This window comes from Mustela nivalis (genome assembly GCF_964662115.1).
Source record: "Mustela nivalis genome assembly, chromosome: 9".
Taxonomy (NCBI): Eukaryota; Metazoa; Chordata; class Mammalia; order Carnivora; family Mustelidae; genus Mustela; species Mustela nivalis.
In genome coordinates, this window is record NC_139028.1 from 100,667,661 (window position 1) to 100,950,698 (window position 283,038).

The 283,038-nt window shown below is 53.4% G+C and overlaps 2 protein-coding genes across 8 annotated transcripts; one reads left to right on the forward strand and one right to left on the reverse strand.

Annotated features, from left to right (window-relative positions):
• Window positions 1-39,529: 39,529 nt before the first annotated feature.
• Window positions 39,530-217,086, forward strand: TSPAN18 (tetraspanin 18). 6 transcript variants are annotated; one of them, XM_082684050.1, is made up of 11 exons: window positions 39,530-39,840; window positions 70,519-70,597; window positions 160,946-161,083; window positions 190,189-190,271; window positions 197,714-197,786; window positions 200,328-200,522; window positions 206,726-206,800; window positions 207,965-208,063; window positions 208,483-208,665; window positions 211,758-211,841; window positions 213,896-217,086. In XM_082684050.1, exons 5-11 carry the CDS (start codon window positions 197,724-197,726, stop codon window positions 213,941-213,943), a joined length of 747 nt encoding a protein of 248 aa, XP_082540176.1. In that variant the 5' UTR covers window positions 39,530-39,840; window positions 70,519-70,597; window positions 160,946-161,083; window positions 190,189-190,271; window positions 197,714-197,723; the 3' UTR covers window positions 213,944-217,086. The 6 variants fall into 6 exon arrangements, with proteins under 6 accessions (XP_082540176.1, XP_082540177.1, XP_082540179.1 ...); XM_082684051.1 differs by having other exon boundaries at window positions 39,541-39,936; XM_082684052.1 differs by lacking the exon at window positions 39,530-39,840 and adding an exon at window positions 40,685-40,798.
• A 1-nt stretch (window position 217,087) lies between these two features.
• Window positions 217,088-233,920, reverse strand: TP53I11 (tumor protein p53 inducible protein 11). Of its 2 annotated transcripts, none has more exons than XM_082684057.1 (8): window positions 233,474-233,920; window positions 223,427-223,500; window positions 222,516-222,675; window positions 221,845-221,903; window positions 221,559-221,607; window positions 221,071-221,167; window positions 219,969-220,070; window positions 217,088-219,449 (listed from the first exon to the last, which is right to left on the reverse strand). In XM_082684057.1, the coding sequence occupies exons 3-8, from the start codon at window positions 222,642-222,644 to the stop codon at window positions 219,316-219,318; spliced, it is 570 nt and encodes a 189-aa protein (XP_082540183.1). In that variant the 5' UTR covers window positions 222,645-222,675; window positions 223,427-223,500; window positions 233,474-233,920; the 3' UTR covers window positions 217,088-219,315. The 2 variants fall into 2 exon arrangements, with proteins under 2 accessions (XP_082540183.1, XP_082540184.1); XM_082684058.1 differs by lacking the exon at window positions 233,474-233,920 and adding an exon at window positions 232,788-232,998.
• Window positions 233,921-283,038: the final 49,118 nt, after the last annotated feature.

Genomic DNA, 283,038 nt, shown 5'->3' on the forward strand with positions numbered 1-283,038 from the left:
GTAAAGAAGACTGACCAGCGAAATCACACAGGGTGTCCATAAGGTCTAGAAGCATAGACAATACTTATTTATTTATTTATTTATTTGTCAGACTGAAGATGTCCTTGACAACATTGTCTATATTCGCAGACACTCTGTACAGTAGAAAGACAAAATAGTAGATGCTCCAACAGCATTAAAAAGAAAATTCCTTACAGAAGCAGAGCAAGAGGGGAAGGGGGAGGAGACCAGAGAAGGTCAGGGAAGGCTTCACCATAGGGGGAATATTTGGGTTGAATGTGATTTTGCTGGGCAGAGAATGGCTTCCCAAGTCGAGGCATACCAAGTACAAGGGCATGGAGGCACTGAGACAATGTGATCAGAGAAAGGTAAATGGCTTTCAGTGTTTGGTGTGGAGGAGCCATGGAAAAACCTGGGCAAGATGAGACTTTCAAGAAAGGCCACCCTGAACCTCTGGGGTCCTTCATGATGCAGTCTGAGAAGTAAGTGCCCCAGGGCTGCCTAGTGGACTTGATATATTTAGGCAGAGAAAGACACCAGATTACAAAATAATCTATTCATATTACCCCCATTTTATGCTATAAAGGGCATATATCTTCATAAAAAAACGACTGGCAGGATACCTAGAATTTTAACAATGGAGATTTCTGGAATTGGAATTTTTTTTTCTTTCTTCCTTTTTACTTTCCTCTGTATTTTCTCCACAATGAGCATGACGGAAGACACTAGGGCTAGGAATTAGGCCACCCCAGTTTCTGTCTCCTTTTGGGCCCTGACTTGCTGGAAGAGCTTGGGCAAGTCCCTTCCCCTCTCTGACTGTCTGTTTCCTCATCCAGAAGACAAGAATTGACCTAGTGTGCTTCAGGGTACCGTCTAGACTGGCTGCTCCAGACCAGGGTTTCTCCAACGGGGGACGGACAATGTGTTCTTGGGAATCCTTGCATTGCATGAAAAATGTCCAAAAAATGTCTGTATGCTTTCGTTTTGATGATAAAACCTAAGGAATGAGTTCATACACGTAAAATACTAAGGATTATGTCTGGTCCATAGTAAACCCCCCTTACCTGTGAGCTATTTTTAGTAAGAATTTTAAAAATGCCGTTGCCATTTATCAAGACGGTCTCTCTTTTGCATGATAATTTACAACGGAAAGACCTTCTCCTAGAGTAATATTTAGATCTTGGGCCCAAATTTCTCAAATAGGGGCCTGAGAGCCTGTGGACCTCAGGGGTCCCCCAGACACGTTTTCTTCTCTAAAGGGGACCTACACACTAGTCAAGTTCAAATAAGAAACACAGATCCAGAGCCCCTGAAGAGCAGGGAATGGGGGCCTTGACTATCTCTTCTCTCTGTTTTCACAGCTTCCCTTCAGCCTCAGTGACTGGTTTTTTTCCCTGAGTTTGGCGGAGGCCTTGGAAACACACGTACCTTTCCCAGGAAAATGAGTCCCTGGGGAAGCCTCCCGGCCCGCAGGCTCACTCTAGCACCTGTGTTCTGTAACGGAGCCCTAATTGAAATCACATTAACATTATGATTCCATTACGGGGAACAAGAGGCTGGCTGCAGGAATGCGCCCCGTGGGGCCTAATCAGCTGGACTGGATCATTTATAAAGGATGGTGCATCTGCTTGGAGCTCAGTGTTAAGTAAGGCAGACAGGGCCCTATTCATTATTAACAAGGCTTTATGCATTTGGCCAGGCAAGAGTACAAAGCTGGCTGCAGGGGGAGTCTGATGGAGGAGAGGCATGGGCATCGATTGCAAATACCCCGTCTGCCTGGCCCCTTGGTGGAGCCCAAGAGACCTTCACCCAGGTGGCTGGGACTCCCATCCTTGAGTCTTGCTTGCCTGTGGCAACCCTTCTGCTCATGGGAGAGGCTCGGAACTTACATGAGTCCCATAACTAGTACAGGAGAGTCAGAATGTGAACCAGTGCCAGGTGGGGTCCAGAGCCCAAATGCTCAGCCAACTGCCACACACAGTCCACCCCTTGGCAACTGACATGGATCTGGGACATACTGTGGTGCCACTCAGAGTTCCTGCAACTTCAGATCTTGGAGTTTGCTATGGGAAGGAAAGAGCACTAGAAATCAGCAAAGGAACTAAGAAAATGTGGCTGGACATTCAGCTCCTCCTCTCTTCATTGATTTTATTCATTGCTCTAAGTACCCACGCTGTGCCAGGCGCTGGGCTGGGTGCCACAGCTAAGAAGGCAGTTGAAACCCAGCCCTTGCTCAAAAGGAGCTCAGAGCTCCTTGGAGAGTCCCTGCTCCCTATAGAAACCCTGTAGACACAGGATCTCTTGAATCCTTAACTGCTGCAAACGAATCCTTAATGTAATGTGTAAGAACCATAAATGAGAAATTAATGATGTATAAGTACTCCGCTATGAAATATAAGTATGTAACATTAAATATGAAATTAACTAAATATGACTGAAGCCAATACTGGAGGACAGAAGCGCAGGCTCTGGAATATACCAGAACTCATTGTAATCCTGGATTTGTTGCCTAACTGTCGCGTAGACCCTGGTCATGTCATTTCACCTCTCAGCGACCCCTCTCCTGCCTTGCTTTGTCCTGGGTGTGGGCATGAGGCGAGAGGACAAGGGACATGGACGTCTTGGAGGAAGGGAAGTTGTGTCATCCCCAAATCCGCTCTGCGGTCGGGAGAGAAAATGGTGGTCAGAGTGTGGTGGGTGAGAAGGTGAGTTCTGAAGGCTCTGGAAGGCTCTCCAGAGTGGACCTGGTTCCAAGTCAGGGCTCTGCTCGGGTGCCTGTGTGGCCTGAGCAACTAATTCTAGGTCAGGATTCTCAGCATCTCCATGCGTAAACTGAGGACAAACATAACACGTTCCTTGTAAGGCTATGACACAGGTTATATCAGACAGTAGATGTAACACACACCATGTGGTCAGAGACATTGTAAGTGGTAAAAAAAAAAACCAAAAAAACAAAAACAAAAACAAAAAAAACACCAACAAACAAAAAACCACAACAAACTACGAGCTCAGCTAGCATTCCAAAATCCTAGCCAAGATTTAATGAGAGCATCCTTAGAGCCCCACCAGCTGTGTGGCCTGAGACAAGTCTCCTGGACTATTTGAGTTGGTAGACAGAAGATTGAGGTAGACAGAGGAATGAGGCTTTGGGTTGAGAGGCGGTAACAGGAATAAATACGCTTTATAAGCCGTAACACAATGCACACATGTGTGATTGTCCTTATTGCACACAATGCGACTGTGTACTGGTCCAGAACTCAGATATGGGAGAGATGGGGAGAAAGAGACATGGTCTTCTGCTCTCCGGGTACCCGGCTGGCTGGGGGAGGCACTGTGACAGCTCAGACTGCCCCACATGTGTGGTATCGACTGGGAAATGCAGGCCGTGGTGCGGGGGAAAGAGAGCTTCTTCTGCCTTCCTATCTATGGTATTGTGGGGCTGCTGGTTCACTGGGCATGAGAACACGTCATGTGTCTTGCCTTTGCCTCACATTTTTCTCTCCCCCACCCCGCCTTTTTTGGTGAGAACACTTGAGTTCTGCTGTCTTAGCAAGTTTCAATGATACAATACAGTGTTATCAACTGTAGTCACCGTGGTGAACATTAGATCCTCAGACCGTACTCATCAAAGGGTACAGCTGAAAACTGTACCCTTTCCCAACCTCTCCCCATCTCCCCATGACCCCGGCCCCTGGCTCCACTTTTCTACTCCCTATTTCTATGAATTCAACTTTAAAAAAGAAAAATAAAGATTCTACATATAAATGATATAAATGATAGCAGGTGTCTTTGTCTTTCTCCATCTGGCTTAGTTCAGCATCATGTCTCCCAGGTTCAACCACGTGGTAGTCAATGACAGGGTTTCTTCCATTTCAAAGGCTGAATAATATTCCATCGTATGTGCGCAGCAGTGTCCTCCTCCACCACCCCCAGACGCCACCCTCTGGTGACTCTGGTTGTTTGTTCTTTGATCCCAGTATTCTTATGAAATAACGACATCAACCATGACAGCTGCCATCTGTCTAACGCTAGCTATCAGTCTGGAGCCACGTGGGCGTCATGTTCTCTAGCCCTCGAATCAACACCCAAGCTATCATCTTACAGGTGAGGACACAGAAACCTAGAGAGCTCCGTAGATCTAGGATGTGGCCCTGAAATCCCCCCACCCCTGAATTTCAGCTAAGCTTCCTCTTCCACTCATCTGACTCTTCTTCTGCAGGTACTGTGTGCTGAGTCCCACAGGCATGGGTGCATTCAATCCTCAGAACATCTCTGGGAAGTTGGTACTACCATTATCCAGTTTTACAGATGAGGCAGTCGAGGTTCCACAAGGAACAGCTTGCCCCCAGATACATCATTTAAGTAGCAGAGTGTAAGCTCGAACACACTTCTTTCTGAGATCAAAACCCACGGTCTCCACCTCTCCTGTGTGCATGGGAGGGGGTCCTTGTGACCTTTCACATGCTGGGGCTAGAGAGGAAGGGCCCCGGGGGCACAGGGCAAAAGCAGCCTCCTAGGGAAAACAGAGGCAGCCTTCTTTCAAAGCAACCCAAAGGAACCAGTTGTCTCCACCAAACTGATTAAAAATAGAGGCTGCCAGCTGGGCTGCCCAGCAGCCACACCGAGATCAGAAACCACTTCCAGCAAGCCTGGGTCTTTTAAGTTATTTATCTGTCTGCATTTTTCATCATTTGCCATTGATTTGCAAGGGCCCTTCCTGAGAACCACCCCCCGCGTCTACCCGGCAAGGTAGCTGGCTCTTTGCCTTCTTCACCCCTGGGGTTCTCCCCACTTGACCGTGAGGCAGCCCGGCACCAGCTTCCTGCTCAGTGGCCTCCGAATCTGGGTCTTGCCTTACAGGCACTGGGGGGCCTTGGTCTCCCTTGGCTCTCCACTGCACCTCTGACAATGTGGCGGCCATGGAAGGTCTGGAGAAAGTGGCTGGAATGCCCGTGGAACTCATGCCCCTCAACCCGCACTCTGCCCTCCCTGCCCCAGGGGGGTCAGCCTCTAGGGATCGCATCTCAGGATCCCCTACTCTCCGTGGTGGTTGGGAGACACTGGTAGGAGACCAGAGTGGGAGGAGAGAGGGTTTGGGGTGTTTACAAATAGGTTCAGCTGTGTCTTGCTGGGGGAACCCCTCTCCCACCCCAATCCTAGGGATGTTCTCTCCCCTGGTGACTTCAGGCCCCGGGAGCTAATGGCCTCCTGCTGTGGCTGGTTCTAGGAGGTCTCCGTGGACATTCCTTGTTCGTACCTCTGTGAAGTCTCTTCGTTCCGCCTTCCTCATCAGATAGGATTTCTGGCTTCTTCTAAGATCCTGAGTGATCCATGGGAACTCCAGGCTGCAGGAAGTGCAAGCCATGGACAGAAATAAAAGCTCTCAGGGCAAAGCTGCCAGGGATCCTGGAGAGACTCATATTTGTTCCTGGTTAGAGGACACATGTCATGGTCTATCCACCACTCACCTTAGGTGGACTGTCTTATCTTGATGGATAAACACGGAAGCTCTGTTAGAGCAACACTCGCTTGACAGCTGCTTTGTCTAGAAAGGTCAGAGCCTGGATTTGCACCTCCTGGATGGGAGACAAAACCTTCTGATGGGGAGGGAGCTTGGGTCCACACTGCTCCCCACCGGAGCAATAGCCTTCCACCATCCCTGGCCAGCGTGTGACTTTAGGCAACTCCACCACAGACCTCATGGAGCATCTCAACTGGCCTGCATGTTCTTGAAAGACCAATGAAAAGAGCTTCACAAACAGGAAAAGTCTCATCTCATCTAGAATGAACTGTTGGAGAATTGGCAAGTTCAGTGGCTTAGTGGAAGTAGGGCCCTCAGCTGTCTTCTCAACTATCCTCTTGGCTTTGCCCTCATGATCACAATGTGGCTGCCATAGCTCCAGCAATGTTTAGGATTACCTGTGCACTGGTTTTCAGCTGGGCTCTGAGGAACCCCTGGAGGCTAGAAGAGTGGTGCCAGGGCAGCAAGCCGTGTTCACCTGGCTGATCTATGTGTTGGTTTCTGCATCTATAATTTGGCAATAATAATGGTAACTAGCCAGGAGGTTATTTTTAAGGTTAAATTAGAAAAATCTATGTGAAGTGCTTAATACAGAGCCTGGCACAGAGGAAGGGCTCACACCTTGTTGGCTAGTGTTGTTGTTATCTAGTATTTTATATAAGAGATTTGAAATAAGAGTTCAGGGGCTAAAGCAGTTTGAAATGACTGATCTTAGGGTCCAGGGGCCCAAAAACCTGTGACCTGGCTACCAGGCACCCCATGGCAAATCTCAGTCTCCTCTTGCAGAATGGACCTGCCCATATGGGGCTCTTATGCCAACTTGGAAAACACTCCTAACCTGGGGTTATATCCCCACACCAGGGCACGGAACTGGGGGACCATCAGCCTGGTTCCAGCTCCCACCTGCTCCTGAGTTGGGTGCCCTCATGAGTACATACCCGGCCCATCTTTTGGGGTTTGCTTAGGTGGAGGTCACACAGCACCCCACTTGTGTGGGGTGGTTGTACTTGATATGGCGGTGAGGGAGCAGAGTTTAGGGCCTGTTGTGTGCTCATAAGGAGGTGTGTAACCACAGGTCCTGTGAGGCGACCAGCTGGAAGTCACAAGTAATGGGGGAGAAGGGGCTGGGGATGGGATGGGGGGCAGCAGTCAGGAAGAGCTCTTACCTGACCCCAGGGAGAGAGCGGGGGTGACCCTCTGACCCCCTTCACGGGGCCTCACCTCAGGACTGACAGACCCACCTGCCGGGGCCTTTTAGATGAGGTCTTTGACCCTATGCTCCATCCAGGTGGCGGGACGAAGGGGGTTCGGGGAAGGGAAGCAGGGAGAAGAAGGCCCAGCCTCCCATCCAGCCTCTCCAAAATGTCAAGAGAGACCCCCCCCCCCACTTCATGACCTGTATTTTTAGAAACCAGATGCTGCCTTCTGGGTACTTTCTAGCCCTCTCTGGATAGGTTCCTTCGACAGCCCTAGTGCAAGATTTTCCAGACATGCCTGATCGTAAGAATCACTTGGGGCGCTTGTCAAAAACATGGTGTCCAAAGCCTGGTTCCCTTTGCATTCTGATTTAGGATCTGAGGAGCCTACATTTTTGCCAGCACCTCAAATGTTTTGATGGACACTGAAGCTGGAGAGTCACATAGCCATGGAGATCAAGGGAGGGGAGTGGGCTATAGATCCCTTCTGACCCTCGCTAGATGCTGTGTGACCTCTGGCTAATGACTTAACCTCTCTGATTCCTTCTGAGACAAAATGGCGACCAAGAGAGTACCTACCCCAGAGGGTCATTGTCAAGCTCAAGACCAAGCAGAGGAAACTTCTCACCCGCCTGGCAAGCATCAGGAGATGGCAGGGACTATCATTCTTTTTTGTTGTTGTTGTTATTCTTAATATCAGGGTGAACCCCTGCTTGCAAGAGGACATGACTGAACTGGTTGGGAGCCCCCAGGGTGCCTCCACCAGCCTCAAAGCCTACATTTTGCTTCCTCCCATGGCCCCAGAAAGAGTTTGGCCCTATTTACCCTTAGCGTCTGTTGATGCCATTAGCTCTGGGGTCACACTCCTCCTGCCACACTCGACACCTCCCTTCCCCAGAGCCCCATTGGGCAGCGTCTGCTTCTCCCATTAGCGCTGCCCCGCATGCTGCCTCCTTTGGGGGCAGGGGGATGTGTCAGTCCCGCTTCAAGTGATGATTGGAGAGCTGCGGCAGGCCCCGGCATGGGGACTGGGGGCTGGGGGCTGGGCAGGGATCGTGGGGGAGGCTCTCAGCTTGGAGGGTTACCAGTCAGGGTTCCGCCCTTGGTGTTGGGCTGGCTTTTGAGTCCTGAACCCTCCCCCTGGACTTTGCGGAGGTTGGAACGAGGTTGCTGGGTAAGGAGAGGGAATTGGGAGATATAAAAAGTCCCCCACAAGCCTCCTCCCCGCCTTCCCTTGGCCTGAGGGTGGGGGGTCCCCAAGATCCAGAAACCAGATGTCTTCGCAACTCCCCAGCCAATGGTGGGTCTGCAGCGGAGTTTCCCCACTGCCTCAGCCCTGCTCGGATTTCTACAGGGAGAAGGATGGTCAAGAGCTGGCAGGTCTGGGTTCGTCCTGGGCCTCAACTTTCTCATCTGTGCAATGGGGTCCCAAAGCCCCCCAGGCAGATTCCTGGGAGGATGCATTCGCGGCTGAGAGATGGCAGCCAGCAGGTTGTGGGGGGGGCCTCCTCTTCACACCTGCACCGCACAGACCACAGTCCAGGAGAACACGGTGTGGTCCCAAGCCTCTCCCCGCCTCACTGTCCTGGCTTCTTCCCCGGACCCTTCAGTCCTCATCCCCACTCATACATCAAGTTTCCGAGTCACCATCTGATTTATATAGCCAACATTGCAACTGAATTTTCTCCACCACTACTTAACCTTCACCTAAGTATTTAGCTCATTTCATTCAGTCCGATACAAACTTACTGACCACCCCTCCTGCGTGAGGCCCTGAGGGCTGTCATCTTTACAAACCTTTACTTGTTCCTACAGGGGGGAGTACCTCTATTATTCCCGTTTTAAGACATGCGTTTAAAGGGCCCGCCCACGGCTCCCACGGTGAATGATGGGAAACTTGAACCGAGAACCCAGGATTGGCTGATGCCATAGCCTTGTTCTCAGCTGCCTACTCTGCCTTCGTGAGATCCGGTACAGTCCCCTCCCATAAAGAACGGCAAACTTGGAGTTTTTTAGGCACATGCCGTGACTCTGAGGTCAGACCTGACCTCACCATTGCTCTAAGCTAGGGTCTTTGCGTCCTGGCCAGTTGATTTTTGTTTTTTCTCCCTTTGGCTACCATTATGATTTTCACAATTCTGAACCTCTTCCTTATGTTGGAGACAGGTCCTCGGGTGGAGAATTTCCATGGTAATGTGAGAGATCAGAGGGATGTGTCCTTTTTTGCTCCCACCCCTGCTCCAGGGCTGTAGAATTTACAAGCCCTTTGTAGCGGCAGCAGAAAAGAGGGGGTCAGACCCCTCATGAGTCCACAAACCACTGTTCCTTCCATGTTTTAGGATGCAAAGGGAAGGGTGCTTACCTGCCTGTGCCCTCAGACTTCCAAGCCTCCCGTTGGACACAGGACTGGCAGCACGGGCAGCATCAGAGTGTCTGGGTTCGAATCCCAGCTTTGCCACTTATTATCTGTGTGACCTTGGGCGAGTCCCATCATCTTGCTGTGCCTTAATGTCCCCATCTGTAAATGGAGATAATAGTGGCGCTCCCTTCATGAAATGATTGTGAGGGATAATTGAATTCATGCCCAGCAACGGGTTACTCATGATCCACTGCCTGGTTCGGGGGCAACAGACCATCAGGCCATCTGAACAGAGGTTCTGCATGTCCACCGGAGACAAGCTGATGTGATGTGTGTCCGTGAGCTTCGTGGAGCCCCCCGCCATCTGGAGACTGCTCTGGCTTCAGCGAGGTCTCTGCAGCAAATACTACATCATCGAGATCTCTACATCAAATACTGTTTCTCACTCAGAACCAAGCCCAGGGAATTGTGCTCTGCTTTTCCTCTCAGGGCTCAGATTGTGTTTCCTGTTTCCTGCCATCACCGTCACGGTGGTGAAAAGAGTCCTGGGTTTGGACTCAAGTCGTAGCCTCTGAGCAGACTTCCCGACACCTGGGCTGTTTCCCTTCCCTCTCCATCAGGCTGACTCCAAATCTATGTGGTGCGGACACCCCGTTCTTACCCTAGGGGGGTGGGCTTCTCAGCCAGAGGCACTCCCACTGTACTCTCTAGAAACACCAAACTTCTACACCTTGCTCTCTCCCACCTCTATGCCTCTTCTCATTCTTGGAGCCCCCTTTCACCTTTTGTCTATTTATCATCTTTCCAGACTTGCTCAGTCAGATTATCACCTCCTCCTTCAAACCTTTCCTCAAGTGTATGGAGAAGACATAAACTCAACATACGCTCAGGATTCTATTGGTTGCAAATGACAGGAATGCAAATCAAAGCAGAGGAAGCAGTAACAGGGATCTCTTTCCTCAGGTATTGAAAATGTCAACATGCAGGGCTTCAGGCACTGTTGGATCCAGGGGTTGTAATTCTCTCCTTGCATTCACTTCCGTCTGTTTCTCAGTTCTGCTTCCTTCTGGGCTGGGGCTTCTCACTCAGAGGCCAGAGAGCCCCTGGCACGTCCACGCTGACACATTATATACTCTTAGCAATCTTGGTGGAAGTGCAACTTCCCTTTTCTGAGTTAAATTCCAGAAGGGTTTTGTTTTGTTTTGTTTTGTTTTTTCCTATATTAGACTTAGAGTCACAGGTCCAATAGGATTAGTCATAATCCTTCTTGTGTGACACCCTCTTGTCATGGGTTCATGAACGATTCTCTCTTGTTTGTTTATCTATATAAATAAGCACTCAGGATCTGATCATCCAAGAGAAGAATCCAAACACTGATTTTAAAACTTGCATGTCGGGGCACCTGGGTGGCTCAGTGGGTTAAAGCCTCTGCCTTTGGCTCAAGTCATGATCCCAAGGTCCTGGGATCAAGCCTCACATCAGGATCTCTGCTCAGCGGGGAGCCTGCTTCCCCCTCTCTCTCTGCCTACTTGTGACCGCTCCCTCTCTCTCTGTCAAATAAATAAAAAAATCTTTAAAAAAAAATAAAACTTGCATGTCTATGGGCTTCTGTCCTATTCCAATAGTCAGCCTCCCTCTCTCCAAGGAAGCCACCAGAGAGAAACTCCCTTTTTATTAGTTTTAAAGCACATACATGTATTTCTTCCACAAAAAGGAAGTTTAAGGAAAGAAAAAAAAAAGTCAAGCTGAATAAATGAAGGTCCATCCACAAAATGACTAGCAGCTGGTCGATATGAGCTGCCTTGGAAAGTTGTCCCCAGCATGTTATCTAGTGTAGAAACAAGTTATAGAATAGTATAGATTTAATATGATCTTGGTTTTACAAAAGAAGAAAAAATAAGTGAGTGGGTCGGATGTTCAGCAAAAATGTGGAGAAGGACACATCGAGAGTTCTTAGCAGTGGCAGCGGGGGCTGGTTTACTGGGAGAGAACAAAGAATTCCACACTTCATACTGTTCGGAGTCCTCTTGGCAGTGTGCATTATGTAGAAACAGAAAATGTGGAAATAAAGAAATAAACGTGAAGCAAATATGGTGGGGTTTTTAATTTAATTTATTTTTTTTTGAGAGAGTAGGGTAGGGGCAGAGAGAGAGAGGGAGAAGCAGACTCCTTGCAGGGCTTGATCCCAGGACCCTAGGATCACGACCTGAGCCGAAGGCAGACGACTAACCATTTGAGCCCTTCAATAAGGCATCGATAGCATTCAGTTTTAACTCACATAGTTAATATTCTTACTATATAAAGAGCACTTTCAAATCAGTAAGTACGACTTTTATTTCTGTTTAAGAATAGGTTAGAAATAGAAAAAAGTGGATAAGGAATAAAGGGATAACTTTTTGTAAAGATTTTATTTATTTCTTTGTCAGAGAGAGAGAGAGCACAAGCAGGGGGAGTGGCAGGCAGAGGGAGAAGCAGGCTCCCCACTCACAAGGAGCCTGATGCGGGACTCAATCCCTGGATCCCGGGATCATGACCTGAGCCGGAGACAGATGCTTCACTGACTGAGCCACTCAGGCATCCCAAGAACAAGGGATAATTTAAGAAAAAATATGCATGTCCAGTGAACATGGGGGAAGATTATTATACTAGTGATCATAGGAATGTCACTTAAAAGGCCAGTCCAATTCCCACCAACTTGGAACTTGGAACCATGCTCCCCACACTTCCCTTCCCATCTGTCTGGACCTGGGCAGGAATTCCCAGCTGTCTCCCAGGAGATGGGACAGCGGGGCCTGATGCAGATCTGGCTGGACCTTCACATCCAAGTGGCCTCTGTTCATGGTCTTGAAGGCAAGACTAAAGTCATCCTGAGCAATTTCCTGGCCCAGAAAGAAGCTGGTTCCTGGAGCCAAAAAAGCCTGGTGCTTAAGTGGCTCCATGGAAAGTTCTGGAACTGAGAGCAGAACAGGTCCAGGTGGGCCCAAGCAAGACATCCTCTGTGAATGGTAATGTGAGGGGTATCAGAGAACTCCCCCCCAAAATATGTCTCAGTCATTCATACATTCACCCATCTAATGTGTGCTAAGCCCCTAACAATATTGTCTCAATTCTTACCACTTCATAAGTGTTCTGCAAACTGGTTCTCCATCCCCTCGTGCCCAGCACCGTCTTTTTATATTAAAATTATGTAATATCCTCTTTAATACTCTGAAATGACTCCCATGGATACTGTAACCTATCCACACACGATTTTTTTAAATAGCCATATATAATGCCCCGATATAAAGGAGATGTATAAAGAAACTTACATGAAATCAAATCTGTCAGAATACGTACGTGCTCAGGCCCCAGTGCTCGGGAAGACATAAGGAAGGTGTCAGGAGCTCGAGCCCAGCACGGATCCCTCACAAGGGTGACGGCTACCATGCACAGGAACGTCGGGCACAACGTAGAGACGCCACCACTCCCACAGGGTCACCGTCCAAAATTGAGCAGTTTTCGGCATGTCCCATATAAAACAAAGTACAGACTTCTCTTGTTTTTGTCCTTACTTCATTGCACCTCTGGAAAATTCAGTGTCTGTTCAAACTGTGCAAAAATGCTTTCTATTATATGTAAAGCAGGGCTAGAGTCTCAGACTATATAATTACAATTATCTTTTCTCCCCTGCATGCATGTCCAGCAGGATACGTGGCCATCATGTGGACTTTGGAGCGATTCCTTATTGGGCAGGGCTGTCCCCCTCCTGGGTCACCCCCTGCCTTTCCCAATCCACTGCCCACTGACCCCCTCCACGTTGAGGCCATGGACAGAGGCATGTGCAAGGCGCCGGGGACCTCGGGGACCTGCGGTGCAGGGTGATCGCAGAGTAAGAGCTCCACAGGAAACGGAGGCAGATGCACAGTGTGGGGGGGGTGGCATTCGGGGCAGGGGTTAGGCCCAAGGGAAGACGCAGGGGACAAGGAGGAGTGATGTGCTTCTTGTGAAGGGCACGGGGTGGGTGGCAGGGACACAGGCTTGCACAAGAGATTGCGAGGTCACTATGACATGCCCTAGAGGTCCAGAGAAGCACTGGGGTCTGGTGGGGTCAGCAGTGGGAAGCCATGGGAGTTTTATGAGCAGGGTAACTCCACGAAGGTGTGAGTTCTGGAACAATCCCTGGGATCAAGGAGGAGGATGGGGACATGCACTATGGGACCCGGGAAGGGTGTCTCCGCATCCAGGCTGGGGATGCGGGTGGGAGCGTGATGGCAGAGCCGTTTCAGAGACAGAGGTCTCAGCCTCGTGATAGAGGGACTGGGAGGTCTGGTGGGGAGCAGCCTCATTGACAGGGGACAGCAGGTAATGGCTGGAGGAGAAGTTGAGGCGATAGGAGTCTGGATTGGGACACAGTGATGGGGAACTGTCTCTGCCTGGCGCCTCTCCACCTGGAACAGTCTCCCCCCATTTCAGGGTGGCCAGAGGTGAAATGTCTCCACCTGGAAAAGGTTATCCCAACCCCCAACTGCACTCCCCCCAAGTCTGAAGCCGACAGACCCTCAGACCCTCTGCTACTTCCTGTCCCTCCCCGCCTCGGTGACTCCTCCTCCCCGAAAGCCACCACTCTGTCCTTTGATGTCAGCTCTGCCACCTCCTCACCACGTGGTCTTCCTTCAAGTCACAGGGGGTTGGGGGCCCTTTTCTCTGAGCCGCCTGGTGACTAAGGAATTTGTCGGGCTCTTAGTGAGAGCCCAGGGTAGGGGTGGGATTGGGGAGCTCTGTGGCCTTTCCCCCACCTGCTGCAAGAGGACAATGCAGGGCCCTCCTCCACCCCTGCTTCGTGTGCGTGCGCGTGCGTGTGTGTGTGTGTGTGTGTGTGTGTGTGTGTGTATGTGTCTGTGCGTGGAGAGGTGTGAGGGGTGGCAGTGGGGAGGCAGCCTGAGTCTTTCCTGGAAGCCAGAGGCAGGAGGCCAGAGGCAGACAATTCCCAGGCCCAGGGGAGGAAGTGCCAGACCTGAGCTCAGCAGGCTGGAGATGTGCCCGCTACTCCCTCCCTTGCCCGTGCCCTGCCCAAGGTCCTGCAGGCCCGGCCAGCACCCTTCTCTTCTCCCTTCCCCACACAGCTCCTCCAAGGAGGCTCTGCTTTAACCTAGAAGCTAACCGTCCTCAGCCATGGTCTGACTTCCACTGCCTCCCTTGACCCTGCACCAGCTCTGGGACCTATCTCCCAGATGGGGAAACTGAGGCTGAGGGAAGCTGTGACTCACCCAGGGACGCAGACTAGGCAGAGGCAACATACACCGTCATTGCCATCTCAGCCCCATGTGCGGGCGCCCCCCAACCTGGGCACCCCACGCGGGCAGAGGGACCTGGCAGATTGGGGGCCCTTCAGCTGTGGGTGGTCAGTCCCGGCCCAGAGCCCCTGAGAGACTTGCTTCCACTATCACAAACCCTCTCGGGAGGGCCTGCCTTTTTCTCCTTATCTCCTCGGGCAGGAAATGCACCAGGGGCAGATAAGGAGAAAAGGAGGGGGCTCTATGGACTGGGGTTTTGGCCGCCCTCACCCGGGGCAGAAGAATAGAAGGAAATAGCCAGAGAGAGGCAAGTGTCTGGGGAACTGGGGGCAGAGAGGTTATCGTCTATAAATAACCCTATCTCCAGGATCCCTCCAGGAGAGGCTCAGAAGGTGGTCAGGCCAGAGGGTCTGGTCTCAGTGGCCGGTGGTGGGGCCAAGGGTCATTAGTGTAGCCTGACATTCAGATCCAAGGGTCCAAGATCTGTCCCCTTGCCTCCTACTAGAGGCAGCTGCTCTGACCCTATAGTTGGCCAGGCAAGTGGTACATTCTTGAATCTTCTACACTCTTCTTGGATCTGTTCATGTACCCACCCCATTCACTCAGTCATGTCCCTATTCATCCATTTTTTCACCCCACCCCTTCCTCTATCCGTCTACCCACTCTGCCCTCCTGGCCTCTGAGCTTCCCCATTGACTGTTCCTTCTGTCCCCAACACTTTTCCTTTGCTCTTCACCTTGCTAACTGGGCCGTTAGGTCCCAGCCTAGACACAACATTCTCCAGGAAGCCTTGTCAGACCCTCAGGTCCAGGAGGAGGAGTGTGCCCCCACGGCCTCCCAAGGCCCTGGTCTTCTCTTTCTGTGGCACTTAATCACGATTCTACCTCCGGCTTGCTTCCATTCCCCCAACTCTCTGAGGGAGCCGATGATTCCATCCTGAGTAGCAGGCAGGACAAAGCCTGGCACTTAGGAAGTACTTCATAAATTCCTTTGGCATCTTTATGTTCATATCTGTCTCCTCTCCCTCCTTCCTTCTCCCCCACCTCCCTTTCCGGGCTTCCTGAACACCGGCCTGAGCCAGGTCTGACGTTTGCCAGTGCCCTTGAGGACGGCTGAGCCTGGTATGCAAGTAGATGAGGAGGAGAGCGGGGCGTGGGCCTGTGCCCATGCCCACGCCGCAGGACAGCAGGTAGAAAGAGAGAGGTCGGCACCTGGGACTTGGAGGGAGTGAGCGCTCAGTGGCAGGATGAGGAGGCAATGAGGGGGGCTTCACAGAGGAGGTGGCCCTCGAGCCAGGACTTGATTGCAGGGAGATGGTGGTAGGCTGAGGGGCGGACTCAGCTGTCTCAGGAGACACATAGGAGGGAAATCTCGGGCCATGAAGTGGCGAGACAGGTAAGAAGGGAGCCTCCCTGACACCAAGGAGAGCACCAGGAGAATAAGGAAGCAGTCATGAAGGGCAGGGGGAGACAGACAGGGAGACAGACAGACAGACAGACAGAGAAGTGAGGAGATGGAGGAGAGAGACATCAGACAACATGACAGAGACACAGAGACAGAGAGTGAGCCGTCCCCAGACCCCATTCCACGCGCAGATGTGTGCTGGGGAGGTCAGAGGATGGTACAGGTGACCAAACGTGACACGTCCCACTTGGAGAGCAGGGACAGATGCCTGGCTCCTAACGTCCTCAAGACAAATGGTCACGGTCATAGGCCTTGGGGGCTGATGACTCATGGCTGGAGGCTGCTGGGGGGTAGGGCCCATGCAGACAGCAATGACCCCACAGACAAAACGCCGGAGCCCTGGGGGCCCGTGACTGCCTGGAGGCCTCTGACGCAAAGGCACCAGTCCTGAAAGGAGAGGCCTGGCTGGCTGGGCCCTCCCCCTACTGTCTGACTCCTTCCTCTCTGGGCTCAAGGAGGGAGGTCCCCTCTCTGAGAAGTGTGGGCTTCCGGAGGTGAGCAGAGGGGAGTGGGAGTGCAAACCTTGGGCTCACTCTGAAGTTGAAGCCGGGAAACAAAGCAAGTTATGGCTCAGCTGGGACCCACCATGTCGTGGACATCAGGATGCCTGGGGCCGTTGTCAGGGGCAAAGTGAATTGGCCAGGGGTAGCCCTGACCTTGGAGCAGATGGTCCAAGGCTGGCCTTTCTAGATCCAGATCTTAGCAAAAGCGAATCCCAAGCCCTGTTCAGACCCAAAGTTCAGGGAGCAGAGGCTTCTCATTTACCTCTGGGAAGACTTAGGTATTAAAGAGAAAACAGCTACTTTAAAAACTCACTTTGTATTAGGCAGGAGGATACGTGTCTCATACAAAATACTGTGTTTGGTGCCCCAACTAGGTGTCAGTGGTAGACATAGATACTGGCTTTGTATCAGTTATCTCTTGCCATTAGCAAATTACTCCAAATCTTGGCAGTGTAAGGAAACACACACTTATTGTCTGTGGGTCGGGGGTCTGGGCATGGCCCAGCTGCTCCCTGTGCTCCAGAGTCTGGCCTGGACTGCAACCACCATGTCTGATGGGGCTGCAGTCTCATCTGAAGGCTCGACCTTACGTGGTTCCATTTCCCAGCTTGCTCAGGGGTTATTGGCAGCAGTGGACCATGGCTGGAGGCTGTCCTCAGTTCTTTGCCATGTGGGCCTGTCCCGCGTGGTCACTTCTTTCCCCAAAGTGGGCAAGCCCAGGAGACAAGAGAGTCTCCTCACAGGATGGAAACCGAAAGCTTTTGTAACCTGATCAGAGCAAAGACATCTCTCAGTGTTATTGTTTCCTCTTGGTTAGGAGCCAGTTACATGGTGGAGAGGAAGGCACAAGGCCATGAGCACCAGGGGCAGGACTGCGGGTGCTGTCTTTGAGGCCATCTGCCACACCCCTGTCTTATAGGTGCAGAAAAGGAACCATGAGCAGTTAGTCACCCAAAGTCACAACTAATACGTGCCAAGACTTGGGTTTGAGTTTGCTGAATCTCCAATCCATAGTGCTACTGAGCCCAGGGTCTTATAAAAGACGGGCTCCCACCTCACTCTAGTGGTTGGCCTTGGGCAAGTTAGTTACCACTCAAGGCCTCAGTTTCTTCTTCTGTAAAATGGGTAAGAACAATAATAATGATATATAGCCTCATATGGCAATTTCTATAAGTCTTTTCAGAAATTAACTTACTTCATTCTCGCAAGCTCTTCCAGTGTGAGCCTTTCTATTCTGCCCACAGCAAATCACATCCTTACTCAAACTTGACAAGGGTTTCCCCTCCCATTGGAGGTGAAAGCCAGCGCCTTCTCCCTGGCCTTGGGGGACCTGCAGGATCCATCTCCCCACTCACCTCCTTCCAGCCACACTGGCTTCTGGCTTTTTCTAAAACACACTCTAAAAGCACATTCTTCTCTTGGGTCCTGGTGTGCCTGGCACCCCGCCCCTCGTGCCCCCGCCTGGAATCCCATTCCCATGTCATGGCTCTCTCTTTAGCTTCATGCAGGTCTCTGCTCAAGGGTCATCTCCCAGAGAGGCTCTCTTGGACCCCATTTTAGATACCACACTCTCTCATTTCCAACCCCCTACCCTGCTTCTCTTGCTGTCATAACTCCTGATATGACATTCTATAAACACTGACTTATGTATTTATTGTCTATCTCCCTCCCTCACTAGATCGTAAACTCCATGAGATCAGGACTTGTTTTGTTCACCCCCAGATCACTGGGACCCAGAATAATGCCTGACCTAGGTAAAGGCACTCAACTAATGAAAGAAAGAATGAATGAGTGAAAGAGTAAGTGAATGAATGAATGAATGAAAGCATACGGTTAACCAGGGGCATGGCCATGAAAGGCATGTCTGACCCTCCTGTTCAACCTGGCTGCACTTTCCTTCCATGCTTTGCCTTCTTCCTCTGGGAGCCTGATTAAGGTAAGAAGGAATCCTCCAGGAACAGCTAAAAAGAGATTCCCCTGTTGATGCTCAGAGCAGAGAAGCAGTCAGCCCCCGAAGGGCAGAAACTGCTCTGGTACCTTCCACCTGCCAGCCCTGGCTGCCATCAGCTGCCATGCCTGGTGTCTGCCCAGAGATTGGCCCATCCCACCAGCTTCCCTCACCCCCAGGAGCTGCTAATTCCCTTGCTGCCAATGGCCCATTTAGCTCTCATCGCTCCTGGCTGAGGTACCACCTGGTAGGCAAGACCATAAAGCCAGGGACAGCAGGGCACCACCACCAGCAAATCCTCCAGGCTTTACTCAGTAGAGCAGGCAGGAGCAAGGGGCCCAAGGCACATTCCCTTTCCTCTAGAGGAGAGCCTCTCCGAGTCCTACTAGCCGTGACTCTTCTCTGGGTTAGGATCTTCATTTGTAAAGCCAGATCTCTCTCTCTTTTTTTTTAAAGATTTTATTTATTTATTTGACAGAGAGAGATCACAAGTAGGCAGAGAAGCAGGCAGAGAGAGGAGGAAGCAGGCTCCCTGCTGAGCAGAGAGCCCGAGGCAGGGCTCCATCCCAGGACCCTGAGATCATGACCTGAGCCGAAGGCAGAGGCTTTAACCCACTGAGCCACCCAGGCGCCCCAAGTCGAATCTCTTATATGGTCTTTTGATGTTGTGTAAACAAATTCCACTAGTCAGAGAACTCAATCATAAAATAGCACAGATATACATACAGATAACCAAGAGCTCACCTTTATGGAGCTCTCACAGGGTGTTATAAGCCCTAGTGCGTCCTCTTGAAATTCAAAGTCTTAGCCTCCAGGACCTCAGAATGGGACTGCATTTAAACATAGAGTCTTTAAAGAGGTAATTTTAAAGGTAAAAGTAGTTTATCAGGGTCAGCTCTAATCCAGTATGATTGAGGTCCTTGTAGAAACAGGAAATTAGGACACAGACAAGCATGGACCGCGTGAGGACTCGGGAGAGGCGGCCATCAACCAACCAAGGGCAGAGGCTTCAGAAGAAACCTGGCCCACACTTTGATCTTGGACGTCTGGCCTCCAGAATTGTAAGAAAATACACTTCTGTTGTTCAAGTCAATCAGTCAGTGGCCCTTTATTATGGCAGCCCAAGCAGATTAAGAGGCCAGGAACAGAGCTAGGGTCTATGGGCATTTCCATCCAATGGAATTGAATGGAACCTTCTAGAAGGTTCTTCTGCCCCTTAAAAAGGAACAGCAGGAGGAAGGGGCCCACTTTCTTTCTGGACTTCTATTTATATGAGGAAATAAAATTCCCCAAGACTTTAGGCCACTTTTTGTTGGGCTCCTTGTTCTTCGTATCAGTGTGGACTGATTCAGCACCCAGGATTGGAGGGAGGCCCTGGTCACAGCTGGGGCTCAGACAGGTGGAGATATATCCCAGATCACACAAGTGAGTGGGGTTGATGAGACTTGGTCCCCCTCTATCCACTCCAAAGTTCAAACCCTCTGAGCTGAGTCCGGCTGCCTTGGTCCTGACATTCTGGGTGGCACACGAAACCTATAATCTGAAACCATTTGACCTCCCAGCTGCCAGAAGAAGGCAAGGAGGACTCACCAGGGCCCAGAAGCGGACGCCTGATGGACGCGGTCATGGGCTCAGGGAGATCCATGACTTGACCAGCGTCAGGGCAGCTAAGCATGGATGGGCAAGGCTGCCTCCAGAGGCCATTAGCCTCAGTTGTCCCCCAATGCACATTTGTGTGTATGATGTAGCATTCTGAAACCCAAGACCCCCACAGGCAGGGTCAGAATTCAGGAAATGGGAACCTCTGTGTTCCCCACACAGCCCCCCAGGCCCACTTGCTATCTCCTCACCATGTTAGCCTCGCTGACCTATGTGGGACGCTTGGCCAGGGTTCCAAGAAGTGAGCTGGAGATGGTGACCATCCTCACAGTTACGATTTATCCAGCACCCACCATGGACCTTGCCTCCTTCACCTGTGCAGCCCTCCTCATCGGAGATACCCTGCCCTAGAAGAGGGGACTGAGGGTCAGAGTGGCAAGGTCACTTTTCCACAGCAAAGAGCTGCCCCCCGACCTCTCTAGATTCAGAGCCTGTGCTTTTCCCACTCTTCCATGCACACTGGAAGGCGACCACTTTAGTTCTCTGCTAAGAAACCCATTTATACCCCTTACACAGAAAATGCTTTGGGGGAAGGTCAGTCTAGAGAAGGAGAATGTGGAAGAGAGTCTGTCTGGAGGCTTGAGAACAAAGCCAGGCCACTTCCTCAGCCAGGAGGCCTGGGAGAGAGCAGAGAACCCAAAACGGATGGACTCTGGACTTTGAAAGTCTCATAAAGGAGGGAGGTGCTTGAGTCCTGGGATGGCAGGTTAAACCTGTAGGGGTTTATGCTTTCCACAAATCCAGACCTCTGGAGGGAGGGAAGGCTGGTGTTGGGTTCATGTCATGACAAGGGTATGGGGGTCCGAACAGCCAGCCTCTGAGCCTTTGATGTCTGCCTTCTTGTGGCAAGGTGGGGGTTGGGCACGATTTGGGGGGAGCCAACCAACAGTCGTCTGCCATCAGAGCTGAAAAGCCAGAAAAAGATTAGAAAAATCTAGAATGTCTTCTCTCTTTACCTGCTCCCCCCGACCCTCACTTTTAAATCCTTTAAAGCCACCAAGTCCTGTCCACAGAGTATCTTCTCATTTAGGCCCTGCTTGTCAGCCCTCCTGCGTGGCCTCGGTCTAGGTGCAAAGGCCTGGGTACCACGACAGCTTCCCGAATGTTCCCTGCGTCTGTCCCCTTTCACCCGGCGAAGTTCAACAGATACTGAGATGTGTCAGGCAAGACCTAGGCGCTGGGATTATCCTGTCCTCTGGCTTGCATTCATGTGGGGGAGGGGAAGCAACAAATCACAGCCATCACATGGCCACGGGGATGTGGGCGGTCAGCCCACTACATGAACGTACAGAGAGAGACTGGGATCAGAAAGGGCCGAGAAGGGGGTTCAGTTTTAAGTTTGGGGGCTGTTATGGGTGGAATTGTGTCTCCCGCACATATGTCCGTTGTACTACAGCATGGGACCTCGTTGTAATTCATTTGGTCCCAATGAGCTCATCCTGGGCTAGGGTGGGCCCCTCCTGCGTCCTTATGAAAAGGGGCAATCTGGACCCCAACACACACATGGGGAGAGCGCCCTGTGGAAAAAGAAGGCAGATTTAGGACTCGTAGCCTCCAGAGCTAGGAGACAACAGATTTCTGTCATTTAAGCCCTGTTGTCTGTGCCAGTTCATTACCGGTAGCCCTGGGAGACGAATATAGTGCCAGGTGGGGCTCGTTGAGAAGGTGACTTTTGAGCAACGGCGTGCAGGAAGTGGAGGTGAAGGCCATGAGGTCATCTGAGGGCAGAGCAGAGCAGAGCAGGAGAACCGTTGGTGCAAAAGCCCTGAGGCAGGTAGCCGCCTGTGGCGTTTGAAGAAGAGTGAGGAGGCCAAGGTGTCCTAAGTGAGAGGGTGCAGACTTGTAGGAGAGGTGATCAGGGACATGAGGGGTGAGAGGGTGGATTCCGCAGGGTCCTTCGGCCATTACACAGACATCAGCTTTTACCCAGTAACAGAGGGAACCATCTCGGAGTTCAGAGATGAAGAGTGACAAGATGTGATTCCCATTTTAACAGAATCTCTGTGGCTGCCAGTTAAGAGGAGACTGAGGGGAGGGCCAGGCACGGGGATGGGAAAGCAGAAGGTTAGGGGCTGTGGCAGTAGATGGGGGAGCAAGAGGAGAGGGTGTCTTGGACGAGGCTGGGGGAGGTGGGGGTGGGGAGAAGCGGTTGGATTCCAGGCACGTTTTGAAAGTGCAGCTAACAGGACTTCCTGACACATCAGATGCAGGGGTGAGAGAAAGAGATGAGTCAAGGATGACGTCAGGGTGTTTGGCCCGAGCAACTGGCAGGATGGAGTTGCCATCAGCTGGAGAGAGAAGGCCACGGCTCTTCCTGTTTCTTGTGGCTTCAGTGGGGGTAGGTGAGGAAGACCAGCTCTGGACAAGCGAACCTTCCAGCTTCCAGCTTCCATGTGTCCTCCCAACGGCTGCCAGAGTTTCTTTTCTTCAGAAAGCAAGCCAACAAACAAAACCCTTAGTTGGCTGAGGCACGAACTCCCAGCTCTCTGGCAGGGGTGGAATGGTAATAAAACCTGCCTGGAGACTTCTTTGCAGTCCTTCTGTCCCAAACCCTCCATGTGCCTTGTGCCTCCAACCTCCACCGCGAGCCTCCTGGAGCTCCTTCATTTACCCCTTCATTTACTCCCTCAGCATTCGCTTACCATGTCATCTGCCCCACCCCGAAAGAGGTATGGAGGCTACTGACTTTGACAGAGCTCCTCTTACCCACCCTGTGACATTCTCTCTGACCCCAGTGCCTTTGCATAAGCCAGAGCCATTTGCATGCAAATCCCAGTCACTCTTTCTCCTATCCCTATTCACCTTCTAGGGCCAGCCATTAGCCTATCCTCTGGGAGAACTTTCGAATGCCCTGGACTCAGGCAGGTTGGTGTTTTCCAGAATCCTCCATCCCTCTCATCTGTGGGGGTTTCTCCAAGGTAGAGACCTATCTTTATTCAGCCCTCTATCTCCAAATGTTTGAAAGAGGGAATGACTGAATGATTGTGTGTGTGAGTGTTAGCCTGGACTCGGAGGCTTTGGTCTACACTTAGCCCATGGTGTCCTGGTCATGAACCCAGCGGAGGTAAGGTAGCCGTGGATCTAACTGCTTTTGAAGGAGGTCCTTCAAATGTTCTTTTGAAGGTTGCGTGGCCTCCTAGAGAAATATGGTGGGTTCTCCAGGCTGGAATCCCTTGGAGATGGGGAGAGAGGCTTGTTGAGGGGCAAATAGGAGCCAAGGAGTTGCTTCTGGTCCCAGTTAGTCGAAGCCACCAGTGCCAGCAGCCAGCATTGGTCCCCTGTGGCCTCAGGGATGAGCTGGAGTAACCATGGCAACGAGGCACTCCAGCCAGGAGGGGAAGAGAGCCAGCACCACCGAGAGGCTGGTGGACCAGGCTGGGCTCCAGGGCTACCGTGTGTGTGTGTGTGTGTGTGTGTGTGTGTGTGTGTGTGTGTGTGTGTGTATGTTGGGGTTGGGGACAGAGGGCGCTGTGGGAGTGTCCCAGAGACCAGAATGAACTGGCTGTGGGGAAGGGAGACCCTGTAAGACACAGATACACAGATTCGGGGTTCTGAGCTGATTCACTGTCCTTGTGCTTCACACCAGCGTTCTCTGGGCCCCAGTTCCCTTCTCTGAGACTCAGGAAGGGAAGATGGGGTAAGAGGCATGGAACATAGAGAGTGACGCTGGTAACGGAGAGGGAGCCAAAATGCTGGGAGGAGAGGGAGGAAGGTGGGAGGGAGAGGGAGGACAGGAAGGAAGAAGGCATTGGGAGGGAGAGAGGGGAAGAGGGAAGAGAGAGAGGGAGGGAAGGAAGGGGGGAGGGTAGGTGAGAAGAGAAAGTTGGAAGGGAGGGCGGGGAGAGGGGAAGAGGAGTGGAGGGGAAGGAGATTGGGAGGGAGGTTGAGGTGAGAGGAGGGAAAGGGAGGGGAGAGGGAAAGAGAAAGGAACAGGGAGGGAGGAAGGGAGGGAGGGGAGGGGGGGGAGGGGGAGGGGGGAGGGAGGGGAAGAAGGGTACAGGTGGAGGGCTGAGGGAAGGAAGAGTGGGAGGGAGGGGGAGGGGAGGGAAGGAAGGAGTGGGGGCAGTTGGATGGAGAAAGGCCAGAGAGCAGGACCGGAAGAGAGGAGGAGGGTCAGGGACAGTCCTCACAGGAGACACAAAAACCAACCCAGAGACAAAGAGGCACACAGGGAGTTGGACAGACTAAGGGAAAGGGCTAAAGAGAGGTGGGGGGTGACAGGGTGACAGGAAGAAGAGAGTGAGAGTGATACAGGGAGATCAGACCACCGTAGGCCAAATGGGTAGGAGCAAATGGTAGGAGCCAAATGCGCCGGGGGCTACCCCACTAAGAGAGAGTCCTCCGTGAAAGCGAGACCAGCAGAGCAGAGGAGAAAAGTATGAGAAAAGCCCCCAAAACACTAGGTAAAGAAAACGGAGAGAGTTGGGCAGAGAGAGGGGGAGGGAGGAGGTGGGGGGGCAGAGCTGGGGTGGAGGTGGGGACTCCAGCCCCACCCCCTTCCCCATGCAGACCAGGAGCCAGCCCTCCTCTGCTCCAGGATGGGTCATCAGGACTCTGCCCCTGGTCTGTCCCCAGGACAGCAGCCAGGCAGGGTGTCTCCAGGGCCCAGAGGCTGTTGGGTGGGGACTGCAAGGACAGTGATGGCAGCAGCAGGGTGGCTGCCAGGGACCTTTCCTGGTGGCAGCTGTGTGCGCACCCCGGGTCTCCCATGTGTCCCTGTGCATCTGTTTAGCAACCTGCTGCTGCAGAACCCGGAGCTGCATTTACAGGGGGTGGAGAGGAGGGGGGACAGCCTCTCTGGGGAAAGGAAGCTGGTAGTGTTTTGCTTTTCAAGGTGGTGTTGCCCTCTTGCCAGGTTGGGATTCCCAGGCAACCTGCACTCCAGCTGAGTGAAAATTAAGCTACTACTGTTTTGCCGCCCAAAAGATAAATTCCTCTCCAGAGGATGGCGCCAGGAAAGCGACTTTTCTCTTTCAAATAACTCAATAGGTTTCCCCTGCCCCCCAAGACAAAGGAGAGCTAGAGAACCCAGGATGCCCTTTTTGCTTTGTCTCATGGGAAGCTCAGATCTGAATTGCAATGTAATGCATTTATAAATAGCTTCTAATCCACGAATTCTTCACTTGAAGGGCATGGATGCTGAACTTGCATGCAAAATTATTGTCTTAGCAGGCTCTAGCTGCTATAACAAAATGCCATGGGTAGGGGTGGCTACAACAGCATACGTTTATTCTGCACAGTTCTGGAAGGTGGAAAGTCTGAGGTCAAGGTCCCAGCAGATATGCAAATGGCTGCTTTTTCACTGGATCCTCACATGGTGGAGAGAAGAAGCTCTGGTGTCACTTTCTCTCCTCCTAAGAGCACTGACCCCATCCCAGGGGTCCCACCCTCAAGATGTCACCTTCTAATCACCTCCCAAAGGCCCCACCTCCAGAGACCAGCACAGCTGGGGGTTAAGACTTCCATATATAGGCATTTGGCAGTGGGGGGCGGGGCGGCACAAACATTTGGTCCATCACAACTGATTATATGTATGTATATTTTTCTGGGACGGGGGTCCTCACCTTTCTTGAGGTCCTCAAAGACGTTCCCTACCTTGAAAAGTTTAAGAAAAAGGGGCAGTCTGGATTAAGCTTGCAGTAGCCCAACTGTTGGTCAAGCCCCATCCCATATCCATCCCCCTGTTGCGGATGCTGCTGGTGGTTCCCCAAGGTGGGGGTGGACCTCCCAGGTGGACCTCCCAGGACCCTGTCCTCTTCCTCCACAGTCACATAACTGCAGGTGTGTACTCCGCTCCCGAGGCAGCTGAATGTCCTGCCCTTCTCTGCAGCTGGACGTGGCCATGGTTGTGAGCGGAAGTCACAATAGGACTCTCAGGTCATGCCTTGAGACCCTGGGTGGACCTTTCCTGCATTCACTTGCTCCTTCCCCATGGCTAGAACCTGGCGGTGCCAGGGACTCATTTTCAAACAACAATGACTTTGGTGGAAGAGCCTTAGAAGAAACTTGTTAATCTTGGAACTATTATATGAGGAAGAAAGGCATCCCTATGGTATTTCACGGTCGTTTGGGGCCAGATGAGCCTGACCCCATCAAATGCGCCATCCTTGAGTTCCCACAGCAGAAGCATAAATTTCAAACTGGAACCACCTACTTTCCAGGGCTATCCAGCATGGTGAGAAGATGCTCCTGTCCCTATGACGGCCACCCACATGACCTTTGCCCCTAGCTAGACTTGCCAACCTCCTAGTCCTCCAGTACTCTTGAATCTTCTCTTCTGCAGCAATTGTCACCAGCCCGCACTCAAGTTCCCCCACCCTGAGGTCCCTCTGAATACCAGGCTTCCCCCATCAAAGGTCGGCATAATGGTCGAGGGCACAAGCTTTAGGCTGGTCAAATCCTGACTGTGCTCTGCATGAACTTTGTGACCTCAGGAAGCTCGTCGGACCCCTCTGAGCCTCTGTTTCCTCATCTTTAAGTAGAGGATGATGAAGATAAAGAGGGTCATAAAGCTCCACTCCACAGGGCTCTTATGAAGATGACATTAGTAATGCATAAGAAGATCGGGGGGTGTAGGGCGACCCCCTCTGGGAATCATCATCATCCTTGTCCCCCTACATCCCATCCATCCACTCAGCTGACAGCTGCCCACCACGGAGCCCCCTTCTCTGCCCCCCTCCCCCTAAGATCCCAGGAGTCTCTCTCCACTCTCTCCCAAGGCCAGTCCTCTTCCCATTAATTATCTGATGCTACAAAACAAATCATCCCCACAGTTAAAGGCAGAGAAGAACTCTCCCACAGTCTTGTAGGTCAGGAACTGATGACGCGTGACCAGGTTACTTTGGTGTGGGGCCTCTCATGAAGTTGTATCAAGATGGCAGATGGGGCATCGAGCATCTGAAAGTGGGACTGGGGCCGGAAGGCCCGTTTCCAAGATGGCGGACTCACATGGCTGTTGGCTGGGGGACCAGCTCCTCACCACATGGACCTCTTCTCGTGGCAGCTGGCTTCCCCAGAGCGAGACATGAAAGAGAGAGACAGAGAGACAAACAGAGACAGACAGAGCCAGAGAAAGGAAGGTGGAAGCCGAAATGCCTTTCACGATCTAGTCTCAGAAGTCATCCGTGGTCACTTCTGCCACATTCTATTTGTCTCAAGGGCATGTCTAGGGGCACCTGGGTGGCTCAGCCAATTAAGCATCAGCCTTCAGCTCAGGTTATGATCCCAGAATTCTGGGATCAAGCCCTACTTTGGGATCCCTGCCCAGTAGGGAGCCTGCTTCTTTCTCTCTCCCTGATGCTGCCACTGCTTGTGCTCTGTCTCTCTCTCTCTGTCAGATGAATAAATAAAATCTTAAAAAAGGAGGGGTCATCACTAAGTCAGGCCCACACTTGAAGGGAAAGGAATTAGACTCCACCTTTCAAAGGGATTTGTGGACATAAAACAACCCCATGCACATTGTCCCTGAAGAGATTCTGCTTGTACGGTGAGCAGGTGCACAAGTGCATACCCTGTTCTGCCCGCCCCCAACCACCTACCCCCACCCCCGCCCCAGGCATGGGCCTCCTGTCCTATCATGGAGCCATGGTCAAGAGCACTGTCCCTCGGACAGCTAAGCCTCCCTTCAGCGCTACAGCTTCCTCTTCTGTGAAGTGGGCTCTAACAGTAGGAGTAGTTGACAAGAGCTGTCTGTGATTTGAATGAACTGAAACACACAGCTGGGAGCAGAGCTTCTGGTTGAGAGCAGATTCTGATAATTGGCAGTGGTCACTGGTGCTCTCCAGGGCGGCCCTCTGGCGTGACTGTATACAGTAGGCGTGCAATAAACATGTGCCTGCCTGACCAACTTACTCTCAGGAGACTGCCAGTGTCCCCAGGTGGCTCTAACAGACCTCTGTAAACACAAGATGAACTCGAGGAAATTTGAAGCAAAAGGGCAGATGGAAGAAGATTTAAAGGAAATAAATCCCGTTGCCAAGCCCCACTCCCAAATGAGCCCTCCCACGAATGACAAGCCCACCTGTCCCCTCTTTCCTGTCTTGTGATTTACTGTATTGGGGATTTGGGTCCAGGTGGGGAGAAGGGGCACCCAGAAGCCAGGGCCAGGCTGCCTCCCTCTGCCAGTGCCAGTGATCAACCTGATTGTGGGGAGGAGGGGGGGGTGGGGAGGTTGCGTGCGGGGGGGCGGGGGGCGTTTGCACTTGGTGATGGCCTCTAGAAGACTACCCAGATCCTAATGGATCTCTCTCTGTCATTCCTTTGCAGGGGTGGGGAAGAGGACGGAGTGCTTAGAGGAACAGGATGCAGAGCTTCCATGCAATATTTCAAAGTTTCATTCCTAGGGAGCTGGGTAGAGGAATAAAGTCCGTTCATTCATTCATTCATTCATTCATTCCATTAGCAGTTGACCATAGAACCTCTGCTGTGAGTCAGGATTTAAGCCAGGCCCTTTCTCCATCTCCTAGGAGTGATCTTTAAAGCTCATACATTCCAGAATGTGGACCTGTGTCTGTTCCATAGCAAACATTTTCAAACTGTTGAATGAATGAATGAATTTGTTATCCTACTTAATCCCCCAGCCTCCAGAACGCATAAAGCCAAAATTCTTTAGCTTAGTATCTCAGGGGGGACTACCTAGTTCTCTGGCTTGGCTTCTTACCCCCTTCCCTCTGGACATCCCATGATTTCATCATATAAAGCCCTCACAATTCCCAAAGGGGTCTCACATTCTTTCCTACCCTTCTCCCTTTGACTTGAAACATTCTGCCCCTTTCTTCAGCTGGTGAACTCCTATATATACTTTAAAACCTCAATGAACATCACTTGTCATGAAAAGCCTTTCTTGGCCTCTCTGGTTGCCTTTGCTGTCTCCCGCCAGAGTCTGCCACATGGAAACAAAGACGCTGAGTATACCACCTCTGCTTTCAGAGAGTCCCAGTCCAAGGCTTCCATCCCCATTTTGTGTCTTCTTTGTGCTAAGTTTTGTTCTGGGTACAGGGACACAGCAGTGAACAACACAGGACCTCCATCCACAACGAACTTACCTTCCGCCACTATGAATAAGTACATGGTACAGAATCTTAGAAGACTCGAAGTTCGATGAAAATGAGCACAGGATTCGTGGTATTAAGATTGCAATTTTAAACCACGTGTCCAGGGTAATCCTTGCTGCTTGGGAACAATGAGATGAGACCGTGTGAATCTTGTCGATATCTGGGGCAAGACTCCAGGGTGTTGGAATGGCAAGTGCAAAGGCCCTGGGGGTAGGAATATCTGCATGCCTGTGTTGGAGGAATGACCAAGAGCCAATATGGTTGGAGAACAGTAAGCAAGGTGGGAGATGGGAAGAGGAGATACAAGGCAAAGCGTGGGGGACCGGTGAGGCTGCGTCTGATAAGTCCTTGTCAGAACTTTAGCTTTTCCTCTGAAAACAACAAGGACAAATGCAGGCCTGACCTTTGATCAGCAGTCCACCCTGGTTCTCATGGGTCTGTGTGGGGGTGAGGTGCTCTGGGGGGAAACAACTGGTAGAAATGGGTTCCCCTGTGGATGACAGAGAGCAAGAGCTGGGATTATCCTCTCTGGCAAGCTGCAGGAAGGCCAAGTGCAGAGAGGCTGGGTCTACCTGAGCCCTTTGCCCATGTGCTCCCGAACCCCTGGACCACCAGCACCAGCATCTTCACCTTGTCGCGTCTGAGCCCAGTAGCGTAAGCTGGGGTCTCCTCCCAGGCCTGGGCTTGGCCGAGTCTTCTGTGTGTCCCGTGGCCAGGGGCACCCTGGGAAACTCACTTTGGAGGGTGAGGGCACACTCCTGAGTATGACACAGTACATGCCCCCCCCCCCCACGCCTGCCCCACCAAGAGCACCATCCCACGTGGAGGGACAGCAGGCAGAGAGGCAGGGAGGACAGGGAGGAGAGAGAGAGGTATTTATCAGAGCCGCAGAAAGCATGACCTGGAAGGGACTCGTGGCTCATGTCTGCTAACCCAGACCACTCAGAGAGGGCAGGCCCTTGTCCAGGCCACCAGCGCATCACCAGCAAAGCTGGAACTAGAATCTCCACCTGCTGATGTTGGGATGTTGGGTAGGCAGACCCTGCCCCCAGCCCCACCCCCACCCCCACCCCAGTCCCCACCCCTATCCCCCTCCCCCAGGCTGCTGCCAGCAGGTACCCAGAGCTCTCGCTTGCTCTCTCTCTCTATCTCTCTCTCTCTCTCTCTCTCTCTCTCTCTCGGCTTAAACTGTCCCCTTGAGTTTTTGTTAGTTCCTTTATTTTAGGGGCAGTGGATCCAGGCTTAAGCAAGTAAGAGTATAGATTGTTCAGTGGGTTTTTATCTCCAATAAAGCACTGTTGCTTCCCCCCTCCCCCGGTGTGGGCCCCTTAAGTGGGGGGGTGAGTCACCCCCTATTTCCATAAGCTGCCAGCAGCAGTCTTTCTGTGCCTTGGGATGCCAGGAAGGGACTGGGGCCACTTCCCCATTCGTAGGGCAGCTTCAAGCCCAGTAAATCCCAAGGTAGACAGCCTTGCTGGGGAGCTGGCAGCTCCATCAAAGCAGAGGCCATATCTGTCGGGTTCCCCCATCTTCTGCCCAGTGTTTACCTAGGATGGTTGTCCGCACCTAGCAGAACTCCGAACCATCGACTGGCGACTGGCCGGCTGGGACCTCTGCTTGGAGGGGTCATGCCCATGAACAAGGCCTGGTCTCTCCCATAAGGGCTTGCTTGGTGGCCGCCCAGTTGATTAGAAGAACAAGCTCTTTCAGCCGAGGAGGATAGGCAATCTGACTTTTTTCCCTTCAGAGGATTTCATCTAATTCTGTTTTGTGTAAGCTAATATTTATTGATTATTTAATTCATGCTTTCATTCACTAGATATTTCTCGAACCCCTCCCTGGTGTCAGGTTCTGTGAATTCAACACAGGACAAGGCTGTCCCAAAGGGGCTGGTTTGTGTGTAGTGGGTGGCCAGCTCCCGTGACCTGCTGTGTTGCAATCATCTGAGCAGACCCAGGGTCTTGTAGCAAAGGTCAGCCTTTTAAAAAACGGAACCACTGAGCAAACATTCTGGGGGAGCTTTACGGAGTTAAGCTGTTTATGCTGGGGAAGCAGTTCTTAAAACCACACACGGGGCCTTTTATCCACCTTGTAATTGGCTCCGGCTTCTCTGTAACTGGGGATAAATCAGGCATCAGCCTGTCTCTAGGTTTATTAGAAGCTTACATATTTGGAATAAAAAGCAAGGAATCAGGCAGGCAGTGGCAGAAAAGGCAGACACCTGGGAAGGAGAAAAACCAGAAGGAGAGACGTGGACAGCTGGACCAACGGGCCTTGGCCCCAGGTCTGCCACAAACGAGGTCTGCCGCAAATCAGCAGACGAACTTGGCTGCCACATCCCCACAGAGACAGTCACTGGAGCAAAGTCACTTTTGATAAACTTCGAGACTCTCCTCTGGGGGGGATCCTTCTTCCCTGCCTTCCTTCCCAAACTCTCACACCCGTTTTTGTCTCCCTGTTTTTGTCAGAATGGTAGCCCGAGGCAAGCAGGCATTGCAGGAAAAAGCAAGTGATCCTTGGCCAGCATGTGTTAGCTCAAGAACTAGGTACAGTCCGTATTCTTCTGGCGAAAGGGTCTGGAGGGTCAGTTTCCACACAGGCACATGAACTAACTGCTTCCATTAAATGAGTCAATCACGATGCGAACATTCATTTGAGTAAGTGAATCAGCATCACTCTGAGAAAAAAAAAAAAAGAGAGATGTGATTAAGTAGCGTGGATGTGTACCAGTGCTCATGTGCGTGTGCACACACATGCACACACATACACACACAAGTAGGGACGTATCCCCCCGCTCTCTCTCGCTCACACACACAGATATATTCCATGACATTTACACTTCTATACACACATGCACGCACAAGTATAGACACACACATACACACATGCCAGCACTGACATGTTCCTTACATGTATACCCATAAGCACACACACTCACACACTCAAGCAGAAGACTAGCCAATCAGCACCGTTCCTTCCGTGGTCAAGGACCTGGGAGCTTCACAACAGGAACTGAGATCCTCCGGCAGGGAAGAGAGCGTGATTTTCCTCCTGCAAGCGTATGTTCCCATTTGACAGAGCGGCTAGCAGATAAAACAGGATCGTTAGAGGCAAAGAGAGAAAGCGGTGAAGAGCTTGGTTCCTGGAGCCATATTGCCCAGGTTCGAGCCCCAGCTCTGCCACTTAGCCGTGCAGAATGTGTCCAAGCCCTGAGCCATTCTGTCCTCAACATTCCCCTCTGTGAAATGGGGATAAGGACAGTAGTTAACATTTGGAAAGCACTTCAAAATACACCTACCACCCAACAAGTGCTCTGTAATTTTAAGTAAATGAGGAGCCCGTTTCCAAGCAGGAGGAGAAGGCTCTGGAGTCCTAGACTTGTGTACACCCTTTCTGGGAACAGCAGGCACAGAGCACAGCTGTCAGGGAGAACTTGACATAGGCAGGATCCTGAGTTTTGAGCCTGGTCACGTTGACGTGTGTGTTTGGAACATGGAAGCAAGGACCGAGTGAAGCAGGAGGCTGTGTGTTTCCTTGGGACGTCTGTCTCACTCTCTGGTGGCTTCAAGTCTGAACAGCACCACTTTCCTTGGAGATGCTGGGTAGCATCTTCCCACACTCTTGCCAGTTTCTGCTGGTGGCCTGCGAGCCCTGGTTTATAGCCACAGCCAATCAGCATTGGCCATTGTCAGGCCATCTTTGTGTGTCTTCCCTCTGTCTTCCCTCCCATCCGTCTCGGAGTGCAGACTCTCCTCAAGCTCCACTTTTTTCCTCTTTTTTATGAGGACACCAGTCATATTGGATTTGGCCCACCTAATGAACTCGCATTACTTTCATCATCTACAGAGACGCTCTCTCCAAGCAAGCCCCTGTCTACAGGTAGGGGTGGGGGTTGGGGCACCCCTATCTTTTGGGGGAACAAAATTTAACCCTTAATAGAGGGACAAGGAGGGAAGGAAGGGGTTGGGAGGAGGGAGAGGAGGCTGGAGGCAGCGAGGGAGCCGCCTGTCACTGTGGCAGCCAGGCGCAGATCTGTCCTCGAACCAAGCCAGGACACAGCCGGGACACAGCCGGGACACAGCCGGGACACGGCCAGAACCAGTCGGGCCCGGAGCCAGCTTCTTCAGCTCTGCTCTCTGCTGCTGACTGGTGCCCCAGAATGGCCATCGAAATCAATGACCAGGAGGAAGACTGGCCTTCCTGACGCCATGCCCAGCACACATGCCAGTGGCCTGAGATGACTCCCTGTGGGGTCACTTAGCTCCAGAACAGACAGCCCTTCCTGCCTGGAGGGAACCCGTCTGCCAGTCTCAACAGTCAGGGCCACTGAAGTGCATCTGGTACCTTCCTAGCTCTGCCCTTGCACTGTGCACTCCACCTGTCTGAACCTAACTTCTCCTCTTTGCTCATCTGTAAAATGGGGATGATACTAACAATCTCTGGGTTATTTGGACAAACAGAGGGATAATGGGCATGAAGTAGTGTGAGTCAGGATACAGAATTGGGAGCTCTGGAATATGACTGCCTGGGTGCAAATTCCAGCTCTGCACTCACTCGCTTAGAGACCAGGTAACAATCTCTCTGAGCCTCAGTTTTCCCCTCTGTAAAAGGGGACAATAATGGGTGCTTTCTCATTGGACTGTTGGGAGGAATTAATACAGGTATAGTGGTGAACAAAGTTCTGGGGACTTAGTAAGAACTCAGAAAAGTTCTTGGCCAGTGGTCTTTATAGCTTTGCTTCCCCCAAAGCACACTGTAGGCTCTCAAAGTCTCGTGTATCCATGACACTTGGTCTTCAAGGAAAATAGACACAACCGTCTTCCAGATTTGCCTTGTAACTTCTGAGAGCACTTTCCATGTATTAGCTCAATCAACCTTCTCACTCCCGTAGAGCCTGATACTATCTCCATTTTGCAGAGGCCAGACCTGAGCCTCAAGGAGGTTAAGTGACTTGCCCAGGGTCTCAGCAGGCTGAGATTTCAGCTCAGGGCTCCCCTGTCCCAGAGTCCAAGAGCTGTGACGTTCCAGCACTGCACAGAAGCTGATCTTAGTCCCACCTTCACTTCCCTGGCTGGATATACAGCAACCTAGACAAGGTGTCCACTGCTCGTGGGCACCTGAGCCCTTGGCCATGGACCCACCTCTAGGGTCTTCTGGGGCAACTCCTGGTGTTGTTGGCATGGGAGTGCAGAAGGGGAGACACAACAGATTCTGGCTTGGGGAGCAGAGATGCAGGCACTCATTTCTCACCGAGGGGAGAAGGTATCCTTGAGGAACCAAAGCTTGGAGCACAGAAAATGAGGCAAGACATTTGGTCAGAAGAAAGCTGATTTGGGAAGCAGGACCCAAACTCCCCTAAACTCCCAAGTCAACTTGCTGGCATATCTTGGATAAGTGGACCCAGCTCAATCTCCAGCTTAACCACAGTGTTTTCATCTGTAAAATGGGAGAGCTGTTGCCCAAGATGAATCTTAAATTTAAAAGTTCGCTGGTTGTATTGACTGTTTCCCCATCCACCATCCAAACCAGGACAGGGACCACATACATCCCTTCTTCTGACTCCAGTTTAGGTGTCCAGGTGTGGGGCGAGTTCACAGATATGGTACTTTCATGAATATTTATTGCACAACTGAAATGTACCGGGGGGACCCTGAGTTCCAAACCTGTCATCTCAGCAGTTCTACGGGATGATAAAGGTGATTTAAAAAAGAGAAAGAAGTTACATTTGTTAGATGCTTTCTGTTTATCAAAGTCCCTTTGCAGATGTCCTTTCCTTTGATGTTTACAACTGTCTTGTCGGGTATCCGCCTTGAGAAGAGGAAGAAAAGGGAGGCTCAGAGGAGCACCAGGCCACTTGGCCAATGCCAACAGCTAGCAAGTTCAGTGCCAAGCTGGCCCCAAATCTTCTGACCTCCTCCTGTCCACTGCTCTCTCCTGCTCTCATGGAAGTGAGAAGAGAAATGCTTGAACTTACAATCTAGCTTTTCCAAGGCAGCCTGCATATTATTTAATTATTTATTTAAATAATTTAAATATTTATTAGATATAATAAATATTTATTAAATATAAACCTGCATTTGCTGGTTGAACTCTGATTTCTGTCTATAGAACAGAATCTCTAGCTACCTGTACCTAATGGAGTTGTTGGAAGTCTTAACCAAGCCTGTGTTCTAAAGTCCTCATCACAGTGCCTGGCATGGTACAAGCTCCTTATGTTAAAGATTAATAAGAGTCTAAAGCACAGAGAGGCAAAGTGTCTTGCCCGAAGCCACACAGCTAACTAAATAAAGGAACCAGGCTTTGGACCTGGGTTTATCTGTCCTCACAACCCAAGCTTCTACCTTAGAAAGCCCTCCCTGAAGGCAGTGATTAGTATTATATTGTTACTAGCAATTTATTAAAATAATGAATTTACCTCTTTTCCTACAGAGCCTGGGGGAAGAGGGGAGCATCCCCCCTCTCTTCTAGCTCCCAGTCAGCAGCATTCCTGAAGGTGAAGGAGGACCCTGGCAGGCAAGCCCTTGGCCCAGGGCTGAGGACACTCGGAGAGGCTGGCCATGAACTGAGGGCAGCTGGGTGGAGGGACACCAAGAGGGAAAGCAGGAGAGTCCCTGCAGCTGGTCGAGGCCCTAGAGGATCCGGACCATACTCTTCAAACCCCCAAAGGATGTTCCTAGGATTTTCAAATTTATTCTATGAAAATCAACACAAAGATAAACAGATTCAATCACACTCAGTTGTACATTTAATGAACTGTCATTTTGGGGGAAATGATTGCAAATTACACACAAAAAGAAACAATTTGGGAAAAAAAACAGGGAGGCAATGATTAAATATTTAATATGCAGGCTGCCTTGGAAAAGCTAGATTGTAAGGTCAAGACGCCTGCTGGGGAAAGGACTTGGCCCTTCTAGCATCCTCCATTCGTCCATTCACACAGAAGTCTGCCCTTTGTTGAGCACTTATTATGTGCCAGGGGTGGGGCTGAGAGCTTCTTCTGAGAAACTCAGCCCCCCAATGCTAGAGGTCTGGTTCCAACTCCCATTTAAAGCTGCTTCAACTGAGGCTCAGAGAGTTTAAGCAGGTGGCCCAAGGTGGCACAGTTAGGAAGTGGCCTCCAACGACCCTCTGAGCGCCGACTGTAGAAAGTCCTAGAGACCCAGACATGAACAAAGACAGGGCCCCTGTCCTTGAGAAGCTCACAGTCTAATGAGTCCTAAATTAATAAAGGTTAGCAGCAAGAAGAGGTCATGACTTCTAGTGACTCCAACATTCTTTGTAAGTGAAAGCAACTTTCTCACGGAAGACACCATCATACAAAAAAGATGAAAGGGGAACCGCTTGGGGTGAAAGCTGGGAGGGGTCTCCCCATCTGGCCCCCAGTCCTTGGGCACCTGGGGATGGGACCATCTTGAGATACACTGAGAGCACCCAAAAGTGTCACTTTACAGAGGGGAACATGGCAGCCTAGGACAGGAAGGGAATTGTCGAGATGGCCAGGACTGGAACCTGGGCCTGTGGACTCCTTTTTTTGGGCCGTTTGGTCTGCATTAGGGTTCCCAAGATGCTGGCATGCAGATGCTCACTTCCAGTGTCCTTTGTCCAGTGACACAGGCTGCCCAACACTGGCCGTGCTCCGGAGAGTTTGGGGCTTTCGGGCCATTTCATCGATTTTTCCCAATTGTGGGAGAAAAATGAAGTCTGTGAGCCCCTGTGGGTAGAGGTGAATATTTTCGAAAGAACAATTTCTACTAGCACCCCAAACATGGGGGCGAGTCAAAAGGGCCTGAGTTCGATGCCCAGCTCTCCAGCCATGACTAAGATCTAGTCTGTGGTGGTTTTCAGTTTCCCCATCTGTCAAATGAAGTGGTTGGATTACAATGGATTCTCTACAAGGCTCTTTCCAGGATGGACACATGGGGAATCTGGAACGTTCTGGGCTGGGCCAACTCTGGATTTGGGATGACCTAGACTCCAGTCCCTCAACAGTGGCCCTAACATGTCATTCCCTCCCTCCCGAGGAGTGCTGACCCTCGTCCATGCCCCCCTCAACCTTCTCTCCCTTTCCAAGCCTCCCCCTTCCCCCCCTCCTCAATTTCCTGATAAGCCATGACCCAGAGCCTTTCTTGCTTTTCTCGAAGAATAGCAAACGGGATCCCAGAGACCATGTGTCAAGCCTCTGGATGTAGGGTGGAGACACTGAGGCCAGAGAAGGGAAGGACTATCCCAGGGGTCACCCTGTGGGTCACCAGGATCACCTCCTCCTACCCAGGACTATGCTCTTAGGGTCCTTCTGCCAACAAGTACCTTTTTTTCATATGCACTTAGATTGCATTTCCTGGGGCATCAGAAGTCTTCAAGGAGATTGAAGGAGTTCACCCATGCTGGCCTGTGAGGACCTGGAGGTGGGGACTTCCCTTTCTGCTCCCTTTCAACCCTTTTGATCACAGCTTGGAATCTCAGTTTGTTGCTAAAGTGTCTTTAACACCTTTCTAGCCCTTGTTAATCTCCCTTTACAAGAGCGTGGGGCCTTGGGCTCAGTACCGTCCTTGGGCGGCTGTATTTTGCTGGAGATTTTTTATTGTGGTTAAATATACATTGTTAGAATTTAATAACACTGTTTTATTTTCATTGTATTTATTTTTATGGGACCTTCTATTTATAGTAATGTGATGCTGGTTTTCCATTTATGGGAATGATATAACATTTCTTTGTAAAAACAAGCACATTTAAGTAAAAAACAAAAAAACAAAAAAACAAAACAAGAGTTGATTTAAAGAAAGCTATTAAGCAAACAGCCTTATCTGGTGCACAGATTCTCATGGAAGCAGGAGAATGGCTGAGGTCTGGGAAACTCTGACTTGGACCTGGACCTATGCTCCCAGCTGGGCGGCTGAGTGGTCCAACTGGCCTGTGCTGCCTTGCCCTGCCGGTGCTCCCCTCCCCTCTGCCGGCTTCTGCCAATCCCCCAGACCCTCCGAAACTCCATCCACTGCTCCTGCTGTCTCTGGCCTCCACCTCCCAGGCCCCAGTACCCTTACTAGGGGCTGAGCCTTTTCCCTCTTTAAATTTATGTGGCGCCTCGTGTCCAAGGAGGCCCACACAGACAGCCTCTTCCAACAGCATTCCATAAACACAGAGCCTGTGGGGTTTCTCAGAGTAAAGGGTCAGCCTCCCCCAACCCTGTTTTGGCAGCGGAAGGGGTGAACATGGAGGCTGAATCCCTTTAGGGTTTTTCTTGTCCCTGTTTTACAGAAATTGCACTATCAGAGATTTTCTTCCTTGGGGTTAAGCACTGCTCAATTGGGGTCCATCTGAAAATTCAGGCAGACCAGGTTTATCTCCCTCCCAGTTCCACCTCTCTTCTCCGTCAGCCCTTTCTCAACATACTCCAGGTGAACGGTTTGAAAGGATCAGATACCCTCAAAGTCCTCAGATGGGTATATCCTTTTCTGGGAATGTGGGCAAGGACAGGCAGAGATTTCCAGCCCCTGGGGCCTGACATTACCAATCCTCATACCCAAGACTGGAATAGGGTCAAAGCCTATCAGTCACTCACCCTTTAGTGTGAATCAGTTGACCAAGGGGTGCCCTGCAGAGCTCCTGTGTGTGTGACTATCCAGGGCCATCAGACACTCCACCACGGGAAAGCTTGGGGGGGGGGGGACTCTCAAAAGACAGCCCCCCAGGGAAGAGGGGTGGGCATCCCGAGCCCCACTCATCTGGGGGTAGCCAAGCACTTTCACTTGGGCTGCCCCTTCCATCTGCCTGCTGGCTCAGTTGGTCTGCGGCAGGAGGGGTAGGGAGCTTCTCCACGGAGGAGGTTCAGAGGTTAAGTGTCTCAGTGAAGTCATGTGTCAGGGGCTGGGGAGGGGATGTGTGACTGAGGCCGAGGAACAAAGATGAAAAGATAAGTCCCGAGATTGGAGACACAGCGCGGCCTCCTGCAATCAAGTCATTTGCATCTGGTCTGGGGTCAGCCCCGCCCCCTCAGCACCCCCGCCAGCGGCCTCTGTTATCCGCAGCCTGCGGAAGCAGCCCTTGGCAGGGTGAATCCCTCCGGCTTTCAACAGGTACTCCCGGGGCAGCAGGAAGCCCAGGAGAAGCAGCGAGGTCCAGATGGACGGTCATCCCCTCCAACCCTGCAGTCGGTTATGGGGGGGGGGGGGGCGCTGCGTGAAAGTTTCCCCGGAATGAATACTCCGGGTCTAGCACGCCACTCTCCCACATCCCCAGCGTTATCTCCCGAATTCGGACGAAGCGAGGGCCCGGGAGCAGAGCGGGAAGGCGGGCAGGGGCTGAAGGACGGAGCAGGACAGAGGGTGGGCCCCGGGGCCCCGAAACATAGCCCGGAGGCCGCACCTCAGGAGGATACCGAGGCAGGGAGGAGGCGAGGGGCAGCCCGCCGGAGGAAACGTGTCTTCTCGGCGGCCGCCACGGCAGCGGTGGCGGCGGCGACTGGAGACGGGAGACTGGCGGGGAGGAGGTTTGGGGAGGGGAGGGAGCGCGGGGGAGAGGGAGGGACGGAGCGGTGGCTGGGAGGTGGGGCCGGCGGGCGGGCGGGCGGCTGCAGCTGCCGCCGGCGTCTCGGGGGCTCCAGGCTGCGGGGCGGACGCAGCGCCGAGCGATCCACAGCGGAGCCGCGCGAGGCCGCCAGAGCCCCGGCCCCGAGTCCCGAGCCCCGAGCCCCGAGCCAGCGCTGCCGCCGCCTCGCGCCACCGGGTCCCCGGACACGCCGCCGCCGCCACCGCCAGGAAGGCAGCCGGCGCCGAACAAGTTGCGAGCGCGCCTCTCCGCCTGGGGAAAGTTTCCCCAGCGGCCGTCGGCGGGAGTTGGCGCGGGGTCCGGCTGCTGCTGCTGGAAGGTAGGGGGCTCCGCACCTCCGCGCCCTGCGTGCGCCCCGCTGCTGCACCCCCGGGGATTTGGAGACCCCAGGGGCGCTCCCCCCGGCGACTGTTGGGTACGGTCGGGGATGGGGATAGAATGGGGGAGGGATCCCAGAACGGTCCCGGGGAAGCCCAGAAACCAAGTTCTACTTAAACTGGCCTGGGGAGGGGGCAGGGGAGACGTGCTTGCTCCATCCCCGCCCCAGATCCCTGCCCCGAATCCGCGGGCTAGAGGCTTCCCCCCGGGACAGGTGCGGTCCCAGTCGGCGCTGGGCGCTCTGGGTGGGTGATTGGGGGGCATCGAGAGGATGGCAGGGGGTAGCAGGTGTGGTTAACAAGGTTGGGGGCTCAGCGGGGTCTGTGCCCCGAGGGCGGGGGTGCGGGCCACGCCACTCCGTAGGAGGTCCGATAGAGACTAGGGATTAGGATCGAGGATCCTGCCCGGAAGATTGTTGGGCCCAGCCAGGGCACCGAAGGCGATCCGCCTTTGGGGTGCCAGCAGCGGGGCGGGGCGGGAGGGGCAGGGGCGCCACGCTTTCCTCCCGGGTCCCCCTTATCCCGTACGGGGTGTGCGCGGTTTGGGGAAGCGAAGCGGAGACTCTGTGGGTGCTCGGTGAGGTCCGAGCCTCTCTGGCACGTCCGGATTTACCGGGTATATATAATAGGAGTCCTCTGGGAGGGTTGCTTTGGCTCGCGTGGGCTCGCGCCAGCTTTGGATCCCCGCTAGATTGAGGTGAGCTGGCCCCCGCCAGGGGGAGCCCTTCCCCGGCCCTTTCACCCACAGGAAGGCGAGTCCTGGTTCCTGCGAGACAAATGCACGGAAACCCAGGACTTAGAATCACAGACCCTCCAACAGGCGCGGGGGCCCGCGCGGGGGAACCGGCCGCCCCCGTGGGACGGCGCGGGAGAAGTCCGAGCGTGGATTTGGGGTACACGGTGTGTGGGAAAGCTTGGTCGTCAGGGGGTGGTTTTTCTAGGGGAGCAGGCGAGGTGTATGGTTGATTAAAATACTCACCCCAGGAAAAAGAACAAGAGAAACTTGACACTAACAGCGAACTGGTGTAGAGAAACGGGATGAGAGGATCAATTTGTTGAGGTTTCTTTGGGGTCTACAGCCCAAACTGCTGAATGCGCCCTTCTTGTAAAAGTTGTACCTTTGTTTCCTGCATGTGGCCAGATGGATGGGCTGGATGACCGTCTTGTGGGCACTTCAGATCTGTCCTGGGTGGGCACAAGTAAGCTGGCAGGCACGGGACCGGGTCATGAAGGGCCCTGGGAGATTTCAGCGGTCCAGGCTGAAGTGGGTTACTCAGTCTGCGACAGGGTCGCTCTGCTTCTGGATCTGGGTCTACAGTCCACTTTAATCCGGTCATTTCACAGCTGTTGGTAAGACACCAGCGATGCGTCCCTTTTTCTGACCTCAGCCCCCCACCCTCGTGCTTGGAGTCTGTGTATCTGTGGGGAGCCCTTGGGGGAAGCAGGATTGCCATTGGCATCTATAAAGAGTATCAGCTTTGCCTGTGTGGGCCTGCTCGACATTGAATGTGGACTGAAGGGACTCTTGCCTCCTCTCTTTAATTCCCCCCCTCCTCCCTGCACCCCAAGAGAGGACACATGAGCAAAGAACGGGCGGTGGCCTCATAGTGGCTGTGGGAAGTTTTCTTGAGTCTCTTGGCCAGCAGTGTGGGCTCACTGGACAGCCCTTCCCCCGCCCGCATCCCCAGAGTCCCCTGCAAAGGTCATGGAAATGGGGGGGGGTCCCCGAAAGAGAGTTAGTTGAGGTTCTGGCTTTCTGTAGAGCCCACCGCATGTTTTTGCTGGATGTTACCAAAATGCTGTAGGGCAGAGGTGCCAGAAAGATCAGCATGATTTTTATTTTGAACAGAAGGGGTGGGAGGAGGAGACAGGGGAAAGGGTGGGGAGGCCCAATGGATTTCTCCGGGTATGTCTTCAAGACATCATGGGGCCTGAAAACAAAAGGAGTTTGGGGTTGTGTTTTATTTCTCGTGGTTCTTGTTCCTCTGTTGGAAGAAAGCCTCCTGACACAGCCTGGACCCTGGGACAGTGTGATCATGGGGCCCCTGAGGGCCGTGAGCTCCTTCTTTCTGTGGCCCACTCATGACCCACCGCATCTGCCCTGAGGAGAAGAGGGACTTGAGACTTCGCAGGTGTTTGCATTTGGGTAGCTTATCACGTGTGGACCCGGTATAAACTCCAAGATCTCTGATTCAGCACAATTTCAAGCCTTGGAAATTCAGTCTCCTTATCTTCCCGTCCCTAAATCCATTACAACGCTGGCCCTTGGGACAGCTTTATCCCAACCCGAGGCTGAAATGGCAGTCTACTGGGGCACTTTCTAGAAGCAGAAGTTTGTCTGGAATTGGAGTTAGGATACTTTGGGTCATCTAGGGAGTAGCCCCTCCTTCTTTAAAAAATTCCACGTCAGCCTGGAAAGAGCTACTGAGTTCCTGGATGAGGTTTTAGTGGTGTGAGGGACGGCTGGAACACGGGGTTGGGGGGGGGTGTGTTGAGACCGGTGGGAAAGGGGTGTGGAGGCAAGGAGTTATGGCAGGGATTTGTGGGAGGGGCCAAGGAGGGGAGGAAACAGCAAGGTTTGGGGGGGCTTGGTGGGGGCTGCTTTGAAATGGACCTTTACTGGATCCCAGGGGGGCTCTGGAACAGTCACTTTCAGCCTTGAACCTGCTTCCCCAGTCTTTAACCTGTAGGCGTTGGCCTGGGAGATCTTGGTGGACTTGCTGCTGAAAGGCAGGAAGGTATAACTTCTTGAGGCAGTAAGCAGCTTTTGCTCTGTCTTGAGTCCAGCGGAGAGCACCTCTCCTGCTGTTTTGCCCCATCCCGCCCCAGCCCTGCACAACATCAGACTGCTGTTTTGGACCGAGAAGTTAATGTTAATAACCGGTGCCTGCTGGGAACGCTAAGTCTGTCTGCAGGCTCACAAGGGTGCCTGTCTCTGGATGCTTGTCTAACCCTCACTCCCTTTTCCTAAGGAGAGCCCGTGTTGGTGGCTGGGCGCCCCTTTGAGGGACCCCTCTTTCCAGAGGGCTGGAAAAATCAGGAACATTTGTTCGTGCTCAGCTGGTACGTGGCAAAGGGAGGGGGCCTTGGAACCAAGCACTTTGGTCCCCCCGGAGCAGATGATCGGTCGATCGAATATTTCTGCAACCTGATGCAATGGAGCAAAGCTGCCAGCTTGGGCTCCTCCTGCTATGCGGGCTGGCACTTTGGACCGGAATCAGCACTTGGATCCCGGGGCAGGGGCGTGGGTTGGGGGTGGGGGGGAGCGGGGGATGGGTGTGTCTGCCCGTAAGGAAACTCTTTTTGAAAAGAGACAGTGAGAGATGATGAGCCCCAGTGTCTGCAGCTGGCGAAGTAGGTCTTTCATGTCCGCGCTGATTATCTTACGGTTCCACCCTTGTCCGTTGTCTTCTCCCAAGACTGCTGCTTTAATTAATAAATCAGACAACTCGGAGATGAGCAGAACCATGTTCACTGGTTCTGCGCATGTGCGTCTGGACCGAGAGGCAACAGGGTTTGGTGGGGGGAAGGTCCCCAAACTCTGAGAGAAGACACTTGTGTTTGAGCCCTGATTCTCTTGCAGGTGGAGCTGTGTGACCTCAAGGGAGTCACTGGCCCTCTCTGAGCCTGTTTTGCTCTTTCTTCAGCGACAGCGTTTGGATGGTGGTTAGGCTGCCTGGGTTTGAATGTGTGTGAGGGCCGGGAAAAGTCTGCTTTGAGAATGGACCTGAGTTAAAACCTTGTGAATATTCGCCTGATAGCCCCATCCTTGTGGCAGGGAGCCCAGTGTGACGTCACCGGAAATATCCTGGTTTCTGGCACTTGAGGGATGATATTCCCTCCGCTAGGGTTTGCCCATTCTCTCCCTTCCATCCTTTGTTTCCTACCCTGAACCACAGTATGAAGACCGTATGTGCAGATAATGAGTTTAAGCTGATAAACAACTCCCAGATTCACCCAAATAAAAGGCCGTCTTGCTAGAAGACGCTTGCGACTTTAAAATAAATAATCTGGCTTCTCTGCTCTGTTGCGTTATGTCTGGCCGGCCCTGCTCTCACCCCCTTTGTCCCCTGCCCCTTGGTCTGCTGCAGACACAGAGGCTAGACCAGGGGTGTGTTCTGGGCTTTACGGGCTGCCTTGGCTGGGGCAGCCTCCTCCCGCTGCCCCCTTGCCTCACCCCCCTGGCAAGGTTGGTGCTCGGAGCTATGGTGGGGGTGATCTTCGTGGTGGCTCACGTTGTGGGCATGCTGACCATCAACCAGCAGCTAGACCAGACTCCATCCCATCTGCACCCGCAAGGCTGGTTTAGATCTTGTCCCCATTTGGCAGATGTTAAAATAAGGCTCTGAAAAAAATCAAGTGAGAAGTGGTAGTACCAGGATTGGAACCTAGGCCGATCTGTTGGCCCATCCAGGGCTCTAAACCCCTCTGTGATATTTCCTCCTCGCGTACAGCCGCAGACAGAACCTCCTGTGAGCCCCAAAGCCCCAGGAACGCGAGCTGTGAGATCCCATCAGACCCTCCTCGCTGCTTTCGCTTGGCTTCTGGGCTCAGAGCCTTCTGTGGTTCCCTCTTTTCTCTGTCCATTTCTCAGCTTTCCGGGAAGTCAGTGACCTAACTGAGCAACAACGGGGTGTTCCTGGAATAGGATGCGTGTTGGAGTCACAGTGGTGAATTTGAACCCTGTTTCTGCCCCTGACTGGCTTTATGGCCTTGGTTTCCTTACCTGAGAAAAGCAGCAGAGCAACAGTCATAGCAATAAAACCATTCAGCTAAATCAGCCGCCGCCGCAGAGGACTCCAGCTCTCCGCGACTTAACATTGCAGGTGTAATTCCTGCCCGCGTGGCTTGTCTGGGGCGGGTCTCTGCTCCACACAGTTACTCAGGGACTCAGGAGGATGGTGATTCCACCATCTTGGGAGCGACACCTTCTGGAATATGTGGCATCGAAGTTACTGCCGAAGGGCAGAGAGAGGTGGGGGAGGCCCTTGGATGCCCAGCTGACCCAGCCAGAAGGTGACCCTCATCATACCAGCTCCAGTGCGTGGGTCAGATCCGTCACGTGGTTCCCCAGCCAGCTGCAAGGGATGCTGGGAATGCCAGAACGTGCGTGGAGATTTGCTGAGCGCTAACTCTCCAGTTATACTTTCCAATAGAACACTTTAAGGATGAATTGAGATGATGCATTTAAAGCTTCCCGAGTAAACCTGGTATGTTGTCCACGCGTAAAACATGGACACTTCTGTTCCCTAAGAATCCGTGTATGTGTTGTTCTTTGTAGATTTCAGGCTGTGTACAGGGAGGGGATCACAGGGGAGATGGTAAAGTGCCCATAACACTCTGGAGGGAGGTGGCACGCCGAGGCGCTAAGGGACTTGCAAGTGAGTGTGCAGCAAGGACACTAAGCTGGGCCTTGACCTTCATTCAGCCTAGCGCTCCCGTGGCCTCCTTTGGCTTACTGAAATTTACTGTCCTGCGAACTTCTGGGGTCTTCCAAACCCTACCTCCGATAGCTGCTCCTCCCATATGCTAACAGCTTCGGGGGAGACTGCAGGCACTATCTGGATGCTGAGGGAGAAGGGTGGGGGGTGAGGTGAGGGAATCCTAGTTGTAGGTATTCACAGTCAAAGCCAAGGGCATTCGGTGCCCCCACACACTGCTTTGGGAGTTACTTTGCAGTTCTTAAGCTTTGGAGCCCCGCCCCCACACCCCCCCACTGGCCATCACCTACAGAGTTACCTGTGGTTCCTGTCCCACCTGTGCAGCCCCGCCTCGGTGGCCCTTTTGCTCCTTTGTGGGATTGTGCAGAGAATGAGAGGGACCCTCCAGCCCAGATTTTCTGCCGGCAGGAAGACAGTCAGACCCCAGATTGGGATCCTGACCCATCAGTTAGTGCTCATTCATTCTCCTGGGACTCAGTTTTCTTGTCTGCAAAATGGGGAGTATATGGAAAGCCATAAGGCTAATCTGGCCCGGGTGCGTAGTTGGTATCAACATGTTTGTGTATCTCTTATCTGCCACCTGAGTAGGAAGGAAGGGATGCCTTGTAAAGGATCAGCACCCAGGAGAGGCTAGAAGTGGGCCCAGCACCTTGGCCTGTAACTTGCAAATGGGAGGTGATCCCCCCCCCCCCCACTGCCCGTGGTCTCAGCCTCTGCTCTCCTGTTGAACTAACATGCCTTTCATTGGCAATGGGAGAAGAACTTGAAGCTCTGGCCTTTGGATGTGAGCCCCATCTTTTGGAGTCTAAATACCCTGTGGGGGCGGGGCCTGGGGTACTGCTGGGCACCCCCTCCCACTTTGCTGCCTTCCTGGCTGGACCAGATGACAGCACTCTCCCTGGCAGTGTTGCTCTCTCTGGACCTGCGCTTTGGTCTCCTGGGGGAGGGGCACCCCCCACCACCACCTGGTGCCTCACATTTCCAGGCCTCTGCCAGCAGAGCAGGCCCGGGCACTCCTCTACTGTGGGTTTGAGCCCATAGGGGAAGGATGTACTTTCCCAGCCCAACCATAAACACCTTCCAGAATAATGGGGATTAAGTGTCCTCCTCAAAGGAATAGCCAATGGGTTGGACACTGGCGTGGAAGCGTCTTTGGTTAGGAAGACAGTGGTTCCTCAAGACCGGATTTTGAGGGCACCACCACTCCCCGGGCATGGTGGACACTTGCACTTGGGGGCTGAGGAGAGTGGCCTTCTGCCGGAGCTGCCGCCAAGAAGCTAAAGAGGCGAGCTGCCTCCTGCTTCTCAGAGAAGCACTGGTGTGCATGCGGGCCACGGAAGCCTGGCAGTGGGCGTCGCGGGATCCCTCAAACACACCTCATTCACTCCTGCCACCAGACCTCACTTCGGCCGCCTCTGCCACATGAAACACTTGGAGTGGGGCCTTGGAGTAGCTCGAGGGCCCTAAGAGGTGGCTGGTTTCCTAGGGCTGCCGTGACAAGCGACCATGGTGGGACATGGAAGCCACAGACAATTCTCTGCTCCCAGTTCAGGAGGCTAAAAGCCCTGAGTTAGGGTATTCGCAGGGCTCTAGGAGATGGTCCCTCTTTGTTCCTCCTCAGTTCTGGTGACTGTTGGCAATCCTTGGTGTCCCTTGGCTAATGGACAGGACCTGGTGCCTGTTCCCATCATCCACGCTGTCTTCCCCTGAGTCTGTCTTTGCTCTCCCTATGGGGACACCAGTTCTACTGGATTAGGGCCTTAGGACCTCATCCTAACTGATTACATCTGGAAAGACCCCATTTCTGAATAGGGATACATCCGCAGGTCCCGGGGGTTAGGACTTCCACATATCTTTTGGGGGTCCACCATCCAACCCGTAACAAGTGGGTACTAGGATTGCCCCATTTTACTCCCAGAAAGTCAAAGAATGGGCCCAAGTTCTTGCAGCTAAACCACTGGCAAGTGATCGGTCTCGGTACATTTCAGTTTTCTGAGCAGTAAGGAGGGGATTTACAGCCACCTCCTGGTGCAGCGAGGTGCAGAGAGGAGGTAAATGTTTGCATTCAAGCACACTGGGTCCGCAGCGAAGCACCTGCCAGATGCTGCTGTCGGGACAGGCAGGGTGTCCTGTCTGGACTCAAGGAGCAGGGACGTATGTGAATTGTGACCAGTTACAAGTAGCATGTTTTCTAGAAATAACAATTTGAAATGACTGAATGGAAGGCGCCAGTGATGTTCTTCCAGCCCATCTTCTTGGAGTCGTCTTCTTTTCCATGTTCTCCTACGTTAAGAATAGCCCGTTGAGGGCGCCTGGGTAGCTCAGTGGGTTAAAGCCTCTGTCTTTGGCTCAGGTCATGATCCCAGGGTCCTGGGATCGAGGCCTGCATCGGGTTCGCTGCTCAGCGGGGAGCCTGCTTCCCTTCCTCTCTCTCTGCCTGCCTCTCTGCCTCCTTGTGATCTCTGTCTGTCAAATAAATAAATCTTTAAAAAAAAAAAAAGAATAGCCCATTGAGACAAATTGTCCCTGCTTTACTCTTTATCCCGGACTCTGTTTCGTACCAGAAGTCGCTGTGACTTTTGCAGGTTGGGTTTTTCTCCCCAGGGCCAACGTCTGGGTCTCTCTGCTTGAGGAGGGGGCTTAGGGGGCCTGAGCAGACAGCTCTGGGCTCCAGAGCCCACCCCAGGGGAGCCCCAGAGGGTTTAGGGGTTCAGCTGATGCCGTTGAGGGTTGAGATGAAGGCATGAGGAGGCAACACGTGATCAAAGGTTGGGAGTTCAGCTTCCGAACATAAGGGCCTCAGTTCAAATTCTGATTCAGTCCCATACCACAGCCTTTGTTTGGCCTTTGACAATTACTGAACTTTTCTGTGCTACCATTTCACTTCCCAGAGTTTTACGAAGATAGGGTTACAATGCACAAATACGTCTCTGAGGATTGAGTGGGACCTTTCAAGGATTCAGTGAATGCCAGAATTAGTCTAGGTATTTTATTGTCTGCTTCCATCAACGGAACAAAGGTGGGGAAACCCCACGGGGTGTAGCTTGGCACCTGGGGTTGAATCGATGCTCAATAGGTAGGTGCTGAATGAATGAGTGAATGGGTGAACTCCTCGTTCTAGCATCTTCGCAATCACATCCCTCTTGCTGTGCACTGAGGCCTCTAGCCATAAGCCCCTTGTATGTGGGGCACCGAGATACCATGGAACAAACAAGTAGGGATCCCTGGGTGCTATGGAAAAGTCGGGAAAGGCACTTACATCCGGGAGTAAGAGCAGCATAGGTCTGCTCGTGGATTCAAGCGAAGGTTGAAGCTTGGAGAAGGGGAGATGGGAAGATGCTGGGGAAGGGGAGCCTGGATGGTTGTTGTCACCCTGGAAGGCAGGCCATTTGGAGGCCTGGTGGGAAGAGCCACATTTACGGTATCCAGTGTTCCCATGGCAAGCAGAGACACACTCCCACCCCGGACCAGTTTTTTTTTTTTTTTTTTTTTAAGTAAACTCTTCCTCCAACACCGGGCCTGAACTTACAACCTTGACCCCAAGATCAGGAGTCAAACCTTCTACCGACTGAGCAGGCCAGGTGCCCCTCCTCCAGGATTTTTACCTAACAGGTGCACCTCACTCGAGGCAGCCCAGATCTGTGAAAATGCCAGCTGGGCCAGGGGACCCCCATTCAATTTCCAGACGGATTAGCTCTCGGATTCCCATTGCTCCCTCCTGCCTTAAAAATAAAACTCAATTTACGGAAGCTCGACTTCCACACTTTGTTAGGAAAAACATCTGTCGTGCAATGTGATCGCGCTGGCTGTCTTGCCTGCGACCCTTCTGTGGATTCTCGATTGTGTTCAAAGGCTTTCCCACAGCCCCTGCCCCCTCCCATCCCAAGCGGGCCTCTCTCCTCCAGCCCACCTGCCACCTTGCTTCCTCTGTCCCCCCAACTAGCAGCATGGCCCCTCCGCATGGCACTGCCCCCTCCCTGCAATACTTTTTCCTCCCTCTTTAGCTATGAGAGTCCTCCTCATCCTTTGGTACTCAGCCCCTGCATCACCTCCTCCAGAAAGCCTTCCTGGACTCCTGCGTAGGCCAAATTATCTTCCTGGTGGCTCAGATTGCACCCTAGTTGACTTTGTCACTGTCATTCTTTAATGTCTGCCTCCCTCACTGTAATGCAGGTCCCCAGGATAGGGATTCCCTCCCCCCGACCCCTGAGCCATTGCTCAATGCTGCATCCCAGGCTGGGCACATGGGCCCGGGGAGCTGGTGCCTCTCTTCAATTTCTCCCCTGCAGGCCGGTCTCTTCCGGGTTGTTTGGGGGAATGAGCACAGCTAACAGGCATTGATCTCTTGGAGTGTGCCAGGCGCTCACGGGTCTGAGCTCATCCAATAGAATCCAGGTTTTCACTCCCAGCTCTGCTCCTTCCTAACTCCACAGCCTCGGGCAAATTGCTCGGCCCCTCTATGCCTTATCTTCACACCCATAAAATGGGACTAAAAATAACACCTCATTTATTGAGCTGTTGTGAGGATTAATTCAATTGATTCATGTTAAATTTATTTTCTCAGTCTGGGAGGCTAGAAGCTCATGACCAAGGTGTCAGTTGGTTTGGTTGGTTCTGAGGTCTCTCTCCTTGGCCCGCCGAGGGCCGCCTTCCTGTGTCCTCACGTGGCCTTTCTTCTGTGCGTGGGCCTCCCCGTTGCTTCCTGGGTGTCCAGATCTCATCTAATAAGGGCTCTAGTCAAATTGGATTAAGACACACCCCACTAGTCTCACCATTCACTTCATTACCATTTGAAAGACCCTGTCTCCAAATACAATCACGTTCTGGGGTGCTGGGGGTTAGGGCTTCAACATGAATTTTGGGGGAATGCAGTTTAGCCCATGACACCTTCTAATTCAGTATTATGATTGCGCCCCTTTTATGGCTGAGGAAACTGGGGCACAGAGAGGTTAGGTCACTAGCCCAAGGTCACACAGCCGGTGAGCAGAGGTGTAGAAATGCACAGCCAAGAGGTCCCAGCCTCCAGCACAAGCATTAGATGGTCTGTTCGTGGCTGTGCTCCTCTGCGGGGGATACCAGAGGTCTTGCCTCCTGGAACCAGCCTGTGTCTCAGCCAGAACAGGGAGGATATCAGGATCCACGGGTCTCAGAGATCTCTTGCTTGGCCCTTTGTGCCTTGCGGCCCTTAATCCCTTGTTCTACAGCTGCTACCAAACCTATGTGGGAGTGGGGACCTGACCTCCTGTTCCCAGGCTAAGAGAGAGGCAAGGCCATGAAGGGTGGGAAGGAAGGGAGAGGGTCTCAGGAAGGGAGGGGTTACCGATTCCGGGGTTTGCTCCTTCTCCCTAGTTCATTGATCCGATTTTCCAGGAGCTCTCGAAAGCTCTTTGAAGATAGTCATGTTTTACTGGTGAAAGATGGGGGAATCATCATAGTCAACGTAATAAGAGATTAACAGCAGGAACAAGGGTATATTCCATGGAAATGAACTCTCAGTCCTAACCTAGGCTCCTCACCTGGAGACCACTAGGTCACTAGCCTCTTGCTTCTCTGGAATTGTTTGCAGGGTAAATGGGTGCATGTGTGTGTGTGTGTGTGTGTGTGTGTGCGCGCGCACAGCACCCTCCATGGCCTGTCCCCAGGGGCGCACTGTCCCTGTTGCTCTGTCCCCTGGCTGCCTTAGCACTTGTCCTTCTGCCTTGTCTTAGCTGGGGGGCTCTCCATGCAGACCCCGAGCAAAGATTTGGTTGCAAATTGTTTATGTATGAGTTGGCCCTGGAGAGGTGAGCGGCCAGGTTGGGGAGGAGAGTCAGTAAGAGATGTGCTGGGTAGCCCACTGCTGGGGGCAACTGGGGACCCTCCCGGTGACAGTCCTCTCGCCCCGCCTTCCTGATGCCCCACCTGTGGACACTCTGTGGGGACCACCTGTGGTGTTGTGGCCAGCTGGGTCGATGGCCATCTTCCCTCTTGAAGAGTTGCTTGGCCCTCTCTGGCCTCTTCCTGTCCCTCCCCCACTGGGTCCGCACAGATGTCACCATGATGCTTTCATCTCAAGGGGTCCGGGAGCTCAGGCTGGGGTCTGTGGGAGAGCCCTGGGCCCTGCGGATGGGCCCTGTGGGTGGGGGGCCAGCAGGTCATGACATAGGGTGATTTCCACCTTCCCCGAGGGTTGGATGGCAGATCAAAGGGCTTTTTGTTGTTGTTTTATTTTCTTTTCCAGCGGCTTCTTGCTGGGCAAAAGGGGCTGAGGAGCCAAGGCAAACAGAGGGATCTCTGAAGCCATTGCCTGCTTGCTTGCTCTTGGAGAGGCTGGATGAGCTGGAGGTCCCCCAGCAGAGGGGCTGGAGCTGGGGCGACAGGTGGGAGCTGCCCAGGCCGCTTCCCCCCTCGTGCGTGACCCAGAGACCAGATGGGGACCCTGGAGGCTGATGCTGAGCCTCATGCATCTCAGGAGACCTTGGAATGTGGTATTGCCATGGAAGTGGATGCAGGGTGGGGGGCACCAGGAGCGCTGGACTGAAGCCCAAACTGCCCCCCCCCCACCCCGGTGAAACATCATTATCTCCTCTGTCCCCCCGCTGAAGAGACCGCGAGAGCACTGGACTGAAAGTCCAGAATCAGAGCCTGGGGTCTAGTCCTAACTTTTGCTCAAACCAGCTCTCTGTCCCACCGTGATGGACTTCTGACATCTCAGCCACATACTGGGGATGGGGGGGGGGCGGTGAGTGTGTGCTTTTTCCTGGGTCTTCTTCCTCCGACTCGACAGTCTCCTCTGAGTCTCCAGCGGGGAATATGACCAAAAAGCCTCGAATCCCCTGGAGAAAAGCACTCAGGAAGCCGAGGCGTGGTTGTTGATGGAAGTGGGGTGTTGTTTAAATAAATTAAGAGCGCAAGAGGAAAATCCATCAGCATTATTTTCAGTAGCTGGGATGATATGCATAACATTTCCTTCCTTTCATTTGATAATTTTTCCTTCTCAGAGTAGTTTGAAGAAAGAAAGTGTCTGATGCTTGGTTACACAATGAGCTCAAATAAAAATATTCTTTTTAAAACGCGGTTGCTATGTAATTGAATTTAAATAATGGGCAATTTTTGTTTCTAAGTAGCCGCACGGCTCACAAAGTTCTGCTCAAACCTGTCTGAGAGGTGCATGGGTGTGCAGAGAGAGAAAGACAGCACCGATAGAATATTTTTGGCCAAACAATAACAATGCTAATAACATATTTAAAGTGTGTGTCTGAGTTCACGCACGTCTGCTGGATCGAAATGTACGGGATTAAAATTAACCACTCTTCTCGGAAGGAAGAGTTCCAAGGGCAGCCGTGGCATCCACGTGGCCTTTGAATGGGGCTGTCTGTGAGTGAGTGAGTGGGAATTCTGGCTCCTGGGTCCCCTGGAGCTGAGTTCAAATTCTGGCTCTCAGCCACTGCGTGATGGTTGGCTAGTTTTTTATCCCAACTGAGCGTCTTGTGTTCTCATCTGAAAAAAGGCCAGGACACAGGCCCAATCAAGTGTCTCATCTGGAGCTGGGTGTGGGGCGACCTGCCACCTGGGCCCTCTTCCCTGCCCTTTTCCCTCTGGGAGCACAGCAGAATTTTTCCGGGTACACACCAGACCCATAGACGTGATCCCATACGATGCCCAGCCCATCCCACTGGGGGGAGATTTTTAATCCCCATTTCGTGGGAAGGGAAGCCCAAGATGATGAGGTTATGGAATTCCAGAGATGGCCCAGTCGGTGGAGGGGGCTACGAGGAATGGGAGGATTTGTCTGAACCATCCCACAAGGCTGGCCCTTCCCATCCCAAGGGGAGTGTTGCTCTGAGGTCTGTGGAATGTGAAAGGGCTCCCAGTGCAGCTTGGGGTAGGCGTGCATTCCTTCCTTCTTTCCTTTCTTGTGTGTCCACTAGACTTTTCCTGAAGATTGGAGGCTGAGGGTAGCCAGCCACCCAGGCAGGACTGCACAACTCAGTCTCATCTAGGTCTTTTTAACGTCCCGATCTGTAGCCACCACGAGGACTTCTCTGGCCTGGGCTGGGCCCTCCCAAGCTCCTCCCCAGGCTCAGGCCCCCTCTGTCCCTCCTTCTGGGGATACTCGGTTTCTCCTAACTCTTGGTCACACATGGAGGACCCCCTGCCCCTCGTGTGGGTGACTCAGGTGTGGTCGCCCCACCACCAGAGAGCGGAGGAGGAGACAGCCTCTCCCAGAGCCAGCTCGCCTCCTTTCCTGCCAACCCTCTCCAAGGCCCTGACCCTCCTGAGGCTGCCTAATTCCCAGGCACTGACCTAGACCTTGGTCCATGGACCATCCTTAGAAGACATTGCTCTTAGAGCCCTCCTGTGTGGAGGGGCAGGCCATTTCTTAGCTTACATTTGTCTTCTTGTCCCTCTTGTCGGTTAACAGGAAGCTGTGAACAGAAGGGCTCTTCCCCTCCCCTCGCCTGACCCAGAGAATTCAGGACCCCTTATGTGTGTGCATATGCATGCACACACATGTAACACGTATGTGCATACGTGTGTGTATTTTTGTGTGTTCTGTAGGACCTGTGCCTTATGGCCTCACCAAGGGCTGAATGACTGACTATACCTTTGGGATGAGAAGAAACAGGATTGGGCCAAGGCCTGTCCCAGCCAGTTCGGTGGGTAGCGGGAAGAGAGCCGTGTGTACGGTGGTCAGAGCGGGGGCCTGGGGGGCAGCCCTCCTGGGTGGCTTCTGGCCCTGCCACTTTCTGGTTTCTTCCTTTCCCTTCCATGGAACCTGGCCCCCAGCGGTGAGGCGGGTGGGTGGCTGAAAGAAGGGAGTGGACAAGCAGTGCTGAGCAGAGTGCAGGAGAGGCTGCCCAGGGCCAGGCCCACCGCCAGCAGCCAGACCTCAGGAGTTTGGGGAGCCGCGAACTAGACCTCTAAGAGAGGTGTGTGCCGGAGCTGGCAAGTGTCCCCGCCCTTCAGCCATTTCTGGAGGCCTGCCTGGGGTGGTGGACGTGGATGGTGGCCGGGGGTTCAGGGGGCCTGCCTCTGCCCCCTCCCGCCCCCTGAAGGCCCAAAGTTCCATAAAAGAGAAAGACTGGAGGTGAAGACAAAGCAGTTCCCAAGGGAGGAAGTACTGCTGGACGCAGTTTCAGACACACGTTCCTGAAAATGGCCTCAGAAGGCGGATTTGCGGATGTTAAGGAACTTTTGGTATTTTTGAGCCTCCCCCCACCCCCCACCCCCTGTTTTTTTTTGCGTTGTAGCCTGAGGGAAGGGCGAGGAGCAAGAAGGAGCCCTGTGGCCTGGTAGAGGGGGGAACATGAGGTTGCTCGATTTTCATGTGCAGCGAGAGGCCCTGTGAGTTTCTGTGCAAATGTTAATAAAGACGGATCGCAGTCAGACAGCTGGGGGCCTCCTGGGTGGCTGGAAACACGGCCACGTGGCCGCCCCGCCCTGGGCTTGTGTACATTATCGCTTCAGAAAAGGGCAGTTCTCTGCTCTCAGATCACCACTCTCTGCTGCATTGGGGAAAGTCTCTTTCTTACAGCCCAGGGATCAGCAAGGGAACTTGCCCGGCCTGCTCTTGGCTGGGGCCCTTGTCTGAGTGCTGAGGTCCCTGCCCACAGCCCGCCTGGGCGCTGTCCCCACTGTTTACTGCTTAGCGGGGAAGAAGGGAAACAGATGTGATTGGTTGGAGCTGAAAGAAGTTACCATCCTGTGTCTGCTTTTTCTGGTGGTTCCTCATTGGTTATGAAAGGCCCACTGCAGTAGAACCTCCGATTAGAAATGGGGAGGTGGTGCAAATTCTAGCGTTGGTGCAGCCTCGCTGTGTGACCTTGGGCAAGGCGCCGGCCCTCTCTGGGCTTGTTTGCCACCTATAAAACCCAGGGGGCAGAACCCAAAACCAACCAAGCAAAAACACCTCAGTGCAGAGAAAAATTATTTTCACAGCTACCTGAGCAGTGTGGGTGTAGGGGGGATCAGATTCAAATAAACCAAAGAATGAGGCCAGGCTTGGGTTTGGTCCTCTTTTTCTATAATCATCCTAAGTGTAAGAAGGCTGAGCCACTTAGAGTAGCAAGGGTTTCCTGGGCCGATACTGAATAGCAGGAGTGGCGTGTTATGGTCCCTGATGACGAATGATTTTTATCCCGAATGTCAGTTCTGGTTGATTGGTAGGACCTGCTCGAGTCTAGCAGAAGGGTTGGGCTGGATGCTTGTTGTGATGGGAGGAGAGTGGAGAGCTAGCACGCAGGGGAGATCTGGGGAGCCCTGGGGTGCTGGATAGAGCCTTTAGGAATTGGGGAACCTAGGTGCTTTGCTGTCACGGGGTTGATTGCTGTATGACCTAAGGCAATGGTTCACCATTGAGCTAGATTTCATGTACATGAAGAGGCTGCTCGTGACTTTAATGTAATTTCATCCCGATGGAGGAGCACTCAGTGAAGGACAGGCTCATTTCACTCATCAGTATAGGGGAGAAGTAGAATTTTCCCCCTACTATTAACATTAATTTGTGACAGGACAGCATGCTCTCAAGGAAGATGGTCTGGCCAGTGGCTAAGAGGAACAAAGCACACAGACCAAAGGTGCAAAACAATGGCCTGTAAGCCACATCTAAGCTGCATGAAATTTACCCAACATTGACATATTGGGTCCTTATGACCCAACCATTCTACCCTTACGTATATATGCAACAGGAAGGCCCATGTATTCATGCCTTTCCCCAAAGGGCATGTATAAGAATGTTCCTAACTTCACTGTCCAAGACAGGCGATACCCGGAAATGATGCAAATGTCTACGGAAAGTGGAATGGCTGTAGTCCCGGGCTGGGATGCTACGCAGCAGAGAATAAGCTCTTGCGGCTGACCATGACTTGGAAGAGTCTCAGAATCCCAGTATAGAAAAAAAGACACCAGATGTGGAAGAGTCTACACAGTGCAGTTCTATTTATATGAAGTTCAAGGTCAGCCAAATGATGCAGTGGTGTTAGAAGTCACAATAATGATAACCTCTGGGCAGAGGTTGGGGAGTGCTTGGAAGCAGCTTGAGGGGTTCCGGGGGCTGGTCTGTTTGTGCTCTTATTCTGGTTGGTGCTTTCATAGGTACGTTCAGTTTGTGAATAGTCATTCACTTCAGATCTCTATACTTTGTCGTGTAAATGTTCTATTTCAATTTTAAAAATCCTATTAACTCAACGGAAGACATAAAGCAGATTCTAACCCATTGAAATACTGAGACACGTAGTTTACAACTCCAGATCCCCGCTTTCCTTGATAAATGGGACACTGTGAGAGCCCGGGCCCCCATGTAGCAAGAGTGGCCTCAGGCCAACAGGGTCTTTGTTGGGATTTCTAGTCGGAACCCATGAGAAAATGCTGCCCTCTGAGGCTCCCAGCCTCCATCAGAGGGAAGAGCTTTGTGAGGGAGGGTGAGTTAGAAAGAGCTGAAAGTGTCCTGGTCATGTCGTGGTGTGATTCTGTATCTAAATTTATCATCATGGTGACATTTGTTGTTATTTTGTCTCTCTGAGCCTCAGTTTACCTACATTGGTAAAGTGGGAAGATTAATACCGACATCCAAGGACTGTTTTGGGGTTACGACAAGAACATGGTTCGCCAGTGCACCACGGGCCTGGTGGCTCTGAAGGCCTGCAGAGCTGCATCTTCTCCCCAGCCCCCACCCCCGCCCCAAGCCTGGTGCTGCCCCCTTCCCGCTGCGGGGAGGGGAGATGTGGTAGATTCGATGTGGGGCCACAGCGTTCCCTTTGTAATGGTGCGTTGGGAGATGGGAAACCCGTTCTCTGGGGCTCTGGCAGTGCCCTCCTCCCCGGCCCACCCTGGGCCCCTCACTTGGAAGGGCAGGTGCTTTTCTCTGGCCGGGCAGGGCCAGGTGCGCAGGCGCGCTGAGGACCACAGTAAATGCTGCAGGTCTGGCGCCGGGCACTCCGGGACAGGCTAGCACGTATTTCGCTTCGTGGGGCGGCTGGCGTCCGGGACGTGCTGTCGTCAGTCCCTGCTCCTTCCTTCTTTGTCCCCTGGCAGCAGCCAGGGCAGCCCGGCCATCTAGCGGTGGCGGGGCGTGGCCCTCTGGGATGCAGAGTTTCCCAGAGCATCTCCCAGTGGGGTCTCTGCCGCCTCCCAGAGATCCCCGGGGCAGGGAGGTGTGCGGACCTGGCTTCAGGAGCCCTACCTGGAAAGTGGGGGGTTGACCATACCTGGCTCATCCCCGGAGCTCTGCAGTCCTGGCTGTGGTTGTCCGACTTATTGGGGCTGTCATTCCAGGCCACGAGAAAGCACCCAGTGGGCCATTGGGGGGTTGACTCTGGGGTAAAGGATGTGGTTTGAAACGGCCTCTTTGTCTCCGAGCAATCTGTTTTGATTTATTCAACTGTGGGAATTTGAAAATGGCCCAAATGTTTTCCCTCTTGTTCTCCCTCTCCGGCAGGCTGATTTCCTCGTGCTCGCCCCGCCCCCCATCCTTCTTGCTCACTCATCCACCCTCACACTCGTTCACACTCATCTTTTCAGACCCAGGTAAAGGCCAGGTGGGACTTCAGATGATCTGGCTGTTTTTCTTTCTACCTCAGACGCTTCCTCAACTGTGTCCACTCCTTCTCACCCAGACTCCCCCACCTCCTCCGTGCCCCTCCCTCGCACCAGCAGAACCCTGAGGGCAGAAGACCTGGTTCTAGCTCTGTCTCTTTTACCAACCGGTTCCATGGCTGTGTGACATGGGCCAAGTCACTCAACATCTCTGGGCCTTCTTTAATTTCCTGCTTCCCAGCAGAGGCAAGAAAGCTACCAGTTCACGCTTAGATCACTTTCTTCTGCGTTATCTCAGATGCTCTGAGTTAAGGCCCCTTCTGCATCTTAAATTCCCCCACTGAGCCATTGAGTGGATTCAGTCTTATTTGACAGCCTGTGTGCTGACCTGAAATTACTCCATAGCCTTTTCCTGGTATTGAAGAGACAATCATTTTATTTTGAGCTGGGAATTAACACAAGGTCAGGAGAAAATAGAAAGTTCAAGAGGATGATTCCCTCTTGACTTAAGGGAGACAGAGTGTTGTGGCATCTCACTTGGAGTCCATTCCTTTTACTTCTTCCAGATGTCCCTGGCAGAGGTGACTGGGGAAATGGGGGGGGGGGAGAGGGAGGGGCAATGGTCAGTTTGGCCCTGCTGATGGGGGAGGGGTGGTGGAATCAGGGTAGAGACCCTATGTTTCCTGAGCTCAACTCACCAGAAGGATCCATTTCATTCTGTGGCCCCTGTCACTTTGCCCCAGCCTCCATGGATAAAGAGAGCTAGAATTCATTGAGGACACCTCACATGGCATACACTGTCCCCTGGAGTCCTTGCAGCAGGCCTACAGGTCAAGCGCGAATGTCATTCCCATTGTAGGGGTAGTGAAACTGGGGTACGATGATGAGGCAAGTGTCACAGGGTGTGTCAGTGGTAGAGCTGGGTCTTCAACCGGCCAGCGGTCTGCACTTGAACTAAGCTTTGATCACCACACCATGCTGTCCTGAGTGGCCTCCTGGTGGCAAGGTGAGATGGGAAGATGAGATTTCAGGACAGAGTCTGAGTTTTAGTCCTGCTCTGCTACAGACTCACTCTTCGTACCTTGGGCAAGTCCCTTACCCTCTCTGGGCCTCAGTGGCCCATTCGAAAATGGAAGCAAGGGACCAGTGGGACCCCAAGTCTGCGGTCAGTATGGTATTCCGTGGCCTTCTGGAGCAGGATACTTGCAACAGTGATTAAGAGTCAGTGAGCTGTGGTTAAATCCTGCCTCAGGAGCTTGTGGCCTCAGGAAGGTTATCCAACTTCTCTGATGCGCAGGCTCTCTGTCTGAACAAGGGAGAGAAGATCAACACTTATTGCTTGAGGTTGCTGTGAGGATGGAGGGGTGGAGCACCTGGGATCGTGCCACGCCCCCATTTGTGCCAGCTCCCTTATTGTGGATTTAGGATCTCTCTTGGCAGACCCTTTGGCTTGGAATGGGGGCTTGTTACCTGACATGGGGAGTCCCCTGTTCCGGAATTGGAGGCATGCCATCCCCAAGCGATGTTGTCCATGGTTTGCCATGAGCCTTCTGGAATGCACTGGGGTTTCCCGACCAAGATACCATCTTGAACCTTACAGATACTCAAGTGAGAAGGACCTGGGATGAGTTAGTTTGGCGGCATTCAACTTCCTTGTAGCCACAGAACTCAAAGAAAGTTCGAGAGGGAGCCTCTGAGAAATCATTTCAAGATGGAGCTCCCCTATCGGAGTGGCCGTGGGGGGCTGCTCAGCCCTCCCCATCTCCTCCCGCCACTTTGACAGCTTCTGAGGCACTGGGGATCCCCATTTGACAATCACAGGCCATTAGGTGGTAGATAATGACACTGGGACCCCGAAAGGGCCAGTAACGCATGCGGGAATCAGAAGCCGGAGCATCTGCTACGTTATTTTCATTAGCGGGATCATTTTCTGTCTTTATAAGAGAGCTCACCTGTGTTTCTTTTGTCCATCCGTCTTAATTAATCACCTAGAGATGCATCTTTCAATATTGACACTGACTAAGCAGCTGACATTTCTGAATTATTCTGTCCCCTCCCTTCTTCACAAGCCATACATAAAGGCTGGAAGGGTATTTATTGCTAAATCAAGGAAAATGGGGCTTTTTATTTGGAAGCCTTTGAAACAAAGTGTTTACTCAAATAATCCTGCCTGAGTTGGCAGGTGTTTGGAAACCTAGGGAAATGTGTTTGGCTCAAATAAAGAAAGAGTGACCTGCATGAATCCACAGATGCTGTGGTCTGTAGGGGCTCTCCAGGGTCCTATTTAAATGAAGCATCTTTCCCCACTCACTCCCTACATCCCCCCTTTTGCAGCATGCCCCCCTCAACACCCAGTTCGGTCTTCAGAGATCACATGGTCTTCCTCCCTCCAAACCTAATTTCCGCACAGACTTAGCCCATAGTGACCTGCCACGTGGAGAGCTTTAGTGAGAATCAATAGGCAGGGGTTCCTGGTGTGGGCTTCACGCCTCCCGAATGTAAAACACCATGGCAGCGAGAGTAAGATGGATGCTGCCCAAACATCCCTGGTATCGGGGCACGATGGGTCCCCCCCCCCCCCCACCGCTGCCTGTTTGGAAGGCAAGAAGACATGGCCCAGGGAGGAGGCTTGGTGATTTGCCCAGGGTCATGCGATGACTTTGACGCAGAGTCTGTGGTCTCTCGGGCTCCTGGAGGTCCTGTTCAACACCCCTCTTTGCTGAAGCCTGGCTGCCCTTCGCTCTCTGATCTAGGTAATGAAGCTGTTCTGTAGGACCTGTGTGGGCAAAGATTGGAGTGGAGGGACCTGTTCATTAGCAGCTGGCTCTTCAAGGGCAGAAACTGGTTTCGCTAGGAGCGATGCTGTCAGAGCAAGTAGAGAGAGGTTGGCTTTCATTTGCCCAGGGCCCGTGGCGCCCCCTCCCAGGATGATGGGACGCCCAAGCCTGGAGAAGACCGGTTCCCAGCCGGGGAGACACATGTGAATTCAATTCAAGGCTGGCGAGGCCTGCGCCTGGCTTCCCAGCGCACTGTGAGCTCCGGGAGTGGGTGGGAACACGGTCTTCTCCAGGCCCAACCCTGGCCGCCCAGCAGATGTGTTTATTTCTTCCTTTTCCACTTGGGAGGCAGAAGTCTGGCAGGGTGGTTAAACAGGAGCAGCCCTGGGGCCAGGCTGCCCGGGGTGTAGATCCAGCTCTGACGGCCCACACCTGGGAGTTGAGGCTAATAACTTCCTGGGTTGCCATCTCCTTATCTGTAGAATGGGGTACTAATAATCCCTTTCTCCTAGGGTAGTGGGAGGCCTTAGTGAGATAATCTCGCATAAAGTGCTTAGAGCCATGCCCCACAGATGGGCTAGGCAAGCAATTTACATGAGCTATTGATTGGATAATCTCTGATGAGTGTGTGTGTCTCCATTTTAAAAAAATGGAGTTCATCACTTTTTTTTCTGATTACGAAACTCACTCACATACCTATGCCAGCTACCAAAAGAGATCCATGGGTAATGTTTTGCTCTCTTTCTTTCTAGTTTTTACTCCGTGCAGTGTGTGTGTGTGTGTGTGTGTGTGTGTGTGTAATCGGGCATGTGCTGACAAAGTATAATTTTCTAAAAGCTAGAAATCCTCTAAGATCTCACCCAAATCTGTAATAAACATGGCTCAAAGATTGATTTAATTCACGAGCAGGGGAGCCGGTGAGACGGCGAAGCCGGGTCTCAGGAGAATTAGACACATGGCGGTTAGCAGTTATGTAAGCATCGGAGCAGTAGGGGCTGGGGCCGATAGAAAACAGTCGAATGCCCTTTGGGACAATAAAATCGTAAACTTCGGGGCTAGTTTTTCTACCAGACCCCCCCCCATCCCCAAATATCTACTCCAAGTTCACAAGTAACTTGACATGAGTCAAAGTTAGATTCTTCTAGAATCCTCTACTGTGGATAATTAAGCAATCCGTAGGTGGGCTCGCTAAACAAAACTCCATGATGATGTTGGAAAGACGGGCCTCTCCTCGCCTGGCTTCCCACTTTTGCATCATCCGCATTAACAATATCGGTATCTTTGCGCATCTTGCCTTTGGTATCTACTGCAACATCACATCTGCTTTCAAAGGAAAGTTCTGAGGAAGGACAGGAATGCCCCCAAAGGGTGTGACCTGCTCAGACACAGCTGGTGGAGGCCCCCTCCACCTCGGGGTCCCAGGATAGCTGCTCTTGCCCCCCCCCCCATCACATTTTCTTGGATTCATCTCCATCTCTCTCTCTCTCTCTCTCCATTTAGACTGAATTTCTTGAGGTCAGGGATTTGCTGAGTTTACTGTCTTCTGGCTCCTTCCCCTCTAAGCACCTGCTGTGTGGGGCATGGTGATTCTTTGGGGAAGCTTTGCTGAATGAGTGAACGTGGATGGTAAGAGGCCTGGCCTGTGTCACTGATGGGGGGGACAAGTGTGCCTTTCGGAACAAGCAGGGCCCCTCTCCTGGGCTCGGCTGGGTCCTCCTGGAAGAATCCAGTGCCCAAGCAGTGTCACAGCATTTCCTCCGCCCTAATCCCCGATTCTGTCTTAGAAGGTCTTCCATCTTGGCTCTTCTCCATAGGACTCCCATGACTGAGTTCCTAGCTTGCTTTCCTAATCAAGGTCTTCAAAGGGTAAGAAGTTCTTGGCTACCTCAAGCTGGGGAGGGAGAGGCGTGCCTGGGATTAATCTCCACACTATGAATTTTAAACTGCTCTTCCACGTGTTGGGAAAAGCCATCAAAATGCTAATGGCTCTGCGGTCTTACCTCCCGCAGACCCTTCTCGGCATTAGAATATATTTACATGGACTTGAGCTGGGAAGAATTGCAGAGACGTGGGGTGCCCTTTTCCCTCCAATCCCACCGCAAGCAAGCCTGGAGGGCCATAAAGTCTGAATGACAAGCCCCCCCCCCCCACCCCCAGCCCCAGGTTTCAGAGGAAAGCTGCTGTGGTTATGGGGCGGGCCCCTTCCCTGGGCTCGGATTACAAGTTCTCAGCTGCTGGCTTCCTTGCTAGCAGCACGGTGGCCAGTTTGGAAACATCTCTATGTCCTGTGGCTTTTGAAAACTGCTCCTCTCCGAGGCAGAACATCCCCGGACAGGTGTTCCTGGATGCATAAGACCGTACAGTGGGTCCACATTGAGTTCAAGGTCTGGAACACGTGGAGACACAAAGGCCACTTCAGCTCTAAGACAGTCTTGCCTGTTCTTGAGCCCTGGGCTAGAAGCACTGGGCTGTTGTTGAAATCTTTGAAAGCCCAGCTATCTTTGCTCAGGTAGACAATGGCTTGAGGACCTCCCACATGTACCCTCTAGAGGACAGATGTGATGGGGACAGCCCAGGGCAGGCTGGATTCAGCAAAGGGGCTCGGGGGCCTTTGCGCACAGACCAGATCATGGACTCTCAAACTCTCTTGGCTCAGTTCTGCTCTGTGACTGTGGAAAAGCAGCTGGACCTCTCTGAGCATCAGCTCCTTCCTTTGCTAAGAAAGAGGAGGACACTGGCCACTTGGTGGACGAATTAGAGAGTTCACATCTTTCCTTTTTTCTTCATGTGGATGGTGCAGTGGAGCCGGGTGGGGTGGGGGGGATGGAGGGCCAGGCTCCCCCCTCAGAGAGAGAGAGAGAGAGAGGTCCCTTAAATCATCAGGTTCCTCCAGGTCCCTATGGTGCCAAACAACCAGGTCTGGAATGCTGGGCACTCTCCTGGCAGGGGTGCTGGGGACCCGTCCGGAGAATGAGTGGGCCTTTCTGGGCAGACATGGTTGCTAGAATGACTTAGGCTTCTCTGTTTTCCTTTTTCCATGAGCAGTGCGCCCATGTTTACTTACGTAAAGCTGTGGGGCCTCAGGCTCCCTTTCCTCCTCTGAGAAATGGGAAGAGTGTAAGAGGAAGGACAAAGATCAAAAGGAAAGAGAGCTCCAGGGGATGGACAGCCTTTGTCCTTGCCTCCTTCCGGTGATGAAAAAACGCTTGCAGACAGGGCAAAGAGGGGCACGTGCAGGGCTAGGCCCACTGGGGCAAGGGGTCTCAGGCTCCCAGAGTCCACATGTTCTTCATGCTCAGGTGGGCATCGTGGAGGAGTCCAGATCTCACAGGTGCTACCGGGGAGGGCGCGAGAGACCCAGGCTCGCCCGCCTTCGGGAACCCCCAGACGTCATGGGAACGTGGGGACAGGAGAGATGATGATTCCTAGTGATGGCTGCATGGAGAATAAGCTTCACGTGTTAACTTACAGGGTTGTATATGCCCTCTTGCCTGGCCCTATCACCATCCCCATGCTACCCAGAGCTAATGGGCTCAGACTGACTCAGAGTCCTTTCCAGCTGGGTGGACCCTCCAGAGCCCTTGCTAGCAATACCGGCACCTTCTGCGCTGTGCCCAGTTCCGAGCAGGGAGTGGCCCTCTACTCCCCAAGTGGAAAACAACAACAACAAAATCCCAGTCTTTCTGAGGATGTCAGGGCTCCCACGTCAGCCCTACTTGTGACCCTGGGGCACACTTAGCAGGCCCATTTTGGGACTCATTATGGAAACTAAGCTGGATGGGACTGAAAGACAAGGGCAGGTTGGGCAGTGCAGAGAAGCTCAGCTCTCCCTCCTGTAGCAGAGTCAAGGGCAGGTGGAGAGGAGGTGGAGACCTAGAGACCAAGGCGATGGGAAAGGGCTTTGTGCAGCGGTGCTGGATGGGGGTGGGGTGATGACTGTTGTTGAGTCACAGAACCCAGCAGGAACTCATCCCCCAGCCTGTCTTGGCTCCTCTTCCTCTGGCCCACCCCCACATCACCCCCCTGCATTGTCAGTTTCCAGTACAGCAAAACAAAGCCCTGGCTTAGCTTTGGAGCCAGAAAGTACATCACTTTTATCTGTCAACAAGTGATGCATCTGGCTGGCAGTGGCCCAGGCTGGCATCGCTGTGGGGAGAAGGACCAAGGCTGCACTGGCCTCCAGGCTCCCGCTGACGATGCTGTCCCTTCTTGGGGCATGTGATCAAGAGTCTTTGTGGTCACAGGGCTCGGAAGGACGCCTGTTCCCCCAGGAGCGAGGTAAAGCAAGGGGAGTATACAGCACAGGAGAGAAGCACTGAGGGCAGGAGCTAATGAGAAAAAGACTCCTCATCTTGCTCCTGATCTGATCACCTTCCTCCCTCCCTCCCTTCTGTCACTGCTGTCTCTTCCAGGAAGACCTCCCTTTCACTTCCCCTAGAATCCTACTGACTTGGATTTCTAGGACATCAGCTCTGAATCAGTGGTCTTCAACATCACGTGGGAACGTGATGTATAAAACAGGAGCAAGTCAGGCTGCTGTGAGCCAAGTGTCAGGGTGTATGTATGAAGTGTGGTCTCCACCTCTTGGTGCAGGCCCCCAAGGGAGAGAGGGACAGGTCTGGAGCGTGGAACTTGGAACCGCTGATCATGGCCATTGTCCCCTCTATGGAAAGTAGCAGCACTAGCTTCTGTTTATGTAATTCCCACATCCTCTATTGGTTGAGCACCTGGTAGGGTCGGTCCCCGTGGGAATCCCTTGTGGCCCATTAGTGCCTCTGACCCCCAGCTCAGGCCAGTGGGGTGGGGCTCTGATTGCCCACACACTGCAGGTGAATCACCTGAGGTTTACAGGGGTAAGGAACTTCGCCAAGGTCACACAGGGGGCGAGTGGCAGAGCTGAGATGGAAACCCAGGCCTGTGGACCATGAGTCCTGGTCTGTGGCCCACTGTTGGGTGCTGAGGGCTCCCTACCCACTGCCTGGCAGACAGCAGGCTCTGGAGGCATATCTGTTCTCCTAGAAGCTCTCTCTCAGGGAACCATCCAAAGGATGCCCTGCTGTCCATGTGGCCTGGCCCTTCTGCCATTTTGGGGTCTCCCAAATGGCATCTTTGCAAGGGAGCTTGAAACCCCCATCATCAGCCATCAATCTGCTCTGGACCAAGCAGTTGGCCTGTTGCAGACCTGTCGCATGGCTGGCCAACCCCCTGCCCCACAGCCTGGGGCTGGACTCAGACACAGGGAAACTTCCATCTTCACTACCTGGTCTTCACCACCTGGATCAAGACCAAGGCAAGATGTAACTCTGACCCTTCCTTCCTGAGGCCTCATCTTGTGGGTCCACAGCTAGTGAGGAGAGATGAGGTAGAGCTGGGGGCTGCCGATGTTCATTGTGTGGTCTCTGCATAGACCCATAAACTCTAGAGGGAGAAAGCAAGGGATCACCCGTAGCTGCAAGAGGCTCAGCCCCCCGGGGTCCAGAGAAAATTATACAAGTGGTTGAGTCATTTATTCCCTCTCTCCTCCCATTAACTTAGTTCTGTCTTGCTGTTGTTAATTTCGCCCATCCTTTTGTAGATCGGTTCCCCTTCAACCCGGCTGTTTATCCATCCCTGCCTTCATCTGCCCTGCTGTCATCCATCCCTCCATGCGTGTGTCCATCCATCCATCCATCTCTCCTAGCACCCTTCCCTCCATCCATCTTTATTTGCTGAGTCAGGAGCTGAGACCACAGAGGAAGTAAGAGACCGTCTCTGTCCTCGAGGAGCTCAGAGTCTGGCAGAGGAGAAAAACCATACAAAGCAAAACACAGGCGACACTGTGATGACTTGACCACTTAGACAGACAAATTGTTAGTGGAGCCCAGAGCCCAATCATGCCTGTGCAGGTCTTGTGCAGACAAGAGGAAATGTTGAAGAAAGATTTTGAAGGATGAGTAGGAGTTTGCCAGGCATTTTGGAGAGCGGGAGAAGAGGTAGAGTTCAAGGTTAAGAAAGGAAGAAGGGACTGTCGGGCAGAGTGAGCAGGAGTGAGGTTGGGCCAAGCATGTCATGGTGGGTGCGGGGGCATGTTGGTCCCAGTGAGTTCAGTGTGACTGTGGGGTCTGCGCATATTGTGAGGACCTGAAGGCCCATATGATGATCAAAGGCCCATATGTAGGCAAAGGGAAGCCAGGGGACCCACTGACGCAAGAGAGAGACATATCTCTGGGCTCCGTCTGACAGCAAACCAGGGAGCAGTTTGGAGGGAACAAGGCCACAGCCTAGCAGACCAGCTAGGAGCCCTTTTGCAGCAAGCTGATGGACAACACTAGGGTTCAGTCCTGGCAGGGAGAGGCAGGGGCCATGGAGAAGGAAGGTCACGGGTGACTTTGGACATGTGAGATGGTGGAGAGACAGGGGCTGGGAAACCAGAGAGGAGTCTGTGATCTGAGTACTGTGTTTGGGAAGACTCGGGAGACTGTGTCCTCACGGCACGCACACCCCTGGGTACATTGGTTTAAAACTAGAGCGGGAAACATCCGCGTCTTGGCTGGGTCTCATCCAGGACGCTGAGGTTCCTTCTCAGGACTTTTCTCACAAACTGAGGGCTGGTTTCCCACACACAGAGCAGCGTGGCTTCGTTCCGAAGGAAGAAGAAGATCAACGCTTGAGCTAGACCTCAGACAACAGGAGAACTTGGCTCCTAGTCGTCACGTTCCTTGCCCTTGATTGAGCGCTTCCTCTGCTTCATGGATTTTAAGGCACCCTTTCTTTGATTTTTTCCCTATTTTAAGGTCTCCAGAACCAGGATGTGTCCCTACACGTAGTGTTGCGTCATAATTCACTAAGCGAGGCCCTCGAGTAATGGTGCTGTTATGAGCCTGGGAGTCTTAATTCAAGAAACTGGGGCAGTGTGTGCTGGGCTCTCTGGCGTCCTGTCCGTCTGTCCATCTTTCATGTGATTCTCACAACATCATATGAGCTATCTGCTGTTGTTTGAGGTTTCCCAGATGAGGACTGGAGGCCTGAAGCAGGGAGGTCACATGCTCACAGTGACAGAGCCTGTCAGAAGCTCTCAAGGCGTCTTTGTTCAAGGCAAGAACGAGCCTCGGGCCGAGAAGGTGGTGGCTTTTCCTCCCGGCAGCCAGAGACAACTGGGTCAGTGGTGAGCACCGGCTCCCAGTGCACCATCTTCCAAAGCCCCCTCTTGTTACCCAGCCCTTTCCCCCTCTTGGTCCTAAACCCTGGGATTCTCTTCCTGCTCCCAGGAGAGCTCCCGCTCTGACATCTGTGGTGACACCCCCCTCCACCCCACTCCCCGGAGAAGAAAGGGCCAGAATGAGATCTTGGGAGAAGTGGGGGCTTGGGCGGGGGAGGGGGGGAAGAAATTCTGAGCCCAGCTGGTTTCCCTCACATAATGCAGATTTGCTTAAATGGGAATTAGGATTAGTGCTGGATTTTGCCTTTCCTGGCACCAGTAATAAACTAATCTCCTCTCAGGCTGCAGCAAGGCAGAATTCCATCGAAGACGGAAGACGGCTTCAGGCTCAGGAGTGCAAAGCCTGGAAAGTAATTTTATTATTAACAGGCTCTGCCCACACCGCCTGACACGCCGCCCGCAGCTCCCGCCCGACGTGGCTGCAGCCTCTAATTTCGTTAATGTGTGACATTCACCCAGGCTGCGTGGCTGATGGGCACGCTTGACATTAATACGTGTTCCTCATGGTCCCCAGAGCTCATAAAAGCTCATTATCAGTTCTGAGCCCATAAATGTAGTTCCCGGCTCAGGTGGGCCCGAGTTCTTCAGACATGTCCCCAGGCAGTGGAGCGGTGGCCGTCTTGCGGGAGCCAAGAGATAAATGTCTCCCTTTGTCCAGGGGACTTGGCTTTCCAGGCTACCAGGAGGTGACCAGAAAGACAACTCGGCAGGCAGAAGAGCCCAGGGTGTAAATTTACATCCAAGAAAAGGGGACTCCTTCTGTCCTGCTCTCTGGGGGGAATCGATCCGCTGTTTGGGGAAAGTGGTTTGTCAGAAGCTATTCAAATGTGGACACACTTCCAGGCATCCAGGCTGTGGACTTGCTCGAACGTTCCCATGTGGTGATGTAAGTGGGAAGGGGATGGGAGCAACAAGGTTGTAGCAGCTGGGAATGGAAGTATCCCGTGTATGTAAGGTGGGAGAGCTGAGAGCTGAATAAATGATGGTCCACACCTAGAAGGAGGGCAGAAGACTCCAGAAGGTCTCCTTATTCTCGGATCCATGGGTAGACCTCATGGCAACTGCTAGCTGGGGATGCAGAATGTGTGTGGTAAGATCCCAACTGTGGAAAGTGTGTGTGAATCCCACCATCTCCATGGGGGCCCATGCAGGCACACTCTCTTTCTTTCTCTATCACACACACACACACACACACACACACACAAACACACACACACACATAAATGGTTGCACAGAAGAAAGCCTAGAGGGTCGTGTTACAGAGATTTTGCAGTGGTCCTATGAACTACAATGGATGGATAAGGAAGAATGCTCACTTTTGTAGTTACAGTCAAAGCTATGTACATGTACGTCTGTATCCCCAGCCATAGATCCGTGCCTTTGTCTAGGGATGGATATGGGTATGTGTATGTATATAGATCATGAATTCCTTTGATTGTAGCCTAGGTCTGCTCCGTGATATGTGACGTTTCCTGGGTTGACTCTGCCTGGGTGGACTTTGGAGGCAAAGAAAGCCAACTGGGGTCACGTCTTCGGGCCAAGCCCTGTTCCCCATCAGTTTGCAGGGAGTCCCGAGAAGTTGCTGTCTGCGCCGTGTGCACTGAGCTAGGATCCGTGGAGCAGACCTGGTGCTCGTTGCTCTTGTGCCTGTGTCTCTCCCCACAGCCCCATGGACATGGTACTGATGCCAGGTTTGACCTCCAACAGACCTGCCTTCTAGTCCCGGCTCTGCCGCATTTGGGCATGACGACCTTGGGCAAGTTATTTAACTCCTCAGGGCTCGTGGCCCTCATCCCCAAAGCGGGGACACTGGCTCATGGGATTGTCAACATCAGCGTCTGAGACAACGTGAAACTTGACCGCAGCTTCTTTGGCGCAGTCGGTCCTGAAGGGCGGGAGTCTGGGAGATTTGGGGTCAGGGGACTCGGCTATCCCATCTGTGCTGTCAGCTCTGCTCTTTTGTTCCTCGGCTGTGCATGGGAACAAGCCGGTCCCCCAGGGCTGGCCTCGGCCTGGGCTGGCAGGTATGCGGCCTGGACGCAGCGAATTTGATCCTTCTCCTGTGACCCGGGGGCTCTCCGTCAAACTGACAGAGAGGAAGTGGGGGAGAGGCTGGGCTTCTGGCCCCCGCACTCGGGGGCTGAGTTGTTTTTTCACTACCGAAGACCTCTCTTCTTTTCTATCTCTTCATGGTTACCAGATCTGGGAAATGTTGGTCTGCCCCCAAAGCCTGCATTCATTAAGCCATGATTAATTCTCCTTCGCATTTTCACCATTACCCAGAAAGCATTTTTTTCTTTTTCTTTTTCTTTTTTTTTCCCTGCCTGAGGAGAGTGGAGTTTCTACAACGGGTTGGTAATGTTCTAGCCAGAAGCAAAGACATGTGATTAGCATGCGTGATGTCATCACGCCACACTGTACAGGCTCCTGGGCTGATTTTGGAAAACTGAAAATATGTGCCAGTCTGTAGGCTCTGGGGACACCTCCTGGAAGCCTCCATGAGGCTGGGTGCTTGATTCTGTCTTTCTGGCCACAGCTGCCCCATCTGGCTTCTACACCTGCAGAGAGAGAAGGAGAGAGCAGGAACCTAAGCTACAGGGACACACCTGAACTGAGGTGGCCCCCAGCAGCCACAAGCCCCCTAGCTGCTGCCTTTTTAAAATTTATGTCTCTCTCTTCTTCTTCTAGAATTTATCCCGAAGCCATCGAAAGGACACCTCAAGAGAATCCTGAGTCTCCCGGAAGGAACAGACACCAGTTGAAACAGGTATGGTTTGGCCACATGGCAACATGGCGTCGGCTTCTTCAAATAAGAGTCTGATCTTCTCTCCTCTCCTCTTTCTACTCAACGAACCCTCCATGGCCAAGTGAGAGAGCTTTCGGTTGGTGCCTGAGGGCAGGGCAGGCAAAGGGCGCCTTCCCTCTTATCCCCAACCCAGACATTTCTTCAGTTTTGGGGAGCACGGCTGAGGTGTGAGGAGAGAGAGGCTGGCGCCAAGGTGGGGTCTCACTGGGGCTGGCGTCTGCCCCATGAGTGGGCCGCCCATCATGGTCATTCCTCAGGGTCGGTCCAGGAAGTGAGGGTTGAAGCACGGAAGGCAGTGAGCCCTCCCAGGGAAGGCAGAGCGCTTCCCTTCTCCCCACTTCCACACCCACCATAGTCTTGGGATTGTGAGAAGAAAAAACCTTCCTAGAATGACTCCCCCACCCTCCATCTCAGGACTGTCTTTTGGATACAGTTCGCATTCCAGGATGGAAATGACAATAGAAAAGTCTTGGTTTTCTTCTTGGGTTCCAGAAGCTTCTTGGGCTGCCCACAATCCCAGGACTAGTGATGGGCTGCGTGGCTTCATGGAAGGTTCCTGAATAAAGAGCCAGGACAGCCAGGACATCTGTCCTCTGGCCCAGTCTGGACCACCATTGTGCCTCAAGGGTCTTCAGAAGTCATTTCTCTCATAGGGCCTTGTTTTTCTCACCAGTAGAATGGGCAGCAATGACTGGAATCTCTGTCCCAGGCCTTAGGGCCTCAGTTTCTGAGGTTCCCAGCCCCAGGCTGACCCAGAGGAAGTGACGGGTGTGGTGAGGCAGCAGGGAGGCAGAGAGGGGGTGGGGGCTTGGGGAAGGTTGTGAAGAGGAAGGACATTGGAGGCTCTGAGGAGATTTGATTGCCAGTGTTGGCCAAAGGCTGCCTCAGACCCTCAGTGGAAAGACCACAGAGTCTGAGAGGCAGATGGACTGTTTGAGGCCTGGCTGATGGGAGACCTCGGATCAACCAGCACCAACAGATCTTTGGCATGCCATGCTCTGTGCTAGGCACAGGCCCCGCAGTGTCCATTCAGTCCTCATAACGGCCCCGTGGTCTTGACACCACAATCACCTCCATCTTAGAGAGGAGAGAACTGGGCCTCAGAGATGTGAAGTGACTTGCTCAAGGTCACACAACAGCGAGTGAGATATGGTGGAGTTTTGAAGCCGTCTGAAGGACCCTACAAGGCTCGTCTATTTTCCTTTGCGTGCCTCCATGACTTGAATCTTAAGGTTAACCAAATCCTTTAAGCCAGATCACCTCTTGAAATCACATCGCTTGAAAGGACATAAAAATGATTTGTTTCCTTATTCTGGATTTTTGGCTTTGACACTTGGGGCTCGTTGTGACGTCTCTGCAGGTCTTGGTTTTCTGATCTCTAAAATGGGAGCATAAGTGCTACCCAGGGGGGTGTTCTGGGGAGAAGATGAGATGAGGGAGGTACAGACCCTTCCTTAGCCACCCCCCACTACCACCTTCCCACCCCAAGACTGCTGGTGCGAGGCTCGATGGATGTACACAATGTGGGGTGCCGTACCCCACCATGTGATGGCATTTGTGGTTCCAGCTGCTTCTGGCACCCTGGTTGAGAAGCACTGGGCCACTTTCCCGGTCACTGATCTGATACCTGCCTCATCCTTTCACTTCTGGAGTGTACCGCCAGCCGGCTGCGGTGTCTCAGGCCGGAACCCAAGGCATGGTGGCTGGCTCCCAGAGGCAGATAATGCAAGGCCAAACGGCCCCGGGTAGACAGTGGCTGGGGAGCTTGAGGCCCCCATGTCGTGCGGCTCACCCCACCCTGCCGGCTGCCTGGGCCAAAATCTCACCCGCAGCCTCCTGGCAGCCAGCCCTGCTCCCCACAGGAAGCCACTGGCTTATCACAGAGCCAGTATCCCGCACGCTTTTCTTAATCAGGAGAAGGCGTTGAAGCGAGTCAGGAAAAGCTTAACTTCCCCAGGACTTTTCTGCTGGGGATGTTTCTCCATCAGGGGAAAACCATGGGCCTCCGTGTACAAGAGGCAGGAACCTCTTTAGCACAGAGAAAAGCAGCCGGGGTGCTTTTGTTCTCGGTTTGCCTTCAGGAGGGTTGCAGGGGAGCAAAGCGATTCGGATTCACCACCCAACCCCCTCGTTAGCTAGGAAACAGATTGGTGTAGAGTCCTGGGGAAGGACAAAGAGGACCGTCACCGGGAGGCAGACAAGCATGTACCACTGTGGGAAATGTCTGCTGGCCTTTGGGGCCCGGACTGGTGGAGGCTGGGTCCCAGCTCCGCTTTTCGGGAGCTCTTTGACTCCCGTGAGTGATCTCGTGTCCAGAGTCTCCGTTTTTTCACCTGTCAAATGGGCAGATAGCATGCGCCTCACTGGGGGGCTGTGATGGGGAGGATCCTCCTGCTTACTCTGAACAACAGAAGCGCCCTGGGATCATGTGGCCTCCCAAGGTGACCTCCTTGAAGAGGCTTGGGCTCTTGGGATGGACGAGTCGGGTGTTTGTGACCAAACAGGGAGGTTACCGTGGAGACACATACCTCTTTTTGCACGCGTGGTCTAAAAAAGGGCCAAGAGGGGGGCCTGGGTTGTGTCAGCTCTCTGTTCTGACACCCCGGCGTGTGGGGCACACCCCAGGTGTGGGTGTGAACAGTTCTTCCTGAGCCTTTATCCCGTGGTTTACACTTCCCTCCCGATGACATTTACAGGACCCTTTCTGTAGATAATCGCTGGTCCTCCCCACACCCCAAGATGTAGGTGTTAATAAGTTTTTTATAGGTGAGGATAGCTGGGATGCAGAGAAATTGTAAATTATTCTGGTTTCATGTCCCAAAAGCGGTCAGACTGGGACCTAAACACAGGCCTCCTATCCCAAGAATGCTGTGTTGGCCACAGCACCCACAGTGCCCTCAAATCTATCCCACGTGGCAGCCACCCTTCTACACCTACAAGGTCTACAGCCACTCCCCACAGCACCGCGATGGCTTCCCACGTTGCCAGTGACAGCACTCATAGACCCTCCGTGACTCCCCAGAGCACCCCCAGAGGCACCCATAGTATCCACAAGGCCCCCCACAGGACTCAGGGCATCACCCTGTCTCGCTCATTGTGGCTCTCCTCCTGCATTCTCCACCCAGCCTTGCATGGAATTCGGAGCTCTGGGAGAAAGAGGTCCCCTTGATGGTTTTAATCCCCCCAGCCAGCCCTCTCCAGCAGGCTGAGTGAGCTAGTGAAGGCAGTTTCCAGGAAGCTGGGGCTCTTTCCCATCCTGAGATCTGACAACAAGAAGCAGGTGGCAAGGATGGGATGACAGAAGCCTGGCTGCCCCAGGAGAACCTGTATCCAGGTTCCAGTTTATCTCCTTTTTCTTTTGTAGCTCACGCTTTTGAGTGTTACACCTAAAGATCTATGGCCATATCCAAGGTCAAAAAGATTTACCCCTTTGTTTTCTTCTAAGAGTTTTATGGTTTTTAGCTCTTATATGTAGGTCACAGGTCCATTTTGAGGTAAGTTGGGTATATGGTGTGAGGTAGGGGTCCAACTTCGTCCTTGGGCACGTGGTTATCCAGTTCTTCTAGCCCTGCTTGTTGAAAGGGGCTTTTCCCATTGATTAGTCTTGGCGCTCTTATGGAAAATCAACTTGCCGTGGGGTCTAGGTTTGTTTCTGGGCTCTCAGTTCCATTCCATTTGTCTATGTGTCCTTAAGCCTTTACCATGCTGTTTTTGATTCTTATAGCTTTATATGTAATTCCTAGAGGACCCCTAGTCTATTCTAAAGATCCCTGGTGATTCTAATGTACCTCCGAATGTCCCTGGAACTTAAGAGGAAAATGAGGGTGGTTGGGAGACTTCCAGAATGATCTAAAGCAGTGCAACATAGAGAGGATGCCGCCCTGAGGGAAGCCGTGGTTATTGGGGTAAAGAGGTCATGATGGAATTGAGAGAAGTCAGGAAGGGAGATGTTCTGATCCTCCCCAATCCTGGAAAGACCTTGGAGATGCCAAAGGTGAGAGTAAAAGCCAGTGGTCCCGCTGAGCTTGATGAACCTCCTACCCACCCCCAGGATGATTTGGAGCAAGATCTGGATGCTAGTCACAGCTCTGTTCCCCTGCGTGACCCCAAGCAGCTTGTTTGACATCACTAAGCCCCTCACTGCCTCTATAAGGTGGATTGGTACCCTCTGCCCCTGGTGCAGAGGGTTGAGTAGGGGTCAACAGGTCAGCTCTGCAAAGGTTGGGAGGGACTTGAAGACAACTGAATGCTTGGCGGAATCTCTACCCCATGGGACCGGGCAAATTGTTGTCAGTTTCCTGCCCACCTGTCTCTATGGACTTGTGGCGTGTAGCCTCCATTGTCACCTATGTTGTCTTGGGCTGCCCTGGGCAGGCTGTGACAGGTTCAAGTGTCTTATTCTGCTGCGCTCAAATGTATTTTCTGGTACCCACCATTTGCTTGGCCACAGAGAAGAGGCATCACCCCCTTCCCTCCAGGCTGCTGTCCGGCATCCCCACTTCACACACTTTACCCTTTGATGGTGAAAGGTCATCACTACTGCTGCCTCCCTCCAATTATGCAGGTCTCGGTGCACTCCTGACTTCCTGTTCTCTTGACCCTTCTCTGGAAGGACTATAGCCTGAACTGGGCATTTTCACAGTTCAACCCTCAGAGCTGAGGCCAGAGCTCTGGCCATGTTCTGACCCCCACCAAGTTGGGTGGAACCAGCCCCTCCCTCGGTCCAGACCTCATACTTCTGTTCATTCAGCCGACGCGGCATGGGGTCTGGTGAGTCCCGCATCCCAGTTGGATTCAAGCTCTCATCTTTTCATTGGCTTTTGCTACATACATCATTTTCTACCTAGTATTTATAAATCAGGGGGCAGTTTCATGCAGGAGGGAAAGCGTAGCTTTGGCACTAGATGAACTTCGGGGCTGTTGTTTAGCTACTTATGAGCTCAGGCAGATGAACTCCGTTTGCTCTACTGTTACGTGAAGATAGTCCCTGCTGTTGTGGGCATTGTGGTCAAGATTCAATGAGATAATGAATCTCAGGTGTGTGGCCCATCACCTGGGAAGGAAGCAACATTCCAGAAAGGGTGGGTATCATTATGGAGTGCAAGGTGGGGTGTGAGCCTTGAGTTTCAGCCCAGGATGGAGCCCCAGCTGCCGGGCCTCCTCTCCCTCCTGGCTTCCCCGTCATGCTCTGGCAGGGACACGTGTGTGAGGGGACAGGATGACAGGTTCTCACCACCCCAGTTTCCTGCTCTCTCAGCCCAACGTCTGCCAGAACTTTCTGGCCTCAGGCCAGCCCTGTGTCCATATGTAACTCCTGACAGCAACCTGGTCTTTTTCTGCCCTCTTGGATCCTTTCCATCCCAAACCTTTTCCTTCCTTTCTTTTTCAAGTGTTTGAAATTTACACAAGAAGGTTCATCTGAGGGCCGGATGCAACCTTGTCCCTGGGAGGAGACAAAGCCTGTGGAGATTTTCCTGGGGAGATGCTCCCTCTCTCTGACATGGTTGGCTGTGAGAGTGAGGCCAGACAGACCCCTGCGTTCTGTGGGCTCTTCAACGTCATGGAGAGATACTAATAAGTCTTCATGTTCCTCATCTAAAAACAGAGCAAATCATTGCTCTTCTGCTCCTGCCACAAAACTGAGCAGAATGTGCCCTTAAGAAGCTTTATTATTAAAAAAGAAAAAAGAAAAGAAGCTTTATTATTATTGTTGTTGTTGTTTTAGTGGTGACCTATATTCACACTATGAATCACAGCTGAAGCACTATCAAATGGCCAGACATGACGAAGAGGGAGGAATAGGAACACCATCATCAGATGCCTGTCAGCAACAGAGAGGGAAAGTGACTTGCTCAAGGTCACACAGCTATTAGGTATTAGGTATGTCAAGGTCACATAGCTATTAGGTATGTCTTTCTCCTTCCCACTGGGTCTGGTGATCACTCTGCTGTGCCCGGCTGCCTCTTTTATTAATTCAGAATGTGAAATAATATATTATCATTAACAGCCTAAAAAAATAAAAGGGAAAAGCCCAGATCAGCTGGCAGTGCTGTTGTCTTAGCTGGGGTTTGGTTTAATGACCGGCCCAGAGCTGCTGATGTGAGAAGAAATGAGTGACATCCTCCCCTTGGGCCTTGGGGGTCGCCAAGGTGTCTCCCTCCCTGGGGTCTGGGCAGGGTTCTGTTAGGATAGAAGGGCACTGTGGGATGGAGGAAGAAGAGTGAACTCTGGACCCTGAAGGATTTTTTAATTTAATATATATTTTTTTTAATTTAAAAGATTTTATTTATTTATTTGACAGACAAAGATCTCAAGTAGGCAGAGAGGCAGGTAGAGAGAGAGGAGGAAGCAGGCTCTCTGCTGAGCAGAGAGCTGGAAGCAGGGCTTGATCCCAGGACCCCAGGACCATGACCTGAGCAGAGGTTTAATCCACTGAGCCACCCAGGCGCCCCAGGACTTTTTTTTAAATAGACTTTATCTTCTAGAGCAGTCTGAGGTTCACAGTAAAACTGAGGGAAAGTGTAGAGAGTTCTCACATTCTCACTCACCTGCTGCTTCCCCACTGTGGACAACCCACACCACAGAAGCCGCACTGACACGTTCTTACCACCCGAAGCCCGGAGCTGGCGTTCCAGTTCACTGCTGGGGGCGTGCCTTCATTCTGTGGGTTTGGACAAATGTGTAATGACATGTAGCCACCACGATCGTGTCCTACAGAATCGTTTCACTGCCCTACAAGTCCTCTGTACTCTGCCAGTTCATCCCTTCCTCCCCGCTAAGCTGCTGATCTTTCTATTGTCTCCACAGTTTTGCCTTTTCCAGAACGTCCTATCATTAGAATCATACAGGATGCAGCTTTTTCAGAATGGCTTTCTTTCACTTAGAAATATGCATTTAAGGGGCACCTGGGTGGCTCAGTCAGTTAAGTGTCCGACTTTTGGTTTTGGCTCGGGTTGTGATCTCAGGGTCCTGAGATCGATCCCCACATCTGGCTCTCGGCTCAGCAGGAAGGCTGCTGGAGGATTCTCTCCCTCTGCCCCTCCCCACTTCCGGTGGTTACTTGCTTGCGTGAGTGCGTGCTCTCTCTCAAATAAATAAATACATCGTAAAAAAACAAAACAAAACAAAACAAAAAGAAAAACGCCTTTAAGAAATATGCCTCCATGTCTTCTCATGACTCGACTACTCATTTTTGCCCCAAGTTTTTTATTTTAGTAAAACATACATAACGTATCATTTACTGCTTTCACCATTTTCAAGTGTACAGTTTAGAGGTACTAAATACGTTCACATTATTGTGCAGCCATTCCCCGCCATCCATTCCCTGGACTCCTTTCATCTTGTAAAACTGAAACTCTAAACCCGTTGAACACTAACGCCCTATTCCCCTTTCCTCCCAGCCCCTGACAACCCCCCTTCTTCTTCCTGGCTCTGTGATTTGGAGTCCTCTGAGTGTACCTTATATAAATGGAATCACACAGTATTTGTGTGTTGGGATTATTTTGTGTGTGTGCAGGTGCATGTGTGTGCACGTGCGTGTGTCCCTGGATTATTTCGCTTCACATAATGTCCTCGACATCCATCATGTAGCAGGTGTCAGAATTTTCACGCTGAATATTTCAATGTCTGGATGTACCCAAGCTTATTTATCCATTCACCTGCCGAAGGACATCTTGGTTGCTTCCAAAGGAAGAATAAAGCTGCCCTAAACATCTGCATGTAGGTTTGGGTCTGTGGGTTTCTTTTCTTTGTCTGGATTTGGTATTAGAATACTGCTGGTTTCGTAGATTGAGTTAGAATGCATTTCTTCTGCTTGTGTCTTCCGGAAGAGATTTCTGAGAATTGGTACCCATTCTTCCTATTATGTTTGGTAGAACTCACCAGTGAATCTGGCCTGTTTTCTGTTTTGAAAAGTTATTCGTTATTAGTTCAATGTATTTAATAGGTCCAGGCCTATTAAATTGTCTGTTCTTGTATGAGTTTGGGCAGATTGTGTCTTTCCAGGACTTGGTCTATTTCATTCAAGTTATCAAATTTATGGACCTAGAATCAGTAATTGTGTTCTTTTCTTATCCTTCTAACGTTCATGGGAACTCTGGCGATGTCCCCTCTTTTGGTTTTGATATTAGTCATTTGTGTCTTCTCTCTTATATTCTTAGTCAGCCTGGCTAGAGGCTCGTTGATTTTACCAATATTCTCAAAGAACCAGCTCTTGGTTTTGTTGATTTTTTTCCTATTGATTTCCTGTCCTATGGAGCCCATGTTTTGATTGTAGATCTATTACCGTCTCAGGGATCTTGAGAGTAAATCCCTTCTGTTCTCTGATTCTTAGCTTCCATATCTGCACAATGGGCATGGTGACATCACCTAGCCCAGAGTTAGTTTGAAGGCGAATAGTAAATATGAGCCCACATTCATTGATTCACAAATACATGTTCAGTCCCTGTTGTGTAGCCGGTACTGTGCTACATGCTGAGATCGTAGTGAACAAAACAGCCAGGTCTCCATCCTCGTGGTGCTTATCTTCTGTTTGAGGAGAGAGAGACCAATAAATAAACTGAACGTCAGGCAGCATGAGATGCAGGAAGGGACAGATTGGCCACGGGTTTACTGTTTCAAGGAAGGGGCTCTGGGAAGGTCTTCCTGATCAGATATCTTTTGAGCAGAGACCTGAACACAGTGAAGCTCTGACTTGCATCTAGGGGAGAAGCCTTCCTGGTGAAGGGAACAGCAAGAGTCAGGACCATTAGGCAGGTGGGTGTCTGACATGTTGGAGCACCAGCGAGGGGGTCACCGTGCTGGAGTGAGGCTGGTGTGGAAGCAGAGGAACTGCCAGCTGGGGTGAGGGCTTTGCATTTTGATCCTAAGTGTGATGGGAAGCCAGTAAGCATACAAGAGACAGGATGCAACTGACATGTTACCAAGATCACTCTGACTGGGTGGAGAACAGGCTATACATAGGGAATGGGGAGGGGAGACTGATGTTAGAATCCGGGCATGAGAGGAGGTGATCTGGAAAGGCAAAATGGTGGCAGAGGTTCTGAGAAGCTCAAACATTCAGGATGCATTTTGAAAGTAGAGCTGACAGAACCACTGAAGGGTTAGATGGGGTTGGAGAGGAGTTGGGGATAACCATAGAGTTTGTGCCTCTAGATGGGAGTCTTGGGTGGGCTAGGCTTTGGTTAGATGGGAAGGGAGAACATACAGACTTCTGTTTTGGGGCATTTAAGTTGAAGCTCTTACGAGCCATCCAAATGGCAAGTGGCAAGGATGTGGATGGGGGTACACACCTAGAGTTCAGGGTTGAGGTCAGGGCTGGAGAGACCAATTTGGAAGCCATAGTTTATTAAAGAGAGTATTTCAAACCCCAGGCCTTAATGAGATCATCTAGGGTGTGAGCCTAGATGGAGAAAATGGAAGGGGATGCAGAGTTTTTGGAGACCTGGGAAGTTGCCCATTCATGGCTCTCTGGAGCTGCCCAGTGAGTGGCCCATGCCGGACACTAGAACAGATGGATCTTATTTTCACAGTGTCCTGGGAGCTCTTGAGTGGCACGGAATGAGTAAGAGATTGCAGTTCTGAGAGCAAGACCTGGGCATAGTGCCTGCTCTGAAGGAAAGCCCTGTAAAGCTGTCAATGCCTGACATAAAATAGAACAGCAGCGGCTGGGTATTTGACACTCAAGGAAGAGGATTTTATTGGTACTTGCCTCCTGTAAGCCACAAAATTATTTTTGGTAATAACAATGAAATAAAATTAATTCTCATAATAGCTGGACAAGAAACACAGAGAGTGAAACTTTCCTTTTAGCAGACTTCATGGATACAACCAGGCCAATTGACAAACAAACATTAGAGCACAAAAAGGGGAAAAGTAATGGGTTCACACTTTTTAATTACATTAATGGATATCTTGAAAAAGAAAGACATACTCAGGGAAAGTTCCAAAAGAGTGAACTCCACACAGTCTGGAGGATGACCTGCGCAGACATGGCAGCAGTGGTGATGGAGCCAGTTTCTTTGTCTTCATCCTCACAATCACTATGCTATCATTGGTTAGTTCAAATCTACTGTTTGCATGGGAGAATAGCTAGTGGCATAGGAGTAGGAGATGAAAACCCCAGAGATTCTGAATCCTTATTCTTGAAATGAATGTGCTTAGCAGAATCAGCTTGCACTGGGTCTGGCTCTATAAGTGGTGTTCTTTGAACCAACTTCCATGTAAACACAGTGCCTATTAAGCTCTAAGTTATGAAAATGTGCTCATTTGAAGCTTACATACATATTTTTTTTTACTACACACATATTGTTAAAACTCACCTAAGACATTGATGAAAGATAGTAAAGGCAACACAAACAAATGGAAAGATATACCATGCTCATGGATTAGTAGAATTAATATTAAGATGTCCATACTAAACAAGGCCATCTACAGATTTAATGTGTTCCCTATCAAAATACCAATAGTTTATTTCACAGAACTAGAACAAATAATCCTAAAATTTGCATGGAACTACAAAGACCCTGAATGGCAAAGCAATCTTAAGGAAGAACAAAGTTGGAGTTATTACAATCACAGATTTCAAGATGTACTTCGAAGCTGTAATAAAAAAGATATGCTGCTGGCACAAAAATAGACAAGTAGATCAATGGAACAGAGTAGAGATCCCAAAGTATCCAAAATCTACAAAGAACTTTTCAAACTCAACACCTAAAGAATAAATAATCCAGTCAAGAAATGGGCAGAAGACACGGACAGACATTTCTCCAAAGAAGTCATACAAATGGCCAACAGATGCATGAAAAAAGTGCTCAACAACACTCAGCAGCAGGGAAATACAAATCAAAACCACAGTGAGATACCACCTCACACCAGTCAGAATGGTCAGGAAATGACAGAAATTGGCAAGGATGCAGAAAAAGGGGAACCCTCCTGTACTGTTGGTGGGAGTGCAAGCTGGTGCAGCCACTCTGGAGAACAGCATAGAGGTTCCTCAAGAAGGTGAAAATAGAGCTACCCTATGACCCAGCAACTGCATTACTAGGGGTTTACCCCAAACCCCTATAAATGTAGTGATCCAGAGGGGCACTGGCACCCCAATGTTTATAGAAACAGTGTCCACAATAGTGAAACTATGGAAAGATCCCAGATGTCCCCAATAGATGAATGCATAAAGAAGATGTGGTATCTATCTATCTAATCATCTGTCTTATCTGTCCACACAATGGACTATTACTCAGCCATCAGAAAATGAAATATTGCCATTTGAAATGATGTGGATGGAACTGGAGGGTATTATACTAAGTGAAATAAGTCAATCAGAGAAAGACAATTATCATATGATCTCACTGATATGTGGAATTTAAGAAACAAAACAGAGGGACATAGGGAAAGGAGGGAAAAATAAAACAAGAGGAGATCAGAGAGGGAGACAAACCATAGAAGACCCTGAATCACAGGAAACAAACTGAGGGCTGCTGGAGGGGAGAGGGGTGGGGGATGGGGTCACTGGGGGATGGGCATTAGGGAGGGCACGTGATGTAATGAGCACTGGGTGTTATATACTGAACTCTACCTCTGACACTAATAATACACTATATGTTAATTAATTGAATTTAAATTAAAAAAGAATAGAGAGCCCCAAAATAAACCCACACTTATATGGTCAATGAATCTATGACAAAGGAGGCAAGAATATACGATGGGGAAAAGCCAGTGTCTTCAACAATGGTGTTGCAGAAACCGGACAGCTACATGCAAATGAATGAAACGGGTCCACTTTCTTACACCACACCCAAAAATAAGTTCAAAATGGATTAGAGACCCAAAGGTGAGGCCTGAAACCAAAAGGCTCAAAGAAATCATAGTCAGTAATCTCTCTGACATTGGCCTTAGCAACTTTTTTATGGATCTGTCTCCTCAGGCCGGGTGGGGGGGGGGGTAGTGGAACAAAAACAAAAACAAACTATTGGGACAACACAAAAATAAAAAAAGCTTTTTTCACACAGCCAAGAAAACCATCCATGAAACGACAAGGCAACCTCCTGAATGAGAAAAGGTATTTACAAATAATATATTTGATAAGGGGTTCATATCCAAAAGACATAAAGAATTTATAAAAATGAATACCAGAGAAACAACTATTCTGATTTCAAAAATGGGCAGAGAAACTGAATAGGCTTTTTCCAGAGAAGGCATACTGACGGCCAGCGGACGCATGAAAAGATGCTCAATCTCACTCATCGTGCGGGACACGCAGATCCCAACCCCAGTGAGACATCAGCTCACAACCAGTCAAAATGGCTACTATCAGGAAGACAAGAAACAGCAAGGGTTGGCGAGGATGTGGAGAAAGAGGAACCGTCATGCCCTGTTGGGGGGAATGCAGACTGGGGGCAAGCACTCCGGAAAACACTATGGAGGTTCTTCAGAAAATTACTGATAGAAATGCCATGTGATCTAGTGATTGCCCTACTGGGTGTTGACCCAAAGAGTACACAAACACTGCTTTGGAAAGATGTCTGCCGCCCTGCGTCCAAAGCAGCATGATTTGCCATAGCCAAGATATGGAGGCGACCTAAGTGTCTACTGACAGATGAGTGAATAAAGAGGATGTGGGGTGTGTGTGTGTGTGTGTGTGCGCGCACACGCATATGCGCTGGACTATCACGCAGTCACTAAAAAGAATGAGCGCTCCCTTCTGCAACAACATGGCTGGATCTAGAGGGCGGTATGCTGGGTGAGAGACGTCAGAGAAGAGCAAACAGCACACGTTCTCTCTCACACGTGGAATCTAAAAACAAACAAATGCAAGCAGAAGCAGCCACAGACTCATGAATCTGGAGAACAAACCAGAGGAGGCCAGTGGGGACGGGCTCGGGGATGGGCAAGAGGTGAAGGGGGTTCAGAGGTACAGACCCCTTGTTGGGAATAAATAAGTTACGGGGATGGAAACCAGTCCAGTTGTAGAGGAAAGATGGGAACTCAGAGCGACCACAGCAGTTGTTAGAACATCAAAGTTTTTTTTTGTTGTTGTTGTTTTTTTCCCAAGGCAGAACGATTTATCCCTGACACTGTTTAGAATCCTCAGCTTTTGGTTGGTTTTCTGATGGTTTTTAAATACCCTACAAACAATTCGTGCCCTGGTACCCACACCTTGCCCCAACCGCTCCCACTGGACACCAGTAGGGAGGTGTTTTCCAAGAGGGTGTTGCTGGGAGGGGCTGTGAGGAGACTGGAATGTTCTGGAGGAGACGTGGTGGCGGCGCCTCCTGTGTGATGGGGTAGTGTACAGGCGGGATTGGGGTAGACAGGCCTTCCAGGTGTCCAGGGTAGGCTGAGGCAGGAGGTGGGGCAGAACCCGAGCAGGTAGGTATTTGGCTCATCGGTTTCTGAGAACCGGCTGTGTACGGTGTCCGGCATTCTAGAAAGCTCTATCCTTCCGATGGCGGTCTCCCTGGTGGCTATGAGGCTGCCTCCCTCCTGGGGACGCGTCCAGCCCTGCTTGGTAAGATCCCTACCCTCCCTCCTTCTCACTCCTTCTGTTCCTTTTCCACAGAGCAGTCTGCGGAGGCAGCCGTTCTAATGAAAAACCTCATAAATACCGAGAGATAAAAATCCAGGGCTTTTGGGTTTTATTTCTGCCGAGACTCCCCGGAGAGCCTTTTAGGTAGGAAATGTCCCTTTGGAGCTGAGATTTTCTTCCAGACATCAAAGGCAGGACTTCTTAGGAACACAACATCTGTTTAAACTGGACTTGAACCAAGAGGCAAGTGTGTCCCGTGAGAGAGGGCCGGGACAGAGCAGAGGGTGCAGAATCTGCTTTCTGTCCCTGCGGGGAGCTCCCTGGGACCTGTCCCTGTGAGCTGCAGTGGGTCCCCATGCTGGGTGAATGCAAGGGTCTGGGACGCAGGGGGCCTCAGACCCGAGGCTGGGCTTTGTGCTGCTGGCTGTCCAAACAGCACCCAGGCCTGCAGGGACCTCCCCACCCAGGATGGGTAGCGAGGACCCCTGGGGCAGTAGAGTCTGGCTCCCCCAGTCTGGGAGGTCCTGTGGCCCTCAGAAGTGCTCAGAAGTCTCCCCACTCTCCTTCCCTCCCCCCCTTGCCTTTCCCTTCTCCCTCGCTCCGTCATTAACTAAACACCCTCTTGGATACAGAGATGAAAAATTCTCCAAGTGCCCCCCATTTCAATGAACTTGAAATCTGATCGAACCACCCAATACTCCCAAAGATAAGAAAAGTGGAGCCCTTGGTGTGCGTGTGTGCGCTGTTATTGTTAAGACAATAAAACAATGTTACAGAGCTTGGGAAAGGAGGGAAGAGACATCATTCAGATCCCCCGTCTCCCCACCCCAGGACAAGAGGCCCATTTGTTTCCTGCTTTTGTTCCCACTCAGGCTCGTGGTCTGCAGAGGTACCTCCAGAGCAGGTCGGCTGGGCTTCCTGCTTGTTTTCCGCTCCCATCAACCCCGCTGCACAACAGCTCTGTGGACTCCTCCCAGAGCAGCCCTGGCCTGGGCGCCCCCCTCCCCGACCACCGCCAGCTGTGGGCTCCCACTGCCCACTGTCAGCTGTGTGCCCCCTGGAAAGGGGTTGCTACAGGGCTTGTAGCAAACAAAGCCACAGGCTGCCCAGTTAATGGGAACTGCGTGTAGACAGCGAAGGATTCTTTTGGTTTAAGTGTGTCCCATCCATATTAACGGGATGCTCAAGGAATCCAGTCCCTGTGGTTCACGCTAAGAACATCCCTTCTCCAGCCTCTTTCTGGAAGCTTCCAGTGACTGCAGAGGTTTGCTCTCTGCCAGGGGGAGAAGGCAAGGGAGATGTTCCCCTGGGACCCCGTGGAGCTGCTTCTGAGGGAGCCGCTTCTGAGGGAGCCCACCACCAGCGTCTTCGGCAGTGATGAGTATAAGCAATCGCTTCCTGCCTTGTCCGAGGACGTAATAGGTTGGAGGGTGCTGAGACAGGGCTTAGACCCACAGAGGTTTCTGACATCTTTCTCTCCATCAATGAACTTATTTTTTATTCCAACTTATTTTTTTATTCCAAGGCAGCTTAAGGTTGATAAAAATATACATCTACACGGCAGACAGTAAGATGCAAAGTGATTGACTGCAGAGCAGAAAGACAGTGTTGCCTTGTGGTTAAATGGATTTTCTGTTTAACTGAGGGTTAAGTAGAAAACTCGTTTGGATTCAACCTCTGTTGTTGCAAATCTTTCTAAAATGTATTAGACTGCTCCCTGGTTTTCCTAAGTGCACCATAATGACCATAATTGAATCTCTTTGCTGGCCCAGCCTCCTGGGGGGCTTCGAGCGGCGCTGTTGTAAATGTCAGTCCTCTATGTGCAGCTGGTGCTTGGGCTTGAGAGCCTGAGGTGGGGGTTGTGTGCTTTGTGGTGGCCGTTCACATCGGCTGCCACCTCTCTCTTCCCAGCCACCTGGGCGAGGTGGGGCTCAGGAAGGCACCTCTGATGGACGTGGAAATTGAGGTCTGCCTGGTGAAGGAAACTGCTCCCAGTCTGTGCAGCTAATAGAGAATCTGAGCTTGAAGGTGGCAGAAGTGGCTGTAATGAGTTGGCCTGGATTTGAAAGCCAGCCTGCCAGAAGACCATTAGGATTCATGAGCCTCAGTTTCTTAATCTGTGAATTGGGCATAATAACCTCAATAAAACCTCTGGAAAAACCTTCCAGAGCAGCTGTTGAGATGAAGTAAGGTAATTATGCACGTGAGTTGCACACCAGCACCCGTGTGTGTGTGTGTGTATGTGTGTGTGTGTGTGTGTGTATATATATATATATATATATATATATATATATAATTATTATTTTTTAATGGCATGCACAGGGATGCATGGGTGGCTCAGTTGTTTGGGCATCTGACTCTTGATTTGAGGTTGAGGTGTGGTCTTGGGGTGGTGGGATCAAGCCCCACATTGGGCTCCGTGCTCAGTGGGGAGTCTGCTTGTCCCTCTCTGTTTTCCCATCTGTAAAATGGGGATGATAAATAGTCCCCTGCCACCTCTGGCTGCCATGAAGATTAAAAGCAAACGAGCTCCTCCACGGGCAAGTGCTCTTAAGAGGTTTGCCATTGTCATTCTGGGAGTCGATTAAGTGAGTCCGGACTATCCTCGCTTTCCTGCATTTGGTTCATGTCCTGAGCCCATCGACAGGGTTGGGCCTTGGCTCCAAGCTCCCAGTTGGTGCTGCAGAAGCTTGCGCTATCAGCTGGGAAAGGAGAGTGCCCCCCACACCCTGAGCCTGCTTCCTGCTGCCATCTGGATGTTTACCCTGCCCTGTGTGCTTTGAGAAGATGCTGAGAGGGAGCTGTGGGTTATTCAGGACGGACCTGGTTACCACTGCCCCAGGGACACTGGCCCCCATATGGCGTGTCTGTCTCGGACCTTCAGTGTCCCTCTCCATAGGTCATACATCTCTAGCATTTCTGGGAACCATTTGTTTTTTCCTTAACAAGGGATCCACTGGGAACACAAAGGCCTCTCTGGGTGTGACCTGTGGACCCTCCACGGGGTGCCCAGGTTTTTGGGGTATGGGGCTGGGAAGCACACTCAGTCAAGCCCACACTTGGCAAATGAGGCCACCTGTTCTGGCCTCCACGCCATGGGGTCGGCAACTCCCCGGGTCTTGGAGGCAAACCCCCCACCACCTCCCAGTGAGAGTGGGGGTTGCTCTCCTGGTCACCCACTTCTGGACACCCTCTAGGACTGTGGCGGGCCGTGAGGGGTACAACTAAATAAATAGTCACCCTGCTATTCTAGGACAGGAAGAACAGCCTGCGTGCCAAGCCCCTGGGTAGACCAGTTTATTTATGCATTTATCTTTAATGGGAAGGCTAAGAGGACTTGCGTGGTTTGTGAATATTTACAGGCACATTACCTACAGGGAGGAAATGAATTCATTCTCTCTCCTCTCCCACTGTTAACAGATCACGCTGTGGTTCCCCGCCGCCTGCCTCCCACATCCCTCCCCTTTCTTCCTTGCCCTGCTTCTAATCTTTATACCAGCTCCAGAAGAGAGGGCTGGGTGAAGGTGTCAGTGTAATTCCCCGTGCATTTATTGAGCACCTACTGTATTCCAACCCCGGTTTAGGAGCTGGGGGAGAGCACTGTGTCTCTGTATGGAGGGGGGTTGTGGACAAAGAACAGTGGAGCTCTGAGGAGGAGCCCCTCACTTGGTGACCCACAGGGGGCTGGGGAGTGGGCATGATGGGCTGTCGGTAGGACTCTGGGGAAGGCTGGGCAGAGGGGCTGCCACAAGTCCTGAGCCTTGAAGGATTTTTAACCTCCTGAAGAAAGGGTAGCTCTGGCAGAGGGAGGTGCACAAAGCCAAAAAGGTGTGAACCAGGGGTCTTCCTGGGAGTGGGGTCTCTTCTGGTGGCTTAGAACATAGTGCTATGGAAGGAGGAGGAGGGGCTAGAAATGTGGGTTGGGCCATATCATTCCTCTTTTTGAGGGGCGTGGGCAAGGGGGCTACCAAACATGGAAGAAGGGCTGCCTCGTTTCCATAGCTAGCCAGGCTGACAACTCTCCTGTTGTCACGGACTAAGTTGGAAAATAATGGCCTCTTACAGAGGTGCACACTAATGCTTGGTGAGTGAGTTCTCACTAACCAGCCCTCAGAAGGGAAGTGGGGGCCTTGCAGGGGATGGCTGGCCCTCGTGGTAGCCTTGGCAATGGGTTTGTGATGATGAAGTGCCATCGTCTCTCCAGGCCTCAGTTTTCTCACCTGGGAAGTGGGGAGAGGGCTGGCCCGCTTGATTTCTGAGGAAGTTTTCGGTGCCGGCCACCCCGCATTTGTCAATCCGCTCCTTCGATCATTCTCCGCACAGAGCGTTGTCACTAGGAATATATTCCTGGGAATACACTGGCCAGCCAGGCAGCCGAGACCTTCCCTCAGTCCTGGTCTGAGCTGATGGTCCTCTGGTTTGTGGTTCTCAGAATCTTGACTGTGGACATCTGTTTGACTAAGAGTAGGGCTGGCCTTGACTGTCCCAAACAGCGGGCAGTGGCTGTCTGTCCAGTGGGCGAGGGCATGGGCGACCCTTGGGACATCCTTGCAGAGGCCCAGCCCGATGCTCTCAGGTCCAGTCTGGGCAGTGGAGCTCAGCCCAGGCTGCAGGCCCCGCTGAGCCAAGGGAGGACTTGGTCAGGCCACCATGGGCGTCGTGATGGCCACAGGCTCACTGTGTCTGTCCTGGAAGCCTGCCTGGGCTTTTCTCTGCAGAGAGAAGTCCCTTTGTGCTCACTTTGCTTCTAGCTTTGCATGTTCCTCCTCAACCTTCCTCCTCCCCACCTCAGTTTTCCTGTGGGCTCTGTCCTCAGTTTACTCATGCAATGTAAGACCGGCCCTTCACCCCCAGGATTCTGCAGTGGGGCCAGAGAGAGAGTGGAAATTCCAGAACCATTGAGAACCTCCTTGGCTGTCCTCAGATGCTTAGAAAAGCACTGTGCCCTTTTTGTGTTCAGACAGGGCCCTTCTTTGACCTGCTATAGGCAGGAGGGAGTGGGCAGGGCAGCTGGGTCAGATCCTGAGAAAGTTAATAAGGGGACAGTGACCTTCCCAGGTTGGGAGCCTTCAGGATCAGGGCTGTGGTTAAAACTAGTCCCCCCAGGGAGTGAACGGAGCACACCATGGCGGCCTTGCTAAGACCCGGACTGCCTCCAATGGCTTCAAAGTGCCCACCCTGGCTTCCTGCATACCATGCCTTCCCTCTCACTTTCTCGTGCATCTGCCTACCCGCATACCTCCTCCACCCTCCTGCTCGTACCCGCAGACTCCTGCACACACCCATCCACGCCACACTTTCACACCCTACCCATACCTCTCCTACGCCCCTATCCCCATTCCCACTTAGCATCCCCATGTCCTTGGCTACGCACACTCCTTCCTTCCTACAGATCCCCTCACTCCAAAGTGTCCTCTCCGCCCTCCCCACCACACACACACACACACACACACACACACACACACACGTGCTGCACCAGACTTCTGGATGGTCTTGCTTATTCCCCACCTCCAGGCCTACAGAACTCTGGATTAGTTGGGACCCCTTGACCCAAATGCCAAGCCCAGCAAGGGCTCCAGGGAAAGTGGGGAGATTCAGTCAGGGAATAATCTCGGGCTCTGTGCAAATGCCTTCTGAAGCTGGGTGTGTTTCCTACCTCCTCCGGTTTCATTCATTCATTCATTATTCACTCATTCATTCATTCATTCATTCACTTATTCATTCATTCCTTCCCTCCAGTCTATATTGATTGCAGCAAACCAGGCATTTCCTTCATGATTCTGAGGTCTGTTAAGGAGAAAATGGCATGATGCAGAAGCTCTGGAATCCAGTTCCTGCCGAGTGGTACACTGTATGGCCTTCGTCATGTCATGTCATCTCTGAGCTCCAATTTCCCCCCTTGTAGAATGGGGATTCCAATGCTTCAATCTCAGGAAGGGCTCTTGGCCCTGCGGATGGCAGCCACAAGCCCCAACTTGGGAACTTCCATGTCCCTCTTCAAGACCCTGCTTCCAGCAGGGGCAGAATGGGGCCAAGCAAATCCCTGCAACCTGCCACCTTCCTAGGGCTGGAGTGACAAGTGGGGGACATTGGTGAAGAGTTTCGGCATTCTGGCAGGTCTTTGAGCCTGTCGGTGGAATGCCTGCTTTTTAGGTTAAGGTTGGTCGTGTCGTTCTTCTGTCTGTTGAAGAGAAAGCGAGTGAGATGGGACAGGGCTATGACACATATTAAGGAGATTGGCTGCTCTTGGGGTTTGTGCAAAAGGTAACAAATGTGGCCAGAAACTAGCAGCTCAGGCATCATGCGGCTGTGCCAGAGGCCTGTAGGAAAGAGGCAGTGAGGCCTGGAGTGGGCTGGGGGAAACCTTGCCAGTGTCTGCACCCTGGGCCTTGCTGGAGGCCAGCCCACAGTCACCGGAGTCCACTTGGAGACCATCCCCTGCCTCACCTGGCTCCCCGCCAGGGACTCCTCAATGTAGATCCTAGTGTTGAGGCTACCAGGGGCTAGGACAGTGGGGAGCCAAGAGGTGGCTGAGTGACTGTTTCTTTTTTTAAATACTGTAACATTTTTTTGTTGGTCATTGGAAAAGGTGAGGTTAACTTCTGGAGAAGTGTGACACATGAACACACACACACATACATAATGACTGTTGGCTCCCAGGAGGATGGGACACTATCTTCCCGGCCTTTGTTGTTCAGAGGCTGTAATAGCACATAGTAGGGGTCAACAGATCTTTGGGGGATGATGAATGAAAGGAAACCTTCCAGCAGCCTGTGCGTGCCTCTCTCTCTCTCTGCTCCCACATCCCTGGCATGCTTGGTAACAATGCCAGACTGTAGGGCTTTTTGAAAACGGGAGAGTAGAAGAAATGTCCTTGAAGGGTACAAATAAATCCTAGAGATCTGATGCACAGAATTGTGAATATGGACAACAAGATTGCATCAGCGTCAAAAAAACAGCTAAGAGACTAGACTGTAACTACTTCCACCATGAGAAAGAAGGGAGGATTATGTGAGTTGATATGTTACTGTCTATAAATGTATCCCATCTGGGCGCCTGGGTGGCTCAGTCGGTTGGGTGTCTGCCTTCGGCTCAGGTTATGATCTCAGGATCCTGGGATCAAGCCTCGCCTTGGGCTCTCTGCTCATTGGGGAGCCTGCTTCTCCCTCTACCTGCTGCTCCCCCTGCTTGTGCGCTCTCTCTATCAAATAAATAAATGAAATCTTTAAAAAAAATAATAAAAAATAAATAAATGTATCATATCAACGTGTTGTGGCCCTTACCTTTACACAATATTGCAAGTTAATATATTATAAATATATTATAAATATAAATAAATAAATAAGTGAACAGAAGCATGTCTTAAAAAATTAATTAAAAAATAGTTAACATACTCTTATTATTTTTTTTTTTGCAAGTTTTTCTTTTAATTCCAGTTAGTCAATATCCAGTGTGATTGTATTTGTTGCAGGGGTATGAGATAGTGATTCAACACTCAACATCCATCACCTAGGTTGATAGGGAGACCCTATCAACCTACACCCAGAAACTTCTTCTCTTTTCCCCCTGGAAGGAACTACAAACTTCACTGAGGCACAATTGACATCCAGTCCATCCACTGCATTTCGATGACGTATATACCCATGTAATCCACATTCCCGGCGAGATAACACTCCCTCTGGCTCCTTCCCAGGCAACCGCAGATCTGCTTTGTCTCACTGTAGATTAGCTCTGCCTGTTCTAGAACTTCCTAGACATGGCCCACTTCTGCCGTGCTTGCTCTGGTGTCTGACTTCCTTCACTCGGCTGAATGTTTCGGAGTTTCACCCGTGTTGTTGCCTACGTGAGTAGCTCATTACTTTTGACCCCTGCATGGTGTTCAATCCTAGAGTTGTCTGTGTATACACATAAAATTATTTGTTTATCCATTCATCCTTGGATGGCATTTGGATGTTCCCAATCTTGGGCTGCTTTATAATCAACTTACATGAACATTCATTCAAGTATAAGCCTTTGTGTGGACTCATGCCTTTTTTTTTTTTTTTTCCTTCTTGGATGAATACTTTGGAGTAAAATGATTGCATCATACAGTAGGTATGTGTTTGATTTCTAAAGAACCGCCATACTGTTTTCTAGAACAGTCGTCCTGGGGTCCACCTCCTCCGGCCAGGTGTGAGAGTCTGGGGTCCTCTGCAGCCTGCTCTATATGTAGTGTAGTCACGGTCAGCTTTTTCACTTCGGCCGCTCTGTAGTTGTGCGGTGTTCTCTTACTGTGGTTTTAACTTACACTTGCATGTCCGGTGATGACGTTGGGCACTTGACTGTTATTTGAATATCTACTTTTGTGAGATAGACATTCAAGTCCTTGGGCCAGGTTTGATTGGGTTGTTTCTTTTTATTATAGAGTGGAGGGTATTCTGTAATTCTTAGAAGAAAACATCACGGAATATCTCTGTGGCCTTCTGGTAGGAAAAGGTGTCTTAGATGGGACATTAGTAATAGTAGCTCTAACAGGGCAATTTGATAAATTGGCCTTCACTGAGGTGTAAAGTTCTGCTCATCCAAAGAAACTGTGAAGAAAACGAATAGGATGGGGGCGCCTGGGTGGTTCAGTCAGTTAAGCATCTGCCTTTGGCTCAGGTAAGGATCCCAGGGTCCTGGGATCAAGCCCTGCATCAGGCTCTTTGCTCAGTGGGGAGTCTGCTTCTCCCTCTCCTTCTGCCGGTACCTCCCCCCTCCACCCTTGTGTTCTCTCTCTCTCAAGTAAAGAAATAAAATCTTAAAAAAAGAAAAAGGTGAGAAAATGAACACGAAAACTGCAGACGAAGAAGATAGACACAGCACATATGTATCTGGGATGGGGCATGGCCATTTCTGGGGACTTGCTTACCCCAGGCACTCCCCCGATCCTCTGAGGCCCCACAGACGCCGCCCCCGTCTGAGCCAGAGTGCTCTCTGTGGCTCGCACATCGAGTCGTGGCTCGCCCGTGGGTCACTTCCTGCACTCCCAGGATGGATCCTGGTATCTTCCGTGTGGCCTCAAGGCTCTGCCGTCTCCCACTCGCTGTCTGGCCCAGGGCTATGTGTCCAAACTCTTTCCCCTCAGAGCTGCCTTCACATAGGCTGTTGCTCGAGAACACACTTTTCCTGGCTGTTCATGCAGCTACCTTCCTCTTCCTTGTGTCTTCATCAGGGAAACTTCCTCAGACCCCAGAGCAACAGCCTGATCCTGCTGCGGCGGCTTGGGTGGGGAACGAGGGCTCAGGGTACAGCCTGTGCTTCTGGCTTGTGGGAGAGATTGGGGTGCAGTTTCGAACCCCCGTCCTTTGACTCTGGGGCACAAAGAGAATGGTTTAAGGATGCGTGGGTGCAGCCCTGATCAGCTGGAGTGGCCCCTCGTCATCACACTGGTTCAGATGTCCCTCCCCTTCAGCTGCTGGAACCTAGACTAGAGCCCAGAGCCACAACTCATTGCCAACCAGTGCCAACATAAGGCAGGACTTGGGCTCGTATGTACTGGGGCTCCTGGTCCTGGCTTCTGGTTTTGCTTTTTCCCTATTTTCTCTAAAGCATTTTCGTTCCTGGCTTTACAACAATCCTGTTGACCCACTACCTTGCTGGCAACGCCACAGATTATGAGAATGTGTTCAGGCATTAATACCCTCAGTGCTGCCTCTCAACTATGTTGAACCTCTTGTCGTAAGTTCTCTTGGGTGCCCTGTGCCGTCACTTCTCTTATCCATCTCCATAGAAGGGGATACCGCTGTCATATGCCTTGTCCACTGTCTGTCCCCGGACAGCAGACTCTGTGAAGGCAGCTGCTGCTTCTGCCGTGTCCCCGCTGTGTCCTCAGCTCTCAGATCTGCACCTGGCACAGCCGTTGCCCAATGAATGTTTGGCCGATTGGTGAGGATGAACGAGCCACCCCCTGACAAGATGGTCAGCCCAGGTATATTCTCCCATTCTCCCAGTGGGGAAACCAAGGCTCTGGGAAGTTCAATGGCTTCTTCGGGGTCTCGCAGCTGGAAAGAGGGAGGGTCATGAGTGAAGGGCAGATCTTCCGGTTTCTAGCATTTTCTGCTGTGGGATGGCTGCACTCCGTACTTCGAAGTCTAAACCCATCAATGCGACTAGTGAATGCTCTCAACGCGGGGAGCGCTGTATAGATAAAAGGCGCTGTTAAAAATATCTGTGGCGATTTTAATCATCCCTAGTGATGGTAATGAGACAACACACGATTCTAAACACAGGCAAGGCGGGCGTACAAATCCAGGTGTTTCATAGGAGCTCGATATAGTTCATCCATGAAATGCTGATGAGATGCACAAAGATATGTGGAGAGTAATTGCAGGGGATCTGTCCCATACATGAGCACCCACCGCTGAGACCCAGGGCCCCCCAAGACCCAGTGCCTGCCTGAGCCCACCTCCTCCCACTCCAGACTTTGTGTTTATCATCCTCTCGTCCTTTTTTTTTTCTTTGATGATTTTCCCACATCCCTTCCTTTACTAGGTTCTCTTCGTGGATATATTCATTCAGCAAATGTTTGTAGAGCCTCCCACCCCTGCAGCCCCACGGCTGTTCTACAGGGGAAGAGAGATAGGTGATGGTGTATTTGCCCTCTGACTTAAAAATTCTCCTGGTGGTGTGTATCCCCCCCACCCGCCGAAGCCAGCTTTTCCCCTCAAGTGCCTTTTTTGCATTTTGGCCCACACTGCAGCCCACTGTGGTTTTTTTCCACAGAATATTTGTGGCTTTGGCAAGGTGGATCATACCATTAATAGTGTTCCCTTTGTCCGGAGTGGGGGGGCCCCCTACCCCTGCACGCCCACAGCCACCAGGCCACCCCGCCTATTTCCACTGTCCTCATCGGGTATTGACGAGACCTGGCAGAGCAGAGCTGGGGGCCCTGGGGCCTCTCACCCTTGCCAGAGGCTGAGCAGTGGTCTCAGTGCAGCTGCAGCGTGGGGATGGTCATGGTCAGAGGGCAGGGGAAGGAGGAGCCTGTGGCCGGCAGAGGACTCGCAGCCGAAGGTCATGAGTGTCAGCATGACCTTGTTCTAAAGACAAGGGGAGAGTGGGGCGACTGGCATGGGGGTTAAGAGCCACATTCAATGGCCTTCTAGCTTCCCAGGGCCTCAGCTTTCCCATCCATAAAATGGAAATTAATTTCTGATCTCATTGAATTGTTATGAGGGTTCAGACCTATAAAACATTTAGCCTCTGGCCAGCCCCAGAGCAAACACTGCCTAGAGACTGGCAGATGGGAACACTGTGTGTCCAGGATAAACCCGGGGATCGGGCTGAGTTGTCGGCCAGCTCATCTGGGAAGCTTCTGCGGTGACTGGTAACGGCATCTTTTTTGCTGAGGCCATTCTCCACTGCTCCAGGAAGCCCTTGGTGTCTTTGCTCACCTCACTTGCTGTTCCTAGGCTGTATGTCTGCCTTAAAGTCCCTGATGACAGTCCAGGGAGGGGGTCACCCTATGGGCCAATGGGGAGCCTGGCTGACGCCCAGGTCTATTTCACTGACTCTCACCAGCAGAACAGGTACAATTCTGCATTTTACAGATGGAGAAAAGACAGAGAATGTGGGCTACGGAAATGGGAATTGGCTGCGTCTCCTTTTCTCATACCTCTTCTTCCATGAGAGCAGGCAGGGGCCCAGAGACTGTCTGCAAACAGTCGGTAGGTCAAGGCTCTCAGAGAGCAGGGTCTCCAGGGAGCGACTTGTGTCCCAGGGCCCTCACTCCCCAGACAGATGGGACCCCTGGCAGAGTGTTGACCACAGTGTCCACAGCTCTGGCCACTGTGCTGTTCCATGGAACATTCTATGAAGACAGAAATGTCCTATGTATATATGCTCTCTAACATGAGAGTCACCGGACACCTTGAACACTTAGGTTGTGACTAGTGTGGCAGAGGGCGACTGGCATTTTAATTAAACTAATTTTTATTGACTTAAATGTACATAGCCACCCATGGCTAGCGGCTGCCACTTTGGAGAGCTGGTGGCCCTTTGGTGGTGGCTTTGTCTCTCCTGCCCCCCCGAAGAAGCTGGCCAGGGTTAAGGTCACGTGTCAGTGTTGATTTTACACGTGTGCCTTCCCCTCTGCTTGGAGGCAAGAGAGAGGACACGTCAAAGGAAGAACCCATGTATCTGGCCTGATTCTGCTTTTCTGTGGACAAGGCCATGGTGTGGGGAGGGACTTGGCTGGTGGGACAAACCTGGGAACGCACCCATGGGTGGCCAAGAGCCGAGAGCCTTTCTCCTTGGCTTTTGGTGAGAGCTGCGCGGGGCATCTAAGGAGGGGGGGGGCAGCAGAGGAAGAAAGTCGTGTCGTGCAGATTTTCCCCTCGCGGCGACCTTACCCTGACACCATTGCCTCAGTCGCTAGATTTCATTCATTTACCCGCAGACGGAGAAGAGCATGTTGCATGAATTCATCAATGAGTTCTTTTCACAGCTGATGAATGTTTACATGAGGCAGAGCTGAGATCATCAGGGAAGCTAAGGATCTCACTTCCCCATAGAAATAAGTCCCAGGCAGGGGAGTAAAACAGCCATACAGCGTCGGGTCTTGTGGGCCGTTTCAAATCAATAGCCAACACTGGGGTTACATTGTCTGAATTGTGCCCTTCTGGTAGGAAAACAGCTCTGTCAGCACTTATGTCTGCTGAGGAAAAAGCTTTCTCCGTGATTTATGTGTTCCTTTGTGACTTGCTGTGTGGCCCACGACAAGTTACTTAACCTCTCTGAGCCTCGGTCTCCTTGTCTCACAAAGGCTGACAATGATACTTGCGGGGGGCTTGTGGGAATGCTGTGAGAGGGAAGAGGGGCTGGTCTTGGGAAGCAGCGACTCTGTCGGTCCTTCCGAGGGCCGGCAGAGAGAGATGTGCTCGTGAGGAGGCTTCAAGATTAGTTATGCTGCTCCAGGAGCGAGGCAGGGGTGAGCTGTGTGCCATAAACCCAGAACTGTGGTATTTGTGGAATGAGAAGAAAAAAAAAGACCCCAGATCAGTAGGAAATGAGTCTTTATTTTCATAGTCTGTCAGCAGGACACCGCGAGCATTGGAAAAGGAAAAACAATGATATAGTCTGTGTTCAGAATTTAGCCCTGCCCACCTCCTCCCAACCCTGGTCTGTGTGGGACTGTGCAGGGCGCATAGGGCTGGAAGTGCCAGAGCTCTTGCCTCTTGCCGGCACCCCCTCTCCAAGTGGCATGTGGGCCAGAGGGATGCTGACAGGCACACCAGGGAGCAGGGCGTCTTGAGGCTTCCCAGGCTGTCAGGACACCCATCTGAGGGTGTCCTCATTCTGTCCCTGAGTCCAAGACCTCAGACATCACGAACTCACAGCTTTTAGTCAGTCACGGAGGGGCCAGAGAAGGCATCTGCAGTGTGTGCCCACCTGCCTGCTCTGAGCTCTCTAGGAGAGCAGGAAAGGCGACAGGACGTCCACAGCCCGACTGAGCAGAGTGGGGTACCCCAGAAAAGGACACCACGAGGTTTAGAATCCTGTGTTCTCTCTCTGTGCCTCGGCTTGTTTGTCTGTAAAGTGGGGCTGAGAAGAGCTATTCATAGCTGGAGAGACCCTTTTCCAGGCTCTCAGAAAATGAAATCTACTCGAGTCCCCATTGCCACTGCAAGCCTGGTGGAGGCGTGGCCTCGGAGACACTGCCAACAGGGTCTCCACTGTGAGCAGTGGGACTAATCACATTTGGCTCCTCCCACTTTTTTGAAGAAGAGGTTCGGGATGCCCGAAACATGTTATAATGGTTTCCATTCACACTTTGCACTAATTGGCTCGTCTGTTTCATCAGTGACGGACATGTGAGGTCCCGGAAGAGGTTGGAGAGCTTCTACCTGGACCCCAGTGTGGGGAGGCTGGAGGCCAGGGCGGTAATCAAGGAGCTGGTGGGAGAGTCTGCGTCCCTTCTGAATCTTTACCCCCCAGGCTGCCATGTGCCCCACCTCCTTCTCGTGGGTGCAAGAGGCAACCTGGTCATCCCTTACGTGGACCGTCTCCTCTGCCTGGTCCTCAGTGCATCCCAGCCATAGGGGAGGCAGTCACTAAGGTCCATGTAGCTGCTCCAGAATGAGGGGAGGGACTCTGGAGCCGGAGCAGCCTGTGGGGTATGGTATTGCTGGAGAAGTTCAAGGTCAAGACCGGAGGTCAGGCCTGAGGGCTGGCATCCTTGATTCTTGGCTGTGCAGCCTTGGACAAGTCCTTTCTCCCAGTGAGCTTCGGTTCATAATAGTAGTTGCATCAAGGGACTGTTTGTCAGCAGTCCACGAGGGGCTACCATTTTGTATATTCATTCAAAAAATATTATGTATTGAGTCGGTGCACAATAGTGGGGACAGCTGACAGATCCGGGAGACCTCTGTGAAGGGAACATTCAAGCAGAGACCGGAGCAAGGCAGTGCGCACGCTCAGAGCCTCTTTGGGAAAGAGCTGTAGGCACAGGGGACTGTGGACGCAGAGGTTCTCAGCCCCGGTACTGGAGGGGCCTCAGTGCAGGTAAATGGAAGGAGGTGGAGGTCAGGTAGGGCCCTGAGGGTAAGACCTGCCAACTGCTTGGCACAAAGTAGGTGCTCCCGCAGCCTTCTTTCTCCTTCCTTCATTCAGTGTCTGTCAGCACCTCGTGATGGCCCCTGAGTGGGTTGTGGGGGCACCGAGACGGAAGCACAGGGCCTGCACGAGGACTCAAGGCCGGCCCTGGGACACGGCACATCATCTCCAGAGCGGGCCTTTGGTGGAGCCGTGTGTGGGAGTGACGTCGATGCAGTGAAGTCCCCAGGCCCCGTGGAGCCCCTTTGGGCAGCAGATGCCTCAGCTAGCTCTCAAGGGACAAGTGAACCTCCACTCGGGGGACAACCTGGAAAGGAGGCATTGAGCAGAGTGTGGATGGATAGCCTGTGCCAAGGCCCAGGGGTTACAGTGGGCATGGCTATGGGGAAAGGGGGTCTTTCAGTGTGGCTGGCACTCCAGGATTTGGGAGGGGGGGATGGAAGCGAGGGGAGCCCAGCATGGCCTACCGTGTGAAGCTGTCATAGAAGCAGACCCTGCAACAGGGGTTGTGTGCACATCAAGGATCTGCTCCCAGGGTTGCCGCTAAGGGAGGCGAAGATGCCAAGCCAAGTGGTCCCAGGAAACGTCCCACAGATGGTGGCTAAAGCTTCACTCCACAGGGGGGTGGGGGGTGGGGGTGGGGCTCAGAGCTTATCCCCATTCAAGGCAGGGGAGCTAGGCTTTCCTGCTCCCACACCTGCCAGCCACTGGCTCAGGGCCACCTCTGGCTCAGAGCATATCCAGCTCTTTGCTGGGGGGCAGAGCTGCTCTAGGGGCCCAGGGCCCATCTGCTGAAGAGAAGTCACAGGTGCGGGCATTCAAGCCCCCAACGGCAGCGGGATGCAAGCTGTGTCTATGGAGAGAAAAGATGGGGAAGTGGGTGAAGGTTAGGTGAGCCATGGGCCTGAAGGGTTTCGTGGGATGCGAGACCTGGAGTTCTAAAGCCGGGACGAGGGGGGTCACCTGGAACACCAGCAGTGCTCACAGCAGTGACCTTACCTCCTCAAGCCTCAGTTTTTTCTTCTGTAAAATGGAGTTCATTGTCACTCCTACTTTGCGGGGATGCTGGTGAGATTCGTCATGAAAATCCCAAGCAGAGCCCAGTGCCCGCCCCAGTAGCCACTTGAAGAATGTTTTCTAAGCCCTTCCCATCACTTGCCAGACACCAGCTGATCTCAAGCCCTAGAAGGATATGAGCCAACATTTCCAAAGCCAGGGGTCCTCCTAGCTCTTTGCTTCCCAACCCCCTTCCCAAGCATCTGACAACCTGCCGGAGGACTGAGGCCCCAGAGAGGAGGGGAGTCTGTGTCTTTAAGTGTTCTGAACAGCGCTGAAATGTTATGACAGTGCATCTCACGAGGGATGCCGTTTCCACGGCAACCCCACACTAAGATAAGCAAGCCGCCTGTATTTTTTCCTGCAAGGTTCAGGAACGGGTGTGTGGGGGGGGAGGAATTAGGCGATCTGTCAGCGGGGGGGACTTGAAAGCGGGAGCCACGTCCATTAATCCTCGAGCTCTGATTGCGTTATCCGAGAATGAGCGTTAGCTGTTAGAGGAGGGAGAAGAGGGCCCCTTCCCCTGGCGCCCCAGCTTGGAGGCTGGAGCAGGGACTGTCTCTGGAGGCACAGTGAGAGGAAGAAAGAGAAGGAACCACAGTCAAGTTTTGTTTGAGAAATTGCAGCCCTCTCCAGCTTCACCCCTACTGAGTGTTTCCTAGAGTTAAAGCCCAAATAGCCGGGGGCTTTGCATGTGTGTGTGTGTATGTATGCATGTGTGTGTGTAGAGCCCAGGGTGGGAGTTAGCATTAAGGATTCAGATGCTGTACTCAGACTCAGATAGACATAGGGTTCAAATTCTGCCTCTGCCAGTGGCTGAAATATGGAGCTCCCTAACCTGATAGAGCCTCAGATTTTTTAACCGTAGACTGGGCTAACAATGGGCAAGGAGCAAACAGCCGGGAGTCTGCTCTCCATGCAGAGTTGTAGCTGAGACTACACGGTGGGCCAGGCGCTGTACTAGGCCCTTTAACACGTGGGAGGTAACTTTAAAAACCCTTCACATCAACCCTGAGAGGTAGGTTTTGCCCCCTAATTATAGCTGAGGTCACACAGTCAGTCTGCAAAACAGCAGACCGCTAACAGGTCGTTCCCTATGAACCAGCCCACCTCGGGAGGCTGTGAGGAATGAGTGAATGTGTGAATGAATGAATGGACCTTCCAGGCTGTCACAATGGGGAGGGAAACCATGGGGGTGTGGCGGCACCAGCAGGGCCTCTCTCTTTCTCCCTCCTCCTTCCCACTCCCCCAGCCCCCCAGCATCTAGGCTCCTGTTCACCAGCCCCAACCCCCAGCAGGGTCCGGTGGGGCTCAGATGTCCAGAGTCTGGTTTGTGAACTCGCCAACCACATGCCTTCGGAGAAGTCAACTTTTTGGAGCCTGCGCTTTCTCATCCGGAAGATGGACCAAGTGAGCCTTGCTTTGTCTGCCTTCCTGGGATCCTGTGGGGGATCGGATGGGTGACAGTGTCTTGTGCTGAGGAGACGTGAGGGTGGTGACTGAGGGCATGCTCCTCCCAGGGCATCCGTGTTGGAAGGACGATGCTTGGCCCCAGGGGAAGCGTCTTCGGGGCTAGAGCTGGAAGTCTGGGGATACCAGAAGCGAGATGAGAATGGTACTTGGGGACAGGAGGAGATTCCTGGCACCCTCAGAGCTGGTAACAAAAGGAACCCGGCAGCCGTGGCTCAGATAAGTGCCAGCATCCCATGAATGACCATGTGCTTGCAGGCTCAGGCTGGGGGCCGGGAACATGCGTGTTAACAAATACCGTGGTGTTGCTTTAATCCAGCAGCTGGCGCAGGTTTGGGGAGCGGGGAGCAGAGGAGGGGTAGGCAGGCTTGCAGCAGCCCGGGAGCATCAGGTCCATGGTTTGCTGGTTGCTGTGTGACTGAGGACACCCCTGTTCTTTTCTGGTCATTGTCTCCCTTGTGTGCACCATAAGGGGACAAGACCAGTCATCGCTGCCCTCCCCTGCCCCCGATGTTCAAAGTTCCACTGTGGGCACTGTGAGCAGGCTACGCCCCAGAGAGGGTAGCAGCAAAATCCAGGGGGGCACAGCCCAGCTAGGAACAGGGGTGGCGGCTTAGCTAGCCCGTGTGACCCTGAATGCTGGGTTCTTGTTTTCTACCTCTGTGGTGTGAAAATAGGATAATTCCTCCGTGATGGAGGAGGAGTCCCTCTCCCTGGGGTGGGGGCGGGGACAGAGGACCCTGACATCCATTTCCCATGCATCATCAACAAAAACCCGAAAAAGCTGAAAATGGGTCTCTTATTCCGTCCTTCCTCCACTGCACAAAACACACACCTCTGGTATCTGCCAGTGAACTCGGAAGCCTGAGCATAAATAATTAAAATGAAATTACAGTTGTCAAAGTCAATTAGCAAAGACTCGGAGCCTCCGTTCTCTACTCCCCCTTGTCATCCTGTGAGTTCTCAGTTGGCTGTCCTGTAGGAGCTGATGAGGGACAAGGGTGTCCTGAACGCTGAGACAAATGAGGGACATGCGGCGTGATGTGGAGGGGCAAGGGAGGGGTGCTGGAGGGGGTTGGAGGGCACAGAAAGGACTTACAGGTCCATAGCCTGTAAGCCATGGCCTACTCCTGTGGCCTGGGGTGGGCAGTGCTGGTGACAGGCTGCGGCCACAGGTCTAGGGATAGGGGTTCTGGTCCATCCTAGATGTCTCTAGAGCCATGGGAAGCCCATGGAGCAAGTCTGCTGGGGGCTTAGGGCATGGAGGTGACTCTGTGTGTCCCCACAAGAAAATCGGTGTGTCCCACAGCTACATGACCTATGGCCCCAAAGCACCTAGGAACTGATCAGTTCCAAGAAGTCAAACGGATTCTTCCAGGAGGCTTGGGGAGAGAGAGCCCACCTTTCTCCCTGTTCCTAGAGCATGAAATGGGGTCTCAGGCCCTGGGGACTTAGACCACCAGAGGCAGCAGGAGGAAGGAGGCAGCATTTACTCCGTGTGGAACTTACCAGAAGTTCAGTAGATGTCTGATCTTGACTACCATCGCTCGCGCCACTGCCCTACCGTTTGGCAGGATGAATGAATGAGTAGAGGCAGGGCTCTCATTGTGCCCATTTTACAGAAGAAGAAGCTGAGGTTTCGAAAAACCCTCTGTCTCATGATTCATCATGGGCAATGGGACAATGGATTTGAACTCTGGCAGAATGGCCTCAGTGCGGGCATCATCAGCATCGACTCGTGCCAACTACAGGCCTGGGGGACTGGGAGCACATCTGCCAGATGCTGTTGAGCCTTTCTTGGAAGTTGGTGCTGTGAGGACAGAGACTGGCCCCGCGTGCTAAGCCTAGGGAGGCTGGTCTGGCTGGAGTAGGGGGAGCAGGGGAGGTATATGGTGCAGATGTGGTGGCTGGAACCTGCCTGTGGCGAGGAATTGGGATCTAGTAGGGGGAGCAGGGGAGGTATATGGTGCAGATGTGGTGGCTGGAACCTGCCTGTGGCGAGGAATTGGGATCTGACCTTAAGTGTGACAGGCCTGGGGTGATGGGGGTGTGGGGGTACTTTTCCTGGCTGGGCCGGTACGAGGGACCTCCATGATGCCACAACTCAGTGACTCTCCCCACCACTGTCTACTGAACGTTCTCCTTCATTCGTCCTTTCAGCAAATATTTTGGGAAGCTTTCCTATGGATAGGCGTTATCATAGATACTGAGACTAGAACAATACCTGAGACAATGCCCTTCCTCGTAGGCCTTCTTCCTGTCTGGTGTGAGGAGGCAGAACATAAACGAGGAAACAGGTGACATATAAAACTTCTATGCGGAGATAGAGCTGTGAAGGAGACAGGTAGGCAAATGTGATAGAGACTGGTTGGGATGGGAGGAGCTAGTTTGGGAGGGGTGGTCAGGGAAGGCCTTGCTGAGGAACTGGACAGTGAAACAGATTCCTGACATCTGGGCGAAGTTCTAGGGAAAGAGTATTGTCGGCAGAGCGACCGGCAAGTGCAAAGGCCCTGGGTGAGATCTGAAAGGGAACCTCCAGCATGGCTGGAGGATCATGAGTAGCAGAGTGAGTTCTGTGCAAGTTGGTGAGTGAGGGAGGTTTTAGGAGACAGAGCAAGGAACTTGGTTTTGGTTTAGTGAGAGGAAGCTGTTAGATAGTGTTAAGCTGGGGAGCAGCTTGTCTGATTATATTTAGTTCCGTGGAGAAGAGACTCTGATGGGGTAAGAGTGGAAGCTGGAGGTCACTGAGTAGGCCCCCCACCTTATCCAGGCAAGAGATGATGGAAACTGGGACTAGTGCAGTAGTAGTTAGAAATGGTGAATAGTACTTGGATTTGGGACATGTCTTCGGGTAGACCTGAATGGGAAGGATGATGGACAAGTGGGATAGGAACTAGTAGATTTTGGATCTGAGCATCTGAGAGCAAGGAAAGTGTAGGAGGGAATACACACACCTGTAGTACCTCCCTGATGGGACTAGGGATTCTTAAGGACTGTTTCCGTGCCAGGTTCATCCCTTTACCACCCTACGCCTCATTCAGGGCCTGACAGCAGGGGAAAGGGCTCAGGAGGACAGGAGAGTGTGGATAAGTAAGGGAGTAATACCGCCATGCCCAGGGTGGGATAACATTGGCCTTTCCCTAAGCGGCTGGCACAGAACGACAACCCTCAGCTCTAAGCAGTTGTGCAGCAGAATGGTTTAGGGATCAGTGAGGCCTCCCTTTCTGGAGGTTTCAGATGCACATAAGGTCAAATAAAGGCTCTGAAAAGGCCTGCATGAAAGACCCTATTTAACTTGGGTTAAGCCAGCATTTCCCGGACTTCACTGGGAGAGCTTATTTTGCTGGCTTATTAACACCTGAACATAGTTCAGGAAAGGCCCTTCAGGCTAGCCCCCCTCATATGCGCTCAGTATATGTAGCTCCCTGTCCCTGAAGAGGGTTGGAGGGGCATTGCTCCTGTACTGAGATCTTAGGCAATCACTCCGTGGTTGAGGAGGGCTCGGAATATGGTTCCACCATTCGCATCATAATAATGGCTATCCCTGACTCAGTCCTGAGCCGGGCCAGCCACTGTTCTATGCAGTTTCCACGCTTCCCCTAGAGCTCAAAACAGCCCTTGGACATGGGTCTAACATCACCATCTTCCTTTCAGGGATGGGGAAAGCAAGACTTGGAAGAATTAGGTGCCTTGCCTAGGGTCACACAGCTGGAAAGTAGCAGAACAGGGGGTATAGTCTCCAGAAGGTTCCAGAACATCCTCTGCTCCCAGCCTGACCACTACTATATCCCGGTAGGGACTGTGTACCCTGCCCATCCATCCCAAACCTTGGCCAAGCCACACCGGGGGCCCTCCATTTGGTGTTTGCCTTCCTAGCTTGAGTCTGGACGCCCTTGGGCAGAGCCCACCCTCTGCCCTACCCCCAGCCGCCCCGGAGCTGATGCAGAACATCTCAGAAGTCCGTGGAATTGGAGAATTTTAAACAGGAAACTGGTATAATTTTGGTCAGGAGCTCAGGCAAGAGGGAGAAGCTCTGCCAGGTCCAGCCACATCCAAAAGAAATAAAGAGGGAGGGTTTAGGGTTTCAAGTTTGTGCGTTTAAGGACTGCAAAGACAAATAAAGGACTTTTATTCAGCCCTGTCCAGGCTTGGCTGCCTTCTGCTTTTCCCGTCTCTCCTGTCCCTCCTTATTGAGGAAGGGGCCCGTGCAGTGAAGCCCACCTCCCACCCAGGCCTTTGTGACTTGGCATGTCTGGCCCTCCCTCCCCCACCGCCACCACCCCCTCTCTCAGGCTCTGTCTCAGCCAGTGCCTGCCCCTCCACACCCTTCCCCTCCCTTGGTTTTTGTTCTTGCAGGAGCTCCCCAGGGCCTGGGCCACTGTGGGGGGGGGGGGCTGCCGGGGCGGGGAGGATACAATGGAAGTCTTGTGAGACTGTAGGCCTCTCCTGACCCCTCCCCAGGGGCCCTGCAGAGCATTCCTCTCCCCTGCCCCAGACCTCTCTGAACCCTTGTCCCTTTGGAAAACCAGACTGAACTTGGCTGGCCGGGAAGAAGGATTTTCTCAGCCCCAGGAGCCTGTCCCTGGGCCCCGCCCCCCTGCACATCGCACACCCATGATCCAAACAGCACAACGACAAGACGCCAGCCTCAGCTTCACCAGTTTTATTAGATCAGCCAGTTCATTCTTCCTTTAGGCGTGGCTAGCCCCCAGTCTATTTCATTTCCATCCCACAAACATCTCATCCATGCGTGGGACAACGGCGATGAACAAGTCGCGGCTGCTGGGCTGGTGGCGGGTAGGGGAGGCCCTGCGGTGTGGAACCACGCAGATGGCTATTGCTGGGCATGTCACAAGGAGGAGCATTATTTAGTGAGTGTGTATTATGTGCCAGTGATGATCTGTGTGGCCACAGCATCCCCAGAGGAAGCTCCTACTAGTACTTCCTTCCTGCTGAAGAGGAAACAGGCAGGGAGAAGGACGAGTCTTGCCCAAGGTCAGAGTCGGCAGGCGGCAGGGTCAGGATTTGAACCCAGGCAGGCTGCTTTCAGAGCTGATCTTCGCCACCACTGCCTGTGTCAGGACGCCTAGCAGGTGTTTGTGAGATGGGCACTCTTCCTACCGGGATGGTCTCCCCACCTCACCCCTACCCCCGGGGCATGTACTTTAAGATCCAGAACTCGCTTTTGGATCACAAGCTTCAGGATGACCACTCGGGTATTACAATATTGGCCTGTTGGGATGAAGGCGACACTCTGAACACTCAGGTTCAGAGAGGTAAAGGAAATTGTCAGGGGCCCCAGAGCTTGTGGATCTGGTGGATCTGGGGTTGGAGCCACCTCGGGCTCAGCTGAATTTTAACATCAACATTAACACTCAATACGTACACCGAGAATGAAAGGCCATCCAACGCCAGGGACCGCGCCCCAGGGTAACTGAGCACCTCTATCTGAGAGAACCAGCCACCTGTCCAGGGCTTTTCCTGACTGAGTTAAATCGTCTTCTAATAGGCTCATATTTGTACCATGGTGGGAAGCTTTACTCAAAGTGCATTCTTGTCTGAGCTCCCCAAGGAGCCTCTTCCAAGGTTTTCAGCAGGATTCTTTTTTTTTTTTAATATTTTATTTATTTATCTGACAGACAGAGATCACAAGTAGGCAGAGAGGCAGGCAGAGAGAGAGAGGGAAGCAGACTCCCCTGCTGAGCAGAGAGCCCGATGCGGAGCTCGATCCCAGGACTCTGGGATCATGACCTGAGCCAAAGGCAGAGGCTTTAGCCCACTGAGCCACCCAGGCGCCCCTCTGGCAGGATTCTTGGTGACACCTGTTTGCGGGTTTCTGGTCTGCCCACCTGGGCCAGATACCCCCCGAGGCTTCTCGTGGCCCCTCCCTGAGAGGGATGATTCCCAGGTTTGGGACTTCTCAGGCCTTTGGTCAGACTTCCCGAACGCCTCCATGGCTCCCTGCCCTGTGGGCACCCCGCCTAGGCTGCGGGGGGGGGCCTGAACACAGCCCAAGGTCCCGCCACCAGTTGAGGGTGGCACCAGGACCAAATCTCAGATCTTGTACCTGCCCCCCCCCAGTCTGATGCTTTTCCAACCACATGTGCTTATTTTCTTTAAATGAGCACCTAAATGAGAATGGCAGATCGTTGAAGACAAGGGATGAGTACCCAGAGGTTCATGGTACCTGTGTGTTGGACAACTTCCAGATGATCAGTTAAGACAATAAAACTGAATGTCGCCTCCGCAGAAAGCCCTTCTCTGAATAAAAAGAGTAGATTTCATTCTTCTTCTCAAGGGCTCCTTATTTGCTTCCTCCATACACCTTAGCATAACTCACTGGTCATTTATTATTCATCGGTTTACATGTATGTCTCAGGGGAGTGTGAGCTCCTGCGTGGGCTCTGCGGACTGGTGTGTGTGTGTGTGTGTGTGTGCGTGCACGCGTGCTAGCACAGAACGAGGCATACAGAAGGCATCCAATAAATACCCGGGAGTTAAGGAGTATCCATGTGGCATCTGCAGAAAGGACAGTGGCTTCAGGCGCAGGTGTGGCAGAAAGGGAACAGTGTCTCCGTGAGTCTGGGGGCTAAGGGCAGCGATCGAGTGCAGGAGACAGAAGGAAACCGTCTGGTCTGAGGCCCAGCTCCAGCTCCCCCGTGACCTTGGGGGGGTCTCCGACTTGCTCAAAGCCCCCAGTTCCCCACCTGTAGAGCGGTCTTCTTGATGGTTCTGTGCTGCATGGGGGCCTGGTTTGTCCTGAGGGCTACTTCCAGGCAGATGGTTCACTTCATGGCCCCGGGTCCCCTGATTGTCCCCTGAGTGGTCGTGGGAGTGCCATCTAACCATCCTGGGCCTCCTTGGCTGCCTTCTGGGAGCAGGGCTGTGGGTGACTTCTTTGAAGGAAGGGGCTGGACCGTGTCACCTCGTGGGGTCCCCGACTTGGGGGACGCCCTGCTCTCCTCCCCGCAGAAGGTTCTCATTGCTGGCGCGGCTCTGGCAGGAAAGGGCCCCCTGCCCCTCTCAGCGATGAAGGAGAAATTCCTGACCAGAGGGGTGGGGTGGGGGGAGGCTTGTGGCATCTGAGCTGGATTGGGTGCCGGTGGGACAGCTCTCAGACATGCGTTCCAGGGGCCTCCGCACCTGGACTGGAGGACAAAGCAGGAGGCCAGCAGGTCCAGACTGGAGGCTGGCTCGGTCTCTTCCTACCACAAGACTTGGGGCCAGAGCCCCCCCAAACCCCCGTCCCCATTCCAGTTGTGAGAGCCTGTTTGTACCTCTGCAGGCCTGAGGGGCCCATCCCAGACTCCCGTGTGGCCGTGAGGGAAGGAAATTTCATGGGGGAAAGGGCCAGCTCTGTAGTGGAGGGACGAGGTCTGTGGAATGTTCTGGGTACCCTGTAGACCCGCGCTCTGTCTAAGCACGTCTGACGGCATGCAAGCTGCAGAAAGCCCTGTCCCCCTAAAAGTTCTTGGTGGCCTCGGTACTTGCTGAGCGCGTCCCAGGCCCTTCCTGGGTCAGGTCTCATTTGTGGGGTCATCTCAGTGCCCCTCCAGATGTGAGCGCGCCTCTTCATTTCTGCTGTGTACATGAGGAAACCGAGGCATGGGAAGATGCCGCAGCTTGCCCAGATCACACAGCTAGTAAGAAGTGAAACTGGGATTTGAACCCAGGCCCAGGAGCCAGCTTTAGACTCAAAACCCCTAATGATAACTCATTCTTGGCACCCAGTCAAGGGCTGAACAAAGACAGATGTCCCCGCTCCCCTCCCTTTCTACTTAAACTCCCCTTTAGGTCCTGGAGCTGTCTCCTGCCGAAGGGGAGAGGTCCCCCCATGCATGGAAGAGGTGATAGAGGAAGTGTTTGGGAGCACCAGTGCCGGGAAGGCCCCCAGGGGCACTTTGAGGGGCATCAAACCCTCCAGGAGAGGGAACAGCAAACCCAAAGCTCTGAGCTGTCCTCAAGGACCTCGACTTCCAGGCTATATGTGGCTGGGGGGGGGGGCAGAGAACACGGTGGATAAAGAGCACTGGGGGGTGGGGATGGGGGCTTCAAGCCTTTGAAGAGCCCTGATTTTATTCTAAGTGCAATGAGAAACGTTCAGAGGGTTTTAAGCAGAGGAGCTCCAGGTTCTAATTTGCATTTTAAATAGGTCTGTCTGGCTGCTGCATGGAAAATGGATTACAGGGTGAAAGGGGGAGCCAGGACATAGAAGTCAGGACTGCTCCCCAGGAAGGAGCTGTTTGGGGGTGGGCATTGCTCACGCACACACTCACACTCACATGTACACACAGACACACACCTCCTGTTTCTATCAGGATGGACTCAGGAATCTGGGGGAGAGGTGGCTGCGGGGGGCGGCGGCGGACCCTAGGGCATGCCCCTGGGAGGTAGGAAGCCTCAGTTTGTCCGGACTAGTCCCCATAATAGTGGGAAAGAAGAGGAAATGATGGAGGGTTTTGAGAGTAGAAACCCTCCTGGGTCTGCTCAAACCCAGTGATGCTATTAGTGTTGCTGTTTGTGTTCTTTGTAATGTTATTATTTATCAGGAATAGAAAATATTATTATAAACAGTGCTGGTATCTTAACATGGAGCTGCTATGGTCAATGCGCACACCAGGCCCTTGATGGTAAGGGACAGTGTGGGGACAGGTTTGAGGAGAGAAACAATGGAGGTGGTTTTGCTTACTACCCAGTAATTGAGGGCGCACTGTTTTCTGTCCCTGCTAGACATTAATGGTGATTCACTGGTCTCTAAGATTACACTCCTGCCCCCTAGGGATTCAGCTGCCTAAGAAAATAGAGGGAGTGAATACAAAGTAGGGTGTGAGAAGCAAAATCCACAAGGGTAGGTTTTTAGGGAATAAGTGGGATGGGGCAGAGTAAGCTTTGACTGAGGTGAGGTTAAGGACTGGCGGTGGGAGGGAGGCATTCCAGCTTCCGGGCGGCATCTGCCAGCGCCTGGCCATGGGAAAGCATGGGGTGTATATTTTCAACAAAGAAGGAATGCTCCCCATTGGTGGTAACCCTGGGAATGTGTAGAGATGTAGTGAAATATTATTTGGGAAGATGGACTGGGGCCGGGTGATAGAAGTCCTTGAATGCTGAGCTTGGGTTTAATTGTTCAGCCTTGGGGAGACTTTGAAGGCTTTGAATCAGACCAGTGGTCCAGGGCTTTTGCTCTGATAGAGTGCAGGGGATTGACCGAAGAGGTGAGAGACTGGAATGCCTTGCCTACTGCAGAAGTCCAAGTAACAGAAAATACAGGCCTCAAGTGGGGCAGGAACACTGAGGTGAAGACAAGGGGCTGATACAGGAGGGAGTGGAAGGTTCTACAGGACTCTGGAAGGAACTGGATGGGGCAAGAACAGAAATGGTGATGTGTCTGAGTCTTTGAGCTGAGGTTCCTATGAGATTGACAGGGCTGCCAAAAAAAATGAGAAGAATTCAGAGGTTGGGAAACAGCTAGTTTGGAGGGGACCGAGATATGATGAAAAAGAAATTAGGATTCTCACTCCATCACCCTTCTTACATCAGAATCCCTTTCTAACAGTATCCTCTCTGTACTTAGATGGAAGTTTGACCTGCATTTATTAAGCCCTGAAAGTAAGAATACAATGTTGCCAACCAGAGCCTGTCTGTTTGGTCTTTATCAGATTATAGTGTTATTCATCTTCACTATCCTGCTTGCCTCTTTCTGCTTCTACATGTCAAATTCACTTAGGGCCACAAGGCAGGGGCCAAGTCGATTCTTTTTCTTTTCTTTTTTCTTTTCTTTTTTTTTTTTTTTTACTTCTTTTGACCCAGAATACATCATAGTACCTGGCAATAGACAAGCTCAACAAATATCTGGCTAGAAGAGGGGCGCCTGGGTGGCTCAGTGGGTTAAGCCACTGCCTTCGGCTCAGGTCATGATCTCAGGGTTCTGGGATCGAGTCCCGCATCGGGCTCTCTGCTCGGCAGGGAGCCTGCTTCCCTCTCTCTCTCTCTGCCTGCCTCTCCATGTACTTGTGATCTCTCTCTGTCAAATAAATAAATAAAATCTTTTAAAAAAAATATCTGACTAGAAGGGAGGAGAGCAGGAAGGAGCGGGAGAGGAAGGAAGGAAGGGAAGGAGGAAAGCAGGCTGCTTTACTCACTTCACTTCAGTTCAGCACAGAGCCTAGCCCTTGGCAGCCCTGAGCTAAGTCTCGTGCACCAGGGTGCCGCTGGGTGTGCGATCTCTTGCCGCCTGAGGCTTCCGAGCTCCCCTCTGGTAGCGGCTTTGCTGGCTATGTGGTGTGTTTATCTCTATGGTGTGGATTGCAATTTTTCTTTCAAGTCCAAAGGCACTGACAAACCCCAGCCGAAAACAACAAAGTAGACTGCATTTCTGCGGAAGGGGGGTGCGGGGGAGCGGTGGGGACAGGAGGGAAGAAGAAGAGGGGAAAGCAAGAGGAGCTCTTCACTCCCCTCCCCTGGTGATTTCTGGGAGGGAGGTTAGAGCTAGCGGGGTGTTTAAGTGGGGTGGGCAACAAGCCCAGCCTGCGGGCTAAGGAAAAATAATAGAGCTCCTTCTGGCTGGCTTGTTAGCAGCGAACCTGAAGGGGGTGTCATCAGCAGTGTCTATCTAGTACCTTGGGAGAGAGAGCAGGTCCCCCAGGCCACAGGGTGAAGCAGCCCAGCATTGTCCCCACCAAAGAGACCTGGCTGGCTCTTGCTTTTCCTGAGGATTGGTTCTGATGGATGCCTGGGTGGGGCTCCTTGAAATGGGAGCTGCGGATGTCTGCATCCGTTTGTCCGGAAAGTCGGTGAGAATATGCCCAGAGACTTGGCCCATGACAGGTGGCCTCTCTGGCCACTTTACCCAGCTCTTTGTGATGCAGAAGTTAAAAAAAGGAAAAAGAAGTTGCTTCCATTGGGGCAAGTATATGTTGGGGATTTTCCCAGTGTTAAATTAGGGAAAGTTTCAGGGAGGGCTCTTGATGCCTACCTGGTGTTCTAGCCGCTGTTTCTGCAAAGCTGCTGTTCCCCACAAGAGAAGATTAAGCCTCCAGCTAGGAGGCTGGGGTTCTAGTCTGGAGATGAACTCAACCATGGAAACTCAGCTCAGCTGCTGGGCCTCTCTGGACCTCCATGCCCGCCTTCTGTGTTAGTTTCTCAGGCTGCTGTAACCAATCACCCACAAACCCAGAGCCTTGGCATACCAGAAATCTAATCTTCCACATTTCTGGAGGCCAGAAGGTTGAAATCAAGGTGTGGGCAGGGCCGCACCTCATCTAGGGCTCTAGGGAAGGACGCTTCCTGCCTCTTTCTGCTTACTTCTGACAATTGGTGGCCATCTTGGGTGTCCTCCCCAGCCCTACCTTTCCATCTTGAACTTGGACATCTTAGAGATGGCCCGTCTTCCTCCTGTTTATTTCCTTGTGTGTTCTCTCTGGTTGCTGGATGTAGGGACCTCCCTCAGAGAGTTGTGACCTCATCCTAATGAACTATACCTGCAAAGACCCTTTTTCCAGATAAGGCCACACACAGTCAGAAGTTTCAATGAAGAGTGTGAATTTTGAGGAGAACAGTGCTCAACCCAACATACCTTCCTTCCCCCTTTAAGGGGTTATACTTCTTGAAGTTCAACTTATGTTGTTCATAAAAAAATTATTAAGTGCCTGTTGGATAGAGAGGGCTTATCTTATTTTAAGACAAGTAAGACACTTTTGGATTTGTCTGCCTTGTTCATAACAAGCCCGTGTGAGTTGAACTTGCACTAGGCCTGTTGGGGGGTAGTGGGGTGGATTTCTAAGAGTCCAGAGCTTTCCCTAAGATCTGTAGCAGCTTGACTACACCTTAGACAACCTCCAGCTTGCTTGGATGTCAACAGAAGCTTGTTTAAGCTTTCCTTTTTAGGCCACTTGTCCCATGATAAAAATCTGTCTAACTTGTCTTGGGGCTGGAAGAACACTTTCGGATTCTGCAAACTCTCAATCCAACAGTTTTTGGAACATTGGCTGCATAATCTAGGAAGTCTTTGGCAGACCTAAATCCAACATAGCTTTGGGAGGCCGGTTCCTTCCACACTTCCAGAGGGAGAGGAAGCGTATCAGCCTTTGGCAGCATGTGACAAGCCAGCTGATTTTAGGTGGAACTTGTATGAACTGGGATGCTTTTTATTTAATGGTTTTATAATAATTAAATGAGTATTTGATGAAATAGATTTAACACATCGAACCCAGGGTTTCCTAGTTAGTATTACTTAAGACAAGGTTAGATTTTTACAAATTGAGTTGGTTTTAAGTCATTCAGAACAACAAGATTCAGTAATGACTAGTACAGGTAGGATATGGATATGGTGAAACCAGCGATGGTCATATGCAGGGAGATATTGCAAATATCACTGAGGGAGATATGGGAATGACACATGTTTGGTTGAGTGGGTTAGAGTGTTTGGCATTTATACCTGTGTTTGGATCTTGGCTACACTGCCTACCAGCCTGGTGGCCACAGGCACTACGTGCCTTGGAGAATCAGTTTCCCCATCTGTAAGTTGAGGGTGGTGGGACCCCTGAGGCATAGGGGGGAGCATTCCTGTGGAGTGTGGGGTGCCAGGCACCCAGGGAGAGCTCATGTGGCTGGATGTGGCTCCAACCTGTGTGCCTCCAGTGCGATCCAGACTGGAAGACCCAGAGTCCACTCATCTGAGACAGGGTCAGTGCAGGACTGGTTGTATTCCAGGACTGTGAGCTGGAGCGGTCGCCTAGATGCTTGACCCTGGGGTTTGGTGCCGGGAGGCAGCCTCCAGCAGGTCTGAAGCTGGGATGGGCCCAAGAGGAGAACTGTTTTGTATGTTTCGTTTTCACAATTCAGGAAGCTTTGTTTTTGTGTTTGTATTTTTTTTTTAAGCTCCCACTACGTGCCTGGTGCTTCCCTTGAAATTTTATTGCTCCTGTAAAAAATCCCATGAGAAAGGTGATATTATTTCCATTTTACAAATGAGGGCACTGAGTCTTAGAGAGGCGAAGTAACTTGACCAAGGCATACAGTTGGAAGAGATGGAGGGAGGACTGGACACCTCCACGATCCTGCTAGTCATCCCCTGCTCCTCCTGCTCCAGGGGTGGGCGTTTTGAACCTGGATCCAGAGAACAGCTGTGAGGGTGGGCAGGCCCGGTACAGAAGAGGAAACCGGAAATTGACTAGAAAATCCTACACCTTTTTATACCTAAGGATCCCCTAGGTAACGGCATCCCACAGGCTTATGCTCTTCATTTCACCTGTCTTTGTAGAAAGGGGACCCTGGGGATCATTGCCTGATCTGTGGCTTTCACATTTCTCTGCTGCATCAAAGCAGGTGAAATTGTCCAAATGCATCCTCTGGAGACTGTGGGGGTTTGGGGGATGCAATCTCGTGGGATTAAAAAGCAATTTGAACATGAAATTACTCCCTGGGGCCTGCCAGCGACGCAGGGAGGGGGATATAACATTTCTTGGAAACTGATATTCTCACTTCCCGACGGGTCTGGGTTTGCGGACAGTCTTCTGGGTTCTGTCTGCTGTGCCATGGTTGGTGATAACTGTAATTGCCCTTATGCATATAAAACTTGCATTTCCACGTGGACTTGACCTTGAAAACAGGCCTGAGTTGGTTTGGCATCTGGAGGTATTATGGTGCACTGGATGTCTTTCTTGAACTTCATGCCTTCACAGCTTCCCAGGCAGACACCTTCCACAGGCAGAGACCATGGCAATGATAAGAGCTAGCACTAATTATGTAGCAAGCTTCACATGTTAATTTATCCTCAGTTTATTTAGTCCTCGGCACAGCTCTTTAAGCCAGGTGCAGTTGGCCTCGTTTTACAAATGAGGCACACAGAAAGGTTGGGTGACTTGCCCAAGATCACACAGCACTGCTATGATACAAGCAGGATTGGAACCGGACCTACCTTCTGAATGCTGTGCCATGCTGTTTCCTGTGAACTCCTTTGACCCACACCCCACACACCCTGAGCAGACGTCTCTCCCTGAGCTTAAGGTGTTGAAAATTCTTGTTTATTTTTCTGATGTCTCTTCGTGGTGAGTCCTTTGAAACTGGGGCAAAAGCCTGTTCAGTTCTGTAGTCCCAGAACCCAGGATGGCAATTGGCACATGAAGAGCGTCCGATAATGTTGTTTTTGTAATAAAAGGATGTGAATTTGAAGTTCACTTTCAAGGAAATTCGCATCGGTGGATGCCAAGAACTAAGAAAGCAGCAATTTGAGACACAGAGAGCCATGGGTGAGATGTGGGGCGGAATGACCCAGCTCCTTGGCTCAGGACTGAACATTAATGTGCCGCAGAGGGGGGTTCGTGAGTCTGGGACGAGCTGGTGCTCGGGTGTTTATCTCAATGTAAGTGTGGCAGGCATCAAGCCGCTCTCCAGAGCCCTGGTAACGGCTGTACTTAGTGGGGAGGCGGTGTGGTATTGGGGGGAGAGCAGCCAGGGCTTAAAATAAGGCTGTACTGTACTTCTTCAAACCTCAGCTTTCTGTTCTGTAAAATGGGTTCATTATGAGGATGAAATGAGATGAACAGTGAAAATCGTTGACCAGAACAGCATAGTAACTGGCCTGTGAATCCTCAGTAAATGTTAGCTTAACACTGTTGAATTTTCAGAACCACTGTCCCTCTTGGTACCTCCTGGTCCTCCCACAGCCTGCCAAGGTCCTCTTCTATAGAGAGAGACACTGAGGCTGAGAATGCAGGAAAGCAATAGCCTTAAGTCCCAGGATTAGGAGAGAGAGAAGATCCAGGCTCCTGACTCATAAACCCATGCTTTGTCCTGCCTGACGCTGCTGCCTTTTAATGTTGGGAAAGCTTGGGCTGGCTTTAAAAAATCTGTAAAGTACTATAAAAAGAATTGTTAAGTAATTTATTGAGGTGAAATTCACGTAACATAAAATGAAGCATTTGGAAGTGAAGGCTTTGCTGGCGTTCCGTTCATTCCCAGTGTGGTTCACCACCTACTGAGTTCGCGAAATGTCCATCATTCCGCAGTCAGACTCCTTACCCAGGAAAGTGTTTTCCCCCCCCTTCCCCTCTCCCCGAGATCAATCTGCCTTCTCTCTCCAAGCATTGGCCTCTGAGGGATATTTCCTATAAATGGGATCGTGCAATATGAAGCTTTTGTATCCTTCTTCTTTCTTGGAACATGAAATCTTAGAGGTTCCTTCACATTGTGGGATGAGTCTGTGCTCCGTTCCTTTTTAGTGGCCGGAGAATAGTCCACCGTTTGGATCTGGTACAACTTGCTTATCCATCGTCTGTTGTCGGACATCTGGGTTATTTCCACCTTTTCGGGCTCCGAGTATGCGTGTACTTACACTTGTTTGAGTACCTATTTTTGAATCATTTGGGTACACACCACTTTCCCTACATTAAAAAAAAATTTTTTTTTTAAAGATTTTATTTATTTATTTGACAGAGAGAGATCACAAGTAGGCAGAGAGGCAGGCAGAGAGAGGGGGGGGGGAGGAAGCAGGCTCCCTGCTGAGCAGAGAGCCCGATGCAGGACTTGATCCCAGGACCCTGAGATCATGACCCGAGCTGAAGGCAGAGGCTTAACCCACTGAGCCACCCAGGCGCCCCCCTTACATTTTAAAGGATGACGGAGACACGGGCTGCACTGTCACTTTGGAATATTAATAAACCAGCAGACATGGATAATTTAAACTTTGATTAATATCTGGGGGCACCCAGCTGGCTCCATCAGTAGTGTCTGTGACCCTTTATTTCAGGGTCATCAGTTCAAGCCCCACGTTTGGCACGGAGCCTACTTAAAAATAAAAAATAAAATAAAAGGTGTGGGAAAATGTGGTTCATATCTATTTCATCCTTAAAAATGAAAAATCTTCCTGTTCTACAAACATGGCTTTTTTTTTTTTTTTTGAAGCTTTTATTTATTAGAGAAAGGGGCAGAGTGAGAGCAGGAGACAGGGAGGGTCAGGGGGAGAAGCAGACTCCCTGCTGAGCCAGGAGCCTGATGCAGGACTCGATCCTGGGACTCTGGTGCCTGCAAATGATGTTAAATACCTCCACTTTCCTGGTCAGTAGAATTTTATCCATATATACATGTGCACACGTAGGCCTGAGCCTTCTCACATGGTAGCTGCTGCTTTTCCGCTGGTAGCTGTCCCACTGGGAGACTGTGTCTCTGTTGATGTTTATTGACATAATCTGATGTTTTGGTTTTTTAACTGCCTCCATTAGGCACTCGACACCATTCCAAGGATGGGAGGAGAGAGAGAGAGGCATGCTCTACAGTTAGTCTTGGAAATAGAATTGGAAATACAAGCATTATTTGTCATCCAGTGATAAACTCCTTGACGGCTTGTACTGTATTTTATGCTTTTTAAAACACATGTCCTTTCGTGCTGAGAATAAAGTTGGAAATCCGCAAAGGTGTGCTCAGTGAGGGAGTCACAACATTCCTCCGGTATGCTGACAAGCCCTTGCGCGAAGCTGGCTGTTGGAGGTGAAATGAGGAAGCCCCAGGAGGAGGCTAGGAGGGTCAGCTGGCTTCCTGGGATGACAGCTGTCACTGTGAACTCCGTGAACGGGCAGGGCCATCCATACCATGTGTCGTCATTGGCTTGTTTCTCCAGGCTGCCCCTGGAGAAGAATCCCACCGCTCTCCAGGATGACTCAGAATAACATCCTGGGTCTCCACCAGGAGGGCCTCCAGGTTGCGACATCTTCTCTTTTCCTGGCAGACCTCACCGGCATGTCCTTTGCTGATCTGCAGACTTGCATTCAGATCTGGCCACTTCCTGGCTGGATGACCTTAGATCAGTGACTTAATGTCTCTGGGCCTCAGTTCCTTTAGAACGTTATGGTGACTGTAATGTGCTTTGCCAGGTGCCTGGCTCCTATCTGGGGCTTGGTTCTGTGATTATTGTTACTCTACCTTTTCCTTCCTTGCTAGACATTTTGTTTCTTTTTTAATTTTTTTTAAAGATTTTATTTATTTATTTTGGGGAGAGAGAGAGAGAGTTTGTGTGCTCACGTGTAAGTGGGGCCAGGGGGAGGAGCAGAGGGAGGGGGACAAGCCGACTCAGCGCTGCGCTCGAAGCTTGACCCAAGGCTCAATCTCACGATCCTGAGATCATGACTTGAGCCGAAATCTAGCCAGATGCTCAACAGACCCGAGTCACCTGGGTGCCCCTAGGCATTTTCTGTTTCTGATGTACAATAGAAGCTGTGGCTGAGCTAAAGGACACCTCTGCTCTCATGAAAGATGGTCCACGGGGCTGAGAAACTTGCAAATAAACACAGAGGGCAGATCCCATGCTGCTAGAAGATGGAGTGGGGGCTGAAGGGGGGTTGTGGACTCGTCTTCACAGAGACTGACTCCCTAATCTGGCTCCTAGAGAGAACTGATCTGCTGGAGAAGACGGGGGGGGGGGGGGGGCCCTCCCCCGGCATTCCCGGGGTGGGGGCCCAGTGTGGGAGGTGTTTTAGACAAGGTGAGATGCATGGTCTGAGGTTAGACAGCTGGAGGGCTCTAGGTGTCCTGAAGGTTGAGGGGTGTGTGTGTGTGTTTGTGTGTGTGTGTGCGCGCACGTGTGTGGGGGGGGTGGTTTTTTTTTTTTTTTTAAGATTTTATTTATTTATTTGACAGAGAGAAAGATCACAAGTAGGCAGAGAGGCAGGCAGAGAAAGAGGGGGAAGCAGGCTCCCTGCTGAGCAGAGAGCCCGATGCGAGGCTCGATCCCAGGACCCTGAGATCATGACCTGAGCCGAAGGCAGCGGCTTAACCCACTGAGCCACCCAGGCGCCCCTAAGGTAGACTCTCATAGCTACATACAGCCCAAGGTGAGTCGTAAATTAGGGTCAGAAGTTAGCGTCAGCCTTGGGTTAAAGTGTAGCCTTGACTTTGACATTTGTACCCCTTCGGAACTAGCCAATCCCCGCCCAGAGAGGGAGTTCAGGGAAGGACGCCCCACAGGAAACAGGGAGCTCAGGAGATGCCAGAATGACTTCTCCAGACGTCTCTCCACCAAACTCATCCCTCTGAGGAAGTCAGGCGTCATTATCATTAAGGCACACGGCAGGTTCATGAAATGGCTTCATGGGCTGGAGGAGGGGCTGATGGGTTCTTAGCCAAAGGGGAATCTGGGGGAGGGGGAGGGGATGGCGCAGGTAGCCCCTTGCCCAGTGATGCTCCTGCTTCTGGCACCGTGGGGCCTCTGGGGTCCCCGGATAGCTGGAATCTGTTCCCCCACACACAGCGCACAAGTGACTTCTTTTGCTCTGACAGAGATGCGTACTCCTTGTGTGTGAGTTCATTAGTGAAAAGACAGAGCACGGCCGTATCTCCGTGGAGCCCTCCAGCACTAGGCCTGCCCCTCAGATGCCCCACATACCCCTCACCTCACCGCAGCCCTGGTCTCCTGGGCTCAGCCCCCTCACTCCTTCCAAGTGGTCCTGACCTTTGCCCGGGACTTTCTCCATCCCCTCCAGCCTGCTCCTGACCTCTGCAGCCTGGGGCTTCCTTCTTCCGCAAGACAGGGGCTCTATTAAGCTGCTTCAGAGATATGACCCTGAGCAGAGAAAAGCCAGCTGAATGCTGAATGCCCTGTGGGCAGAGACCCATGGCCACAACCTGGGAACAGACACACGGGAAAGAGGCTGCACTTGGAGCTGATAGTGGGAGCCTTTCCCATCTTGTCCGCTTAGGACTCCCTGTGTGATCCTGGGCACTCAGGCTCTCTGAGCCTCAGTTTCCACGGGGGGAAAGTGTGGAGCATGACACATGCTTGTCTCTGTGGGGCTGCCCCAGTGCTCAACACCCAGGGGGCTGAGTAAGTTGGAGACAGGTTTATGCTTCTCGCTTCTCAGACAGCCTGGCAAAGCGTTCTTGAAATTTCTACTCAGCAGGCACAACTGGGAGAAAGACCTCTAAGAACTGCCTTTGGGCCTCTCCTTGCTGTGTGACCTGAAACAAGACACCAGTCTCTCTGAACAAGGCTGAAAATGGGGGCTGTATGATGGTTCCCGGCCCTGGCCTCATGGCATACGTGGCATATGCTGCCAGTGCTATGATTTTGCCTTTATTTATTTATTTAATTATTTTGCAAAATCTGTTAAGATCCAGCACTAAGGGGCCCGGGAAGGAGTGTGTGGGTGAGAGCATGGTGGCCACCGGCGAACCATCACCAGAGGGCTCGCTGGACTGAGCCATCCTGGCTCCTCGGGGCCCATTCGCCCAGCCCTGCATACCAAGGATGCGGGCACACCCCGACCTGGAGAAAAGTCTGAGCAAAGCAGAGGCTGAGACGTGAACAGAAGAATCAAGGGGGCAGAGGCCCTGGGAATGGGGCCTTGGAGACAGATCCTTCAGAGATCATCAAACTTTATAAAGCAGCAAAACCACTTTTTCAAAGGAAGCCCAAAATAGGAAACAGACAAAAGCAAAGAAAGGAGTCCTCGGGCGGTTTAATTCTTCATTGTGTGGTGGAAAATGCCTCATTGTTTGTGGCCCGTCAGCAGAGCACCAGGGTGGAGGGTCCCAGACTTCATTTCCTTTACCAATAAAATTTTTTCTTTTTCTTTTTAAGTCAGAACTGACATCTGCATCTGGCTGATGGCCTTTTCCTGTTGGAGAGTAAGGATGTTAAAAAAAAAAAAAAAAAGTCAACTACCATCTTCCATCCCATTATTTCATAGAAGAAAGAGTTGCCCCTTTCTAGTGCCAGGACAGGATGGGAGGGACAGGGCGTTATCAGGAGGACTCGTCTTGAGTTTGCTCATTGGCTGATTTGAAATTGGCAGGTAGCAAAATGGCAGGTGGGAGCCCTTTCCGGAGGTTTTGCTGTCATAGGGTTTGAGAAGTGTTGACTTGTTGTGATGCCTTCTTTTTCCAGGTGTGGAATCTGAGGCCCTGAAATCTATATAGCTCATTCATTGGCTGACACTTCCGTCTGTTGCCTACAATTCACATGCCTTGGTTAGCACAGTAGCTCCAGAGAAAAATTGCATCTAGGAGGGCGGGATCCTAGAGGGACTCGTGGGCAGCATCATTCATTCATTTGTTCGTTTGTTCATTCATTCATTCGTTCCTTCATTCATTCAATCATTTACCAATAGCTTGTTGAGCCACTGCAGAGTGCCAGCTAACTAAGATTATCAACTATGAATGGGGCAAAGTACGGCCTAATGGAGTTTAAGGTCTGATGGGCAGAGATATAAGAGGAAAATTCAAGGAAGTGAATAAACAAGATGATGTCAGGGAGTAAATGTGAAGGGGTTGTGAAACAAGATGGTGGGTGGTCGGGGGTTTCTCCGAGGAGGTGAGAGTTGTGTGAAGGACTGAACCGTGAGAAGAATCTTGCCATGCAAAAAGCTGGCAGTAGAACATTCCAGAGAGAGGACATCAGGTTTAGGGGGATGGGCATTGTTTTGGGGAGCAGTCACATGGCGGTTCCAGTGTGCTGGCCCGTGGGTGTGAAGGGGGGGGAGGTGAGAGCAGGCAGAGGCTTCATCATGGACCCTCGGGGCCAGAGGTGCTCAGGAGACCTCACACTGGGGTCTGCCTGATGGTTGGCCAGTGTGGAAATAAATGGAAACCTGCCTGGACTTCAGACTCTGATGTGGCAGCGGGGGGCTTCCTGGCCCCCAGCTAGGATGTGACTTCTACCCTGCCCCATGAACTGGACAGACTAGGGTGAATCAGGGTCTGGGAGCATCTCTCCTGTCCTCTCAATGTCCTTCTCGGGTCTGAAACCAAGGCACCAAAATAAACCTGTTTCCATTCCTGGAAGGTGACTGGGAATGACAAGAGGCCAGAGGCTCACTCCCCCAGTAGCACTGCTGACCCGCCCCTCCCAGGGGCTGCTGGGCTTCAGGGGGCACCCCCAGAACTAGGCTGTGGGGTCCAGAGACATGCCCAGCTGAGGCATCAGCTCGGCTATCATTGGTGGGGGGGAGGCGGTGTGTGTGTGTGTGTGTGAGTGAATGAAGGGGGGTCTGGATTGTTGAGGACTGATGGGATTCACTCGACAAAATTTATTGAGTACCTCCTCAATGCTGGGGATTGTTCTGGGCCCCAAGGATGCTGGGGCGATGATACTAAACACAGACCTTCGAAGAACACAGCCCATGGTAGGTGTGCAGAGGAAAATAAAGATGGTGACGGGGCATTGTGGTGGAGGGAGGGGTGTGCAGCCGTAGTCGGGAGGGACTCCTCTTCGAAGAGGAGCTGTTGGGCATGGAGCATGAGAGCCACCAGCCGTGGGATGTGAGGAGGGGGTGTGCGCCAGGCTGAGGGAGGGGGAAACAGGATTGCATATGGCAGGAACGTAATGGGGGTTGGGTGCTGCAGCAGAGAAAATTGGGCTGGACGAGGGCAAGGGTAGTAAATGGATTTCCTGTTAGTGCTGACTCCGAGTAGCACCTGCCAACGCACCGAAGAGCCTTCTGAGGTCCATTCTGGGCTGATCAGCCAAGAGTGCTGTAATTGATTAGTGATGTCTGCCACAGACAAAATCATAAGGGCTACGGGCAGGTCCTATGGTTGCCATTTCTGGATCACTGTGGACTGAACTTGGCAGGAGACCATGCCGAGTATGTTTGTGCTCGTACCTGTCTTTGGGATCTGTGGACTTTCTTGAGTGTGTGCACCTGGCATAGCCCAACACCAGAGCAGCAGCGGCTAACGAGAGGCCTTTCCTTGGAGTCTATACCAGACCCTGGTGCTTGAACCGAGGAAGTCCTCGTAGCAGCCCTGGGGGCGGATCTTACGTCCTTTCTCTGGGATTTGAGGCCCAACGAGCCAGCACTGGAGCCCATCTGACTGCAAACTCCCAACTCTTTCTGCTGTAATAGCCGCCTCCTGAGAGAAGGTGAGGGCCCGGCGCGCATTAGAGACTCTACCGCGACAGCGAGTCACTTGGGGAATGAGTCGATGAGAGATTGATGCTGACTGCCTGCTTCTCCTGTCCCTTACTGCTCTCCCTGAGCCTGCGGTCTCCAGTGAATTCTGCCTCCAAACCAAAGCGCGTATAGATTTACTGGAAGGAGCTGGCTCCCGGGCTGCCTGCCGTCTGGGTGCAGAGAGCGGACCAGCCCAGCCAGAGCCTGGCAGCCTTCCCTTTCTGCCGCTGTCTGCATCTCCCTCTCCCCCGCCTTGCTCCTCAGTTCTGACCCTGCCCAGGAAGCATAAGGAGGTGAGAGAGACATCCGAATGTGCCCAGGCTCAGGTGTGGCTGACATTTAGGGCAGGGATGCTGGGCTCAGCCAGGTATGGGATGGAGCAGCCCCAGGCACAGTCTGATGGGGCCACTTGATTTATTTATATTTAAAGATTTTATTTATTTATTTGAGAGAGAGTGCGTGCGAGCAGCGGGAGTGGCAGAGGAGAAAGAAAGGGAGAAGCAGACTCTCTGCTGAGCAGGGAGCCCGATGCAGGGCTTGATCCTAGGCCCCTGAGACCATGACCTGAGCAGAGGCTTAACTGACTGAGCCACCCAGGTGAGATGGGGCTACTCAGGGAAGTGTGAGGCCAGAGGGGCAGGTGCTGGGGTCTGCTTGGCAACCCTTTTGGGAGGCAACGCACAGACCTCACTGCCTTGGCATGCTGGAGGGGCAGCTATGGGCGTGCCCGTGGCTCTGGGCAGGGCCTGGCCCTGCTGTCTACCAGCACCCTGAGCTTAAAGAAGTCATTTACCCTCTAACCCTCCTAGTAAAATGGGACTTGTAGCACTTATCACCAAAATAATGCCACAAAAGAGGACTCCAAAGCTCAGTGGCTTAAAGCAATGTTTATTCTCATGTTCAAGGGCTGCGTGCGGGTCGACTGCACCTTGGCTGGCCTGGCCTGGCCTCCAGGCTCTGGGCTCTGGCTGCATATCTGTGTGTCTCTCTCCTCCTTGGGGACTGTGGTCTCCCCTTCATGGGGTTCTCCTGCGGCCCAGGTTACAGGGGCAGGGACCACCGAGACATGCCATCATGATGGTTGACCAGAGCATAAGAGGGCCCTCCCTGCCGCTGACTCTGGGTTCGAACCCTTAGCCGCTATGGTCCAAATACTGTCCCACGGTGGCTTCTCTTACATCCAGCCTGACGACAGTGCCCAGGGGTACCTGCCGTCACTCCTGCCTCGTAGTTAGAAAGTTTAAGGCCAGAGAGGAGTGTCCCATAGCTGAGATCCCTCAGCTGGGAGGCCAGAGACTCTGTTTGTAGACCTCTGATTCCTTCCATGCTGACTGCTAGTATTGCTGCCTTCAGCCTTGAACCTTTATTAAGCCAGGGGAGCAGAGAGCACTGGCCTGCAAATCAGGATATCCAAATTTTGCCTCTGGCTAGGTGTGTGATGTGGGCAATCTCCGTTGTTTAACTTGGCGGCTGCAGAACCGATGGTGAATGGCAGGAAGGCCCACTTCCCTCCGAGAGCCCTGCCCGGGCCGCCCTGCCCGTGCAGAGGACGCTATTTCTATACATCCTCCAGGACGCAGCCCTCCTGGGCCCTGACCCTGACCTTCCTCCACCCCCGGCTCTGAGGCCAGGGAGAGCCTGGGCCCAAGGGCCAGAGGATTTCCGCGATCAGCCCCACCAGCTGGCTGGAGGGCCCTTCTCCTCGCCTTCCACCACCCCCTGCGGCCTGGGGTCTCTATTTGCAGCTGATGGGGGCAGGCAAGGAGGTGGTCCTGATTTTATTGAAGGATTGCTGGCCCAGGGTCCCGCATTTGTCTCAGACCCAGCTCCCAGCTTCTTTCCTCTGAGAAGCAAGAGAAGAAGACACTGCTCCCAAGGGCAAGAGAGAGAAATCATTGATCTGGGCCTCAGTTTCCCCAATGGTATGATACTAAGTCCTGCCAGACCATGTTGAGGGAACTGAGGGAGCTTCCCTGGGGGCAGAGTTGGAGAACCCACCCTCCCCCTTGTCCCTCCATCCTCTGCCTAGTCCCCCAGGGCTGAAAAACAGGGCCGCCAATGTCTCTCATCCTTGCAGGGGAAGGGAGGAGGAAATTATTTTTATTTATTGCCCTCCTTTTATGTGCAATAGCTATTATACTAATATAATATAATATATATAATATAGCATACATATATATACAATTTTTATTGTGTATATATATATTGTATAAAATATATATATGTATATGTATATATAAAATGTGTCCTAGATTGGCCTATAATGTCACTAGAAGAGCCCTGGCTAGTGCTCAAGGCCTAGCCCTGAATCCTGGCCCTGCTGCTAAGAGCACACCGCCTGAGTTCCCCGAGCCTCAGTTTCCCCATTTGCCAAGTGGCCCAGTTGATCTGTTCTACCACTTATGACCCTGATAATCCACAGCTGAGCCTGACAGTTGAGCAAACAGTGCAGGCCTTTGCCTGTCTGAACTGGAAGGATCATCTTCACAGACCCAAGTTTGATGGATTGCTTAGAACATTCACTGGCGCCCAAGCCATCAATGCTTCTGGTTTCTAGATGGGAATCTGGTCCTAGAGATGGAATCAGCTCGTCCTGAACACACCCCCGCTTCCATGTCACCCCCAGACAGACTCCTCTCTTGAGCGGTTTGCGCTGATCTTTCCAGAAGCAGGAGCGGGACAGGATAACCCTTCAGGCTCCTGTTCTGAGCTTCTGTGTGGGAATTTGAACCCCGCCAAGTGTCTTCGTGCTCCTGGGAGAGCTGGGAGGAGCTGGTAATTACGATGGGTGAGGTCAGGGTATCTGGACTTCAGGGAGTGGGGGTAGGGCTGTGGAGAGGGCCGAGGTTCACGTCCATCACGGGGGCCCAGGGAACCTGGCTCTGTGTGTGTGGGTGGGTGTGTGTGTGTTTAGGGTTTTTTAAAACCGCTAATTGTCAGGGTAAAAATATTTTCACACATTCGCTCTCCAGGAGAACGTTCTCACTGAGCATACTGGCAGCCTCATTGAAGTCAAATGGCCACAGTCAACATGGAAATCCTAATTAATAGACATTCGTGCTGCTCTTGGGCACGGCAGTGGAAGTAATTATCATGATTTAATTGACTTTTCTCCCCTCTGTTATGCACTCTGCTTTTTCCATTTTCTTGAGCTGGAAAGGTTTGTTGTTGTTTTTTTTTTTTTTCTTTTTAACCTACTATCTCTCTTCCCACCCACCCCCTGCCCCTTTTATACATACTGTCTCTCACACCAATTCTCTATTTGTCACATCCTGTAACAGTAAATATTGTGACAGCACAAATCTCTATACTGCAGAAGAGTCCAGAGCTTGAGCCAATGGCTTACTTGTTATGAGCATATCAGATTGGTAAAGGTGCATTCAGACGCAGCAGAGGTGTCTGGCAAGGAGAAGGGACATCAGTTTGCTCAGAGGTGGTTTTAGCAAGTTCTTTGGGACTATGGGGGACAGAGGGCCACCCGCACTTGCTGCCAAGATACACTCGGGGCTCCCGGAAATCCAAGGAGCAAAAATGGGGCACCTCTGAGCTCCTGGAGCCAGAAAACCATCTGGGGAATTCTATCTCTGGTCAGGATCCCCTCCCCCCACCGCCCCCTGGTGCTCATTGCTTTCTCTACTTTGACTGGCATGGTCTGGTAATTTATTCTGACCATAATCATCTGGGGAGTGGACCCCAAGTCCTCGTGGTTTTCAGGTCAGCACCACAGACCCAACTGGCTGTGCTTCCTGAACCTCCCTGTGCAAGACTGAGTACCTTCCACACCAGACCATGCTTTCCCCTCCAAAAGTCAAGGGATGGGCTGCCCCGGGTGCAGATGTCCTTCCTGGTCCAATCAACTGTGGTGGTAAATGGGCAAGGTCATGAGTCCAATGTCTGCTCCTCAGGAGTTAGGGACAGAACCCTTTGCAAATAAATGAGACTGTGGGAGGGGTCAACATAACCCTGCAGAGCTGGATTGCTTGGTTTGAGTCCTGGTTTGGCCACTTACTTGCTGTGCATCTTTGGGCAAATTGCTTCAGCTTTCTGTGTCTTGGTGTCCTCACCTCTAAGATGATAGCACTTACTCCGTAAGGTTGTTATGAAAGATCCATGACTTCGACCTTGTGACAGACCCAGTAAAATGTGTGTGTGTGTGTGTGTGTGTGTGTATGTGTGTTTTAAGATTTTATTTATTCATTAGTCAGAGAGAGAGTACAAGCAGGCAGAGTGGCAGTCAGAGGCAGAGAGAGAAGCAGGCTCTCTGCTGAGTAAGAAGCCTGATGCAGGACTCTATCCCAGGACTCTGGGATCATGACCTGAGCTGGAGGCAGACGCCTTACCAACTGAGCCACCCAGTTTTCCCCAGACCCAGTAAAATGTTAGCATAGTAGAAGGTTCAAGTGAACGGGGGCGGCAGCTCCCGGTGTCCAATGAGTAAGAATGTCCTAGAGTTACAGACACTGGGGGCTGCAGGGAGCCCGAGGCATCATCTAGGTGAGCCATCTAAATTGTGCACTTGGGGAAGTTGAAGCATAGGGAGGGGATGTAACTTTTGCAGGTCAAGTAATTTTGACTAATATGTTATTGGGCTATTTGGCATGGAGCTAAAATTAAGACCAAGATATTTCCTTAGGTCTCATTGGGGATTATTAAGAGCACTTGAGTTTTAATTAGAATATTACAGGTAATACAGTAAGGGGGAAGAGGAGATGAGCCTGCATTGTTTTATTTCTTTTCTTTGTCCCCCATGGGCATGCCAAGTTAGACTCATACAAGGGTTTGAACCTTTTGAAGTATATTACCGTCATCGATCATCTTTCTCAGATGATTCCTGTGTGTTAGGTCAGTGGGCAAGATGTTACCAATCAGTTGTGTTATTTTGGATAATTAGTCTCTGAGTCTTGGTTTCCTTGTCTGAAAAATGGGATACATTACCCTACCCGGACCAAACATTTCTCAGGGGCAGGCATGGTATCTCCTTTAGCCTCTCTTCCTCTTCTAGAACGTTGTCTAGCCCACAGTAGTAGGTATCTGCAGAAATGTCTAGAAAGGAACCGAATAATGATCCCTTGAGGTAGTCGCGAGGGTCCGAACAAATCAGGTGCGTAGACAGGCTGTGTGGATGGCTCTGTTCCTGAAAGGTGAGGCATCTGATACCAGAACCAAGCTTCTGAGAAGTCCAGAGACTCCAGTCTGCAACCACAATAGAGAAATGGGGTTGAAACACGAATGGAAGATTTTGAAACGGTGACAAGAGCACAGACAGTGCTTTCGAGAGAAGTCTGGTTGTGAAAGGCAGGGGAGGGAGAGAATCACAGCTGTGCATTGGGGCGAGGTCAAGGGCTGGGGATACCAGCGAACTTCTGCATATCGATGAGACAGGGGCTGGTATGGAGGGTACTCAGGAAATGTCCTCTGGATGAAATGGACTTCTGGGGGCATTCAGGGTCTTCCTCAGGGTTCCCAATAACTGTGGGTGAGAAGGTTCATAATAACCAAGAGCCTGGGACTGTGAATCGATTAGAATATTGCTAGGCGCCACACAGGGTAAACCATGAGTCTCAGCAGATTCACACAACACAAATTTATTTCCGCTTGATAACTCTTCAGTGAAAGTGGAGGGCAGCTTTCCACACAGTACTTAGGGCCCCTGCTTCCTTCCATCTACAACATGTGGCTTCCAAGATCATCATGGAAGGAGGAAGAAAAGCTTGAGAAGGCTCATCACTTCCTCATCACATCATTCCCACTCCTGTTGGTGAGAATGAGTCACATGGCCACATAGGTGCAAAGGACTCTGGGAAACGTAGTTCTTGGATGGCCAGCCCCTTCCTCATCACATTGGCTTGGAAGGGTTCACATTATGCTCGCTCCAATTGGTGAGAATGAGTCACAGGGATACACAGGTGTCAAGAAGGCTGGGAAATGTAGTTCCTGGCTAGCCATCCCCTTCCCAGCCACAACTTTTCATTCTGGAAGGGGAGCAGGAATGTTTGAAGGACAGCCACCCTCTCTGCCCTGGAACTGCAACCCCTTTCAGCTGTCTGAGGAGTACTTGCCAACCACCTGAGGAGACACAGTCTAACTGGAAAATGTCAGACCCGAAATGAAGACCAGGATCCTCCTCCTGGGAGCAAGAGATAGAGAAATCACTGCTCAGGGCCTCAGTTTCCCCTGCTATATCATATTAAGTCCTGCCATACCACGGTGAGGGACTGCAGGAGCTAAGGGTTAGCATAGCTGGCAGAACTGAGTTTGAGGACTTGCTCTTTCCTTCCCTGGCTGTGTGACACGGGCAGGTTTCAAACCTTTCTGAATCCTCCCTAACTTGCTGGGAGGATCGACAAGACACCCGTGACATAGTGTCAGGTCCCAGTAAACGTGACCTGCCGCTGTTAGTATCACTATATCATCAGCAGGGGAAGGTCACCACTTAGGTTCAAGGGCAGGATGGACAGAGCTGACATTGCCATGAGATATTTTTGCCTTCAGCACCTTGTATCACTTTCTGTGACCATTAGAGGAGCTCATTTGGTCCCGTAGCTGGAGAGGAGGAAGAGGAAGGAGTCAGCCGCACTGGATCTTTCTGCCCCACTCACGCGGCAAGACCAGGATGTGTGGGGCTTGTCCCTTCCTGGCTCTAAGAACAAGTTCTGCAGTTCTGCTCTGTGGCCGGCTGTTGCAAATCAGCTGGAACCTAAGGCTTGGTATCAACCTGAGCACTGCTGCGACAATCACCACCACCAGAGCCTGCTTTCCAGCATCTTCCCTCCTTGTCAAACCTGCCTCACTGTCACAGTTGAGAGTTTGGAGTTAAGGCTTCTGGGTTTCTTCAAGTTTAGCTGAGTTCCAAGAAATCTCTAGGCTCTGAGTTCTTCCCTCTCTGCTCGGGAAGGTTGGGTCAGCGCCCCTCAATCCACACCCCCTCTAGCTGTCCTTAGTTAGCACTCAGAATTGTTGGTCCTGGTGACTTCTTTGGTGTGGGAAAGTGTTGTCTATTCCCCATTTTGACTTCTCTTCGGGCCTCTCTGGCGGGACCTCTGACCACTGGCTGGCTGGGAAAAGAGACAGGGACAGGAGCTGTCTGTGGTGGCCTCAGTGTCTCTGTGGAAACCAAGCTGTGAGGGGAGGGTCCCTGAGAAAGTTCTGAAAAGAATATTCCGCCAGGAGGGGAATGGGTCATTCTGCTCTACCTTGGGCAATTAGCGTGGCTCTGTGACCTCCAAACAAAGCCGGCCCCTGGCCTGGGGCTGTGGGAAGCCCGGCAGGACAATGGGAGGAAGGAGAAAGCGCAGAGATAAAGCCCAGGGCCCAGGGGTCTGTGCCTGGGACTTGGAGGCCGGCTGCTGCCCCCACTGAGAGGAGGTTTCAGGATAGTGTTTACTGGGCTTCCTGTAGGGCCAGTTTCTACCGTGCTGTGATTGTTGAAATAATTGTTTCCTCTCTGGAGAAGCCTGAGCAAAGACAGACTGGGCATCTGATGCTTCTGCAGGGACACTGCTGTCATCCCTCTGTCTGTCCATCCATCTGTCTGTCCATCCATCCATCCACCCATCCATGCATGTCATAGGTGTTTATTGGCACTAGCTGATGACAAATTTGCTCAGGGCTGGGAATATACATATCAACTTCCGCCCACCCCTGTCTTCAAGGACGTCTTTTCTGGTCCCAGAGACAAGCGCCAAACAGATCCGCACCGTTCAGTGAGGCCAGGAAAAGAAGACCATGTGTGCCCGCGCTTTAGATTGGGTGCTGAGGACGGAGAGGCCGACTGTCTGTCGGGACATGGGTGCCATCCAGGCCCTCATGCTGGGAGACCAGAGATGTTCTGACCCGAAGGCCCTCGGTGCCTCCTGAGTATCAAAGGTGGGCAAAGAGTTGCTTTGCTTATAAGGGTCCGACTCCAAACCGAAAGACTGTTAGAAGGCAGTGAGGTAGGTGCTACTGTTTTTCCAGCACCTTCCATGTGCCAGGAGACGTGGGGGTTTTGTATGGAGGTCTACCTAACCCCAGCACCCCCTCGCCTCTCACAGACAGGGTCCTGCCATCCTTTGTCACTCTTTCTGCTCTCGGGGTCTCTACTGCGGAGTTCTCGGGCTCCAACAGAGGCTGAACCCCTCCTAGGGCAGGGCTGGTCTTGCACAACTGGATATGGCCAAGCATGGGTGTGGGGATGGGAGGCTCCTGATGCATGGGAACAGGAAACAGGAGTCAGGGTTCCAGAAGGTCTCTGGAGCAGCACTTGAGCCTGATAGAAACATGTCAGGCTGGCTTGTTTGGGTGTCCCTACCACCTGAGGTCTGGATTCTTTTACAAGGCCATTTGATGGGGGCGCCTGGGTGGCTCAGTGGGTTAAGCCTCTGCCTTCGGCTCAGGTCATGATCCCAGGGTCCTGGGATTGAGCCCCACATCGGGCTCTCTCCTTGGCGGGGAGCCTGCTTCTCCCTTTCTCTCTGCCTGCCTCTCCACCTACTTGTGATCAATCTCTCTCTCTCTCTCTGTGTCAAATAAACAAATAAAATCTTAAGAAACAAAAACAAAAACAAGGCCATTTGATGGACCCTCAGACTTCCCTGCTTTATAAAACAGAGACCCTGCTGGCTGGTGTTCCATTAGGGAGCTTAGACTGGGGTGCTTGCTTGGTTCGGATTGTAGCACACACAAGGTGAGGTGGCCTTGGAAACCGGGGTGCTTTCCACCAGGGCTTCCCTGGAGCAGGGAAGACTAGGTAGATAGATGGATGGATAGATAGATTTAAAAAAAACAAAAAACAAAAAAACAAAAAAAACCTCTGCCTCCACTGGCACATAAACAGGAGGCATTTTTTGGATTGTTCGTGTGTCTGTTGGCTGTATCTCCAGCTATAGTCCTTCAGCTTACTGGGTGCCAGTCACTGAGCTCAAAAGTTTACATGCCCCATCTTCTCTCACTCAGTTTAGAGATGAGGAAACGGACACACAGAGTGGTTAAGTAACTTACCCAAGGTCACACAGCTTGCAAGCGGTAGTGCCAGGATTTCAAACTAGAAGCGTCAGACTCCAAAAGCCAGGGCTTGTTCTTCATGCTGTGGGTCAGCCTCTTCATGTCTGTGTGGCCTCTGTGTCCAGCGAGACACATGCAGGCGCTGGTAATCTGAGCGGAGCAGGAGGTGGCTGTAGCAGGAGGAAAGGCATGGTTTTACTCTCTGCATAAGGTCATTTCTTCTAGATGCCTTTCCCCACCCCTGTGCCTTGGGCTCCTGTGCCCAGCTGAGCCCAGCCTTCCCTGGTTGGGAGGCTCGCTCTTCCCCACCTGAAGGTGCTTGGATGCTAGAGTGCTCCCTAATATGGCCTGCTCTGGAGCCTTTAGTTAGTGAGGGCCCTGCCTGGGGGACAGGTCCCTGTGGACCGGGCGGGAGCTGTGGGCAGAATTCCATAGGGCACTGCTCCCACTGCCTGATGGTTGCCCAGGCTGGCTGTCACCTTCTGACCTCAGATCCCATCTGGTGACTTCGAAGCCCTGGGGCTGCTCTTCCAGATCCTTGGAATGAAAACAGGTCAGGGCTCCCAGTGCGACAAGCCCATAGACTGCCAAGACCAGCAGGCTCAGTGTCATTGTTAAGTGCTCTGAGGGCTCAGGAGAGGACTCACCCTTGGAGGGCTGCTGTCTTGAAAGATTTTTGATGCTGAATTCGTGTTGGGGGGCCGGGTGGTGTGTGCTGCAGAGAGATGGGAGCAGCACCTTGACATCTGAGACCTGGCTCTCGGCCTGACCCTGAAGCCATGTGACTCTGAAGTCCCTGACCACTCCACACCTCCCACCCCCTCCCTCCAGAGCCTCAGTCACCTCATCTGTGAAACAGAGAGATGTGGTGGGAGAGTTGAATTAGATGATGAATGTCTCTCACACCATCTATGTGCCCTGATCTGAAACTTCAGGAGTCGGGGGAGGGTCTCCTCAAGAAGTACGGAGAGAGGGAACTGAGGCAGAAATAGACCCAGTGTTCTGGGGGTGGGGGCTAGAATAGTCGGTGGGAAACAAGCAAGGAACGAGGATACAGGATGCGCTTGTCCATAGCTTGGCTGAGCATCCGTCCCCATCCTGGGACCCCAATCAGCTTGTCAGCCACTGCATTCCTCCCGTCCCCCGTTTCTGTCCTCCCTCCTCTGCTGTAGTTCCTTGTCTCTTGGTCCCTCTGAGTCCTTGACTCCGCATGTCTTCCCTAGGAATAGAGGAAGGGCTTCAGCTTTGTCACCTCTGTTCATCTTTGTCACAGCCTTGCCCAGGTGTGCCCGGGGCTCTGGAGACAGGTGCATGGGGCAAAGGGCAGTGTGGAATCCTGCAAGAGAAAGTGGCAAAGAGAGGGGAGCCCCGTGATCACCCTGCCCTGGGCTGGCTAGAAGACCTCTGGCAATTCTCCTGGTTTCTCTGGGACCCTGCTTCCTCTCTGTGGGGGGATGGGAGAGCCACGAGGACTTTGCAAGGCTGAGGTCACCATGGGGACATCCACAGTGTCACCTCATTGAGGAGGGGCCCCAGAATGGCTGGCCGAATTGAACTGACAGACATGAGCTCACTTTCATACGAGTGAGACGATTCCCGACTTTACAGCTAGACCTCTTGCCAAAACTCCGGACCCCCATCCCCCGTATCTGGATTTTCCACACTCTGTGTACTGGCTTTGAAGCTTCTCTGCAGCCAAACTGCAGTGAAGGGAACCTCAGTCCACCCGCCGTCAAGGCCACGGCCAGGGAATCCTCTGGGACTCGCTTCCTCCTCAGTCCCATCAGGCAGCACATCATCATTAGGTCCTGTGCATTTTTCCTCCTAAATAAGTCTTGGGTCCACCCTTCTCCTCTCCATCATCACCCTCTTGGAAGCCATCATGATCTCCCATGTTGACACCTGCTCTCCTGCTTTCACTTAGCCACTCCCACTAATCCAGTCTCTCCACCGCAGCCCAGACATTTTTTTTTTTTAATGTATGTTTATGTCTTAGTTTACAGATTTTATTTTTTTAGAGCAATTTTAGGTTTAGAAAACATTTAATCAGAAAGTATGGAGTTGGGGAGCCTGGATGGCTCAGTGTGTTAAACCCTCTGCTTTCGGCTCGGGTCATGATCCCAGGGTCCTAGGATGAGCCCCGTATTGGGCTCTCTGCTCAGTGGGGAGCCTGCTTCCCTTCCTCTCTCTCTGCCTGCCTCTCTGCCTCCTTGTGATCTCTGTCTGTCAAATAAATTAAAAAAAAAAAATCCTTAAAAAAAAGAAAGTATGGAGTTCCCAAAACACACACACACACACACACACTCCTTTGTCCTGTTATTTACATCTGCATTATTGTGGAACAATAATGTGATGATTGATGAACTGATACTGACACGTTATTAACATCCGTGGTTTACATTACCGTTTGCTCTTGGGGTTGTATATTGTATGGGTTTTGACAAAGGTATACTGACATGTGTCTGTCATTACCGTACGTATCATACAGGGTCTTTTCGCTGCCCTAAAATTCCCCTGTGCTCTGCGTAGTCATCTCTCCCACCCTCCCTGTCCTTACTGCCTTACCCAGCCCCTGGCAACCACTGATCTTTTCACTGACTCTATTGTTTTTCCTTTTCCAGAATGTTGCATGGTTGGAATCACACAGTATGTGGCCTTTTTAGACTGCCTTCTTTGACTAAGTGATATGCATTTAAGGTTCCCGCATGTCTCTTTCTGGTGTGATAGCTCATTTCTTTCACTGCCGATTAATAATATCCCATTGTATGGAAGTTCTGTAGTTTCTTTATCCCGTTTAAAGACATCTTGGTTGCTTCCAGTTTTTTTGGTAATGATGATCATGGATAGATCATGAGTAGAGCTCCTTAAACATTTGTGTGCCAGTGTTTGTGTGGGCACAAATTTTAACTCATTCGGCTAAACACCGAGGAAGGTGATTTCTGGTTCGTATGGTAAGAATATATTTAGTTTTGTAAGAAACAACCAAGTCCTCTCCCGAAGTGTGCTGTTTGCCTTCCCATCAGCAATGACTGGCAGTCTCTATTGCTTTACATCCTCGCCGGCATTTGGTTTAATCAGTTTGGGGGGATTTTAGCCATTTTAATAAGTTTGTAGCAGTATCTTCTTATAGTTTTATAGCCCAGACATTTTTGGGAAAAGGCAGTTTGAATCACCCCTGTCTCTCTGAGCATCTTGACCTCCCACTGGCCCGAGAATAAAACCGCTGCTCCTTCGATAATCTGCCTCTTTTCTCCTCTCTAGGTTACATCATCTTACCCACCCCCTACCAGCCTCGTTTCGGTTCCTAGAACAGTGAGGGCCCTTTCTTGCATCAGGGTCTTGCACAGGCTGTCCCTTCTGTTTAGAGCACTTTCCCAGCCTTCTACACCTGCATCCTCATCCTCCAATGTTCGGCTCAGACCCACCTCCTTGGGGACACCTTCTTCTTCTCTCTCATTCCACTCAATTTAATGCCTTCATGGCACATATTTCGAACTGGAATTACAGATTGATTTGCTGGATTACTTCTTTAATAAGAGTCTGTGAGTGCCATGGGGGGAGGAACCACATCTGTTCATTCACCACCTGTATCCCTATGTCTTGTAGGGCACTTGGCATCAAGGTGTTACTCTGTATTATTTTAGCGATTGGAGAGCCAATGGCCGAGTCAACGTAGCCAGGCAGGAGAGGGAAGGGGAACTATTCACTGAGCCTCATGTCAATATCAGCCTTAGTCTGTAGGCACACTCAGGTTCATTATCTTCTTGGTTTTTAGGAGAGAAGATCATGTGGTTGACAGGTCAGGAAACTGAGGCAGAGCAAGCTTAGCCTCGGGGACCACTCAGGTTCCTACAGGGGCCAGACAGCTAGCACAAATAAGTGAGCAGTCTGAGTGACAGACAGACAAACCAACCAGGAGTCCAGGCTGAATGATGATGGGCGTTCAAACCATGGCTTTCTGGTTTAGGAGATGCCAGGGAGCGGCAAGGACTGTGGCACACTTCAACACGCGGCAAGGACTGTGGCACACTTCAACACATTGTCTATCTAAAGACATAAGATACTTTGTGGCCCCAGTGTTTTCAGATCTCCCAGACTTCAAAAAAAAAAAAAAAGAAAGAAAAAAGAAAACTATTATTTTTTTTTTTAAGATTTTATTTATTTATTTGACAGAGAGAGATTACAAGTAGGCAGAGAGGCAGGCAGAGAGAGAGAGAGGAGGAAGCAGGCTCCCTGCTGAGCAGAGAGCCCGATGCGGGACTCGATCCCAGGACCCTGAGATCATGACCTGAGCCGAAGGCAGCGGCTTAACCCACTGAGCCACCCAAGTGCCCGAAAACTCTTATTTTTAAAGCAATGCTTCCCATTTGTTAAATGCTGCCAACAGTGTCACAATTAAGAAAAAAAAATTTTTTTTAAGATTTTACTTATTTGACAGAGAGAGAGAGAGACAGCCAGAGAGGGAACACTAGCACTGGGAGTGGGAGAGGGAGAAGCAGGCTTCCTGTGGAGCAGGGAGCCTGACACAGGGCTCGATCCCAGGACCTTGGGATCATGACCTGAGCTGAAGGCAGATGCTTAATTACTGAGCCACCCAGGCACCTAGGAAAATGTTTTTGTTAGATGTCACCATACTGCTGCTGTGTGAGGCCCACAGAGCTATGGTCCACTAGACGCCGGTTCAAGCTCTGGCTTCGGACTGAAGCAGAAAAGCAGGGGAGGTCATCTGGGAATCCTGCTCTGTCCTGCCCCATCAGACCTGTTGAAAGGCTGTCTTCTACCTCAGGAGCTGATGAAAAGATAATGTATGCTCAGAGCTCTGGACTCAGACAAAAGACATGGCCCAAAGGGGAGATGTTAGGGCTTCATGGTACACTAGAACTGTCAAGTGTTGTTATAGTCCTTTGTCCTTTGCTTTCAACATCCCTCACCCAAGCCCTTAGGGGCCTGGGGCCCCCAGAACTTGGCTTTGGAGCAGGCAGGCCCATAGAGCCAAACCTGGATGTCACTTTGCTTACTGACACAGCGTGTTGGCTGCTCCCCAGTCCTATTGGAGAAGTCTGGGTCATCGAGTGTCTGGGTCATTCATTTACTCATTCATTCATTCCTTCACAAAGGTATATGGATGTCCACTAGGCACTGGGCTGTTTTCTGTGCTAGGGAAACATTGAGCAAAGTCTCTCTTCTTATGGAGCTTGCTTTCAGAGAGTGACTGGCATGCCAGAGACAGTCTGGTCTGGGAAGGCCTCTTGGAGGAGGTGACATCTGAGCAGAGACCTGTAGGGAATAAGGGAGGGAGCTGAGTGAAGATCCGGGATAAGAGATTCCAAGTGGAGGGAGAAAGTTGCCCAGACCACCCGTGGTGGAGCATCTTGGGGTGTCCCAAGAATAGGGAAGAGGGCATTGATCAAAGGGGAGGAGGGAGAAGGAAAACAGAAGAAGATCGCTCCTCTAAGTTTGGTGGATGCTGTCCACCTGTCTGAGCCCTTGACTTGTGTCATAGGACATCTCACTGGAGTCCCCACTTTGTGACATACATGTCATTATACTCACTTGTCCAGAGGAGGGAAATAAGTCACAGAGAGGTCAAATCATATGCCCCAAGTTAGCACCCATCCTCAGTGGCCAGCGGGTAGGATTTCAACCCCTACAACCCGCCTGCTCCTTTTCATCCACATGTTCAAGGCATCTTGCCAACCAACATCCGTGTACCCAGCACAACTAGCCCGTCCAACAGTGTTGTGAACGAATGAATGCATGGATGATTCCTTCATTCCCTTTCTCTCCTTTTCCCCTCCTTCTCTTCTACTCCTTCTGTCCCTCCCCAGTCCAGCTTTTATTTCCAGTTATCTACCCAAGAACTTCCAATTCCACATCTCGAGTGTGACCCACCTCCAGCGCCAGAAGAATCTTCCCACCTCTGAGCTGCTCTGTCCACGTTGACGGCCAGATGTGCCTGGAACCTTCCTGTCCTTTCCCCCCAGACCACACTAGCCGAGAAAGATCTAGTTCTCTCCGTGGCATCCTCATTCTCTCAGGGACTCCTTCCCCTGAACCCACAGCCAGATCCTGTTGACCTGCTGTGGCCAGGCCTCCCAGAGCTGTGCCTGCTCACCCTCCCTGTGCTCTCAGGTCCTAGAGACACCTGCTCTTCCCTGGCCCAGCAGCAGCCTGCGGCCTGGCTCCTCTCTCAGTGGATAGCCTCCACACCACCTCCCCCACTTCAGAGATGCTCATTTATCCAAAGAACCTCAGTGTGGCCACTGCTGGTCTCCACTAACGTTTCAAGGCTTTGATAGAGCATAGGCCTGAATATCCTGGATACCCTCAGGCCTTTACTTTCTAACAATGCCCCTTTGCTATCATTCTAATAAGGCTATACACCACTCTGCACTCGCACTTTGGGCCTTTGCTTACACAGGCCACTCCACCAGGAATGACCCTCCTCCCCTCTCTGGCTGCCTAAAGCTCCCACATTTGGAAGACACCTCCTCCAGGAAGCCAGCCTCTACTGCTCCAACAGAAACACACACTCCCAACTTTGAACTCTATAGCATATTGTGTGTTGCTTAGTGTCCACTCCCGTTCCTGGCTGTCCATAACTTGGGGCTGGACACAAGGACCTGGGTTCAAATCTTAACTTTCCTCCCTATTGGCTGTGTAACCTTGGACAAATAGCTTAACCTCTTTGAGCCCCATCCTTTCACCTGTAGAGGGAAATAATAGGACTGCCTTGCTGGGTTCATTTCATGATTGGAGACAAAAGAAAGGCCCCCTAGCTCCATGCTGGCAGAGAGCCAACGAAGGCTGATGGGTAGTAAGTAGCCTTCCTCTGCCTCTAGCAGCCTTGATGCCAAAAGGATCAGCTTCCCTCCCTGACCTCCTGGCCTTTGTTGTCCCCTCCCCCCCCGCCCCCACCTTTTCATCACCACCAGCAGCCCTTCCTTAATGACCACTTTTGAGCCCTTGGAGCAGCTGTGGAGTGATATTCTCTTCTATGCTAGACTAGGCTTACGAGGATGAATAACATCCTCATACCTCAAGGAGCTCGCCTGCTGGGGTGAGATTCACTGTGGATCATTGTGTGCCCAGCAGGGAAGTGGAGCTGGGAGGAGGCAGGCCACGCTGTGGAGCCAAGAAGATGCCGCCACTTCCGGCCCATGTGCAGACCCCGACTCTGATACCTGCCTCACCTGGGCTCTTGGTTTCTCCTTCCTAAAAGTCACCCTGTGGGTCTCTGGGATCTGGGGACCTGCAGGGGGATAAAGACATACCTCCCCCATTCCCAGTCAGTCTGCAATGAAGTGCTCACACCTGTGAAAGAGGGGAGGCTGCTTGGCCCATCACCCATCCCGGTGGAACCTGCTGGGCAGGCAAATAACGTGCAGAGAAGGCATTTGTGGTGGGGGCTGGGCAGTTGTTAATTTCTCCTGTCCCCTCTGCCCGACCACAAGCGGCCCAGGGACCAGCCTTTGTTTCCAAGGCTTAAACCTGGACAGGAACCACAAGCTCCAGGAGCAAAGAAGGGGCTTTATATGATTCTTCTTCCTCTTTTTTTCAAACGACCATGGGGAGGCGGTGCCAGGGGATGGGGCCACAGAACGGCCAGCCATTGGCTCTTTTTCAGCCTGTGCCTAGCTGCTCTGACACAGGGAACCTCGATGCAGCAGGCCCTGGAGCCTCCCTTCTCCCCTGAGAAAACAGATCCCTGCCTGAGCTCTGAGCTCCAAGGGGGAGAGGCACCCAGGTTCCTTCTCGGGAGGGAAGGGAGGAAGCAGCCCCAGAGTGAGGCATTCGGGTTGGGTTTCAAATCACAGTATGCCCGCCTGAGTTGGCAAATGATGAATCTTTACTTTTCTTTTTTCTTTCTTTTTTTAACTTTAATGGGCTCTGAGGCCCCACAGGGTGTTTTCATCCATTGTCCTTCCCCAAATGCCTCTCCCAGGCACCCCCTCCTTCCTGTCTCATGCCTCCAAGGAGCCGGGGGAGTCGTAGAGAAGAGGCCGAGCATGCAGGCTTGGTGTGGTTTCAAATCATGCTCAGCTACTTAGGTGCCCTGTAACTTGGGCCTATCACTGAGCCTCTTTGGCCTCAGTTTCCTTATCTGAGAAATGGGAATTATCACATTGTTCCCCTCCTAGCACTGCTGTTAAAGGGGTTAACTTATAGATCATAGTCCAGATGCCCCGGGGGAGACCCAAGGCTAACATTCTTGGATAGAGGATTTATTGGGGTGAGTTCCAGAAGAAACCAATATGAGGGTTGGCAGGGAGCAGAACCGGGAAAGAGAGGAAGCCGAGGAAGGCAGCAGCGGCAGGCACAGTGGACGGGCCTGACCCCCTAAGTTGCCCCCGGAAGAGTTTGCCTCAACTCGAGACCAGGAGGGCAGCTTTCATCTTCCCACACCCGCAGACTCTGGCTGAGGGCCATCCGAGTGTGATGGAGAGAGACGTAAGCTTCCAAGCACTTCTGGCTCCAGGGGGCCAGGACACAGGGCTCCAGGAGCCCAAAGGCAGTCCTCCTGTAAGAGTGGTAGGTGCAGGCCCTCTGAGGAAGAAGGGGTCCCTGGCAGGGGCCGCTGCAGTAGGCAAAGCTCATGGCTAGTGTGTATTGAGTGTGCGGTACGGGGGGGGCCAGTCTCGGGGGCCATTCGTGAAAACGAAGCAGGAAGCTAAGAGTCACAGAGAGGCTAGGACTTGTCCTGAAAATGCACAGGTCATACAGTGTAAGCGCTGGAGTAGGTTGATTCGTTGTCTGATCTTCCAGTTCTTTGGAGTTCTAAGCCAACATCTTACTATTCTTTCCTGAGAGTCTTTGTCACACTTTCCCGGGGGGTCTGGACTACTCCCAGGGATGGGATTCCGCTGGGAAAGGAATCTCTTGCCCAGGTGTGACCTGACCCACAACTCTCATCTTACGGCAGCATTGGAATTCACTGTTGGGGGGTGGGGGGGATGCCACCAAAATGTGTCCACTCCCTTCCCAGTGAGCAGCATTTGGGTAGAGTGGCGGGCAGCAGGGTAATGTCCCTCCCAAGACAGCCAAGTCCTCCTCCTGGGCCTGGTAGATACAGTTTCGGACCTGGCTCAAGCGACTTTGTAGATGGGATCGAATTAAAGACCCTGTGGGGAAGATTCCCCTGGATCATCTGGGTGGGGCCAGTCTAATCACAGGGGTGCTTACAAGAGGTGGGAGTGGGGGAGGGTGGGTGACAGAAGGGAGTGTCAGAATGATCCAGCGGGAGAAAGAGCAGAGGTGCCACTGATGCCCTTCGAGAAGGAAGGAGCCAGGAGGCACACCGGGGAGCCTCTGGACTCCAGGAGAGGCGGAGAAAAGGAATCTTCCTAGAGTCTTTCAAAACCGTAAGGTAATAAGCATGCGCTGTTTTGCGACAATCCTTGACAGCAGCCACAGGTGACACATGGTGTGGTATGAGTGACAGCTTAGCTTGGCTCCAGCCTCCAGTTTCTGGCCCAAACGCCAATCTCGGCGTTGCTGTGAGGGTGTTTGCAGACATGGCTGACGACTTCAGTCTGTGGACTTTGGGTCCTGGAGGAGGGCCTTAGAGCAAAAAACTGAGGTTTCCGAGAAAAGAAAGAAGTTTCCCCCCAGACCACAGCCTTGACTCCCGCGGGGGTTTTCAGCCCACTGGCCTCCCCCACGGATCCCAGACTCATCTGCCCTGATTGACGGTAATGCCAGCCACTTCCCTCAGAGAACTCTCTGGACGTCTGTGCATGTGGATCTCTTCGTGGTCTGTTTCTCTGAAAAACCCAGGACGACAGGTGACTTCAAGCCCTTCAGGCTGTTAGGAACAGGGCCACCATGGACACGCGTGTGTGTGTGCTCATTTTACCTCCCAGGGGAGCTGCCCTGCCGTGCAGAGCCTGGATGCCTCAGACCCCGGGATCCTGGCTCTCTGTCCTGTCCCCTCTCTGTGCAGGCTGCCTCCCTTGCCTCCTGCGAGAGGACACTGCTTCCCAGCTGCTGTCTGGGATCAGGCCAAACACAAGACACCGGTGTCAGCCTCTTTCCCTCTCGTGAGTTCCTCTCTCAGCTCCTCTTTCCCTTTTCCTGGCTCTGGGGCCCCTCTCTTTCCCTCCCTTGTGGCCTCCTGTGTGGCCTCGAGTCTCTGTCTCCCCCTGCACAACCTCTCTTGGATCCAGATCCCTCTACCCACTCTTCTTTCTCATCTAGCCCTCTCCTGCCTTTCCCTGCCTCCCTCTCTCCCCACCCCCTGGGGTCTCTGTGCTCTGAGTGTCCCTTTCTGCCACCCCCCACCTGCCTTCTCTCAGTCCCACTAATGTTGTCTGCTTGCCAAGACCAGCACCGCCCCCAGAACTGAGCGTGCAGGGAAGGGGCTGACAGCGTGACGGGGGCCTGATACTCAGGAGCCATTGAGGGATCTGGGGGGCCTTTCCCAGCAGGGAGGCAGCCAGAGGCCAGGGCCAATGTCTGTCGCAGAGAGGCTAGTCACTGTCGAAGAGGGCCAAGGTGGGTGTGGTGGGTTTATTCCTCGGACTCCCCACTCTGGATGGTTCTCCTGGGCCTGGAGCTGAGTCTTGTCCTCCCACACCCCCTCCCTGTCCTGTGTGCCGGCCCCTGAATGCCACACTCATGGCGGGTGGCCATCCTGGTCTCATCGCAAAGCTGCGACTGAAGCGCACGGCCAGGACCTTCCCCAGACTGCATGGTTACCTCAAAAGTGAGTGTAACTCCCCGTCAAGGGGGGGTTCTCGCTACCGGAAACAAAGATGCTGCACTGGCCACATCCTCCATGGGAAGGAAATCCCACCTGCACAGCCAGGGAACCTTGAACAAGGTTACGCAGACGACCTGTGGCTCAGTCTACCCAGCTGTGAAGTGGGGCTGATGGTGATGCCCGACTTGGGGCTGAGCCATGAAGGAGACTGCCTGGAGAAGGCATCCTGCCGAGCCTGGCCTGCACTGAGGGCTGCACAAGTGGGGTGGGAAGGGGCAGCCTTGAGCGTCCTTGCCTCGCTCACCCAGGGAGGTGCCTCTACTGGGGGTGGGGGGACTGTTAGAATGATAGCTAGATGTCCTCAAACATCAAAAGAGGAGCAAAACTGGCACTGTGCTTTGGAAGGAATAAAGAAAGCTCTTTTACTAGGTGATCTCCCTTAATGCTCCTAACAGCCCCGGGGTGAGGTAGTCTCATTTTGCAGAGGAGACAACTAGAGTTCAAAGGAATAATGTGTATGCCCAGGGGCACCCAGCTCTGAGAGGGGATGGAGCGGGATTCCAGTCCAGGGCAGCTGGCTCCCCAAAGCACCGGGTGCATGCGGCGGCTGCCTCCCCGAGGGGCAGGGGCAGACTCGGGCGGACGAAGCAAACCTCAGACAGGCTCTGGCTCCAAGTCCACATCCCGGCAGCTGCGCGCCGCAGACAGCACACAGAGCCTCACGTGCTAATTATCGTGCTTGATCATGACACAGCTCGTAGATCGGGCAGGAGATCTTAGCCCCGCTTTGCAGACAAGGAGAGCCCAGCTTGGAGGGATGGAGTCACAGGCCAGCACGTGGCACAGAGCCGGCTGTCTCCATGCCCAGGCCTCCTGGGTACTGGTATGTGACTGTGGCCACCTATCTTCGCTGCTCTGAGCCTCAGTTCCTTCCTACTTCTGTGTCCAACGGTTGTAAGTGAGAATTAGTTGGTACAAGATTGCAGGGAGCCTGGAATCCCCCATCGTCTGTGATGGGCCCTCGGTACCCAGGTGCTCTCTTTCCTTCTGACAGGAGCCCTTGAGGGCAGCAGGAGCTCCAGAGCACTGCCTAGGAGGATTAAAAAAGCACAAAAATTTATCGGACACCTACTGTGTAGATGCCAGAGGCTCTAAGGGTCACAGACACCTTGGCTGCCTACATGGAACTTACAAGGGAGCCACGAATTCATCAAATGGCTACAAGTTATCTAAGTGGGAAGGTGGGGAAAGAAACAGCAAGGAGAGGGGTCTGCTTTATCTGGTCAGGGAAGGCTTATCTGAGGAGGAGCCCCTGGGGAGGGGCCGCACAGCCAGCAAAGACTGGCCATGCAGAACTGGGGAGAGGAGAGTTCGGGGTTGAGAGGGCAATGTGTGCAAACGTCCTGGGGCAGGAATGGGTTCAAGGGTTCAAGGATGGAGGGGGGAGGACTTGCTCAGGAGTTTGCATTTTGTTCGAACCCTGACACGAAACCATAGGTAAGGTTTTAAGCCGAGAGAGACATGATGTGAGCTGGTGGTAAGAAGTAAGCAGTTTGTAGCTACATGAACAGTTAGAGTTGGAACGATTTCTCAATATGATCTGGCCTTCCCCTGTATTGTGAAGAGGGGAGAGTGAGCCCCAGAGATGGGAAGCAGGTTTACTTGTCACAGCATGTCAGGGCAAAGACAGCCTGGAACCCAGGATCTTAGACTTTGACCTCTAGGCTCCTTTCTTTGAGGGGCTGGCAGAAGGCCCAGGCTCTGGCACCGCCTCTGTCTCCTTCAAGGATGAGCCCTGTATGGCTCTGGCCTGACAGCCTCAGGGACCACGCCAGCATCCATGCCCTCCCAGGCCAATCCCAGGGCTGTCCCTTTCCCATGATGACTTCTGCTCCATGACCACTGTCTTAGATCTCTTCATGCCACCGAAACACAGGAGGACCAGGCTTGATTTCCAAACCACACCCTCGCCATAGTGACTGCAGTTCTGCCTGATTTGCAAAGATACATCTGCTAGCAATTCTGGGAATGCATTTAGCATTTTTGCTCTGTGATGCACGGAGCATTTTCTGTGCATGACCATGATTCTCTACTTGGAGGGGAGTCCAGGCGGCACGACCCCTGTTTTGTTTTTTTTTTAAAACAGATGGGATGATGAGGCCAAGAATGGCTGACTGAGTCATACAGAGTCAGAGAGGGACAGGGAGCAAGAGCAGGGGCCCCTGCGGGCAAGCCAGATGACAGTGACGGGAAGAGAGATATGAGAAGGAGCACAGAATTCCCGAGTTCCAGCACTAGAACCTGAGAATCCTTCTCCAGACTCAGAGGATCATAAATGGGATGGTAGATCTTAGAGATGGCCTGATCCAATTTGTCATCTACTCTAGCAATTTCTTAAAAATCCTATTTTGGGGGCACCTGGGTTGCTCAGTGGTTTAGGCTGCTGCCTTTGGCTCGGGTCATGATCTCAGGGTCCTGGGATCGAGCCCCGCATCGGGCTCCCTGCTCTGCAGGAAGCCTGCTTCCCTCTCTCTCTCTCTCTGCCTGCCTCTCTGCCTGCTTGTGATCTCTGTCTGTCAAATAAATAAATAAAATCTTTAAAAAAAAAAATCCTATTTTGATGTTAAATATATATATGTATATACATATATGTGTGTGTATAGATATAGATAGATATATCTATAAATAAATATATTTATTTATTTATATATATATTTATTTATATATATATATTTAGATATATATATCTATTTATATCTATACATACACACGTAGATATATCTAGATATAGATATATATCTTACAATATATAGAGAGCAAAGTACACACATCCTTGTTGTATAGCTCAATGGTTTCCTTAATACCGAGTGACCCCCATCTAGATTATTTGTCCAATCTTCTATGGGTCGACATTGAGTTGTTTCCCCCTTGGAGGTTTACGAATAAGGCTGCAATACACATTCAAGCCCACGTTTTTTTGTGGGCACACACAGGCCTTTCTCTGCGTAGGTGACAGCCTGGGCATGCTGAATTGTCACAGGGAGGGCAATATGTAGCTTTTATAGATGCTGCCAAATAGAATGGTTGTGCCATTTGACAGTCCTGCCAGCAGGCAAGGAAAGTTCTAGTTGTTCCACCTCCTCCCCACACTTGGTATCATCCGTTTGGTTTGAAACAACTGGTGGTGATAGTGACATTTCAGTGTGGTTTTTATTTGTGTTTCCCTGGTGGGTAATTATGGGGGTAAGTTTTCATATGCTTATTGGCTATTTGGGTATCTTCTGCCTAGAAGCTTGTCTTGCCCAATTTTAAACTGGGGTGTTTGGTTGTTTTCTTATTGATTTGTAGGAGTTCTTTATATATTCTGCATACTTGTCCTTTGTTACACATTTGGATTGCAAATACTTCTCCCAGTCTATGGTTTGCTTTTTCAGTCTCTCTCTCTTTTCTTTAAAATTTTTAAAAAGATTTTTATTTGTGCATTTGACAGAGAGAGACACAGTGAGAGAAGGAGCAACAGCAGGGGGAGTGGGAAAGGGAGAAACAGGCTTCCTGCTGAGCAGGGAGCCCAATGTGGGTCTCGAAACCAGGACCCTGGGATCATGACCTGAGCTGAAGGTAGACACTTAACAACTGAGCCACCCAGGCGCCTCTCTCTCTCTCTTTTTTTTCTTTTAAAGATTTATTTTATTTATTTGAGAATAGAGAGTGAGGAGAGAGAGAGGCAGAGGGGGAGGGGAAGCAGACACCCCCTGAGATCATGACCTGAGTGGAAACCAAGAGTCAGATGCTTAACCAACTGAGCCACCCAGGGGCCCCTATTTCACTCTCTGAATTCATGGTGCCCAAGGATAGTTTAAGAAAGAAGAGAATGAATGTTTCTTGAGACCTTCCTTGTCCCCAGCCTGGTGCTCCACACGTCTGACTATCTCACCTTCCCTAATGCTCATCACCCCTCAGGAAGCTGAGCATCATCACCTCCACCTTTCTTTGACCTCACCAGCAGAAGGAACTGGCCAAAGATCTCCGGGCTGGCAAAGGGCTGGACTGGATTTCTCAGGTCCCAAAGTCCCCTCTTTCCTTTCTGGATGTCAGTTAGAGTGGAGGTTCCCACCCTTCCCAACCCTGTCCGAGTCACCACCTACAGCCAAGTAGAGAGGTGAGATCTGGGAAGTCCATGTCTCCTTGCTGTCCCCTGTGTGGGGACTTCCTAATTCGGCCACCATGTTTTCCTAATTTGGCCACCACGTTTTGTTTTGAGTGGATTTCTTGGCATCTCCAACTAATTCGCATTCCATTGCAGACTCAAAAGAACTTGCAAAGCATACTGAAAAACTTGGCACTATCTGGTTATTTGGAATTAATCTTCAGGCTAACACCGTCAATGTATGTAACTCCCTTAGTTGATAAAGGGCTTTCATAATGGTTGTCTTACTGCATATTCCTTAGTTGAAGCCAGCGAGGTAAGCAGGGCACCAGTTATGAGAGAGATCATGTTCAGTTGAATTTTGCAGAAGACTGACTCTGTACCAGGCAGGCAGACACAGTTGAATGAGTCTCATGCTTGGGCTGTTCGAAGTCTGTTGAGTAAGGTGTGCGTCTCCGGTCAGTGTCTAGGCAGGGGGCACAGAATAGAGACTCATTCATGATTAGGTGAGTTTTTACGACATGCTGAGTACCATGCTCAGTGGACATTGCAGAGAACAAAGCAGACACAATCCCTTCCCTTGGAGCTTGCAGAGATGAAGAAAATGCAGGGGGGCAAAGCGTAAGAGTGGCCACCTTGCCCTGGGAGACCTGGAGGCTTCAATTCACATAGGAGGTAATATGTGAATTGGGTCTTGAAGTATACCTAGGAGTTCATTAGTGGAATATGGCATTTCAAACCAACAGAACTGCATGGTCAGAAGCCTGGATCTGTGACTTACCCAAGGTTACCTGGCCAGGAAATGGGTGAGCCCCCGCCTAAACCCAGGTCTTCGGCTTCTCAACCCTGTGTTCTTTCTGCCCACCATGCTGTCTCCCCCTTGACCCTCACCTCAGCACATGGTCCACACAGAAGTGAGTGAGTAAACAGAGCCTGTGTGGTATTTCTACCCTGAAGGTGAGCCGTCCCCAGTGCCAACCCCAAGGGCAGTTTGCCAAGGCACCAGTGACTGTTCCGAGTGCCTCTCATCTGAAACACTGGCTTGGGACACCTGGGTGGTTTAGTCGGTTAAGCATCTGACTTCAGCTCAGATCATGATCTTGGGGTCCTGGGTTCGAACCCCACATTGGGCTCCCCACTCAGCAGGGAGCCTGCTTCTTCATCTTCCTCTCCCTCTGCCCCTCCCCCTGCTTATGCTTCCTCTGTTTCTCTCAAATAAATAAAATCCTTAAAAAAAAAAAAAATGAAACACAGGCTTGCTAAGAGGAGTAAAGCATCAGCTTGGGGATTCTATGACTGTCACAGAACTCTTCCTAACCTTCCTGGGCCTCAATTGTTGCATCTATAAAATGGAAATAATAACACCCACCATCATTATGACATTGGTGGAACCTCTTCTCTGTTTCAGTGCCATGCTGAGTGCTTTGAATCCAATAATACCTCCTCTAAACTACACAGTGGCTCTGTGAGGTGTAGTCCTCTTACTGTCTCCATTTTACAGATGAGGAAACTGAGGGTCAAAGGGATGACATGACCTGTCCAGCATTTCCTGTCTAGCAAAGCCAGGAAGTGGCAGAATCCCAGTCCCTCTCAGCTCCATGCAACTCCAGCATTCCAGCTCAAAGCCAACAGGGTCCTGTGTTCACACCTCTGTCCCCGCGCCACCCAGCATACAGCTCAGGTGTCTGACGAGGGCCTGTCTAACGAATGTCAGTGTCCCGGCCAGCTGGGATTTTGGAGAGGTCTGATGGGGGGGCCGTCTCCTAAGAGGCTGGAATTTCTGATTTTTCTGGACCCTTGGAGCCTTGTGGTAGAAGCACCTTATAGAGCTAAACCGCAGGCACAGTCAGGGTTTGGCTCGTCCAAGAAGCCTCAGACGCTGAGCAGAAACAGCGGCTCTGGGTGTGTGTGTTCGCACGGGGGCACAGCTGGCCAAGAGGAACTGATGTCACATTTATCCTAAACTGTGAGCCCAGACAGGCTCCCTGCCTGGCAGGAAAACAGACAGGAAAGTACCCGCTCGTCAGGGGCGTTTGTCTGTCTCTCCCCTTCCATCCACTCTCATTGGAGGAGCTCCCCCAGGGAGCAGAGTCTGTGCGGCAAAACAGAGGTGCATCAGCAGGTCCCAGCCCCTCAGGAATGAACCCAGTCCATTAACAACCTCCACTTATTGAGTGCTTACTGTATGCCAAGTGCAGGGCTTTGAACTCAGCAGGCATGAATATTGTTGAATCCTGTGTGGTTATTCTCTGAGGCCAGTGGGTGGCAAAGAGAAGGCCTGCACAATGCCAAGTCTAGCAGGAGGCCAAAGGGGGAGCTGGCCTGGGGAGGGGCATGGGACTCTGGGGCTCCAAGGTGGGGAAGACCCCTGAGGAGACTGGGAAGGGCTACGGCTGTTAGGAGTCGCTTTTAATCAAGGCCATTGAAAAATGAGTTGGATGCTGAGAGCAAAAATAGGAGGGAGGGCCTTCCCAGCCAAGACCACAGCAGAAGGAAAGGCCGAGAGGCAAGAGGGTTCATGGCAGGCAACTGGAAGATGGCGGCCAAGGGCACAGATTCTGCAGCCCCAAAGACCCAAGCCTGAAGCTAGAATCATGCTTCCCAGTTCATGACCTTCAGCGTTACCTCACCTCTTCCCCCACTCTTCCTTTCTCTGCTTTTAGTTGAGACAAAACTCAAGTCATGTAAAGTTAATGGAAGTGAACACCTCAGTGGTACTTAGTACATTCACGGCAGTACCTAGTACAGTCACCGTGGTACTTAGTACATTCACGGTGGTACTTAGTACATTCAGTGTTGTGCAACCACCCTTTCTCTCAAGTTCCAGAACATTGTCATCACCCCAAAAATAAACACCGTACCCATCAAGACCCTTCCTCCCAGCCCTTGGCCCCCACTGGTTTGCTTTCTGTCTGTAATGTTTTACCTATTCTAGATACTTCATACAGATGGAATCACACCCTATTTGCCCTTTTGTGTCTGACTTCTTTCACCTAGCATCTTGTTTTGGAAGTTCATCCACATTATAATAATATGTATCAATCCTAGCCTTCATTCCATTTTTTTGGCCGAATAATATTCCCCCGCATGGCTAGATCCCATTTACCTGTTTATCCATTCATCTCTTGTTGGACATTTGGGCTTTTGCCACCTTCTGGCTGCTGGGAACATGCGTGACAGGTCCGGTCAGTCCGTGTCTTCATTCTTTTGGGTCTATATCTAGGAGTGGGATGGCAGGGTCCTACAGTAAGGCCTTGTCGAATTTGTTGAGGATACATCCCCTCTTTGAAACTCAGTTTCTACATCTGTGGAATGGGCATGTTAATGATACTACCTGATGCAGGGTGGAAGGGAAAGGATTTGAGAGTTAAAGGGCGCACGATGCCCGGGGTAGCGAGGTCTCCAGATACACGAGGGAGAGTCCGTGTTAAGGAGGGCTGATGGCTGTGGGAAGAAGGCTGAAGGCGCAGGGGAAACCTGCACCAGGAAGGGTGCAGCTCCTCTCCTGAGCTTTGGGCTCTTTGAAGTGTTTTTCCCCCCAGAATGGATCAGACTGAGCAGGTGGCGGGTGCCCTGGGAACCAGATGTTCTTCCTGGCTCCCCTGCCCTCCCGGACCCCTGCCCCCACAGCAGAGCCCCGAGTGACTGCCTATGCGGTGTTCCCCACTTGCTGTTTTTCCCTCTCTCCCCCTCCTCCTCTCCAAACCTGCTGTGGGGCTGCTCAGGCTTGGCAAGCCTCAGGGGCTCAGGAACAAATTAAAAGGTAAAAATTCCCATTCCCTGCCTGTTACCCGCCTGGCTGAGCTGCAGAGTCTGAGACATAAGGGGACTTGGGGGTGGCAGGCGCGGGATGAGCCCACATCCGTGAGACTCATTGGAGAGGGAGAGAGCCCCAGGCTGGGGATGTGGGAAGGGGCTCTGGTGGCACCAGGGAGGCAGTCACCAATGATTCCCGCTTCTACCTTCTCTCAGCTGCTCCCTCCCCCAGCCACATGGCCCAGGAGTCACATGAGGTAGCAGATGGGGACCGCAAGCTTGGCCCCGGGGAGGACCCTACCATTGGGCTTTCCCACCCCTCCTCTCTGCCGTGGTATTCAGGTGCTCTTTGTCGGTGGGAGGCAAGCGCTGGGGCCCAGCGGTTACGCAGAACTGAGTTCCAATCCGAGTGCAGCTGCGTGTGAATTGCAAGTGACCTCGGGCAAAGTGTCGTCCGACAGGTCCTCGGCTTCTTCATCTGTAAAATGAGAGCTCACAGACCCTCCTGGCTGGGTTGTGGCTGGCGTTGGATGAGATGAGGATCAAAAGTGGGTTGCACAGCGCGTCGGAAACCTTCGATGTTGATGGCAGTGGGGCGGGGGAGCAGCGGTCGTGGTCAAAGGGATCGTCTCAGGGTCGCTCGGTGTTTCAAATTTGACTTCTGCTGTGCAGTGACTCTCATGACGGCAGGAGCCATATCTGTCTCCTTGAGGCGCTGTCCCTTGTCCTTGGGTGGAACCCGAGTGGCTGAGGTTGTGCCGCTGAATTACCAAGGGGGCCTCAGAGGAGAGACCTTCATTCAGGTGCCATGCGGAGAGCAGCTCCATCGGGCCTGGCGCACGGTAGGCCGTCGGCATCTGTTCGGCAGGTGGGGTCACTGTGCTCACTGCCTGGCTTGCTTGGAGACCTGACCAGGGCGGGGTGTCTCCTGCCTGGCCTGGCCAAAAGGAGCTCCTTCCCTCATACAGGCCCGTAGACTACCTGATCCCTAATAACCCCTGTCCCTAGGGCTGAGAGAGGAAAAGGCCAATGTTCTCAACTCACTTCCTCTAGCAATGAGAAACACAGCCAAAGCCTCCGATGTTGGGGTCAGTCAAGGCCCGGGATTTTCCCCAGAGGCGGCTGTCTCCGAGTGAATGATTTATTCCCACTGTGATTTCACAAGGGATATAGGAACACATTTTGCTGGTGAGAAATGACACATTTCAGGTTGGGGGGTGCAGTTAGGAGCCCTGATGATGCCAGACTGCTTTCCCCATGGCTCCAAGGAATGACCACTGTGCACCCAGAAAACTCAAGTCAACTCCTGAGCCGTGTCTGTGTGTGGCTGTGGGGGGAGGGGTTTAGAACAGTCCCCCTTTGGGGCTGGGGCTGCCAGGGGCCTAGGAGGACCTCACACCATCCCACCGAGGACCTCACACCATCCCACCGAGGACCAGGATGAAGGTCAGCCACTTCCCAGGGTCCCTGCCGGTGGGAGGATGGCACAGATGGCCCAGGAAGCTGCGTGGCTGAGGTCTTCCCAGGACGTGATTGGAGCTATAATTATAATGCTAATAATAGCTTCCCCTTAGCGAGGCTTACTCGGCCCCAGACGCCAGGCCGGGCTATCTCCTTGTGTCTTCTCATTTCACTCTGGGAAGGAGAAGTGCCATTGTCCCCACTTTACAGATGAAGAAACTGAGGCTCAGACATGTTCACATAGGGCGTCCAGGTCATCACGTAGTGAGGGATGTTTGAAATCAGCCTCGCTACCTTTGAGGGAGGCAGGGTGCTAGAGGGCGTGAGTGTGTGCCTGGGTGTGAGTGAACAGCCAGATCGAGGCGGGGGGTGGGGGAGAGGGCATGGGACGCCCACAGGGAATGGAAGGAAGGTCCCTTTCCCAGTTGCCTTCTTCATGTGCAGCCTGAGTGCCTGCCAGCCAGGGAGTGGCCACCCCTGGGTCGCCCCAGAGGGAAAACAATGGCATCCTGGCCGTGCGTGCCCCTCCCTGCATCTACCTGGAGTGGGCACGCTTCCTGTTTTTTGTCTTGCATCCATTGCCACCCAGAGCTCACCTGTCGTCTTGCCTTGTGGCTGAGCAGGGAGATTTAGGCAAATCCCAGGCCAGAGAACTGGGGGACCCTAAGCTTCCCAGGAAACTTTTCCATTAGCTTCCAGGTAGGGGATTTCAGACCCCCAAGAGCAAAGCTTGAACTTCAGACAAAGGAGGAAAACCGAGGACATGGATGGTCCCCCTGGCCCTGTCCACGTCCGCAGGCTTCTGGGGCTTCAATGCTCCCCAGTGGGCCAGGCTTCTCTCCCCGGCCCCGGGCCTCCCCTCCACCCGATCTCCTCTGTCCTTTCCCCGCCACTGCCAAGCAGAGCCTGTTTGCTGTGCCCCACACCTGTCCCTCTAGTTAAGGCTCTTGTGCCGATGCCTCGGCTGTGCCCGGGGTTTGGCGTGCCTTTCTTCCTCTTCTCCCTGACTCGTGGAATGGAACTTACCCACCCAGGTGCATGCCCCCCCCACCCGCCCCTGCCGTCTTCAGCAGCACAGCTGCCCATTCATTTAACATCCAGGTGTGACAGGCAATTGAGGCTTCAGGGAGAGAGCAGGGAGTGGTTTCGAAATTTCCCAGCCCCCGCCCTCCCCCAGCTCTTGGTCAGCTCTGCTCAGCCTCACTGCAGAGACAGCGCCACACCCCCTCTGCCTGGCCCAGTGCCTGACACAGTGATTTGTACTCTGAGGGAATGTGCGAATGAATGAATGCTCAAGGGCTATCACTTCATCGCCTTGCACTGGAACGTTTCTGCAGCGTCTTCTCCACCTGCTGATGGAGTACGGCTTGCCATGTTTTTGCTCTAGGCGTGGAATCTCTGTATTCCCAGGATCTGTTATCCTTCTTAATAACAAAATAGCTGACATTGGCCTGGCTCTTTCGGTATGCCAGGCACTGACCGAAGTGTGCATGACACCCTCACGGTGATGGTTTCAGTCGGAGCTGTGATAGTCCCATGTGACGAGGAAGAACTGAGGCCTCAGAGAAGTTAAGGCATGAGCCCAAAGTCAACAGCTTAGCCAGAGGTGGAGATGGGACTGTGTCACGGGGTCTGACTCCAGAGCTCGACATCCTACACTGACTAAGTGATGGCTGGAGTGGCCCACACTGTTTAATATTCTGGTAAATGAAAGAGTCGATGCACGCCCGGAAATAGCCACCCCAGCCCCCCTGTGTCTCCATGTGCCCCCCATGCACATGGTGCACACCTCTGTCTCTGCTCTTTCTCAGACAGGCGCCGTCCCTGTCTGATGTGCCTGGGGCTCATCTCTCGAGCAGACTGCCCGCTAGCCCTGTATCTGAGCATCCTTATATAGTCTGTTTGCTTAGCAGAATATTTACTGTGCCCTGAAAGATGGACTCTTTTTTTTTTTTTAAGATTTTATTTATTTATTTGAGAGAGAGAGAGTGAGAGAGAGCATGAGCAGGGGAGGTGGATAGAGAGAGAGGGAAAAGCAGACTTTTCCTGCTGAGCAGGGAGCCGGATGTGACTCGATCCCAGGACCCTGCGAACATGACCTGAGCCAAAGGCAGACACTCAACCAACTGAGCCACCCAGGCGCCCAAGATCAACCGTTCTTAAATGTAGCTGTGTTTAGGGAGGATGTTTGTCAGGGGAAGTAGGAAGAAACCAGGATGGTGTGAATGTGAACAGGGAAGGATAAACCCCAAGTCTGTGGAGACAGTAGGCTTATGAAATGCTCTGGGACATTCCAGCTTGGTGGACATGGATGCCTTTAAAATCTAGCTAGACAGTTCTTCACTTGTCACCAAAAACTTAGTAGCTTGTGCTATGCTAATGCCCTAAGAAATGAAGGAGGAACTTGGGGGCATATGTGATCTTCTGGGACCTAGAACACCAGAGAGGGAGGTGGACCTTGCTGCATAGGCAATGGGGAGCTACAGAAGGCTGTTGAGTGAGAGAGTGACCTGGTTTTAGCTCCACTCCTGAAGATAGGTCTCCCTTCCTAGTGGGAGATGGAATGGGGTGGGGGGAAAAGTGGGGGGACCAGGTAAAGGCTCTGGCTGTGGGCCAGAGGAGAGGACAAACGCTTGGATTAGGGAAATGAGACCCCTGGAGGCGGCATAGTGTGGGAAGGGGACAATGTGAGATGTTTCTAGGTAAATAGGACTGAGCTGTTGGGGTAGAGGAGGGAAAGAGAGTGGAATCCACAAACCTGACCTTTTAGAAGACCCAGTGATTGGGAGGATTAGGGGAGGGGCCATTTCTGGGTAAGTGAGAACAATCATAGCTATTTCTGAAGCCTTCTTCTGCACTGGGTCCTGTGCTAAGTGCTTTATGCCTGCTATCACATTCAGAGAAACCCCAACGTAATTACTGTTATCCTCTCCATGTTACATGTGGGGAAACTGAGGCAAAGTTAACGTGACTGGGATCTCACAGCCGCTAACTGGTGAAGCTAGGATTTAGCCCCGGGCAGCTGCCAGCAGAGCCACTCAGGTCACCCCTGGCCCAGTGGCAGGGCTGCAGGAGACTGTCTTTAGTTCTGGAAAGGATGTGCATTTGCAAGTCCCCCAGGGTCAGGGGGTGAGGGGTGGCTGAGAGGAGAAGACCAGAACGATTTAGGGTTCCCATTAAAACAGAGGTGAGCACCGTAGCAGCGCCTTGGGAAGGAGCTGGCAGCCTGTGTCAGCTCCCAGTTCTGTGTGGTGGGGACATTAGCCCTGGAGATTCATGGGAGGGTAGGGGGAGGCAGAGGAGGGAGGGAAGGAAAGAAGAAAAATTGCTGCCCATTATACCTGTCCTTTGGCAAGGCCGGGTAATTAGCAAACCCTCAGCAATAAAATATTTCGTTTCGGTGTAATTGCAAAGTAATTATGTGGTATGGGTTGTGTATTAATCGTGTTGATTAATAACACTCAGGTAGTAATTAAACATCTGCTTCATAATTGCATGCGGGCCGAAACTTAACACACACACACGCACACACACACACGCACACACATGCAAACACGCACATGTGCCTGTGCCACAGGCAAAGCTCCCTGGTTCCTGTTGTGCTCATTCACGTGTGTGTGTGTGTGTGTTTGTGAAAGAGAGAGAGACAGAGAGTGAAGCCGGGTTAAGAGCCCCCTCCCTTCTGCCACTATACAATGAGGTCTTTGTGCCACAGCCTCCCTGGGCCTGGGGCTGTGCCACTCAGAGGCCCCCTCAGGACAGAAGCCAAGGCCTGGTGTGGGTCTTCTTTGTGGCTGAAACCAGATTCTGTGTCTGACAGTAGCCACAGGGTCTTAGTACCCCTAGCAGCAGGGAGAAAGTTTTTAGGGTACGAGCCATCTGGGCTGAGGCCAACGTAACATCCAGCATACCCAAAAGACCTGATTAAATGAGCTGATCCCAGGGGCTGCATGGACCAGAGCAAGATGTCAACCTGGCTACCAGGAGCCCTGGTCCTAGCTTGGCTCCTACCTCTTTTGCTGTGTGTTCTTAGGCGAGTCCCTTGCCCTCTCTGTCCCTTGGGCTTCAGGTCCGTAAAACAAAGAAAACTGAGCTCAGAGGCCTCCAAGGGCCTTTCCAGTTCTTCTGTACTCAGATTCTAATTTGGTTTGCACTAATTAGGAATCAGAGACGATTTAAATTCAATACATCGGGTCCTTAGTGAGTAAACAATTGGAAATAATTCCTTCCTTTATGACTTCTCAAAGACTCACTCATGAGCAAAGAGAACCCAAGCTAAAATCAATAGCTTTTATTTTTCAGAGAGAGAAATTGCAGATTCCGCGAGCTGCTGGGCATTGCAATTCATTCTTGTATTTTAAAATTTTATGTTTATGTTTATGGACTGCCATTAGGTAATATGGATTCATCCTGAAGGTTGATTTTTTTCATTAACTTAACTCATTTTACTTATTAGTTCACATTTATAGCTCGGGTTTAATAAGCACACAGTGCAAAAGTCATAAAGCAGCCCTCTTCCTTAGCAATATTTTAAAATCAAGACTCTTCTCTGAGTCAGCCCAGGTTTATTTGCTCATAACTTGCTTCTGCTGATTTGAGGCCCAGCACCCCTGGCAGTGGCCTGTCATTTGACTCTGAGCTCTGGTGTCCTCACAGGAGAAAGGTACCACTCATTAATAAAAGCCATCGATGCTTAAATTTTAGAAAGCAAGCAGCCAACCATCACTCACTGTACTCCAAGTGCTTCTTGTGTTATCTGTTTGAGTCCTACATCGTTCTAAACTGGCTTTCTGTTTTTCACTGTATAGAGAAGGAACCAGGCTCAGAGAGGTTAAAAGACCTGCCTGGGCCCCTTGAACTTCCATCCTTTCACTATCTGTTTCCAACTGCCTAGGCTCCTTCCTGCTTTTCATCTACCTGAAACACACCTCTGCTCTATGACCTTTGGTGGCTCCCCATTACCCTTGAGCAAAGTTCATCTTCCTGGGCCTGGCATTCGAAGACCTTACCCAGGCAACCCCTGCCTTCCCTTCCTGCCTCATCTCCCATCTGCCCCAACAGGCAGCCTTGGCTCATGGTCCTGAATACCCAGCCTATATTTGGGTACCCCCATGCCTTTGCTCACCCTGGCCCCCTTTGCCCACAGCACCCTCCTCTCATCTCCATGGATTTAAATCGGCCCCCTCTTCCAGGAAGCCTTCCCCATGGCCCACACTGGGAAGGACCTCTCCTTCCTCTGAACTGTATGATGTGAGCTGTGTGATGAACCCTGCTCATCTCTGTCATCCTGGAGTCCCAGGTACACAGCAGGTACTCAATGAGCGCTTGTGTTGCTAGTGATCCCCAGGAAACAGACCTCCTTGTGTCTTCTCTGTGGCCTCCAGGACCAGCCAGTGCAAACTCAAGGGAAAGACCCTGCCCGGGTTCTATTACCCGTCAATAGCTCTGCCTCCCTCCTTTCCTGCAAGTTTCCTTCCATCTTCCCAGATTTGTCACTTTCCTTCTAGGTCAACCATTTTCCTCTTATCTCCCATCAAAATGTCCCTGTCCTGAGCCCCCTGTACTCAGCCGATTGCTGCATGAATGGTCTTCTGGTTTCTGGCAAATGAAACCCAGATACTTTGTTAGTGGTGAATCCTGGCAAAGGAAGATAGACCCTGGAGACTGCGAAACCACTCTGTATCTGGGCTCAAGATCCCCAGTTTTGCACATGGGGAAACTGAGACCCAGGAGAGGGGAACAGGGGACATACATAAAGGTGTTGGCTGGATACTCAGTCAATGCTCCCTGGGGACTCTCTCTCACTCCCTGGGCTGTCTTGGCCATGGGAATTAAAATCACAACCGCATCGGCGGGCTCCGCACTTTACAGCTTGCATGTGCTTTCCCTGAGGTAGTTGGTCATCTCCACAGCTCAGCTTTCACTGGGGCTCAGAGAGGCAGGTTGCATGTCCTGATGACAAGGCCTATGGCTGGGGGTGGGGGCGGGGGCGGGGCTGCAAGACAGGGCTGGCTGGCCGGCCCTCAGCTGGTGCCATCGCCTGCCAGCTTCTCTACCTACAGGAGGTGGCCCCGTGTGCCTGTCTGGCTCTGTCTGCATGTCTTGTTCCCCTGGCTGGGACTGAGAGACTAAGCCAAAGGAGATGTGGGCCAAGGGCAGGAGGGGCCCCTCTCCCTGGCAGCAGGAGGATCGGCCTCTGGTCGCATGGAAGCCAAGGAAGGTGGCGCAAGCCAGGCCAGCTCACATCCTGGAGAACAGGGCTTCCTGGGCTACTGTGGGATGGCCTAGGCCTTCTGGCTGCCTGGGCCAGATGGCCCCTGGCCATGTACTGCCCAGCTGGCATTGCTAGGCCTGGACCCCTCTGGAGCTGCACTTGACAGTGACTCACACACATTGACAATGTACACATGTTCACACACTGAGCTTCCTCCCCGGGCCACAGTGGGACCCACCCTCCAGTGCCACTGTGAGCTTATCTGTGGGTGTTTACGACACACGGGAGCCTAGATTTCTCTAGTTCACATTCTATTTTAAACCAGCTAGATGGGGGGGGGGTGGGGGTATCCCACAGTGATCAAGAGCTTCTGCTCTTAAATCAGCTGTGGGTCAAATCTAATCTGTGCTATTTAACAGTCATGTGTCCGCCAACTTACTTAACCACTCTGAGCCTCCATTTCTCATCAATAAAATGGGAATGATAGCACAGTGAGGACTAAATGAGGAACTGCACATAAAGCACTGACCCCAGGATCTTTGCATCTCGTCTCCACTCTGCCCTGACAGGCAGCCCTGGCTCAAGGCTCCCCACTTGGGTATCTCCATGCCCTTGCTTACCCTGCCCCACTGCCCACAACACCCTACTGTCATCTCCACACACACACCATCTGCCCCCTCCTCCAGGAAGCCTCAGCATGTCTGCTGGGGTCTTCAGGGACATTGTCATCAGGAAGTTGTGTGTGTGGGGGGGGTGTGCTTAGATTGGTATCTCCACCTGCGAGTTACTAGAACTGGGCTTTAGACCTGACCACAAGAGATTGTAAGGACTGCCTGTGGGCCCAACATCCCCTTTCACAGATGGAAAAACCAAGGCCCCACACACAAGAGTATGTTCCTGAGTGCTCCCAGCAAGTTTGAGTGGCATCGGGACTGGAACCCATGACTCTTGTCTGCAAATCCTGGGTGGGAGCTGGGAGGTCCTCTGTGGCTGCCTCCTCCTGGGAGTGACCCCCTGCCAGGGGTCTGTTAATTGAGTGGGTGGTCTGCTTCTTTCAGCATGTTTGATGGAGTATGGGTTGGGGTGGGAATGAAAGGTGGAAGCTGGGGGTCCCCCACATGAGCCTCTTCATCAAATGTGTGCAGGGAAGAGGCCCAGAGAGACTGAGACACAGCCATGATCCCAATGGGGGGCCGAAGCGGGGACCACAGGCACTGTGAGGAGAGCCCCAAGGACGGTACCGCTGTATAGCACGCTGCTCAAGCAGTCTCTGTCGTCCCCAATTCCCTGCAGCCGTTTATTTATTTCTCTATCTCACCCTTCTGCAAAAAGCTGAGAATGCCACCCCTCCTGGGAAATTCACTCCCACATCCCTCTACCCTCCCCAGTGGGTGACATTAGCACTCACCCGCTCGCAGAGTGTGCTAATGACATTTGCATTTTGCTGGCTGTTGAAATGTGGGCTAGGGTGTGGGGATCCCATGGGCAGGTGGGGCCTTTGCAGCCTCCAGGGAGAGGCAGGGCTGGGGACCCATGCTGGAGAGGCCGAGAAGGGGAAGCAAGGTCAGGGGTGGGGGAGAGGGAATGAATGGCTGGTTGAATGGAGAGATTTTTGCCTAAAGACTTGTCAAAAGACACAGAGCAGCTCCCGGTCCAGTGCTCCACCTCCCCCTGCAGGCGCTCACAGTATCCTCCTCTGCATCACATCCCCAACATCTATTGAGTGAAGGCTCTGCTGTGGGCTTCACAGACTTAAGAAAGTCATTTTTGACTCCCTGCAATCCTTGAAGAGAGATGCTATTATTATCCCCGCTTTATAGACAAGGAGACTGATGCTCTGAGAGGACCCCTGACTTACCCAGGTCCACTTCTGGAAAAAAATGGCCCCAGCATGTGGCGATGATCTACCTGCCTCCAAAGACCATGCTTCTGGCCACTGAGGGCACCACCTCTTCCTCCTTGTCTGGGTTTGGATACACCCGGGAAACAATTCTTGGCTCTCATCCGTGACCACCACCCACCTGATAGCTTGCGGCAGACCGCTGTCTTGTGCCCAGGGTATTCCGGGGGACCCCTGTTTCTGGATGTTAGTTTCCTCATTGGAAAAATGAAGCCATTGGTCTGTCTGGCTGGAACATCCCAAGAATGCATTTTCCCATGAGGAAGGATCTTTCCTCCAATGCACTCAAACTCTCGTGGAGTTTCCACCCACTCACTTCAACATATACATTTATGTTTTCCATCAAAGCAAACCGTGAAACATTTGTCGAGCTTCCCCGCTCTGCAAAGGGCACTGTGCTAGACACGGTGGGTGTGATGCTTATGTATTTTTATTCAGGGCGTACACACACAGGCATATGCATATCTTTGTGTTTTAGATGGGTTTCCAGGCAAGTTCAGCTGGGACCTCTATCCTGATGCATGGCCCCAGGTTCCTGCCATCTTTGCCCCACCACGTGGCCCCCACCCCCGGGGCAACACAAGCCAATGAGGTCTGCCCCCAACCCAGCAGTTAATGACTGATCTGCTTCTCTGCGACAGGTGGGCATCTCCTGGACGGCCCGAGCTGGCAGTGGCCAGGCCATCTGACACCATCATCAGAGTGACTTGAAACCTTTGACTAGGGCACCTAGAAACAGGCTTGATCCTTTTCCAGACCTCTCAACACCGGCCACCCAGGTAAGGGAGTTCGGGCTTGTCCAGCATGGGGTTCTGTGACTGTGTCTATTGTCAGTGTTGCTAAGAGAAACATCAGCAGGGCACCTGTTGTTCTTTATCACAGTGGTCTCTTTCATACCCTTCATTAGCAGGAGAGTCCAGGGGTTTAGGTTCTAAAGTCTAGCAGACCTGGGTTCAAGTCCTGGAACTATCAATTACTAGCTGTGTGACCTTGGGCAGGTTCCTCAGCCTTTCTGTGTCTCAGCTTCCTTGTCTGTCAAACAAGGAAGCAACAGCACCCACCTTCTGGGTTTGTGGTGAAGATAAAATAAGGTTAGAGGCAGAAAAGGCTTAGAATAGGACGGACACGTAGTAAGCTCGGAATGCAAGAAATGCTAAATGTTACTAATTGTAATTCATTCCTTCTCGTGTTGATGGTCTGTCTCCTGCCTTAGAAGGTGAAGTCCATGAGGGCAAGGGCTCATCTACCTAATTCTTAGTTGAATCCCCAGATCCCAGCACGGTAAACTGGCTTTGATCTGTTGAGTGAATGACAGTGTGAAGATGCCTTGTCTGTTTTATGCAGAACCTTCAGGACAGTCCTTGAAGGTCCTTGCATGAGTCTGGACATGGGTTTGATTGTGTGTGACAAAATCCCCCAATAATAGTCCTTTCAATAAGAGAGATGTTGATTTTTCTCTAAGTAAAATTCTGAGCTAGGAGGATTTTTCCTCACAGAAGCATTAGGGTCCCAGCTTTCTGTACCTTGGGGCTTCACCATCGCTGGTCTACATGATCCACGATGGCTCAAGACAGCCTCTCCATTCTACTCAGTAAGGAGGAAACCAGAAGAGGAGAGGATGCCACTTCCTTTAATAGGGTACATGCGTCACTTGCATCCATGCCCCATTGGCCAGAACATAGTCACATGGCCCACTTAGCTGCAAGGGATGCTGGGAATTATAGTCTTCATTCTGGGTGGCTGTCTGCTCAATTGCGGCTCTATTTCAAATGAAGAAGGGGAAATGGACACTGAGGGACCCTCTGCCTTGATCCACCCCTTTATTTACCTTTCCTCCCTGCTTCCTCCCTCTGGCAACCAGTGATCATTTTACCATCCCCATACTTTTGCCTTTTCCAGAACATCATATAATTGGAATCATAAAGTAGGTAGTCTTTTCAGACTGGCTTCTTTTCACTTAGCAATGTGCCTTTAAATTTCCTCCATATCTGGGGTGCCTGGGTGGCTTAGTTGGTTAAGCATCTGCCTTGGGTTCAGGTCATGATCCCAGGGTATTGGGATAAAGCCCTGATTGGGGGGGAGGGGGTCCGGCTCAGCAGGGAGTCTGCTTCCCTCTCCCTCTGCTTCTCCCCTCTGCTCCTGCTTTCTTTCTTAAGTAAACAAAGTCATTAATTAAAAAAATTATTTAGAAAATTAAAATTAAAAAAATATATATCTTCCATGTCTTTCGATGGTTTGATGGCTCATTTCTTTTTATTTTAACATTCCATTGGCTATACCATTTCTTACTGACCCATTCACTTCTTGAAGGATATCTTGGTGGCTCCCGATTTTAGGTGATTGGAACTAAAGGTGCTCTTCAGTCTCCTGCGGGTTTTTGTGTGGATATGAGTGTGAGCCCATTGGGGCAGCACCTTGGAGCAAGTTAAGAATATATTTGGCTTTTTAAGACACTGCCAAACTGCCTTCCAAAATGGCTGCACCGTTTTGCGTTCCCACCAGCAATGAATGAGAGTTCCTGTCACTCCACATTCCCATCAGCAGTCACTGCTGTCAGTTTTGTGCATCTGGGTCCTTTTGTCAAATGTGTTGTGGCATGACCCCGTTTTAGAATTGGGGATTATAAAATTTGGAGGGGCAGCTTGCCCAAAGTGGTAAGGCAGATAAGAGATTCCAGAACTTTCCCCAGCCTATTTGACATGTGAGTCCAATACTCTCCTGCCACCCACTGCCTTCCCCACCCCCCTGCCCTGGGCTTCTGCCTATGGCCGTCTCCCTGAGACTACGGACCAAAGCCCTGGGGTGATTCTTCCTGCCCCACGGTCAGGAGTGGCTGCTTTCCAGAGCTCTTATTCATTGTTTAGTGTCAGTGATCCCTACCCAAGCCCAAGGTCAATGAGGGAGAGCAATGAGAACTGGGGACAAAGTAAGTGGACTTGAGCCAAAGTTAGATGAGCCAAAATACAACCCTAAGAGGGGGCCAGGCGGCCAGGAAGGCTGGGATGCAGGCAAGTCCTGCCAGACTACTGGCCTCTGGCCAGTCCTTGAGTCTGAGGGCCCCCAGGCTCAACTGCGGAAGGCTGGAGCTGCCGCCCAGATCATCAAGAACCAGGGAAGGACCAAAAATGCAGGGGAGAAATGCCAGACTGAGGTCAGATGCCACCTCAGTTGGGAACCAATCCTCAACTTCAACCTGATGAAGCAAGACAAGCAAATTATTTGCTTTTTATTGGTTTCCAATATATTGATAATTTGGTGTTCAAGGCAGACTTGAATCCAAGGCTGAAATGGTGCCCCTGCCTGTGTCCTCTGCTTCCCTCCTTGGGGTTTTCCATCCTGGGGAATGCACACCCCACGGGGTGGGGGGGCAGTGACCAGCAGCTCCAGACGCACAGCCCACTCATTTCCAAACCTGTGAAAGGAGAGCGTCTTTTTCCCAGGAGCTCCAACAAAAGTTCCAGAGTTGAAGTTTATTGGCTGGTCTCCAGTCACGTGACCATTCTGACCGATTAGTGAAACAAGGAGGAGAGAATGCGCTGATTGGCCAGACTGGGTCAGGAGTGGGTCATGGTAGGGCAGTGTGTGCTGTTGGGGGGTGGTGGGCAAAGAATTGGCCTGACTTTGGGAGAGGACAGGAACCTCAAAGGGAAAACCCCGGTGCTGTTTCCTGACGGAAGAAGAAACGTTAGGCAGAGAAAACAACAGATGACCCTGTTGGTGTCATGGCAGGGGGCGGGAGACGTGGAGCAAACGGGTCCTTCCTGTAGCTCGCAGCACCAGGGGGGCCTTTCTGTGACAGGCGTACTTCGGGCTCTGCGGATCTGGTATCTGAAAGCCCGATCTGTGCGCGCAGTTCACACTCACGGGCTCACACGTACTCACGCACTCACACACACCGTGTATCTGCAGGTGACGCTTCACCTTCAGGAAGGACTGTCCCCGAAAGTCCTTCCCACACGGAGTCCGGGTGCCCCCTAGCAGCCCCCCGTGTTTCAACCACCCCACATTTGGCTTCCTTGGGTCCCCCCCCCCCACTTGCTGGGAGGACATTTTCCTTTCTCCTCCCACTTCCTCGTGGCTGGGGAAAGTTTCTTAAGCTGCTCTTAGCGGGTCTTTGCCCGAAATGGGTTCCCCGAAGACCCCAGCCTCGCAAGGCTTCCTTCCCAAACAAGCAACCGCAGCCCTCCCCTCAGCCGCGGCCACTCCAAGGTGACTCGGGGCGTGGGGGTTCGGGGGGCGGGAGAAGGAGGCAGCCTCTGACCCAGCAGGAGCCCCATCTCTGGGAAGCCCAGGGGCCTCAGTGGGGTTCCAGGGTACCCGAGAGCGGGCGGTCCTCTCCGCAGCAGCTGACATCCGCCGTTGCTGCTCTGTTATGCATTTAGGGTGCGGTGTATGATTTCATTAGAAAAAAGAGCGTTCTGCAGGAAAAAGATCTAAAACCACAGCATACGATGCTGCCTCCCAGGCAGCCGCGGCCAAGTGCTTTTTATGTTCTCTCCTTTGCTTGACTTCGGTCAACCACAAACCTCCTTGCCCTTCCCAGTCTCTCTCTCTCTCTCTCTCAGTGTCTCTCGCCTGTGGATTCTGCAGCTGTGACTCACCACACAGACCAGCTCAGCATTCAGCACCCCCTAGCCTTATATGGTGCGCTCAGTGCTGCTGGGTCAACGAATGTTCATTCATTTCTTCGGAGGGGGCTTGTGCGTTCCTACCACATCCCCAACATGGTTTTAGGTGCCGGGGATCCAGAGTGAGCCAAGTGGGAAGGTCCCTGCTCTCTCCTCTGGTAGATCCCCTGAGGGCAGGACCCTTCCTCTGGGTGTCTTGTCCCCCCCATCCCTTGTCCAGCACCTCATTCAGTGCTGAACCGCAGCTGAACTTGGTGAGTGTCTGTGGGTTGCTTATTTTCCACACTATTTTTCAAAGCTCCCACTTATGACAGATGCCGCAGAAATATTGGAACGGCTTGGCTCTCACTGTCCAGGACTCCAGAGTGTAAGAGGCAGCTGGCGATAGGTCCTGGAGGAGGGGAGGCCATGGTTAGAGACCCAGTCTGGGAATGCTCTCGAGTAAATGGAAAGAATTGGCCAGCCTTCACTCCCGCCATACCTCGCGCATCGAAAACACCTCAGAGGTCAGCCTCCTAAGGGGCTCCCGGCCTGTCAGAGGGAAACAGACATGAAAGCAAATCCCTGACATATAAGGTAGAGTGTAAGAGGGTTCAGAGTGGAATGATAAAGGAAGGCTTGCTGGTTCCAGGGCCAGATCAAGAGGTCACTTCTGGGCGGTGACGGCGATGGGAAGTCAGAGAATGTGGTACATTCCAGCTGGGCTTGAAAACGGGGATGGGCTACGGGACCCACAAGGATGTTGGGAAGGGCATCCCAGGAGAAGGAAACAGTGAGAGTAAAAGCCTGGAGGTGAGACCCTGGGGCTTGGAAGATGGTGCCAGGCAGGAAATGAGATGAGGGCAGACCGCTTCCTCCCTGCTGGCCTCCAGGCTTGGCTGTGCAGGCCTGTGGCCGTCCTCAAGTCTGCCTTAAACCACAGCCTGGTTTCAGAGTCAAGTGTTTCTTCCATTTTCCTTCTTTTCTCCCAAGCCTCAGGAAGGGAATTGTGGAGGGCCCATCGAAAGAGGGGCTGCTGCACAGGGACTGAGAGGAATGAATTCCTCCATCTCCAAGGTCCTTTGTAGAATGGAGAAAAGATGTTCACCTGCAGCTTCATAAGGTGTGACAGGGCCAGAGCTGGAAGTCAGAAGGCTTGGTCTCCTGTCCCAGCCCTGCTACTGATGTCCCCAATCTCCCTGTCCTATATTTTGTCGGTTGTAAAATAAGGGGGAGGCCTCTCCCAGATTTAGGGTTTTCTTCCAAGTCACACCTGGGTGAAGATCCTAGCTCTGCTAGTAGTATGGCCTTAACCCTCTGAGCCTCAGTGTTCCCATCCATAAATTGGGGGTAATGATGCTGTCCATCTCACCATCCTGATGTGGAGATTTCATGAGATGAGTAAGTGACAGAAGGTGCTTATCAGTGTGCCTGCCAGAGGGTCAGTACTTAGTGATAGCACTCATGCTCTTTGTGTTCTTATTATTTATATTTTCAGTTTTATGCCTCTGTGGGAGGAATCCTCAGTAGAGTCTTAGGTGTTCAGGTGCCTAGAGGGCAGCTTAAGTCCATGTCCCCCAAAATATGGTGATAGGGCCAGGTCCTACCCCTCCCATCTCCAGATGAAGGTAGAGTGGCCTTCCTCAAAGTCACATTCATTTACTCAATCATCAAATGTTAACCCAGGCTGTGAGCCTGGGCCTCTGAAAGTTGAACAGTTCAGCCACACTCCCTGCTCTCAGGGGCCCAGTCTACACATGAGGCAGCCTCTGCTCTCCTGCTAGCCCCACAGACACCATCAGCTGCAGGACCTCATGCCCAGCACGGCTGTGCTGGGGTCTGCAGGCTGGAGCCCTGGGGGAAACCCCACCCCCACCTCCCAGGCTCCTGGAGCTTTCACAACCGCTCCCTTTCCATCTCGGGGCTAAGGCCTGTGTGAAAAGCGGAAGAACATAACACAGCTGACCCAGCACCGCACCCGGGCCAGACCGTCTGCTTGGATTGCCAGGCTCTGCTTCAGCATTCTGCAAACTAAGTACTTTGGAGAAGAAGAAGGACTTGCTGTTGGGCATGGCTGTATTTCATTCGCAGCCCCGTTAATGCCTGTTTGGAGCCCGAATTGCAAGAGGTTTTGGAAATATCTGGGGAACATGATGCCTGCAAGTTGGAAGGTGCCAGGGGGACCAATCGGCCCTGTGCTCACCTGGTCCTCTCCTGGTGGCTGTGGGCTATGGGCCCTATGCTCACCTGGTCCTCTCCTGGTGACTGGTGGCTGTCTGGCCGTCCGCATCCAGGACAGAGTGAGGCACGCGAGGCCTTCAGCCAGCGGCCGGTGAACTGAGGGACAGATGGACAGATGACAGGAGACTGCCTGTAATACATGCTTGCCTAGTCTCGGTCCAAGTTTCCAAGGTGGCTGGAGACATCAGGCTCTGGCTTCGTTTGCCTGTGACAGTTTGATTTTGGCTCCTGGGCAACATCATGGTTTTCAGGCCATGGAGCAGACTCAGAACGAGTAGTTTGTGAACTTGTCAGTTTCTTAGCGGCGGCGATGGCAGGAGGCAGCACAGTGCGCGGTGCTGATCTAAGGTGGGAGCTCGCCTGCCGCCACTCACAGCCAAGTTCAGAGCCCAACTCCAAGGCTGGGTGAACTTGGCCATGGTACTTAGTCTCTCCCAAATTCTGTTTTCTCATCTGGAAAATGATAGCGCTAATAGCATCCAACACATAGGGCTGTGATGAGCTTAGATTAAATAATGGGTGTACAAACACAGAGCAGAGCTCTGGGCACGTGGTGATCACACCAGAAGGATGATGATGGTGTATTTAAAGACCCCTACCGCTATTTGTTGCCTAAACTTCTCTCTTCCAAACAGATTCTTGCAGACGGCTTTGCGTTTTTAAAACAAAAGTTATTTTTTAAAAAGTCAGTGTTAACAGAAGTAATACACAGTCCTTAACAATTCAAATGATCCAGAAGGGTTTAAATTAAAAAGCAAATCTCAAATCCCCCCCCCCCCCCGCCAGCAGGCTCCTTCCCTTTCCTAGCTGCATTTTTCTTTTTAATGTACAGCTTCCAAGTATGGAACGTTCCTTCCTTTTTTTTTCTCCCCAAGAGCAGGGGATGGGTGTGCCTTCAGGTAGGGATGGTGGCCAGGTGGCTGTTGTGTTGAATTTCTGTCAGGGCTTCAGTGGTCCCATTGGAGTAGGGGGTAGGGAGGGGTGGGGGAAGGGCAGAGGCTGGGGGGGGGCACGCATACAGCCCACGTCCTTGGGGCAGCCGGGCCTCCCTGCTACAGTTTGCTGTGAGTCTGGATGCTCCCCAGTGTCCAGGAGTCCTGGCAGGGGGCCTGGGGTATGCCACATCGAGGCCAGGCTTGGAGGGACACATTCACAGACACCATGTCCGGCCGTGTGCTGGGCTGCCTCTTCTGTCAGGGAGCCCCGGGCTCAGTCCCGCCCCGCCTTCCATGCTCCTGGCAGGACACCTGCTCATTCCTGTCCACCTGCTGAGAGACTGCCTGTCCGGGTCTGTGCCCTGGGGTGCTCCACAGCTTCCCTTGTTAGGCAGAGCCCCAGGCCTCGCCCGGGCCCCCATAGCATTGGGGCTAAGCGCACACCAACACCCAAGTGCGATCTACACTGCCTGCCTGTACTTCCTCAGATCCCACCATCCGCCGTGGAGCCCGCTCTGCCCATTTGAAGGACATCTCCTCCCAGGCATGTTGGGGAGGAGGGATTCTTGCCCGCGATGATCCTGTAGGAGTCTCGGTGTTCTCCCTGTGGCCCAGAACACTAATGGGAGGCTCCTTTGCCAAGCGTTGGGGTGCGGTGAGGGCAAGTGGTCAGTGGCCATTTCTGTGCCACCGTGGGCCCAGCTTGGTATTCTTGCTTAACAGCTCTTGGCTATGAGTTTGGGTGCATAGACGCCCAGTCTCTCCCAGGCATCTCGGGGTGGCCCCATGGAGGTTCTGTCACCACTTTGGAAAGGCTATTCCCAGGATCAAAGCATTTGAGCCTGTAGCTCTTGGAACCCCCCGCCATGCCTCCCCCCGCCAGTCTACTTCTTGCTGATATCCAGAGATGTTCAACGACAATGACTCTCTCCCTGGGCATGCTGCCTCTGCGTGCCCCCCACCAGGCTTATGCCCCCCCCCACCTCTGTGGGCCCTAGCCTATGCCCTCCGAGAAGTTTCTAGGGCCCAGAAGATGGGCTGTCTTCCTAGACATCTTCCAGCAACCTCTGTGCCTGATCTTGGAAGTCAGCAGCCCCCAAGACATGGGAGCCAAAGACTTGGCCACCGTCTTGGGAAAAGGGAAAAGGAGATCCTGCAGCAGAGCCAACAGATCAGGAAAACTTGTCTCAGTAAATTCTCCCACCACCCACACTGGCTGTAACCAATAAATCAGTCCCTCTCACTCGTTTGTTTACTGAGCACCCACTAAAACGCAGATTTATTCCGAGACTGGAGGAGAAAGAAAAATCAGACAAGATTGATCGATCGATTTCAAAGAGCTCGGGGTTTAAACGGCAGTCCGCAGGTGTGGTCCTCAGACCGCCTGCATCAGCATTGCCTGGGAACTTGTCGGAAATGCAGCTCTGCAGACTCTGACCCCAGACCTAATGAATCAGAGATTTGGGGGTGAGATCCAGCAAGCTGGGCTTTGACAAGTTCCCTAGGGGATGCCGATGCAAGCTCAAATCTGAGACTCACAGACCGCAATGGGCAGGTGGCAGGCGGTCTAAGGCACTGATGCAGGGGTACATGGAGGGGGTGATGGGGCTCATGCTGGGGAAGGGGGAGTGCCGAGGAAGGCTTGGATTATGAATGACTTATTTCGAGGTAGACAAAGAAATCTGTGTTTGACTTGGTAGAGGGGAGTGGATTCCTGGCAGAGGGATCAGCACATGCAAAGTCCCTGGGGCATGCTAGAGCAGAAGCATTCAGGACCTACAAGTGGTCATGCTGGGCTAGAGGGGAGGAGGGGTGGGGGAGGGGAGGGCTAGTCAATGGGCTTCTTGTGCTCTGAGCTGGGTTTTCTCAACAGTGCTGGAGAGCCAGGAAAGGGTTTATGCATGGGGGCAGGAAGATCTGCATCCTGGGAAGATGGGTGGTTGAGATCAAGGATTTCTGAACCACAACAGGTGTTGGGCTATCTTCTGGAAGGCAGGGCTGAGCCTGTGGTGGATGGGGAGCCAGGGGCAGGATGGGGCTGGGATATCCTGGGTCTGCCCTGTTGCCAGAACATTCCCACCAGGGAGCCACACCTACTGAGTGTTGAAACCCAGGTGGCCCTCTTCTGTCCAGCTCTTGGTCTCTCCAGAACACTCTGTAACTGTCTGGCACTATAATTAGTCTGGGCGTTCATATCTTCCATCCCCAGAGGGAGAGGAGACTACAACTAGGTCTGCATGTCAAGGTTCCAGAGCTGGAGGGGCGGCACTAAGAAATGCAAGATGCAGCCCAGACCCCCTCTAAGGGTGGAGCTGGGTGGAGGCTGGGAGCTGCGGAGAGGGGCCCAGGTGGATGGTGGACTGGCTCAGGAGGTCCCTGGCCTCCACCCCGCAGTGCTGGCCTGCCGGCCCCATGGAAGCCCCCAGCCCCACCTCCTCCTCAGAAGCCCAGGCTCCTCCAGAGGGCCCAGCCTCCCTTCCGGCCTTCCCAGCGCCAGAAAGACACATGAAAGAGAACCGGGGCCTCTCCCAGGCCTGGAGCTCTTGTTTGGGAAGGGGCCTCTGATGAGTTCATCCAGTGGTGAGTCGGCGCGGAGAGGAGGGAACATGCAAACTACAGCCAGGATCCTGAGCCCTAGGGGAGGCCGGAGCTAGGGAGAGCGGAGGCTGCTGTGAGCTGGAGGGCGGGGCAGGTGTGCAGCAGGCCGCTGGCTGGAGGGCCAGACAGGAGCCCCTGTGCTTTGGGCTGGCAACCCTTGCTTCCCAGGCACCCACCTCTGGAGCAGTTCAGGCTCAAGGGCATTCGTTAGGAGCCCGGCAGTGCCTGCCCCGGCCTGGCCTGTGTGTATTCAAGTATCACGTTAGCCCAAAGCAGCAATCAGCGGGATTTGTGGTGAGTGCTCGGAGGAGTTGTGGTTCGAGAGAGGTGCCAGCCAGGGCCCCTCCTTCAGGATGGCTCAGGCCTTTCTGTTTTATCCTGAATACAGATTTAACCCTCGAGGGAAATGAACGGCAAGCCTTTGTGGCCTCACTGACTGTCTGGACTGGGAGGGGTTTCAAGGCCATCTGTTTTGACTCCTTGAAAGGTGTGTTCATTGATCTTTGCTTACATACTACCGGCAATGAAGCTCACTACTAGTCAAGATAGCAATGTTCAGATCACTTGTAAAGTTCTTTTCCTGCTTTGCACTGGAGCAACCACGAGCAACTTAGCTCTCTCCTCAGTAGACTCTGGGCACAGGTCTCCGCTGATTGTCTGTAGACCCTAGGGTGTCATATCCCCCAGATACGTGTCAGCCCTTCCCTGGCAGGGAGCAGTGCTCAGGACAGGACTGGTGCCATCCTCACTTCTCTCAGGGGGACCCATCAGTGCCTTAGAGATGAGGCCAGGCTGAGCCTTGGGCTTTCATCTAACTCAGAGACCCCCAAGCTATACAACGTCCTGAGCCACCCTCCAGCATTGGCCTCCAGAAGCTTCTGGAAGGCTTATCTCCAGTAGGCCTCCTTCTTCCTGCTGCCCCTTTCTTCCCAGGCTCCCCATCCTTCCACAGAACCTGCCTTCTCACATCCCTGGGGCTTCACTTCGGATGTTCATGAGGTCAACCGGCGCATCTGTTAAAATTTCTCTTACAGGATAAGAAATAACAAAACTAACCTGTGAACCCACAGGTGGTGAAGGAGTCTCGAAACTGGCGTTGACCTCCGGCCTCAGCCTGCCACTGCTACGCTTCCCCCCAGGGTGTGGGCATCACCCCAACCATGCATCGGCCCCTCTCAACTTTGTCGTTGATGTTGCTGTTTGGGTTTTTTAATAGCTTTATAGATGTATAGTTTACATACTATGAAATTTACTCATTTTCAAGCTAGGATCCAATGGTTTGTCGTAAATCTGAGAAGTTATGTGACCACTTTCCAAGCCCCACCAGCACTTTTCAGGGGACAGATGGGTGGAGAGCATGCAAGAGAGAGGTTGAGCAGGGGTTGGGCAGGGGTGGGGCTGACCCAGGCTGGCTCCCAGGACCTTTGAGGATCCCCAACCCTCAACAGCATCGAGTCTGCTGGCACTGCTCCCCATCTAGTGACCCCAGAGAAACTGGGCGCCCGGGGAGGGTCAGGGCCTCTGGTCTGAACAACTTCTGCCCACGTTTCGGAGGAAAAGGCAGGAGGGAAACAGATGTGGCGTAAACTGGAAGAGAAGGATGGTCTGGCAGTCCACTGACCCATTTTACTTTGCAAGCCAAGTGGGACTCAGCATGAAACAGGAGGCCAGGCTCCATGTCCCCGATGCCCTCTGTAGCTAGATCTGCCCTGGGGCTGCGATAGCAGGCCTGTGCAGAAGGGGAATGTGCCCCAGCCTGCCTTCTCCCCCACGGGTTCCCCCCAACCCAGCGTGGGCTTGGAAAGCCGGACAGCCCAGCCCAGAGCCAGCTTCTCCGATGCCACTGGCAAATACCAGACCAATTCTCAGGCTTTCCAAGAGATCTGGTGTCGCCCAGCAGAGTTGCAAGCCTGCAATTAGGAAAGAAGCAAAGGGCTTAACCTTCTCCAGGCTGCGGGCTTTTCGGTGGGGAAGAGAAGCTTGGTCTGGATTAAGCTGGAGGGTAAGATAATATTTACTCTCAAATAATACGCTCTAGCTAGGAGCAATCTGGGCCCCGGGGTTTCCACAGGCAGGAACCTTCAGGGGTTCTGCCACCCCTTACGGGGTCCCCAGGAAGCCTTGCCTACCCATCAATGCTCAGCCCGGCTGGTTCACCACAGTGTTTGCTCTCATTAGGAATGAAAATGAGGAAAGCTGTAATGTTCAATGCGTTATTATCAGCGGAATGCTTAGCCTGTGCAATTATCTCATCCAATCCATGTAACTTCCTGGGGAGTCGGGCTTGTAACCCCTGCAGAGGTCCAGGCTTAAGTCCCAGCTCCACCACTCCAAGCTCTTGACCTTGGGGAAGTGGCAACATTTTACCTGTGAAATGGGAGCACTAACGGGTGCCTGAAAGTGGGGTTGTGAAGATGGGCCATGGCGTATATGAAACACCTGTCCGGTTGCCAGCTCCTCGTGCTGCTGAATCCGTGGTAGGCTGTCATACGAACTATTCGAATTGCTGGGAATAAGGTCCGGTATGTGGCACCACAGCCATTCAGGGACAAAGTGAGACTCAGACCCAGGGCCACGGGGCTGTGTAAGCCGGGCCTCCAATAGACCAGTGAGGAAGGGGCCGGGCTGGTGGCTGGGTGGGCAGGGGGGCCAGGCCAGGACCTTGAAGGGGCGGCAGACACAGCCTTGAGCTCCAGAGAGGGAGGAAGGGCCCCAAGTGCTTCCTGTCGCCGCTCCCCTTTGTGGAACAACAACCAGGCCATTCTCTGTTCTTCATCCTATGCCTCACTGGTTTGTGCCCCTGGAGGCAAAGAGAAGAGCGTCCTGGCTCATTCCTGAGGAGAACAAAGATGGAGGTCAAGGCTGTCCCCGACAGGGCAGGCACTGGCTCCAGAGAAGGAAGGGGGTGTTGAGAATCAAGGCGGGGGGAGGTTACCAATCTCCCACCAAACGCTGGATGCTGTAAACAAAAGCCCTTTTGGATTCTAGCGGAGGCTTCACCAGTCATGACCTAGCTGTATGGACTGGCAAGGCCCCTACCCCTCTCTGAGCCTCATTTTCTCATCTCCAAAATGTGGAACCAAACAGAAGGAAATGCTGCCTAGGCTGGAGAAATCAGGGAGGGCTTCATGGCGGAGGAGATGTCAAGCTGGGCATTGAGGAGCGAGAAGAAGTTCTCTAGGCAGACAACAGGAGAAAAGGTGAGAGAGCCCGAGAAAGAGCCAGCAGCTTCAGAGTGAGGGGTTTGAATGGCCTGTTCACAATGATTTGTGAATGAATAATCATGAATATATATGTTTCTTGTGAGAAAAAAAAAAATTGAAGTCACCTAACTATCAAGAATAAATGAAACATCACCAAAAGTCAGTTAGTATTTGATACCATCTCAACCCTTTTTAATATGATTAAGAAAATAGCCTTTCAGCTCCTTCCTAGATGGAGAATCTCAGATTCTGGGCAGGCAGGAAAGAACAAAAGAGCTGTCTTCTAGAAACAGAGCCAGGCCCAGAGTGCTAGACAGACAGACAGCGCTTCCTGGGGGTGGGGGCTGGAAGATCAGGCCAGTGGGGGCAGAGGCACAGGGGGGCAGACACAGGGGACAGTGGGACAGCGCTGGCACCTGCTCCCCCAGACCCTGACAAGGCCTGCAGCAGGACCGCGGGGGGCTGAGGAGTGGAGGCCGGTGGAGGGGGGGGTGTCTTTGTGTGTATGAATGAGGCCTTGTGGGCAGGGGCCCTGCCCTGCTGCTTCTGGGAAGGCCCCATGTCTGTCAGCTGCCAGAAGTGGCTACCCCACCACCGCCAAGCAGCTGAGGGGTCCTCATAACGGCTTTGCTGTGGTTTCCTAAGACGTCTGGCTGCAGGGCGCCGCAGGGCGCAGAGGGGGCCTGATGACACTGGGAGGTGATGGCTGCCATCTTGCCAGCTCTTTGGAGCCGCCATTAAACTATGGTTCATCCTCATGTTCAGGCACTGAGAAGGCAGGTGGCTGGGGCTGTTGGCCTGGGCAGGGAGTGCTCTGTCTGCTTCTCCACTTCCAGACCCAAAGCTCAACTCGGAGTCTCGTCCTGAGATAATGTCCATGTCCTCCTTGCGCTCCTGCCCCCATTCCTCCAGCCACCCCACACCAGTGGGTTTTCCCGCGAGGGTGCCCCCACCCTCCTTTGACTGCCTCCTGGGCAGTCTGGACATCGGGGACCCCCTGGGGAACCCCGGTGCCTTGTGGGGGCGGTGGGGGGGCATGGTGTCGCCCACACCATCAACACCGTGGCTGTGAAAACAGGACGGGGGTGTTCCATTTCCTTCACAGCCCCTGTGAAGTCTGTTAACACTAATTACGAAGTTATGGGGAATTCCCAGGCCTCCTAATTAGTGTTAATAGGGGCTGGGTGAGCCATTCCTGGGAAAATAGATGTCTTTGTTTGCGTTCTCAAAATTAGACCACTGTGTTCTGCCCGTAGGTGTGATGGAGCCATGTTCTCTTCTCTCCCCCATCCTCATGGTCCTAGAGCTCTGCCCACAGTGGCACACACGCGCCGGCCATCACATTCCCTGTGGGCACACGTGTGCACCCAGACACACTCAGACACGTGCATATGCACATATCAACACACACGGGCGCGCACCGCAATAGAACCGACTTCAAGCCCTTGGCTGATGGATTAAGACATCGTTGTGCAAGACAAGCACTGAAAACCAAACAGCGTTTCAGTCCCCCCTCGTAGCCCTCCTCGGCGATACCATGAGAGGCTCCCTGCCCCCACGCCGCACCCCGACCCCGGAGACCCCTGTGCGCCAGCCTCCCGAAATCAGACTGTATTAACAAACCATTACGTGTTCCAATTAGCGAGGCGAGTGAACCTGGCTGGCTGAGCAGGGTAATAACACTCTCCTCTTCCCGCTAACAGGCCGAGGCACATTTCCCCAGGAGGAATGAGCCAAGCCGGGCTCCCTTCTGTCTCTGTTGGAATAATGAGATCCGGCCTCCGACCCAGGCCTGTGGAAGGCTCCTGGCCGTCTGGGTCTGTGGCCACCCTGGAAGAGGTTTCCCTTTGGACCAAGCAGACGGGAGGGAATGAATGAGGGATGGAAGCCAGCCTTTTTTGTGTAGTGCGAGCTGCTGAGCCTATCCTGGGGTCTTCTGCCCAGGATAATGCTTTCTCAGTTGAATGGTGGGGACCCACGGAGCCTGGGGCATCCTTTGCTGAGCAGGGGGCACCCAGACTCTCAGGATTAGCCCTATATGTCCTAATAGAACATCAGTACTCCTCAAAGATTTGGAAAACAGTACTTTGTTTTGATATTAAAATAACCGTGGATATATTTTGAAATGAAATCCCATATATATGTATATGTATATGTGTGTGTGTGTGTGTGTGTATTTATAGTGATATTTGATACACATATACATCATGAATCTGTGAGGTAAATAGGAGATTAACAGGCAGTTTTGCTCTCTTGCTTTCTTCTCTGGGCTGGGTCCCCGGGTTTCTAGGTGGGTGGGGATAATGAGATTTCTTCGGTAGCCACTGCAGGAACTGGGGACTAAGAGTTTGTAAGGGCTAAGCCATAGCATAATGCTGTGTGACATCGGCCCAGCGCCTACACCATTCTGATCCTCTTCTCTCTGAATTGCACAACGGCAGTGGTAATAAGTCCCCAGGGCTGGAGTCAGAGTATGCAATCAGGGAAGTTGCAGAGCTGGGGGGTTTGGGGGGCGTCCAATGCTTAGAGAGGCCCCACACTTGGCTTAATGCTCTCCTGTTGCCATCTTGAAATTCTTAGCCTTTGCCTAAGAGGTCCCTCATTTTTACTGGGTCCCACAGATTAGAGCTGGTCCTGCGTCTTTTGGTGGTTTTTTAAACAAGAGTTAAATCGGAAATTTGTGAAAGAGGCCCACACAGAGAGTCATTCCTTCCTCCCTTCCTTCGTTCCTGCCTTACCCAAACATCCACTGGGCACCCACTCTGCAGCAGGCACCATACCAGAAGCTGGGACTCAGCAATGAACATGGAGGACAGAGTTACTCCCCTCCCGCATTAGAAGGAAGGGGAAAGAAGATAAATAACAGGAACCACAAAGGGACAGACAGTGGCTCGGGAGAGGGACCATTTCAGGCTGGTGGGAGAGGGCCTGCGGATGGTCAGGGATGGTCTCCCTGAAGATATGATCAGAGACCTGAAAAAGACAAGGGATTATGCCATGTGGAATAGCTGAGGAAAAGAGGGTCCCAGGCAGAAGGACCAGCAGGTGCAAAGGCCCTGAGGTAGGAATGTGCCTGCCATGTGCAAGAGACCAGTATGGCTGTTGTGCGGTGAGGGAGAAGGAGGATCCGGGCCGGGCTCTCCACTGTTGCTGAGGGATGGCTCGCCTCCTCTGACTGGACAGCCTCCTGCTCCATCCCAGCCCCATCAGCTGAGCCTTGCCCAGGGGGAGAAGCTGGGAAGGAGACAGAGTGGTAGAGAGAGAAGCTGCCTACTTTGCTGGGGCCGCACATCCCTGGCTGATCATGCAGTCCTGGGCTTGCTGTTGCCTGGGAAAGTCAGTCCCCTCTGGGCACAGCCGGGCAGCTGGGCATCACCACTAAGGTTGCCCCAAGGATCCCTAAATCCATATTTCAGAGAGAACCCCAACTTTAAAATGGGGTGAGGTCACTGCAAAGTAGCAGAGAGAGGGCTGGAAAGGCCTGGCTTTCCAGTTCATGCATCCAAGGTATCCATACCTCAGAATGTTGCCGAAGGTTCTGCTGAGGTGCAGGTGAAGGCACGTGGAGCCCAGCATGCGAGGGGGCCCTCCCGGGGCAGGGGTCCCTGCTGCATGCCGGGCCTGCTTCTAAGTGCATCCGCATTGTGTCACCCCAACTGACCCGGGAGGCACGGCCTGCCCTGGAGGGCACACAGTGAGGACAAGGTTTATTCCCACCCCTGACACCCCTTGTCCCTCGGGTAATGGGATCCGAGTTCTCTTTGGGGTTAGCTCTGACTGGAACACCTGCCTTAGAAAGCCCCGTATGATGCCTCTGCAGGAGACCGGTTTCCCACGGACTTTCTTCTCCAACATTTGCTGTTCAGAATTACACCAAGGATGGAGCTTGTAAGGGATAACGGGATAACGGGATAATGGGATAACTGCCTCAAGCGAAGCTCAGAATCATCTTCCCGGTGCTCTAGATAGCTACCATATATCCTGCTGTTTGGGTCCGCCTAGACGTGACCTAGCTCTGCCCGTGTGGTCAGGGCCTGGTGGCTCTAAAGTCTCCTTAGAGGGGCGCAGACAGGAAGTGACTTGCTCAAGGTCACACTGGAGCCTCCTTGTCACACAGCCTCCTTGTAAAGCCTGCTCCTTGTGCCCCCACCCCCACCCCTGCTCCCGCCCCATCCCTCTGTGGCTCCTGCCCCATGAACTTGCTGAGGCTTCCTTTCTTAATTATGGGGCTGCCAGGGGGGAAATGAAACACCTGCCGGGTTCTTCCTCTTCCCAGCAAGGAGGCACCCCAAGACCCCCTCCTCCCAGCGGGGCCCCAGAGGCCCTGAGGTTACCTCCAGCAAGCCAGCTTTGTAGAAGGGCTCAGACATGCGGAGCCTCTAAATTAACTGTGGCCGCCACCTGCTGGGAGTCACAGTTCCAGGGCAAGGGTTAGGGGATTTGTGTCCAGGCCTGTTGAGGTATGCTTTCAGGGGAGTGTGGCAGCTGACATAAACAGGTAGCCTTCCACCTCCCCAGGAAACGGTCAGAGTGCGCGCGCGCGCGCGCGCGCGTGTGTGTGTGTGTGTGTGTGTGTGTATGCGAGTGCATACACGCTTGCCATCACTTTTAGAAGGGGGACAGAGAGCAGACAGAGGCAAAGAGAGGACTCTAAGATGGACAGGCAGAGGCTGGCCATAAAGTTGGAACTTGAACCCAGATAACAGGACCAAGGACATACCTTCTATCCTGACCTCAGGAACTGCAAAACAGGTGATTTGAGCTCAGCCTGAAGCCCCTTCTGAGGACTTTCACCCCCACAGTGCAGAGGACACATGGGGGGTGGGGGGTGCTGGCACGCCTGCTGTGTGTGCCACAGAGCAGCCCCAGTGTGCACAGAGAGCATGGGGCCTTCACTGCCAAGCTCATGCACTTGTGATCCTGTGTCCATAAGGGGTGGGTCCCACCTTCCTCTGCTCCCCAAGTGCTGCTTTCAGCCAGCCTTCCTAAACCCTGTCCCCTGGATTCCTCTGTAGGCTGCGGACTGGGCTGTGTTTGCATGTTTATAAATGATGGGGTCTGTGTGTCACGTATTCAGACCACCATTTCCGTTCCTAAAAGGGCGATCCTTGAATCCTTTCTACCCAGAAGTGGAGCCCATGATCCCTAGATGTGTGCTCAGCCTTGGCGCTGAGAGCCATGAACTTGGCTCCGGGCCTCAGATGGCCGAACAGGAGGTGTGGCTTCCAGATGAATGACGGTAGGGCTCCAGCTTCTCGAGAGCGTTCTCATGTCTCAGGCAGAGTGATCTCATCGGCGCTCCCGTGACCACGAGACTACAAGGTCCACAGAGGCTCATGGAGGACACAGCCACACTGGTAGTGAGTGGGAGAGAGGAGTCCCCCTGTCCCTCTAATGCCTTTGGCCACTGCCTCCCCAGGGCAGCCCACAGAGGATGAGTAACTTGCTCAAGATTATGCTGCTGACTGGTGGCAAAGCAAAGCCTAGGTCCTGAGCCCCCCACTTTGCCCTCTTTTCTAGTGGGTTTCTTAATTCTGGAGAATTCCATGGCTTACCCCACCAGCTCTGAGACATCTTAGACACCCTCTAAACCCAGATGCTGGAACTGCCTGGGTTCTAATGCCAGCCTAATAGCTGTGCCACTCTGGCCAAGTTACTCCAATTCTCTGTGCCTCCGTTTCCCTGTCTGTAAAATGGGCATAATAATTGTGCCTGCTTCAGAGACTGTTGCAAAAATGACATGAGTTAATCGATATGAAGTGTTGAGACGTATGCTTGCCATGTAGTAAGCACTCTGTCAATGCTAGCTTATCATCGCCATCATCAACACCTTCCTCCCTTCCCTGGGGATGCAAAGGCCATGACTGGCTCAGAGTTGGCAACACCATCCACCAGCCTCTCTGCCCCTTCTCATTGCTGTTAGGCCTTCCCAGGCACAAGAGGTGAATCAGAGGGCGCATCCTTGGCTTAGAATAGGCTCTGCCTGGGTCATCTGTCATTTGTTAGAACCACAGAAGACCTGCAGCAGGCAGGCCCACCAGGGCTGGCCAGACATGGTATCTCCATGTGATGGACTCAGCAGTAGCAGGGCCAAGTCCATGGGGTCAGCCTTCCTGGTCCTCTGGCAGTCCTGGTGCAGGGGAGCCCCACTCCAAAGAGTGTTTGACAAAGGATGCATTCCAGGATTCAGACAAGAAAGTAGGGCCAGGTGCATCAGAGGGTGACCAGTTCCAACTCCTCCAGCCCCTTCAGCTGGAAAGCTCCCCCAAGGACTGTTCAGACCCTCAGACACTCAGACCCTCACATGCCACCCCTGACTAGCTCCCAGAGGCACAGCCAGAGCCCTGCTTGCTGTGGTTAACTTAGCCTCTCGGCCAGGGTTTGCTGATTGCTGAGGGCACTGCTCCCCACCCACAAAGGCCCCCTTAGGCACTCCCCATAACCTTAGGGGGAGCTTAGGTCCTCCCCATATCCTGGGCCCTCCCCATAACCTGGAGCTGCTTCCATCTTTATTCTTGTGTGCCCAGTGAAGCCACTGAGGCTCAGAGAGGTGTTATGAATTGACAGCGGCTGCCTAGCCTGGACACAGGGCTGGAACCCGTTCTCGGAACACCCAGCCCTGTTCTCTCCCATTCTCTGCCCCCTGCCGAGCGGTTGGGGGGGGGGACCACATTCACTTCTAATCTGCTGTTTTAACCCAAGGTCAGTCCTCAAATATTCCTTAGGGCCAGGGCTCTGCAATCAGTGAGCCAAATCCTGCCTTGTTTTTTTCTTATAAATAAACTTGGGTTGGCCCCCAGCCATGACCATTCCTTTACATGTGATCTGTGGCCACTTTCTCCAACAAAGCAGAGTTGAATCATTGTGACAGAAGCAATATGTCTGCAAAGCCTCAAATATTTACTGTCTGGCTCTTTAAGGAAAAAGTTGCCACCTCTGCCTCAGATGAGTCCCTGGTAGATCCTCTTCTGTCCCCTTCCCGAGGTCTTCCATCCTGCCCAGCACCAGCTCATGGGAAGAACTCGAGGTGGGGATTTCTATGCTATTGGACAGATGGAGAAACCAGGACCTGATGAAGTTTTATTTTTCATTATTAGGATTTTGTCAGAAGGAAGCAGAAATCCTCTTGGGGTGCCCGGTAAGACCGAATGCTTGCTCACCCCCAAAGCTTCCGGGCAAGGTTGCCAGCATCTTTCCTGGCTTGAGAGTAATGATGTTTGGTGGGGTTGATGTTTGGTGGGGTTGGTGACGGGCTTCTGTGGAGGATGGAGGATGCCTTCATTCCCCTTTGTCTGAGCCCCCACACCCCCACACCCCTGGTCCCTGTCTCCACCCAAGCCCAGCCTTTTCCCTCCCCCACCCCTGACCTGCATCCTTCTTCAGGACCCTCCTCCTCGGAGCAGCTGGGTTAATTTTTTATGGGGAGGAAAGAAAACAGGGCTCTCTGACTCCAGCCTGTCCCTCTGCTCAGGCCCCGCCCCAGGTTTTTCTTTGATTCATTTCCTCACAGGCTCTTCTCAGCCAGACAGGAGCTTTGACACGGTCTCTCTCGGTTTTTTGGGTGTTTGCCCTCCAAAACTTGAGCTGCACATACCTATAGTCATTCTCCTTATGGGAAGGGGTTGTGGCCTCCCTAATTCGGGCCAGGTGACTAGACTCAATGCAGTTGCCCTGGGAAGACCCAGTGCCTCTAATATTTATTGCCTAGCAAATGTAACTGCGGCAAGGACTGCCCTGGACAGGAGGCTAGGAGGGGGAGGGAGCAGGCTTGATTTCTGCTCCAGGGACAGTTCCTGGGCCGTGGCGGGGAGGGGGTACAGGGGAGTTCAGGGATTCCCACCCCGTTGGGGGAGAAGGAGCGGGGAGCCTCACCCAGTCTGCCCCAGTACAGGAAACCCGCTAACTCAGGATAGGGAAGCTTCAGGATCACCTGGGATAACCCAGCTTTGAGGGGCCTCCCCTCCATGCTGCACCAGGCATCACATAGGCAGGATGGACGTGAGCCAGGACCAGAGAAGTCCCCTCACTGAACACACAGGCTAAGATACTAAGAAGCTCAGGGCAGAGAGGAGCAAAGTGAAATTGACAGGACATTGACAGCAACCTGGGTCATTGAAATAATGGCTGCCAAAGGGAAGGCACCACACCTGGGATCCACACTTACCTTGAACAGGAGCTGTGTCGCCTCAGGCAAGCTCCTTAACTCTTCTGAGCTCTGCTCAGGGAGTTACAGGGACCCCTGTTCTCTGTAAATTAAAATCATCTCCTTAACTCCTCTGAACCCTGCTCCTTGTAAATTAAAATCATCTCCACCCTGCCTGCCTTGCTGGATAGTTGTGAGGAAGAAGGGGTAAAGCGGGGTATTAAGGGAAAGCATTGTGCTTGTGATTGATGTCAAGCCGGACAGAATTTCCTTAGATGCCAGGAGGGACTTCCCTCCTTGAGGAGACATCAGAATAAAGTCACGGGTTTATGCCCCTTACGGAAGATCTTTAAGACTAAGTTCAGCTCGGTTTGCCTGTTTAGCTATCCTTGACGTTGGCAGAGGTGTGGGCCAGATGACTCTGGTTGTCTTTGTGATACTGTAGTTCATTCAATCAGGTAGAAAGGACCCAATCGACCTGTCTGTGAGTGTGTGTGTGTGTGTGTGTGTGCGCACGCGCGCACGCATGTGCCTTCTGGTCTGTGTATACGTAGCTCTATCTGTCTGGGTATCTATGTGTGTGTGTCTGTGTATTTGTACATATGTCCAAGCACATGTATCTGTCTGTCTGTGAGCGCAGGTCTGCGTGGCTGGGTCGCGTTGTGGTCCGTGTGGGTTTCTGCACATGTGCCTTGTGTGGAGAGCAAGTCAGTGAAGGCAAGCCTCAAGCTGGCTCATATTGCTAAGTCGTTGGAAGAATTTCCTCTTGCCATCCTATCCAACTTGGAAGGATGCGGTCAAAGCTCCGGGGCAAAAAAAAACAAAAAAGTACTTTAAGTTTGATTTTAATTCATTTATTGTTTTTCTTACACACATTTCTGAATGTGGGGTAAGAGAACTGGATGAAAAGAACCAGCTCCAGAGTGGACCGGGAGCGGCGGGCCTGAATCCTGGCTCCCCTGCTTACCTGTGATGCTGCTGTCTTACTTCCCCCTGGGGGCCTCAGCTTCCACATCTGTGAAATGGGTCTAACAGTGTTTACCTCCCAGTGTCATCATAAGAGTTAAGTGAATTAGGGCATGCAAAGCCCTTAATGTGCTGCCTGGCCCATAAAATGAACTTCGTATATGCTAGCCGTTGCTGCTACCAGTGGAAGCAGTGTTTCTGGCCCTGAATCCCGATAGATGGAGCAGAAAAAGCACCAGCTTTGGAACCCACTGCCTTGAGTTCATGTATGCCACTTGGCAGCTGTGTGGCTTTGGGCCAGTCACTGCATGTCTCTGATCCCACTTTTCTCAGCTATGACTTGGGACCAATACTAGGCCTGCCCCATAGAATGATAGTGAAGTTCAAAGGAGAGCAGGCAAGAACGTCACACGGTGGCCACTGGACAGTAGGCCCTATTTTTTTAAAAAGTCAGTTTCTCTTGTCCACCTACAAAAGAGAACCCCCCTGCACCTCCCCTCATTAACCCTACTTCCCCTACTGGTGGAATTCTGGGTCTCACCTACTGCCTGGTTCCCAGTCCGAGTCTGCTTTATCCTGTGGGACATTAGTGGCAGCCACAGAGCCTGGAGCCCTCAGCACCCTCCCCTTCCTGGGAGGTGGGGGTCCTATCTGGCAGGAGATGCCAGGGCTCCCCTGATCCTTCCCCCTCTCCCCCCTCCCCCCACACCCCTCCTCCCCTCTTCAGACCTGTGCCCTTTTCTGCCCTGTTCCCAGGCCCCCTTCATACCCCAGAAGCTATTAAATATTTAAATCCGGTCTGTGTAGCCTAGCCAGGTTGCCCCAGCAACAGCCCTGCATATTTTGGGATGGATTACCAAAGTCTTTCAAGGGGTCTCTTGGAGCTCCAGGCCCTGAAGGGGGATGAAATGTGGGAATGGAGGGAGGGTTAGGGACTCCTGCTCCCCACTGAGGCTTAGAGATGCAGTTGGCTATGGCAAATGGGAAAGACTCAGGGTTAGAGAAGGGAGGCAACACAGGGTTTCCAGACTCGAACCCAGGACTCCCTCACGCCCACCGGCTCCTTCTCTTCACCAGTGGCTCTGCCCCGAGCAGTCTAAGAGCCCATCAGCCAGTCAGTGCTTCAGCCCCTAGCAGTGCGCCTTCGGGGGTCTGAAGCCAGCTGGGCCACTGTGGGATGCTCACTCAGCTTCTCTGAGCTCACTCACCTTCTCCGCACTCCCCAATGAATTGGGAGTAGTTGGCCCATTGATGGTGATGTTGGGAACAGGGCTCAGCACCATCCCTGGCACGTAGGAAGCAGTTATTAGATCGGTAATACCCCAGCCAATACCCTGTGTGTCCCCTGCAGGGACTCAGAGGAGGCGGGAGACACAGCTCTGGCCACCCAAGGGCTTCTGTCTTGTGGGAGAGGCTCGGCAACAGTGGTATGTTCAGACGTCTGGTGTCCCCCTTCCCTGCCCCTTCCTGTTGTGGAGCCACAGCCACATTCAACCTTTCCTGTGGGCTTTCCCCGGGCAGAGTTTCGAGGCCACTCCCAGCGTGTGGCAAGGCTGTCCCCAACGTGTGGCAGGGACCATCCAAGCTAGGGGGTCCGGACGATGTCTTCCGCCCCTGACTGTGCCGTGTGCCCTTAGACAGGTCCCCTCCCCAACCCCGCATCCCTGCCCCGCATGCCTGTGTCCTTGGCCACTGGATGGGGTTGACCTCCTTTCTGGAGCAGCGTCCCTCCAGACAGCACGGGATACACTAGAAAACTGAGAGGAGGGGCTGTTCCCCCAACACTTCTTCCTGTGGGTGCCCCTCAGGAAGCAAGCCTGGCTAGGATGCTGGGCCTGTAGGCTCCTCCTGGTCTCTGTGTAGACTCTGCTCCTTGAAAGCGACCGGAGGGCTGGTGGGGTAGGGGTGGGGGGCGGGGCGCCTGGGAGGCCCAGAGCGCCCGCGCCTGACCAGGGGACACTGACCACTCTCCTAGATCTCCATCGCAGATCTCTGGGGGAAGCAGAAAAGATGTGGCCTCCCCGCTCCCCCCCCGCCCCCACCAAGCCGCAGGCTCTCTCCAAAGGCAGAATTTAATTCCAGATCATTAAAATCTCTTGACTGCTCCCTCCTTGGAAGGCTGGCTTTCTTCCTCATTTCTTGGAACCTACACCATCTCTCAGAACCCAAGTGTCCCTGTCACCGTCCCGCAACGATGTCCCCTGGGGCCTGGGAGCCTTGCTGTTTGCTTGGAACGCCCTCTCATTTCCTCCTCCTGCCTCCCTTTCCCCAGATCCCAGGGCAGGCTGTCAGGGAACCTTTCCCCGGGGCTCAGGGAGGCCCAAAGACAGCGCAGGACTTTGGGAGGAGGGCTGGCTTTGGTACTTGTCCTGCCCTTGTTCCTCCCAGCCCTTGGGCTCTGGTGTCCTAAGGCCAAATCCTGTGGCTGGCACACTGAATGACCACTCTTCTCTGCTCACGCCCAGGTTCAAAATGGTTGCCTTGTTTTTAGCCCCTTGACTGTGGCAAGTGAAAGTCTCTGCAGGAGGGTGCACACCTTTGTCCCCAGAGGCCTTTGCAAACAGGCCGTTGGAGCACCAAGGCAGGAAGATGGACCCATTGTCCTGTGTCTGGCATGACCCCTTCTGTGGCTTCGGTCCAGCCCAGATCCATGGAGGGAATGGAAAGTGTGCATTGTGGCAAAGGTTACTATGGGCCTCAGCAGGCCCAAAGTCCCTAGGGCCACACCTCCGGAAGACAGCCAGGGCAGAAGGACAAGGAATCCTGCTTTGTCTGTCCTAACCCTTCTTCCAACCTACTGTGTGACTTTGGACCATTGAGATTACTTCTCTGAGCCTCAGTTTCTTTGCTGGTGGAGCTGAAATGCCCATCTCCTGGGTGATGGGGGGATTCACTCACGTGGCATGCGCTGTGTCCTTTCAGGAGCCAAATGAATTCAGGTGTCAGTCTTGGGAGGCTGCCTGGGGTTGGGGAAGAGTGGTGGACTTAAAATCAGGAGCTCCTGCTTCCAGCTGTGCTGTGTGACTTTGGGCAAGACCCTGGACCTCTCTGGGCCTCAGCATCCACTGAGAAAAGAGGCAGTTGGAGGTCACCCTCACTGAGGCACTTCCTTCTTTGAAGAGTCTCTGATGGAAACAGCCCCATGGGGGTTCTGGGATAGGGGAAAGGGTTGAGCAGGGATCAAGCACCCAGGCCTAACTCAATTCACACCCTAGACATGGGGCCTTCCCAGACCCTGTGGATCAGAGGCTCTGTCCCCTCGACATCCAGGATTCTGTGAGTCTGGGGAACAGGGGAGGCTGGCTGTCTTCTGGGACCCCACTGCATCCCTGGAAGGCTGTGCCTGGTTAACCTTCATGGCGCCGCCCCCAGGAGCCTAATTAGATTTGAGTCCCCGCTCAGCTGTGTCCATGTCCCCGTGTCTGTGCCATCACTAGGCACGCCAGGATTTCGGGCCAATTGCTTGTTTATGAGACTGTCTGTCTTGGGAGGAGGCCCAGCAGGCCTAGCTAGCAAGCAAATAACTCCCCCCCACCCCCTTATCCTTGAACCTGATGGCAAGAATCATTTTTTTCCTGACAAGCCTCTGCCCCGTGCGTGTCCTGATGAAGGAAACAAACACGGGTCTCAGAGTCTGGCAAATCTCGGATCGGTTCTGGCTCCGGGAACTTTCTAGCCCCGAGGTGCCTTGGTCTCTCAGGCTGTGAAGGGGCATAACGGTGGCATCATCTATTTTGCAGAGCCTTTTGTGGGATCGAGTAGGATTGCTCTAGGTAAACATCCGTGACCCAGTGCCTTATCAGGGCCCGGTGCTCCCTGGACCCTGGCCTCCCCAGCTCCGAACGCCCTCTCCAGCCCCACCGTTGCTTCTTAGGGAAGCCCAAAACGCTTGGTTGGGATGGCTGTTAACATTCCTCTCTGAGCGTGGGGTTGTGACCAGGCACTAGATTTGAGTCAGCCCTTGCGGAAGGAAAGCCACTGGTGTCTGTGCCTGGGACCACGCCCAGGGCTGGCACTAGCGGGGTCCTGCCATGCAGGAAGGAAGGAACTGGGTGTGCAGCCACCCAAGTGCTTTCAGCTCCATCATCCCCCCTCCCCCCACTCCCCTACCCTACCCCCGCCAACCACCCATCCCCGGGGCTGCAGCAACTCTGAAAACCCCCATCTTGCAGGTGAGGAGACGATTGCTGAGGAGGCAGACTGGCCCAGGCCTCGCAGCTTGGCGGGGCAGAGCCCTACTGGGGGGAAGCTAGGTTGCTGCAGGTGTGATGGCTCCAGGGGGACACTGAGGCTCTGCCCTGGCCCACAGCGCCTCACCTGGCCAGGGCTCTTGCAAGAGTCTTCTGGGCTCTCTAACCCACCCCATACCGGCATTTTGCTTCCTCCCATGAGGCTTCTCCATTGCTCATGTCCACCTGCCTCCTTCTTTCTCTCTCTCCAGAAATTATGCCCGGGGGGGCCGAGGGCAGTGAGAGTAAAAGGAGTGATTTATGAACTGAGCTGTTCTCCTTAATCAGAGGATCCCTCCCAGGCCTGCACTGTGCAGATGGGATGGAGCCGCCATCCCAGGCGGTAGGAGGGGCAAGGTTAATAAAGCTGTCTGGCCCAGGCAGGGGCCTGCACAGGAGAACCCCGCGGCGCTGCGTGACCTCACCGGTCTCTGCCCCTCTCTGGGCCTCAGGGCTCCCATCTGTCAAGAGGTGGCGGGATTGGGTCATCCCCCTGGGGCCTCCAGCTGGCACAGGGAACAATGCTGGCTGGCTCCCTGGGAGTCTGCCTGGTTGCCTGATTCAGGACAGAGCAGCCCCAGATTGGAAATTCTGAAGCCCAAGGCGTAGCTCTTCCTCTTTCGGGTGCCCTCTCCAGGGGCTGGTGTCTTGTCGGGAGCTCTGGTCTGGAGTCCAGCGGCTTCTGCCTGAATCGTGGCCGTGTCTGGCTGGCCATGGGAACAAACTCAGGCCAGTTCGTTCCATTCTCTCAATCTGCCTCGTATGGAACACAGGATAGTAGCGGCGCCGAACTCGTAGGCATGGAGCATGCAGGGGAACAGAGGAGAAGTACTTAGCAGACGCTGCTACGTGGTTAGCACACCGCACTGTGAGTTACCGTTAGAGCCAATTACCGCAAATTGTAGCGGAGTTTGGAGCCACTTGGGGGAAAGATGTTTATAGCCATCCCAACCAGACCGTTTGCCACAGTTCTCACCTATGCCCACCTCCACTGATGATTCCACTTACTTCTGATTTATGATGGTGCTAGTAATACCAGCTCCGCATGGGAAGAGTGCTCGGAGGTTTCCAAGGGTTTTTGTATCATATCAGTCAATTTCACAAGCTTCATATCACGAATTTTTTTTTTAAGATGTATTTATTTATTTGAGAGAGAAAGCGTGAGCAGGGGGGAGGGGCAAAGGGAGAGGGGGAGAGAGAGAGAGAGAGACTCCACTCTGAGGGCAGAGCCAGACTCAGGGCTCGATCCCAGGACTCTGAGATCATGACCTGAGCTGAAACCAAGAGTCAGATGCTTAACGGACGGTGCCCCGTGGGTGCCCCATATCATGAATGCTTACAAACCCCCTTTGAAATCAAGAATCAAAGATTTCAGAGAAGAGCCTGGCATCTCAGGGAGGGTCAGTGACTTTCTGAAGGTCTCCAGGGAGCCAGCTGAGGCAGGTGCCGTCCCAGCTGTGGTGGCACACATGTGGCAGGCATCCCTCAGCCACCCTTTGCCAGCATCCCCTCGTGCAGCTCTTTGCTGGGTCAGGAAACAAGTCAGGCACCGGGCTTTGGGCTGGGGGAGCAAGAGGGGCAAAGAGAGATGGGAGGCTCTTCAGGGCAGTCGGAACCGCAAAGAGGGGTGAGCCCATTTCAGCCCAGGAGCCACCATACAATGGGGCAGGGAAAACCCATGACAAGGAGGCAGGGCTTCCTCTTGGGAAACAGCCATGCCTGTGGGATCCTTGTTTTCAGGTGTCGTGAGCGCCCAGCGAGCTCACATGTGACCTGTAGCCCAAAGTTCTGGGGCAGATCCAGAGGCAGGCAGGTGACAAGTCTGCCATGTGGGTGTGTTTGAGCCAAATCAAGGTACCGGCTCCCAGGGCATCCACAAGCTGTCAGGAGGGAGGGAGGTCCCTGCTGGCCTCTGCCTGGCCTCACCTCCATGCTTCCTGGAGACTTGCTCCCCTGGGCCGCCCCTTCCCTGAGAACCACTCTTCTGCCCTGCTGCCCCTAGTGGAATGGAGTTACACCCGTGGACAGTTAGTCCCCCTAGTTAGTTCCCAGCCCTATTGTCTTCCCTTTGTTTGTCTCCTCTAATTTCTTCCACCGCCCGACACAGAGGGCGAGCTTACTGGCGTCTCCAGTCCCAAACACCACCAACCGTGGGGGCTCACACATGTCCCCGTTCCTAACATGGCACCCAGCACACAGTAGGTGCTCAAATGTGTCTCCTGAGCTGGTACAGGTGTGGATGGAGAGGAGTCTTTCATTCACCAGCCCTCCGCTGATGTGAACGGGAAGGGATCTCAACGGGCCCCCGAGACCCCCAAGTCTCCCCCAACCCCCGCCATGAGAATGCCCCTTGCCGCCCAAGTTCCACAGCCTCACTTTTCCAGGCCATGGGATTCCCCTAGGTGTGGCTGGACACGAGCCTCCATCTGGCCCATTTGGACAACTGAGAGCAACCCTTATTTCCACTGCTGCGGTCTGGCTCCGGCCAGAAGGCTAAGTCCTCTGTGAGCCCAAAGCAACGATTTCCGGCATCTGCTTTTCTCCCCCAGGAGCCAGGATTTCTGGGGCAGGGGGGTTTGCGGAACACACCCCTGCAGGCACTCTCTGCTGGGGCCTCCCCACAGGTGCCCAGGTGACGTCCAGGTGTGTGGGTCACCACGCCCGCTTGTCCTCCTAGTGCCTTGGCCGCATGCGGTGTGTCAGTGCAGACCGAGCCTGTGCCAGACGCTGAAAGTGTCTTAAAGCTGCGGTTCCCCCTCTGGGCCGAGGGCAGGCACCCCGCGCAGGCCTCCCCAGCTGGAGTGGGCCCAGATGCCAAGAGCTTTTCATTAGCGCTAATGGACCCAGATTAGCAAGACACTTGCCCTGTGTGCCTCCTTAGGGCAGGTTTTCATAAACAGCTTCTAGAATGTGGCTGCTCCTTACTGACTTCCTATAGTAATTGAATATCTTCCCCTTCTAGGACAAGCTGGGCCAATAAAAGAACACACAAGAGCCCCTCTGACCGGGAGATTCTGTCCTGCTGACGCCCAAAGCGCTGCCCAGGTAAGAAGACAGCCCTGGCGCCCCGCTCTCCCTGTGTACCGCTGCCCTGTCCCCTGACAATGCCCGGCCTTGTCCTCAGCTCTTTCTCAGTCTGTCTTGGCCCACGTCACCGCCTGCCGTCTGCCTTTCTCTGTCTCTCCCTCTCTTTCTGACCGCTCTTTGTTTCTCTGATTTGCAAGATCTGCGCTGTTTTCTGTCTCAGTTTCTCTTTTCCCACTATTCACCCATTCAGACGTCTGAATGGCGGACCCACTGTGTGCCAGGCACTGCTCAGGATGTTAGAAATCAGGCGGTGGATGAACCAAGTCCCCGTCTTCAAGGAGCATGAGTTCTAACAAGGGGATACTCATGCTACCGAGATCAGCAAGCACAGGACTGAACCAGGAGCGCTTTCCCAGGGCCCTGACTTGGCCTTGGTAGACCGGGGTGCTTGGCTCACCATCCATCGCTAACTGGTCTGCTGACTTGGCCGCACCCTCTTTCCATTTCTCTGCCTCTTTTCTTGCTTCCAAAGTGAGGGGAGCCGACCGGTCAGAGCTGTGCTACCAGCTCATGACCAAGAACTTCTGTTAGGGAAATGAAAAGTTTCACTTAAATCCCCTTAAAGCTCTGAGCCACCTGGTTTCATTGTACGAGAAATGGTCACTTGTGTCTGGGGTCACGTTGTACGATGAAACACTCGTCTGTGAGCCCAGAGCCGTCACTAGGCCAGGAGAGGGTACACCATAACAGGAGCCTTGAGACCATGAGATCCAGGACAGCAAGCCCCCCACGCCCACCCCCATGCTCACCCTGGGGCGGGACCCCTGCGTGGAAGGGCAGCTGGGACCGCAGCTCCTCACCCACTCCCCTGCACGTGGGGAGTTGAACGCACACGAAGCCGATTCTGCCTAAAACATTGACTCCCACAATTCATCCTTCTGGGACCCAAGACATAAAAGGATGTTCTCTAGCAAACAGTGCCGCCTTTACCAGTCATTTCCTGGGTATACACTGCAGTTTCTCTTGCATTTTTGTACGGCAAAGTCATACATAGCGGGGGGCCAGAACTTCTGAACAACCCAAGAAGTAGGGTCCCCACCCTGGGCTGGTTTAATTGCCCCCCAAACCCAAGCTCCTTGCCCCTTGAGGCAGCCGGTGCCGAGCAGATGGTTTCTGAGTGTTTATTCGCAATCCTGAAAATAGCTTTAGGAAATTGTTAGTCTCGGGGAATCCCGTTTGAGAACCGCTCTCCCCACTCAGAAATCCTCCTCCGTATCTGAATCCTCTCTTGTCCTTCTGTGGGGAACTTGGCCTGTGTATTGGTGTCTGGGAGAGTAGGAGGGAGAGGAGCCGCCTCGGTGGGGGTTTGGGGGGCAGGGAAGGAAGAACGGACAGAGCCATCGAGTGCCAGGCGTGGTGCCAGGAGCTCTGCGTCTGTGCCCGTTCAATCTTCGGTGCAGATGATTTCCTGAGGAGGCCAGCATTCCTGGCCCCATTTCACAGATGTGAAAGGAAAGACCCAGAGAAGCTCTGTACTTGTCCAAGGCTGTGAGGCTGGAAAGTAGAAGGGCCAGGCTCCCCACCAGGTCCCTGTCACCTCCAGGGATTTGAGGAAACCCCAGTGGGCCTTTCACCCCCGGCCCTAGGGAGGGTGTATTTTCTCCCTTCAGCAGAGAGACCTCCCTTGCTCCTTCATAAGTGCCTTTGAACATCATTTCTGAGAAACAGCTAAGCCCTTGGACCTCATAGTTTCATGATTCTTCCCAGCTCACCTTCCGGAGACTGTCTCTGTCCCCACCCTCCTTTGAGGTAAATTAAGGAACTGGGCTGTGATTCGCTTAACTTCCAAAGGCATTGTGGGTGATTGGAGCTCTCACTGGACCCAGGCAGGTACCAGGGATTCCCTGGTCTGTCCCTCTTGTCCGGCTAGTTGGCTCAGGAGATGTGTCCCACACTCAGAAACGCCTGGTGGCAGGTGGAACTGACAGGCATCGGTCTTGTGATTTCACCCTGGCGGTGGCTAATGACCCAGAAGGCTGATTGCCCTGGACAGGGAGAAATGAGGTGGCCTTGGAGGTATGAAGACGGGCTTGAATCGTGGAGAAGAGTAGGTGAAGGGGGCAAGGGAATTAGCACTTATCGAAAATGATGATGAAGACAGACATGGGTTCAAATCCTGACTCAGGCACTTCTGTGCTGTGTGACATGAGTCACACAGTGTGGATGAGTGATGGCACCTCTCTGAGCCTCAATCTCCTCACCTGATAAGTGGAGATGACATTACCTCTATCCTGGAACTTTAAGATGATTGAGATTGTACCTATCCGTTGGCCCATGGTAAGAATTTAATATCCGCCCGCTGATAACTGGCTGTTCTAGCATCAGCTGTCATTTTACTGAGCCCCGCGCTCTGTATTTTCCATGCATCGCATGGAAACCATCATTTTTATACTAATTCTAAAGACAAAGAAATGCAGATGTATATGGTTTAGGAACTTGCCCCCCGCCACCAGCTAGGCTTGGTGGGGTGGGATTCAATCCCTGGTCAGGCCCCAACACCCTCTCTGCACTCACACCCCTCACCCTGGAGTGGAAACTTGGCCTCTGGATCTTCCGCCCTCTGGCTCCCATCATCTCTTTTTTTCTACCTGCTCACCTCTGAGGTTGTCAGAGGCTCTTCTTCCCAGGAGACACACTCCCTTTACTACATTTGTCTAGGAGCCCAGCACGCCGCAAGCTACCCATTAGATGTAATCTGTAACGAGCGCGGTATGTAATAAATATAGGTAGCCCGTTTATGAGCTGCCATATTTATTATGCCCCTTAATTGCTACAAAGCCAGAGCCAGCCGAAGCCAGGCCCTTCCATGGAGAGCAGCTTTGCCTCAGTGGGTCGAGGAGGGGTCTGCTAGAGCCTGGACCCCTACAGACACCCAGCATCTTAGTCAGGCTGTCCCTTCTGCCTTCCAGAGGCCCATCCAGTTCAAGTTCAAGCCTGATGGAAGGAACTGACAAGTCGTGAAACTGCTCCATCATTTTGCAGAGGGAGATGCTGAGGCCAGAGAGAGGAAGTGACTTGCAGGGTAGGAGGCTCGGGCTCTGGACTCCCAGTCCAGTGCTCCTTCTGCCCTTCTCTCTATCTGAAAGCTGCCCCCAGAGCCAGGTGGAGCACAGGATGTGGAGTGAGCTGAGCGGCGTGCTTACAAGCCCTGGGATATTGGGCAGGGTGCTTGGCTTCCCTGAGCCTCGGTGTTCTCATCTGTACAAGGGACAGTGCTTTGCACTTTGTGGGATCATTGAAAGAGTCCGGGCACGCACTCCGTGGAGCTGGCACATGAGAATGCCAAGTCTCAGCAGATGTGTGGGGTTGGGTCAGCCTGATACCAAAGGAAGAGGGGGGTCGGAATGCAGGACCTAGGGTTTAGGGCACTGTCCTGGGGTCCTGAGCTCAGGGAGTCACGTATACCTGCTGGGTTGGTGTGACCATGGGAAGAGCTGTCCACCCCACTCCAGGCCAGCAAGGCACTGACTTCTCACCACATGCTGCGATGTGGGCCCTTGATGTCCATTCTTGCAGGTGGGGAAACTGAGACTCCCAGTGTTTGGGTCATTTAGCAAAGACACAGTGGTAGAAAGATGAAGAACCAAGATCGGAGCCCAGGTGTGTTCAACTCCAAAGCCTATGCTCAGAACCACGATGTTTAAATTCAGGTGACATGCTGTTTCTAGAAGGCTGGAGATGGGGCACCGCTGTAGGTGAGCCTGGAGACGGCCTCCTGGGGAGCTGCCCTGGGAGGAGACAGAGATCACCACAGTTAAGGATGAGGGTCAAGATGGTCAAGTACAGGTGGGCCCCGGCGCAGACCAATCGGAAGACAGGCTGGCTCTACAGCTGGCCAGCCAGACCTGGGGGTCCCCAAGGAATCTCAGCCCTCCCACTACCCACTGGGAGGGTGGGTCCCAGGACAAAGGAAGGGCCAGGTCTTCCTGATCCTGCCTATCGGGAGATCTGGAGAGAAAGACAGGCCAATGGGGCATCAGAAGGAGCCACGTGGGGACTGTGCTCACTCTGGAGGGCACAGCAGAGAGAGGAAAGGAGGAAGCTGGGAGCCCCCCTGCTTGTGCGGATCCTCATGCCCCCCTCCTTCTAACTGCTGGAGGGGTCGGAGGACACAAAGACGCGCTACCCACAAAGCCCTTGGCCTCGCACCAGGCTTCCTGCCCAGGCTGTTTAATTAACATTCGCTATGTGGCCAGGTTTTGTGCAATCCAGACCACGTACCAATCCCTGCTGCGCCCCAGGAGGAGGACACAGCTGCCATCCCACGCCTCCAGGCTGGTGACGTAATGCCACACAGTGTGTGTGTGTGTGTAGGGGGCAGCGGTGGAGATCAGCAGAGGCCGTGGGAGCTCCTGGGAAGGCAGGGACAGGACTGGGGGGAGGGGGCGCTGTCAGGGCAGGAGGTGATGCCTTGAGGGATGAACAGGGATTAGGTGGGAAGGGAGGAGGTGCAAGGCAATCCCAGCAGAAGGGATTAGCTTGAGTGGAGGCACTAAGTGAGCTCCGGGGACTGTTCTTTGATGTTGGCGATGGGGCAAAGGAGGACAAAAAGGTGGCTGTGGGGGTCTTGGAGGACCTCGCTGTCCACAGGTAAGGGGCAGCTGGTCTCCTGGAGAGCCTAGGCGGTTCGCAGGGGACATGATGTGGCTGGACATGCCTTGCTGAAAGGCCCCTCTGGGATCACTGGCTGGAATGGGTGTGGCTGGAAGTAGGGAGACCAGGCCTGGGCCGAGGCCACATGTGGGTGAGAGAGAGGAGGTGGGAGCAGAGAGGCTGGGGGCGCTTGAAACATCCCTGGGATGGAGTGGGTGGGGTCACCAGATTCTAGCTTTGGAGGCAGATGGCACTTCATGAAGTCAGGCTACAGCTCAGTGAAGGAAAGAAGCATCACACACACACACACACACACACGCATGCATGCCCTCCATCCTTTGTTCTTCCAAATTAGACAGCCTGGGTTAAAATCTCAACCTCCCCACTTACCAGCTGCAGCCTTGGGCAAGTCGCCTAGCCTCTCCCTGCCTCAGTTTCATTCTCTAGAAAATGGGGATGATGATTGTACTAATCTCGTAGGTTGTTGTGAGTTCATACGTGTCTAGTGTGGAGGATGGGGCCCTACACCTACTAAATGCTCATGCCCTTATTCCCAGGGGTGGCGACCAGCCAGGTGACCCCAGGTGACCCCAGGAGCCCTGTGTTCCCCTTCTTCTCTCACCTGATCTAAGAAAAGCCCTTGGGCCAGGCACCTTGGAAGCACAAAGGCTTCAAGCCTGGATCCCTCGGCTCAGGGTCACTGCCTGATTTTCTCTTGGAGCGGTCTTGGGTTCATCATGGTGTCTCCTGATGCATTGGGTTCTGCCACCCAATAAAATAAGAAAGCGCATCTGGCTCGGAAGTTCTAGGCCCTGCCTCAGTGTCCCCTGCTCGGCTCTGGCCTCAATCGGACACGATCAGCTGAGCAGAGCAGCTGGCAGGAGCTGGGCAACGAAAGGAGGGAAGCCTTTGGGGCCCAGAGCCCTTGCCTGCCTGACCCAGCACCTTCCTCATGGACTCCCAGGTGCCTAAAGTGGTGCCATGGCCACTGCCCAGCCAAGGTCAATGCTTGGCTCACCAGCAAAAACCACAAGGAGAGGAGATGAGAGGCACCAGCCTTTTCTGCACACCCTTCCCCAACGGCAGGGTCTGCCTCTGCTTTTCTCTGCATGGATTCAAATGCACTTTTTAAAAACCTGCTTGCCTCGACCAAAGTGCCACGTGGGGCTGGTCCTGTCATCACCAAGTACAGTGAGCTAGGAATGCAGGAGACGAGTGTAGCTCCATCTATGAGGCTTTCCTTGCTGGGAGGGCATCGGGTTATGGTCTGGGGTTGGCAGGGGGCAGATTTGCTGAGCCTGCTGTGTCCCAGGCACTGTGCATGGGCTTTGGTATCAGATCTTAGCATTGCTTCCTGCACGCTCTGTGGCCGATAATCACGTACACCTTGCCAGGCTGACCTGAAAATTTGCCATAACTAGGGCCCACACCTCATTGGCCGTTAGGAGATTTAAATGAGATCATAGGTGGAAAGCACTCGGCACAGTATTAGCACACAGCAGGTGCTCCCCAAATGGAGATTATGATGATATAGATTAATCCTAATAAGCCTGGCAATGACCAGGGTAAGCAGGACTTATCAGGCTTACTTGTGGGCAAGGCACACTGAGCCCAGCTCTCTCCGGAGGGAGGATGGAAAACCGTGGAAAGAAACAAAGTTTCGTCTTCCCCACATTTGACATCACCCAACACATACTCCCAGAACCCTTTGCACCATGTCCTGTCCTAGAAGGGCAGACCACCTTCCAGGGTTCCCTGGAGTGGGACTCAGGCCAAACTGAGCTGCAGCCATGCCCCTTACCAGCTGGGGGAGGTTGGCATGGGTATTTTCAACTCCTGTGGACCTCAGACCCCTTTTTCAATTCACACCCCTATCCTTGAGATTCGGCTGGGAGGAAGCTTCTCTTTTTAATCCCCTGGGGGCTATCATGAAGAAAGTATGGCAATACGGACTACTGAATATGGACGTGACCATGGGCTTGAAGTCTGACTCGTGAGAGCAGATGCTGCCTGCTTCCCCCGGGGATGCGGAAGGGCTGCATCTTGTTGGTTTCAGGCTCCGGTGCCTGGCACGCAGTCGATGCACAGTAAATGCTGGCTGAACGGAATCATATGCAGGGGCTCACTACTGGGGGCAGACTTTTAGGCAGAGACGGGGAAGGCTCCTTAGGGAGTTGAGATGCCGTAGGTCTCAGGACAGAGATAGTCAGGGCATGAGGAGGGCTTGGCCTCAGGAAGAGGGCTTGGACCCCTAGGTAGGCGCCCACCCCCCACTTTTCCCCTGTGACACCCCTCCACTGGCCCCGTGGAACAGCCCTAGACCGTCCTGCAGGCTGGAGGCTGTGTGGGGCAGCAGGAAGTTTATGAGGCCCGGATTCTGATCTGGCTCTGTGGCCTCAGCAATTTCTTAAAAGCTCTCAGCCTGAGGGAAGGCTCTCCTCTGCCATCAGGCTGGGTCCCAAGGCAGACCTCCTGGATGCTTGGCACCTGCTAGACGCCGTTCTAAGTGTGCCACAGCTTTATTTCCGTGAACCTTCGCGATTCGGCTGGGAGGAAGCTTCTCTTTTTAATCTCCTTCCTCAGGTTGGAAAGAGCAAGCTCCAGAGGGGTAGAGTGATTTGCCCAAAACCACACAGCAAATGACTCACTCCTAACTCTGGTCCCACGAGGTAAAGAGCTACCTCCCAGAGAGTAAACACTGGCCACAGGGGCAGGGCTGACCACTCAGAACCCCTGGGGGGAGGGGCCAGGACTCTTCCCAGGTGGGGTCTCCCAGCAGGGAAACTGAGGCGCTTGCGCTTTTGCAGGTAGAACACCATGGAAGGCGACTGTTTGAGCTGCATGAAGTATTTGATGTTCGTCTTCAATTTCTTCATATTTGTAAGTATTGCTGGAACGTGCCCAGGGTCCCCTGAGGCCTCTGCTGGGCGGGCAGAACAGATCGTGGCTTAGAAATAGTCACACTGGGCAGAGTCCTGGGGGCAGGACAGGGGCCAGTGCCAGAAGCAAATGGACCCGGCCAGCCAGAATTTCCTGGACGAGAGGCCCCCGTGGCGCCTGCCCCACTCTGAAGAGCCCATGGTCACAGAGAGATGTTTGGTACAGCCCCTGGGATGGTTCAGGCCCTCTGACAAAAGGGTAGGAGCCTTCGTCCTGGTGGCTGCCTCAGGATCAGACCCCTGGTGGAGAGTTGGGAAGAAGCAGGGAATGGAGAAGAGGGCAGCTGAGACAGCCCCCCTCAACCCTGAGCCCCAGGGCAGCTGCGGGCCTCAGAGTGGACTGTCCGAGCTGCTGTGACCCACCGCCCCACCCCCCCACCATGTAATCTGAAACCTCTCTGGGGCTGGGAGCAGCCAGGGTTCAAAGCCAGCTCTGCATCTTACCAGCTGTGTGATCAGAAACACATCTCACCTCTCTGAACCTCAGTATCTTCATCCCTTCATTACCTACCTCAACAGGTTTTCTTGAAAATTAAGCAAGATCCGTTTAGGAAGTGCCTGGAATGTGCCAGGTCTCTCTAGCATAGCTCCATCGGCATCCAGCGTATGGATTCGGTACTGGAAAGCCCAGAGACTCTGAGCTGCTCTGAGGGCCAGCCCAGCGCCCTGCAGCCCAGCCCACCTGCTGGCAGCAGCCAACCCCCACTCCCGCAGGCTCTGCTTGAGCCCCTGGCCTCTCCCAGGAGCAAAGCCACACTCCTGGAGTCTTAAGCCAACCCCCCACCCCAGCTCTCCTGACCCCACCTCAACCTTTGACCTTAGTGCAGCCAGGTCGTGGGTGAGTAAAAGTCCTCTGATGCCCTCCAGGCCAGGGTCGCTGGGAACAAGAGGTCCTTTCTGGTCACGAGTGACTCTCTCTGCCTCTCTTCTCTCTCTTCCTTCTGTTTTTTTCATGCATCCCAGCAACTCTCGTGGAGTCCTTCCCTTGCCCCTAATCCTGAAGCACAGGGAGCCCTCCAGATGTGAATTCCAGACCCAGCTTCCAAGCTGGCTGGCCCTGGGCAAGGCTGAGGGTCCTCACCAGAAATGGGGCTGTATGTCCTCAGGCAGTTCAGTCTGTGTCCTTGAAGCAGCACACAATTGTTGAACCCCCAAACCTTAAGAGCAACGAGCAGGAAGGCAACTTTTATCAGAGCATTTGTAAGGGACGGAGGAGAAAGGTGAGACCCGGCACAGGGCGACCGTTGGGGACTGTGTAATCAGCAGTCCCTGTGGGCCTTCCCTTTCTCCCCACCCAGTGATGGGTCCTTCTAGCCCCTCCTTCACTCCCCTGCTCTGACCCCTGTACTAAAAATATTGTCTCCTGCTCCAAGACCCAAGCTGTGCAGTTCCGCTCGCCACGCCTGCGGACCCCTCTCAACCACCCAGAGCTCACTAGTTTGCTCTTAGCCACAGCCTGGCATTGCTGGCGCGTGCCTCTGGGGGACCTCTGGGGGACCTCTGGGGGCCTCTGGTCCTCCCACCACACAGGGATTTCAGATACTTCAGCCGTTCAAAACCCGATGAGGCCAAACTGTTCTCTTGTAACAGATCTGCTTCCAGTTCTTGTCTGTCCCTAAGGAAAATGGAACGGATATTTACTGAAACTTGCTAAGAACATTCCTATCCACACTGGCCTTTCTTCCTTGGTGTCACCTTAGGCAGGGTGGAGTTTGTATCTTCTTCTACCCCTGAGGAAGCTAAGGCTCAGAGAGGCTAAACCACTTACCCAAGGTCACACAGCTGGCAAGAGACACCACCCTTTCTCTGGACTAAGCTGCCTCTCTCCAAAGATGAGTAAGGCCTGGAGGGATGGGCCGTAGATAAAAAGACATAAACAAGAAGGCTTTCAAGGAGCTGTTTTGAGTGTGGTGAGCCCATGCTGATGAGAGCTCCTGTTGAGGACAAAGGGGCCAGCTCGTGTCCACGTTTGCCCAGCCCCTAGCATGGTAGAGGCCTCAGAGGGTATGCTGTGGACTTTGTGTCAGAGAAGCCTGGGATTCAGCGCTGGCTCTGCCGTGAACTTGCTGTGTGACCTTGAGCAAGTCACGGGCCCCCTCTGGCGCTTAGTGTGGAATCAGAGGCTTGCACTAGTGACCTCATTATCCTGCAGCGCTGACATTTAAGGAGACTCTAAAAGTGGCAAATAAACTCCCCAGAACATGAACCCCAGCAGCCCACAATGTGGCGTGGATCAGATGTTGGGTTTAGAGGATGCCCTTAAGATCTGGGTAACCCTGAAAATGCAAAACAGTGAAAAGCATTGCTTGGACACTGGTCTCTGGCAAATCAGGTTTCTGCCCAGTTCTCTGGGGCTCCTAGGGGCTCCCTGGCATACCATAGGGCCTCACGCGGGGGGGAACGGTGTGCATGTGGAGTGCCTAACCACCCCCCCCCACCCTGTCTGCCTCTTCTCCCCACTCCTGACCCACCCTGGGAGCAGCTGGGCGGGGCCTGCCTGCTGGGCATCGGCATCTGGGTCATGGTGGACCCCACCGGCTTCCGGGAGATCGTGGCCGCCAACCCCCTGCTTATCACGGGCGCCTACATCCTCCTGGCCATGGGCGGCCTGCTTTTCCTGCTGGGCTTCCTGGGCTGCTGCGGGGCCGTCCGCGAGAACAAGTGTCTGCTGCTGTTCGTGAGTAGCCCACCCTCACCCCATCGATGGGTGCCCCGGGGCAGAGTGGGGGGGCTGTATCTACACTGCAGAGACTCAGCCGTCACACTTTAGGTAGGCAGTCCTCTGGGAGTGTCCCTGGTGGACAGGCATGGGGGGGTGGGGGCAGAGGGATGAGAGGGCGGCAGGCGGGCCTGGGTTTCAGTGTGCGTCCTGCTCTGTCCCCTACCTGGTGATGGGGCTTGGGTCTGGTTTCTTAGCTTCCCTGAGCTTTGGTGAATTCACTTGCTAAACAAGGGACAGCTTAGCTGGCACCAAATGAGGCCACTGGTGGGTGGTCTGTTTCTCTGGCCTTCCATATTCCCATGGGCTGTGTCTTTGGGGCTCTGCCTACTTTCCTGGCCTTGGTGGATGGGTCTCCCACCCCAGTAGAGGGCCTGTGGGCGCCCAGGGCTTGGAGAGCTTCTAGTTGGAGCCCAGTCCTGCTACAGGGCCAGGAGAACACAGCGCGTTTCAGGAAGTGTGTGGGGGCGGGACAGGGTGCGGGTGCTCCTTGTGGGTGAGTGGGGGGAGGGGTCGGGAGTTAGGTGATCAGGAAGGCGGGCTGGTCAGCTGGTCAGCGGGAGGACAATGTGTCTGTTCCTGGGGCTTTGGGAACTGGAGATCTGGAACCATGCACCCTCCCCACTCTCCTACAGATTAGAGCAGTCTGTACGGCCTCCATTCATGTCACAGTGAGTTTCCCCACATCCCAGGCAGGAAGTGAAATCAGCTGTGAGATGTGTGACTCTGGAACCCCTGTCCCTTTTGGCCTTCAGCGGCCTAAATACTGCAAACTTTGCATTTGGAGAGAAACAAAGAAACCTGTGGGCGCCCCCTGGCGGAAGGCCCTCTCTAGCGCCCCCCCCCCTCCCCAGAGCCCACGGAGGCTTGGGAGCCCGTGGGGACTTTAATAGGAGCTGGCATGTCGGTCCCACGTCATGCCAGTCCCTCTCTTCCCGCTTCGCCTCAGCTCTGCCACCCGCCGCGTCTCATCCCTGAAGCCAGGAGGGCGAGCCCGGGCACTGCGCTGGGAGCAGGCTGGGGGGGGTCTCAAAATTCATCCCCATAAACAGGCAGCTTCTGAGCTGGCCACTAGATGGGCACATCGGTCCCTGTGGAGAAGACCGAGACCCAGGGACCAGCTGAGGTTCCCTCCAGCCCCCCGAGGGACAGCTGAGTCCCGGCTGTGGCCAGGGCCCCGCCCTTAAGGCAGCCCCTTCTTCTGCCACCTTCTCCGTCTTCCCTTTTCTCTCTGTTAGTCTCGAGGTCTAGGAGACCCACCTACGTTCATCCTTTTCTTTTCTTGCTCTTTCTCTACCTCTGTCCCTCTGCCTCTTATCTCCCGCTTTCTATTCCTGTTGCCTCTCCTTACCCCTCTCCTGAGCTCTCCTAGTCTCTGCCCCTCTCTCCCTACTTCCCCCCTGTCCTCTCCCCTAGCCTTTGTCCCTCTCCTCACCTCTCTGAAGCCCAGCGCCTATTAGACTGAGATCTCAGGGCGAGTCACAGATGGAGGACTCTTAGACCCAAGTCCCCCATGTCTCAAGCCTTAAACAGACTCACATGTCTGAAATTCACCTAGAATTATGTGCAAAATATTTACATTAGAGCCTTGTGTGTGTGTGTGTGTGTGTGTGTCTATATGTGTGTATATGTTGTGTGAGCATGTATGTTTCTAAAGGGGAGAGATGCCACGACTTCTGGAAGGTTTTCAAAAAGACTCACGACTTCAAAAAATAAGAAGAACCACTTCTCTATTCTGACCTGGACTGGCCATGTGGTGGTCCCCGCTGAAGAGGGGCACCAAGTCCCACCCCTCGTGGCTGCAAGGGGCCTTCAAGAAGCCTGGCAGCGCTGCTTCTCAGCCTTCGGGGAGGAAGGGAGGACTAGTCATGAACAGGACCTAGAGGGAGTGACTTTGGCCAGCTGGGCCGATAGGGAGAGCTGGGTGGGGGTAACAGAGCATGCCCTCCCCTGCCCCCGCTCTGAGGCTGAAACCCCAGGGCCCCACCACCCTCAGCCTAATGACCACATCACCTAATGATCAATTTTTCTAAAGGTACAGTTTCCAAACGCTCCCGTCGATCAATTTTACACCCTTTTCACATACAATAGGACAATCTCAGCCTGTAATGGGCATTTTGTGGCATCCCTTTCTCATGGTTGCTTGCCTACGAGTCGTTCACAGAATGTTTTTAATCTATTTATTTGAAGATTCAAAACAATTTTTTTTTAATATTTTGATGACCAAGACGCTAGGTCGGAAAGGAGAAGAGCAAAATGAGATGTGTGTCCTTAGAAGAGGTAAATGAGCTGAATGACACAAACAGGATGTAAATTTGGTAAACATTTATTAGAAATGAGAACTGAAACTAGATGTGCCCATGGGCAGATAGGCTAGAAAAGTCTGGAAATGTTTGCGGGAGGAGGCAAAATCGCAGTTTCCGTCCCTTCGTTAATTTTTCCATCCGAAGCAAAATGGTGAACATTTGAGGTTCGGGAATTACTGGCAAATGTGTCCTTAGGCAAATGGGTGAGGTGAGATTAACTCAAAACTCCTGGGAAAGGCCCTGCCTCATGAGGGGAAGTCCAGGAAGGCCAGGGGTGTCAGGACAAGCCCTGTGGCCGGATCCAGGGGGAGCCCCTCCAGATAACCAGCAGTAACCCTGGTAAGCAAGAGGAAGTCATTTCCTGGGGAGAAGGCCAGAGGGCAGAAGTGGCATCTAGAGCTTGGGGAAACCCTACTCCAGGAGGGGACAATGGCAATGGCAATGGAGATTTGCAGCCCCCGCACCCCCCTCGGGAGAGCCCTCCTTTCTCCTTCAGTGAGTTACTAGGCTCATTCTTGAATTTCATCTCAGGAATCATGAACCTCGGCTTAACGTAAGCTGCGTGCTGATGGGGACCACATCTGCCTTGTGTAAATGAGTTTGCCAGGACCTAGCATAGCGCCTGGTACACAGTAGGTGCTCAATGAGTAGCCCTGGAATAAAGGGACAGAGAGGAGGTGGTCTTAGAGGCGTGGTAAGGGCATGCATGGGCTTTGGAGTCAGAAAAGTCTAGATTCTATTCTCTGCTCTGCTCCTTCCTGGCTGTGTGACCTGAGGGCAGTTACTTAACCTCTCTGAACCTAGGTTCCTCTTGTCTAAAATGGAGATGATGCTACCGCTTTCCCAGCCACAGTGTTGTGATCACTGCTCAAGGAGAAAATGTGCATCTTGCTTAACTCTGTTCCCAGCACAGGCAAGCACCTGACAAATGTGAAACTGAAAGTATTGGGTTGGTCCACGGGAAACCCTACAGGCCATCGGAAAGTCTTCAGACCTGGAGGCTCTTACGGGTCTATGTGCTACGCACTCTGGGTCCCAGGTTACCCCCAGGTAACCGGAGGGGTTGGTGGTAAGCATGGCGGCTTTACCAGGCTGCCCAGAGCACCTCGGGAAAGGAGCCTTGGACTGTCCTCGGCACCTCAGTGGTGGTGAGCTCTCAGTAGGGCTGGCGGGCATTAATGTCTCAGGACTTGGCTGCACCAGCACTCGCCCTCGGGAAGGCTGCGCCTGCCTCTTGGTTCTGAACCCCCTCTGAGTGGATCTCTGCTGCGCCGGCCTCGGCCTTGTGCAAAGCCCCCAGCCGCACCGTCCGGGAGGGCCTCACACTCCCGGGACGTGAGCACGCGGCATGCACGTGGCCTAGGCTCTGGCTCATCCGCACTTTCTAACCATCTCAGCTGTGATCCGTAGCCAGAGCCAGCTCCGTCGCCTCGCTGAGGATGGAAACCATTTCCAGGGCTGCTCTTTGTGAGCCTGGGAACTGCCAGTGACTCCACCAAGAGGGCAAGGGCAGGGAGGAGGTCCTGTGGAGATCATGTAAGACAGGGCCGGCACCATCCATCACCGACCACATGGAAGGGCCAGGAGGCCTGCCTGGGGCCTTTCACTGTCTTGGGGATGAGAGCCGGCAGACTCTCATGGAAGTGGGGTTGGTAGGGTTGGCAGAATGGACAGTGGGAGTCCGATGGGGCCGGGGATGGGGAGCAGCCTGCCCCGGGCACAGGAGGCCCTCTGGGACTCTCCCCTCTGGGTGGGGACTCGGCCCCCAGCAGGCCCCCCAGGGCTCAGAAGAGTCAGTCCCTCAGGCCAGTCCTGAACGTGCTTTCAGGCAGAGAGAGAAGAGGCAGAACAGATTGCCAGATTAAGAGGAAAAGTTTTGCTCTGGCATCTTCGGGCTGCCCACCTTTGGAATAGTCATTCCCTTCTCTGGCTTGTTTCCTCCAGTGTGGGAGCTAAAGAGAAAGGCCATGGGATGGGCATCGGCTTCTAGAACCGACCAAGCGTCTGTAAGCCGGAGCCCACGTGGGAAGCAACTTGACCAGTGAGCCCCCTGCCGAAGGAGACCATTAGGGACAAGGAGTGAAGCCGTCCTTCTTGGGGTGGGACATTTAAAAACAAATGAAGCCATTGACAGGTCTCAGGACTGTTTTCTGTTCCCACCCTGGATAGACCATCTAGAAATCCATCCCAAGGCTCTCTGTCCGCAGCCCAAGCAGTTCGGAGAAACCCCAGGGCCTGCGCAGGGCGGCCGCTGTTAGAGCTGCAAAGTCAGGAGGGAACACGACTGGGGTCTTCCTGGGATGAGGATGAAGCGACAGAAACCTTCTTCCTCCTGGAAGAGATGCGATCCAGGGGAGGGGTACCAGGAGCTTGCCAGCAGCAATGGGTGTCTGTGGGGAAGCCAGCGCTGAGCGAATGCCTGACAGCCGCCAGGCCCTCCGGGGCTCCCATGGGAGCTGGCTTCCGCGGTCCTTCTACACTTGGAGGAGCCTCAGCGACAAGCTTTGCTCAACTTCTGACGACAGACAGAAACTTGCATACCCCTTATTTCAGGATTCCCCATGATGATCCCAGGAGCAGATGTGAGCATCCCCATTTTACTGACAAGGAAACTGAGGCTCAAAGGAGTTTTCATGATTATCCCAAGCCACATGAAGGGAGGCAAGGAGGCTGAGTTGTCCTGACACTGAGGGCAGGACTCCCGCCTCCTTCTAGCCCCTGCACATCTCAGGGCAGCTGGGCCATGGGGGCTGGGAGGGTGTGCAGGACCTTTGGGCAGTGGGGATCTGGTCCTCTGCTGGTGGTCTCCAGGTGGGCTGACAGCTCCGGGTTGGCCACAGACCGGAAATGTTGAGGGCTCCTCGACGCGGAGTAATGAAGGCAAAGTCATCTCGTTCCTTCTGCCCATGGCTCTCAGCCAAAGCAGTGCCCACACTGACCATGGTCTGCGATGTGGTGGAGAACAAGGTCATTAGGGTGAGCGGGTCAGTCCGGGATCATTTGGCCATCTGGCAGCCGGGTACCAATACCTTCGCTGGCAGGCATGGGAATGCTTCTGTTCGTGATATTGGGGGGGGTGGGGGTGCAGCTGCTGCTGGGCAGGCATCTCTGGGGGGCACTGTGATGTGGGGGACCCCAGGAATGGCTTCCCACCCGGCGAGGGGCTAGGCTGAGCCTGGTCTGGAAAATGAGGAGCTGGTGGATGAGGAAGGGCGGAGCTTTCCTGGCAGAGGGGTGGCCGCCAGACAGGAGGCATAATGGACATTTGGAGAACGTCAAGAAGTGCAGAGAGGGGTCTGTTAGATTTCAGACTCCAGCGCCTGGGTTTCCCCATGTTCATGGGCCTGTCACTTCCCCTCCCGTCTTGCTCCTTTATTGTGCCTGAAGGTCAACATCAATTCCTCACTGCTCATGGAAAGGAGAGGTGGCCAGGCAGGGAGAGGCGGCGCTGGGGGAACGGGGGCTGGGGAGCCAGTCTGGGGTCTCCAAGGAACTCCAGATTTCCATGAGGAGAGGGCCCAAACAGGTCAACTTCAGTCACCTTCCAGGGCTACGAGGTGATGTTGTTCAGGCTGAACACTGCACAAGGGGCATCGTGGAAGGGGTGCCATTTGCCTGGAAGCCATATTTGTTTGTGTACTCTTTCCTATTTGTATTATAAGCTTGCTGACTCTGACAATGACTTGTTGGTAGGCTGCTTATGAAAAGATGTCTGAGGTAGGGCAGTGAGGGTCCCTCGTCTCATGAAATTGGTACATTGGGTCAACTGCGTGACGGATGGGCGGGGGCATCAGCGAGCAGTCGCCTGTCCCCTTCCCACCACCCTCGGGGCTCACAAACCTCTTCTCTTCACAGTTCTTCCTGTTTATCCTCATCATCTTTTTGGCGGAGCTTTCAGCGGCCATCTTGGCCTTCATCTTCAGGGAAAATGTAAGTGTGGGCCTCCCGTTGCCCCGGCCTCCCTTGGGGGCCAGCCCCTCCCCTCCTCAGACAGGGTTTCACAGAGTCGGTAGCCTCTCAGCCAGCAATTCTGGCTCAAATCATGACCCACCACCTCAGAGACCCTCTTCCTGCGAGGGTGTTTCCAGAAGGTAGAATCAGAAGGTCCTTTAGAGTCTCTGCTCTTCCAAAGCACCTGATACAACCCACACCTGATTCTGGAGTCTTCCATCCCACACCATGCCCGGCAATAGTCGTTTGGCAGAGGCTGGTTGGCGAGGCTGTCCCCAGGCCCTGGGGGTATATGACGTGCAGGAGGACAGAGCAGGGCCCTCTCGGTTGAGGTCCCGGCCAGTATGCAGTTTGGGCAACTTGCCCTCACCAGCCGCCTTTTTCCAGGAGCTCCAACCACCCAGGGCACCAGCCCCATCCCGAGTCTATAGGAGCCAGGCACGGTGGGGGGTGCCTGGAAGCAGGAAGGGGAGGGAAAGAGGGGTGAGGGGTCCAGACACACAAGCTGGTCTGAAGGAGCAGGAAGGCAAGCCAGGGACAGAGGGGAAGAGGCAGCCACTCTGTGTGCCGGGAATGGAGCCTTCCAGATGGGCACCACATGGGGCCTGGTCCTCTCACCGCAGCAGGGAGGATAGAAGGGAGGACGGTGGTGAGGCCCGAAGAGAATATGTGGAGGGCGGGAGAGCCTTCCCAAGACCTTTGGAAACCAGATCTGCAGACTCCCTTCTTCAGGGCCAGGGACCTGGGGCATACCTGTGGCTCTGAGGAACAGCTCAGAGGGGAGGGAGTGGGGTGAGGGGCAAGCCCCCCACCCTGGATAAACCCTGCTTCTGAGAAGAGCTGCAGGGTGGAGAGAGCTTCTGGGCTCGCTGCCCATAGGTGGGTGTGTTGACTTCCTATTCTAGCTGGTGATCCGAGGAATCCCAGTGATGGGGGGGGGGGGCATACGCCCTGGAGTGGGGACTCAGGAGCCACCCCAAGGTAGTGGCTTGGGAGAATCCCCGACCCTGGGGCCCTGAGGCCTTGCCTCCTCTCCAGAAGCAGCTAGCTGAAGAGACCAGGCCAGGGTCTCTTGGGGTGCCCCAAGCTGCTGGTAGGGAGGGAGTGGGGGGATCTTAACCCCCCCTCTGCCTCTCCCTCCAGCTCACCCGTGAGTTCTTCACCAAGGAGCTCACCAAGCACTACCAGGGCAACAACGACACAGATGTCTTCTCTGCCACCTGGAACTCGGTCATGATCACGGTGAGTGGCGCCCCCAGGGATGCCATGAGCTGAGCATTCAAAGCCATGATGCCAGGCACAGCGAACGTCCCGCCTCCAGAGCCCACTTGGCTCATGGACCTGTACCAGATATCACTAACTGATCAGGGCTGGGCAATGAGCCCAGCCTGGGCCTTGCAGTCGCCATCCATGCAGCATTCTGGGCCGTCATTGTCACCATAACCCCCCATTTTACACAGAAGGGCACTGGAGGCTCAGAGAGGTTGAGTACCTTTCCCGGGGTCACACAGGAGCAGCAGACAGAGTCAGCCCCTAGCTGAGTCTTGACTCTGCTCCTTGCCTTATGAGAGTCTCGGGGGAGGCTGTCTGGCCACCTCTGCCCCCTGGGCCCAGCTCCCACCACCTCCCCTCCCAGACTCTTCCCTTCGCTGTCCTCCTAGTTTGGCTGCTGTGGCGTCAACGGGCCCGAAGACTTCCGGTTTGCATCAGTTTTCCGACTGCTGACTCTGGACAGTGACGAGGTGCCCGAGGCCTGCTGTCGAAGAGAACCGCAGACTCGGGATGGGGTCCTGCTGAGCAGGGAGGAGTGTCTGCTGGGAAGGGACCTGTTCCTGAACAAGCAGGTACCAGGCCCTGCTCCCCCAGGCAGGGGGCCTTGGATGGCCAGTGCTGGGTGGAGGGTGGGGGGGCAATGCTGGCACGGGGCCCTGGAGCACCCCAGCCATCGCCTGGAGAGGTGGGTCACCGTAGGTGACTCCTCAGTGGGGCCAGGAAGCCCGTGGGATCCAGCCAAAGTAGAAGGATCAGTGCAGCAGATGAGGCTGCGCTGGCCCAGCCGGAGGAGTGGGCCTTTGGTCTGGGGCTGAAGGGGAGCTGAGACTCCGCTGTGTTCCAGGCGGGGGTCTCCCTGAGCTTCTGACAGTGCTGGTTGGGAGCCCAAACTGAATTACATAGAGGGGGCCCCTTAGATCTTATTTTGGGGGAAGCTCACCTTCTGTGCCATATAGAAGCCCCTTCTGACCCCCAGGGGGCAAGGTTCCCCTCCAAGGTCAGGGAAACTATCAGACTCTTTGCATCTCTTGCCACCCGAGGACTTTATCTGGGTCCTGGGAGGAATGCCTTTTCCTTTTTGCACGTGCCATCTCTGGGGGACACACGGCACCTGGTTTGCCCCCCGTCCCACCCCGCTGTGAGACAAATTGTGCCCTTGTACTTGGTGCCTCCTTCCCACAGAGGGGAACACGTGGGTGTGGGTGTGAGAGACCAGGCAGGGGGAGTCAGGGGGAGAACAAGGATGAGCCCAGGACACGCCCCACACCCCTCCCTTGATTGGGCTTCTCGTGAGGCTCTCCTGGGAGACTTCCAGATGCAGGGACACAGCAGGAGGCGGGAGACAAGGGGCTCGCGTTCTGTTGAAGGAAGCTCATGCTAACCAAGGAGCAAACTAGAAGTAATTTCACATGGTCATGATCACGAAAAAAAAGAAAACCAGATGCCAAGCTGGAAGGGACTGGGATGGGGGCCACAGGGCAGGCCTCGGAGAGCCCCATGGGGGGGGGCCACATGCTCAGGCCTGCCCCTGGCCCTCTGATGAAGTCTTTCCAGCTTCAGCTTGGAACTTAGCACCCCTCCCCCCGCACACGTGGTGTCAGACGACGACATTCAGGGGCCCTGGGATCAGGCCATGTGAGCCCGGGGCAGGGAAGGCCACCAAGGGGCTTGGGTCTCAGCCTCCCAGAGAGGCTCCAGGACAAGGAGGGGAGGCAGGGGAGGGCTCAGGCTTTGAGGTCCAGCAGGCCTGGACCGCAACACCCTTTCTGGACCTCTGCTTCCTCATACCATCGCAGAGCCAGCTGGCTGTCCTCTTTGGAAAGGTGGCGTGATGCCATCGCCACCAGGGAAAAGCAGCACTTCCTACTTCCCCAGCAGCGAGGCCAGGGGACCAGGCAGTGGCCAAGGAGAGGCGAGCAGAAGTGGTACAAGACCACTTGTGTCCTGTCCTTAAAGCCCTGGGCTGGTCCCTCCTTTGCCCCAGGACCTGGCCAAGGAGGGTGCCCCCCTAGGATGTCAGGGCGTTATGAGAGGAGTCTGGGCCATGGACAGCTCCACAAAACACATGGACCACCTCAGCTTCCTACAAAAGGCAAAGGAACATCTAGCTTGTCTAAGGCCCTGCTGTTTGGGATGCCCGGCGCCCAGAGCCAAACCAATGTCCTGAGGCCACCTGTGGATTGTTCTGGAAGGCTCCTCATGGATCCTGTTCCTGTAGAGTCTCACCCTCATAAGCTTCCTATTTCTGGGCTCATCCTCGATGATGACACCCCCTTCCGTCTCCCGGGCATGACTCTGGAATCCGAGCTCCTTGGGAAGGTCCCTGTGCAGCTGCCTGAGTTCTTCGTGGTGCTTCTGTTCCTCATGAGATCCTTTTCTCCTTGGCATCCCCATCACAGTCTTGAATCAGTAAGCAAAAGTCTGAATGCAAGGACACCAAAGCCCACCTCAAGGGGCTCGTGCAGATGCCCTCTGTGTTTCACACATAGCAAGAATTCTGGAAGGCAATGGCTTTCCCCATTACATTAGTAGCTTTGTCCTGTCTGTCAAAGCCTGGCCTCCATGATCTTTGTGGACTTTCCTTGGTGGCAAAACGGCTGCCATGGCTCCAGACATCCCACCCATGTTTAAGACAGAGAGAAGGGAAAGTGTGGCACCACTGTCTTTCCCAGAAAGCCCCAGTGGTCATCTGTATAGACCTGGATAGCCAGGACTCGGTTCCATGGCCACCAAGGGCCGAAGCAGAAGGCACTCCTCTGTGGATGTTGAGTTAGTCCACCACTGTCTACCATTGACCTCTAATGAGCACAAATAAGGAAATCCCTCAAGAAGGTGACCCATGATGAATACTCAGAGTCAAACCCGCCAGAGCAGTTTCTCCGGCTCTTCTCAGCCTTCCCTGGGTCAAGACGGTCACCTGGGCAGGTCAGGGATGTGTTTGTTCTCCTGCTGGAAACGAATCAGGGGGTCTCCCAGTAGATGATGACCTTGCTAGAGCTTGAGTCCAGGCCAGAGGGGTGACCACAAATAGGAAACCATCCATATTCCCCATCTCTCTGGGTGATCTTAAGCCCTCTCTCCCCACAGCATCACATTTCTCTCCTTTATCCCCAGTGCTCCCCCACGTGCTCCCTGGCAGGTTGTAAGTGTGGGGGCTGCTGTAACTGTCCAAATAAAGTGCTACATCCTCATTTTCCTGGCATGGGAAAAGCATTCCAGCCAGAGAGCAAGAGCAGCATGTGCAAAGGCCCTGGGGTGGGAAAGAACATGGGGTGCTCCAGGAACCAACAGAGGAAGGCCAGTAGGGCAGCAGCACAGTGAGCAGGGCAAGACTGGCTCAAGGTGAGGGCAATAAAAGGGCCACTCCCGCTCTCTCCATGTGTCTATATCCAACTCTGTCTCAGTGTGTGTATCCCCAGCACTGCTTAAGAGATCAGTAATAGCACAGGAATCCATCCGCTTAGAGGGGCCTGGAGTGAGGGGCTCTGGACCTTGGGGGAGGCCCACCCAATGGTGCCAACAGGGGTTTGACAGGGTAAGCCTGCTGCTGCCCGAGTTTTGGGGCCCCAGGAGAGTTCCCAGGCTTCATACTTCGGTCCTGATGCTGGCCCCTGACCCCAGACTGTCTCCAGTTATGGCCTCTCTTCTGGTCCTTCCTTCCCAGGGCTGTTACACAGTGATCCTCAACACTTTTGAAACCTACGTCTACCTGGCTGGAGCCCTCGCCATAGGGGTGCTGGCCATCGAGGTAAGTAAAAGCCCCCCATTTCTCTGGCTCCCCAAAAGCAAGGCACACACAGGGTCTCGGGGAGATCCCCCATAACCTGCATTTCCCAGCACACCTCAGTCTCCATATCCTAAATCTAGGACCCAATGGGTCCCCCACTGCAGGGACTGTGGTGTGGGAAGCCCAGCTGAGTCTGTCTGTTGCCTGAGTCACTGTTGGACTCTGGGCTCATCTGAGCAAGCCTCCAGCAGTGAGTTGGCAGGCTCTGAGAGTCATCCCACAGTCTTCCTCCCACTGCCCGCTGCACCCCCCCATCCCGTCCCTGTTCCTCTCTGGCTAAGCCTCCCCCAAGGTCCAGAGTGAACCCTTTACCGAGAATCAACACTGCTGCCTTGTGGGAGGGGCTGCGGCTTGTGCGTCCAGATCAGACCCTTTGTCTGTGGGAGGCTCAGGGCCTCTGGGGCCTTGAGACCTCACAAGGGTGGTCTTAATGAACCCCTTTAGCCCCAGTCCTGGCCAGGGGCAGTGGTGACTCCCAGCTCTGAATGAAAGGGAGGCGGCTGCAGAGTCTGGCCACCGCCACGAGGTGGCGCTTCCGCCAACGGATGGAGCTGCCCCTCCCTTCTCCCGCCAGCTCCTGGACTTGGCACTGACCATCTCCAGGAAAGACCACTCCTGGGCCTCAGCCAGGCCTGGGCGGGCAGGGAAACAAAGTCAGGCAGCCCGAGCCACAGCCTCCCTGTGCTTCCTTAGGCAGGTGGGGGGAGGGGGGAGAGTAGGTGTCCAGAATGCCCCTCACCAGAAATGTCACTTTGCTCAGCTTCTCAGGGCGTCCTCCAGCCCCGGGTAGAGCAGTTTTGTGGAGACTACCAGGGATGTGGGGGAGGAGGGGTCATTTATTCATTCAGCAAGCATAGATTGAGCCCCTACTGTATGCCAGCATCGTTCCAGGTAAAGCAGGTCTCTCATAGGGCAGGGGGACACAATGAACAAGGGACAGATAAATCTGCTGGGACTGCGGGAATCGCAGGCATGTGTCCCGCTAGGGAAGGACATGGGCTTTTTGGGGATGGCTCCCAGCTCTGCCTCTCCCCAGAGGGGCCTCTGAGCTATAGAGGACTCCTCTGCAAAATGGTACTACTACTCTATTCCCAGGCCGCGGTTGCGGCTGGACGTCATAAGGATGGCAGAGGGTGGGGACTCCATGCCTGGCCAGGCTGTCCTAGAGTCTTGTTAGACAATGTCTGTATTCTTGATCTGCTGTCCTCACCCCCGGCCCACAAGCCTAGCTGCACCCCGAAGGGAGACAGGAATCTGCTCCCAAAAAGGGACTTTTTCTGTATTGCTGTCCCAGCCTCACCTTGCCTACGCCGCTTCTCCAACCAGAGATCTGGCCCTGAGTCTGTGGTCTGGGGACTGTCCCTTCTGCTACTCGCAAGAAGACCCCTGCCTGTGGGGGCCTCAGCCATTCTAGTCAGAGGGGCATCCTGAATCTGGGTCTCTGCCTGCCCTACCCCCCAACCCCCTCCCACCCAGGGCCCTAGTGCGGTGTTGGGTCATAGTGCTCTCAACTCTGGCAAGGGCTACATCTTCCCCCGCTCCTGAGAGCTAGAAAGGGGAGTGCACGGGACTTCTGAGTATGGGCTGCAGGGTCACAGCATAGACCCAACCCCCAGCTCCCCCACCTGCAGCTGTGTGACCTTCGGTGGGTCACATGACCTCTCTGTGTCTTGCCTCCTCTCTGTTGAAGATTTCTGAGAAAGTACTTAGGACTGGGCTGGGCGCACAGGAAGCTCTCAGGCTCCAGGAAGGGACGCCTTTGGCCCAAGTTGCTGCTAGCAAATAGAGGAATTAGATTTGAACCCATGTCCAAAGCCCACTTCTTTCCATGACTCTGCTGCACAACAAGGGCCAGTGGCTGGCAAAAGGTGCTTGCCCCCAGGGATCCTCCTGCAGGAGTGTGCCCATTGATGGGTGAGCCCCCTTGCTGGGCCGATGGTTACTTCCCCTTGGGAGGGGACAGCCGCGTGCCAGGCTGGAAGCCCAGCCTGACAAGCCAACTTCTACTTCTGCAGCTTTTCGCCATGATCTTTGCCATGTGTCTCTTCCGGGGCATCCAGTAGAGGGCGTGGCCTGGAGCCTGAAGCCTCACCCACCACCACTGCCCAGCCCCCGACGCCCTCCCCTACCCCGCGCCCCTGCCCCCTTGGCCCCAGGGGAGGAGGTGAGATCACGATAAGTGGGCAGGAGAAGGGGCAGAGGAAAATAGCTATTTTTTTAACAAGAAAATGAAGATGAAACTACGATTGTTAGACCCTGCCTGGTCTCCGGGTGGGTGCCATGGGCTCTTTTCAGGGGCCCGGCGCCTGAACCCCAGGAAGCTGTCTGCACTAGAGACCAAAGGAACCCCAGGGCCAGGTTCCCGCCTCGGTCCCACCAGCCTCTGGCAGTCGCAGGCCTGGGCCTTCTCCTCAGCTCCAGGTGCCAAGAAAGTGCAGATCTAGCCAACAAAAGACAAAAGCAGCTCTCAGAGGTCGACAAAGCCCCCCAGAGCCCCAAGGAGACTCGGTCGCCTTGTCCTTAAGAACTCGGAACCTACGTTCAACCTCTGGTCCTCTGATGGCGTTGTCCCTGCCTTGAGCTGGGGTCAAGAATGGGCTGCAGACACTGGATCCAAGTGTGGCCTAGCTGGCAGAGTCCTTGCTTCCCTCATCTATTGGATCACATAATCCAGAAAGCCCAGAGAGGGGGCATTTTTCATTCAGTCACACAGCATATGCATGACAATTCTGAACAAGAACCCAGTGGTCCCTTGGCTGCCTGTTGCACCTTCCAGGGCTCTGTAGGTCCCAGCAGGTCTGCTGCTCACACCCCTCCCTGGCCTCAGCATCCTGGCTTCCCCAGGAGAGAGAAAGCAAGCTGGTCAAGAATTTACCAGCTCCACAGCTAAGAAAATTCTGGACTGTCCTCCCTGCTCCCTTCCCACCTCCCCATACTTCTTTCTAAGCCCCCAGGGACACGGAACTCTCACACACACACTACAGTCACTTTTCTACACTGCCCACCTCTTCCCACAAGCCCAGCCCTTTCCCTGTTCCCCAACAACTCTGTGACTCCCAGGGCTGGAAGGAATCCCCAAGACCATCTGGTTCTCCTCTCCCCTCCCAGAACTGAGACTTGGATATCTTCCACAAGATTTCTGCCAAGACTTCACCACCCTCTTCTTGCATACCTCCAAGGACGGGGAGCTTTCTACCTCCTGAGACAGACTTGTCTTTGGACTGCTTTGACTTCTTAGCGTCAGCTCAGTGCACATGAGAGTTCTCTGTTTTTCTCTGCTTCCATCTGTGGCATTCCACTTGCCCTCACTCCCCAAAGTGTTAAGGCCACACAGTGCCTCCCCCAATCCCCATTTTCTCCAGGCTAAAGAGCTCCAAGACACCTCATTTCTGCTGCCAAATGGCTTCTTGTCCCTTCATGGGCCCTAGCACACTTCTGAGTGTTTCTTCCAGGCTGAGGTAGGGAGGTGTTTTCCCCTAGACCCACACCCACACAGCACCCACAGACCCTCAAACACAGGCTGTGCATTCTAGACCAGTGTCAGCAACTGTATCGCAAGATCCCTCCACCCCAGTGAATCAGGATTGCCTGCCAGGCCTGTTCAGAGGATGGGAGGTTTGGGGACGGTTGGGGGAGGGGGGAAGGACAGCATCATCCTGATCAGTGGTGTTGGCCAGACAATCAAGGCTTGATTAGTGACGGCATGGCAGTGGGAGGGGCAACACAAAGCCTGCTGTCCTCCCCCACAGTCCCTCTTCAGTGTTTGGGGAGAACCCATTCTGGATCCCAGACCCTGTGTCCGCTTCCAGCCTCCCAGCCTGCCAGCCCCTAGGAGAGGCAGGGCTGTGCCTGGAGCCCTATGCCTCCTGGCTCTGCCACCAGCCCCCTTTACAGATGCAGCCCCGAGCTCTGTGCCTGCTGTAAAGATCAGGTTTAACCTCCTCCCCGTCTCTCCCCTTCCCCATCCCATCCTTATGCTGCCCCCGTCCCCCAGTCCCAGGCCCTGCTCCTGGTCTCCAAGCAGGGGCTTTCCATATTATCCCTGGAACTCCAGATGTGTGGCCATGAACTCCCCAGCGACCGGGCATCCCCGGGACCCAGAGCCCCCTGCAGCTAGCGGGTAGCCCAACCCAGCGCGAGCAGGGCCTTGGACTTGGCTCCTCTCTAGACCCACACTCCCGCCCACATGCTCAGCTCCAGCTTCCTGGCAGAGGCAAAGGGCTGGTCTGAGCTTAGCAAAAGTAACAACAGCTGGCTTGGCTGGACTCAGGGTCTCGTGGGGCAGCTGTGTGGCTCTAGTCTGGGGGCATCTCAGGCTTCCTGGTCCCCTCTAGTCCCCTACCAGCCAGGAGAATCTGGGACCTTCAAGGTAAGAAGGGCCTGGGCTCTGGCATGCACTCCCTTCCCATCTCCAGTCGTGTCCATTCTTCCCACCTCTTGTCGGCCCCAGGAAGGTCCGTGGGAGGCAGAATAGATCCCAGAGGAACATCAGGCTGAGGCAGGTTCAAGGGCGGATGGTGAGCGTCATCCCCCAGAGTTTTCCAGAAAGGTACCACGGAGCACCGAGTCCGCCACTGCCCACACAGGGGCTTGGAAAGGGAGAGCGGGCAGTCTCCAGCTGTGACCGTCTGCAAGGCTGCCTCGCAGACGGTCCGAGGTGCGAAGGACAGAGCCCAGTCCCAGTCCAGGCTTGCCCCCTTCCCAGGCACTTCGATCTAACTGGGCCGGTTCATATACAGACTCAGCACTGGTCATCGAGGACAGGTGTTGCTTGCAGTGGTCTGGCTGCAGGGCCACGGGGCTGTGGGGGTGGGGATACCTCTCTAAGGAGACCTCCTCCAGCCGAGCTGCAGAGGCCCACTGTTGGTCACACACACACACAGCCTGGCCTGAAAGCCAGGTTTCTGCTCCAGAGCGCGTGCGTCTTGGGAAACAGAAGCCGTCTGAGGGCTTTGGAGGCTCTCTTGTCCCTCTCATTCTTCCATGCCTAAGGGGCCCAGACCGAAGACCCCAAACCAGCCGAGGCCCCAGCACCCCATCTCCCAGAAGCCCCCTCTTCCCTTTCCCTCATGGGTCCTAGGTTGAAAGTCTATTTTGAAAACTGTAAATGTTCCTCGCTAATTTATCATGTTTATTTCCTGTGATCCCCCCTTTTTATATTCTATATCAAGAGGAGTTTTTTGTAATATAAAACAGGACACCCACACTGATGGTTTTGCACTGGTTTTTGTGACCGTTTCTTACAAAAAGAAGGAACGAAGAATAAATAGTGACTGTGAAGAAAGGTGGTCTTGCTTGGGCGGGGTGGGAGAGGCAGAGGCAGGAGCTTGACCGGAGGGCGCTGGGCTCCAGGGACAAGGATAGAGAGTGGTGGGCTGGGGGTGTGGGGGGGTCTCCACAAACCTTCAGGGTGGAGCACGGGCCCACCCTGGGTTTCCTCAGATGTGTGGGTCCTCCTCCCCATTGTCACTGCCCCCATCCCAGTAATGGCTCCTTGCTTAGTGCCCCCCACACCCCCCATGTCCCCAGACCACTGGCTGTTTGCCAGGCTCCCTCCCCCTGGGCCCAGCTCTGATGTCTAAGCCAGCAGCACAAGCCATCCCAGCAGGCCCTCCTGACCAAACCCCAAGGGGCAAGGCTGAGCTCAGCCCTCCAGCCTGCCCCGGTGCACCCCAGCGGGGAGAGGGGGGTGGCAGGGGTGAGGCCAGCACAGCCCCCAGAGCCCCACAGTTAAGCTGGAACTTTCTACCTCCCTGCCATCGACCCCGGGGACACCGATCCATCATGCCCACTGGAGACAAGGACAAACCACCCATCCCCCATCAAAGGATGAGACAGGCCTTAAAAGGCTGGGGTCGGACTGAGGACAGGAGTGTGGCCAGGGGGCAGTGGGTGCCCTGCCTGGCCAGGGCTCGTGAGCAAGCAGCTGGGTTCTGAGAAGCGGACCACGCGACAGAGGCAGGAGACGGAGGTCAGGGAAGAGCCCAGCCTCTCCCTTCTGCTCAGCTGGTCACCAGCGGCCTGGCCTTGACCCTCAGCTGTGGACCTGCAGCAGCCCCGCAGCTGTGCCAGGGACCAGCTGCGTGGCTGCGGGCATAGCCAGGTTCCCGGGCACAGGTGCAGCCGGCGGCAGCCAGAGCTGGGCCATCCCCTGCCCACCAGCTGCCTTGCCCCACCCAAGACGCTGGATTCCAAGAGGAGAAGCAAGTGTGGGGCCCTGGGCTGCCTTTGTCCACGCTGTCACCAGAACACGAGGGCCACCATGCCCAGTGAACGCACTTGTGTCCCAGAGGGAAGGAGCGCAGGGAAGTGACAGACAACAGGGGCACGCACATGGGGGCGGGGGGGGGGGCAGACAGGGGGGCCTTCGGCTCTGAGGGAGCTGCCGGTCAGCCTCCTCCAGGGTACTTGGGGTGGGGGACATGAGCGCGGCCTGTGGAAATATTTGTTTCGTTTCCCTGCTGAGTTGGAAGGTCACCCAGTCCCAGCTCGCCGAGTCTCAGGGGCAGCACCCCGGGGAGAGGCTGAGGGTAGGTGAGGGGCTGAGCCAAGCGCACCTCAGACCCTGAAGGACACAACAAGGGACCAGGAGATGCTGCTGCTGCTTCTCTCTCTTCCTCCTCTCCAAACCCCGTCACTCACGGGAGCCTCCACGGGGTCCTTAATGCCCACTGCTGGGGCCGGCCTGCAGGGAGGCTGCTGGGGGCCTCTGGACCCAGGCCAGTTGGAGGGAGGGGACTCCTGAGTGCCTCCAGTAGCCTAGAGCAAGGCCCTAGCACAGAGCCCGTGGTGGCCGGGCTGGGGCTGGGCAAGGGCTCTAGCTGCAGGTGGCCGGTCTCTCAGGGGTCCCTGCCTGTCAGCCCCGCAGTGGGGCGGTGGGAAGGGCAGGGATGTGTGCGGAGGGATGGCCGGCGGCTCCCATGGGTGGGGAGGGCCCACGCCGAGGAGGATGGGCGCAGGGTTGAGTGGCCAGCTCTTCCAGGCATACACAGAAGCCACGTTCAGCTGTGTGGGCACTAGAGTGGGGGTGGGGGGTGCGGGGAGGACAGGGAAGCTGGGCACCCCTCCCAAACAAAAGAAGGGTGTCCTGGCAGAAGGGCCAGAAACCGCTCCTTAGCCCAACACCCCATGACTCAAGCTCTTCGGTCAGTGTCTATCCACGGGATCTGGAGGCCAAGAGAGCCAAAAAAAGGGAGGTGCTGCTGTGTGGGGCAAAGGGCAGAGGTGCCGAGGCCTTGTCCCTCCCTCAGCCTGAAAGTCCAGGAGATCACAGCATGTGGGGGTGCCCAGGAGGAAAGGAAGGCGAGCGGCCCCACCTGCCTAGGGCAGGCCTGGTGCAGGGCAGGGTCCTTCCTGCCTTCCAGAAGCCAGAGGGAAACCGAGGCCCCAGGCAGGGTCTCCCTGCCCCACGGGGACCCCCTAGCCCAGCAACGGGCTAGACTTTCTTGGGTTTTCGGCCAACTTGGTAATAGTAGTAAACACTGATGGCGACAAAAAGGAGACGACTGGCCAGGAGCAGCAGGATCCCCAGGGACACGAGGCCTGTCTCAGCTAGCGTGGCGGTGACCACTGCGAGAGAGAAAGACCGGGAAGGGACAGAGGTCAGAGGAGGGGTGTGTGTCACAACTCCCAACACAGAATGACCTGCTGCGCTGGGGTCTCCTGCCAGCTGCCGGGCCTCAAGAACACATCTGGTCCCAAGTCCCCTGCGGGACAGATGCTGGGGTGAGAGGGAGCACATGGGCCACACTGGGTGTGCGCTGACACACCTATGCTGGGTACACAAGGGAGTGATGGGTTATGGAAAGCTGCAGGTGCACGTGCGTGTGGGAAGCTGTGGACATATGTATGTGTGTGTGTATGTATGTGGGTGTGTGTGTTCAAAAAGGTACAGGTACGTCTCAGGTGTGTGAGCACACAAGGGTGCACACATACGGGTAAACACGGCCATGTGCGCCCCTCCCCCTCAGATTTCCATCCCCTCCTGGAAGCCAAGTCGGGGGAGCCGGAGAGCCAGGGGCCAAGCGGCCCTGCCCGTATCCCCCACCCCATCCGTCTCCCCATTTCTCTGTCCACCTTGGGACTCACCCAAGAACTGGACCCCGAAGTAACAGGCTTCGGTGAGCAGAGTCCACCGGATGATAACCTTCTCGGCCGTGTAGAGAGCATTCCACATGATCAGGGAGATGCCTGCGGTCAAGGGCAAAGAGCAGGCTGGGGGCAGGCAGCTTGAGCCACTCACCCCCTCAAAGCCAGGACAGGATCCCAGACTTCCACATCCTCCATCCCTACTCACACTCCCCAAATGAAAACTCATCCATCATCTGGCTTAACCTTATAACCCTAGGTCTCCCACTGCCTGAGTGAAGTGAGTGAAGGGCTTAAAGGTATCCCAGTTGCTGCCAGGCCCTGCCCCCCACCCCTGGTACCTGGGCAGACACTTGGGGGATGGATATTAGTGCCATCAGCACAAGGTCGGGGACACTGCATCTACAGAGGCATGGCCTACCGACATGGCAGGGGGCGGGGGGGGCTAGGCATCATGAGATGGGGCTGGAGTTGGGGCCCACTGTGGGATCTGAGGGAGGCAGGGCTGGAAAGGGAGACTGGATCCACACCACAGACCACCCCAAAAGCCAAGTGACAGGACTGGGCCTTTATTCTGCAGGCAAAAGGGAGCCATATAATGTTTCAGAGAGGAGGGGGGAATGCTACCTGGATGAGGCCTTAAAAGCTGTAATTCAGCTTCCTACCAGGCACCGTGTGTGACTCAAATCAGAAAGGAAACAGGATGGTTCACGGGAGAGACCCAAGAGTGGGAGAGGTTTTGCACTGTGTTGATTTCGTCTCCTCCTCTAGGCGGCAAGGTCCTGGAGGGCAGGGCCAGGACCTCATTCATCTCTGCACCCTGATGACTGATGAGGGGAGGTGCACTAGGGAGTAAGCCCTCAGGAAGCCTTTGCCCAGATGATGTCAAAGACGCCACCCCGTCCACTGGGTACATTGCAGCAGTGGCCACAAGATGGCAGCACACACCCAGCAGAGCTAGACTCCTGGGCTGAAGGGGGTTGGTGTGTGCTGGGAAGGGGAGGGGAGCCCCCACCCCTTCCCACCAAGATAGGCTTCCCCGGCTCCTCTCAGTCTCTGTGGGGCCCCAGCTGCCCTTCACATCAGCCCCAGCAACACTCACTGAGGAGAGCCCCGCCGTAGAGACGGATGGGGGTCTTGCTGGTCACCTGGGCTCCGTCGAAGACGGCATCATAGAGCTGGTCAGGGAAGGCCAGAGCCTGTGGACAGGGTGGGCAGTTCAGGGGAGAGTTGGAATGTCTCCTGGACATCTTTACCCCCGGAAGCCAGGCTGAAGCGCCTTGACTCTCCCCCACACCCCCGTGCCAGGACAGAAGGCTCTAGGTTCCCAGAGGCACAGAGTCAGGAACATGGGTCCTGGGATCTAGGATGCTCCAGAACAGGCAGGGTTCAGGTGGGAAGGACTGGGACTCGGGAGGGGGCTAGAGAGCCCTGACAGGTAGGGCCTTAGCATGCTGGCCTTGGGGGAGAGGCAGCAGGGGCCCCAGGACGGGGAATGAACCTCCAGAAGAGGCCCAGAGGCGGGACACAGGGAGCCACACCCAGGGCCAGGTCCCAGGGCCAGGGGCGAGGGCGGGGGTGGGGGCTCACCATGATGGCAATGCCGGAGAACAGCACAGCGGAAGCAAACTGCCAAACCCTGGCGACATGTGGAGAGAAAAGTCACAGCCAGGCCCCCTTCACTGCCACCCGCAGGGCCCAGGGGACCCTCTCCTCCCCAGCCAGATGTCCAGCGATGGCTGGCTTTAGAGAGAGGGAATGAGATGAGATGGAGTCACAGGCACGGGGAGACAGGGATGAAACTGACGAGGCGGGGCCTCACGCAGCACCCCACCCCATAGCCAGGCACCCACCCAAATGCACCCTGGACGCTCACCTCAGCCCCAGAGGCTCCCGAACAGCAAACTTGATTTCGTTACCCAAGACCTGGCTGATCTGTGGACAAAGAGGGGGTCAGGGGCGCCCCCAGCCCATTCACTCCCTTCCCTGAGCCCCCCTGGCATGCCCAGGGACCCACCTGGGTACTTCCACGTAGCCAAAGTGTCACCCAGGCTGGGAGGGTCACACTGAGGCCCCCTCCCTCTGCCTGTTCTTGACACCAGAGCTTACAGGAAGCTGAAAATATGGTGGTAGGAATAAAAGCTCAGGGTTCAGCTGGACACGGGCTTAAAGCCTGGCTGTGCCCCTGCCTGGAGTGACCTCGCACATGTCCTTGACCTCTCTGAGCCTCAGTTTCCTTATCAATAAAATGGGTTCATAACTATCTCCCAGGACTAGCCAGATTAAATCAGATTTATAAACCAACAGGCGCAGCAACGGGCACACAGTAAGCATGAAATTCATTCTAATGATCTTTCTTTTCGTCATTATTCCCCTGATATCTCCATGAAGTTCCTAGAAAAAAAATAATGAGCCAAGTCCCGGGGTTCCCACAGCTTCACAGACCGCGTCTGCTCTTCTCCCGAATGGCAGGCTGGACCCGCCTCCCCAGATGGGGGCTCAGAGGCGGACCGCAGGGTGAGGACGGCTTCGGACCCCTCAGCCCACCTTGGAGCGGTGCACCTCCCCGTCGTCATCCTCCCCGCCCACGCCGAGGATCTTGCGGGTCTTCAGACGGCTCACGAGGTCCGTCTGGCTGTGCTTCTTCATGAGAGGAGGGGGCTGCTTGGTCGCCATCTTGCCCTGGAGGCTGGTGTCTGCAGAGGGGCTGAGGGGAGACACCTGCCTCAGCCACAGGTCCTGTCCAGCTTCCAGACCTCAGAGGCAGCCAGACCTGACCCCTGGGCCTGCGGAGACGTCCCCTGTCAGCCCGGGGCAGCAGCTGGAACTCTGGGGGGCCCAGGCTTGGTATTTAGCTCTCTAACCAGCTGGCTGTGAGGGGAAGTCTCTCCCCTCCCTGGCCTCAGCTTCCTCATCTATAAAATGGGTGGGCGAGCATGTCCCGAAAGCCGTTCCAGCTGTGTGAGCCCATCTGGCCTCCATGGACACGGCACACCCTGAGTAATCAGGTGGGGTGGAGCCTTACAGAAGGCCCTAGAGGAGGGTGTGGGCCCAGGAAAGGCACTCAGGCCCCAGAGGGAGACCACATCCAAAGGTTCCTGGGAGATGGGGGCAAAGAGGAGTCCGGGCCGGTCTTGCCAGAAAAGGGCAGATCTGCCCAAAGCCTGGGGTCCAGGCACCACACTGAATTTTTTCCCAGATCATCTCTCTGTCCAACAAGCCCTCCCTCCCTGTCACGCAGACAACCCCCTTCAAACCTGCCAGGTCTGAAAGTCTCCAGAGCCCAACGGAGCCAGAGGAAGGACGGCCTGGCGCGCTGGCAAAAGTTCTGGGCCCCTTCCTGTCAGGGACACCCACCACCGGCCTCTTCCCTACCCCGGGTCTGCTCATGATCCCCCACAATCCCCACCCCCCAGCCACCCCCCAGCTCCACCTCGGGCTGGGACTTGAGCACCTACTGTGTGCCTGGCACTGGGCTGGGAGACACAGAGATGAGTTGACTGCTGGTCCTCACCTTCAGTCAGCACAAAACCTATGTGAAGGAGACAAAAATGTTGACCCCAGTGAGCCAAAGGCTTCCAAAACCTGGCCCAGGGGTGGCCCTGGGTTCCTCTATTCATAGCACCCCCCCCCCATCCCTGGCAGGCCATGGGAACTATTTACACCCATTCCAGAGAGGAGGAAACTAAGCTCAACGAAGTCCAACAGAGACGGGCTGAGTCACTCCAGTACCCCCCACGGCACTCCATGCCTGGCACCTCATTCTATAGAAGCCCACAGCCACCCTCCCGGAAGGCCGGAACACTACCCTCACTTACAGACAAGGCTCAGAAATCACGCGTCCCTCTGCTGGGCCTGCCGGACCTTGGTCGCAGTCACCCTGCCACCTTAGTGGTGTGTGGCCCCAACCAAGTCTCAGCCTCCAAGTCCTGGATCAGGGCTGCCAGAGGCAGAGATGGCCTCAGGTCCCCTCTGGTTTTCTAGCCTCCCAGTGTCTTAACACAAAACAAAGCACCCAAACAAACCCCAGGGCATAGAACCAAGCTGTAGGGGGCCTGGGAAATGTGGCTTTAGACTTGGGTAAGGCCTGGGAGTAGCTAAGCAGCTCCAGTTTGAAACTGACCACACAGGTCAGTCTCGGGGGTCTCCGCTGAGTGATGTTCAGCCCCCAGGCCTCAGTTTCTCATCTATGAAGCAGGGGTCGCTATGCGGTCCCCTCCCCACACACCACCGGGGCCACGGAGGTGGCCGGTGGTAGTGATGAAGGCAGTTCCAATGCCCAAGGCCATTTGATGGGGGGGGGGTGACCAGCCCCACAGGAGAATGCAGGGTTTAACCACACTGTTCCCCAGGGGAACAGGCATTGTCCCCATGCCTCAGCACTTCCCACAACTTCTTGTGACTCCAGAGAGGCAACAACAAGCCCGGCGTCCCTCCCGCCGCCCAGTGGACCAGTTCCAGATGGCCCATGAGAGCTGGCCAGCCACAGCTGGGAGCCGCCGGGCCTTGCTGCCCTCAGCCAAGAAAGCACCGGGGAGCCCGGCCCTCGCCCCCCTTCCTTTTCCGGCCTCTCCTCTGGCCTTTCATCTTTTTCATTTACATACTGCAGAACCAACAGTTTTTTGCTGTTTTACAGTTACAAGACTTTTAGCCAGTGTAGAGATGCAGAGAACGACCAACGGCGCTTTGGGACACCTGCCTTGGCCCTCTCCTCCCCTCCCCCCTTGCCCCTCGCCGCCACTGATCTGTGGGCCGTCCCTCTAGCTTCGGCTCTGTTTTTTCAAACATGTTCTATAAATAGACTCATACAGACTAGAACCATTTGAGACCGGCTTCTTGCATTCCACCTAACGCTAGGGGCTCATCGGGGCTGCTGGGCGCCTTCCCCTGTCCGGCCCTCTTTAAGGCAGAGTAATATTCCACAAAGTAGATGGACCCGTTGGTTATCCAGTCACTCACTGGAGGACATCTGGGCTGTTTCCGGAGTTTGACAGTTACGCATAGATCTCCATCCCGCGGCATAAGGTGGCACTTGGATCAAGCCCACCAGATCCCAGGCTGTCTCAGGGACCCCTGCTCAAAGCATCAGCTGCCTTCCTCTGCCCAAAGAGCCCTCCACACCAACACACACTGGATACTCCCTTCTTCACTGCAAGCCTCAATCTGCAAAGCAAGGGCTCTGGGGGTTGGCAGTGCCGGCCTCCAGGGGCAGGGTACGGCAAGGGGACTGTAGCATCCTGGGCTCCATCGGACACCGGCAAGACTCTTAGGAGGGACAGTCTTTATCCACAAGCACCTCCATCAGGAACTTGGGCTGGTGGGGCCCACTGTGGTCTCCTATGGAGCCCAGCCCCCAACAAGGAGCTTATCACCCCCAAAGGGCAGGCCTCCCGAGGAGAGTGGAATCCCTAGGGAGTATGATCCCCAGCACCTGTCTCAGCACAGCTAACCACTCTGAGTACTGAGTTCTGTCTCTTCTTCACCCACAGCACCAGGCTTTGCCTGTGAAGCCTAGGGCGGCCGCTGCAGTACCCTACGCACCTGCCAGGCCCCTCAAGGCAACCCACATACACGGCCCCCTCCGATCTGTCCTTGAACTTTCTTCCCCTTCCCGCTCCACAGGTGTTTTCAGGCCGGCCTCATTCTAACCTAAGTGGAGACAGAGGGCACCTCCTCCGCTCCACTCCCTGCACCTCGGCTGGACCAGAGGCGCGTTGAGGTCCTGAGTCTGCCCTCTTACCAGCCACAGGGCTTCAGGCTGCTCCTTACAGCTCTCCCAGACTCAGTGTTTGCCCCTGGGAAATGGGGTTAATGAGAACACTCTCTCTGCACAAGTGCTGGAGGCTAAGGAGAGGGAACACCTGGGGTGCCCCGCCTGCTTCCCCCAACTCCTACTTCCCTTTCTTCATTCAGCCATTCAGCGGTGCACAATGGAAAAAGCCTGCCTGATAGGGCTGTGGCTTCCTTTCCAGCTGCCCTCTGGAGGGCCCTCCGGGGCTTCACCCCTCCCCCAGGCCAGGCTGCCAGAGGCTAAGGGCAGGGGAGGGTGGAGGAGAACCTGCCAAGCAAGGAACCAGTACAATGTAGCTGCAGCTCCCAGAGCCCAAGTTCATGACCTTCTACATTCTGCTCCTGGCCGTCCTCTCTCACCTTGATTCCCAATAAAGCCAGCAAGTCCCTGTCCTTCTTCAGAGCTGTTACAGTTCTAAAACCACTGCCCAGCCAGGAAGGTCCTCCTTGCGCTCTGTTCCCTGTCTCGACCATCCTTGTTCTTCAGAGGCCTTCCCGGGACACAGCCTCTCCCTCCCTCCCCTGGACTCTCTGGGTCTTCCTGGGGACGGCCACGGCCCACTGCCAGGCCATATCCCTAGTCCTGTCACAGGCACCTGACTCCTAGAGACCCCGTGATCTGAAGGCAGGGCTGCTGTGTGGCCCAAGAATCTTCCCTCCGCATCTCTGCACACAGGATGGGGTGGGGGGTGCTCGGTCAGCACGGGCCAGTGAGTGACATCTGGGCCATAGGGAGCAGTGGGACCCACCCAGAATACTGGGGATCACACTCAGATGGGGCAGGGCCCAAGTGGAGGCTCGGCTCCAAACCCACACTGGACGAGGCAGAAAGCTGAGGCCCAGAGAGGGCCACATAGGAGCCAGTGGCAGGCACAGGCAGGAAAGGGGCTTTGCAATCAGAAGGGCTGGCTTCAAATCTGACCTTTCCTCCTGGCCTGTGGCCTCGGATCCGTGGGTCTAGAATGCTGAAGGCATAGGAGAGTAGGTACAGAGATGGTCTTGGCAAAGGGTCTGGCCCATAGAGTGCCCAGGAAATGTGGGGGTCAGGACTCGGGGGCGGGGACAGTGTGGTGAGACACCGCCATGCCCCCTCCGCAAAACGCTGTGGCCATCACTAAAAGGCCAGCATCCCAGGGCCAGGCTTTCTGTAGGTCTTGCTCACAGAGTCTGGGACACTTCCCGGCGTGTGAGGAGCTCACCAAATACCTGTCACCAAGTCATGAGTTGGGGAAGGGGTGGAGAGTGCCCCTCCCCGGTGCTGGCCAAGGTCTGACTCCCTGCAGCACTGCCCCCCCACATGCCCCTACCTGCCCTCTCATCAAGTACAGGGACATCTGAGCCCAGGAAGAACATTCCCAAAGAGCTCCCCATGGCAGCAAGACAGAGGGGTCATGACTAGACAAGAGGCCAGGAACAGAGAGGCTTACCAGGGGTGTGGGTGTCAGGGGAGAACAGGGGGGCATATACTCAATGATTAGGCAAACTTGGGCTCAAACTTCAAGTTTTTCTCTTGTCTGTAACCTCAAAAAGTTTCCTAACCACTCTGAGCTTCCATTTCTGCCTTGGTGGAAACCACGGTACTCGTTTTTAGCTCACAGGGCTGTGACGAGGCGCTGAGCAAGGGCAGTCAAGGGGCCTGGCCCCTCCTGCAGACTCCTTGCTGTCCTTGCTTATGGGACAGCTGCCTAGGCCCTGCCCGGGCAGGAGGTCGGGTGGGGCAGGAGCATGGTTCCCCTGCTGGTCCTAAAGGACCTCTCCCCACCCCACTACAGCCTTCCCAGGAAGCCTGGTTTCCATAGAAACCATCAGGCATGGAGACTGTGCCCATGAGGGCTGACTTAAAAACCTGACCAGCAGTGGGGGGGTGGGGGGAGGGTGGAGGCGGAGGAAGGGGGCCCGAGGCCCTGCACACCCACCAGCTGCCAAGCCTCCCGGTGATGCAGGGGGGAGTCGCTGCTGCATTGAGCGTCACAGCCAAGAACGACTTCCTTTTCCAATAAGACCCTTTGTTGGAGGGACCATGCCCCCCACACCATCCCTCCCCATCTGGTAGACACTGCCCCCGAGAGCATCTGTCCGAGGGCTGGAGGCAGGGAACAAGTACTTCCAGACCAGGGATTCATGGCAGCCCCCACAACAACCCTGTGAGAATGGCTGTGTTGTCACCCCCACTCTACAGAGGAAGAAACTAAGGCCCGAGGGACTTACTCAAGCTTCTCAGGGTGAGCTGCAGAGCTGACACTGGGAGCGAGTCAACTACGCTGTAAATAACATCCTGAGAGAAGCCCGTGTGTGTGTGTGTGTGTGTGTGTGTGTGTGTGTGTGTGTGTGTGTGCAGGCGCTGGGGTGCTCTTTGGTAAACCTGACCTCTAGGAAGAACTAAGCCCTAAGCCATCTTCCTCATCACATCGGCCTCTTGAAAGCCCCTGGCAGGTTGCCAGCATCTGAACTCCTTCCTTCCTGGGGTCTAGGATCCCTTGGGTTAAGGCCCTGTGACCCCAGCAGGACCAGGGAAGGGCTGCAGGGAGACCCATTGTTCTCTTATCACGGTGGTGTAAAATAGCTGGAAACCGGGTGTGGGACAGAGCAACGAGGAAAGGGGGCAGCGAGAGGAGCGGAGGCAAGGAGCGAGGGCCAGCAAGGAGGCCAGGGAGGCTAGAGGGTCCAGAGGCCCCGTCATCCACCCCCGTGGCCCCTTCCTGGGGCGGCCCATCAGCTCCTTGGCCCAGAGGCCCCTCCAAAGACCTCCAACCCAGAACCCGCCAGCCTGAGCCCTCAGGCAGAGTGACTCTCACATCTCAAAGGCTGTGCTGAAGGGGTGTGGGCGTGGATAGACCCACGTTCATTACCAGCCTGAGGCCGTGGGGCGAGTCAGCCTGAAGACCCTCCATTCCTGTGCTATAAATGTGGGTCACGATGCCTGACTTACAAGGCTGGGGCAGAATTACAGCCAAGCTAGGAAGTCACAGGACACAAAGGGGGCTTGCTTCACTAATGCGTGACTGGCGTCATGACTGACGTCATCACAGTGGCCCCCAGGTGCGGGTCTGGTCACATGGGTCTCGGGGCGACAGCACCAAGCCATGGCGAGGCTACACGCCACAGAGCTTCCTGGCGGTGTGTCCCTCGAGAGCAGACTTATTCTAAAGGCTGAGCCCGCCTGAGTCAGCCTTGCCTCCCCAGCAGACCACGAGCCCTGCCAGCATCATCCATCACCTGCCTCACCCCCACCTCCCACCCCCCACCCCTGGGGCTCAGGGTGGATGTGAAGGGCGGGGTGGGGCAGCAGGCAAGCCTTGGCAATGGAGAGGAGGGGGCAGGATCTGAATCCCGCTGTGGGGACAGACCTGGTCCCTGAGACAAAACCCCGACTCAAGAAAAAGAAGGCACTCCATGTCCCATTTCCAAGAATGTCCAGGTACACGGAAGCTGGCATGGTGCCCAGTGGGGAGACAGGACAGCTGAGGTCCCCAGAGAGTCTGTCTGCCACCACGGCAAAACCAGGGCCCTACTCTGGGACTCAGTCGCCTCATCTAAGAAAAACTGAGAGTGTGGTCTCCATCCCGTTCAACAATGTGGCTTTGAAATCCACACACCAACAGGACGCGAGGCCCTAGCTCCAGCTGCCGGGCTGCCCCCGGAGACACACAGGATTTATCTACTGTTCTCTTTCTTTTGAAGGTGCCTAATTGCCAGAATGGCAGAGGGAAGCCCAAACTTTTCATCACAAATAAACATCTCCAGAGCTTCAGGGACTGAAAGTAAACACGCCTGCATGCCAGAAAGGCTGAGACAGACAGAACAGAAGAGGGGACCTCCCTGGGCCTCACACCCCAGGGTCTGAGGGTGGTGGGAAAGGGGGAATCCGGCCCCCTGACCAGCAGCTGTCACCATTCAGATGTCATGGCGGGGGGGGGGGGGGGGGCTTTTCCCTATCCCTGCTGACGCAGAGGGTGAGCACAAGGGGAATTTCTATTCTTTTCAACCGGGAATGGGCCCATCCCCCCGACCCCACCAGCCCAGGGACCATGTCAGGGCTCTCAAAGGCAGCTGGTGCTTCCAAATCCCATGGGGGCCATGACCATGGGGACAGCCTGACTTCTGGCTGCCCTGGGGCCAGGGCTGGGGTGAGGAGGTAGCAGACACATGCCATCCCCCCCACCCCCAACCATCGCGCCTCCTACCTCTCTCTAAAATTCTGGGTGGGTTGGGAGAGGCAGGCAGAAAGGTCCCTGTACTTTTCCGAGGATGCTATGGGCTAGAACTACAGTCCAGGACCGACCATCTCCCCTAGGGTTTGGGGCTCTGGCTCAGGGTCAAAGGAGTAGATCAGGACTCAAAAGGCCTGTGCTTAAATCCTGCCTCTACCATTTATTCGCTGCATGGCCTTGGGCCAGTGACACCATTTCTCTGGGCCTCAGTTTCTTCAGCTGTGAAATGGGTGTAATAAGCACACCTACCACCTACTGATGAGAAGATGCACAAAAACACCAAGAATGGCAACCGTTTTATAGCGAATGCTCAGTAATAACATTGTTGGTATTATTCTCAGGCTAAGAGACTCAGCTTCTTTGCCTCAGTTTCCCCCTTGACCATACCAGCTTCAGTCCCTTTCTAAGGGTTGTATGCGGATGCAGAATGGGGTGTTTACAAGGGGTGGACTTAAGAAGGAAATGGGAAGGGAACAAGGGTCACTCGTGTCAGGAGAAAGACATTGTCCCAAGGCGCTCACAACGGATAGGCAGGGAGAACCTGGGGAGATGGCTGATGGATGGGTGGCAAGGCTGCGGATCCCCTTGAGGTACTAAGACTGCATGGCTCCCCTCCACGTTACTGCCACTTGGCCAGGCCTGACCCTGGCAGGGATGTAAATCGGTGTTCCCAGTGAGTAGCTGAGATACAGAGAAAGTGCAAACAGTATGGGCCAGGAGGCAGAACCTCAGGTACCCCATCCTGCTGCTTCATGTCCTGGGGTGACTTACATGCCATTGCTGAGCACCACTTCCCTCAACTGCAAAAGCGGCATGCATCACCCCTTTTCAGTCAGCCTTGCCTCCTAGCTCTGCCCTACCCCCTCACTCCACGAGAATCACAGTGGCTCCTTACTGTTTCTCAAATATGGCGGACACATTTCAGCCTCAGGGCCTTTGCACAGACCATTCTCTGCAGGATCTTTATTTCCCCAAGCTATCTCCACAGTTCATGCTTTCAAAGCCTTGGATCAAGAGTCACCTCCTCAGGAAGACCTCCTCAACCACCTTGTTTTAAATGGAAACCCCGGGGCACCTGGGTGGCTCAGTGGGTTAAGCCTCTGCCTTCCACTTGGGTCATGATCTCGGGGTCATCGGATCGAGCCCCGCATCAGGCTCTCTGCTCAGCGGGAAGCCTGCTTTCCTCCCTCTCTCTGCCTGCTTGTGATCTCTCTCTCTGTGTCAAATAAATAAAATCTTAAAAAAAAAACTAAATAAATAAAATGGAAACCCCACCCCTGGCATCAGTACTCCAGACAGTCAACTCCCCCACCTCACCTCCCAATACACTAAATAATTTACTTTATTATTTGTCCTTCTACCTTTTAAGTGTCAGCTCCATGAGGGAAAGAGTCTTTGCTTTGTTCTCAACTGTCTCCCAGTGCCCAGAACTGTCCAGCACTCGGTTCACTAAACCACCTTTGGTATAGGGCCCACAATTTGCTCAATCAGCGAAAGTAAAGAAGAGTCTTGAACTATGTATATCAGAGGTCACTGCTAATTTCATCACTCTCTTACCCTCACACAGTGAGGGGCAGTCCCTTTCTCCAGAGCTGGTGGGGGCCTATCTTCAGATTTGGGGAGAGGGAAGGCAGCAAAGTACAGAGTTGGAGAAGCTTCAGCTGGAGCCTGGAGGCAGGCATCCAACATGTGTTGACAACCAGACATGGGCGAAGGCCTTTGGTTGGGCCTCAGCCCTCCACCCCAAATTTATATGGACTGATTAAACCTACAGCGTGTGGGCAGAAAAAGAGAGGTCAGGGCAGCTTGCTTCCAGCTAATGGAGCCAGAGGGGACCTCCGGGACCAGGCAGCCCATTCTGTAGACAGGAAAACAGAGACCTGGTGAATATACAGTTCCTTATGTCCTAACAACCAACAAGAAAAACTTTCCCTCTTCCTGGGCTGAGTGTGGGGCTAGTGTGAGGCTTCCGCTAAAGAATGGACAGTTTCCCTTCCTGGCGCTCCACCAGCACCTCCCACCCCATTCCACTCTGTGTCCCTGGGATCTCTAGCTCGCAGGAAGAGAGGGTCTGCAGAGGGTCCTGACCCCCTCTGCACGGGCCACCAGAGGTTTAGGTCCAAGAGGCCGCCCAGTTGGGGTGGGCATCCCTGTGGCCGTGATGCCTTCTCCTAGCAGGACGGCCCCACCAGGGAAAGTTTGAAGGAAATCAACCAGAAAGCGCGGGGCGATGGTGGGAAACCGAGGTGGCACTGGTCGTCAGCGCTGGGCTCCAGAGGAGCCCCGAGTTCCCGGCCTCGGGCCACTCCTGCCCCCGCCCACCTTGCTCCAGAGAAGAAACCCGCTCCCCTGAGGCCGCGTGGGGGCGGCGGGAGCCGGGCACTGGGTGGGGGCGGGGAGGGCGGGGCGGGCGGGGCAAGGGGACGCAATGCAAGCGCGGGACCCAGTGGGGCGCGCCCGGGATGCGCGCAGGGTTCCGGCGTTTCCTCGATAGACACCCCCCCACACCCCGCCCCGAGGTGGATGCGACTATTTTGCTCCTGGCAGGGACCCCCCAGCCCACCGAGAGCCAAGCCGATGGCCCCACACTGCCCCCTTCCCGCTGAGCGCGCGACTTAACGGAGACTGGGGAGCGTCCGTCTCCACCTGTGCTTCCCGGACCCTCCCACCCAACAACTGGGTCTTAGGCGCGGCCACGGTTTCTGCCTCCCCCACCCCCAATCCCTCCTTCCCTCGCAGGCCCGGAGACCAGGGTCTCTCCCAGTCTGGCTTCTTCTTCCGCCACTGTGTCCTTTATCTCCTAGCTCCAGGCACTCACCCACTTTCTGAGACCCGGGCCTGAGAGCTGGGGGACCCCAGGCGGGGAGCTCCGGGCTGCCGGACGCCCCCACAGCCCGCCGAACCAGTAGGTCCGGCCAGCGGGAACTCCGCCACCGCGGTCCGCGGCTCTGCGGGGGCGAAGGCAGAAGGAGGGGCACTCGCAAGTTTGTGCCGCGCACTCCTCGGACCGGGGAACAATGGCGATGTGGGGGGAGGGGACAGAGAACCGAGCGCGGGGACAACAGTCAGACCCCAGGGAGACAGAAACTGCTCTTGGCTCTTTCTCTCTTGCTCCGAAGCTGAGGGGGAGGCAGGGGGGGGGAAATCAACAGTCCAACAGGGAGGAGACACCGAAGGGAGAAAGACGGGGTAGAAAGGGAAACCGAGGCAGAGGGAGGGGCGGTGTGAGTGGAGAGCGCCAAGGGAGGTAACCGAAGGGGCTCCGGGGCTGCGCCTTTTGGGGGGGCGGGGCGGGAGGCGACCCCTGGATTCCCGGCATTATCCGCCGGGGTCAAGAGGTCCTGGGGCGTCCAGCTGGCGCGCACGGGGTCCCCAGGTCTGCCGCGGTCCCTGCGGGCGGCAGAAGCCCCGCCGGGCCGGGCTGGGCTGCGCTGCGCAGGCACCGGCCGGCGGCGGGAGGGGAGCGTGCGAGGCTCGGAGGCGGCGGCGGGGAACAGAACTTACGTTCCTAGCGCATGCTGGCGCCGGCGCTGCGCGGAGCTGGCGAGCCAGGGGACGCTCGGGCCCTCGGGAGCCTCACATCGCGCCGCCCGCGCGGGGCAGGGCAGGGCCGGGCCGGGCGGGACTGCGCGCGGCGTCCTGCGCGGCCGGGGTTTACCCGAGTCTGGCGGCCCGCGCTGGTCCCTCCTCTCGGTCCCGCGCGCAAGCCAATGGCGCGCCGTCCCCTCCCACGCGCCGGCTGCCTCGCCCCCGAGGGTGGCCGCCCGGGGGGAGGGGGAGAGGGGTTGGGGCCACTGGGCTCTGGGGCTCCCCGGCCGAGGCTTTCCTAGGGACTGCCTGTGGGGGGCGCGCTCAGGCCCCGGGAGAAGGCGCTGGAGAATCGCCGCCCAGGAAGACTTTCTTGGCAAGTTCTGACGACTGCGCCCCTTTTGTGAGACTCTCAACACCCCCATAGGTTGGCAAACCACACTGTCTTAAATATCCTCGGGGTATCCCCTGGGGCCTAGGCCAGTGTCTAAAATGGAAGGGACTGCTTTGGCTGGTAGATGCCCAAGTGTGGAGGGAACACAGTGACAACAATGGTCACCATCTGCTGAGCGCCCGCTCCGTGCCAGGCACCGTGTGCTCAAGGAGTTTCGAGCATTAACTCATTTGATTCTCACAACAACCTACGAAAGCGGCATGATTAATCCCATTTTATAGATGATGGTCAGGGACTTTTGATTTGGGCTTCCAGCCTTGACCCACCTTTCTCTCCCCTTCCATAGGACAGCCACCCCTTCCACATACACACCCACTTTCTTCATCCTCCACCCTAAAATCTGGTCTCCACGATGTTGCCCTAAACTGCACTGTCATGGGACTAAGATCTTATCTGGGACTCCTGGACACGTGGTGGGGGGCATGGTTGTCAGACCTTTTATCTCTACACATCCTGTGGGGGGAGGAGGGGGAGGATGTGGCTTGGGGGTCCTGGACTCTCTGGGAGCCCCTCAGCCTAAAAGAACCAGGTTCCTACAAACAATGCCCCCACTCACTCTGGGCTCATTTAAGCCCCCTGTGACCAGTAATGTGTCTCTCACCCCAAATCCCACCACCACGCACCCTCCTTCTGAGAAAAATGCCTGGTTCTCTTCATCTTATCTGATGGTTGTGGGAGTGGGGACAGAAGAGCAAGGTTGATGACAGGCTCCATTTCATGAGATAAGTAAATAGGGCAGGTGGGGGTGAGGTGAGGGGTTGCCCTGGGTCTCTAGCGAGGTGGGCATTTTGACTCTGGGTCTGAGCTCTTTCCACATTAGTTCCTGAAGGGTTAATCAAGCAGTCTCTGGGACTAGACCAAGGGCCCAGATTCAAATCCTACCTCAGCCATTTGGTGACTGTGGGACAAGTTACTTAATCTCTCCATGGCTTGTTCCCTCCGCCTACAAAATGAGGTGTTTCAGAGAAGAAAGCGCCCCTGGTTGTGGAGCAGCAGCTGCACACACTTATTGAGCACTGACTGCCAAGAAGACTCTCGCTGCCCTCCTGGGAGCTGGGACTGGGTGGGAGAGGCTGTGCCCTTTACACGGAAGTAAAGGGAACATTACCTGGCTGGCAAGAGCTCTCAGCGGCAGAGCTGTCCTGATTACCAAGGGAACAACTCTGATCCCGAGGCCCCTCTGTGGCCCCCAGTGCCATCAGCCCTGCTTCCAGACTAACCCGTCAGGCAGTGATGGCCAATAATGAATGAGTAAGTGAATGAACGAATGAATGAATGCCTAGAACTACAGATCAGGATTGCTCCTAAGTGTGTTGGGTGAATCACAGACCCAAGATCTCCCTGACTTGAGGCTTCAGTCTTTCCAACAACTCAGAGGCTCAGCCCGCTGCCTCAACAGAGCCAGCTCAAGCTGGGAAGATGAATTCCTTTTTGCCTCTTCTGTTTTCCCAGCATGCAGGGCTCTGGGTTGCTGCCGGGCAGGTACCGACCTCACTACTGTGAAGTGTCACCTCTGATTGTCTCCCTTGACATGGAGGCACTGCCAGTGCTGCCTTTAGTGTGACCATTGTATATACTCAAGTCCCTGACCTTCCATCCAAAGGAGGAGCTCTGTACAATCACCCCAAGGTGATGAGGCGTTGCTATAGTAGTAGTGAGCACCCTGCTACTAACAGCATGCAAACAGAAGCCAGGGAAGAACCAATGACAGTGCTAGAGGAGGATTCACACCTTAGGTGGCAAAGAAGGTAGATAAGCTTTGAGCCCTGTGGGTCTTGATTTTGTGTTCTCTGTTTCTCAAACCCATCCGCAGAGAACCTGGGAGCACAGACTGTCCCCCCATCCTCATGAAGGAGGCAGTCTTGTCTGAGGCCTTCCTGTGTGTCAGGCCAGGTGCTGGGTTCTGGGGCCCTGGCGGTGAACAGGACCCAGTCCCTGTCCTTGGGGAGCTCCCAGCTCCTGGGAGACAGAGGCACACACAAACAGCCATGGAGACAGCTCCTGGTAACAGACGAAGGGCTGGGTGGGCAGGAGGACAGCGACGAAGCTATCCATTACCCCCACATCTGCACTCCTTAAAGCGCCCATTAGACACTCATGCTCTCTTCCTTCCTATAAAGTTTTCTGAAGTGATGTGCGTCTAGTCCAGAAACATTTCTTGGATTGCCATTCTGCTCTTAACTTCTCTGTTACCTCATCTTTATCATTATACTGGGCACCAAAAAAGTTCACCTTGCAAGGTTGTCATGAACCAGAAACTGACATCCATCAAGTGCTAGATGAGAACAAGACAGCGCTAGGCAAGGACAGGTGCTCGGAGCTGCTGACCATGATGTGTCATTATTTGCAGCTCAAGAGGAGCCTTGGTGAAGAGGACAAGATGAGGGGACTACGGCCCTGATTCCACTCCCAACTAGCTGTGTGACCCTCTGCTGCACCTGGGAAACGGATATACAAAAACACCTGCCTCTGGGAGTTCGCCATCGTCAAGTGAGGGATTAGATGAGAAAGATCTGCTGACTGGAAATGCTGATTCCTGTTACGATCATGCTTACTGGGATTCTCTTTGTGAAACTGGGGCGTGGACGTGGAGACTAGGGCCAGCCAGCTTGGGGAGGGTCAGTCCCCTCTAGCCTCCCATTGGAGTCTAGGAACAGCCAGCCCCGGGCGCCCTCAGCAGGGGCAGCAGCACCCCCATTGCGCCTGTGTGTGTGCACACGTGCATCTGTGCAGATGGGTGGCATGTGGGTGGGCGTGTGGCTGGAGGGTGGCGTGGGCACAGGAAATGCCAGTGTCTATGGCCTGAAATCACTTGTGGATTGTGAATCCCTGGGGAGGAATGAAATTGCAACTGGATTTGGAAGATGCAGCAGTGGGACTAGTGTTTGGTACCTGTGGAGGGAAAGGGGGCGGAGAGGCTAGGGGAATGCCCAGTTGGGCTATTCTTTGGGGCTGGGGCCTGGGCTCAGCAGTGACCCCCTCCCTTAGGATGGGGGTGGGGCACAGAGATGATGAGGCTATCGTCAGAGACCCCTGTGGCTGAACCCAGGGGTTTTAAAGCAGATAGACTGGGTTCAAATCCTAGTTATGAATCATGGGTCAGTGCTTTCATTTCTCGGAGCCTCAGTTTCCTGGTCTGTAAAATGGGGGGGGGGGTGGATAGAGCCTACTGTTACTGGGAGTTTAACCAAGAGGACAGATGTTAAGCCCTTAGCAAGGAAGAAGCATTATTGTTGATATTGGTAGTAGCAGCCAGAAGAAGAGAGGGAGAGGGACTCCACAGGAGCGGGTGCTTTTGCAAACTGTAAAGGTTGTTCTGAAGCTGCCAGGAGGAGCACTGTGTTGGACCAGAATGAAAGGGCCACTGTCCCAGGGAGTGAGGGGGAGGAGTCGAGTTTTCATAACCCCTACGGGTTCCTCTTCCTGGTTCCCCTCACTTCCTCAAGAGCTTCCTTCTGGGTTAGAGAACCTGCCTGGTAAGACCTTCTGGGGGTTTCCTCACCACTGCTGGGTGTCACAGGCTGAGCCCAGCTCTAGGATTGAGAGGAGCAGGTGCAGGAGCAGGCACTCTGAGGCAGGACCCCCCCCACACACTGCCTGGACCCTGCCTCCAGCCTCCTTGCCTCCACCCCACTCCCTGGAGGCTGCCCTCCCTCCTGTGAATCATCATCATTGCCACCTGCTTCTCACCTGTGGGAGAGACAACCATCAGGAGGGGGAGCGGTGGGGTGCCCCCAGATGGTTCTGGCTGTGCTGCTGACCAGGGGCCAGGATGTCCCCCCTTCTTGCAAGGCAGTGCCCCACCCCCTACCCAGCATAGTCGGTCAAGTTTGGGACAAGGGCGTCACCCATGCCAAATAGATTCCAATTCATTAAAAAAAATCTGCCTTGGAAAAGTGGTTCTCAAAGCAGGGTTATAGGGAGCATGTTAGGAAAGCAAATTCTCTGTCCCACCTCATATCACAAACTTTGGAGGGCAGGAGTCGCTGGGGCAGCACTCTGCATTCCCACAAGCCCTCCAGCTGATTCTCCTAGGAGCTAAAAAGTCTGAGAATCATGGTTTCAGAGTTTGCAAAGCAGATTCTTAAGATTCTGTCATTCAAACTGACGCCTTGGTAGTCTTCGGCCCATTTTACAGGTAAAGCTAACTGAGTCTCCCTTTGCCAGATTTCCCATCAGGGAAGTGGAAGAGCTGGGCCTGGAACCCACCGAGTGTGGTTCCGGAGTAATTGTGTTTGCATTCTCTAGACCAGAGTGCTGGCCAAGGTGGGGGGCGGGGCTCTGAGCGGAGGGACTGGGGGGGGGGGCAGGGGGGACAGAAGGGCGGGCTGTGTTGATTGTTCCCTGCGAGGTGCCCCAGCCCAAATCTACATAAATAAAGCCCAGCCTGCCATTTTGAGTGATCGGTTTATTAATACTCACGGGGCCGCTGCCGATGCGGATCTCAGCAACAAAGGCGGCCGGCCTCCGCGCTCCGGGGGCATCATTACGTAAAGGCTCGAGGAGCAGCGCAGAGTCCAACGCTAAGGGCAGGCTGGGGGACTCCGGGGCACCTGTAAAGGAGTCCTCACCCCGCGCCCTCCTCCTCCCACACCGGAAGCGGGTTAACCCCTGCGTGGCTGGCAGTAGCCTTCCACTGGGGCAGAGGGTCTCTCAGAGGCAGATTCTCTGCCCTTGGCCGGGGAAGGGGGTGGGGGACCGGAGGCTGAACCAGGGCTTCCCCTCCCCCACTCACCACTGCACCTCCGAGCTGAGGGAGAGAGAAAAGAGCAACGCAGAGAGCAAGTTGTGGGTGCAAGAGGCGTGGCTTGCAAATCCAGCTCACCTCTGTGGGGTGACCCATTTTACAGATGGAGATTTGAGGTCCAGAAAGGGTTGGCTTCGTGCACCAAGAATTCCTACCCCCAAATGGGTCCAGAGCCCACGTTTTTTCCCTTGCACCCCACAACGGGTCTTGCTAACCACCATGGATCCACTGGTGTCTCAGTGCTCCGTTAGGGGTCCCAGTGGCAGAAGGCAGTGAGCAGGGTGGAAAGTACTGTGTACATCTCTGTCTCGGGGCCTGAAGAAGGCTTGGCGCAGGCAGCCCTGGAGCCCGTGTCCACTGGACCAATGGGGCCCAGGACACACCATGACCGTTTGGGTTAGTGGGGACGGACCCACTAGGCCTGGCCCTCACCTTGCCGCCATGCCCAGACCCTGAGAACCAGCCCCTGCCATTCCCCCAAGCGCTCCCATGCTGCAAACCTACTGGACTTTGGCCAGGCGGGGCCCTCTTCCAGGAATGCCCTCCTCCCATCCACCATGCTGTGGGTCCTCTCTGGGAGATCTCCCAACACCCCGACTGCCCCCGAAGATCAGGAACCTTTCCTCCTAGCTGTGTGGCTTTGAACGGTAGCCTCCCTGGGCCTCTTTTTGCCCAACCGTAAACTGGGGTAACAGCCCCAGGCTCACAAGCTTAGTGTTTATTGAGCACTTACACAGGCAGGAGATTTTGCGGACTCAACATGGCAGCCATGAGGAGGTAGGAGCTGTTTCTAGCTTCACGTTAGAGATCAACATCTCTCCCAAATGACTAGCCCATAAGGGGCAGAGTCGGGATTCAAATCCTGGTCCCTGTCTCCTTGGTTTCTAATCTCCTGCTCACAGGCCTCTGATTCTGATGATCAGATGAGAAATAATTAAGGACCTGCATACAGTAGGTGCTCAATTATACTTCTGCTCCTTCACTGGAAAGGTCCCAGGGCAGCCCTTTGGTTCCCACCCTATCATCCCACAGACACCAGGGCATTCTGGGAGCCCCTCAATGGGGATGGGGCTGGAGGAGGGGGTTGCGGGAAGCTTTGGCAGAAGACTGTGTTCCAGCTTCTGAGTATAAATAAATTATTGTTTTATGTCCTTATATAAGGAAAGGGCACATTGCATTTGCCTATCGAAGCATGTTGAACTGTAGCTTCCCTGTGTTTTGCCAATTGCCCACATGTGTTTTCAGCCCAAGGCAGTAAACAGGAGCCCACGGGGCCTGGCTCTCTCGCCACCCTGCTGCGGGGGACCCCCGCCAGGCCCGTAGAGTGTGGGTGTCAGTGGGGAGACTGAGGCATTGAGAGAGTGCTTGTGGGCCTCCACCAGGCATGGGAACTTAGAGGTACTCTTCAATTCCTAGAGCCTCCGTTTACACAGCTGGGATGGGGCCTGTTACTGGGGTCCTGTCTGCTTCCCCAGGTGAGAAAAAGTGCTCTGAAAGGGAATGCTAACATGTTCGTGTTAAATGTTATTGTTGTGGATACCGGGCCTCTCCACTTGGCTGCCACCATCTCCCCCAGCAGGCCATCCAGCCCACCAACCCCAAGCCACGGTCAGCTCCCACTGGGACGGCCATCTTTCCTCCTTGCTGGTCCCCCAGCTCCCAGCTGTGCCTCCTCCGAGTCACTCTTTCAAAGAAAGCTTCCAAAAAGTTGATGGAGGATTAGGAAGCATGGCTTTCCCTCCCGCTTCAGGTAAATTCCAGACCTGTCACAATAGCTAGACAGTGGGACCCTGTCTCTGCTGGCTTTTCCTTGTCCCCCTCCCCTGCACTTAGGCCACACGGAGTCCACCTTCCTAGGCCTTGCATCCACTTAGCATTACCAGTTCCGGCCCTTGCACATGCTGTTCCTTCTGCCTACCATGCTGTTCCCCTCAGGCCATCCCCAGGCTGCCTGTCCCTCTCTCACCCCTGGTGCCTACTGAAAGGGCAAAGAGGCCCTCCCACATCACCAAGTCATAGTAGATCACGTCACCCAACTGTTTCACTCTGTTTTGTGCCCATAGAGCATGTATCATATCTAAGATTGCCTTTACATTTTAAAATTTACCTGTTTCTTTTACCTGGCTCCTCTAGAATATACTGCCTTTGAGGGGAGGGACTTTATCTGTCTCATTCACCACTGTATTCCCCTACCTTACTCTATACATATTACATAAGCTGAGGCAGGGGAAGAAGAATTACTACTAATTAACAATGGTGGAGAACAGGGCCACAGGGCATTACTCCTATCTCAGAGGGAGCATTGCAGTGCACAGCCTGTGCAACAGTACATGGCAGCCCCAAAGGTAAAGGCCATCCTAGATCTTTATGCCACTTCACTCTGCATGATTTGCAATAAACTTTGTATTGTTCTGGCTAAAAAAAAAAAAAAAAAAAAAAATGAAGCCATGCAAATAGATAGATAGATAATGAGTGATAAGGAAAACTCCACCTTTGCATCAGAGAAACTTGCAATCTGCTGAAGACAGACTCTGAGCAGATGCTACTCCAAGTTGCCCTCTTGTGCACCACTCTGTTCCCTATCTGGACTTGTCCTTGTGCACCACTCTGTTCCCTATCTGGACTTGTCCTATGTGCTGTTTCCTCTGCTGGGACTTTGTTCCCCCGTCATGCCCCGGTCTTCATGAGCTGGCTCTTGCTCATGCTTCTCCTTCCTCTAGAGACCCTTCCCGACCCCCCTAGCTGCGTGCTCCCATCCTCTAACTCAAGGTTGGGCCACACAGACACCACTCCCCACCTCCTACCAGCTGACCCCAGCAGCGCCCTCAAAACATTGTAGTGGATTTGGTAGCTAGGTTCCAAGTGTCTTGGGCTGGCCCAGAGCTCCGTCCAGACAAGGCTGTGCTTCATTGCTGCTGCTTTACCTTGGTGCCCTGCACAGTGCTGGCCTGATAGGGGTGTCTGAGAAGTGGGGGGATTGGGGGAATCTGAGAGCAGAGGTGGGTGTGGATGTCCTGGTCCTGCCCTCTGCCTCCTGCCTCCTGCCCTCTGCCTGCTCTCCCCAGCCCACCAGGGGTCCAGGGCAGCCTGGAAGATGGTGAGAAATACCAGGGCTACCCTGGCCTCTCCTTTGTCCAGCCCTCCTGCCCACTCTTCTTTTCTGTCTTGTCCTTCTGCTTTGCTTTGCGCTCAGTCCAGCTGATGAATGCAAACCAAAAAGGAAAAAGAAAGGCCCCCATGGCAGTATCAAATCAGCACTTTCAGGAGCACTCACTGCTGTGATGATTGTGGGAGCCCTCCTTCACAGCGGGGGACCATGCAGAAGGCTCCCTGAGTTGTGTGGCATGGCCTGTACGTTAGCCGGGACCTCAGTGTCTCCTGTCTGTGAAATGGAGGGAGGAATATCGGCCTCAGGGTACTAAGTGTCGCCTTAATCTCCTGATTCTCCCTGGAGCTACAGATCACAGATTGAGGTAGCACACACAACCAGTGTGGGGACCCTCCAGGGACCCGCTCTTCCTGCTTGGGGCCGATGGGAGGAATCCAGTGCCTGAGGTTGACCTGGAGGGGTGACCAGTATGTTCACGGTCTACAGGGTCTCAAGACAGCCTTCCTAGAGATGCTGGCACTTACGTGAGTCAGGAAGGACACATGGGAGCTCTGGAAAGGGATGGAGTGATGGAAAATCAGAGCCATCATCATCAGAGGGAACTGAGGCCCCAAGAAGGGGTATAGGATCTGTTTAAAGGCCCCCCGACATTAGTGGCAGACTCCAAATTAGAATGAGAGTAGCTTGGGGGCACCTGGTTGGCTCAGTCTGTTAAGCCTCTGCCTTTGGCTCAGGTCATGATCCTGGGGTCCTGGGATCGAGTCCTGTATCAGGCTCCCTGCTCAGCCAGGCACTGCTTCTCCCTCTGCCTCTGCCGCTCCTGCTGCGTTTGTGCTCTCTCTCTCTCTCAAATAAATAAATAAATAAATAAATAAAGGAAAAAGGAATGTGAGTAGCTTGATTCCCATTCCAGTGCTCTTTCTTAGGATGTCCAAGTAGTTCATAATGACAATAAGGGCAGTGGATTGCATGCTCCCTGTGAGCCAGGCTCTTGGCTAAATGCCTTATGCGAGTGTATGCTGTTTCTTTCCATCTTTGAATAATCCTATGAAGGGATATTAGGGTGTAGACCCTGTTTTACCTTAGTGAGGTCCAGGAAACTTCAATGCCTTAAGAGGCACCCAACACAGTTGGCTCTTTTCGCCATCACTGCCCTTCCCAGCTGCTGCATTTTCAGCAGCATCTAACACTGGCGTAACTCCCAGAGGAGTGAGTGACTTCCGGGCTGCATCCCTGGGATGCCTGCCCTTCTCTCTCATCTCTAAAGATGGCTAGATGGGGGGGGGGGGGCCTTCCCCCAGAGGGGTGAGGAGGGAGCCTGGGCTTTCCCTCAAAGCCCCCCCAGGCAGGGAAGCCAGATGGTCAAGGAGAAAAGAGGCACACATTTCAAGGGCCCGTCCACAAGTCTGCAGCTCCAGGGTCCCTCCGGAGATGCAGGTTCCCCCACTTGGTGCATTCCAGCTTTGAGGGAGGAAATCTGGAGGGACTGGCTGGGGAGGGGGAGACAGGAAGGGACCAGGTCCAGGAAAGAGGGGGCTCTTGGCAGCTAGCGGGCTCCTCACCCAGACCCTACTTTGGATGGGGCCCAGGGACACTGAGCTCTCTCAGGAATCAGAGATATTGCTCTGGGCGCCGCAGAAGCAGAACCACCAATAAAATGAATTTAAAGAATTCAATATATTTTTTAAATGCACCAAACTGCTATTGCCGTCATGGGACACCTTACAGTTATTTTGAAGTTAAGTGCTTGTCTTTAGAATTGCCCCAGGGATCAGGGGAGAAACCACTGTCTTTCCAGGACTGGGGACCTTTAAGTGGTGTAACTGGGAGGAGTTGGAGGAAGGGCAGAGATGATCTAAGGGTCATTCCTGTGCTTCCCTGGGGAGATGGCAGGGGCCTGTCATCTGGAAGCCCTCAACTGAGCCGGAGGTCTTCGGGACCCTGCTGGGCTCCATGTGAAACTGCACGCCTTTGGGGCCTCAGTCTGTTCATCTGTGGAATGGGGATAATCACTCCTGTCCTGCCTGCCTCTCAGACCCTGTACTGCCATTCAGACTTGAAACACAGGGGACAGATTGGCAGAGCCTGTGAGACCTGGGAATTTTCTGGAAAGTTGATCAGAAATGCAGATTCATAGGCCCTTCCCCAGGCCTCCTGGGGCCAGAATCTAACCAACCCCCTCCCGGCCCCTCAAGACATCCCTGTGCCCTTGCGATTTAAAGACCGCAGCGGGCCCTCACCAGGGGCCAGAGACTCGGGTTCCAGTTGGCCTTGTCCTCTGAGGAACTGTGCGGCCTCACGGGTGCAGTCATGCCCTGTGTGTGGGCCCAGGGGACCGGCTGGACCCCGGGACCGGCTTGGTGGCATCTGAGGGCGTGGCCCTCCCCGATGCTTCTCTGAATGGGGGAAGGGGGTTGGCTGGGTAGCGCCAGGTGGGGAAGGTGCCTGATGTGGCAACAAAAGCCCAGTGAGGAGGGGGTCCAGGGCCTGAAGATGGGTGCTGACCAATCCTGTGAGAGAAGGGCAGACCCCACCAACCCCCGCCTCCAGCTGGGCCTCGGGGCTCCCTGGTTTGTGTGGAGGGATGGCAAAGAGGCCATCTGCTCAGACCTGCGTGGGGGTGGGGGGAGGCACAGGCAGGGAGCGCTGAATGGCCTCTCTGTTGCCACCCAGCCTGGAACAGATGGCCTGGGGGCCCCTGGCAGGTGAGGGGGCGGAGGGAGATAAGACCTGCCCCCCTTCTCCCTTGCCAAGTCCCAGAGTCCTCTCTTCCTGGGAGGGGAGAACCGCACAAGTCCCTCTTGATGGCAGTCGCTGGAGGAAATGGGTTTAAGGGGGATTAGCGGCCCAACAACAAGCAGTGGGAGGGCCTCGGGAGGGGAGTGAGGCCTTCAGCCTCTGCGGGCACTGAGCAGGGGCTGGAAGAGCCACAGCAGGGCAGGGGAGCTGAGTCCCCCCAGCGAAAACCTCTCCCTGCAGTTTTGCTGGTGGAGAAGTTGAGGCCTAGGAAGGGGCAGAGACCTCGCTGCACATCAGCCAGCAAGTCAGTGGCAGAGCTAGCAGGTCCTGGTTCCTGGTTTAAGGCTCTCCCCACCACAGGCCCTGCCTCCCTCGGACAGCCTCCCTCCCCTTCTTCCCCTGCAGTCAGGCCTTGGGCTGCCTGCTCAGACCTGGCCCCCCGCCAACCACCTGTGACCAACCACCCATGCACACTCTCGCCCCTCCTCCTGCAAGTCTTTCAAGACCCAAACCAAGTTCACGCCTTCTGGAAACCTTGCCGCCTGTCCTCTGAGCCTAAACGTTCTGAGTAGGAGGCCCACGAGCTGTTGGCTTTGGGTTGTCAAGGCCTTTCCCTTCCCTGTAAAGAAGTCACTGAGACCCAAGGAGGGAAGAACGTTTAGAAAGGGTCCCTACCACCTCCTCCTGCCAGCCGCCCAGTCATTTTCCTCGGCTTCAGTTTTCCTTAAAAATATATTTTAGGGGCACCTGGGTGGCTCAGTGGGTTGAGCCTCTGCCTTTGGCTCAGGTCGTGATCTCAGGGTCCTGGGATTGAGCTGAGTGGGGCTCTCAGCTCAGTGGGGAACCTGCTTCCCCCCACTCTCTCTTTGCCTGCTGCTCTGCCTACTTATGATCTGTCTCTGTCAAATAAATAAACAAATAATCTTAAACTATATATACATATAAATATATATATTATATTTGTATGTCTATATATATTTTTAAAAGCTTCACTTCACAGAGGTGCTCAAGGAATCTAGTAAAACCAGGCTCCCTTTGGGCCCCTTCCTTGAAATGAGCTCTTTTCTCCTGCTTTCTCTCCAGTCTTTCTCACACGGTCAGATTTCATTTGCTTTCAGAGGCAGACACGGAGCAGGAGAAGCTGGGCTGGAGCCCAGGAGCCTCCACACCTGCCAACCACTCCTCCGCCCCTCGCCACCCCGGCCCAAGATGAGACCAGTGGTTGTCTGCTCCCCGAATCCCAGTAATCACAGGGTGAACAAGCTCTGCAAATTGCCTCACAACTGTGCTGGACCTGAACCAGGGGAGGCCTCGGGGAGTGGGAAGAGGAGAGGGAGGAAGCTGGGAAGGAGGGAAGGAGGGGGAGGGGGATAAGAGCCCGTTGTGCAGGGGAGACCCGGATGTGACCCCACCTCCACTGTTCACTACCTGTGTGAGCTCCGACCAGTCTCTCAGTGGGATCTGTGCCTCCTGGACCCGGCTGTGGGAACACCCCAAGAGGGCCCTGAGAGGATCATGGGAGCCCAGACTCCAGTACCCGGAGAGGGTGAAGTCAGGCCTCAGCCTTGCCCCCTCAGAGACCCAGCCCTGTGACAGCCCTCCTGCCCCCCATGACCAATAGCCCCCTAGGCAGCTCAGTCCATTTGACCAAGAAAACCCCAATTTGTCTCTTTACCTGCATTCCTGGCCGAGCTCTCTGTCCTGACCTTCCTGTGTATCTTTAGGTACAATGCTATCCCTCTCTGACGCTCTAGGTTCACAGCCCTCAAGGAGGGGTGTGGACATCTCCCTCTCCACAGCCTCTTCCACACCTGGAAAACCTCTCCAGGCTTTCTCTGAGCACTTTGGACAGGTACCTGTGGCCTCCCTGGTGTGAGGGAGGCTGGAGAGGTCAGAGCCCTGGGAGGTGGGAGGCTGCTTCCCCATATCCAGGAGCCTCTAGCTGTGGCCAAGAGGTGAGTCCAGTCCAAGAAAACATCTGTAGATCCTTTCCGATCTGACCCATTCTTTTCATTATCCGTGCATTTATTGAGCACCTTCTGAGTACCTGACTCGAGGCACACAGCAGTGAAAGAAGCAGACATGGGTCCTACCTAGGGGTCCCCAAGCTTGTCATCGAGGGTAGGAGACAGCAGAGACCATGAATGGATTTACATCGTGACAAAATATGACTGATGCTTGCTGGGGTACTGAGACAGGGGATAGTTGGGGGAGGGGATGTTCTTTAGATGAAGGGCCAGCCCTGGCCTCTCTGAGGGGTAACGTGAGAATTGAGACCTGAAGGATAAGAGGAAGGCAGTCATGGGTCATACAGGGCGGAGGTGCAGGAGGGGACCGAGGAGCTCACGAGGTCCCCCTGAGGGACTTGGTGGAGGAGGGGAGGACGGGAGGGTGGCGGACAGGTGAGCTGTGAGCAGCCAGACCTAGTAAGAAGCTTCACTTTTTCCCCCAAGTCGGGAAGGCAGGAGGGACAGTGGCTTAATCACATCTACATTTTCCACATTTTCATAAACTCTTGCTGGCAACTGTTTGTAGTAGAGACTGGTTAAGAAGAGAGAGAGAGATGGGGGTACCTGGGTGGCTCGGTTGGTTAAGCATCTGCCTTTGGTTCAAGTCACAGTCCCAGGGTCCTGGGATCAAACCCCGTGTCAGGCTCCCTCAGTGGGGAGTCCGCTTCTCCCTCTTCCTCTGCTTCTCTCTCTTCCTCCTCCCCTCTTCCCCGCCCCAACTCATGCTTTCTCTCAAATAAATAAAATCCTTTAAAAACAAAAAGAAGAAGAAGAGAGGGAGACAGTAAGAAGCTTGACACAGAAATCTCCAAAGTGATGTCAAGAAGTGTGCAAGGCAGCTCCTCGAGGGGAAAGGGATGTTAGACATTGTTATCTCCAATATTAGAAATAGAATTAAGAATCAGACCTCAGGGACACCTGGGTGGCTGAGTGGGTTAAAGCCTCTGCCTTCGGCCCAGGTCATGATCTTGGGGTCCTGGGATGGCCCCGAGTGGGGCTCTCTGCTCAGCGGGGAGCCTGCTTCCCCCCCCTCTCTCTGCCTGCCTCTCTGCCTACTTGCAATCTCTGTCAAAAATATTTTTTAAAAAAATCTATAAAAAAAGAAAAAAAAAAGAATCAAACCTCACCCATATTTATAGATAGATGCTGATGCCCATATTTGGTCTTTATGTCAAATGTTACTCCAGGGACCAGTGGGAGTGGGACCACACAGAGAGGCTTGCCGTCAGGCCTTTGCCCTGGTTTTTAGCATTTTAAAGAATTTTTCCTCTTCAAGTGAGTAGAGTTCAGCAGCTTTATAGAAGATAATATCCTTTACCTGATTTTTCGCCAAATGAACAAGGGACTTAAAAAAGAGCAGGAAATGAAGAGGAAAAAGGGAAAGTAAGAAAACCCTGAACAGAGTGTAGGCACAGAACAAGGCGTGGCCTGGCCACTCTGATCCCCGCGGCAGGGTCAGACCATTGCAGGCGAAGCAAAGACAGTGACTGTCCAGTTGGGTCTGACAAGAACGTGGTCTCCAAGTCTCACATCGGTGTGAGGAGACAATTGGAAGAATTTATATCTACCATTGTAACTAATGAGCCTAACCTTAACTATGGCTTTCTGCTTGGAGATCATAGCTAATGAAGGCAGGAAACCAGCCGTAATAACTCGACTCTGAATGTTACTTTACTCTAATTTAATTTACCTTTAATCTATAGTGTTGTGTTTGATAACATAGTATGTTACTCGATAACGCATGAACATGTGAGGAATGATCATGAAGGAATGATCATATTGAGTGATCTATACACACTGAGTCAGGTGTATACTGAGTAAGTGTATTTCCGCGTTTTGCTGTTTTAAGGGCCTGGGTGCGCTCAGTCCCGCATGCGCAGTGCTGGCTTTCTGAAGAAGGTCATGTCCAGGTGGTGCCAGCTGCACGGGGCGGGGTAGCTACAGGGGTGAGGGGAGCCTGTCCCGGGAATCCTCAGGTTCCCATCACGATCTACGCCATCTTTCTGGATCACTCGGGGTCAGAAACTGAGAGAAACACTCTCCCCAACCCAGATTCTTGTCTGGGGAGGATTTTTTTTCTTTTTTTTTTTTTTTAACTCTCCAAATGAAACAGAAGTTCTTTCCCTTAAAGGGTAAACGGCAGATCCTGGCAAGGCTTTCCGATTATTTATTCACTGGCCAGTAATAGAAGGGAACACACACCCCGGCTGGAGGAGAAGACTCTTCTGGTGCCCACACACGGGCTGAGACTGGAGGCCTGGAGCTTGCCCTCCGTGACATTACCTGCCAGCTACTTCTACACCAAGACCCACTTTTCTGGCCTGTCATTATTGGGCACATCGTTTCTGAGTATTTCTCTTGACCACATCCTGGAAAGGTGCTGATAATGCTAGCCGTGTGTACGGAGGGTCTGCTGTGTGCCTGGCCCCTGGGCCCCCCACTTCCTAGGTACGATTCAGACTTCTTCCTACGGAGCCCGACATCAGTGTGGCCGCCCCTCAGGGGCGCGTATCTCCCTGCCCTTCCCGTAGCTTTGCGGTTTCAGGTCCTCTGTGGGATCTGAGTGCCACCTACCCCTGTCCCTCCCCCACACACCCAGGGGCTAGCTGGCCCTAGGGGAAAAAGTGGGTCTGGCTGCCTCCGGCTGGGTCAGGCAAGTCTCCCAGCCCCAAGGGGCTCCGAAGTCCTCTGGCTGGAGGGTCAGGACACCAGGCTCCTTCCCAACCAGTTCCTCTCAACTCTCCTTCTCCCAAAAAGGTCTTCACAAACCTCAGAGGTCCTTGAATGCCCTGAGATGCCCTAAATTGGGCCAGCTGGCTGCCTGGCTCCCTTCTCCCCATAGATCCCTGGCTGTTTCTCATGTCGCCATCATCCAGCCAGAAAACTCCCCAGAGTGTGTTTCCACTCCTGTTCCCAGGCAGCCGTTTCCATGTTGTTGGCATCGGTACACATTTATTAATAAAATGATCAAAGGAACTAAATGCTTCGGCAGCTCCCGAGGTTTGCCAGAGGCTCTCTGAATGCCCAGTGGCACCCAAGGGTGGAGACAAGCGCTGGAGAGGAAGTCGGGGGAGAGCCAACGGGGCCTGCGTCCCTGGCTGTTGCTGAGACCTTCCAGAACCCGCCAAATGCGGTCTTGGATCGCTTGTCAGTTTTGGGGAAAGGAAGCCATGATGGGTGGGTATGGCCTGAAATGGTCTCTTGGAGGACCTGGTTCAAGAGAGTCCCCCCAGCCCTCCTCCTCAGAGAGAGGGTCAGATGAGGACATGACCCCACCTCAGCCATAGGGGGCAGAAGAGAGTGGGGAGCATTCTTTTGTATAAATAATACTAGTTTAGGGTCCTCCCTCTACATTCAAACCCTGCCTCTGCCCCTCACAAGCGGGGTGGCTTTGCCCAGTCACCCAAACCAATTCCTCTTTTCTGAATCACCTGGGTCCATTCTGGACTCATGGAGCCATTCTCTGCACACTCGGGCTCCAGAACTTGACTTACCACGTTTTCCATGGGCATTTGCATGTGCTCAGGTTAGCCCTCAGGAGCCACTAATTTAACCCCTCGGCTTTCCTTTTCCAACCACTGCCCCCCTGCCCTCCCACACACAGACATGAGATGAGGAAGAGGAAAAGGACAGTCGTTCCTACTTTCAGAGTCTTTGGGAAGATTACATTGCGGAGCATATGGAATCAACAGCAGAACTCGTCTCTGGCCTTTGCCAAGACGGCTACCGTATGAGCTCACTTCATCCTCGTCACAATCCCGAGGTGGGCGCATTGTTAAAACCATTTCACAGATGAGGAGAATGAAGCTCAGAGATGTTAAGTAATTTGCCCAAGGCTGCACAGAATGCCGTGGCTGGGGTGGATATAAACTGTTTAGCACAGTGCCTGGAACATAATTAGTACTTGTTTAATTGGTGGTTTGTTTAAAAAGGAAAAAAATGGGGGTTCAAGTCTGTTGCTCAGTTTTCGGGAAGGGAATGTGGTTCCTGTCCTGTAATACAGAACATTCTGCTCTACTTCTGGTTAACCCAGCCTAAAGGAGTTCCTTGCAGATGTGCCCCAACTGCCCAGATGTAAGGCCGGCCCTGGCTGCTTCTGCCCCATTGAACGGCATCTCCAGGCCCTGAGGGGAATCTTAGAAGCAGAATCCAGTACGATCCCTCTAGCACCAAGTACACCCACTCAGCACACGACTGTTTTACCTTGAAGCCTATGGAGGCTCTCGCACCGGGGGAGAGCGAAAGTGCTTTCTGCTTCCTCAGCTCACGCCTGTGCGTTCAAGTTCACAAGTGGTGCTTTTCTTAGACCGGCACATCGTTTATGCTACGAGCATAGACTTGACACAAGGGAGGAAGGAAGAAAAGCGTGTTAAGCCAGGCATCGCGATGGGACCTGGGTGTGTTGTCTCATTTTGTCTTCCCAACCGCCCTGTTCAGATCCCTCCTGAAGGTCACCCCCATTTCCCAGTTGAAAAAACTGAGACCTAGAGGTTAAGCAACTTTGGCAACGTTCATGGTAATAAGCAACAGTTCATAGTTACTGAGTGCTTAGTTGCCGTGAGGGTCACATACATCCACGGAGTCTTCCAGTCCTCCAAAGTCTTCTTGGAGGCACAGCTTTTGTCCTCGTGGAGAAGATGACTGACTTGCCTAAGGTCACCCAAGAACTAAGAGAGCCAGGATCCAAACACAGGTGTGTGTGGATCCCAAACTCTTCCCTCTGCCTCTAAAGGCCAGTGTTTTAGTGTTTCATGATTTCTCTTAGACATGAGGAACCTGTCCCCAGGTTTGCTCCAAACCCCTTCCTCCTGGGAATCTGGGATCTTCAGTAAGGACTGAGTATGAGCTTCCACGTGCTGTGTGACATGGCACGACTTGCTCCACCTCTCTGTGCTTTGGTTTCTTCATCTGGAAGTGACGAAGAATGATTCTTGTCAACATGACTGACTTTGTGGGGACCCACCCAGACAGCAATTACATGCACAGACGTAGAAGGACTTGGTCTCGTTCAGGTGCAGCTTAAATCCCCTTCCTGTTGACTCTGGGTCAACTTGACCTGCTGTTTCAGGTCAATTCAATTCAACTGGTGATAGGAGCATCCACGTGTGCTCAACAGTGCTATTTCCAGGGGTACAGCAGGAAGGAAGGCCCACTGGCATCTGGTGTCAGCCCACCCACCCAAACCTCAGCCGATGATGTTGCTCCACAGCCAGCCTGGGCCACCATCCAGACATTTCCTCATCCTTCCTGACCTTGTCTCCTGATTGCATCTCTGCTGCCCAGATATGACTTGTCCTCTGAGACCCAAGTCCAACCTTGCAGGAAACTTGCGCTCCCTCTCCTGTGATCCCTTCCAGCCATGCCACAACCTCTCATCATCTGTCCTGGCCCTGAGATTTTTGTGTGTGGTAGGGGGAAGGAGGGGAGGCCTCCCGAACTAACCAGAAGCCACACAGCAACATGTCCCCACAGCCTCCAGTCTGGAGTTGAGCTCATCAGTGCAGACCACTTCCATTCCAACTCTGCCACTTCAGGGTGACAATGGCAGGTTTCCTTACCTTTCTGGGCCTTGGTGAGGATAATAATGGTATCTGCTTCATAGAGTCCTTATAGAGATTAAATGAAGTAGTAAGAATAAAGGGCAATGCCCAATGCCTGGAATAGGAAAGCCTCGATAAGTAATAGATGATAATGACAATTATAAGGATGGAAACATTATTAACTCTATTGTTGGGAGAGAGCTTTAGCTGATGACCTACAGATTGCTTGACAGTAAGGGTCAATGGAACATTAAGAAAGTTCTTTGCGAGATACCTGAGTGGCTCAGTCACTTGAGTGTCTGCCTTTGGTTCAGGTCATGATCTCAGGGGCCTGGGATTGAGTCCCACATCGTGCTCCTTGTTCAGTGGGAGCTTAGCTTGCTTCTCCCACTGCCTGTCACTCCCCTTGCTTGTGCTCTCTCTCTCTCTGACAAATAAATAAATAAAATCTAAGAAGGAAGGGAGGGACAGAAAGGAAGGGAAGGAAGAGAGATAGATAAAGTTTCTTGCAGGCATCAGGCATGGGTGGGGAGGAGAGAAGGTGGGAGGTAGATGCAGAGGTAGGTCCCTGGCCATGGCTACTTTGGGGGAAGTCGGTGCAGCCTACAAACCAAAGGCCTTTATCTATGGTGACTCCTCCCTCCAAGAAGTTCACTACACTCCAGCTATGCGGGATTAGACTACAGCTGGACACGTGACCCAATCTGGACCAGTCAATTCTCTCTCTCAAACATTTGGCTCTGGGAAGGGGAGGAAAGGCAGGACACAGCCATTTGGTCTCTTACATGGCTGGGCCCAAGCCAGGAGAGTGGATCCGCTTGCTCTGGGCAGCCACAGCCTCTGAAGAATGCAAGGCCCTGCTTGGCAAAGAGACAGCAGAATGAAGCCAGCTGGCAGAGAGGAGTCCAGATGAGGAAAGAGAGCCAGCGCCAGTGGCCCCCAGCCTCAGCTCTAGTCTCCCCAGATCCTCCCCTTCCTGCCAGCCTGGGGTGAGTAATCTGGAAGACACTGCTCGGGTCTCATAAATGAGTCCCTGTTTGTCGCCGAACCCAACCTGAGTGGTTTTGTCCAAAGCAAATCTCTGGAACCCAACCATATGGTACCACCTCCCTCCAGGCCAAAATACACCTCGATAGGGACTCCCATCCTCCAGGCCTCCTTCGTCAGAAAGGCTTTGAGAGAGGAAAAGCTGAGCCAGAAGTGTTGGGAGTCCCAGGATCCTGGGAGCAGAGCTGGGGCTCTGGAACCCGGGGAGCTGCCGGGGCTCCCTCCCTATTTGAGGGTAGGGCAGTGGCTCAAGCGCATGCTGGCTTTGATCGGGGTTGTCTTGAGTCATTTCCAAAAATGTGAGCCCTCATAGTCGATGCTTACTAATGACCTAACCGCAGTTGACAATGATTCTGCTTTTTGGCTGTGCTGACGGCCTTGGCACCAGTCTGGGAAGCTTTCCTGGATTACCCCATCAGGCCGTGCAGGTCTTTTGCTCCGGCTGTCCCACTCCACACAGACCGAGTAGGAGGGCAGAGCACCTGCTTCAGAGTAAGGTAAGCCAGGTACAAATCTCAACCCTGCCCCATTTCCCTTGGTACCATGGGAGTGCCACAGTTCCTCATTGGGATGGTTGATGGATCTTATCACACTTGGTATCAGAAGAACTCAGCACAAAGCCTAGCATTTAGGGATGTCTCCAAAAGCACTCAGGACTGGTAGTTGGCTGGTTTGTACGTATCTGCCTTACGCTGGTCTGTGCTTTGAAGACAGAGTGTGGCAAGAGCAGCAGTGCCCAGTGGAAATGCCCTCTCAGTTACTGATGGTGTGTTCTGGATCCATGAACTTCCCCAAAGGGTACCAACTACGGAAGGCATGGTCGGGGCGGCATTCTGCTTCGGCTCCGAGCGCATTTAGAACCCAGAGCCAGCCGAGCTGAGGCTGAGGGCAGTCCCCACTTGCCCAGCTTGTCTTTCTCTTCAAGACTCAATGAGTCTCCTCCTCCTTGGATATGAGGCAAGCCGTGGACCTGGGGTCTCCTTGGCTGGGGGTCTTCAGGCAGGCCCTGACCAGGCGACAGGCCAGGGGAGGAACACAGTGACCCTTCCTGGAGGCAGCCCAGACTCGGCGCCTTGCCCCAACAGGCCAAGTGCTTTGCTGAGTTTGGGAGTCCCGCGCTCCAAGTTTCAGAGGGCCCTGGGCCTCCAGGGTCTTCAGAACCATCCACCCAGCAAAGCACTTGTTGGCTTGTTGGGGCAAGGCGCCGAGTCTGGGCTGCCTCTAGGAAGGGTCACTGTGTTCCACCCAATTGTCCCCAGCTTGGGAGTCAGGGTCCCACACTTGGCGCAGCGGGGCTGCAAAGGGGAGGAAGGCACAGCCCAGACAGACCTAAGCAAGGTCAGGGCCCCGCTGCGCCAAGTGTGGGACCCTGACTCCCAAGCTGGGGACAAGCCTGATTTGAGACTTGATCCTGGGAACCCGGGATCATGACCTGAGCCGAAGGCAGACACTTAATGAACTGAGCCAGCCAGGCACCCGAGCATGATATATTCTTTCTTTAAGGATGCCAAAGCAGTTCACAGCAGCCGGCCAACCCCACTGTCATTACCACTGCCCCCACATCGTTCAGATGCTGGAGCTTTCCCAGAACCCCATACTTCACCGTCCACCTGCACCTTGTGCCAGCTCACTACGGGAGAGACAGTCTTGATAAATGTGATGCTTGTCTGCCCGAGCTTGTCCCCACCTCCCATCCCCCTGCAACAGGGGTCTCACGGGATCTCAGCGAGCAGTCCAGGTCTGGAATGCCGCCCTGAGGTGTTGCTCACAGTGCTGTGACAGCGCCGACTGTCTTGTCCTGGGGGCCCCTCACCATCAGAACCTGATGCAAGGACATGTGTATAGGGAGTTTATTTTGGAGGTGATCCCAGGGAGCAGAAATGGGGGACTGACACAAGCAAGAAAAGGAAAGCAGAAAAAAGAAAAACTAACGTCACGGGGTATCTCCAGGTCACAGCTGTGGGTGACTGGGGCTCAGTGCTACCAGGACCTTCCCAACGGTAAATAGAAGGACCCTCTGGCTTATCAGCCAGATGACAGACTGACAGAAGCACCCATTTATAACCTCCCATGCCCCACCGCTGGAGGCTGGCGCAGTGGAAGCTAACCACCCCCCTCAGCATGTCCTTACGCTGAGCACGCTCCTGCCAGCAGTCCATGTTGGGCACTGCACAAACTCCAGGGCAAAAAAAAAAAGAAAAAGTCTTTGTGCTCACACGAGGCGAGATGCTGGCAGTGCAAAGTGAGTTAAAGCTCGAGTGGAACCGTTTGGCAGAGCGTGGCTGGAAATAGAGGTGCCGCTGAGCACCGGGGAGGCTGTGAATACTCTCTCGAGCCAGACTGTCTGAGTTCAAATCCTTTTGCAGTGCTTCATTCTCCTCCACTTATAAAAGGAAGAGTTCTAAAAGGAAAGCTACTTTATTGGGTTGTCACGAGGAGAATGAGAAAGTCCACAGCGTCTGGCGCATAATAATCACTCAATGAAGAGTGACTTCTATTATCCCCACTTTACGGTTGAGGAAATGGAGACGTAATTTTGCAGGGATGAGACAGAGAGGGGAGGAAGTGGGGGAGGAGACTTCATTTAGACTCCACACAAGCCTCCAGAGAAGCCTCAGTTTGCCTCTCACAGAAAAACCTCGTATTTCCGAGGACAAACCCTCTCCCACTTGATGTTCTCTGCGCCCGCTTCCTCGATCACAGGAGGGGCTTCCGATGGGGAAGCTGGAGCTTTTCGCCCAAAGGATGCATTCGCACTTCCTCTGCCCCAACTACAGGGTCTGTAGGTTCCTCATGATGTCACAGCCGGTTGCTATGGAGACCAGGTTGCTGTGAATGACAGGCTGGGCCCATGAGGAGCTCAGTGAGCTGCATCCCAGCCCAGGGCAGGGAGAGAAGAAAACGAGGCGCCCCGGGAGGGCTCATAAATCCCTCTCCCCATGCCCCAAACACACAGACACACACACAATGAAGCCAGCAGGCCCCACATGCGTTCCCTGCACCCCCTCCACTGTGACCATTTATGTCCGGGGAGGGGGGGTAGCGGGAAACAAGCGGACCAGGAGCAGGGTGACACGTAGTCAACATCAGTCGCTGCCCCTCCCACTCCTTCTGTAAGAAAGGTGCAGCTCGGCAGGTGGCGGTGGCATTGGTAGTGTCCCCATGGCAACACTGAGGTCAGACCTCACGGGGGTGACCTCACTGTGGGGCCTCTGGACTCGTCTTGACAGGAAATGGAGGCGCTGTGAAGGAGCTCTCCAGAAAAAAAAGGAATCTGCCCCCTTGGGGTCATGGCTCTGGGTGAGTCTGTTGTAGCCCTCCTCCAGTTTCAAGTGAGGACAGAGGCTGCTGGGCCTGGCCTGGCTCTTCAAGGGATGGCTGGGCCCACGGGAAGTGGCTTTCCTGCCTCTGAGGACAAAGGACAGCCTCCCTGGAAAGGGCTCCTGTCACCCTCTAGCCATGGGTCCCAGGACAGGTGGCTCTGAGACCTGTGCCTGGGGAAAGCCTTCTCGGGAGGATGGGAAGAGGCAGCTGGATGGGAAGAGGCAGCTGGATCCTTGCCGGCTTGCAGGACTGAGCCATCCCTGCTCCTGATTCATTGTCCTGCCTGTCCTGTCCTAAGCCAGGCCCCTCCACCTTCCTCAGCCCCATGTCCCAAGGGAGCCCCTGCTTACTTAGGACCATCGTTCAGGAAGGACTCTCACATTCCTTCTGCTGGAGCTTTGTAGGAAACATTAACTCCTTACCTGGACCTTGACCTTATAGCTGAGGCCCCATCATCCCGAGGAAGGCCATTCTGGCAGAGATAGGAACCACCTACCTGTCCTGGATGCAAATCCCATTGTCCCCTCTTTCTTGAGCTCTGGCCTTTTTGTGTCTCCTCCCTGAGACTTTGGTTTGCTCAGGGTTCAGTGCGAGAATTAGCTGGCCCCATTAGTTCACAAGCCTTCTTCGTGGTCCCCACCCCCTGCCCTCCCCCTCTCTGGCCTGTACCCCCGGGTGTTCTATACTCTTGCACATCTGCTGCATCATCTCTTACTTCACTTGTCCTCCCCCCCAACAAGGTTTTTCCACACCTGTGCTTGCTGGTTCAGTGAATGTGTCTAACTAAAGTCCCTCCTGAGCTCTCTCTACCTGTCCCCTCTGGAAAGGAGGAAGCCCGTGGCTTGATCTGTGTTAGATCTGTGGTGGGCGCTTCACACCCATCATCCTATGGAAATCTGTCAGGGACGTTGTCACAGGTCCCATGGCAGGGACGAAAAACACGGAGACCCACAGAAGTACGATGACCGGCTTTGAACTCACACGGTGACTCCAGTGGCTGCTTGTGAAGCATTTCCTTTCGGTTGCGTTTTATGCTCAAAAGCTATACATGTTATCTCGGTGGAGAGGAGGAAGTGAAAACCGTGAATTCCGGGGCCCGCCTGCCTGGGTCTGATTCCTGCCTCTGCCTCTTAAAAACTGTGCATCAGATAATGCTATACATCAGTTACATTTCAGTGTTGTTGTTTTTCTTTTAAAGCGGTGTGACCTTGGGCAAGTTCTGCTACCTTTCTGTGACTCGGAGTCCTCAAATACGAGAATAACGGTGCCTCCCTCACAAGAGTGTTACGAGGATTCAATTAAGAAATCAAAGTGCTTACAACCGTGCCTGGCACAGAGTAGTGCTGTATAAATAGTGATCATTGAACGGGAAAACTGAGAACAAGAAAAGGAGGGGAAGAGTAAAGAAAGCTTTCAGTCATCTCTTTGAAGGGAGTACTCCCGTCACTTGCATCTTAGGAGGGAAACAGGCTCAAAGAGGTGAGTTATGGCACCTGAAGTCACACAGGATTAAAACCCGAGGGTCCTGACCCCTGACGGTTGCCAGCCCACCCTGCTGGAAAGGACAATGGAGGTTCTGCTGGGTGCTAGAAAAAGGGGACTCAGCACCAGGAGGGAGGGCTGCCCCGAGTCCCAGGAAGTGACCCAGGAACTCTGCTGGAGCTAGTCCTCTGCGAGGGAAAGGGGGTACTCAGGGATTGGTGGAGGAGGAGGGGGAAGGGGGCTTGTCACAGGCTTAGCGAACCCCAGCATGCAAAATTCCTTCTCCAGCTGAGTCCAAGAAAGGGAGTCAGGGCCCCACGACCCCACGGCCCCAGGGGGACACAGGCAGAGTTGGGCCCCCAAGCCCCTGCTTCTTGCCCCGATGGAGTGTGACTGCTTGAAAATCCTTAAATTTGCTGGAGTGACCGGGGCAAAGCCCTCAGAAAGTTAGGAGGGTCCCAGTGGAGTAATCACATCCCTTCTCTAACATCTATTTCTTCATCTGTAAAAGGGGGACAATATGGTTAGCGATTAGCACCTGAGCTTGTCCTAGTCCTTTGGGAGGGTCCAGTGATGGCCCGTATGCAATGCGGACTGGTTTTTCCCCTAGCACAGAGGATGTTCCGTAACTGAAGCTGTTTTTACTAGCTCTGTGACCTTAGACAAAGCACTTGAGCTTTCTGGGCCCTGTGTTTCCAAAGTCATTACTCAGAATGTGTAAGTTAACATTGCAAAGCCCCCAGCACCGTCCTGAACAGAGTAGGAGGGAGGAGGTACGAAGTCCCCTTCGCCTGGCTCGGTGAGACCACAGTTGGCCGGTAGGCAGCAGAGAGAGTCCAGAACAATCCCTGTGTGCCCAGATGGGCACTTGTCGTGTCGTGTGGCTAACGTAAGTGGCGAATCAGAGTTTCAAAAAGTCTTTGCTGTTCCCTTGGAGTTTCTTGGAACTGAAATCTGGCCTTAAGACATCACTATAGGCCCTAGGTGGTTCTTCCTGCAAAATCATTTTGGAAATGGCAATCAGTCTCTGCTCAGTTGGAGGGAACTCAGGGTAAGGGGCTCAGGCCAAGCCAGAAGGGATTGTGTTGACCACGGTGAGGCCAACATGGCGGAGGCAGCAAGACAGAGCTGCTGAGTGAGACCCCACGGGAGAGAGGAGATCCGGTGGCACATGGCGGGACCCCACAACACGCATCTCCGAGCTCGCCCCTCAGTCATGTGCCCTCATGCTCTCATATGCACCCCCTTGTACACACCGGTGCCTGAGATTGCTGCTCACCTCATTCCTGGTGCCCCTTCCATGCCGGAGCAGCACACAGGCGGCAAAGCTCTGGGAACTTTCCCTCTCAAGTGCCTAACATCAAAGAAGAGCCAACGAGATTCCCTCCGTGCTGTTCCTGAAAGTCCACCGGGCTCCACACGCATTATCTCATTTAATCTCATTAGCAGGAAATGCCTTTGAAGCCTTGCGTTTGAGCTTAAAACCTGCAGTATCAGTTTAGCCCTTGATAAAGCTGAGCTGCTTTTAATTTGAAACTGAGCCTGGGTAATCTGTCTGCAAGGGAGTGATGACCCACCCCTTCAGGAACAGCACCTAGCTGGGTCCCTAGGTTGGGGGCGGGGGCTTGGTGGTGGGGGGAAGTGGGATGTTTAAGTAACAGAAGGTCATGCAAGGAGGGTGTGGGGTGTAGAAGTGTTGGGGAGCAGGATCTAGGGGCGAGAAATCTGCAGCCAGTGAGTCTGGGGGCTGCTTCCAGGACTGGGAGAGGAAAGATAGGACCCTAAGTGTTCCGGGAGAAGCCGGCAAAAGTGACGGGTCAGAGGGGGTTCCAAAGGGGAAGGGGGATCAGCCAAACGTCACCATGTGTCTGTACCCTGGGTCCCGGGTCCTCCCTGGCACAGCGCCTTGAGCCACCCCTACCCTCACCCAGAACTGGAGTCCCTTCAGTCTCTCTTCCCCACTGGGCTGTGACAGTCACAGGGGTGGGGGGGTATGGCTTCGCCCCAGAGGCCAGGCCCAGCCCAGGACTTGCCGACACCGTTAGCATTGCTTGGACTCTACCTGGGCTTGGCTGAGCTCCGTGCAGGGGCTTGGAGGTGTGCACTCTGTTTGTGTTCTAGGTTTGTTTTACTTAACAAAGGAGCGGGCTAGGGTGCAGACCCACGTCCTCGCCTTCCCAGTTGTAGTTTTGAAAATGGACCATGGGTTGGCCTCTGGTCCCCGCACTGGTTAGCCCAGAGCCTGGCTGAGTTCCTGGATGCGCACGAAGCCATGAGGCCCCACGAGGGGCTTCTGGCCTGGCCTCTGGATTATCTGATGAGAGGGAGAATAAGCCCAGGCCGGCTGCTCAGAGGCCAGAGGGTGGAAGGAACCCCCTGCTCATGGCACTCGGTCCCACTCCAGGCTGCTCTGTCTGTCCTGGGCATTTGAGCGTCAGGGAGGGAGGCAAAGGAAGCCTGCAGTCCAGAAAAAGCAAGGTAAAGCCCCCACAGCTGCTGTTCTCATTATAGAAGGCATCAGACAGAATACTGGAAGCTGCTTTTTTCCCATTTAGGCAGGAATGCACCGACGCCAACACGCGGAGTTATGGGAGCAGGGGAGGACTTTTGGGACATCTTGGGGGAATGTCTGGCCTCCTGGAATGGGTTGCCATGTCAGAAAGTTCTCTAGAGAGAAGAGGGGTGCCAGGGATTGGCAAGCATTCCGAGACGGCAGGCGCCATGCTCTCGGGGGCTGTGGGAAGGGAAATGGCTCGGAGAAGGGTAGATCACCCACGCAGCCTCGGCCCCAGCAACACCGTGAGTCATCGCCAATTAGCTGATGCGGGTGAGGAGCAAGGTGGGTGAAGGACGGGCCCTTAGGTGGGGAGGGAAGAGGATGGAAGGGGTGTGTCTGGAGGGAGAGCTGGAGGCCTGAACAGGCCCCCAAAGGTGGGGCGGGGGTCCTACGGGGCCCACGTTCCTTACAAGGTCAACTCCATCCAACTCACCTGAGACCGGTGGGGCTGTATCTTGGAGGCTGAAGCCAGAGGGCTGGGGAGGCGTGTGGAGGTGACCCTCCTTACTAGAACAAAACAGCCATTGTTTACGGAGTGCTTACAACGCACTAGGTACTGGCCAAGGCCTTCTCATGGGAGCTACCATGGTACTTACTGTGTGTGGGGCTCTGTTCACAGGTCTTCCTCTCTACTCCCTCACACAGTTCTTACTAACCAGAGGAGGAACAAGGGGGCACAGAGCAGTTCAGTGACTAGTCCCAGGTCGCTTAGGATTGGGACCCCAGAGTCTGTACACCAGAACCTCGCCCCTTCCCCAGAAGCTCTAGGGACAGTGCTCTTTACGGCTGCACGGGGGGTGTGATTCTTCCCATTTCACAGATGAAGAAACTGAGGCTGTGAGATTAATGAAGCAAGAAGGAGCTCCCTCCCTCTGGGCTAAGCTCTGTCCTAGCCAAGTTCCCATCTGTTATTTCTTCCATCCTGGTCACAGGTTTATTATCCTGGTCTCATAGAGGAGGAATATGAGGGGAGAGGGGATAAGTCATTTGCCAGAATTTGACTCAAGAATCAATACAAAACCTGTGTGATTTTCAATGATGGATGACCTCAGCGAGCCATGGTTTTGACGTCCACATTTCGGGGTCCAGTAGGTTTCCCAGGCCTCCGCCCACCCACTATGCCATTGTGGGGACTTCGGCTGGGACCTGAGGTGTGAGATGGCTGGGGATCCAGGAGGCTGATCACTGACAGAGCCCAGCTCTGCTCCAACCACTTCCTGCCCCCAGGAAATGCAGATGATTATCCCTGAGGGATGGAGAAGGGGCCCAGTGGTGGGGGGGGCCGTCATGAGTGTCTGGGAATTAAAAGTACCATCCCGTGTCTGGATCCAGATTTCAGCTTAACCTTTTACTGCGAGCGACTCAGATTCTGCGTCTCTTTGCAAAAAGAATCCGCATACTCCCCGCCTCGGGGCTTAATTGTGGGGACCAGATAGAGAAGATTTCTCAGGCTGGGCCCCCAGAAGCAGAGCCTTGAGACTAGGGTTCCTGTAACATTAAGGACACTCTCCCAGGGGAACCAGAGGGATTGGGGGCAGGGCAGGGGAGGGCAGGAGAGGGCCAGGGAGGAGGCCAGCCAGAACCCAGTGCCTGGGGGCTCTCCTGTGTGGATTGCTGCTTCGAGTTGGTCAGACTCAAGGCAAGGCCATCAGTCACTAGCTGAAGGTTACTCTAGCTTCTGGCTCTCTGGACCCGAGGTCAAAGCAGCTCCAGGCTTGAGGGCTGCTGAAGGCCCCAGCACAGAGAAGCTGGGGGTGGGGCAGGGCACCCAGAATCAGGGAGAAGATCCAAGGGATTGGGGTCACCTTCATGACACACAGAAGGTGCTCACTGAACAGGAGCAGTGACTGCTTGTGCCCCTGAGCCCAGGCCAGTTGTGTGACTGCCCCGTCTCAGCAGGTGTAGTGGCTTCTTTTTTTAAAAAAATAATTTTACGCATTTACTCGGCCTGGTTAAAGGGGGAAGAGAGAGTGTGTGAGCACAAGCAGGGGAGCAGCAGGAAGAAAGAGAGAGAGAAGCAGACTCCTCGCTGAACAGGGAGCCCCAGGCAGGACTTGAACCCAGGCCTCTGAGATCACAACCTGAGCCAAAGGCAGACACTTAAGCGACTGAGTTAAGCGACAGAGCTGTCCCGGAGCCCCGAGTTTTGGGTTCCTACTGCTGCTCTGAACAACATACCACTCACTCAGTGGCTCTAAACCATACAAGTGCGTTCTCTTATGGTTTTGGAGCTCAGATGTTGGAAATCAAGGGGTTGTTGTGTTGAGTTCTTTCTGGTGACCTTTGGAGAATCCATTTCCTGCTTCTTCCAGGTTCTGGAGGCACCTACCTTCCCTGGCTGCTGGCCTCTCCCTCACATCACTCCACCCTCTTGCTCCCCTTGTCAACCCCCACCCCAGCTACTGACTCTGACCTTCTTGTCTCCCCTTGTAAGAACCCTGTGATAACAGGGGGCCCACTTAGATAACCCAGAATGATCTCCCTTCTCAACAGCCTTACCTGTAAAGTCCTCCTTTACCTAGAAGGTAACATATTTGAAGGTTCTGGGGATGAGAATGTGGACATCTTTCAGGGGGATCATTATTCAGTCTACTGGAGCAGGGAAAGAATTGGACATGTGCCTCCCCCATTTTGTTGGCTTGTCCTCAAGGGGAACAACCCTGAGGCTCTTTCTGGGGGCTCCAACCGCACCCACAGCCTTGCCTGGCTTCTGCCTCACCTATTCTGTGTCCTTTCCTCCTCTCCAAGTTCCCTGGAATAAATCACATGCACGCCAGAATCCTTGTCTCAGGCTCTGCTTCTAGAGAACCTGATCTTAGGGCGCTGGGTCCCATTATTCCCATTTTATAGATGAGGATGCTATGGTGCAGAGGGGTGGGTGACTATCATGCTCAAGGTCACATAAAGAGTCAGTGACAGATCAGATCCTAGTCTTTACATTGCCAGTCCTGGGCTCCCTGCTCCTCACTGCTTAGGCTCCAGCTCGCTGGAGGGGTCTGTTTAAGAACCAGCAGTGGTCAGAGTGAGGGAGGCGGTTTCTCTGGAAGATCAGACCCTCTGTGCAGCTCTGGTTGCTTTCCTCCTGCAGCTCACCTTTCTGGGGGCTGTTCCAGCGGCTGCTCAGCCGGCCTCCTGCTGGCCAGCGCCTTTGTCTTCCCACCTCCTCTCCTGTCCTTTGTTGCAGAGAGGGCTTTGAAGAGCCAGCTGGCTCTTTGGCTTTGAAATTCCCCTGGCAGCTTTTTTGCCCCAGATCCTGACAGGGTGGTTTGGGGGGAACAGACTCTGATCCCAGTGCACTGGGATGGCGTGGGAGGGCTCAGCTTTTCCAGGGACAGAGGCAGGCAGCCCTGGCTCCTGGACCCTCTCCGGAAGGCCAGGCCTCAAATGCAGTGGCCTCAGTTCTGTGCTGCTGATTTTCTGTCTATCCCTGTTCCTACCATGCTCTGCTCTACACCTCTGGCCTCTGGTCAGGCTCCAGCAGGCGGGAGGCATGGGCAGGAGGAGAGAGGTCAATTTTTGTTTTTCCCCCATGCTTCAGGCCTGGGGCAGTGATTAGCTCCCCCTGATGCTAACTTCTGGCCACCCTCTGTCCCCTTCCACGAGTGGTAGCCTGGATAACAGCCCCCAAGATGTCCATACCTCAATCTCTGGGCCCCATGAATATGTGACCTGACATGGCACAAGGGACTTGGCTGAGGTGACTAAGGGATCTTGGGATGGGGAGATTGTTCTGGACTCTCTGGGTGGGCACAATAACGCAATCATTAGAGTCCCTGTAAGGGGAAATCGGGAGGGCCGAGGTGCTATGCAATAATGGAAACAGGGTGGAAAGGTTTGGCCAGCAGCCAAGGAAAGCCCTCAGCCTCTAGATGCGGGACGAGTCAAGGGACAGATCCCTGCACCGTGGGGCTTCCAGAGGGAAAAAGCATTCTGGACTTCCCTCCCCCAGGGCCAGAGAGTAAGTCTGTGTTGTTTGAAGCCACGAACATTTGTGAGACAGCCATAGGGAACAGACAGAGCACACCCCTGCAAATACACTTTCCCTTAAATTCCCCTCCGTCAAACCCTTGCACGTTCCCTGTGTTTCCTGTGGGATCCTGACTCATATGACCCGTATATGTCAGAAACAGTGATGGGTTATTTTACCTACCTCTCTATGACCCATTTTCCCACTCAAGCAGAAGGTGCGGCGACCCAGGGGGCTGCTGCCTCCAGCCTCTCAGGGAGGGGACTGCTGCCAGGATAAAGGGGTCCCCTGGTGGAGGTGAGTCACCCCAGCAGGACTGAAGGTGGCTAGTCACAGGCTTTTGAGCCCAGGTTGGGTGGGGTGAGGGAAGCATGCCCGTTCAAGGGCATGAACACTTCTGCCCCAGGTTTTGAGCGGCATGAAAATGCTCCCAGCAAACTGGAATCAAAGCTTGGCGGCTTACTGAATCGCTCTCAACCCTCAGTTTTCTCTTCTGTAACATGGGAATAAAAATGTCCAGCTGGGGGCCCCTGGAGGGCTCAGTTGGTTAAGCATCTGCCTTCAGGTCAGGTTATGATCTCAGGGTCCTGAGATCGAGCCCCGCATCAGATTCCCTGCTCAGTGGGGAGCCTGCTTCTCCCTCTCCCTCTGCTGCTCTCCACACCTCACGCGTTCTCTTTCTGTCTCAGATAAATAAATAAAATCTTTAAAAACAAATAAAAAATAATAATGCCCACCTGGCAGTCTAGGATTGTGAAAATTAATAAAACAAAGTATGCAAGGGAAGCGTTTCGCATGTGGTAATTGCCCCCCCCTCCAATGGTGAGTGTCGTTATTTGAGCACCTGCTGTGTGCAAGAAGGCCCAGGTCCAGGTACTGGGCAGCAACCAGAGAACAAGACGAACCCCCTACCTTCACAGAGGTTCATTTTGGAGGAGCGAGATAGATAATAAACAATAAGTAGATTCTCGGAAGCTCGGATGATGATAGACGCAATGATAGGCCGTAGATCCGGATGGGATTGTGGAAGGGGGTGCTGAGATTTCAGTCAGGGACGGCCCTGCAGAGGTGGTGATGTTGGTCTCTGAGTGTCGCCTCCCTGCTTCATCTCCCTGTGTGTGGATGATGTCCTTGAATTTGCTTCAATAAAATCAGCGCCAGATCGTGACTGGCTCTCAAACCCCAGGCGAGATACCTATGAAGGCCGAGTGTGCGTCTGTGCACGCGAGCCTTGTGCATGTGCAAAAGGGAGCACCTGCTCCTCCCTCCGAGGTGGGGGAGGGAGGGACATGGACACAGAGGAGAGGAAGATGTTCTCGTCCTTCTGCCCTGGCTCAGTTCCTCTCCAGCGACCTGGACCCTGTGCAGCTCGGCTGGGCTTCCCCTCCTGCTGGCTTCCTCCCCCCTCCACCCAGGCTAATCCCTCTGCATCCACAGGTCCTCTCCACCTCCCTTCACCCTCATCTCTGGGGCTTACCCTTCTCCGAACTGGAGGAACTCTGAGCCTTTGTTCCTGCTGTGTCTTCTATGGAGAGCACCTGCCTACCGGTGACAAACACCTGCCGACCTGCAGGTCAGTTGTGTCCCTCTTGTGTTTCCCTTGGTGGCCTCCCCTGCCTTGGGAAGAATGAGTGGCCGCCTTCTCTGCATCTGCATAGCCCTTGGCTCTCCTCTCTGTCTCAGCCCTTATTTGGCAGGGGTGCAGCTGTGTGTGTGTGGTGTGTGTGTGTGTGTGTGTGTGTCCCCTCCAGCCTCTCACCTCCCGCCACACACACCCCCTCCAACACACGAGGGGACAGCGTGCCATTTGTCCCCAAATGCAGAATAGGCTCCTGACAGCGAGGCTGCTTAACCTTTCTGAGACTCAGTTTCCCCATCAGAAACTGTCGTCCAGACAGCTCATGGCCATTCAGAGCTTCCTGCACTCCAGGCACCCTGACAGTCACCACGCCACACTAGCCCGGCTCTTCTCACAACCCGAGCCAGGTGCTGACAACCTCCCTGCTTTTACAGAAGGGGAAACTGAGGCACAGAGGGGCTAAGTAACATGCTCAAGACTAACACTTGAACCCAGACAGTCTCCCTGCAGGACGGTGCCTAACCTATCTCATTTTGAAGAGTCAACTCATGATGGTCCCAAACTCAAAAAGAGCCAAAAAGTTAAGTAAAGAAAATCCCATCTCCCTCCCCGCCCAGATCCCTGCCAGGAAGTACTCAGCACACATATTTGCTTCTCAGATACCCTTCCAGAGATAGTCTGTACCCGAGTGGGAAGCTAGCGCCCTCGCGTGCAGCCTGGTTTTGTCTAGAAGGTGGCTCTATCCATGCTTCCTCTTCACCTCTGCTCTCCGCTGTCCCGGGGAGGAAGTACAGAGCGGAGGGGACATTCCGGGGCTGGAGGGCTGAGCTCGTGCTTCAAAGTGTGCACACGGCACTGAGTGGTCAACGTTTGTCTTATAGCCTCGGCCTCCCCAAATCCATAGCAGAAAGGACTTGGAAGGTCATCGTGACCCCAACAGAGCCCAAAGGCAGCACTGCCTTTCCTGTTCTCCCGTTCCCCCATCGGCCCTGCAAACGCACCCAGGCAGAGTGGAGCTGGCTGTCCTAGGACGTGTTTGTTGGAACAGCAGATGAGAGCATATGTCTACAAGCCTCTCCTCCAAGACACAGACTCCTGGGAGAGCAGCCCAGGCCCCAAATAGCTCCAAGGCAAGAGCTGGTGGAGAGGAAGGCACTTGGGGATCACTGGGTAGTCTGCCTGGGACAGGGGGTGAATCCAGTGTGCCCTCAACTTTCCTTAGGCTGTGAGCTCCAGAAGCTCTCCTCCTCTCTCCCTGCTCTCCCTCTGGGTCCTAATTTCTGGTCTCTGGCCTCTGAAGCACAGGCCCAGCTCTATGCAGTCCTCGCTTATGCCTTCAGGAAGGAGTCATGTTTACAGCCACCCCCCACCCAAGCCCCTATCAGCTGTGTCGTATCACAGACTCACCACGCTAAGAACCCCCAAGAGGTACTTTCAACCAGCCCTGGAGATGTGAGTCTCTCTGCTGTCCAGTTCACTGGTCTTCTAGCTTTTCTTTCCTTGAATGCCTCCAGTGGCAAGATTCTCACTACCTCTCAAAGGTCTTTGGGGAACTTCTTCTCCACTGAGTATTGCAACTTGAAGGGATCTTAAGAATCTCTAAGCCCACCCGCCCCTTTTTCTTGACCTTTTTCCTGCCTTGTACTTTATCTGGTACAGACTGAGCTCCCTTTTTCTGGCTGGCTTCTTAATCATCGAGGTGTAGGGACAGTCCTCTTTCTTGAAGCAATTTCAGGGAAACCACCACAGAAGGAAAGGAAAGACCAATCCCTACTTTGTACCCTCACCGCCCCTCTGCAGCAGCCTCCGCCTGGTCCCAGCCAAGACAGGAAGTGTCTGGCATGGGTGCTGCCATGTCAGCCCCCACACCTTTGGCCTCGGCTGCCATGGTCGGTCACTTGCCACACTCAGATCGGGGCTCTGAATCCTTCTCAACACAAAATCTCTAAGCAGCTATTCTAATCAAGATGACACCCCTTTGCCATCCGGCCCCGCAGATGAGAGTTTTCCAAACCCATCCACCTGCAAACCATGTCCCAGTCCCACCAGACCAAAGGCTTTTCAGCAGCTGACCGCTCAAGGTCAAGGCTTTTCAGCAGCTGACCGCCGCTCTGTGCGATCGCCCCGTTCCATCAGCCGCTCCCAGTCTCCAGCCTCCTTCATTGCCTCCCATTTCCCCGACTCCAGGCTCCACTTCAATCTCCAAGATTTCATTCTGCCTGTTCCCCAGCCTGGAATTCCCTTCCTGATCTTTTCTGTGCATCTAAATCTTCATTCTCCAGGGGCGCCCCAACCACCCAGTGCCCCAGGAACCCTTCCCCGCTGCACCCTGCTAGTGAAACCATCCCCGCAGACCATGGCTCTTGGTCCCGGCTGGATGTCGGATTCCCCTGGGGAGGCTTAAAGTCTGCTGATGCCAGACGCGCCCTCAGAGAGCTGGTCATTTAATCAATGTGCCCAGTGCCCCCCGCAGGATCCTAACAAGCCATTGAGATGAGGTCACAGCCAGGTGAACCACGCACCCCCTCAGTCCGCGCGGCGGCCAGCTCTCCTCCTAAGTGCACTCCTGGGTTGGTTTATTCATTGTCCGCCCTTCCGAGGAGCTGAAGCATGGAGGCAGAGCCTGGGGCCGGGAGACCGGGCACTGTGCTGAGAGCTTTACTCACTTCATCTCAATAAATCTTCCCGGCACTCCTGAGAAGTGGGGATTCTTACTATAATCCTGATTTTTCAAGAAATTGAGGCTCCGAGTATGAAGGGCTTATCATGTTTGCACAGCTGGTCGGTGATTCCCCCGGGATCACAAGCCCAGGCTGACCTTAGCCCCTTCTCTACCCAGCCTCCCCCAGCGGGTCCCGCTGCCCCTCTTCTCTTCCCCTGTGGCCTCCTGCTCCTGCTTCGGATCTCAGCTCTGGAAGGCCCTCCCTGCCCTTTGCTAAAGCCCAGCAGACATCCCCCCTCCCCGCCACACATCTCTGCCTCAGAGCCTGGGCGTTGTTCAACATTTCCACTCTTTTGTGTCATTATTTGAGGAAACTCCTCCTTCTGCTCCCCTTCCCACACCGTAAGTTCCGGGGGCCCGGTGGTACCAGCTCTTGTGACATTTCTTGGGCTTACTTAGCACAGGGTCTAGTACCTATTTGTCAGCCAGAAGGACAGAAGGATAGAAGGATGAATGGAAGAATGAACAAACCAGATACAAAATACAAACTCCAGCTTCCCAGCCAGCCAGCTACAACTATACTGGAGACTCGCATTCTATTTCTCAGAGCAATAGGGATTCCAAACAAAGGACAGCAGCCACAGAGGAAAGTCCCCCTTCCTGGCTCTGTGACCTTGGGCAAATGTTCCGCTTCTCTGAGCTTGGCCTGCAAAGCGGAGACGGCAGTTCTCCCGGACAGAAGGATGGTGAAGATGTAATGGGATCCTGAGCAGGAAAGCCCCATAAACAACAAGGATGGGCTCAGTCAGCAGTACAGTGATCGGCTCTCTCTGCCTCACCCACTGGTCCTTCTAGGTGCCAGTGGCCTTGGCAGTGGGGGCTAGGCAGCCTGTGCAAATCCAGGAGAGAAAAACCCTGGGAATGCACCTAGGAGTAGACTCTCCCTGGGAGCCCTTTCTCCCCAGATGGACATTTCAAAGGCCTCTAAGACTACAGTGGGAAGATAGTCGATTAAGCAGTAGGAAATACGGGATTTGAGGATCGGTGCTCAGCCTGGGACGGGCACACAGGGGACAGTCCAGGGCAGAGGTCATTCCCAAAGCTCTGTCTCCCTCCTCTTAAAGCGCAGCTCCACCCGGCCATCACTCCCTGGGCTCTACTGCGGGCTCCAGCCTCCCTCTTACTTGAGCACATGACTGAGGCTCCTGGATTTGAATGGGGGGAAAGAAATGCATCTTTATTCTTTGAAATTGAGCATTTCCTTCCAGTGTGTGTAGGCAACAAACACAGTGATTAGTGGCACCTGTGACTCTGTTGCCGAGAGAAATCACAGGTATTTTCAGATTACGTTCTGGCATGGTAGGCATCTTGAAGGAGCATTCTGGCTCATCGCTACTTTGAAATCACATTGATATTACATCTGCCACTAGATCTTGCTATTCAATGAGTCAATAACATAGCTGGTATATTCTTACAGCACCATTTGGGGGCTTCTTTATAACTCTTGTAATTTATGAATTAGAAACAAATGTGTGAGAAAGGGTCTGCAGGCTTCACCAGACAGATGGGTTGGGAGAAGGGTTCCATGTCATCGACCACTTGTAACAGCCTGGGTCACCTCCTTCTCAAGCCAATAAGTCTCAGTCTGACTGTTCATGGTCCTCAGCTGGTTTCCAGGGCCGGGCCTGTGGTCCTTTGTAAGCTACAAGGTGGTAAGGCAGCCCTGAGTTTGATCCCTGAGCCTGCAAGGGTTAATGGGCAAAGCATGGTGATCCCTAGGGTAGGGGATGTGGACCTTCCTTTCTTCTGGGTCAAGACCTCCTAACCTCCCCATTATTCAGGGGCAGGTAGCTCTGTTCACAGAGTCTCCCAAGAGCCCTCTAGAGTCTTGGTTTTCTTGTCTGCAAAATGGGAATAATGAGGCCCAGCACATAGGCTAAAGCATGTCTAAGGGAGGCTGGCGGGCGAAGAGCATGGAAGTGAAGTGTGGGGCATCGCGCTGGTGATGGAGCTGTCTCTCATGTTGCCCCGAGACCCGAGCAATCCCCAGCCAGCATCCCTGCAGGAAGCCTCCAAGAGGGGTCATCACAGGCCACCCAGGGCCTTTTGGTTCCTACGTGGCAGGCCCTTCCCAAATGCTGGGAAGCAGGTGCAGCTCGGTGCTCGGGTCAGCTATGCACCAGTCTTGCTGGAGCTCTGGAGTCAGTGAAGACAGGGATCTTCGTGAGCCCAGAAGACAGCTGGCTGGGGAGGACACACCTGGCCTGGCGCCGTCTCTGGGTTCCCCTCCCGTTGTCTCCTGCTGACAGCTTCTGGCTGATGCCCAAGCACTCACCAGACCACTGGCCTGGGCAGGGACAGACAGCTACCTCTGTGAAGTCAGTCTTCAAACAGACTTAGGAGGAAAGAACTGCCATCTGTCCCATTCCACAGCTGGAAAAACACAGGTGCAAGGGAGTGTAGCAGCAGTTGATGGAGGCTGCGCTGGCTCCAGGGCTGGGGACCCTAACCCTGCTCTCGAAGAGAGGTGTGCACACGTGAGCCCACGCCCCAGTCACCCCCAGTCTTCCAGCTCCATGGAGCTGAGAACCCCAGCACTGGTGCTCGGCCGCTCAGAGCGTAGGGATCAACCACGTCAGCAAGATTCCCAGGTGACTTGTGAGCACAGCGTAAAAAGCTCTGCTCTAAACCACCCCAGGGACAAGGAGCTGTGACTCACGGAGCTCAGATGCCAGTGGGAGGGAGACAGAAACAAGCAAATAAGTCACCAGAATGAGAGACTCTCCAATGACTGTGTCCTACGGAGGAACTAAAACAGAGCAATGGGAATCGGGCCATTTTAGGAAGAGTGCCCAGTAGGTGACATTGGGGTTGAGACAGAAGGAAGAGGAGGAGGCAGCCCTTGGGTGATGGGAGACAGGCACTTGCAGCAGGGGCCCTCCTGTGCTGGGGAAGGGGAGCTGCATGCCAAGCAAGGACCCCTCCTGCGGGCTAGCAAGGTGTGCCTGCATAGGAAAGTCAGAGGGAGTTGCTAGGGGACCACAGGTGCCGGGTCCCACGGGTCAGGCTCCGGAAACTCAGACTCGGCTGAGGGTCAGGCCTCAGCCTCCAGGAGCTCACAGTTGGTAGGCAGTGAGCCATGGAATTATAAAACCAAGCTGAAGGGCCAAGTTCATGGGGGCAGAGATAAAGGGCTACAGAAGGGAAATGCTCCCTGAGCGATTCCCCCCCGTGTCAGACACCGTGTACCCTCGGGTACACGCATACCCCCAGGGATGCATGCTTATCCCCAGAAGTCGAACACGAGTAGCTGCCCATGCACATCCCCTGCTTGGCTGCCAGTTAGGCTTGGAGCGTGTCCCCTCACTTCCCTATGTCTTTGTTCTCTCTCCAGGGACTGGGGACACCAAGAACACCAACCTTCATAAAGCACTTCCCACAGTATTCGGCACGAGTATAGGCAGTGAGTGTCCACGGCTGTCTTTGTTTTATCTTCGAGGCCTCTGATTTCCTGAGGTCATTGGACCACGTTCCCCATTTTGCAGTTATGGAAGCTGAGGTCCAGAGAGTTTTGGCAACTTGCCCCATTGGGACGACTGGACACTATCTGTCTGACACGGAGTTCTGAGAATGCAGAGTCTCCTCCAGCAGGGCTGGGCTGAGAAGGCTGGCCGGAGAGGGGCGCACCCAAGCCTGGGCACAATGGCAGGGGGAGGATTTGGCCATGGAAACATTAGGATGGGGGCGGGGGTTCATGGGAGAGGGGAGCAGAGTTCCTGGAGGAGGGGACAGAGTGGGAAAACACACAGAGGGAGTGGGCTGGGGAAGAAAAGCACCATGTGGCCTTCAATGTGAAGATGGCGGAGGGTGAGATGAGCCTGGACCAGCTGGAGGAGACCCAAAGGGCGGGACATTTAGAACGAGTTTTGTAAGTGGAGTCATAGAAGTTTCTATCCCAGCCACCGTATTCTGAGCCACCGTGGAGTCACAGGGAGTCTGCAGACAAATGAGACCTCATTGGCAATGGCCATGCTCTTTCCCACTTTGGAAGGCCTGACATTGGCCTGTCTCCGTTCTCAGCTGGGCCTGAAGCCACAGGTGCCGTGACCAGGTCACAACCTGTAGCCTGACCTCCGTTTCCTGGGCAGAGACTTCCAGGAAGGGAAGCAGAGCTCAGCCTCTGGGCAGACCCTGAGGGTGGGGAGTGCCAGGCAAGTGGCAACAGCTGTGGGGTTCAAGGCTTTTCAGGCTGGCCGCAGGGCTCAAAGGAATCCCTGCCAAACGCAACGTTCTGCTCCCTGGCCAGCTGTCAAAGGAAGCAGAGAGCTCTGTCCCCGCCCGGCCCTCAGCCAGCTGGAATGGGCTCTGCCAGGGAACCGACCCTTCCTGGAGGACAGCCGGCCCTCTGGGCCCAAGACCCATATTCACAGGCTGGAGAAAGGTTGGAAGTGGTTTCTAGCCTCTAGGTGCAAAAAAAAAAAAAAAAAAAAAAAAGGATTTGCCTTTTGCCTCTCAGCCTAGCTGCCTGTTTGCTGTGAGATCTTGTACAAGTCACTTTCCCATCCTGGTCTTTGACTTCTGATCTGTGAGATGGAAGGGGTGGTGCTTTATAGTTTTCTCTGGCCCGTGTTTCATTTACTTATAAGTCTGTGCGATTATTGGCTTCCTGGGTTCCCACTACACTGTGCAGGGCACCGAGATGAGAAACGCATGTCTCGCATCCCCTGGTCCGCGGGAGTCATTAAGCACACGGTTACTGATCGTCTGAGGGACCGCTGTGAAGATCCAGCCAGCAACACACACGGCGGTCTTGGCCCTGACCTCACTGTGGCCCGGCCCCTGTCTCAGCACAGGAGAGAATGTTCCAGGTGGTCCCACGGACAAGAAAACACAGATCAGAATGATAAACATTGGAAAGGAAGGCAAAAATGATAACAATTTGCTGATGAGGTGACTTCCTACCTCGAAAAATCCAAACAGCTCTGCTGGGGTGGGACCGAGCAGCACCGGCAGGGTTTGGTAACAGAACCCGGTACAAGAACTGGGTGAAAGTGAGTAACTCACCCATCGGGTCTCCAGGCTTCATTTCGAAGTGTGGTTCAAAGACGGGTCTCATGCAGAAACGCAACAAAAAGCTGAAACACCTCTTCTCCGGAATTTGCTCTATATAAAGGGCCGCCAGGGCTATTCAGAGGAAACTATGAATGCTCTCCTGCAGGGGCGAAGCAAAAGAGTGTCGGAAGAAATAGAGACACATTCCTGTTTCTAGAAAGGAGGTCAAAATGTAAAGATGTCAACTCTCGCTGACACAATTAATAAGCATAGTGCCATTCCCGGGACCACGGCCGTGGGGATGTGAAGTTCGTTTAGAAGACTAATGGCTTGAGAATACCTGAGAAAATTTTGGACCAGCATAATGATGGAACAGTGATGAGATTTACCTCATTTGATACCAAAACGTGCCAAGAAGCAACAGTAATGAAAACAGAGCGGGTTTCGCGTGGGGAAACGTGGTTCCGTCTCACCGGCCCCCACCCCCAGCTGTGAGACCTTGGCTTATCTACTTATCTCCACTAAATTTACGACAGTCAACCAAGGCTAATGATGGCCCCAGAGTGGACGAGGGAATTCAGTGAGCTGAAGCGTAAGTGGCCCTTAGCATGGCGCCTGGAGTAGAGTAAGCTCTCCACAGGTGACATTATTTTATTCACTAAAAACAATCATAAGCAAATAAATCGTTAATTGGCTCATGCACCCAGAGAGTCTGTTGCATTTTCCGGTTACTGACTGCGGGGACCTTGGTGCAATTTCCCAGTTGGAGCCTGGGCTGGGCAAGGTCAGAGCAGGTGAGAGACGGGGAACCATCTGGGTATTGAACTTGGACTCATTTCCCTCCACGTTCAGGGCACCTTCCAGGTGGTTCTCTGGTTTTGTTGCGGTTGTTTTTCCTGACTGCGGTTCACAAGACCTTCCTCCCTGCCAGCTGGGTGGGTTGGGCTTGCTAAAGTGGGGAGCAGGTGGCCAAGGGCCACCTGTTCTTCCTCCTGTGGGGGCAGGGCCTCTGTCCTTGGTGGTTCAGCGCCCAGGAAGTTCCCTCTGCCCCCTAGGGCTGAGTTCAGAACAGATCGGGAAGCCCCTCCACACCCCACCCCACTCACCCTAGCCTTCGGCGCACACCAGGCTCCCCACTGGGAGAGAGCAACGTTTTCCTAAACATACCCTGTATGTGACTGGGGCTGACCTTGGGACAGTTTGCCTGGGATGAGACCGAGAGCACAGTGAAATCACAGTCAGCATCACCCAGGTCCCCAGAGGGCGATCGTCACAACTGCCCCCTCTGGTAGGAGAGAGGGCACGGCCTGGGAATTGCGTTGTCTTGGCCAGAAAGGGGACCAGGCCAAATGGGAGGTGGATAGAATGGGAAGAGCACTGGATGGGGAGTCAGGACACCTGTGTTTGGGTCACTCAGCCTCCTTTGAGACAAGGTGACTGCAGCATGGGTGGGCATCTCCTGCAGGCTGTCCCCTCCCGAAGGGCAAGACCAGTGTTCTGTTTGTCCGTGGTCCCTGGGGCCCGCTAGAGGGCCTGGAGCACTGGAAGCCCTGGCGGTGTCCTTGCCTTGGAAAGATGGAGTGTGGGGGGTAGGGAGGAGCTCAGGGTTATGACGAGTGTAGCCCCCGCCACAGCTGACCTGTCAGAGGGGCATGAATGGTGCCCCTGGGGTCTCGCCCCCTTCAGCTGGTTCATCCATGGACCCTCAGACACCAAAGCAAGTTCATGGACATCAGTGGAGACAGGACTCAGAGAGTGACCGGGTTAGGGGCCAATTAATTAGGGCCGATGCCCCTCTGTGGCCTATCCAGGAGGGGGTGAGCTGTTACTATCACTCAGTTTGTGGCTAAGTTGGTGTGTTCCCTTCCAGGGAACTGGTTCCAACTACCATTTTTCCCATCGCCCTAAATGACACGACCTCCCCTACTTCCCTGATTCCCCAGGCTGCAAACCTAGGAGATTCCTTCCCTTTCTTCACCACCCACATCCAATCCATCAGCAAACTTGTCAGCTTCTCCTCCAGTCATCCCAGCATCGCCCGCTTGTCTGCGTGTCAGCCCTGACACCGTAGCCCAAGCCGTCCAAAGGGGGCCTAGAACACAGAGCTCCCGGGTGGGGGCGCACCGTTGACTCTGGGGCTCAGCGTTAGCAAGCTCCTTTTCCCAGGGAGAGAAGCTCCATTTCCCACTGTCAGTCTTAACTGTAATAAGGATAACATTTTTGTCTTATTTCTCAATCGGTTCAGAATTCAGAGAATAGAGGAGACATTTCTCAGCCCCCTCAAAAACAACCCCAACACCTGACAGGTCAAATAATATTCCTATTTATAACTTCCTGGATTCTTCATTTCAGCTATACAACATAAAGATCATCATTATTATTATCCCTAGTTTACTCGCCAAAAAATAAGGCTCTAAATCGTGAAGTGACTTGCCCAAGGTCACGCAGAGTCAAGCCTAGAATGCAGCTTTCACAGAATTTCACTATTAGAGCTTCTTTCTTTTAGCTCAATCTTTGAATTCTAATTAAAATATGCTTCTTTTATTTCATAGCTACAGTCATCAAGATGGACTAAGACTAGGGGAGGGAGAGACACGGAGACATAGGGAAGAACCGTGTGGGGGTGGGGAGACGGTGTGGCTGGGGAGAGGAAGCACCGGGGAGTTTCTTTGTCCACGTGGTAACATGTCATAGAACTACACACTTCCCGTCCAAATAGGCGTGTAAAGCTGGCAAAATCCAAGTAAGATCTGTTGTTTAGGTAACAGGATGATACCAGTGTCAATTTCCTAATTTTGAAAATTGACTATGGCTCCATGAGTTATTAGCATTGGGGGCTGGGTGTAGGGTATATGGGGACCCTGTGTGAATTTTGCAACCTCTTGTGAGTCTCCCTTTAGTTCAAACTAAAAAGTGAAAAAAAAAAAAAATGCAGCTCCTGCCAGGAGATAGGGATTGACTTTCATCTTGGGCTGGCTCTTGTGAATTTCAGCTCCTGTGCCAACTGCAGTCCTTTGGTGGGGGGTCTCCAGATCACAATCCACAGCGTGAAGGATTCGGAAGCCTTAGGTGGGCCCGGGGAGAATGAGGGTGTTAATGGATTAGTGATGTCTGCTGTGGAGCGGGTTCTCACTGGCTGTGTGCTCAGTTCCCTACAGCTAGGTGTGAAACAAAGCCCTGAGAACAGGAAGACATTGACCTGAGGAAGGGAGGGGGCGAAGGAGGGATGAGGGAGAAGAGCCAAAGAGGGTGCCCTGTCTGATCCCATTAAGATCAACTTTCAGAACAGGCAACATGAGACTGTGGTCCCTTCTAGCAATGTTGGCTCGACTGGAGGGCATCATGGGGGTGGTGAGGAATGCTCCATATCTTTTTTTTTTATTTTTTAAGATTTTATTTATCCATTTGACAGAGACAGAGATCACAAGTAGGCAGAGAGGCAGACAGAGAGAGAGGGGGAAGCAGGCTCCATGCTGAGCAGAGAGCCGGATGCGGACTCGATCAGAGGACCCTGAGATCATCACCTGAGCCGAACGAAGGCAGAGGCTCAACCCACTGAGCCACCCAGGTGCCCCAGGAATGCTCCATATCTTGATTGCAGTGTTTTTAAAGCAGGTTTGTTAAAAAGTTACTGACCTGCAGTTCAAGATCTGTGCCTTTTATTACATCTAAATTATACTTCAACAATTAAAAAAAAAAAAGGAGGGGGGAAGCAGCGAGGCTTTGAAAGGAAAACCATTTGCATTAACACAACAAAACCCGGAACTTCCAGCACTCCTGGAAGGATTCCTCCTGGGGTTGAGGGGGGAAGGGCCAGACACTGAGACAGGCCTGAATTTCACCCACCTCTGGGTAATGGGGTTATCCGGGGTAACATCATAGCCCTGCCACTAACCAGCTGGTGCCCTTGGACAAGTTGTCAAATCTTTCTGCCTCAGTTTTCTCATCTGTCAATGGGGATGTCACCCGTGCCTGCCTCATGGGGTACTTGTGAGAACTACATGAGTTAGTCCAGTGAAGAGCTTAGAATAGTATTGCCTGGTACACAGTAGGTGCTCAATAAATCTTTTTCAAAGAGATTTTATTTATTCATTTAGAGAGAGAGAGAAGGTGTGAGCAGGGGAAGGGCAGAGTGAGAAGGAGAGAGAGAATCTCAAGCAGGCTCTCTGCTGAGTGTGGAGCTGAACATGGGGCTCAATCCCAGGACCCTGAGATCACAACCCGAGCCATAATCAAGAGTCGGATGCCCAATGAAACGAGCCAGCCAGGTGCCCCTGTGCTCAATAAATCTTAGCTGCTGTGGTGGTTGTGGTTCTTTTTCTTCTTCCCAAGTTCCACGACTCACAACTGCTATCCAGCCCCTTTAACACTGTGGTACCAGGATGCACACGAACACTTCTACCAGCAGCTCTGAAACTCAGGATATTTAAAAGCACCAAACCCCACAGGAAGAGGACAGGGAAATAAACACCAGGTGGCTCCCCCAAGGTGGTCTGAACCTCCCAGAGCAAGCTCTGCGCAGGGCTCCATCTGTCCTTCGGAACCCCTGCATGCCTACTCCTGGACTCTCAGCTTCCTAGCCCCTGCATGATCTCTGTTCAGATGACACTGTCTCAATGCTCACCACCTTCAGGGCATTTCGCTGGCTTGGACAAGATGAGAGCACTCCCAGCCCTTGCCCTCAGTCCACATCCCTTCTTCCTGGTTCTGGGTCCGAGGAGCCACGACTTGGTCCTGGTCCCTGTCCCCAGGAATGACCCCAGTCTTCAGGTGCAGTCCTGCCTCTTCCTTACTGTGGGGGTTTTGTCCCCCAGACCAGACACTGCAAAGCCGAGGCAACACTGTTTCTTTCTGAGAATGAGCCTAGTACGGCACTGGGGAGATCTGGCTGAACCAGGAGGAGAAACAAGCAGCTGAGGGCAAAAAGGGCGTGATTTGGTTGTATTCACATAGCTTTCCCTATGCAGAGAGCAAAGGAAGCAGGTGTTCGAGAACCTATCTGGACTGGAGCCAGCCTGTGAGGTGCAGCAGGTTCAGGGCTGAGAGCAGGGGCAACCGCACCCCCCGGGGCTCTCAGAGCAGAAGGGACGCGGCAGGTGCAGTCTTCGGCAAGAGGGCTTTTGCAGGCTGCCACAGAACGAGCAGCCTGGATTCGCCAACCCGCTGGCAGCTTTCAGAGCACCAAGGAGCGGCTAAGGCATGGGGAGCTTGAAGGCTTGTGTGAGAACGACCTGTCTGTCCATTCATTCATCCACCCACCCCCAAATTTATTGTACCCGCTGTGTGCCAGGAACCCCGGGGATGCACAGGTCAGTATGTAATTTGACCCCGAGGTGCTTCTGTTCTATTTTCAGGCACAAGAAAATAGTCCAGTATGATACAGGGAAGGCCAGAGATACTGACTACACAAAGGAGGGACACCTAATCCCCACACTTGGAGACTTAGGGCAGGCTTCCTGGAGGAGGCAAGATTTCACTGAACACCTGAAGGACGAAGGGAAGTGAGCCAGATATGGTGGAGATAGCTAGCTGTCTCAAGATGTACACACACACACACACACACACACACACACACACACACCCTTGGATGCTGTAGAGCTGTCACTGGAAAGGGGCTGCATCCTCCAGCCCACTCTGCCCTCACTGGTGGGTCGGCCACAAGAGCTCACTGGTGGAACGTCGGTGGAAGGTACATGTGCTGTCGCCGAGCTAAGGCTTTTAAGAAGCAGGTGTGTCTTCTCCATTTTCTCCAGCTTCTCCTCCCCCATCAGGACACAGAGGCGGATGGGGTGGCTGAGCCGCAGACAGGAGGAGGCCGGATCTCCGAGTCTGCGAGTCTGGAGTCTGCGGGGAGGAGAGCTGCCCGCGCGGCAGGAGCACCTGCTCTGAACTGCCCCGAGAACAATAAATAAAGTTCTGTCACCTGAAGCCACGGGCGTGGGGAGTTCATCTGTTCCAGCCGCGGGTGCTCATTAAAGAATCCACCCCATGAAGAGAGGGGAAAGGGAGAAGAGCCTTTCAGAGGGAGCCTCCAGCAAGAGGAGAGTGAGGGCAGGTGGGGGAGGGTGGGGGTAGCCTGAGGCTCTGTCCTTGCCAAGCAATTGCGACTGACTCCCAAGACAGCCCCAGGGGTCCCCTTCTGTGTCCTAAGGCTCAGAGAAGATGGGTAGCTTGCTGGAGCATCTGATTGGTGAACACAGAGCTGGACTGGAGCCCGGGTCTTGCTGCCTCCCTTACCCTAAGCATTCAGCCTTACGCTTCCAATGCAATGTTGCAACAGACACACTCAGTCATCTCCCAGGAACTCTATGGGAGTAGCCATAGATTGGACTCTTTCTCTCTAGTTTTCTGGGACCAACTCCAACCGAGAGTCCTGTCTCCTGGCACCAGGTCCCGGCCAACAGGCAGAAATGTCATCCCACCTTGACTGGGGCTCTGTCAAGGGCCAAATGAGTGTTCTGCCTGGTCTGGCCAGGCCTGTGGTCTGGGAGCCCAAAGAAACCCATCACCCATGAGTGACGTGGGCCATGTTGACCAGCTCCCACCCTTGGTCTGATCCACAAACAGGACACGGGATGGGGGCAGAGGCTGCTCAGACTTCCTTGCTCTTCTCAGCACCCCTGCGGGCTGAGTGAGTGACTGGGCAGGGTTTCAGATAACACCCAGCTCCCCGATCTGTACATGCTCAGGAGAGCTAGAAGCAAGCATCCCTGTGCTCCCCTGGACCCCCTTTGCGGGTGTACCCTCATAAGCCCACTAGGTAGTGCAATTTGATGTCTGCAGGAAAGGCGTGGGGTTTGGCTCTTCGCTAGCCAAGCTCTCCTATTTCTCTTCCACCCCTCCCTAATAGGTCTGTCTTTGTTTGAGAAACTAGAATGTTCTGGATCACCTTGGTCCAAGGCCTTCCTTGGTTTTAAACAAAGTTGTCTCTGGCGCTCCTACAGAGAATGGGGGTGAGAGGCAGGGCAAGACTTTCTGGCACCCTGCCCACCTGTTTCCCTATCCTCTTTTCCTCTCTTATCATGCTTAACTCTCTGCATTAGGTAACATTTGAAGATAGAATTTTATTACCAGAACAAGTTTGAAAACAAATGCTCAAGTCCATTCCTCTCAATGTCAAGATAAAGAACCTGAAGGTCAGAAAGGGGCAATACAAGTTTTGAAAACGCATGCACATAAGTTACAGCAAAAGGTCTGCTTGCCTACTTGTGTCTGTGTGATCATCCATCCAACTATCCCTCCATCCATCCATCTACCCAGCTATCCAACCATCTCTCCACGCAACCACACATTCATCCACCCATCCATCCACTCAACCATCTATGCATCCATCTCTCTCCCATCCATCCATCCATCCATCTATCCATCCATCCATCTATCCATCCATCCATCCATCCATCCATTCATCCATCTATCTATACATCCATCCATCCATCCATCCATCCATCAGTCAATAGGTACAAAGGCTCAGGAGGCTCTGGCCTTCTTGCCTTGCAGCCTGTGTAATTCCTTTTGAAATTCTTGGTCTTTCTATCACCATGGAATACAGAGAACCTGCCTTCTGCATAGATTTGGGCTCAAGCTCTTATTCTGACCCCTTCCAGTGATGAATGGATGTCATTTTCCTCAAATGTAAGATGTAGTCAGCATTTTCTACCTACAGATCCTGCGGGGATTTAGTGAAGTAGTGTGTACAACCCCTGGTGGAGTGCCTAGAACAAAGTAGGGTCTTGATGACCTGCTTGATGCCTGAGAGTTCTCTGAGTGCTCTCTGCTTGGGAGAGAGCAGGGAGCCCTGGGCTCTCAGAAGTGCTCAGGGCCAGCAGGGAAGGAAGTCTCTCTGTCGTTGTTACAGAAAGCCTGGTCCTTTCTCAGTCATGACCTAATTTTGGTTTGACCAGAGTTGATGTCTTCCTTTTCCCCTTATTGTCTTAGAGACCTCAAGTGAACTTGGTCAGGATGAGATATCCTCCCAGCGGGGCATGTTGTGAGCATCTCCCCTACCCCTGGTGTGGTCTTGCCCACTTATCCTGCTTGCAGCGCCTTCCCTGGTCACCCCATCAATTGTCACCTCCCGAGAGAGGCCATTTTTGACCCCCTCTCTCTTTCCTTGTTCTTATTTTTCATCTCATTGTTGGAAATTATATGATGTATCCATCATCGCCTTTATAGTCTCTCTCATCCCGGCAGGATGTAAGCTCTGTTATTCTGTTCATTGCTGCCTCCGCAGCCCCATCACGGCTACTTCCAAAGATCTGCTGAATGAATGAACTGTTGAAAAATTGAGAAATCCTAAATTCCCCTACCCTGAAATTCACCATATTCGCGGAAATCACTCACCCTTACACCACAAGTGTGTATGGGATGATAGGAGGCGAGGTCCTGGAGAGAGCGTTGGAACATCACCCGAAGGAGCAGGTGTAAAGTTAAAACTCACCTGGTTGTGTGTGAGGGGCTGCGCATGGATCCCACCTGCCTCCCAAGAGTGGGCAGGGGAGTGACTGCACACAGGAAGCTTGAGAGACCAAGCTTGGAAGTCACACAGACCTGGGTTCAAATCCCGACTCTATCACTTTCTAGAAGTCAGCTGGTCACTCTCCGAACCTCAGTTTCTTTTGTGTAATGGGGCTGATGATTCCTGCTTCATGAAGTTGTTGATAACAAAGCTACCCTTTATTGGTATTTGCGCGCCGTTGGGGAGTTGTAGAGCCTTAAGCAAGTGACAGAACTTCTTGGTGTCTCAGTTTCCTCAATTGTAAGATTTGTGAAGCTTTTGTGAGTTAATGCATATAAACCAGTTGGGTCTGTGCCTGGCCCTAATAATGCTTGATAATTTTATTTTTATGATTACTCTTTAAAAATCAAGGTATAGTTCATGGACAGAGAAATAAATGTATAGATCATTCAAATGTTTCATTTCTCTTGGGTACCTAGTAAAACAATTGCTGCATCATAAAGAAAGTGTCTGTGTAATTTGAATTATTGTGAAAAAATTTTATAAGAACTAATTATAATCCCCTGCTATTTCTTGACGACTTTTTGGCCCAGCACAGGCTCTGCCTCCATAACTGTTCCATGCGTCCTTGACATAGAATGTATACTCTGCCGTTACTAAGAGAAGAGTGTTAATTTCCCGGCAATAATTACGGTTTTCCCTATTTCTCTTTCTGGCTCTGTCTGTTTCTGAAGCTCTGTCTCTAGGTGATAATCATTTAGGGTTAGTCTGTCTTTTTGATAATGCCCATGCTACCATTTCCCGTATCCCACAGATGT

Excerpts from the sequence above, each read along its gene's own strand:
- TSPAN18 (XM_082684050.1), top strand. The coding sequence starts at position 197,724 with ATGGAAGGCGACTGTTTGAGCTGCATGAAGTATTTGATGTTCGTCTTC. Across the intron at positions 208,666-211,757 it reads ACCTGTTCCTGAACAAGCAG|GGCTGTTACACAGTGATCCT; the intron begins GTACCAGGCCCT and ends CTTCCTTCCCAG. Across the intron at positions 211,842-213,895 it reads TAGGGGTGCTGGCCATCGAG|CTTTTCGCCATGATCTTTGC; the intron begins GTAAGTAAAAGC and ends CTACTTCTGCAG.
- TP53I11 (XM_082684057.1), bottom strand. The coding sequence starts at position 222,644 with ATGGCGACCAAGCAGCCCCCTCCTCTCATGAAGAAGCACAGCCAGACG. Across the intron at positions 221,904-222,515 it reads GGGAGGTGCACCGCTCCAAG|ATCAGCCAGGTCTTGGGTAA; the intron begins GTGGGCTGAGGG and ends CTTTGTCCACAG. Across the intron at positions 221,608-221,844 it reads CGGGAGCCTCTGGGGCTGAG|GGTTTGGCAGTTTGCTTCCG; the intron begins GTGAGCGTCCAG and ends ACATGTCGCCAG.